General features: G+C 44.1%; 1 protein-coding gene and 1 pseudogene across 2 annotated transcripts; both read right to left on the bottom strand.

Moving 5' to 3' along the window:
• Nucleotides 1-40,080: 40,080 nt before the first annotated feature.
• On the bottom strand, nt 40,081-258,868 carry LOC139532933 (partitioning defective 3 homolog B-like; annotated as a pseudogene).
• Nucleotides 258,869-260,746: 1,878 nt separating this feature from the next.
• LOC139532108 (myb/SANT-like DNA-binding domain-containing protein 4) lies at nt 260,747-264,476 on the bottom strand. 2 transcript variants are annotated; one of them, XM_071329264.1, is made up of 12 exons: nt 264,094-264,476; nt 263,732-263,802; nt 263,468-263,644; nt 263,316-263,377; nt 263,147-263,233; nt 263,018-263,059; nt 262,776-262,949; nt 262,661-262,696; nt 262,007-262,562; nt 261,822-261,937; nt 261,614-261,725; nt 260,747-261,519 (listed from the first exon to the last, which is right to left on the bottom strand). In XM_071329264.1, exons 1-8 carry the CDS (start codon nt 264,249-264,251, stop codon nt 262,661-262,663), a joined length of 807 nt encoding a protein of 268 aa, XP_071185365.1. In that variant the 5' UTR covers nt 264,252-264,476; the 3' UTR covers nt 260,747-261,519; nt 261,614-261,725; nt 261,822-261,937; nt 262,007-262,562. The 2 variants fall into 2 exon arrangements, with proteins under 2 accessions (XP_071185365.1, XP_071185364.1); XM_071329263.1 differs by lacking the exon at nt 261,822-261,937.
• Between the last annotated feature and the right edge of the window lie 13,713 nt (nt 264,477-278,189).

Raw genomic sequence — 278,189 nt, 5'->3', positions numbered from 1 at the left:
GCGGCGGTCCAATCAAATCAAATCTAACGTTATTTGTCACATGCGCCGAATACAACACGTGTAGTAGACCTTACCGTGAAATGCTTACTTACCAGCCCTTAACCAACAGTGCAGTTCAAGAAGAGTTAATAAAATATTTACCAAATAAACCAAAGTAAAAAATAATAAAAAGTAACATAATAACATAACACCGAGGCTATATACAGGGGGTACCCGAGTCAGTGTGCGCGGTACAGGTTAGAGGTCATTTGTACATTTAGGTAGGGGGGGGAAGTGACTATGCATTGATAATAAACAGCAAGTAGCAGCAGTGTACAAAACAAATGCCAATGTAATAGTCCGGTGGCCATTTGATTCATTGTTCAGCAGTCTTATGGCTTGGGGCACTGCATCTCAGTGCAAGAGGCATCACTACAGTCCCTGGTTCGAATCCAGGCTGTATTACATCCGGCCGTGATTGGGAGTTCCATAGGGCGGCGCACAATTGGCCCAGCGCCATCCGGGTTTGGCCAGGGTAGGCCGTCGTTGTAAATAAGAATTTGTTAGGCACTTAATAAATAAATAAAAAGGCAGCAGCATATAGTCAACAATATATCATACAGTGGCATACAGTGTGTGCGTGTGTGTATGCGAATGAGTGTGAGTGAGTGTTTGTGTGCTTTACGCGCGTGTGTGTGTGCCCCTCTATACAGCGATTCTCTCACCTCATTACCACAGCACATATCAAACAGTGGTTCGAGGCTTAAAGCTGCATGGCAAATGTCACCCTATTCCCTATGTAATAGGTCTCTGGTCAAAAGTAGTGCACTACATTGGGAATATGGTGCCATTTGGGACACAATCAAAGTCGTATGTTCCTGCTGCCTCGTGGAGGGAACCCACCAAGACCGGCACAAAACAGCTCTACAATCAGCCTGCCTAAATACAGCCACGCTAGCTTTACATAATAACACACTGCCTGGCCCAAAATAATCTGCTGCCTGAGAAATGCCTCTATGGTCCAGCCCAGGCAGATTCCCACTGCTTACAGAACACAAGAGGGTATGTATGGTCCAGGCAAGGGATAGGAAGGCTTAACATTAGCAAGCTGCACTAACTCCATGAACCAGAGCTAATTGAAAAGGGATGTACATTAGCCTGGTCCCAGACCGGTCTGTGCTGTCTTGACCAACGACCAGATCTATTACCAGGCTAATATTAGCAATATTACATGAGAGAATACAGTTTATTGTCTTTGATGACGCTTTGATATTTCTTTAGAAGATGTTGGGGGAGGGAGTGCTAAACTGACATATGGAATTGTTTTAAGATGGTCATACTATGAATTATTTAGATATTTGATTTGAACTATATATATATATACTACATACTACTATATATATAAATAATATTTGTCACATACACATGGTTAGCAGATGTTAATGCGAGTGTAGCGAAATGCTTGTACTTCTAGTTCCGACAATGCAGTAATAACCAACGAGTAATCTAACCTAACAATTCCACAACTACTACCTTATACACACAAGTGTAAAGGGATAAAGAATATGTACATAAAGATATATGAATGAGTGATGGTACAGAATGGCATAGGCAAGATGCAGTAGATGGTATAGAGTACAGTATATACATATGAGATGAGTAATGTAGGATATGTAAACATAAAGTGGCATAGTTTAAAGTGGTTAGTGATACCTTTATTACATAAAGATGGCAAGATGCAGTAGATGATATAGAGTACAGTATATACATATACATATGAGATGAGTAATGTAGGGTATGTAAACATTATATTAAGTGGCATTGTTTAAAGTGGCTAGTGATACATTTTTACATAAATTTCCATCAATTCCCATTATTAAAGAGGCTGGAGTTGAGTCAGTATGTTGGCAGCAGCCACTACATGTTAGTGGTGGCTGTTTAACAGTCTGATGGCCTTGAGATAGAAGCTGTTTTTCAGTCTCTCCGTCCTTGCTTTGATGCACCTGTACTGACCTCGCCTTCTGCATGATAGTGGGGTGAACAGGCAGTGGCTCGTGTGGTTGTTGTCCTTGATGATCTTTATGGCCTTCCTGTGACATCGGGTGGTGTAGGTGTCCTGGAGGGCAGGTAGTCTGCCCCCGGTGATGCGTTGTGCAGACCTCACTATCCTCTGGAGAGCCTTACGGTTGTGGGCGGAGCAGTTGCCGTACCAGGCGGTGATACAGCCCGACAGGATGCTCTCGATTGTGCATCTGTAGAAGTTTGTGAGTGCTTTTGGTGACAAGCCGAATTTCTTCAGCCTCCTGAGGTTGAAGAGGCGCTGCTGCGCCTTCTTCACAACGCTGTCTGTGTGGGTGGACCAATTCAGTTTGTCCGCGATGTGTACGCCGAGGAACTTAAAACTTACTACCCTCTCCACTACTGTACCGTCGATGTGGATAGGGGGGTGCTCCCTCTGCTGTTTCCTGAAGTCCACAATCATCTCCTTTGTTTTGTTGACGTTGACTGTGAGGTTATTTTCCTGACACCACACTCCGAGGGCCCTCACCTCCTCCCTGTAGGCCGTCTCGTCGTTGTTGGTAATCAAGCCTACCACTGTAGTGTCGTCCGCAAACTTGATGATTGAGTTGGAGGCGTGCATGGCCACGCAGTCGTGGGTGAACAGGGAGTACAGGAGAGGGCTCAGAACGCACCCTTGTGGGGCCCCAGTGTTGAGGATCAGCGGGGTGGAGATGTTGTTACCTACCCTCACCACCTGGGGGCGGCCCGTCAGGAAGTCCAGTACCCAGTTGCACAGGGCGGGGTCGAGACCCAGGGTCTCGAGCTTGATGACGAGTTTGGAGGGTACTATGTTAAATGCTGAGCTGTAGTCGATGAACAGCATTCTCACATAGGTATTCCTCTTGTCCAGATGGGTTAGGGCAGTGTGCAGTGTGGTTGCGATTGCGTCGTCTGTGGACCTATTGGGTCGGTAAGCAAATTGGAGTGGGTCTACGGTGTCAGGTAGGGTGGAGGTGATATGGTCCTTGACTAGTCTCTCAAAGCACTTCATGATGACGGAAGTGAGTGCTACGGGGCGGTAGTCGTTTAGCTCAGTTACCTTAGCTTTCTTGGGAACAGGAACAATGGTGGCCCTCTTGAAGCATGTGGGAACAGCATACTGGGATAAGGATTGATTGAATATGTCCTTAAACACACCAGCCAGCTGGTCTGCGCATGCTCTGAGGACGCGACTGGGAATGCCGTCTGGGCCTGCAGCCTTGCGAGGGTTAACACGTTTAAATGTTTTACTCACCTCGGCTGCAGTGAAAGAGAGCCCGCAGGTTTTGGTAGCGGGCCGTGTCAGTGGCACTGTATTGTCCTCAAAGCGAGCAAAAAAGTTATTTAGTCTGTCTGGGAGCAGGACATCCTGGTCCTGGTCCGCGACGGGGCTGGTTTTCTTTTTGTAATCCGTGATTGACTGTAGACCCTACCACATACCTCTTGTGTCTGAGCTGTTGAATTGCGACTCTACTTTGTCTCTATACTGGCACTTAGCTTGTTTGATTGCCTTGCGGAGGGAATAGCTACACTGTTTGTATTCGGTCATGTTTCCGATCACCTTGCCCTGGTTAAAAGCAGTGGTTCACGCTTTCAGTTTCGCGCGAATGCTGCCATCAATCCACGGTTTCTGGTTTGGGAATGTTTTAATTGTTGCTGTGGGTATAACGTCGCTGATGCATTTTCTAATGAACTCGCTCACCGAATCAGCGTATTTGTCAATGTTGTTGTTGGACGCAATGCGGAACATATCCCAATCCACGTGATCGAAGCAGTCTTGAAGCGTGGAATCAGATTGGTCAGACCAGCGTTGAACAGACCTGAGCGCGGGAGCTTCTTGTTTTAGCTTCTGTTTGTAGACTGGAGCAACAAAATGGAGTCGTGGTCAGCTTTTTCGAAAGGAGGGCGGTGGAGGGCCTTATATGCGTTGCGGAAGTTAGAATAACAAAGATCCAGGGTTTTACCAGCCCTGGTAGCACAATCGATATGCTGATAGAATTTAGGGAGTTTTGTTTTCAGATTAGCCTTGTTAAAATCCCCAGCTACAATGAATGCAGCCTCAGGATGTGTGGTTTCCAGTTTACATAGAGTCAGATAAAGTTCGTTCAGGGCCATCGATGTGTCTGCTTGGGGGGGGGAATATATACGGCTGTGATTATAATCGAAGAGAATTCCCTTGGTAGATAATGCGGTCGACATTTGATTGTGAGGAATTCTAAGTCAGGTGAACAGAATGACTTGAGTTCCTATATGTTGTTATGATCACACCACGTCTCGTTAATCATAAGGCATACCCCCCCGCCCCTCTTCTTACCAGAAAGATGCTTGTTTCTGTCGGCACGATGCGTGAAGAAACCAACTGGCTGCACTGACTCGGTTAGCGTCTCACGAGTGAGCCATGTTTCCGTGAAGCAAAGAACGTTACAGTCTCTGATGTCTCTCTGGAATGCTACCCTTGCTCCGATTTCATCAACCTTGTTGTCAAGAGACTGGACATTGGCGAGTAGTATGCTAGGGAGTGGAGCGCGATGTGCCCGTCTCCGGAGCCTGACCAGAAGACCGCTTCGTTTGCCCCTTTTACGGCGTCGTTGTTTAGGGTCGCCGGCTGGGATCCGATCCATTGTACTGGGTGGAAGGCAAAACACAGGATCCGCTTCGGGAGAGTCATATTCCTGGTTGTAATGATGGTGAGTTGACGTTGCTCTTATATTCAGTAGTTCCTCCCGACTGTATGTAATGAAACCTAAGATTACTTGGGGTACCAATGTAAGAAATAACACGTAAAAAAAACAAAATACTGCATAGTTTCCTAGGAACGCGAAGCGAGGCGGACATCTCTGTCGGCGCCGGAAGTAGATTTTGGCCTTTACTCTGAAGCCAACAGAAATGTATTGAACAACACATTAATGAATGCAGAATAATCAGAAACAAGGTTTTGAAGTGTCTGTCCTAAATCTAGGAGATATAAAAAGACTCAGGAATTATAAATATATATACAGTTGAAATCGGAAGTTTACATAAACCTTAGCCAAATACACTTAAACTCAGTTTTTCACCATTCCTGACATGTAATCCTAGTAAAAATTCCCTGTCTTAGGTCAGTTCGGATCACCACTTTATTTTAAGAATGTGAAATGTCAGAATAATAGTAGAGTAAATTATTTATTTCAGTCATCACATTCCCAGTGGGTCAGAAGTTTACATACACTCAATTAGTATTTGGTAGCATTGCCATTAAATTGTTTAACTTGGGTCAAACGTTTTGGGTAGCCTTCCACAAGCTTCCCACAATAAGTTGGGTGAATATTAGCCCATTCCTCCTGACAGAGCTGGTGTAACTGAGTCAGGTTTGTAGGCCTCCTTGCTCGCACACGCTTTTTCAGTTATGCTATAGGATTGAGGTCAGGGCTTTGTGATGGCCACTTCAATACCTTGATGTTGTTGTCCTTAGGCCATTTTGCCACAACTTTGGAAGTATGCTTGGGGTCACTGTTCATTTGGAAGACCCATTTGAGACCAAGCTTTAACTTCCTGACGGATGTCTTGAGATGTTGCTTATGTCGATATAGGATTCATTTTAGTGTGGATATAGATATTTTTGTACCAGTTTCCTCCAGCATCTTCACAAGGTCCTTTGCTGTTGTTCTGGGATTGATTTGCACTTTTCGCACCAAAGTACGTTCATCTCTAGGAGACAGAACGCGTCTCCTTCCTGAGCTGTATGACGGCTGCATGGTCCCATGGTGTTTATACTTGCGTACTATTGTTTGTACAGATGAACGTGGTACCTTCAGGCATTTGGAAATTGCCTCCAAGGATGAACCAGACTTTTCTGAGGTCTTGGCTGATTTCTTTTAATTTTCCCATGATGTCAAGCAAAGAGGCACTGAGGCTTTGAAATACATCCACAGGTACACTTCCAATTGACTCAAATTATGTCAATTAGCCTATAAGAAGCTTATAAAGCCATGACATCATTTTCTGGAATTTTCCAAGCTGTTTACAGGCACAGTCAACTTAGTGTATGTTAACTTCTGACCCACTGGAATTTATGATATAGTGAATTATAAGTGAAATAATCTGTCTGTAAACAATTGTTGGAAAAATGACTTGTGTCATGCACAAAGTAGATGTCCTAACCAACTTGCCAAAACTATAGTTTGTTAACAAGAAATTTGTAGAGTGCTTGAATAACAAGTTTTAATGACTCCAACCTAAGTGTATGTAAACTTCCGACTTCAACTGTATACAGTACCTGTCCAAAGTTTGGACACACCTACTCATTAAATGAAATATATTTTGATGTTTAACACTTTTTTGGTTACGACATCCACATGTGTTATTTTATAGGTTTGATGTTTTCACTATTATTCTACAATGTAGAAAATATTAAAAATAAAGAAAAACCTTGGAATGAGTAGGTGTGTCCAAACTTTTGACTGGCACTCTATAGATACACAGTGCAGACCCCATGACTTTTTACACATCTTGTTACATTACAGCCTTATTCTAATATGTAAATGTCATATTTCTTGATTTTTATACATCGACGAGGGACGAGGGACATTTAAACATTTTTATTTATTTATATATACATTTTTATACACATATTTAACCCCTTTTTTTGGATAGGCGCAAAACTATCTTCATACTTCCATTTGATTTTTAAACCAGTACCAGTTACCTTCAGACAAGTCCCGCGACACCATCCTGTTTGTGAGAGTCAAACCATTCGGAAGCTACAGACGTTTTTTGTGAGAAGACCAATTTTCGGGATGTCTCATGGTCTGACAAACACTGCTCTAGCTCTGCTACCTTTCAACACAGATGCGGAAGTGTGACACTGGCGGATGAGGTGGATAGATTTCTTAAACTTACAGATTTTGATAGGTATTTTTTTGTTATGTACGCATCGGTGCATCAATCGACTCAAGGGGGTTAATCAGTTAGCGAGTTCATTAAGACTCAATGGGAGTGCAGTGTAGAAGTCATGTAGGACATTATTTAAACATTAGTTGAATGTTTGACCACAATGCCCTTGGTGCAGGTCATGTGACGTGTGTGTGTCATGGCATGTCTGTAGCCTCTGTCCGCTGTCAATCTAAGTTGGCCCTCAAGCACCCAGTCATTTCACAGATTTCTAACACCCTGTCAATCAATCGGGACTCTACCTATAGCCTCAGAGGTTCCTTGTCACTTGTGATTGGCTAATTTCAGATCTTGGACGTCGCCACACACAGGCTGCCAGCCCTTTTGGCCGATGTCGCAGAATCATGCAGTTATTTGTCAGTGTCTGTATGTTTTTTGGCCCCCTACGGATGATGCATTCTGTGTGTGTGTGAGCATGTTCGCATACATGTTTATACTGTATGTACCACATGTGGTTTTGAGTGTGTGTGTTAACAATTACTTACACCCTAAAAATATCTATATAAAAAAAATTAAAATACCTAGAGCGTATATGTACACTACAACTAGCGCATGTGCATTTGTGTTGTTTTTGTGTTCAGTTGTGTGTGTGTGTGTGTGTGTGTGTGTGTGTGTGTGTGTGTGTGTGTGTGTGTGTGTGTGTGTGTGTGTGTGTGTGTGTGTGTGTGTGTGTGTGCATATGTGTGTGTAGGCGCCCCATGTCTCTATGAAACAGAAAGCGTCTGTGCTGCCGAGGCATCAGGCCTTCCTCACTCAACAGCCCCCTGCCCTGAGAGAGAGAGAGAGAGAGGAAGAGAGGAAGCGAACAGTCCACCAGGACCCTCAGCCTAGGCGACGTCACTACCTGCGCCGCTCACAGCCTTGAGGTGTCACCTGACCTACGTGACGTCCTGACTGTCACCCCACCTCCACACCTCTCCACTCATTCACCCACTACTCCGTCCTCCACCACTCCTTCCCCCCAAAACAAGGGAAGCGCCTCTCTCTCTCATGTTAGGGACTCATCAGTCATCTTATCAAACACCCTTTGAAATAGTTTGGTCAATGGAGGTTGAGTGAGCATTGTTATCAGCTATCTCTCTCCTCTGAAAGAACAACAGATGCCTTTTAATCTTCCTCAGAGCAGAAGATAAGGCCGGGCTGGACTTAATTTGACCCAAAGTCCTGGGTTAGGCAAGGTTAGGCAGTGTGAGCAAAACAGAGGGAGGTTTTGTTATTCATTGTAAATCAATCACACCACATGCAATGGTTTACTATCTGAACCTGCTCTCCATACTCACAGACCACACATTCCATTGTATAGCCTCACCGGTGTAAAATACTCCTACTCCCTTTCTTCTTTATTTAGAATGTTTCTTTATTGAGTTATTTTTTTTACAAATCGTAACAGAAATATATCATTATATTTCTTAAAATATAGCAACATGTGGGAACACTATCTGCATCCGAAGGGAACGCCAATACCCTCTTTATTTGTCCACACAGCGCACTGCTTTTTTGACAAAGTCATTTCCAATCCAACACATGCTGATGTCTGATGCGCAAGTTCTTCCATTCTCTTCTCAAGGACCATGAGAATAGACCACGCCCTGGAGCACCCGCCTGTTTACTGTCCAAAATGGCTTCTCTTCACCACCGAATTCCAGCCTACCCACTGCATAGGCCTGCCCAACCCAGGGTAATAATTATACACATACACTATCCACTAATCTGCCTGGCGACTGTCTCTACTGTAAGATATGTGCACATCTGGACTGGAGTCTAAAAAAAAAAAAATGACCCTCCTCCCTGTGTTCTCTCCTCGGCATGGAAAATACCTCCTTCACTGAAGCTAGAAATCCAGTGTGACATCTATAGGTTAGACAGAAATGATTCAATACCTCGCAATCCTACCAAAGTCTTCGTGCTGAAATAGCAACCAGCCCCACAGTGGTTGACTTAGTTGTTTTGCAGATATCCATTGAACCAAAACATGATAAAAATATAACAAATTGTTACAGTTCATCCACTCACTTGGCTGTGACTATTTGTGGTGCAGTGCATGTTTGGGCCATATGGGGGCAGGCTACTTTTGGAGTGTTCCAAGAAACAGTTCATAGAAGCACCCAAACATGAACAAGTGAGATAAAAATCCTCTACACACCTCTAGACCATCTAAGAATTCAGGAGACCGTAAAGACTTCTCTCGGCATTCCTTGTCAGATTTCCACCGTTGCTGTTGTTATTATCCTATTTCCTTAATTACAAGATAGCCACCTCAAATACGTAGCTCCTTGGTCTTATTTACTGTAAATGAACGCTATATCCTGGCACGTCAAGAGCAGAGGAAGAGATGGGGCTTTATTTATGTTTAACAGGAGTCAATTTTCAGAAGCTCTAGTGAAGCTTCCCCTAGGTACAGATCTAGGATCAGTTTCCCCTTCCACAATCCTAACCTTAACCATTAGTGGAGGAAATACTAAACTGACCCAATATCAGCGTCTAGGGGCAACTTCACCCTTTCCTCTACAAATTTCCCCAATACAGAAAAAGGCTCTGTGGAATGTGCATGTATCTGACATGTTTTTATCGATCAATATTTGTTAAGTGATAATCCCCTCGAAGCTGGTGTTTGGAGGATATATTGGCACGGGTGTTGTTAGGCCGTGCAAACCGTGCCCATATATCCTCCAAACACCAGCTTCGAGGGGATTATAATTTTTATACAATGGGTTACCAACATATTCAAATACTGATTTACATATTTTCATTCTTTTTAGGAATTTATTCATACCATTTCATCCTTCCACAAGATATAGTCCCGACACAAATTTAGGGTTGCTACCAAGCTGGCTGGTCGTTCGTTCTGTCGTTTCGGTTGCCATATGGGACAGCAGGAGATCGAACTTGAATATTGAAACAATGTTGCAAATGTCGGAGAGACAGACAGCAAGGTTTATGTAAATCTCTGCTGTTGAAAACTAAATGTTAGTCTAAAAGAAATGTGAGATAATGTCTAGATGCTTTTTATAGTGGAGATCAAGTTTATAAAGTGCCTGGCTGTGCTGATGAGTCAGATGGATTGCGCAGTCAGATGGAACAGAGTAAATAGACATTTTAACATCATAGATTTAGCAGGTGGTAACTTGGGGACACCGACTGGAAGGAACTTTTAACCAATCAGCATTCAGGATTAGACCCACCCGTTGTATAATTTTCAACATTTAGAAGTTGATCATCAAATTTAGATGCCTTAATTAAATTGGCTATAGATAGCAAGACTGAGTGAAAGAGAGAGAAAAATAGGGAAGGAGAGACCATTTACTTTTTCAAGCTCTTTTTGTCTTATGCCTATGTGTGTTCATATGTTCGTTTGTGGGAGTTGTCATATGTTTTCTTGTGTGTTACATTGGTGTTATACCACCTTGCTCCGCAATCACCTTAGAGTGGAGATTACATTAGCTCTACATCTAGGAAGCCAGTCTGCAGCTTCCAGTTAGTCTCTCCAGACTCTCCCACACCTTGTTTGCTCTGTGGGGATTAGATCACGGGAGCAGCCCTCGACAAACTGGGAGAAGATAACAGTGGAGGCTACAAGTGGATGTTAATGATCCCCAGCCCATTCAAGTGGGTGAATCACCAAGTCCTATTGTTTCACTGTGAGGAGGCTGGAATTGCCCCACCACATCCTGTGTGTGTGTGTGTGTGTGTGTGTGTGTGTGTGTGTGTGTGTGTGTGTGTGTGTGTGTGTGTGTGTGTGTGTGTGTGTGTGTGTGTGTGTGTGTGTGTGTGTGTGTGTGTGTGTGTGTGTGTGTGTGTGTGTGTGTGTGTGTGTGTGTGTGTGTGTATGAAAGAGAGAAAGGATAGGGAGATCGTAAGGTCAAGGAAGACACGCACGCACACGCACACAGAGAGAGAAAGCGAGAGAGAGCGAGAAGTCAGTGAAGTGTTCTGTTTCGACAGGAAATGAGTAAAGGATCCTCCTTCTTGCTTCTTCCTCTGTAAAAGGTGATTTATTGTGAAATTCCACTGCGTTTACAGTTTAGTTTAATGGAGGCTATGGGAACGCCATAGTATTTATGAGTATGTTGTATGTCTGTGATAAACTCCTGTCAGGCGATCTCTACACTTGCCTCTCTCACCCACCTGCCATGTGAGACTGGGGGCTTTGACATATATTGTTCTGGCATTGTCAGTTGAGGATACTGTGGGCAGGGGTGTTCAACTATTACCCTACAGTCTGCTGCTTTTCTGTTCTACCTGATAATGAACTGCAACCACCTGGTGTCCCAATTCTAAACCAGTCCCTAATTAGAGGGGAATAATGGAGAAAAAATAGTGGAACTAGCTTCAAGGTACAGAGTTGAATTTAAGGGCTGTAGGGTAATACCAATACCTTTCTGTTTCTAACAGGACTGGCTTAACCAGTCTAGTCCATTAACATCCACATTATCATAGCAATCTCGTGAAAATGGAAATAATGTGTCTATGGTGCTACGAGGCCATGGTTTGTATGTGTGTGTGTGTTTATGTGAGAGTGTGTGTGTCGAGGCCGACAAGGAAACAGGAGATGGCTATGGGAAATGAAGAGAGGGCATTTCAGATTTGATTCAGTGTTAATGGCATGGTGTGGAGACGGCTATCTGCCCGTCCCCATGCAGACAAACCTAATCGACTTACAGCCTCTGTCTGAGCATCAAGGTAACGTGTGTCACACATGTACCCCCTTTCCAATCACACACACACACACACAGGTACAGACAGACGCACACACACACACACACAACGGGTGTAAAGTAGCGATCTATCTAAATCCAGCACTGTTAAACCACAGTATTGTTTGAGATTTCAATTGTTGTGCATTGTATGTGTCAAATAAATGAGTTCATAACACATACTGTACATCAATACATACAGACTGTCTGCTGGGAGGCAAATACTGGATCCCACTTCTGACAACCAATGTGGTGTCTCAATATCTGTCTGTCACCACCAGTCACATCACATCTACACCGAGAGCCAGAGAGAAAGAGGGAGAATGAGAGAGAGTGAGTGAGAGGGAGGGAAAGAGAGAAAGATAGAGATGGAGGGAGGGAGAGAGAGATAAATGCCTTATTTCAATGGAGACTTACCCCCACACCAGTGTATCGCCAGAGTTTTATGTTAATGTTGGCTCTAGTGTAATTGTATTTCCATTAGGAGTGTGGCACTAAGAACTTCGGGAGAACAGAATCAACAACCTCTGCGTCATCAAGACAGTTCCTTTGTGAGAAGATGCTTAAGTTCACAGTTGGAGATTGTTATGTAAATGCCAGCTGAAAAGTACCAGTGGCCTGGCTTTGGCCCCAAGTGATAGCAGGTCCACTGGAGCCATGGCCCAGTGAGACACAGTTTCCGGCCAGCGTAGATCAAAACAGAAAACCCACTGGGCACACACTGGTTGAATCAACGTCGTTTACACGTCATTTCAATGAAATTTAGTTGAACCAACGTGGAATAGATGCTGAATTGGGTCTGTGTCCAGTGGGAAGTCTAAGCGGTTTTGGTAAAACAATGGGGTAAATCATGTATGGAAATGTGCCGAGAGAGAGAGAGAGAGAGAGAGAGAGCGAGAGAGCGAGAGAGAGAGCGAAGGTTAAATTGACAAGGCAGGGATGAATCATTATTAGTTGAGGATATAGAATATCAACAATAGGATACAAGACTCCTATCATTATTCTATTACTAAGGGCGAGACGAGAGACGACAGAGATATGCTCCTATCAGACCACCACTCAATCTATCTGAGTGGTAATTCAATAAGACCTTCCTGGTTTTCCCTGTAGCCAATCAATTGCACTCGGTGCAAAAACAAATAAGCATTGCCACTCCAATAACCGTCAGTCATAAAAATATTTCAGCTCAACTGACAGTGTTATTCAAAGCTCAATGTCCATTTCACAAATGGCACCCTATTCCCCATTTACAGTAGTGCACTACTTTTGACCAGAGCTCAATGGGCCCTGGTCAAAAGTAGTGCACTACATGGGGAAAATTGCGCAATTTGAGACGATTCCTATGTCTCCAGTTTCAGGAAATGTGTAAATTGGAGAGAACGAGTTGACAGTGGTATGTGCCATCACTCCCTGAGGTGGCTAGTGACCAAGATTACACAGATAGTAAAGAGATAGCAGTTACCCCCTGCTACTTGTGAACCCGAGCTTGACCAAATAAAACAGATTGGGGGATTTACGTTGGCTTGTAAACAAAACAAACAAGTTCATTGAGGAACGAGTACCACAGCTTTCGTAGGCCTAACCCCCACATCACATAGACACACACACACACAGACCCACACACACTGACCCACACACACTGACACACACACACACACACACACACACACACACACACACACACACACACACACACACACACACACACACACACACACACACACACACACACACACACACACACACACACACACACACACACACACACACTGGAGGGAACAGAGGGAACGAGTTGACAGTGGTATGTGCCATCACCCCCTGAGGTGGTTAGTGACCAAGATAACAGAGATAGTAAAGAGATAGCAGTCACCCCCTGCTACTTGTGAACCCGGGTTCGACCAAGTAAAACAGATTGGGTGATTAAGTTGGTTTATGAACACACAGATACAGAAAGAGGGCTATACCATAAAAATAAAAAAAAGTTGGTCAATCACCTCACGAACACATTGATTACAGGAACGCCATAAAAGCAGTGTATACAGGCAAGCTGATCTCGTTTACTCTCCCTCTCTCTCTACTCACTCTCTCCGTCATTACGTTTGACATTTTTCTATTTTAAAATTGCTTTATTGGCATGACATAATGTGCATATTGCCAAAGCGTACATTGGAAATGGAATGATTGTCATGCACAATGTTAACATCATTGTCAACGCTAAAGGACAATTGGCAAAAACAATATTGGACAACATTCTCTCTTTCCCCCTCAGTCTCACACATACACCAACGTTAACTAGGTGAGAGCCCTTTGATGTTGGCTTGGGTGAGACTAAACCGCTTTGAATGGCCTTCTGAACAATTATTCAGATGAGTACACCAGCGAGGGGAGGGAGGGAGTGGGGGACTCAATGGAAGCTGTCATGGCACAGTGGTGATTGGGAAGGGGTGCTTCCCTGATTGGAGTTGCCATGGCGATGGCAATAAGCGTGTGTGTGTGGGGGGGGGGTGTTGTGTTTATGTTTTTTTATGAATCTTTCATATTTGGGTATTAGCAATGTTGTCAATAAAAACTGAGCAGGGGACAGTTTTAAAAAAATTTATGCACGCGAATGATGAAATGCTATGGGTGACAACAAAGAACTGGCGACGCCGCGGTGGTGTGACAACTGGAGGTGCTTGAAATAATATCTTAATCTCCGGACTGAACACAAGCCATCAAACCCACATTCAGTTCTATGCAAATGCAATCTTCTACCCATGAGCTGCCACCCACCCCACCAAAATGACACAAAAATGCGGCATGACGACTTTGTTGATCAAATACATGCCCAGACATGCACACTCGCTCACACACGTGAACAAGTGTTTCGTTGCTCATTATTTTCCAAAACACTGTTTTGGGGTCAGCCGGTTCATATGAAAGGTTATTTCTTAATGGCCGCTCTGAGGTCAGCTAGTCATTTGTTGCCAATGCTAAAAGGTTAAACCAACAGCACCATTATGCCATAGTCATTAATACCACTAGTCACAATAAATGATTGTAGGCTCCGTCCCATAGCAAGGTAGAGAAAGAAAAAAAAACATGTTGTCCTTACTACTTCAATCCTAGAAAAATTGCCCTTGCACAAACCTTTTTCCATATTTGTAGATGATAGGAGTTGACCCAACAAGATCTAAACCCCACCTCAAACATACTACATATGGGTGTGTTCATTATTGGACCACCATAGCAAACCGTAACGAAACATTTAGCAACGGAAACTGTTTTAGTTATGTTGTAAAATTCTTACTGTGAGTAAAGAGAGTCATCTGTTTACGTTGCAAAAATAGTTTGCTACGGTTTGAACGTGACCCTGATCTACCAGCACACCTCTGGATAAGGAACAGTTGGTATTACAGTGTCCATATTAGGATAGCCTCAGAGTCATAATTGTTAGCGCAGTGATGTTCTCCCACTTATTGGTTCACTGTTGTTATCTAATGACATTTGTTGCACGTAAACATTAACATTTGGAGGCAATTCAATATTTGTGTGCGGCGAGAGAGGCTGGACATCAATGAGCAATTAGGCTGACAATGAATTTAATGTGGTCGCGGACAGCTCATTTCATTATCAAACAAGCATGAGTTGTCTTCCATATTGATTCATCTGTTTTAGAAAAAGATATTTAGCACACACGCTCTAGCATGCAGCCCCCCCCCACACACATTTCAGATGCAGTAAATGGCTCTTAATTGATGCACGGCATCCATTCTTTCATTATTTAGGAGCCTAGCTCATTATCCTGCCATTCCCAGCTGTAACTAAGTACAGCGCTGTACAGCCTCCTTGGAATAAACAAATACAACGAGAAGCACCCAGAATAGCAAATGGAGCCACTTCATCATTCTGAGAGAGAGAGAGAGAGAGAGAGAGAGAGAGAGAGAGAGAGAGAGAGAGAGAGAGAGAGAGAGAGAGAGAGAGAGAGAAAGGAGAGAGAGAGAGAGAGAGAGAGAGAGAGAGAGAGAGAGAGAGAGAGAGAGAGAGAGAGAGAGAGAGAGAGAGAGTGTGTGATGTGTGGTGTGTGAGTGCGTGTGTGCGCGCATGCATGTTGCACACACTCCTACCCTCTGGAGATGAGGCACTCTGGTGGATTTCCCCAGTGCCCAGTGATGCTGTTTGGACACTAAGCCCAGGTTTAGAGTCCACGACGGCGTGACATTCTAACATGCTGCTCTCTAATTGATTCATTAGACTCTGTCAGTCAGGGGTGAGCTCACCTGTGCAGCTCACGTCCAGAACCAATGATTGACAAGCTGTAACCTAATGCCCTAGCTATTCATTTCTCATTGGCCTTGTCTCAGGGTAGTAAGTTGATGGTTTGAAGATATCCCTCTAGTGGTGTGGGGGCTGTGCTTTGGAAAAGTGGGTGGGGTTATATCCCACCTGGTTGGCCCTATCTGGGGGTATCGTTGGACGGGGCCATAGTGTCTCCTGACCCCTCCTGTCTCAGCCTCCAGTATTTATGCTGCAATAGTTTGTGTGTCGGGGGGCTAGGGTCCGTTTGTTATATCTGGAGTATTTCTCCTGTCTTATCCAGTGTCCTGTGTGAATTTAAGTATGCTCCCTCTAATTCTCTCTCTGTCTCTCTTCTCTCGGAGGACCTGAGCCCTAGGACCATGCCTCAGGACTACTGGCCTGATGAATCCTTGCTGTCCCTAGTCCACCTGGTCGTGCTGCTGCTCCAGTTTCAACTGTTCTGCCTGCGGCTATGGAACCCTGACCTGTTCACCGGACGTGCTACTTTGTCCCGGACCCGCTGTTTTCGACTCTCTCTCTACCGCACCTGCTGTCTCTAACTCTGACTGATTGACTATGAAAAGCCAACTGACATTTACTGCTGAGGTGCTGACCTGTTGCACCCTCTACAACCACTGTGTTTATTATTATTTGAGCTTGCTGGTTATATAGGAACGTTTGAACAGCTTGGCCATGTACTGTTGTAATCTCCACCCGGCCTAGCCAGAAGAGGACTGGCCACCCCTCAGAACCTGGTTCCTCTCTAGGTTTCTTCCTAGGTTCCGGCCTTTCTAGGGAGTTTTTCCGAGCCACAATGCTTTTATATCTGCATTGCTTGCTGTTTGGGGTTTTAGGCTGGATTTCCGTACAGAACTTTGTGACATCGGTTGATGTAAAAAGGGCTTTATAAATACATTTGATTGACCTAGTTCAATGACCTCTCTCTCTCTCTCTCTCTCTATCCCTCACTCTTTCTTTCCTTCTTACCCTCTATTTTCCTCCTATCTCACTCTGACTCTCTTTCCTTCTCTATTTACCTCGCTCTCGTGGAATGCAATGATGATATCAATGTAGACAAGTCTCTCTCCTCTCAATATCCTTTCTGCCCCCCCCCCACAGATCCCAGAATAAGACTGCTAGTTGTGTCAATCCTACACCACTCTGATGACCACTTGCAAGGTTCAGTTACCGTGCTCAAAGTTTCCATAGTCATCCAATAGGTATGATATTTTAAACTGTTGCAGTCTTTGGCTCTTGTCCAGCTGTCTAACTCCAGTAGGCGTTTCTCCATATGTTATCCCTTAGTGATTGAAGGGATTGGACTGTACCATAGGAGCATTATCTATTTAAGGGTGTCTTATTATCTAGATCAGATTGGGATCCTGCTTCTACACTCTCTCACTTGTGTACTGATGCTTATAATGTTATTTCACTCATGCATATACACAGGCGCACGCACGCACATGCACAGGCGCACGCAAATGCACAGGCGCACGCACGCACGCCTGCACACACACACACACACACACACAATCCGTGTTGGCCAGAGACTAAGGTCTTTGTAAACAACGGCACACAAACACATCATGGAAGTAATGATTTGACATGTGAACGGGCCAACCCCTCTGTTTCTCACAGCGTTAGATTGAAAATAAGATTCTGGGATCATACCTCAAAGAATGTTCAACTCTAACTCAACACAACAAAGGGAAGCAAATATGAAGCTCACTTTAAAGAGGCTATCTCGGATTAGTACATTGTTAGAGGAATTTTAATTCCTATGTATTCATTAATCAATTCAATTAAAACACTCAGTCTGCACCCAGAGTTTGTAAGGTTCTGGGGGAAGTGAAACAGACGGAGACCAGTCAAAAATAGTCAGTGACGTTTATTCTCGAGAGCTTTGCTCAAAATACCATGTACATTAGTTTATATATCACACACAGCGTCATAGCGTCCAATTTGTCCCTCCTCTCTGACAAGGACAAAGCTGCTGTTAAATTGCATTCCAACACATACATATTGATTATCTTATCCTATCACATGTCACACCATCTGCTGCAAGCCTAACGGTTTCTCCATGCCCTGGGTGGGGAGACTTACTTCCTGTTATTAGTTCCGCAGTGGTCACAAGTTGTTTGTCACAATTTGTCTGTTAACACTTCCTCTTTGCCTATGCAGAAACATTATTTATCAGACAGGGTAGAATCCTGTTAATTGTTACAATCCTGCATTAAATGTATACTTTATTTAGTCATTATTCATAGAAATCCTATAACATACATCCATTTGTGGACTTATATATACCCATTGATTCTTGAAGAATTCCATCACAATCCAAAATATATGCTTGTTTGTGTGTACGCTTGTTTTTCTCCATGTAAACTAGAAGTTTGGCAAAAAAAAGGTAGCATAATTAAGAACAGTATCTTGCAGGAGTCAAAAACCCTGCCCTCAAACATCATCCTTCATCAATTTTGTCTTATTTTAATTGCGTAAAAAAAAATGCCACTTTGGAGGTTTAAAATATCCCACTGGTGTCCAAGTTGACCTATTTTAAGAAATTCCATTAGTGGGTGGATATAAAGTCTAAAGATCTTTGATAGGCTGATGCAGCATTTGTTACAGGTCAGCATAGGGTGAAATGTGTCAGGTTATCTAAATGGGAACAGCTAAGATCTATATAATTTTATCACATGCAACTACATCAACTATTTTAATTGGCTGATGCACATTTTGAGACTGAGAAAAGGTTTAAACTGAAACTTTCTCTAATGCTCGCAAGTATGGACCCATCATTTTCATCTCATGGATGAATAGTCCTTGCATCCATAGCGCTGTCTATACAGTCGAGAGTGGTTATATTTCTCCAGCTCCATCTCTCAGCTGTTTACCAAAAACATGTCAGGGGCGAATACTTTCTTGTAGCTTGAATCCCAGATTCAAACTACAAGAAAGGTGCTGTGTGGTACCATGTCTCCTGTATTCTTGGAAAAGAGGAGCAGCGATCACTGCGTACAGTAACACAGTAGTATCAAATTGTCTTGCAATGACTCACTCATCCTCAATAGCCATGAGTGGAGCCTCACACCCTGCCTCCTGACTGGACATAGAGAGGGTTCGGAGAGAGGACAAGAGGAGATCCCTTAGCCCTCATGGACGCCCTCTGTGTGTGTGTGTGTGTGTGTGTGTGTGTATATATGTGTGTGTGTGTATGTGTGTGTGTGTGTATGTGTGTATGTCCAGAAGGAATCTTTCATGAGTCATTTATCAGGCCAGTGTCTCTGCCCCTGGCTTTCGTGTGGCTGGAGTCTCAGCGCAGGATGGGGCCTGAGTGGCTACACGCACTGGGGGGCTACAATGGCAACATTATTCTCTCACTGTCTGTCTCTCTCCAAGAGGCCTTATGTGTGCTGGGACTGGGCCTCAACCAAAGCAGAAGGGCAATCCCCTTCCCACGGGTGTGTGTGGGTGTGTGTGGTTGGAGATAAGGCTTGCTATAATGACTCACACTCACAGGGTGGTCAGAGGGGCCAGGTCAGTTATCCAAAGCGTTTATAGAATGTGTATATTGGAGGGTGCGAGTGGGTTTATTTTCTAAACTTCGGCTGGATAGTCATCTGGGCCCAGTTTCTCAAACCATTTCTATCAGATTTCAGAAATCGGATAAAATTGTGTATTTGAAAACTGAAAAATTTGTTTCTGATCCTCCGGATAGGGATTTGATAATCCAATTTTGACCTGTAATCAGGATTAAATGTTGATTTTGCGTTTTTCTAAACTTTATGGTAGTGATTAGGATAGAGCTGAAAATCTAGATAATCTTGAACCCACTGGAAAGGTCGATTCAGAAAGGTGAAAAACACGACAAGCAAGATATTTAAATGTAACTAAGGTGAGGAGGTTAAAAAAACAAAAACAAAGCTTCATTATGTTAAATTGACTGCTGTATAGGTGTGTGGTCAGTCGTTATATTGAGTGTCATATAAATGTATGTACTTACTTATAAGTGAAATGCAGTCGCTATTTCTTATTTATAGTTACCTTCATTCCTGTAGTTTACTCATCTCCGTTTCCCTATGACAGTGTAGAAGTAGTAACAAAACCTGTCCAGTAGATGGCAAGGTGTAGGCCTTATTCAATTCTGCAATCTTGATAATGAGGCATCTGGATCAGAATGATCCTATTCGATCCTTTCTGAAAAACTGGCTCAAAATCGGATCAGATTCATCTGATCCTGGATTGCAAAAAGGGGACTACGGGATCATTGTTATCCAGATTAAAAGTATAAAATAAAGAAAAAACTGGGCTCAGAGAGCAAGGATTGTTTGGTAGAAAATGTATAAATCTCTCAAAGCAAAAGTGTGAGTATCTTAATATGTTTATGTGTGTGTGTCTCAGAGAGCCAACACTAAGAACTGAATATTCTAGGTCACGATAGGTCATATGCCTCACTGTAACCAGAAGCACAACCACTGTTTGCCAAGTTTCCTTACTGCTTCCAGATAATGAGGCCTCTGACTCAACCAAACTCATTAGCACCAAACTAGGATGGACTCACCTCATCAAGCGCCTCCAACCGGTGAGAATGCACTGATGTGGGATAGAGGTCAAAGGGCACTCCCATGGCAGTGAACCACCACAGGTCAGACAATCAGAGGAGCAACACAAATAAATCACTGCTCTGGACTCCCGGCATCCAAACCACACAAAGAACAGGGTGTAATACACAGACAGGTGTGTGCACATGTGGGTGTGTGTGTTAAGTGTGAGGCGGTAAGTATACTTGTGTATGTGTGCCATCAATAATATTTGTAATAATAATTGTGTACGTGTGCTATCAACTGTCTGTGTATTCTCAGTTCATTGGTTCAAACCTTTGTGTATGTGTGTGCCATGTGTGAGGAGATTAGTATATGTGTGTGTGATATTAATGATGTTGTGTACATGTGCTATCAACTGTGTGTCAAACCAGTGAGTGAGTGTGAGGGAGAGTGTGTGCGTCTCTGCGGTGTGTGTGAGACGTGTGAAGGAGTAAGCCCTCTCTCTCCTCATTTTGTGCCCAACATTGGTGTACTGTATGTGTGCAATCAACTCCGTGTATGTGTGTGTGTGTGTTTGCAATCCTCTGTGTGCATGGCTAGCTCTGGGAATCTTGCTTGTTGTCTACGGCTGTAGGTAACTGGAGAAGGTAGTGAGGGAAGGAGGTGGAGGGGGATGGGAGATGGAGGTATGGAAACTTGTGTGGAGGAGATGAGTGAGAAGCAGCAGTTGGTTACGACAGGTTGCCGTAGTGAGATGTGAAGGGGGGTGTGTGTGTGTGCGCGCATTGATAGATGGGTCAGGGAAGTTAGTGGACTGTTATGTCTGGGAGATCTAGGGAATGTATAGAAGAATACAATGTAGACATAGGAACTTGACTAATGAGACACTCATATCTGTGTGTGTGTGTGTGTGTGTGTGTGTGTGTGTGTGTGTGTGTGTGTGTGTGTGTGTGTGTGTGTGTGTGTGTGTGTGTGTGTGTGTGTGTGTGTGTGTGTGTGTGTGTGTGTGTGTGTGTGTGTGTCTGTGTGTGTGTGTGTCTGTGTGTGTGTGTGTGTGTGTGTGTGTGTGTGTGTGTGAATGGATACTCTTAACTAAACACTTGTATGTTTACTCTACAAATTGCATAATTTCACCATCTAAAGAAATCTGATAGAGATCCGATATTTCAACACGTCTGCAAAGATACGTTTTCAGTTTCTTGTGTCTCAAAGGCTGCGTTGACACAGGCAGCCCATTTCTGATACATTTTTTACTGATTGGTCTTCTTCTGACTAATCAGATCTGAAAAAGATCTGATGTGAAAAGATCTGATGTGCTTTGTCAAAAGACAATTTACGATTAAAATATTAACATGTTTATGTGATGTATTTCCTATTCAACAAAACGCTATGAATAAGGATTTAAAGTCGTTTTTTTTTATAACTGTAAAATACATATCGGAGGATTCTATACATACTTTCTAAAGGTCTCTAATCCATGCTTTTGTCACTTCTAGATTAAACTACTGCAATGCTCTACTCTCCGGATACACGGATAAATCACTAAAACTTCAGTTAGTGCTAAATACAGCTGATAGAATCTTGACTAGAACAAAAACATTTGATCATATTACTCTAGTGCTAGCTTCCTGTTAAGGCTAGGCCTGATTTCAAGGTTTTACTGCTAACCTACAAAGCATTACATGGACTTGCTCCTACCGATCTCTCCGATTTGGTTCTGCCGTACATACCTACACGTTGGTTATGGTTACAAGACACAAGCCTCCTTATTGAACCTAGAATTTCTAAGCAAACAGCTAGAGGCTGGGCTTTCTCCTATAGAACTCCATTTTTATGGAATGGTTTGCCTATCCATGTGAGTGACGTTGACTCATTCTCAACCTTTAAGTGTTTGCTTCAGTAGGTCCTATGATTGAGTGTAGTCTGGCCCAGAGGTGGGAATGTGAATGGCAAGGCACTGGAGTGACGAACCGCCCTTGCTGTCTCTGTCTGGCCGGCTCCCCTCTCGCCACTGGGATCCTCTGCCTCTGACCCTATTAAGGGGGCGGAGTCACTGGCTTACTAGAGCTCTTCCATGCCGTCCCTAGAAGGGGTGTGTCACGTCGTGCAAGGCTTTTTTCAACTCGACTTGAGTTGGTTGAGTCACTGACGTGATCTTCCTGTCCGGTCTTGCGCCCCCTCGGGCTAGTGCGGTGGAGAAGATCTACGTGGGCTATACTCAGACTTCACTCAGGGTAGTAATGTGGTGGTCTGTTGATATCATTCTGATGGCGTCCTCTGTAGTGTTGCGTCCTCTGTAGTGATGTCTGTTGACATCACCATTGTCAAGTTCGCAGGTAGGCCTGATCAGTGACAATGACGAGTCAGTCTACAGGGAGGAGGTCAAGCACCTGGCTGCATGGGGCGCTGACAACAACCTGGCCCTCAATGCAAAGAAAACCAAGGAGCTCATTGTCGATTACAGGAAGTCTAAAAGCTGCAGCCACGCCCCAGTTCTCATTGATGACACTGAAGTGGAGCGTGTGCCCAGCTTCAAATTGTCTACATCTCCGATGACATCTCCTGGACCCTCAACATCTCAACCCTGGTGAAAAAGGCGCAGCAGCGCCTGTACTTTTTGAGGAGGTTGAAGAAGGCCCACCTCTCCCCCAGGATCCTGGTGAACTTTTACCGCTGCACGGTCGAGAGCATTCTGACCAACTGTGCTACAGTGTGGTTTGGCGGATGCTCCGTGGCCGACCGGAAGGCCCTGCAACGGGTGGTGAAAACCGCTCAGCACATCACTGGTGCCCAACTCCCTGCCATTGTAGACCTCCAGTCTGCGTAGGGCGCGCAGCATCATCATGGACCCTTCACATCCATGTCACAAACTGTTTACCCTCCTACCATCAGGTCTCTACGTTCCCGCACTAGCAGGCTCAAGAACAGTTTCTTTCCAGCTATTGTAACCCTGCGACTCGGCACTAGCCATATCCACCCGCCCACCACTGAGTACTGCCTCTCAGGGACCTTGTTGCATTACTCTCTTTGCACTCTTCACAATACTACTGGACTCTGATATTGCTTTGCAAAGTCTGATTAAGGACATTATTCAGTTGTACATGTCTACCTTGGTAACCTCTTTGCTGCTATCCCTGCAATTCAGTTGCATGCCTCCTTGCACTTTCAATTTGCCTTCATTGCACATTTAGACTTGCCATTTGCCTTCATTGCACATTTATACATCCCACTTAATAACATACATTGTACTTAATTGTTTTACTTGTACATTTTTTGCACTCTTATTTGCACTTCTGGTCAGATGCTAACTGCATTTCGTTGTACTGTACTTGTACAATGACAATAAAGTTGAATCTTCATTTTCTTAATGGGTGCATGCTTTATAGTAACTGGGATAAGCAATTTCATAAATGTGTCAAGTGCAACGTCTGTTTGCGCCTAATTACACACCACGGACCAACAAATATTCTTTACATCAACATAGGAATCAATACAAAACTTCTTACAGTAACAAAGCGATGGTATCCCCCCACACCCTAAGTCAATTGGAGGGGTGTTACATTTTTGGGGTTTTATTGACAGGAAGATTAAATTAAGGGGTGGAGACCGATAGAGGACATACTGTGTAGAAGTGCGGTGGGACCAGGATTCGATCCCAAGCAGGAAGAGGTCTACCTATCATAATAAATTGGTGGGTGCTTATATTTGTCCTGTTACACACTTGTACAAGTGTGTAAGGGAAATGTGTATCTTGCACATCCCAACTCCCCCTGAGACACCCACAGAGAGTGGGGTCACAACCAGGGTCACCATTTTCCAGCACCCTTGGAGGCTTAACTTCCTTGCTCAAGAGCACAGCGACATATTTTTTCACCATGTCAACTTCTGGATAGGAACCAGTAACCTTTCAGTTACTAGCCCAACACTCTAACCTCCAGGCCATCCTGCTGCCACATGTGCCAAGGGCAGCAGCCTTAACTGCTTGACCAACCTCAGGCACATCAATCTGAGTGTTAAGCTAACAGGAATACTTGACATACCATCACAGGGCAACATAGTACTTCTGACCCTGGCACCCCTGTGACTGCCAACAAAAACATCTGGCATTTCTCTGGAAAGGGAGCCAATTTCACACCTTGTGCCAAGCTGTCAGCGGAGTCTCGGTCACTCACATGGAACGCAGTGCAGTGTATGTGTGTAGGATATTTGTCAATGTGTGCGTGTGTGTATGTGTATATGCAGACTGAGTGTATGTGCATGCATGTGGGTGTGTGAATGCTAATGTATGAGATTGGGTCAGGCACTAATCAAGCATCTCCTTTATGCTTACATTCCTTCAGAGCAGGGGTCTGGCAGTTAAAGTTTAGTTTTGAAGTTTCCCCTAGACGTTGATCATGGGGCAGTTTAGCATTTCCCCCACTAATAGTTAATGTAAGGATTAAGGGAGGGGTAGCTGATCCTAGATCTGTACCTAAGGGAAACGTGTCACCTGGAGCCTGCCTGGTATTGAATGGCAGATGGATGGGCTCCCAAGCCATGGAATCCAGTTGTTGAGTTTCAACACACCATGGCCACATCACCATTGTTTCTGTGTTTGGGCCCAGGTCAAAATTAGTGCACTAAATAAGGAATAGGGTGCCATTTGGGACACAGCCCATGGTTTAGTTCCCATGTATTTAAATGGAGTATTTTCCCTCCAGATAACTCTGTTTCTTAACTCTGTTAAGAAGAAAGTCCTGAATGTGATGTAGTGAATCTGTCGTAACACTCGGTGTAAAATGTCCACAAACCAGACAGAAACTGCAAACGCTATTTGATTAGTTTGATGCAAAGTAAACAGCTGCCCGTTGCAGCATCATATCACTGAGTCACAGTGTAAACTTGTATAGGTTATGCTAGCCACATGCTAACACCTGAGCTCATAACTCTGCTCTGAGGTATTGAATGACAAACAGACTAGCATGTTCATTCTCTAAACGTGGCTTGTGGAACCCATCTCGGTGTTGCCACGGCAATGTCATTAGCCCCCTGCCCCCACAGTGAGGGGTGCTGTGCCAGGAGCCGTTGCGTTGCTATGATGACGGTCAGTTGAAAAAGATGGTGGTTGGTTTTCGTGCGTGACTGACTGAAAGTAGGGGAAGCATCCAGTGCTTTTAGGGTAAAATGTGGCACAAATTTACACCAGGTTACTATATAACAAGGAATAGTCACAGCACAGTATTGCACACGTATACCACGTACAAAGTCTGATTCAAGGGAGAAATCTCACAAATAAGTCAGCCGAATAAATAAATAAGTCTGAAGTTGGGTGAAGTTACCCTTAGACCAGGGCTGTTCAATGTCAGTCCTGGAGAGCCAAAACACTCCTTTCCATCCTCTCCTTCTGATCAAGGACCGATTCAGACCTGGGACACCAGGTGAGTGCAATTAACAACCAGTTAGAAACAGAAAACTGAATTTGAACCCTGCCCTAGACGCTGATCTTGGGTCAGTTTTGCTTTCCCCCACTAATGGTTAAAGAGAGACTGAACGCACCGATTTGCATGTGTTTTTCTATTGTTCATTAAAAAAACAAGGTTTCAGTTTTGGGGGTGTGGTTCGATGTGGCAGTTACTGATGTTTGTCCCCCATGAGACACCATAGGATCAAATCCAGTATCACTTCCTCAAAATAGAATGAATATAAGATAACACAAGATATCTCTAATAAATATACATTTTTGCAGAGATTTCAGTGGCGCAATTTTATATCTAGCTAAGGTGTTTGGTGCAGTATTTCTTAAGTAAAAAAATGCAAGTTCGATCTGCTGTGCAGGTCTGTCTCATTGTGTGTTCTGCCGTACGATTGGATAGACTGCAATCACCGCAGCTGTTTATCCCGTGGTAGTGGACATTGTTGAAATCAAAACCCAACCCTCAAGTAAGTAATGATGGACTCTTGTACACAAATCTCACAAAACTCAGGTTTGGACGATATTGACTTTACGACCAAAATTAACCTACTTGCACTTTGTCAATTTTGGCATTAATAAATGTTTCTGACTACTATCGATGTCACATATGCTGTTTTCAACGAGAGAAGTTGGTTCTTGAGTTACGTTCTGTTTTAAGGTTTAGATTAGGGGAGGGGAAGCTGATCCTAGATCTGTACCTAGTGAAAATTTCACCCTGGAGCCAGCTGAAAGCCACAGCGCTTTCTGCAGCTGGCTGTGTTAGTCCAATGGGTATGAGGATAGGTGAAGGTCCAGTCAATGACTAACTCATCAGCCCGTCATTCCCATCTCCATTGAAGCACCCACTTAAACATCGCCATTTTAACTCCACGTTACCCGCCCACGTTCCTATTCCCATGGCCCGTGTAACCCCAAGACCATTGTGCATCCCAAATGGCACCCTATTCCCTACATAGAGCACAACGTTTTTGCTCTGGTCAAAATTGGTGCACCATATAGGCAGAGGGTGACATTTGGGACCCAGCCCATGAGTCTCTGGCTTTATAATGGAGTATATAATGAAATTAGGAAATCCACTCAGGAGCTCATGATGTCATGATAAGGAGGGGTTGAAATGAATGCGGGACTGCGGTGATGGACGATGGAACAGGGCTTAATGCATCGGAATGTGGTTTTATAAAGAGGGTGAGGTCATGAAGAGATCGAGAACTCATCTGTGTCGCGGTTTCGGGCAATGCGAGGGCGTACGGGACTCCTACATGCTCCTGAACGCTCAGCTCTAGAATTTGTTTAGGAGCTGCATGGGAGTGATAACTGTTTCCCGCTTCACCCTCTTCAGAGTAGGGCTTTGATTGACACATGTGAACAAGCTAAGGTGTGCTAGGAGGCGCTGGTGGAATAGGGAAGCTCAAATCAAATTTTATTGGTCACATACACACGGTTAGCAGATGTTATTGCGAGTGTAGCGAAATGCTTACGCTTCTAGATCTGACAGCGCAGCAGTATCTAACAGGTACTATCTAACAATTCCACAACAAAACCTAATACACACAATCTAGTAAAGGAATGGGATGAGAATATATAAGTATAAAATATATGGATGAGCAGTGACAGAGCGGCTGAGATGCAATAGATAGTAAAGGATACAGTATATACATATGAGATGAGTAATGCAAGATATGTAAACATTGTTAAAGTGGCATTATTAAAGTGACTAGTGTTCCAAGTCTGTAGGTAGGCAGCCACCTCTCTGTGCTAGTGGTGGCTGTTTAATAACCTGATGGCCTTGAGATTGAAAAACAGCTTCTATCTCTCTGTCAGCTTTGATGCATCTGTACTGACCTCGCCTTCCGGATGGAAGTGGGGTGAACAGCTAGTGGCTCTGGTGGTTGTTGTCTTTGATGATCTTTTTTGACTTACTGTGACTTCAGGTGTTGTAGGTGTCCTGGAGGGCAGGTAGTTTACCCCCGGCGAGGCATTGTGCAGACCGCACCACCCTCTGGAGAGCCCTGCGATTGTGGGCGGTGCAGTTGCCGTACCAGGCGGGGGATACAGCCCGATGCTCTCAATTGTGCACCTGTAAAAGTTAGTGAGGGAATACCATGTATGCCTATTTTATACATTCGAGAAACGACTAGAGCACCCTGTTTTTGGGGGGATTCACAGAATGTTAAATTAGGTTTCAAATTAATTAACATCAACCCTTCGAGCTAGCCCCGAAAAAGAAAACAAGTAAAAAAATATATAAAAAGGTAATACATTTGTAGAATTGAGGAGAACAAAAAGAAAGACCAGACATTCAGAACTGACAAATAGAAAGACTTCCGGCGCCGACCGAGATGGCCGCCTCGCTTCGCGTTCCTTGGAAAATATGCAGTATTTTGTTTTTTTATGTGTTATTTCTTACATCGGTACCCCAGGTAATCTTAGGTTTCATTACATACAGTCGGGAGGAACTACTGAATATACGATTAACGTCAACTCACCATCGTTATAACCAGGAATATGACTTTCCCGAAACGGATCCAGTGTTTTGCCTTCCACCCAATACAATGGATCTGATCCCAGCCGGGGACCCTATGCGACGCCGTAAAAGGGGCAAACGTAGCGGTCTCTTGGTCAGGCTTCGGAGACGGGCACATCGCGCTCCACTCCCTAGCATACTACTCGCCAATGTCCAGTCTCTTGACAATAAGGTTGATGAAATCCGAGCACGGGTAACATTCCAGAGAGACATCAGGGATTGCAACGTGCTCTGCTTCACGGAAACATGGCTAACTCAAGAGACGCTAACGGAGTCGGTGCAGCCAGCTGGTTTCTTCACGCATCGCGCCGACAGAAACATACATCTTTCTGGTAAGAAGAGGGGCGGGGGGGTATGCCTTATGATTAACGAGACGTGGTGTGATCATCATAACAACACACAGGAACTCAAGTCATTCTGTTCACCTGATCTAGAACTCCTCACAATCAAATGTCGACCGCATTATCTACCAAGGGAATTCTCTTCGATCATAATCACAGCCGTATATATTCCCCCCCAAGCAGACACATCGATGGCCCTGAACGAACTTTATCTGACTCTTTGTAAACTGGAAACCACACACCCTGAGGCTGCATTCATCGTAGCTGGGGATTTTAACAAGGCTAATCTAAAAACAAAACTCCCTAAATTCTATCAGCATATCGATTGTGCTACCAGGGCTGGTAAAACCCTGGATCATTGTTATACTAACTTCCGCGACGCATATAAGGCCCTCCCCCGCCCTCCTTTCGGAAAAGCTGACCACGACTCCATTTTGTTGATTCCAGCCTACAAACAGAAACTAAAACAACAAGCTCCCGCGCTCAGGTCTGTTCAACGCTGGTCCGACCAATCTGATTCCACGCTTCAAGACTGCTTCGATCACGCGGATTGGAATATGTTCCGCATTGCGTCCAACAACAACATGGACGAATATGCTGATTCGGTGAGCGAGTTCATTAGGAAGTGCATTGACGATGTCGTACCCACAGCAACGATTAAAACATTCCCAAACCAGAAACCGTGGATTGACGGCAGCATTCGCGTGAAACTGAAAGCGCGAACCACTGCTTTTAACCAGGGCAAGGTGACCGGAAACATGACCGAATACAAACAGTGTAGCTATTCTCTCCGCAAGGCAATCAAACAGGCTAAGTCCCAGTACAGAGACAAAATAGAGTCGCAATTCAACAGCTCAGACACAAGAGGTATGTGGCAGGGTCTACAGTCTATCACGGATTACAAAAAGAAAACCAGCCCCGTCGCGGACCAGGATGTCTTGCTCCCAGACAGGCTAAATAACTTTTTTGCCCGCTTTGAGGACAATACAGTGCCACTGACACGGCCCGCTACCAAAACCTGCGGGCTCTCCTTCACTGCAGCCGAGGTGAGTAAAACATTTAAACGTGTTAACCCTCGCAAGGCTGCAGGCCCAGACGGCATTCCCAGCCGCGTCCTCAGAGCATGCGCAGACCAGCTGGCTGGTGTGTTTACGGACATATTCAATCAATCCTTATCCCAGTCTGCTGTTCCCACATGCTTCAAGAGGGCCACCATTGTTCCTGTTCCCAAGAAAGCTAAGGTAACTGAGCTAAACGACTACCGCCCCGTAGCACTCACTTCCGTCATCATGAAGTGCTTTGAGAGACTAGTCAAGGACCATATCACCTCCACCCTACCGGACACCCTAGACCCACTCCAATTTGCTTACCGACCCAATAGGTCCACAGACGACGCAATCGCAACCACACTGCACACTGCCCTAACCCATCTGGACAAGAGGAATACCTATGTGAGACTTGGCGCAGCAGCGCCTCTTCAACCTCAGGAGGCTGAAGAAATTCGGCTTGTCACCAAAAGCACTCACAAACTTCTACAGATGCACAATCGAGAGCATCCTGTCGGGCTGTATCACCGCCTGGTACGGCAACTGCTCCGCCCACAACCGTAAGGCTCTCCAGAGGGTAGTGAGGTCTGCAGAACGCATCACCGGGGGCAAACTACCTGCCCTCCAGGACACCTACACCACCCGATGTCACAGGAAGGCCATAAAGATCATCAAGGACAACAACCACCCAAGCCACTGCCTGTTCACCCCGCTATCATCCAGAAGGCGAGGTCAGTACAGGTGCATCAAAGCAGGGACCGAGAGACTGAAAAACAGCTTCTATCTCAAGGCCATCAGACTGTTAAACAGCCACCACTAACATTTAGCGGCCGCTGCCAACATACTGACTCAACTCCAGCCACTTTAAAAATGGGAATTGATGGAAATTATGTAAAAATGTACCACTAGCCACTTTAAACAATGCCACTTAATATAATGTTTACATACCCTACATTACCCATCTCATATGTATATACTGTACTCTATATCATCTACTGCATCTTGCCATCTTTATGTAATACATGTACCACTAGCCACTTTAAACTATGCCACTTTATGTTTACATACCCTACAGTACTCATCTCATATGTATATACTGTACTCTATACCATCTACTGCATCTTGCCTATGCCGTTCTGTACCATCACTCATTCATATATCTTTATGTACATATTCTTTATCCCTTTACACTTGTGTGTATAAGGTAGTAGTTGTGGAATTGTTAGGTTAGATTACTTGTTGTTATTACTGCATTGTCGGAACTAGAAGCACAAGCATTTCGCTACACTCGCATTAACATCTGCTAACCATGTGTATGTGACTAATAAAATTTGATTTGATTTGATTTGAAAGTAGAAGTGGGAAAAAAGGAAATAAATTAGCTGAATGTCTAGGATATCAAAAATACAAAGGCCATGTATTCAGAACTGACAGAGGAAGTAGAAAACGCAGTCGAAATGTGACTCAGCAGATACGGCTTCCTGTGATGGGCCTTTTATTCGAGTGAGACGACTTCTGTCTCAAAGTGGGGAAATGATAAGACCTTGACATGAAGATTACAAACAAACCCGACATAAAGCATGATAAGATGGCTGAGGCGCCAAATGAGGGACCGTGACCCTGTGAACATGGCCGACTCCATATAATGGGGTGTGACAGTGGATTTGTCATGCGGCGTGATAGAGGATTTCTTGTGTCCGTCCGTGACCGTGCCTGAGTGGGAGAGAGACAGACACACACTCTTACAGACAGTCAGAAAGACTGACAGACGATGCACTCGCACAGACTGACAGTCCTGGCTCTCAGAAGTAGAATGAGTACAATGGGACAGACTCTCAAATTTAAAGTATTGCATAGTGTGAGGCCTGGCAGCCATATTTAAGTTAATTTGGAGTTCCCCTTAAAATGATGCTTACCACAATATCTTTGAGGTTCTCTGTATCCTATATGGTATATCTTAAAGATTATAGACAAAGACATGCATAAATACCATGCATTACACAGCTATGTCACTTGTCTGGATAATCTATTTTTTTGTCAGAATTGTGTTCCTTAGGCAACAAATGCAGAAAAATGGCTGGAAACAGAAATGGACTAACTGGACTTGTCCAATAAGAAAAGCTGATTATCGTTTTCCTTTGCAGAACATTTTGAACACAACCCAGGTTAGGTAAAGGGGTAAGGGTGTTTCAACCCAGTCTGTGTTGTATTTATTAGGCATCAAACAGAAGAAATTAGATTGAAAACAGGAAGGGACTACCTGGACTAAATGCACATTTATTTTTCTGTTGCAAAACGTTTTGATACGGTGTGCACTAATGAACAAGGCCCAGGTGGCGTGAAGGGTGTCAAGGTGTTTCACCATAGTCTGGGTACAGGGTACTTCTGTGGAAGTTTAAGGATGCATCCCAAATGACACCCTATTCCCTATGCGCCCGATTCCGACTTAAGAAATGCATGGCTTTCCTACACACTTCTCAGTAGTTGGTATTTAGACTTACCTTATGCAGGTGCGTAACGGCCTTTGCAGGCGTGGTTCCCTTATTTATGCACATCTTAGGTTAGGTATGAATGAATCATAAGGTTTGGAGAGCCTTTACGCGCTAAATATATTGATGAATCAAAAATACAGTGGTTTGATTCATTCTGAAAGTTGTTATATTCAAGTTCAATCCATGAGTTATAGGAAGGTGGAAAAACAGTGTACAATAAGGGTTGAACAATAGTCCTATAAATCTACCCTAATCATGGAACTGTATGAACACGGTCCAGTGAACCGTGTGCCAGGCTCCAGGTTTAACCTGCTACGTGTGGTCTGAGTTCCATAATGATTCAAATAGGCTACATGTCCCAAATTATTGCACAACGTTAGCCTAATAGGACCGACTAATGATAGTGACCCTCAGGAACAACTACACAGACATGACAGAGGAAAGGTAAACAGAATGGAATGATGCAAAATGTAAGCTACACATTTTTTTAAAACGAACACTAAAGTAAGAGTTACACTGAACAAAAATAAAGATTTTACTGAGTTACAGTTCATATAAGGATTTTTTTTTTATACATTCAGTTGGCCCTAATGTATGGATTTCACATGACTGGGAATACAGATATGCATCTTTTGGTCACAGATACCTTAAAAAAAAGGTAGGGGCATGGATCAGAAAACCAGTCAGTATCTGGTGTGAACACCATTTGCCTCATGCAGCGTGACACATGGCCTTCGCATAGAGTTGATCAGGCTGTTGATTGTGGCCTACGGAATGTTGTTCCACTCCTCTTCAATGGCTGTGGTAAGTTGCTGGATATTAGTGGGAACTGGAACACACTGTCGTACACGTTGATGCACAGTATCCCAAACATGCTCAATGGGTAACATGTCTGGTGAGTATGCAGGCCATGGAAGAACTGGTACATTTTCAGCTTCCAGAAATTGTGTACAGATCCTTGCGACATGGGGCCGTGCACTATCATCACATGAGGTGATGGAAGCGGATAAATGGCATGACAATGGGCCTCAGGATCTCGTCACGGTATCTCTGTACATTCAAATTGCCATCAATAAAATGCAATTGTTTTCGCTGTCCGTAGCTTATGCCTGCCCATACCATAACTCCACCTCCACCATGGGGCACTCTGTTCACAACATTGACATCAGCAAACCACTTGCCCACACAACGCTATACATGTGTTCTGCAGTTGTGAGGCTGGTTGGAAGTACTTCCAAATTCTCTAAAATGACGTTGGATGCGGCTTATGGTAGAGAAATAAACATAAAATTATCTGGCAACAGCTCTGGTGGACATTCCTGCAGTCAGCATGCCAATTGCACGCCCTTTTGAAACATCTGTGGATTGTGTGATAAATCTGCACATTTTAGAATGGCCTTTTATTGTCCCCAACACAAGGTGCACATGTGTAATGATCATGTTGTTTAATCTGCTTCTTGATATGCCACCCCTGTCAAGTGGATGGGTTATCTTAGGCAAAGGACAATTGCTAACTAACAGGGCCGAAAAAAATGTGTGCACAAAATTTGAGCAAATTAAGCTTTTTGTGAGAATGGAATATTTCTGGGATCTTTTATTTCAGCTCATAAAACATTGGACCAACACTTTACATGTTGCGTTTATATTTTTATTCAGTGTATAAATGTCTGTGGGTATTACTGACGGCGGCTCCTGATAGTGGCTAATATTTAACATGATACAAATGGTAAAATAAAACGGTGAAAAGCTTATATAATTAAAACATTTTAAAGTGCATACATCATCTCGGCAGGTTCAGCCCTACATAAACCTATAGTTTGGTATTCCAAATTGCATACACGCAAATTATGAGGGCACACAATAACATTTTTGAATAACTGCATAGCTATTTATAGCCTACTTCACTGAGGAAAATGGGCCACAATACATATGTTATTCATGGTTTCCTCGTGCGTCAAGGTCAGAATACATCTGTAGACACACCTCAAACACACCTTTTTTTCTTAGATCTCCACCCAAAATGAACAGCGTGTGAACAGCATGCTATTCTCGTGCTTAAGTTCAAGGTCAGAATGTGCATAGAGAGTGCATTAAAGAGAATTACGTTCCATTTACGCACGCTTAACTCGGGTCAGAATCGGAACCAGTATGCCCTACTGGCCCTGGTCAAAAGCAATGCACTATGTAGGAAATAGGGTGCCATTTGGGATGAAACACAGTGACTGGCCTCTGCGGTAATTAAACACTAACTGATAAAATGAGCTCTCAACAGATTCTAATTATCCTAATTCCAACCTCTAATTCCAATCAGCCAGATCTTCCTTTTCCGTGGGAGCAAATTGGGAGGTAATCACTTCAGCACAGAGATCTCCTCAGTCTTAATTGTTGAGGGTGATTCAGTCTTTATCAGCAGTAAGACTGGGTCTACGTCCCAAATGGCACCCTATTCCCTAAATAGTGCAATACTTTTGACTAGAGCCCTATGAGCTGGTCCAATGGGCCCTGGTCAAAAGTATGGCACTATGTAGAGAATAGGGTGCCATTTGGAAAGCACCCTGGGCCTCTCTGTTATCATAGAGGGCAAATTTATCTCAAATGGGAAAGCTAAACTGGGTTGAAAATCTTAATGAATCATTTGGGCAAGATGAGTCATCATATTGGTGACTCAATCAGGACAATTTGCATAACTTTGCAATTCCATCATCCGGTAAAATGAGACAGCTAAATTGGTGAACAATAAATAAATTCATCTTGGCATACTGTATATGATCATTTACAATGTATATTTCATGCACAGCATAATATAAAAACGTGCATTTACAAACAAAGGTTAAAATGTATCGTCATTAACGTACAATATGACATGATATGGTCAGCGTTGTGATTCTTTACCATCACACAAGGGAAATGATATCAATGGCGAGAAAGGATAATAATCCCGGTGCATAGACAATCCAAGATGGCGTAGCAGTGTAGACGTGTTTCTTTAGTCCTCTCGTGTACGTTTGTATTTTTTCGTATTTCTTGTATATATTTTAACATTTTTTTTCTATCTCTTTTCGATTTTTAATTCGATTATACCTTCCGGTAACCTACCTCACCCAATGTGATACGGAATCGCTATTATTTTTTAACTTTGGAACACTTTCAAGAACCCCCAGTAGCTAACCAGCTAATCAGCTACAAGCTAATTTAGCCATTTTTTGCCGCTGCTAGCAGCTTTTACCTTCTGCACAGACACCAGCCCTGTTATTAGCCTGGATATTACTCACCAATTTACCAGCATCGGACTGTCTCTCGACAACAACGCCGGATTCCTGCCGTAATCCCTGAGCCACTACTTCTGATCCTCACAGCTAGCTTGCAGCTAGCGCCACTGCCACGAAGCTAGCACCAGTTAGCAAACACAATTCTACAATTCACAACCTCTCTTTCGCCATCGCCATCCGGCTTGGATTCTCTGTCGACACGACCACGTCTGGTCTGCAGACGAATACCCCATCCGCTGTGCCCTCAACCGGCCTCCGTCTGAGCAGACCCCCTCCGTCTGAGCAGACCACCCCCCGGGCTACTAACTTTAAACGCCGCGTGCTAGCTTAGTGGAGGCCTCCCTGCTCCATCTACGGCTGCCCCCTGGACACTATGATCACTTGGCTACATAGCTGATGCCTGCTTGACTGTCCATTAATTCACGGTACTCCATTCTGTTTATTTGTGTTTTATCTGTCGGCTCTGTGCTTTAACTCAGGATCTGTGTGTAGTTAATCCGACCCTCTCTGCCTAGTCGTCGCCATTTTTACCTGTTGTTGCTGTGTTAGTGGACTAGCTGCTGTTATCTTACCTGTTGTTTTAGCTAGCTCTCCCAATCAAGACCTGCAATCACTTTATGCCTTATTGTATGTCTCTCTCAAATATCAATATGCCTTGCATACTGTTGTTCAGGCTAGTTATCATTGTTTTGGTTTGCAATGGACCCCGTAGTTCCACTCTCCGTACCTCTGATACCTCCTTTGTCCCACCCCCCACACATGCGGTGACCTCACCCATTGAGACCAGCATGTCCAGAGATACAACCTCTCTTATCATCACCCAGTGCCTGGGCTTGCCTCCGCTGTACCCGTGCCCCACCATACCCCTGTCTGCACATTATGCCCAGAATCTATTCTACCACGCCCATAAATCTGCTCCTTTTATTCCTTGTCCCCAACGCTCTAGGCGACCAGTTTTGATAGCCTTTAGCCGCACCCTCATCCTACTACTCCTCTGTTCCTCGGGTGATGTGGAGGTAAACCCAGGCCCTGCATGTCCCCAGTCACCCTCATTTGTTGACTTCTGTGATCGAAAAAGCCTTGGCCTCATGCATGTCAACATCAGAAGCCTCCTCCCTAAGTTTGCCTTACTCACCGCTTTAGCACACTCTGCCAACCCTGATGTCCTTGCCGTGTCCGAATCCTGGCTTAAGAAGGCCACCAAAAATTCTGGGATTTCCATACCCAACTATAACACTTTCCGTCAAGATAGAACTGCCAAAGGGGGAGGAGTTGCAATCTACTGCAGAGATAGCCTGCAAAGTTCTGTCATACTTTCCAGGTCTATGCCCAAACAGTTCGAACTTCTAATTTTAAAAATTAATCTCTCCAGAAATAAGTCTCTCACTGTTGCCGCCTGCTACCGACCCCCCTCAGCTCCCAGCTGTGCCCTGGACACCATCTGTGAATTGATCGCTCCCCATCTAGCTTCAGAGTTTGTTCTGTTAGGTGACCTAAACTGGGATATGCTTAACACCCCGGCAGTCCTACAATCTAAGCTTGATGCCCTCAATCTCACACAAATCATCAAGGAACCCACCAGGTACAACCCTAAATCCGTAAACATGGGCACCCTAATAGACATTATCCTGACCAACCTGCCCTCCAAATACACCTCTGCTGTCTTCAATCAAGATCTCAGCGATCACTGCCTCATTGCCTGTATCCGCCACGGGTCCGCGGTCAAACGACCACCCCTCATCACTGTCAAACGCTCCCTAAAACACTTCTGCGAGCAGGCCTTTCTAATCGACCTGGCCCGGGTACCCTGGAAGGATATTGACCTCATCCCGTCAGTTGAGGATGCCTGGTCATTCTTTAAAAGTTACTTCCTCACCATATTAGACAAGCATGCTCCGTTCAAAAAATGCAGAACCAAGAACAGATATAGCCCTTGGTTCACTCCAGACCTGACTGCCCTCGACCAGCACAAAAACATCCTGTGGCGAACTGCAATAGCATCGAAGAGCCCCCGCGATATGCAACTGTTCAGGGAAGTCAGGAACCAATACACGCAGTCAGTCAGGAAAGCAAAGGCCAGCTTTTTCAAGCAGAAATTTGCATCCTGTAGCTCTAACTCCAAAAAGTTCTGGGATACTGTAAAGTCCATGGAAAACAAGAGCACCTCCTCCCAGCTGCCCACTGCACTGAGGCTAGGTAACACGGTCACCACTGATAAGTCCGTGATAATCGAAAACTTCAACAAACATTTCTCAATGGCTGGCCATGCCTTCCTCCTGGCGACTCCAACCTTGGCCAACAGCCCCGCCCCCCCCGCTGCTACTCGCCCAAGCCTCCCCAGCTTCTCCTTTACCCATATCCAGATAGCAGATGTTCTGAAAGAGCTGGAAAACCTGGACCCATACAAATCAGCTGGGCTTGACAATCTGGACCCCCTATTTCTGAAACTGTCCGCCGCCATTGTCGCACCCCCTATTACCAGCCTGTTCAACCTCTCCTTCGTATCATCTGAGATCCCCAAGGATTGGAAAGCTGCCGCGGTCATCCCCCTCTTCAAAGGGGGAGACACCCTGGACCCAAACTGTTACAGACCTATATCCATCCTGCCCTGCCTATCTAAGGTCTTCGAAAGCCAAGTCAACAAACAGATCACTGACCATCTCGAATCCCACCGTACCTTCTCCGCTGTGCAATCCGGTTTCCGAGCCGGTCACGGGTGCACCTCAGCCACGCTCAAGGTACTAAACGATATCATAACCGCCATCGATAAAAGACATTACTGTGCAGCCGTCTTCATCGACCTGGCCAAGGCTTTCGACTCTGTCAATCACCATATTCTTATCGGCAGACTCAGTAGCCTCGGTTTTTCTAATGACTGCCTTGCCTGGTTCACCAACTACTTTGCAGACAGAGTTCAGTGTGTCAAATCGGAGGGCATGTTGTCCGGTCCTCTGGCAGTCTCTATGGGGGTACCACAGGGTTCAATTCTCGGGCCGACTCTTTTCTCTGTATACATCAATGATGTTGCTCTTGCTGCGGGCGATTCCCTGATCCACCTCTACGCAGACGACACCATTCTGTATACTTCCGGCCCTTCCTTGGACACTGTGCTATCTAACCTCCAAACGAGCTTCAATGCCATACAACACTCCTTCCGTGGCCTCCAACTGCTCTTAAACGCTAGTAAAACCAAATGCATGCTTTTCAACCGTTCGCTGCCTGCACCCGCACGCCCGACTAGCATCACCACCCTGGACGGTTCCGACCTAGAATATGTGGACATCTATAAGTACCTAGGTGTCTGGCTAGACTGCAAACTCTCCTTCCAGACTCATATCAAACATCTCCAATCCAAAATCAAATCAAGAATCGGCTTTCTATTCCGCAACAAAGCCTCCTTCACTCACGCCGCCAAACTTACCCTAGTAAAACTGACTATCCTACCGATCCTCGACTTCGGCGATGTCATCTACAAAATAGCTTCCAATACTCTACTCAGCAAACTGGATGCAGTTTATCACAGTGCCATCCGTTTTGTTACTAAAGCACCTTATACGACCCACCACTGCGACCTGTATGCCCTAGTCGGCTGGCCCTCGCTACATGTTCGTCGTCAGACCCACTGGCTCCAGGTCATCTACAAGGCTATGCTAGGTAAAGTGCCGCCTTATCTCAGTTCACTGGTCACGATGGCTACACCCACCCGTAGCACGCGCTCCAGCAGGTGTATCTCACTGATCATCCCTAAAGCCAAAACCTCATTTGGACGCCTTTCCTTCCAGTTCTCTGCTGCCTGCGACTGGAACGAATTGCAAAAATCTCTGAAGTTGGAGACTTTTATCTCCCTCAACAACTTTAAAAATCTGCTATCCGAGCAGCTAACCGATCGCTGCAGCTGTACATAGTCCATCTGTAAACTACCCACCCAATTTACCTACCTCACCCCCCATACTGCTTTTATTTATTTACTTTTCTGCTCTTTTGCACACCAGTATCTCTTCTTGCACATGATCATCTGATGATTTATCACTCCAGTGTTAATCTGCTAAATTGTAATTATTCGATTTATTGCCTACCTCATGCCTTTTGCACACATTGTATATAGATTCTCTTTTTTTTCTACCATGTTATTGACTTGTTTATTGTTTACTCCATGTGTAACTCTGTGTTGTTGTCTGTTCACACTGCTATGCTTTATCTTGGCCAGGTCGCAGTTGCAAATGAGAACTTGTTCTCAACTAGCCTACCTGGTTAAATAAAGGTGAAATAAAAATAAAAAATAAATATGAGTAACATGTTTAAGTGTCTCTCTTAGGCTTTATCACTGGAGACTGTGGCTGTGCCCCAAATGGCACAGTATTCCCTATTCTGACCAGGGTTCAAAAGGCTATGGACACAGCCCATTAGGGTTCTGCTCAAAAGTGCAGTATATAGGGAATAGGGTGCCATTCGGGACACAGCCCATGTGATGAATAAATATAGCTAGTCAACACAGAGCATACATTTTAATTTGTTCAACAGTGTCTTTATGATAACATAACCTACATTTGACATAGCCGTTTTAAATCATAAACACCACACACATTATACTTTACTTAAAAAAGCACATTATGGGCAGCAGAAATTTGTCATAGGCAAAAAACTGTTAATGGAAGGTTTTTTAGCAAAGGCCACAACCAAAACAAAACACATTCAAAAAACACCCACATCTAAAAAGGCGGATGGAAGGGACACGGCAGGCGGGCAAAGATGCTTTGATGTGGACTTCATTTCCTGTTCTCTACTTCCTGTTCCTCTGACCTTGTTTCTTAGGATCAACTTCCTGTCCAGTTGTCTTTTTGTCTTCCGTTATCTCGGGAATAGGGTGCCTTTTGAGTCGAAACCCTAACTTCACCATCCCTTACTTCACCCTCCCTGGCCTCTCACTGTTGTTCCAGAAGGGGAGGGGCCTGTTTTTGAGCTTGTGCAAAAAGTTTGTGCAAGCCAGCAACCCTGCAAGAGTTTGGCTGGTATTCAATTAAAAGTCTCTTTCCAATCTGTACATGATGTCTACCTCCAGTCATTCTGGACCCCTGTGAATCAAAATACATTATTTACATCCCCACACATACATAAAGAAACACACATTTCTAAACATCTCTATACATACTGTACACATATAGACCTTTACTGCTTCTAAAACATGTCAGCAGCTGAGAGGAGTGTTCCGATGATGGCCTGGTCCATAAACCACCCCTTCCAAATGGCACCCTATTCCCTACATAGTGCACTACTTTTGACCGGGAATAAAGTGCCATTTGGGACGCAACCCTTCCCCTACTGCTTTGATGTTTGTAGATCTCAAAGACCTGGATAGGTGTAAGCAGTATGGCTCACGCCCATTGGACTAGTTGGAGCCGTATTACTTACACCAATCTGATTCCTTCAGATTTGCAGACACCAAACGAGGTAGGGGGTTGAGGATGTTTTCAGACAGGGGGCTGTAGAGAAGCAATGAGTGGGTCTGATTTAGGGTTGGAGTAATCAGTAATCTTTCCAAAATTCCAAGGTTTTCCAGAAATCCTCGTTGGAAGATCCCAGGAATCAAGAAGAAATAAGGCAGAAACCCGGGAATCTTCCAACTGGGACTTTCCCGGAAAATCTGGGGAATTTGGGGAAAGTTACCAGAATTCTGCAATCCCAGTCTGAGTCCATCCAGCTATCGCACCTACACCGCTCCGATCATGCTGTTCTTCTGGCGTGGGTCCAGCTGCCTGCTGTCCCTGTAGCCGCCGCCGTAGCGCTCAGGGCTGGCGAATCGGCCGGGGCTGGCGTCACGGTAACCGCCCCTGCCCACTGTCTCGTAGCGGGGGAGACGGGTGCCTGGTGTGGGGGGCACATGGTGCTGGTCAGCCCGGTGGGGCGAGGATGGGTAGTACCTGGGGTCCACCTGTGGTGGCCCAGGGGGCGAGGTGGCCCGGGGCAGGCTGGAGAAGCGGGGCTGGGCCTCTTTAGGGGGGGTAGTAGTTGTCTCGGCCAGGGTAACCAGGTGCTGTCCTAGACTGGGTGGGGTAGTCATTCGGATCCGCTCTCCTGCGACACACACACAGAGGACAGAAACATATTAAAAAAACTCTTTTTTTTCTCTCTTCTCTCCAGTCAACTTGTGTGTGTGCATAAGCTTGTGTGTAAATACACATATCTGATTGAGTGTGTGTGACCCAGGGGGGGGTGGCGCAGTAAGGAGGTTGCAGGCAGCTGGGTGTCTCTGATTCCCTCCCAGTGACTGTGGGGTGATTAGGGGGCTAAGCTCCTGGGGTAAGGAGACACGCAGGGCGACTCACAGAGGCAGGATGGATCACCTTTCACAGCCACATTCACATTTTTCTCTGCTCACGCTCTGCCCTGCCTGGGCTAAGTTACACACACAGCCAACAACCAGGACCAAAGCCAAAAACTAGGCCTTCTCCCAGGTCAGATAGAGGTGATAGAGGGGAAACTGCACTGGTAAATTCCCTGCCCATTTTCATACATGCGTTTGTGATACCAACATGCTTCACACACACACACACACACACACACACACACACACACACACACACACACACACACACACACACACACACACACACACACACACACACACACACACACACACACACACACACACACACACACACACACACACACACACACACACACACACACAAACATAAACCACATCCCACCCGCCAGCTCTACATCCTCTGAGGACAATAAATGTCGATCTATTCATCAACCCAGCCATCCCCATCTCTGGATGGAGAGACGGATAAAGGGATAGATTAATAGATGTGATGCTGTGAAAGGGTCATTTCGGGGGCAGATTTGGCCTGTGTAAGCTGGTGGAAAGATGTTTAGGCTAGTGGGAAGATGGAGAAGGATGTGGAGGTGAAAGCCTGTTTGGAGGCCTTGAGCTGGGGTGAAGGCTCAGGTGCTCTCCCCTCCCTTAAAACCCCAGCTGGCCGGCTGCTAATCACTAGTGATGAAACATCTGGCTTTCATTTCTCTCTCCACTTCTTTCTCACTCTCCATCTCTCGCTCTCTTTCTCTCCCTCCTTATCGCTTCTCTGGGCCCTTAGTGACATCATAGGGGCCCCGGTGTTGAATGATAAGGGACCACCTGTATGTCCGTGTTTGGGTGGTCAAGTCTACATAAACCACATGCTGTTGATGTCTGGCATGCCTAGCCCACTGTCCCACACACCACAGAGATCTCCCAAGGGAAGCACATACACAACATATTATGACGCACAGTCAACAGGTGCAGAGCTGTCACACTGAGCACGCCTGTGAGTGGACAGTGAGAGCTCTACTCTCACTAACTCTAGGAGAGCTAGAGAGAGAGGAGGGAGCAAAGAGGGCTTTCAAACTCCATGCATACATGTGAGTGTATAGGTGATTGTGGATGTACGGGTGTATCTAAATGCATGTCAGTATAATGGATGTGTGTGTATGTGGGTATGTATATGTATGTGTGTGTGTGCATGTTTGTGTCTGTGAGTGTATGCGAGTATGTGTAAGGGGTGTAATATACACTATATACACAAAGGTATGTGGACACCACTTCAAATTAGTGAATTTGGCTATTTCAGCAGACAGGTTTATAAAATTCAGCACACAGCCATGCAATCTCCATAGACAAACATTGGCAATAGAATGGCCTTACTGAAGAGCTCATGGTTTCCATGGCCGAGCAGCCACACACAAGCCTAAGATCACCATGCGCAACGCCAAACGCCGGCTGGACTGGTGTAAAGCTCGCTGCCATTTGACTCTGGAGCAGTAGAAACGCGTTCTCTGGAGAGATGAATCATGCTTCACCATCTGGCTGTCCGATGCCAGGAGAACACTACCTGCCTGAATGCAACTGTAAAGTTTGGTGGAGGAGGAATAATGGTCTGAGGCTGTTTTTCCATGGTTCGGGCTAGGCCTCTTAGTTCCAGTGAAGGGAGATCTTAACGCTACAGCACACAATGACATTCTAGACAATTCTGTGCTTTGTGGCAACAGTTTGGGGAAGGCCCTTTCCTGTTTCAGCATGACAATGCCCCCGTGCACAAAGCGAGGTCCATACAGAAATGGTTTGTCGAGATCAGTGTGGAAGAACTTGACTGGCCTGCACAGAGCACTGACCTCAACCCCATCAAACACCTTTGGGTTGAATTGGAACGCCGACTGGGAGCCAGGCCTAATCGCCCAACATCATGCTCTTGTGGCTGAATGGAAGCAGCCCAACTAATATGCTTGTGGCTGAATGGAAGCAGCAATGTTCCAATATCTAGTGGAAAGCCTTCCCAGAAGAGTGGAGGCTGTTATAGCAGCAAAGGGCGGACAAACTGATTTTGGAATGAGACGTTCGATGAGCAGGTGTCCACATACTTTTGGTCATGTAATACAACCTGACAGAGGGAGGTGTGATCCTATCCACATGGGCCAAGTGAACGCTACTAATAACATGTCATGTAATGAATCAGACTCACACCTCTCAACTGTCAACACACACTATGACTGCATCCCAAATAGCACCCTATTCGCTATATTGCGCACTACTTTTGACCAGGGACAATAAGGCTCTGGTCAAAAGTAGTGCACCATGTAGGGTATAGGGTGCTACTTACATTTTGGGACACACCGTACACCATGCAAACAGCCCTTGAGATGTTGCCTGAAAACGGGGAGATGGTGCATGTGGTGTGTGTTTATGTGGTCTGCGTGTCTCTATGTGGTGTGTTGTGTGTGTGTTATGTGTATGCTTCTATGCGCTGTGTGTTTGTGTGTGTGTGTGCGCAATGACATTTGGGCATAGTTTCCGCCTTACGACAAGGAGGAATTTGGCCCTGGTGAGTGAAGGGGACTATTTGCACCTGCCCAAGGAAACGGAAGGATAATTAGGCCCTGAGGTTCTTACCTGACCCTCAATAAACTCCATTGGTGTGAGGGAACACAGCTGGTAGCTAGCAGCCATGGAGGCCACCGAGGGGTTGCTTGGAGGGGATCTAACCCATTCTCTGGAGGGTCCATAGCACTTACTGACAATCTGCATACGTGTGTGTGTGTGTGTGTATACGTGCGAGTGTTTTAATTTGTGCTATGGACTTTCCAAAATAACAGACAGACGGAGGGATAGACATACACACACACACGGCAGGCTGAGTGCTAGAGACAGAGGCCAGACCAGGCTGGTTTCACATTAAAGGGATACTTTCAGGATTTTGGCAATGCAGTCTTTTATCTACTTCCCCAGAACTAGATACCCATAGATTTCCATTCATTGCGCTAGTCGCAAATCTACCTCTAACTTCATTCATACTGGGCACAGAGACATACAAATGGTATCCACGAGTTCATCTGACTCTGGAGAAGTAGATAACGGGCCTCATTGTCAAAATCCCAAAGTATCCCTTTAAAGGAAAACCATTAGGCTGCAATGGAGAGAGGTTATTTGTGTTAATCAAACCAACCTAGATAAACATTGGGGAGAGGGCTTTCACACAGACATGCATGCACACACCCACACACAAAATGTCTCTGTGTTTGCCATCACTCTGTCTACTCTATAGTGAGTACAGTATGAATTACACTTTGCAGCACTGTATCCCACTGAGACCTTTACACAGGAGTAACACGCACTAAAATGAGACTGAATAGCACCAACAATTCTATCAGATATCCTGGTGGCCAATTACTAATTCGCCATCTGTAAAGTAAAAATAAACATTCCAGATTTAACTACTGCTACTTCAACTGGTTCAGATCTAAAATACATTGTCAGCCTTGACTAGATCTTTCCGTCTGTTTTGTGACTTCACTGGTCAGCGGTCAAAGACCTTCTCACTCACTCACTCACTCACTCACTCACTCACTCACTCACTCACTCACTCACTCACTCACTCACTCACTCACTCACTCACTCACTCACTCACTCACTCACTCACTCACTCACTCACTCACTCACTCACTCACTCACTCACTCACTCACTCACTCACTCACTCACTCACTCACTCACTCACTCACTCACTCACTCACTCACAGTGTGTGTTTATCCTTTGTTTTATTTATAAATCCATGATTTCATTTTCCAAAAATGCTTGTGCCTGCCTCGGTGTCTGTCGTAGAGGGAGAGACCGAAAGAGCGTGACCTCTCCCGGCAGCCAGAGCCCACTGACGCGATGCCTTGATGAAAGCCTAACGGCTAAACCAGTTTAATTTACAAAATGTCATTACGGGCCCGTTTCATCGAAAACAGAGTTAGCGGGGGAAAGAGTGCCGCGTACTGCATTTACTCCGGACCGAAACGGCAACACACTGCCACAAAAAGGGAGCAATGAAGTGGCGACGCCAAACAAAAAAGTTCAAATCACTTCTTAACAGGTTCCGCAGAGATTTGAAGAACAAACCAGGACTCGTATTCAAAGTTTCCCACAGTAGGAGTGCTGATCTGGAATCAGTTCACCCGTCCATGTAATTGTTTCCATTGTGATCATAAGGCACTCCTACTCTGAGACGCTTGATACATACAGCAAGGAGCGTCGTGAAGGAGGAAGACGGTATGGAAAGTCTACGTTGGAGTCTGAGAAACCTAAAATGACTTAGCATACCAATAAAAAGGTCAATGAATTGAAATGATCTGAATTGAAACGAAAAGTAAGGGATGAGATTAGTGAGAGACCAATGCTCATGTGCGGATCAAACATTTACCCAGCATGCACCTGTTTAAGCGACATACAGTGCTGACGTGGCCATCTGTCGGAGAGCGAAGCCATGCTCACGAGGGAGAAAACGCACACCCACACACACACACACACACACACACACACACACACACACACACACACAGCTCCAATCACGGATCATTAGGAGGAGAGAAGAGACCACCGACCAGTGGGTCGGAGATAGGTGCCGTGGAACAAAACTACTGAGCTGAAACCAGGGAAGGTTAAAATCAGGGGCAGAGTGTATGTGTGGTCAGACTGGTCCTCATGTGTTCAGGAGTACACACAGACAACCCTTCTGGTTGCACTTTGTGAAGACATTTATATTACTACAGCAGCTCTAGAGTTAAATGTGCCATTCAGACCACCCAACACACACACACACACACACACACACACACACACACACACACACACACACACACACACACACACACACACACACACACACACACACACACACACACACACACACACACACACACACACACACACACACACACACACACACACACAAATTGATGAGGGTAATATCAGTCCTCCATCTGAAGCACTGGCCACCGGCTGCACATTAATCACACAATTATCAGCCCAGCGACCACTGTTCACGCACACAACCTCGGCTCAATGGCCTAATCCAATCACCTATGGGGTCATGGGCCGTTCAGACTGGATAACCTGGGGCTGAGCCGTGGAGCCCATCACCCAGTGCTTCAGAACAGTAATGGCCTTAATGTGCTCCATATGGGGTAGAATGAGTGTGTGTTTTACCCCTCCCTCCCTCTCCCCCCGAGCACCAATACCCCAGTCTAGGGAAAAGCTGATCCCCACTACAGGAGCCGGGGTTGAGATGGGGAGAATAGAGGGGTACCACCATTCCCCCCTAAGGCATTGGACTTTCCAGACGTGCAGCCCCAGCCGCATCCCCAGCAAGTGCCGGCTCCTTCCTCACAAAAGACAGGCCAAATGTATGCTAATGGAACACAGCCGCACAGCAGAGACACACTCATTTGAGAGGAAATGACTCTCAATGAGCTGGGCCCGGGGGGGGGATCTCGCGCAAAGTTCAGCTTGGTTTGAAAAACACATTTCACTTCCCTCTCTATTTCTTTCTGTATTATTTCCCCTCCAAAACTCAGAAATAAAGCCCCATCCCTCCCTCCCTCCCTCCCAATCTCTCGGTCTTTGTTTTGTCAAATTCCTAGAATAAATTTAGGTCCCCCGTCTTGGTATTGACGCTTCGGGGAGATGTCGTGTTTCTGGGGTACAGGGCTTGTTTCATCCTCGAGTGAACATATAAAACAAGAGAGCAAACATATAAGATTTGGAATGAATCATTCGGAGGCAGTGCGTTCGGCACTTTCTTCTCTCTTTGTTCTGGTGCTGAAGACCTGCTGCTCCCCACCAGCGGTTGAATGCTCCGTCACTCTGTGTACTGTAGTCTCACACAGAGACTTGAACAAAGGCTTGTGGGGTTGACACCTCTAACTAAAATCAGAAGGAGAGGGCTAAGCGACAGCTCGGACATTCCTCTCGACAGTTCATTTAACCGCCTGCGATTCGACGCCGGTCGAGTGTGAGTAACCATGAGTTACGTAGTCTGAGACATGTGTTAGCATAAGCTTAGCATTAGCTCGGGAAGGGCCTACATGCAGAAAGCCTTAGGCTTTAGCATCACAGGCCAGACTTAGTCAGTCACACTGCTCCTCTCAGTGGATGCTCTGTTTAGTTTTAGTGCATCTCAGTCAGCGTGGCTCCACTCCCTTCTCCCCGGTGCCCCTCATATCAGCCCGAGCAATAACCCGTGAAATGACTGCTTTCTCTGCACCACTCCACTGTGTGCTCTGGTTGTCTCCCAGGCCCACCACACTGCACCTATCGATGGGGTGTGTTCTCCTGGTTAGCGCTGGGGGACTTTAACACAGCAGAGTGTGTGTGTGTGTGGGGGGGGGGAGGATGAGGATGTTGAGTCAGACGGATAGAGAAACGTGGTAAGTATTATATAATCTAATGTATGTCATTTAGCAGACCCTTGATTCAAAGCGATTTACAGTAGAGCATGCATACATTTCCGTATGGGTGGTCCCAGCCGGAATCGAACCGGCGACTTTGGCATTGGGCCGTGCTCCGCTAACTGAGCTGCACAGAACCGCATCATGCTCATGCATAATCTAGGTGGACCTCTGTGGCGCAGAGAAAGGATCCATCCACCGTCTATTCTTCGTCTCCGAGGAGCTGATCAGGGCTACTCCCGGGATGAGGAGGCTTTCCCAAGGCAAACACTCCAGATTTAATTGTAAGCTCTAAAGAGGATTATTCTCTCTGATGCCGTGTGTGTGTGTGTGTGTGTGGGTGTGTGTGTGTGTGTATTGTATTGATGGTGGCCTAAAACAGATAAGAAGACAGACAGACACACATGCATGTACACACACGCCAAGGTTGGGCTCCATTCAAATTGAAGGCAGTCAATTCAGGAAGTGATTTGAAATAAAAATTCAGAAATGTAAAACACTTTTCAAATAAATAGCAATTTATTGAGAAGTCACTGAAAATAATAAATGCCTTCTTTTCGATTATTGAATTGTAATTAAAATGCACTTCCTGAAATGAATCTACAAACAATTCGAATTGAGCCCAAACCTAACGCGCACACACAGCCTACCTGGAGTGTGCTGCGTACTGTCACTCCCCGTCCTCATAGCAGGGTCCCGGGCGGGTATCAGGTCCTCTCACGGCCATCTGTGGAGGAGAGGGGCACATAATGGTTAATATTATTATTGCCTGCCTGCCTGCCTGCCTGCCTGCCTGCCTGTCTCTACCCCCCACCATCACTAGCTAAGCCGGCTTAGTGTTAAGGTTCATATTAGGGTTAGCGTTAGCTATATGGGTAAGGGTTAATATTGGTTAGACGTAGCTGTAGCCTACAGTCAAGTGAGAGAGGACAAATAATAAATATTTTGCTGTGCGACCAGGAATTTTTTGTTCGAAAATGTAAGGAGTCTAGCTTTACTACCTCAAATATTTTCCATTGTGCTCCTAGTTTTGTTTGTGTGCGACTACACTTTTCAACTTAGGTGCACACATGCTCCTTGTAAAAAAAGGTCAGCGTAGGGTTTGTAGTAATGGTTAGAGGAGGGCGGGGACAACGACAAACACAGGCAATCCCCTGAAAAGAGCTTTTTACTGCCACATGCCACAACACATTCACTGTGTATTTATTCCCGTGTCACTATAATTATTCATATATATATACATACATAAAAAATTATCTTTAACTCTGCATTGTTGAAAAAGAACCCGTAAGTAAGCATTTCACTGTTAGTTCACACCTGTTCTTTACGAAGCGTATGAGAAATACAATTTGATTTGATATACAGTACCAGTCAAAAGTTTGCACACACCTACTCAAGAGTGTGCAAAGCTGTCATCAAGGCAACGGGTGGCTACTTTGAAGAATCTCAAATATAAAATATACTTTGATTTGTTGAACACTTTTGGTTATTTCATCGTTTCGATGTCTTCACTATTATTCTGCAATGTAGAAAATAGTAAAAAATAAAGAAAAACCCTGGAATGAGTAGGTGTATCCAATCTTTTGACTGGTACTGTATATTTACAATGTCTCCACAGGGCTGTCCGCGCACACAGTTTTTGGACAATGGGTTGAACATTGCACTCCAAAACGCCTTGATAACTGGCTGATTTACTGATGTCTTGCACACGTTTAAGGCTTCCAGAACCAGAGACAACATTATTGAACCTCTGTTTGATTGTCGGGAGAGTGTTCTTTTCTTTGAATGCTTTTCTGGTTGTTGCTCTGGGGTGCCAATAATTGTTATTCTAATCGTAAACTAAAATGTAATTGGTTCTGCAATGTTGAAAATCCAATAAGGTGTGGAGACCAAACCTTTTTTCAACTTATTTTAGAAGAAATGGGGAATTACTTAACAAAAGTGCAAGGGTGCCAATATACTGTATTTGGCTGTATTTAGCTTGTTGTAACGAGGCTTTCCTAACCATACCAACTCTCCTCTGAAAAGTAGTGTAGAAAGGGAAAGGGGAATACCTAGTCAGTTGTACAACTGAATGCATTCAACTGAAATGTGCCTTCCACATTTAACCCAACCCCTCTGAATCAGAGAGGTGGCGGGAACAGAGGGTTAACGGCCTTGCTCAGGGGCAAAATGACAGATTTTTACCTTGTCAGCTCGGGGATTCGATCCAGCAACCTTCCGGTTACTGGCCCGACGCTCTAACCACTAGGCTACCTGTCGCCAACCCTCCATGTCTCGAGCTAGACATAAACCATGAGCATAAACCACATTATGCCGAGGGGTAGGCCATTTGGGTATTGAGTATTGAGCTGCTCAATCTTTGTGTGAAGGTTAAAGGCATTATGCAAAGAGGTGCGGGGTAATGGCTGTAGTCGCTGTGTGCCATTTGTCTCATGTTCCAAATGGCACCCTATTCCTTACATCGTGCACTACTTTTGAACAGTGCCCTATGAGCTGGTCCTATGGGCCCAGGTCAAAAGTAATGCACTATAGGGAATAAGGTGCTATTTGGGACGAAGACAGGGAGAGCGGGAAGCCGGGGGCCAGGGTTCAGGTTAGAGCCGCTCGGTTGCATGTTAAGTTTGGTCATATGTGTCTCTGGGGAAGAGGGAGAGATGGAGGAGAGAGGGAGAGAAATGATAAGAGGAAGAGAGAGGGGGGGGTAAGAGGTGAGAGAGAAGCAAAGAAAGAGATAAGAAGAGCAAAAGAGCAGGAGAGAAAGTGGGGGAGAGAAAGGGGAGGGAGAGGAAAGGGAGAGACAGGGAGACAAAGAGAGCGACAGACCGAGAGAAGGAAAGAGGGAGAGAAAGAAAGACAACGAGAGAAGACAGAGAGAATGTCAGCAAAGAGTGACGAATTTCACTCCGAACATTTTAGTAACATAGTTGGATGGGTGAATTTGATCATTGGCCAGTGGACTACTAGTGGACTATCAAACAAGAATATAAAATGATGTACTTTATCATTTTGCTCATGTTGTAGCTATCGAGCGGGTTACTGTCAGTCTCCATGAATAGTGAGCAGAAAAGTGTGTGTGCCGAAAGGCCTCGACTCCTCTAGGGTGGTGGTGGTTAACACTTCCTGGAGTCTGACCCCTCAACCTCCATCCCACCCATACACCCCAGGGAATAACTGCTCACCATGGCAACGGGGTAGAGTATAAATCTTTCGGACACAAAACAGAGAAGATCATATTAAATTCTGTTTCCTATTAAACTCACACACATTTTGGTTATGAGCCTGATGATGCCGTGTAAATGTGTGTGTGTGTGTGTTGCTGTGGATCGCAGAGGCAGTGTTAATGTGTTCTACAGGCAGGGTAGCTTACAGAGGACCAGACTTTCTCTGGACACACTAAGCAGCTGAGGCCAGGCCACATGCAGCCCATGGGGCATTGTGAGAGGCTGGGGTTTCCCTCCTGCACTGAGAAAGTTAAGAGTGCCATGTGGCATCCCACTCTTCCCACCATGGACGACCCTTTTGTCGTATGAAATTAGAACGTTTCGAATTTGACCGGACTACAGACTGCCGGACTACTTTCCCTCACAGTAAAAGACAAACGTCATAGCCAACGGAGAACCACACAGTAAGAACACAGGCTTTTGAGTAAAGGACGAGTTGATTTTCAAGCTCGAAAATCATCCTTTCTCGCTCGTTTCCCCCAGAAAACTAAGCGTCTGGAGTGCCACTAAGTGTGCCGCAAAAACACACCAATCAAGTAGTTAAAGCCAGCTGTCGCATTCATCAAAAATACTGTGCATATACAGGAAATGAATTTCCTGGAGCACTTCACTCCCCTCGCAATTTATAGTCACGTGCGTACAATAAGCCTCAAACAAGGGCCTGAATGTCTTGACATAAAATACGAGGAACGCTTTCATGGTAAAACGGAGGTACGAGAGGAAAAAAATTATATTCTGAGCCCCTCTCTTTTTGAACAGAGTAATTGCTTGTGTTCTCTCTGCCATCCATCCATCTCTGATGCTAATTAGCCGCATCTCTCAGTGAGGAATCGCAGCCTGGCACTCCCCGCCGCCAAACACCCCTCCCCCCCTGCTGGCAGCGGACGTGTCCGCCTGCAGTCGGCTGGCATGAAGCAGCGGCGGGCGAGATCCATCCAATATCTGCAATTCCTCATAATTTTCCGTAATGAGATTCCATTGATTTCCGCTCGGGAAACAAACTGGCACTGAGGGAACAGTTTTAGCCGTGGCAGGAGGGTGGGGGCTTTCAGGGGGACTGAAGTCTCAAACTGTGTTACTTTGTTCAAACTGTGTCTCACAAAACTCAAACTGTGTCTCGCTACTAAATCAAACTGTGCTCATGGTTCTCTTGGTGTTTCGTAAAACAAACAAACACTACTCAGTCAGTCTCTAAATCTCAAATCTCACTCTGCGTATCTCTCCCCTATGTCTGGCCATACATTACGGGTGGTATTGGTCTGTTTGACGCTTCACTGCTACAGTCATGCAGCCCTGTGCCCCCCAATGTCCCCTAAACACTCCCAGAGCTCGTTAGCAGCAGATGGTAAGACTGGCTCATTTGGGGCCTAGTCATGCCTCCCCTTACAGCCATGTAAGGTTACTTCCAAACAGAGTGGAATGGAGAGGTAGCTTGATCAGTGCAAGTACATGGTACAATCTGCCTGTAATTGTATTTTGGGGGAAATTGGGGTGGGATGGTGGGTAAAGGGGTAGGGTGAGGTTCAGTCATTTACATATAAACTTATTTGTAGCCCTTGGGGGGTGCGCTGTCCAATTGGCCTCTGATTGACTTGTAACTTTTCAACGACAGGGTTGGCCAAAGAAGCCCTCCCCCTGGAGAGCTATGTAGGTGCATTATTTTAGTTAAATCCTGTTGTAACACACTGGTTTGGATACCGGTCATCAAGGTCCCGGTGAGCAACTGATTAGTAGAATCAGGTGTGCTAGATTAGGGTTGGAGCAAAAGCCTGCAGGAGGTAGATCTCCAGGAGGAAGTATTGGCACAACTGTGGGTTTGAGTGGTGTTCTCCACATGTTCAGGGTTACAACTTTGAGTTGGTAGGGGTGTGAGGAAAATCCACAAAGGGTCTGACCAATGATTTTGGTGGAGGTGGTGAGGAATGGTGTATTTCCGCTTGCCTGGCTCCCGGTGAGCTGCAGTATCGGATCTCCTGTCTATTTACGGTGCGTTTGCTCACAGCGCGTGTGTTTGTGAAAGGAAAATGTCCCCCATAGTCTAGACACACAGAGTGCTTCCAGTACTATGAGCATTACAGTATTCTGTCAAGTCATGGCAGCATGCACACCCAGGGAGCCTGCCAACATCAAAGATGGGAAATTATTACCTCAACACACACACACACAAAAACTGAGGGAAAGGTGATGAGATGATGTGTCCCAACCCAAGGGAAGGCGAGAGTGCAGGGAATCGGGATTGTGTTCGATTGCAGTTTAAACTGCAAACAGATCACACACACTCCTGTTGGTCAAAGACAAGCTTTCGAGCCTCGGGGATAAAGAGGCCCATATCAGTCCCGGTAGCCTTCGTCGGAGAGATAACCTAGTCGGGACTGTGCTCACGGAATTCAGAATGAACCGACATAAAACAAAGAGAAGAAGTGAAGCGCTTTGTGTCTGGGGATGAGGAGGCTGCACGGGGGAACGAGGACGGAGAGGAGAGGGGGGTTCCGTGTTCGGAATGACTCATCGTGACTTTGAAAAGCGTGGAGGAAAACTCTGGAGAGAACTGATGCGACACATAAAAAATGTGTGTGCGTATTGCACAATACATGTAGGGTGTTTGCAAACACATTCATCAAAGAAACATCAGAGCGGACAGGAGAAAAAAGGCAATATCAAAAGCCATTCCAAAGACAACGGGAGGTAAGCTAGCTAAGCCACCAACGAAACTTAGAAACAAAACAGAATAAAGAAGCCACTGATGACAGATTGCGGGTTGAAGATGACATTGTCTCTAGACACTGATCTAAGGTCAATTATACCCTCTTACGGTTATTTTTATTTCACCTTTATTTAACCAGGTAGGCCAGTTGAGAACAAGTTCTCATTTGCAACTGCGACCTGGCCAAGATAATGCAAAACAGTGCGACAAAAACAACAGAGTTACACAAACAAACGTACAGTCAATAACACAATAGAAAAATCAATGTACAGTGTGTGCAAATGTAGAAGAGTAAGGAGGTAAGGCAATAAATAGGCCATAGAGGCAAAATAATTACAATTTATCATTAACACTGGAGTGATAGATGTGCAGATGACGATGTGCAAGCAGAGACACTGGGGTGCAAAAGAGCAAGAAGATAAATAACAATATGGGGATGAGGTAGTTGGGTGTGCTATTTACAGATTGGCTGTGTACAGGTACAGTGATCAGTAAGCTGCCCTGACAGCTGATGCTTAAAGTTAGAGAGGAAGACATAAGTCTACAGCTTCAGTGATTGGGTGTGGTGGGTAGTATATGGGGCTTTGGTGACAAAACGGATGGCACTGTGATAGACTAAATCCAGTTTGCTGAGTAGAGAGTTGGAGGCTATTTTGTAAATGACATCGCCGAAGTCAGTTCTACGAGGGTATGTTTGGCAGCATGAGTGGAGGAGGCTTTGTTGCAATATAAGAAGTCGATTCTAGATTTCATTTTGGATTGGAGATGATTAATGTAGTCTGGAAGGAGAGTTTACAGTCTAACCAGACACCTAGGTATTTGTAGTTGTCCACATATTCTAAGTCAGAACCTTCTAGAGTAGTGATGCTAGTCGGGCGGGCGGGTGCGGGCAGCAATCAGTTTAAGAGCATGCATTTAGTTTTACTAGCATTTAAAAGCAGTTGGAGGCCACGGAAGGAGTGTTGTATGGCATTGAAGCTTGTTTGGAGGTTTGTTAACACAGTGTCCAAAGAAGGGTCAGATGCATACAGAATGGTGTCGTCTGTGTAGAGGTGGATCAGAGAATCACCAGCAGCAAGAGCGACATCATTGATATATACAGAGAAAAGAGTCGTCCCGAGAATTGAACCCTGTGGCACCCCCATAGAGACTGCCAGAGGTCCGGACAAGAGGCCCTCCGTTTTGACACACTGAACTATCTGAGAAGTAGTTGGTGAACCAGGCAAGGCAGTCATTTGAGAAACCAAGGCTATTGAGTCTGCCGATAAGAAAGTGGTGATTGACAGAGTCGAAAGCCTTGGCAAGTGTTACGCACGCCTCTAAGAAGAGGGAACGCAACACCCTGCTACAACTAAACTCCCCGTGAAGTGAAAGAGGTATGGACTGTAAGTGTGAGAAAGGATGACAAAAAGGCAGAATTTACCGTTTACTAGGATTTTATTCCTTACACGGTAATATGGGGAAAAGGGGCTGGACGGAACCAAAGCAAAGAAAGTAAATGTCAAAGCTCCCCCTCTCCTATCTAACCTGCCTACCCACTACTTACCTAACTTAGCACCGCCTGGTGCGCTAACCAAAATACAGGGGGTGGTCCGCCCAGGTCTTACCTAGTGTGCCTAGACAGTGAATATACTATGGGTATATGTATGCCCGCGGGCCTCTTGCCTAAGCACTCCCTAGGTGCCTTCCCCTTCCCGCCTGGGAACAAATGAAACCGAATATTAAATAATCCACTTCACAACAAAACTGAGAAAAAACTCAGACCATTTAAAGAAGCTCTGACAAAGCAACAAACACAGAACATACCAAAGCTGCTACCAACAACAACTAATATAGTACATATTTACAATCAACATGCTATACCCCTCAGCCATCAACCTCCTCTCTCAGCAATGATCTATATAACATTCAATCTCTCTGCATTCCTTCTCCCCTATGATCTCTCTCTCGCTGAACAGAACACTGGCTTTTATAGCTTCAGGTGGCAATGGTAATTAGAGACAGCTGTATCTTGACGAGGGGGCGGGGTCAGCTCTCCGATCATCAATTGGGGCCGACCAATCAGCTGCTTGGGGAGAAATTCCAGGAAGCCATCTCCTGAAACACACACACTCAAATACAAACTACAACATAGAAACTGGGGAACGTAACAGCAAGGTCGATGAAGACGGCTGCACAGTACCGTCTTTTATTGATGGCAGTTATATTGTTTATGACCTTGAGCGTGTCTGATGTGCACCCATGACCAGCTCGGAAACCAGATTGCATAGCGGAGAAGGTACGGTGGGATTCAAAATGGTCGGTGATCTGTTTGTTAACTTGGCTATAGGTCTATAACAGTTTGGGTCTAGAGTGTCTCCCCCTTTGAAGAGGGGGATGACCGCAGCAGCTTTCCAATCTTTGGGGATCTCAGACGATACGAAAGAGAGGTTGAACAGGCTAGTAATAGAGGTTGCAACAATTTCGGCAGATCCTTTTAGAAAGAGAGGGTCCAGATTGTCTAGCCCCGCTGATTTGTAGGGATCCAGATTTTGCAGCTCTTTCAGAACATCAGCTGTCTGGATTTGAGAAGTGTGGGGGCTTGGGCAAGTTGCTGCAGGGGGTACAAAGCTGTTGGCAGGGGTAGGGGTATCCAGGTGGAAAGCATAGCCAGCTGTAGAAAAATGCTTATTGAAATGATCGATTATCGTAGATTTACCGGTGGTGATAGTGTTTCCTAGCCTCAATGCAGTGGGCAGCTGGGAGGAGGTGCTCTTAATCTCCATGGACTTTACAGTATCCCAAAACTTCTTGGAATTAGTGCTACAGGATGCACATTTCTGTTTGAAAAAGCTAGCCTTAGCTTTCCTAACTGACTGTGTATATTGGTTCCTGACTTCCCATAAAGGTTGCATATCACTGGGGCTATTCAATGCTAATGCAGAACACCACAGGATGTTTTTGTGCTGGTCAAGGACAGTCAAGTCTGGGGTGAACCAAGGGCTATATCTGTTCTTAGTTTTTTTTATTCAATGGGGCATGCTTATTTAAGATGGTGAGGAAAGCACTTCTAAAGAGCAACCAGGCAACCTCTACTGATGAGATGAGGTCAATACCCTTCCAGGATACACGGGCCAGGTCGATTAGAAAGGCCTGCTCGCTGAAGTGTTTTTGGGAGCGTTTGACAGTGATGAGGGGTGGTCATTTAACCGCTGACTCATTACGGACGCAGGCAATGAGGCAGTGATCGCTGAGATCCTGGTTGGAGACAACAGAGGTGTATTTAGAGGGCAAGTTGGTCAGGATGATATCTAAGAGGGTGCCCATGTTAACGGATTTAGGGTTGTACCTGGTAGGTTCCTTGATAATTTGTGTGAGATTGAGGGCCTCTAGCTTAGATTGTAGGATGGCCGGAGTGTTAAGCATATCCCAGTTTCGGTCACATAACAGTACGAACTCTGAAGATAGATGGGGGGCAATCAATTCACATATGGTGTCCAGGGCACAGCTAGGGGCTGAGGGGGGTCTATAACAAGAGACAACAGTGAGAGACTTGCTTCTGGAAAGGTGTTTTTTTTTTTAAAGTAGAAACTCAAATTGTTTGGGCACAGACCTGGATAGTATGACAGAATGCCAGCTATCTCTGCAGTAGATTGCAACTCCACCCCCTATGGCAGTTCTATTTTGTTCGGAAAATGTTGTAGTTTGGGATGGAAATTTCAAGATTTTTGGCCTTCCTAATTTCAAGATTTGTGGCCTTCCTAAGCCAGGATTCAGACATGGCTAGGACATCAGGGTTGGCGGAGTGTAATAAAACCAACTTAGGGAGGCGGCTTCTGATGTTAACATGCATGAAACCAAGGCTTTTACGGTTACAGAAGTCAACAAATGAGAGCGCCTGGGGAATGGGAGTAGTGCTGGGGGCTGCAGGGCCTGCGTAAACCTCTACATCACCAGAGGAACAGAGGAGGAGTAGGATAAGGGTATGGCTAAAGGCTATAAGAATTGGTTGTCTAGTGCGTTTGGAACAGAGAGTAAAAGGAGCAGATTTCTGGGCTTGGCAGAATACATTCAAGGCAAAATGTACAGACAAGGGTATGCTAGGATGTGAGTACAGTGGAGGTAAACCTAGGCATTGAGTGACGATGAGAGAGGTTTTGACTCTAGAGGCACCAGTTAAGCCAGATGAGGTCACTGCATGTGTGGGGGGTGTGACAAAATGGCTATCTAAGGCATATCTAAGGCACAAAAGGGCTATCTAAGGCATATCTAAGGCATAGCTAAGGCATATCTAAGGCTATCTACCTAAGGCAGGGCTGGGGGCTGTGAAATAAGTGAAATAAGACAATAATCACTAACCAAAACATCAATAGACATGTGTATCCGAGTGATCATAGGGTCAAATGAGCAGAAATAGGTGAGTCAGGAAGCCGATTCAGGAGTCACTACTATGCTAGGCGAGCTGGAGACACGGCGATTCAGACAGCTAGCGGGCCGGGGCAAGCAGAAAGGCCTTCGGCGATGTCGCAATGGAAGAGCCTGTTGAAACCCCCTTGGACGATTACGTCGGCAGACCAGTCGTGATGGATCGGCGGGGCTCCGTGTCGGCAGTAAAAGGTCCAGGCCAATTGGCAGAAGAGGTATTGTAGCCCAAGAATTAGCTGGTGGACCTCTTCGGCTGGCCGGGAAATGGGCCTAGCTCGAGGCTAGCTCAAGACTAACTGGTGCTTGCTTCGGGACAGAGACGTTAGCCAGGAGTAGCCACTCGGATTGCAGCTAGCTAGCTGCGATGATCCGGTGTAAAGGTTCAGAGCTTGCGGTAGGGATCCGGAGATGTGGTAGAGAAAAAGCAGTCCGATATGCTCTGGGTTGATATCGCGCTGTGTAGACTGGCAGGTATTGACCGAGCTGAGGCTGGCTGGTGTCCGAGTTAATGGTGAAGACCGTTAGCAGTGGCTAACTGACTACTAGCTTGTTAGCTGGCTAGCTTCTGATGGGGTGCCGGTTCTAAAGTATAAAAATAGCAGATGCGTACCGCATTGGGTGAGGCGAGTTGAAGGAGAGTATATTCAGTCTGTAGATGGAAAGTGAAATAAAAATATATACGAAATATATCCGGGAAAAAATGAGGAACACGATATTTACACGGGAAAGGACGGGACAAGACAAAACACATGTTCGACTGCTATGCCATCTTGGAAACAACTGGTTAGGGATGTGAGGGAAGAACGCTGTGCATAGGTCTAACTTCAATCTCTAATGCTGCTCATCCGGGGTGCAGGGTCCCAGTCTCTCTTTGGCCAAACCCATCGGTCTCCAGTTCAATTAACATACACTACATGACCAAAGTATGTGGACACCTGCTCGTCGAACATCTCATTCTAAAATCATGGGCATTAATATGGAGTTGGTCTCCTCTTTGCTGCTAAAACAACCTCTTCTGGGAAGGCTTTCCACTAGGTGTTGAAACATTGCTGTGGGGACTTGCTTCCATTCAGTCACAAGAGCATTAGTGAGGTCGGACACTGATGTCGGGCGATTAGGCCTGGCTCGCAGTCGGTGTTCCTATTCATCCCAAAAGTGTTTGATGGGGTTGCGGTCAGGGCTCTGCGCAGGCCAGCCAAGTTCTTCCACACCGATCTCGACAAACCATTTCTGGATGGACCTTGCTTTGTGCACGGGGCTAATGTCACGCTGAAACAGGAAAAGGCCTCCCCCAAACTATTGCCACAAAGTTGGAAACACAGAATCATCTAGAATGTCATTCTATGCTGTAGTGTTAAGATTTCCCTTCACTTGAACTAAGGGGCCTAGCCCGAACCATGAAAAATAACCCCGACCATTATTTCGCCTTCACTAAACTTCACAGTTGGCACTATGCCTTGGAGCAGGTAGTGTAATCCTGGCATCGGCCAAACCAAGATTAGTTCTTCGGACTGCCAGAAGGTGAAGCGTGATTCATCACGCCAGAGAACACGCTCCACTGCTCCAGAGTCCAATGGCAGCGAGCTTAACACTACTCCAGCCGACGCTTGGCATTGCGCATGGTGATCTTAGGCTTGTATGCGGCTGCTCGGCCATGGAAACCCATTTCATGAAGCTCCCGACAAACAGTTCTTGTGCCAGAGGCAGTTTGGATGGGCACTCGGTAGTGAGTGTTGCAACCGAGGACAGACGATTTTTACGTGCAAAGCACTTCAGCACTCTGTGGTTCTGTGAGCCTACCACTTTGCGGCTGAGCCGTTGTTGCTCCTAGCCATTTCACTTTACAATAACAGCACTTACATTTGACCGTGGCAGCTCTAGTAGCAGGGCAGAAATGTGACAAACTGACTTATTTGAAAGGTGGCATCTGATGACAGTGCCACATTGAAAGACAATGAGCTTTCAGTAAGGCCATTCTACTGCCAATGTTTGTCTATGCAGATTGCATGGCTGTGTGCTTAATGTTATACAGCTGTCACCAACGGGTGTGGCTGAAATAGCCGAATCCACTAATTTGAAGGGATGTCCACATTTTTTATATACAGTATATATAGTTTACCTCTGTCATTACGGAAAGCAAGCATCTCTTTCTCTCCTTCTCTCTCTCACCTCTCTAGCTCTCAGTCTCCTTCCTTTGTGTCGTTCTCATCCAGTCCAATCTCAGCTAAGCCTTAGATAAACACACGTGCACACACACACATGCATACGTACACACACAAACACTCACAAACATGCACTAGGATGACCTAGGTGTGTGTGTGGTGATACGTTTTTTCTTTTTAGAACCCAACCAGATACAAATTCACACACAGGCACACATCATCCAAGGGCACCAAACCTCAAATATGTGCAGACCAAAGGCAGTTACGAGTTCTGTGCTCTTCAGGGGGCCAAGCCAAAGCCTCCCGACCCACCCTGCCCCATAACAACTTACCCACAGTCCACGCACACACACCTTACAGGGCTGGAGCGAGGGCCACTGCCACGGCCGGCTGCACTTACAGCCTATAGCTACTGTGATTAAAGGCTAGTGTTAGTCCCCACTTTTGATTTGGGCTGGGCTGAATTTCTCAATTATACTGCAGCTTATGTAATTATATGGGTCTGTTAGAAGTTAGTCTTTGTTTCATACTCCAGGAATAACTGAGCGACTGGCATAGTTAGGAAAGGGAGGGAGACTATGATCAGTGAAACCTGAAAGGGGGTTACAATTGGGCAGCCAGTTATCCAAAGTGTCCAATAGACACGCTGACATGAGAAGAGCTTAGAAGGGAGAGAACGAGAGAAGGGAGAAAACGAGAGAAAGGAGAGAGCAGACCTGGGTTGAAATAATTGTAGCATTTGCCTTAGACTGCCTAGAGAGCCAGATGGGAAGAGTTTGCAGTTTTGCAACTAGGACGCCCACCAGCCTCAAAAGACTTGTATAAAAAGCCCGGTACCAGTTTAAAAAAAATGAATGGAAGTATTCACAGAGTTGACAAAACATTAAGACCATCTGCTCTTTCCATGACAGACTGACTAGGTGAATCCAGGTGAAAGCTATGATCCCTTATTGAGATGACTTGTTAAATCCACTTAAAATCAGTGTAGATGAAGGGGAGGAGACTGGTTAAAGAAGGATTTTTATGCCTCGAGACAGCTGAGACAAAAGATTGAAGTGCCTTTGAATGCGGCATGGTAGTAGGTGCCAGGCGCACCGGTTTGTGTGAAGAACTGCAACGCTGCTGGTTTTGTCACGCTCAACAGTTTCCCATGTGTATCAAGCTGTCCACCACCCAAAGGACATCCAGCCAACTTGACACAACTATGGGATGCATTGGAGTCAACATGGGCCAGCATCCGTGTGGAACGGTTGACACCTCGTGGAGTCCATGCCCCCACGAATTTAGGCTGTTCTGACAGCTTCCTGATCTTCTTATATATCTCTCAGACATAGGACAGACACGTCAAAACAAACATTCTTTAGATTTTCTTTTGACTATGTTTATCCATGTATGAATCTGTTATTCAATGCATTTCTATGGGCTAACAGCAGTAAGGCCAAAGGGGTGCTAAAATTCAAATATCAAAATGATCCTTGGTATGACCATCTTAAAACAATTCCATATGTTACCCCCACTATTTATTGTTTCTGCAGTGAGGATTAACCCTCTTTAGATAATTATCTTGTACATTATCTGCAGAAAAACATTGTTTTGCGCTCAAAAAGCAGTAGTAACAGTATGCAAATCAGGGAGCCAAATTAACGGCTCTTTCACCGATGCGATTCGGTTCATGAACGACCCATCACAAAGAACTAGGCTGTCGAAGTATGGTATTGTCCAAAAAAGTGTGTATATTGTCATAAATAATCACATTTTTATTATAAAATAATCACTTAGCCACTCAATCAATGTGATTTTGTTAGCTGAGTCGGTCTGTATATTTGGTTAATTGATCCATTGCCGCACAAGTGGAGGTGGTAGCTAATTTATTCGTTTGCTCATCTATCACTGATCAGAAACATTTAGCATGTAGCCTAAATCAAGTGTACTATTTTGCTTTTGACTCATGTTAGCCAAGGGTCTATATAAGCCTACTATTTTCCTATCCAGTCCCAATCCCGCTGAAACCCAAAATCCTTACTCGTGTCTCGCACGAAAAATTCCTATGCATGTCAAAATACCGCTATAACATTTCCCCCAGCTTCTCTGCGCTATCTCGTACTTGCTGCCCATATGAGAGCATCGGTAGAGAATGTGTGATCAACGGTAGGAGAGTAGATATGGATATTTTCTTAAACAGAGTTGGTCCCCGTTAATAGATCTTGATATTTAAAATATTTCCACTCTTCAACTCCCCATTATTCACGAGCTGATCTGCGATCTGTATAATCATCAACAAAATGTTGCCAAATATCTGAGATATTCTGCCATTCGTTGAATGAGTTTATCTAGCAATTTTAGCAACTATGGTCATTTGACTTTTGTTTGACTGACGTTTGTATGATTCGACAATTTGTGCGATTCGACAATGCTATAACCTACTCGGGGTGCGTCCTGTGCGTCATTCTTTTTTATGGGAGATCCCTTGCATAGTAGCCATATCTTGATTTTAAACACTTTATATCTGCACTTCCGAGTTTTGCAGTTTTCCAAGGAATCTCAAGATAAATATGAATTATTTCCGGTATTGAAATTTAGGATTCATATTTTCCAGAAAATCTACTAACTTCTACATTCTCCCTCTCTTGATAAACCTCCCTTTTCTCACTTCTGGGTCAATCAACCTGAAAAAGCAAAAGAGGATTTCGAAACCCATCATTTCAGATTGATCTGAAATTGTTTCTGTATTTAGTAACAGACACGATTAACATTCCTGAATGTTTGGTCCAAATCGGATGTTGGGTTTATTTATTGCATATTATCTGAATCCTATAATGGCCAATTTTAGTGCAATCAATAAGGTTAATTTCTCTGAGATCAAAAAAAATTGGTTTCAGGAATGCTAATTTCACCTGTGTCTAACTACAGAAATTATTATTTCATAACAATCTGAGATGGTGGGTGTCATGGCTTGCTGAAATGACATGGAATGACTCTTCTACCCTTTCTCTCACTGTTAATAAACCTCAATTTTCTCACCTCACTCTCTCTCTCTCTCTTAATGAACCTCCCCTCTCACGTCTACTCTCGGTTGATGAATCTCCCTTTTCTCACTTCTATTCTCTGGTGATAAACCTCCCTTTTCTCCCTCTCGCTACACCTTCCTGTTCTTTACCAGTCTCTCCACAAATCATTCTACCCCCCCTTGCCCCTCCCTCCCACTCTCCTCCCCTCTCTCTCCTCCACAACATAATTCTGCGGTAGGCTACCCACTGTGCTACAGTATGTAAGCAACCCCCCGCAGTAAGCACACACACATCAGGAGAAGCACACCAGCTCATCCATTACCCATTTGTGTTGGTGCTGCTGGGCTGTCAGGCCCAAACAAGACTGATCTCTGGTCAGTGGTAGATCAGTCACTGATCTAAACACAACACAGGTCACCTCTCTGTAGTTCAGCATTAGCTCCCTCCTATGAGGCTTTGATATACTAGATTAAGGAGTAGATAATAAATAATGGTCCGACTATTGCTAGCAGGGATAATCTAGACTCCAGTAGGGGATGGGCGGGTATCTCCGGTCCTGGAGTGCCGTAGAGTCTGCTTTTGTTCCAGCTCAGCTCTAATAACATTTCTATTCAAACTTATTGGGGTCTAAATTGAATGGGCACATGATCGAGTCCTTGTTTGAGTTGTTAGTGCTAGGCCTGAACAAAAGCCTGCGGTTACCGTGGCCCTGAGTTGCCCCGCCCACCCCTCATCTAAAGGGAACATCATGCTCAAAAGACTAGGCTCTACACACCCACCACACACAATTATGGTTATGCCTGGGCATCTGCGCGGCACTAGGGGTTCTCTTGCCCCCTGGGCGTCCCACACTCCCACAGCGCTCCTGGGGGAGAGTAGACCATCACCATCAGACGAGAGGCACGCTAGCCATCCATCACTGTGACAGCGGTGGTTTTTGTTTACTTAATGATGTGGAGGGTGTTTATGAAGCGACGCCCGACCCGCCACAGCTCGCATCATCTGCCCCCAGGAGCTGACATTAAAACATCATCAACGTGATCGATGTCCACCCGACAACAGAGGGAGGGGGGGACTGCTCCGTAGGAAACGGTCCTATCTTTTGTGGAGTGTGTGGGAGGGTGGAGTGTGGGTAGTATGTGTATTTGTGTGATAGAGTAGGTGTGTGTTTGATAGAGTGTGTGCGCGTGTGCTTGTCTGTGACTTGTGTTCGTTAAATGTGCCACTCACACTGCCCCTGTGTGTGTGTGATTCCCAGGGTAATGCGTTGGAGATAAGGTGTTGATTATACTCCTCCTGCGCTATCAGCCCCGCCAGCGCCCTCCCTGATATCCAAGTTACCGTCTCTTGTAGCCAGTTCACTTCCTCAAGCCTTCATTTTTCCTCCCTTCATGACTTCAATTATGGTTGTATCCCAAATGGCACCTTATTCCCTAAATGGTGCTCTGCTTTTGATCAAAGCCAATGTGTCTTCTATTCATCTTCCATGGTCAAGACCATTTTCCACTGTAAATCGCAATCTTCGGTACATGGACGTTTCAGAAAAGGACTTGTAAAACACTTAATTTTATTTCATTTAGTTGGGTGTTTTTCAGTCGGTTAGACATTCACTGAATACCAAAGATGTCTGGATTTGACCAAGTATGGCTGCCTCTGACAAAGCACCCTATTCCCCAAATAGTGCACTCCTTTTAACCAGGGCTCATTTTGGACACACACTTTCCTTGCCTAGGCCACATGCTTGTGGTAGAGTGGAACACCAAAATGGCTGCCAGATGCATGTGGCTTACTGCGTAGGGGACATCACTGCCAGCTACTGTGGCAGGCGAATGGACAGCCACATCTAAAAATACCAGAAACTGGCCAGTCTGTACATGGAGGCCCAAGAGGCGAAATGACATCATATACACTATCATTATCATGCCTCGAAAGGATAAAAAGCTCTAGAGCGTTGTCCCAAATGGCACAGTATTCCCTATATAATGCACTACCCTTGAGCAAGGCAGTTAACCCCTAAAAACAAGTGCTCCCCAGGCACTGATGGTGTGAACTTCGATTAAGGCAGTCCCCCGCACCTCTCTGATTCAGAAGGGTTGGGTTAAATGCATTTAGTTTTACAACTGACTAGGTATCCTCTTTCCCCATAGGGGCATGGTCAAAAGTAGTGAGCTATTTTGAGAATAGGGTGTTATTTGGGACGTAGCCCCTGTACTTGGACAGATGGTACAGCTGAAGTCGGAAGTTTACATACATTTAAACTAAATTTTTCACAATTCCTGACATCTGTACTGAGTGTACTGAGACTGACTGGTCAAGATAAAGGTAGAGAGAAAGGGGAACATGGGATGAAAAGGAGAGGGAACACAAGAGAGAGTATACAGGAGTCACAGACAAGAAAAGACGAGAAAAGGATCACACACACACACACACACACACACACACACACACACACACACACACACACACACACACATTTATGTGAATACACTTTTCTCCTCAAAGAGCTGTGCAATAGTTTGGAGATATTGGTTTGGAGATAAGTTGGAGATATTTTAGCCAGGGATGGGGGGGTACAATATCTTGTTGGTTAAATTCCCTTATTGTATTTTATGCCTCAAATATGTTTTATTGAGGAGTAAACGAAGCAGGATTGTGTACTCCCTTTTTACCATTAAAAGACAACAGTGAAAAACAATTAAACAGAAAGGACACAGAAAAACCTACCCTTATTGTATTTTATGTTTGCTGTTATTGTCCGTTTGTGAAAATGTCTAAATATATACATATATTTTTAAAGATGGAGAAATGCTACACGCTCCTCTATATTCTTTTCAATTAAACATTTTCCCCAGCGCGGTACGAGGCACAACAGAAGAATGGGCCTTGTGTGACCTGGTATGAGCAGCGCAATACTCAAGTGTCATTAAATCTTAAAACATTCAAGGCTACCAAACTAGGCCGCTGAAAAGAGCAAAGACAAACAGCTGAAAGGAGGGCACAATATGGGCTACGCAGGGAGACACGGGCGCAACAATTGCCAGAGTGAATGAAACGTTGAAACATTTTGATTTACTCTCTGTATATATTGTAACTATTGGTCTGCTTTCTCTTTCCATTTAACTTACAGCATTTACATTTTGTTCTCAAGGTTTACCTCATACATTCTACATAGGCTATACAGTAAATAGGTTTAACATGCTTCTATAAGGTCTCAATATGCTTTCTGTCTCTGCCTGGGATTTCATTGGAGTCCCTGTTTAAATGATAATGTTCCATAAGCAGCTGCCTCAGGGGAAGCACCTACAGCTGTGCTGTCGACGTGGTGTTTGTTTCCACAGCAACTAACAATGAGATGATGGCGAGTTGCCTCACACTCACTGCCTCCTAATTGCGTTTGAATAAGGGTATTCGAAAGGAACACACAACGACCGATTCCGAGAGGCATCGTTAGGCTGTTTCAGCGTGCGAATAATGTTCTTTGACGGATCAAACAGAACCGGGGATCATGAGGATGGTTTAATTGTCTCAGTGTTTGGATAACGTTATAAGACGGTTCCACACGCGCAACCAGAAGTGAGGGAGAGAGGAAAGTGAAAGAGAGCATGTTTGTTAAGGCTGAGCAGTAGCGCTAAAAAGATCATATGAAAATGTGACCACCTTAATGGTTATTTTCTTAAAGAGAGAGAAATAGAGAGAGAGAGAGAAAGAGGGTGCTGCCACTGTAGAACACTTAATCCTAACAAGAGAGAGCTACAAATAAAATAGCCAGGCAGGCTCTAAGAAAAAAAATTGATCGATGCACCCCCTTTTGCCCTCAGAACAGTCTCAATTCTTCAGGGCTTGGACCCTACAATGTGTTGAAATCGTTCCACAGGGATGCTGGTCCATGTTGACTCCAACACTTCCCACAGTTGTGTCAAGTTGGCTGGACGTCCCTAGGGTGGTGGACCATTTTTGATACACAGGAGAAACGGTTGAGCATGAAAAACCCAGCAGCATTGCAGTTCTTCACACCCTCAAACCGGTGCGCCTGGCACCTATTACCATACCTCGTTCAAAGGCACTTCAATATTTTGTCTTGCACATTCACCCTCTGAATGGCACACATACACAATCCATGTCTCAATTGTCTCAAGGCTAAAACCTGTCTTTAACACATACTAGCCACATCTACACTGATTGAAGTGGATTTAACAGTTGACATCAACAAGTGATCATAGCTTTCACCTGGATTCACCTGGTCAGTCGTTGTCATGGAAAGAGACATGTTTTGTACCCTCAGTATATAGCGTGCTTAGGATCTCCTTTCTCTCAGAGCCAGGGTGTGTTTGTCCCAAATGGCACCCTAGCTCGGGCTCTGGTCCAAAGAAGAGCACTTTCTAAGGAATAGAGTGCCATTTGGGTAGCGAGCAGATAAAGACACTTGATGTCTCTAGGCAGTGGGCAGGAACTCGAAGTATGGATTATCATGGAGTTAATCTCCATGTTCTGCTGAGATGATGCGTGTAAACCACTTGTGGTGGTTAATCTAGTCGCTGTGATCTGCGTAGGCACAGCGGGAGGCGAGCCAGAGGACTCCAAGTGAGGACACACACACACATTCATGTCCACACTCATACATTCAAGCACCCACACAGATGCATAATGTGCCCGAGCACACATGCGCGTGCACACGCACGCTCACTCGTGGTGGGTCGTAGTCGAGGGCTCTGCGGCGGATGACCTCTAGCTCTTCGTCTGCGGGCGCAGCACGGGCCTGCTGGAGCTCTCTCCTGAGCTTCTGGACACGCTCACTGAGAGCGAGAGAAATAAAGAGAGAGAGAAAGAGCTCCAATAAAATCACAGGAAGACATGAACCATACAACACAGGAACCATATATGTAAAATGCACTCTGTATTACACGGAAAGAGACGACAGACCAATGTAAGATGCGAGAGAAAGAGCAAGAGTTGACCAAGTTTGCTAACCCACACACACACACAAATATACGAATTTATGCATACACACCCACACACATACCCACAAACAAACTAGACTCCCAACCTCTCCCACTCATACTAATGATGTGACTCAAGGCAGGTATTGATTCTGGGGCAGGAGTGAGAGCTTCATTAGAGGGGAACCAGCACAGGCATAAATGCTAGAAGTTCCTTTAATGACCATGGCCTTAATTAGCAGGCCTGGCTGGTGCTCTGGTGGTGCGCTGACAAGAGGATGTGTATGCATTGCTCTAAATCGTCCTACCTCCTGTCAATGGGGACAGACTGAGGCAGACATCCATTGATATGCAGAGTCTTCTCTCTACCCAACCCAGCCGAATACACAGAGGAACAGACTGACAGACAGAGCTGCAGTCCCTCACCTGCCACACAATCAAACGGACACACACACACACACAAAACACAATACCCTGCAGCTACCACCACTCAGGGACTAATACCAACTTGAAATGTACGCGCATAACTCGAGTTCTCGCCTAATTCTTCCATTGATTTAAATGCGCAATTTACAATAGGTCCAAATTAGAACACGGCCCTAAAAGAATACGTGAAGACTAACCCTTGGTCTTCACGTAACATCGTTGATGTCGTTTGTTTTGAAATTGAGGGCTTCACTGTTTAAGGTGAGGATGTTTAAAATATGGACCAATCCTTTCATCCATCCATCACCCACTCAACTCGCCCTCCCCCCTCTCTCTCCCTCCCTCCCACTTCTACCCCAGTAGCTACAGCAGCTGAGCAGGGACATTCAGAGCAGAGAAAGAAGACATTTTTAAAAACCCATTCATGCGGTCTTCGGACCATCATTAGGGCTGCCATCTTGATTGAGCGTGCATGTCGTCTCTCGTAATGAAAAAACATTCTAATTATTCTAATTATTGCTCCAACCTAATCTCGCACACCTGATCCTATCAATTAACTGGTTGATAAGCTCATGTTAGTTGCAACTGGGGATAGAGCGAAAACCTACAGGAGGGTAGCTCTCCAGGAACAGGGTTGAGCAGCACTGCATTGTGAAGAGCACTTATTTTAGGGACTAGGGTGGTGCCATTTTAGACGCAGTCCATGTAAAGGTTCAGCACATACCTACTAAATGACTCCACATTCATTCTGTTAAGAACCCTATTTTGATGATTATTCCCTATAGGAATTTGGTCTCGAGGTACCGTCTCTAAGGTCAGAGGTTACTGTAAAGCAAGTCTTTGTAATTGGTATCTGGGCCCCTGAGCCATACAATCGGTAATGGGTGTCCTTAAGCGATTAAGACGGTTCAAATGTATAGTCTATTCAACCCCCAGGTCCCAGCCTTGATGTTATGTTTTGGAACTAGGCACGGAAGGATGAAACAACGAACAGATGAGGAAGAGTATTTAGGTTCGCCCTTCCCTCTTGAGCAGGGGTGTCAACCTCATTCCACGGAGGGCCGAGTGTCAGCGGGTTTTTGGTTTTTCCTTTCAATTAAGACCGAGACAACCAGTTGAGGGGAGTTCCTTACTAATTAGTGATCTTAATTTATCAATGAACTACAAGGGTGGAGTGACAACTTTTTAAAAATGTAACCTTTATTTAACTAGGCAAGTATTTACAATGACGGCCTACCCCGGGCCAAACCCGTGCGACGCTGGACCAATTGTGCGCCGCCCTATGGGACTCCCAATCACGTCTGGATGTGACACAGCCAGGATTCGAACCAGGGACTGTAGTGACGCCTCCTGCACTGAGATGCAGTGCCTTAGACAGCTGCCCCATTCGGGAGCTCCACCATCTAGAGGGTGACAGATTATTACAAATCTTGCAGAAGTGTAGTTTTGGTGTCCCTATTCAAAATTTGTTTAATAAAAACACTTAAATATATTGCTCTTGCATCCAGCATTTCTCCATACCTTAACCAGTTTTCAATTCCTAACAATTCAGTGCACCTATAGGAACTGCTACTGAAAGTACTTTGAAGTATCAAGGGGGAGAGAGAGAAGATAGTGGGCACTATGGTTGAATGGCGCAAACCCGGCCACCGAGATTAACTGGGATTTGCCACCCAAAACCACTCCCTTTTCACAGGATAAATAACTGCGAGGTACGGGTAAATTCTAATAAATTACTCATATGAACACATGGCGTGAAATGGAACTGTTTAAATTACACGCAATGTCTAAATCTGGCTTCTCTATGGCCTCTGCATGATGAATCATCAACGTTCAAGGTGGGGACAGACAACCCATCTCAGTATGGAGTGCAGTTCACAATGCATGTACAGTAGACCTATCATCTCATCATGGTAACTTACTTTTTTTGTGACAGTTGGCCTGCATTTTCTGCAGCATGGTCTATGCAGTAATATAAAGACGGAATGCGAGTCTGATTTACCCATCTCTATCTGACTTTCGGGGGTCACCTTATTTATTAATTGTAAAGATGATATACACACACAATTTTTTTTTTTATTGCAGCTTGAATATCAGTGCACGCGTGAGCACTCTCACAGTCTTTCTCTCTCCATCACTCCATCAACTCCATTCAAATTGCATCCACAATAGATAACCCTGTTCTAGATTGACACAATATATAGCTATATATATACAGTGGGGAGAACAAGTATTTGATACACTGCCGATTTTGCAGGTTTTCCTACTTACAAAGCATGTAGAGGTCTGTAATTTGTATCATAGGTACACTTCAACTGTGAGAGACGGAATCTAAAACAAAAATCCAGAAAATCACATTGTATGATTTTTAAGTAATTCATTTGCATTTTATTGCATGACATAAGTATTTGATACATCAGAGAAGCAGAACTTAATATTTGGTACAGAAACCTTTGTTTGCAATTACAGAGATCATACGTTTCCTGTAGTTCTTGACCAGGTTTGCACACACTGCAGCAGGGATTTTGGCCCACTCCTCCATACAGACCTTCTCCAGATCCTTCAGGTTTCGGGGCTGTCGCTGGGCAATACGGACTTTCAGCTCCCTCCAAAGATTTTCTATTGGGTTCAGGTCTGGAGACTGGCTAGGCCACTCCAGGACCTTGAGATGCTTCTTACGGAGCCACTCCTTAGTTGCCCTGGCTGTGTGTTTTGGGTTGTTGTCATGCTGGAAGACCCAGCCACGACCCATCTTCAATGCTCTTACTGAGGGAAGGAGGTTGTTGGCCAAGATCTCGCGATACATGGCCCCATCCATCCTCCCCTCAATACGGTGCAGTCGTCCTGTCCCCTTTGCAGAAAAGCATCCCCAAAGAATTATGTTTCCACCTCCATGCTTCACGGTTGGGATGGTGTTCTTGGGGTTGTACTCATCCTTCTTCTTCCTCCAAACACGGTGAGTGGAGTTTAGACCAAAAAGCTCAATTTTTGTCTCATCAGACCACATGACCTTCTCCCATTCCTCCTTTGGATCATCCAGATGGTCATTGGCAAACTTCAGACGGGCCTAGACATGCGCTGGCTTGAGCAGGGGGACCTTGCGTGCACTGCAGGATTTTAATCCATGACGGCGTAGTGTGTTACTAATGGTTTTCTTTGAGACTGTGGTCCCAGCTCTCTTCAGGTCATTGACCAGGTCCTGCCGTGTAGTTCTGGGCTGATCCCTCACCTTCCTCATGATCATTGATGCCCCACGAGGTGAGATCTTGCATGGAGCCCCAGACCGAGGGTGATTGACCGTCATCTTGAACTTCTTCCATTTTCTAATAATTGCGCCAACAGTTGTTGACTTCTCACCAAGCTGCTTGCCTATTGTCCTGTAGCCCATCCCAGCCTTGTGCAGGTCTACAATTTTATCCCTGATGTCCTTACACAGCTCTCTGGTCTTGGCCATTGCGGAGATGTTGGAGTCTGTTTGATTGAGTGTGTGGACAGGTGTCTTTTATACAGGTAACGAGTTCAAACAGGTGCAGTTAACACAGGTAATGAGTGGAGAACAGGAGGGCTTCTTAAAGAAAAACTAACAGGTCTGTGAGAGCCGGAATTCTTACTGGTTGGTAGGTGATCAAATACTTATGTCATGCAATAAAATGCAAATTAATTATTATAAAATCATACAATGTTATTTTCTGGATTTTTGTTTTAGATTCCGTCTCTCACAGTTGAAGTGTACCTATGATAAAAATGACAGACCTCTACATGCTTTGTAAGTAGGAAAACCTGCAAAATCGGCAGTGTATCAAATACTTGTTCTCCCCACTGTATATATATAGACTCCTGGACCTAATAAAAAAAATGTACCCAAGAGAACATATAGCTTGCTCCATCTATGGGCTTTTAGGTTTTCCTGTTGTGCGTAATGTGCAGTAGCCATATATCATATATGTATTGGATAATGGCACAATCATTTGGGCTTGGCCTCATTAGAGGCCTCATTAAATGTCTAATGTAGGGCTCATGAGGCTCAGGTAGCGTCAGGCTTGAATTTTCGATCAAAGCTCTAATCAAATCTGGACATAGGCCTATTCATATGCTTTATAACGCTTTTGAAGGACAATTACTGTTTTGGCGGGAAATACCAGGTTATCTGGGAGAAAAGTTATTTATTCTCGGGATGGAACATTTGTAAAATCCCGGGATAATATTTAACCCTAGTGGGAACTGGGCAGAGGGTTCTTTACTGAGCTCAACTGTTTAACAGAACATTTCAGAATAATGTGGGAGGTTATAACTCCTCCATAAGCACACACTTTAGGCAGAAAGCAGAAATACTAAGATTAGAGAATTGGTGATTCAGCTGGCCTTTGAGGTCAGGTACACCCAAATGCACCATGTCTATGCAGGCACGTTTGTGTGTCTGTGTGTGTGTGTGTGTGCGCGTGGGAGCATCGAACCAGGTTGTCATCAGAAGCTAATTTCCCCTCGTTTGCCACCCAGACACCAGGGAGCCCAGAGCACCAGTGGAAAGTTCAGTAAAGGGTAAAGATATTTATTTTTCCTCTTATCCAGTGGGAGGGATGTGGGAGCCAGAACTTTCAGAACCTTCCATTCCCTTTGGTCTCAGGGATGTTTGTCAAACCTGTGTGTGTATCTGTCCAACCTCAGGAGGACTAATTAGGGAGACTTGGCCATTGAACTAGGGCCACCAGGACTCGGAATGTCTCTGACTGGCCACATCAAAGAGAAGACAGGACAGGACAGGACGAAGGAAAGTTTAAGTAAACGGAAATGGTGCTGTATTGATCATCCGTTGAGGAACGTTGCAATTATGGTGGCTGAGAGGGCAATGGTGCAACGATTCGGTCAGCATAGTTCTGGAGAACTCCAACCACACCATCTCCCTGTCTTTCCTACTGACACCACTAGTGCATACTGTCCTAATAGGTTGCAGATGGACTAGTGTCTAGGATTAGGGCTATATACAGTTGAAGTCGGATGTTTAAATACACCTTAGCCAAATACATTTAAACTCAGTTTTTCACAATCCCTGACATTTAATCCTAGTAAAAATGTCCTGTCTTAGGTCAGTTAGGATCACCACTTTATTTTAAGAATGTGAAATGTCAGAATAATACTAGAGAATGATTTATTTCAGCTTTTATTTCTGTCATCACATTCCCAGTGTGTCAGAAGTTTACATGCACTCAATTAGCATTTGGTAGCATTCCCTTTAAATTGTTTAACTTGGGTCAAATGTTTCGGGTAGCCTTCCCACAATAAGTTGGGTGAATTTTGGCCCATTCCTCCTGACAGCGCTGGTGTAACTGAGTCAGGTTTGTAGGCCTCCTTGCTCGCACACGATTTTCAGTTCTGCCCACTAATTTTCTATGGGATTGAGGTCAGGGCTTTGTGATGGCCACTCCAATACCTTGACCTTGTTGTCCTTAAGCCATTTTTCCACATCTTTGGAAGTATGCTTGGGGTCATTGTCCATTTGGAAGACCCATTTGCGACCAAGCTTTAACTTCCTGACTGATGTCTTGAGATATTGCTTCAATAAATCCACATAATTTCCCTTCCTCATGATGCCATCTATTTTGTGAAGTGCACCAGTCCCTCCTGCAGCAAAGCACCCGCACAACATGATGCTGCCACCCCCGTGCTTCACTATTGGGATGGTGTACTTCGGCTTGCAAGCGTCCCCCTTTTTCCTCCAAACATAACGATGGTCATTATGACCAAACAGTTATATTTTTGTTTCATCAGACCAGAGGACATTTCTCCAAAAAGTACAATCTTTGTCCCCATGTGCAGTTGCAAATCATAGTCTGTCTTTTTTTATGGTGGTTTTGGAGCAGTGGCTTCTTCCTTGCAGAGCGGCCGCTCAGGTTATGTCGATATAGGACTTGTTTTACTCTGGATATAGATACTTTTGTACCTGTTTCCTCCAGCATCTTCACAAGGTCCTTTGCTGTTGTTCTGGGATTGATTTGCACTTTTCACACCAAAGTACGTTCATCTCTAGGAGACAGAACGCGTCTCCTTCCTGAGCGGTATGACGGCTGCATGGTCCCGTGGTGTTTATACATTTATACAGGTCTACAAGTGTTTTTCTGAGGTCTTGGCTGATTTCTTTTGATTTTCCCATATTGTCAAGCAAAGAGGCACTGAGTTTGAAGGTAGGCCTTGAAATACATCCACAGGTACACCTCCAATTGACTCAAATTATGTCAATTAGCTTATCAGAAGCTTCTAAAGCCATTACATAATTTTCTGGAATTTTCCAAGCTGTTTAAAGGCACAGTCAACTTAGTGTACGTCTTGACCCACTGGAATTGTGATAGTGAATTATAAGTGAAATAATCTGTCTGTAAACAATTGTTGGAAAAATTACTTGTGTCATGCACACAGTAGATGTCCTAACTGACTTGCCAAAACTATAGTTTGTTAACAAGAAATTTGTGGAGTGGTTGAAAAACTAGTTTTAATGACTCCAACCTAAGTGTATGTAAACTTCCGACTTCAACTGTACATTTTGTATTCTGATGTTCATATTTTTATTCAACTACATTGAAATACGATACGTGGCTTTATAAGAAACTCCTCAGGTGACTATTTTTTGTTCCCTCTTTCCTCCCTCTCCACCTTTTCTCTAATAATATTTGACAAGCGTTTTTCTCCACAGGTCCGCCCCTAGTGTCGCTGTAATCAAATGTGACACCCATCCATGGACGCACCTGCCATCGAAGTCCTAATAAAAACATTTCCGGGCGCTAAATTATGTAGACACTCCAGAGTCAACTTGCTCCTCTCTGACAGGTGAGGGGGGAGGAGGACGCATCACTACTGAGCATGTGCACATCAAACACACACACACGAGTACACACACAAGTACACACACACGAGTACACACACACACGAGTACACACACGAGTACACACACGCGTACACACACACGAGTACACACACACACACACACGTGTACACACACACACACACACACACACACACACACACACACACACACACACACACACACACACACACACACACACACACACACACACACACACACACACACACACACACGTACACACACACGTGTACACACACACGTGTACACACACACGTGTACACACACACACAATATAATATAATTCAGCAGCATTGAATTCTAGACTGGAGTGTTGCTAGGTTACAAAAAGGCTTCGCAGCAAAACCACTGAGCGGGTTTGAGTGTGTGTCGGCAAAGCTGTGTGTCCATATGCATGAATGAATCAATGAATGGGTGCGTTTCGCAAGCAGATGTGTGTTGTAAGTCTGTAAATGTGTGTGTGGTTGGAACACAGGACTATGTGGCGTAACGAAACTATCATACAGTCAATTCCAACCAGACTAAGTTGATCATGTTACGCTGTTGCTAGCTCGAATTAGTCTTCCATTACAAATGTCAGTAGAATATGAAGCGTTCAGATTATGCTGCTGTAGTCGAGCAGGGAGAGGAGAGGGAGAAAGAGAGAGGGAGAGAGGCAGAGACAAAGAGAGAAAGAAAAGGAGAAAAAGAAAAAAGGGAAAGCGAGAGGGACAAATAGAAAGAATGAGGGAAGAGGAAAGAAGAACAGAATGGTGGAGTAATTAAGTGGCCAGTTAGAGGAGAGGAGTCTAACTGATCTGTCAAGCTACTAGACTGTGGCTAATTATCCTCCCCTTTTTTCCCCTCTCTATGTCTGACTCATTCCCTTCATTGCAGTCAATCTATTATTTTCCCATCCCTTTTGCTCTGTCTCTCCTCTTTCCATCCCTCTATCACAATCTCCCTCTAACTTTCAAATAAAATAAAATTTTATTTGCCATGTGCTTCGCGAACAGGTGTAGACGAACAGTGAAATGCTTACTTACGGGTCCTTTTCTCACACATGCAGAGTTAAGATAAAGATTTAAAAAAGTAAATAGTGACATGAGGAAGAAATACACAGTGAATAATGAATAACAATAACGAGTAAAGATAGCATGGCTATATAAAGGGAGTACCAGTACCGAGTCGATGCGCAGGGATACGAGCTCATTGAAGGAGCTATGCACATATACAGTGGCAAGAAAAAGTCTGTGATCCCTTTGGATTTACCTGGATTTCTGCATAAAATGGTCATCACATTTGATCTGACCCAAGTCACAACAATAGACAAACACAGTGTGCTTAAACTACTCTCCCTAGGAGTGGCCGTCCTGCAAAGATGACTGCAAGAGCACAGCGCAGAATGCTCAATGAATGAGGTTAAGAAGAATCCTAGTGTCAACTAAAGACTTACAGAAATCTCTGGAATATGCTAACATCTCTGTTGACGAGTCTACGATACGTAAAACACTAAACAAGAACGGTGTTCATGGGAGGACACCACGGAAGAAGCCACTGCTTTCCAAAAAAAAAACATTGCTGCACATCTTTAGTTCATGAAAGAGTGCCTGGATGTTCCAAATTATTCTGTGGACAGATTAAACTAAAGTTGAGTTGTTTGGAAGGAACACACAACACTATGTTGGGAGAAAAAAGGCACAGCACACCAACATCAAAACCTCATCCTAGCTGTAAAGTATGGTGGAGGGAGCATCATGGTTTGGGACTGTTTTGCTGCCTCAGGGCCTGGACTGCTTGCTATCATTGACGGAAAAATGAATTCCAAAGTTTGTCAAGACGTTTTGCAGGAGAATGTAAGGCTATCTGTGGGCCAATTGAAGCTCAACAGAAGTTGAGTGATGAAATAGGACAACGATCTAAAGCACAGAAGTAAATCAACAACAGAACGGCTTCAACAGAAGAAAAGACGCCTTAAGGAGTGGCCCAGTCAGAGTCCTTTGACCTCAACCCGATTGAGATGCTGTGGCATGACTTCAAGAGAGTGGTTCACACCAGACATCCCAAGAATATTGCTGAACTGAAACAGTTTTGTAAAGAGGAATGGTCCAAAATTCCTCCTGACCGTTGTGCAGGTCTGATCTGCAACTATAGGAAACGTTTGGTCGAGGTTATTGCTGCCAAAGGAGGGTCAACCAGTTATTAAATCCAAGGGTTCACATACTTGTTCCACCCTGCATTGTGAATGTTTACACAGTGTGTTCAATAGAGACATGAACACATAATTGCTTGTGTGTTATTAGTTTGAGCAGACTGTTTGTCTATTGTGTTGACTTAGATGAAGATCAGATGACATTTCATGATCAATATATGCAGAAATCCAGGTAATTTCAAAGGGTTCCCATACTTTTTCTTGCCACTCTAGGTAGGGGTAACGTGACTAGGCAACATGGTAGATAATAGACAGTAGCAGCAGCATATGTGGTGAGTGTGAATGTGTGTGAGTGTGTATGTGTGGCGTCAGTATGCATGTCTGTGTGCGTTCTATGTGTAGGTGTATGTAGTGTGTGTTGGGGTTTCAGTGTAAGTATGTGTGAGTAGGGTCCAGTGTGTGTGCAGAGTCAGTACAAGAGAGTTAGTGCAAAAAAGGGTCAACGCAGGTAGTCTGAGTAGCCATTTGAATAGCTATGTAGCAGTCTTGTTTAGCAATTTTATGTCCTGGGGGTAGAAGCTGTTCAGGGTCCTGTTGGCTCCAGACTTGGTGCACTAGTACTGCTTGCCGTGCGGTAGCAAACAGGCGTTTGACAATTTAGAGGTTGTTTGTTACCTCTCTCTCTTTAAAATGACACCATCTCCTTAATGATTCTAAACAGCGTACATTAAATGTTTGCTTCGGGAAAAGCTTGAGGCTCTGCAGACCCTAAACCCCCATGCTGACAAATGCTACCGTACAGTATACTGATAAATTATGCATCCACGGCTGTGCGTTTGGTTGTTAGCTATACAGCACATTCGGAAAATATCCTTGAGTTTTTCCACATTTTGTCATGTTACAGCCTTATTCTAAAATGTATTAAATTGTTTTTTTTCTTCTCTCATCAATCTACACACAATACCCCATAATGGCAATGCAAAAACAGGTTTCGAAATTTTAGCAAATGCGATTTTTTTTTATAAAAAATGAAATCACACATTTAAGTATTCAGACCTTTTAATCAGTACTTTGTTGAAGAGCATTTGGCAGCAATTACAGCCTCGAGTCTTCTTGGTTATGACGCTACAAGCTTGGCACACCTGTATTTGGGAAGTTTCTCCCATTCTTCTCTGCAGATCCTCTCAAGCTCTGTGAGGTTGGATGGGGAGCGTCGCTGCACAGCTATTTTCAGGTCTCTCCAGAGATGTTCGATCGGGTTGAAGTCCGAGCTCTGGCTGGGCCACTCAAGGACATTCAGAGACTTGTCCCAAAGCCACTCCTGCATTGTGTTGGCTGTGTGCTTAGGGTCATTGTCCTGTTGGAAGGTGAACCTTTGCCCCAGTCTGAGGTTTTCATCAAGGATCTCTCTGTACTTTGCTTTGTTCATCTTTCCCTCAATCCTGACTAGTCTCCCAGTCCCTGCCGATCAAAAAAACAGGGATGATGCCAGGTTTCCTCCAGACGTGACACTTGGCAATCAGGCCAAAGAGTTCAATCTTGGTTTCATCAGACAAGATAATCTTGTTTCTCATGGACTGAGAGTCCTTTAGGTGCCTTTTGGCAAACTCCAAGTGCCCTTTACTGAGGAGTGGCTTCTGTCTGGCCACCCTACCATAAAGGCCTGATTGGTGGAGTGCTGCAGAGATGGTTGTCCTTCTGGAAGATTCTCCCATCTCCACAGAGGAACTCGGTCAGAGTGACTATCGGGTTCTTGGTCACCTCCATGACCAAGGCCTTTCTCCCCCAATTGCTCAGTTTGGCCAGGCAGCCAGCTCTAGAAAGAGTCTTGGTGGTTCCAAACTTCTTCCATCTTAAGAATGATGGAGGCCACTGTGTTCTTGGGGACCCTCAATGCTGCAGAATTGTTTTGGTACCCTTCCCCAGATCTGTTCCTCGACAAAATCCTGTCTCGGAGCTCTACGGACAATACCTTCTACCTCATGGCTTGGTTTGTGCGCGTGCGCTGACATGCACTGTCAACTGCGGGACCTCATATAGACAGGTGTGTGCCTTTCCACATCATGTCCAATCAATTGAATTTACAACAGGTGGACTCCAATCAAGTTGTCAATTGAGTCTCAAAGCAAAGGGTCTGAATACTTATGTAAATACATTGTTAAAAAACAATCTAAAAAACCTGTTTTCGCTTTGTCATTATGGGGTATTGTGTGTTGATGAGGACTTTTTAAAATCCATTTTAGAATAAGGTTGTAACGTAACAATGTGAAGAAAGGGAAGGGGTCTGAATACTTTCCGAAGGCACTATACATGTGTGCTTATCCTGGAAATATAGTCAAATAAGCGAAATAATTAAATAAAAACAATTTTAAAATTAAATCAGAAATATCCATGATAGATACTGTATTTAAGTGGATCTTTGAAGGCAACAAAGATAACAAAATATCCCCCCATGCTTGCCCAATCCCACTGACCCCATAGTGACAGTATGACCTACTATAGCAACTCAAGGCCATACATTGGAGTGCACTGTGAAGGAGTGATTTCCTGGTTTTTGGATCAACTCACCTGTAACTCAGAGGGGGCTGAAGCTGCGACGTGGAAGTCGAGGGCGGGGCTCTCTGCTTGTTTACCTTGGCATAGAGCCCCTCTAAGTCTTCTGCCGAGGGCTTGCGGCTGTGTGAGGGCCCCCTGAGGAGAAGGGGTGCGGCTGAGGTAGGAGGGTGAGGGGCCCTTGGGGGGCTCCCGAAAGGTGTTGATGCGAGCGTAGTTGGGGTCCTTGTCATCGTCTTCCAAGTCGGGTGGCAGGGGGTCGGGGGTCACGTGGCAGTCCCGCACCTCCATGTAACGGAGTTCGTGTCTGTCGGCCATATAAGAGGGGGCAGATACTGTCACTCACTGTCTAAATCAAACTCACATTAACTTGATGGGATTGGACAAAAAACTACATACATTTTATATATGTTATAGAGTGGTGTTTGAATGATTGGAGGGTGGAGCCCAAGTGTGACAGACCGAAAGACAAGAGGACAGAGACAGACACACGGACAGAACATTGATTGATGTACACACAGACAACAGGCCGAACAGTGTGCACTCACCTCCCTCCCTCCTCAATCTTGTCCAGCTCCTCCTCGCTCAGAGCCTCCAACTTCTGCTTGGCAGCCTTCACCTCCGCCTTGCTCTTCTCCTCCTTTTTCTTGCCAAACCTGGGGAGGGAGAGGGGGATTGAAAGAGAAAGAGAGAAAGAGGGAGAGACCAAGTGAAAAAAAATTGTTAAGATGTTTTTTCATTTGGGATTCAAAACATTGTGGCGGTTCGTAAAGCAAAAATAGACTCAGCAGATATTATGAAAGGAACTATTTCTAGTTGAGTAGGAGGCCACACAGTAGTGGAGAGACTATAAGAAGGGAGAGAAGGAGTAGACTCAGGGCTTCATGTCTGGAACCAAACAGCAGAGTCCAGTTCACACCGCAGCCAAACATGTGTTCACACTTCCACACAGCAGGACACTGTACAGCATCGACTACACACATAGACCCTCCACACACACATACGCACGCATCTCACACACACACATAAAGTACACCAGTCAAAAGTTTGGACACACCTACTCATTCAAGGGTTGTTCTTTATTTTTACTATTTTCTACTTTGTAGACTAATAGTAAAGACATCAGAACTATGAAATAACACATATGGAATCATGTAGTAACAAAAAAAAAGAGTTAAACAAATCAAAATATATTTTACATTTGAGATTCTTTAAAGTAAAGCTCCCGAGTGGCGCAGCGGTCTAAGGCACTGCATCTCAGTGCAAAAGGCGTCACTACAGTCCTGGTTCGAATCCAGGCTGTATGACAACCGGCTGTTATTGGGAGTCCCATAGGGCGGCGCACAATTGGCCCAGCGCCATCCGGGTTTCCCCAGGGTAGGTCGTCATTGTCAATAAGAATTTGGTCTGACTGGCCTAGTTAACTAAAGGTTAAACATATGTTTTTAATTTTTATTAATTTGCACACTCTTGACATTCCATTTACCAGCTTTACCTGGAATGCTTTTCCAACAGTCTTGAAGGTCGTCCCACATATGGGGAACAGTCTTCCAACATATGGTGAGCACTTGTTGGCTGCTTTTCCTTCACTCTGTGGTCCAACTCATCCCAAATCATCTCAATTGGATTGAGGTCAGGTGATTGTGAGGGCCAGGTCATCTGATGCAGCACTCCATCACTCTCCTTCTTGGTCAAATAGCCCTTACACAGCCTGGAGGTGTGTTGGGTCATTGTCCTGTTGAAAAACAAATGATAACAAACTCACTCCCAAACGCTAGGCGTAAACCAGATGGGATGGCGTATCCCTGCAGAATGCTGTGGTAGCCATGCTGGTTAAGTGTGCCTTGAATTCTAAATAAATCACTGACAGTGTCACCAGCAAAGCACCCCCACACCTCCTCCTCCATGCTTCACGATGGGAACCACACATGCAGAGACCATCTGTTCACCTACTCTGCGTCTCACAAAGACACGGCAGTTGGAACCAAAAATCTCAAATTTGGACTCATCGGACCAAAGGAACGATTTCCACCGGTCTTATGTCCATTACTCGTGTTTCTAGGCCCAAGCAAGTCTTCTTCTTATTGGTGTCCTTTAGTAGTGGTTTCTTTGCAGCAATTCGACCATGAAGGCCTGATTTCACGCAGTCTCCTCCGAACAGTTGATGTTGAAATGTGTGTTACTTGAACTCTGTGAAGCATTTACTTGGGCTGCAATTTGAGGTGCAGTTAACTGTAATGAACTTATCCTCTGCAGCAGAGGTAACTCTGGGTCTTCCTTTCCTGTGGCAGTCCTCATGAGAGCCAGTTTCATCATTATTGTGACTGCACTTGAAGAAACTTTCAAAGTAATTGACATTTACCGGATAGACTGACCTTCATGTTGTTTCTCTTTGCTTATTTGAGCTGTTCTTGCCATAATATGGACTTGGTCTTTTTCCAAATAGGGCTATCTTTTCTATACCACCCCTACCTTGTCACAACACAACTGATTGGCTCAAACGCATTAAGGAAAGAAATTCCACAAATTAACTTTTAAGAAGGCACACCTGTTAATTGAAATGCCTTCCAGGTGACTACCTCATGAAGCTGGTTGAGAAAATGGCAAGAGTTTGCAAAGCTGTCAAGGCAAAGGGTGGCTATTTGAAGAATCTCAAATATAAAATATATTTTAATTTGTTTAACACTCTTTGGTTACTACATGAGTCCATATGTGTTATTTCATAGTTTTGATATCTTCACTATTAGTCTACAATGTAGAAAATTGTAAAAATAAAAGAAAAACCCTGGAATGAGTAGGTGTGCCCAAACTTTTGACTGGTACTGTACGTATGTGCACACACAGATACCATGTCGACCACACACGTGTACTGGCGTACACACAAACACGTTAGCAGTTCACAGCTGAGAAACAGTACCCATCGCTCACACAAACACTATTACACCCACACACATATGAACCAAACTCACTCCCAAACGTTAGCGCCTTTTAGCGCCTTTTCCTCTGGTACCATGGTTAAAGGTTGGTGATAATGCAGTGTGATAATTTGCTAGAGAGGGTTAATGCAGTGGGTGTGTTAGTGAGATGGAAATGTGGTTGAGATGATGATTAACTGGTATTAATATACAGTATGTATTCTGAACTGATACAACATGCTTTCTGACAGACAGAGGTGAGAGTGTGTAGCTCCGGGGAGAAGTTGCCCCTAGGTACAGATCTAGGATCAGTTTCCCATCCCCCTACCCTAACCTTAACCATTAGTGGGGAAAATGCAAAACGGACCCAGGGTCAGCATCTACAGGAAACTTCACCTCAATCTGACCCCTAAAATATTTTACATTTATCTTCTCACATATACTGAACAAAAATATAAATGCAACATGCTAAATTCATTAAGCCCTAATCTATGGATTTCACATGACTGGGCAGGGCCGTAGCCATGGGTGGGTCTAGGCCCATCCACTTGGGAGCCAGGCCCAGCCAATCAGAAATAGTTTCCCCCAACAAAATAGCTGTATTACAGACACAAATACTCAACCCCCCCCATCCTCAGACATTCCCGCAGGTAAAGGAACAGGATATGGAGGTCCTGAGCTGGCGTGGTTACAGATGGGCTGCGGTTGTGCGGCCGGTTGGACATACTGACACATTTTCTAAAACAACATTGGAGGCGGTTTATGGTAGAGAGATTAACATTAAATTCTCTGGTAACAGCTCTGTTGGACATTCCTGCAGTCAGCATGCCAACTGCACTTTTCAGTGGCCATTTATTGTCCCCAGCACAAGGTGCACCTGTGTAACGATCATGCTGTTTAATCAGCTTCATGACATGCAACACCTGTCAGGTTTATGGATGGATTATATTGGTCAAGGAGAAATGCTCACTAACAGGGATGTAAACAAATTTGTGCACAACATTTGAGAGAAATAAGCTTTTTGTGTGTATGGAACATTTCTGATATCTTTTACTTCAGCTCATGACACATGGGACCAACATTTTACATGTTGCGTTTATATTTCTGTTCAGTATAGTTTATTGATTGATTCATGTCAGTAATTGGCCAAAGTCTATTTGCCTGGTATGCCAATCAGTCCCTGATTAGAAGTTAAGATCCAAAACCAGAGCCTGTATTCACAAATCATCAGTAGAAGTGCTGAGCTAGAAACAGATATCCCCTCAATCATTTGGATGCAAAAGGAAAAAAATGATCCTAGACAGCACACTTTATGAATATGGGCCCTAAAGTGTTTTTGCCCTCCAGGCATGGAGTTGAATCACATGTCGCTCTCAAGCTTCCAAAGGGACACTCTCAACCAAAACATGGTTCTCTGAGCTACTGATTATTCCCCCAATGGCCTTCACAGACAGAAAGACATACACATCCCTGGATTAATTCACATATCCATACTGAACGTGACCGTGGTGTTTGGTGTGTGCGTTTGCCTGTCAGCTCCCTGCTGAGTCCAATCTGATGTCTGTGTTTAGCTCATTAGGGACAGGGGCTTGTCTTAATTCTCGTCACTGGCTCTTCTCATTACAGCCCCGAGGGGGACATGGTGTGAATGGCAACCCTGATGGAAGACAGAGGACACACTCAAATCACCCGACGATCACTGCACTGCTGCTGGGTTGCCAGATTGGAGGGGAATTATCACAGAATATAATCGCATTTTAACCTTGTCACTTTGCAGCTGACGCAGGTGCATGGGTTAAGTCCTAGGCCATATTTTTCAAGCATCTCGGGGGTAGGATCACTTTTGCCTTCACATTATGGACAGGGAGGACCTGATCCTAGATCAGCAAACTACTCTGAGATGCTTGATAAATACGGGCTCTGGAAAGCAAGCTAATGCTAGTCAACTTTGCACCAGTGACACTTAATACCTTCGAATATGAGAGTGCAGCCTACATCAGATTACATCTCCAGACTATAAAAACAGCTCTAGGAATAAAAAAAGCTCACTTGGCATTCAAACATTTCTTTAAAGCCAACTAGCCTAGCATTGCTTCCCGTACAACCTGCAGACATTGAATCACTGTTAGAAGAATAGTAATATGAATGGGTGATATTATTGCCCATTCTTAGCATGGTGCTGGCAGTAGTATCTATTTCACAGACACGGGCAGTCTGGCCCTCCATGAGAGAAGTGAGCTGGGTGGCTCGTCCCGCTCTTTCACACAGTATTGTGTGTGTGATGGAGACCCACAGATGGCCTGATCATTATGTGTCCATAAATTAGACCACCTTTCTCTCTTCTTCTGTGAGACAGAGAGAGACAGAGACAGAGAGAGAGAGAGACAGAGAGAGAGAGAGAGACAGAGAGACAGAGACAGAGAGACAGAGACAGAGAGACAGAGACAGAGAGACAGAGACAGAGCCAGAGAGAGCCAGAGAGAGCCAGAGAGAGCCAGAGAGAGCCAGAGCCAGAGAGAGCCAGATAGAGCCAGAGCCAGAGAGACAGAGCCAGAGAGACAGAGCCAGAGAGACAGAGCCAGAGAGACAGAGCCAGAGAGACAGAGAGCCAGAGAGACAGAGAGACAGAGACAGAGAGACAGAGACAGAGAGACAGAGACAGAGAGACAGAGACAGAGAGACAGAGACAGAGAGACAGAGAGAGAGACAGAGAGAGCGAGAGCGAGAGACAGAGAGAGCGAGAGAGAGAGACAGAGACAGAGAGACAGAGAGAGAGACAGAGAGAGCGAGAGCGAGAGAGAGAGACAGAGAGAGCGAGAGAGAGAGAGAGACACAAATCGATATAAAACATTAGGAACACCTTTCTAATATTGAGACCCACTCCCTTTTTCCTTCAGAACAGCCTCAATTCGTCTGGGCATGAACTCTACAAGGTGTCGAAAGCATCCGAAAGGGATGCTTGACCATGTAGACTCCAATGCACCCCACAGTTGTGTTGAGTTGAGTTGGCTGGACGGCCTTTGGCTGGTGGACCATTCTTGATACACACGTGAAAAACCCAGCAGTAGCCTTGGGCGGTATGCAGATTTTCATATCATCATACAGTCCTCTAATTCTGGGTTTTACGGTATTACTGGCATAGCACACAATGGGGCACTAAAAACACAAGAAAAGCCCGTTGGGCTTCTATTACCAGAACGCGAACAAAATTTGAAAAAACGAATAGTCAAAATCACATAGACGCTGGTAGCTAAATGCTAATGAGAGAAAACGAACAAAGTAATTGCAAATCCAGATCATAAAGTTATACAAGCATAGCTAGTAGCTACTGAAAGTCATTTTCGGTGAGTGTAGACATTTACAAGTGAAAGTTAACAAGAAAAAATTGTGCAAATGACCAGCTGTGATGCATTATTTTCTGAAGGAAGAGCAGCATGGGTACATGGAGCAAATGGGAGAAGAACTGATGGCAGAAAGCCACAAGATATCTGATGGCAAACATTTAGTAGTGAATTGGATACAAACACATGACTGGCTCAACTGTTCTGGGGAACAACGGTACGCTTCATAATGTACACATATTTTAAAAGGTATTGAAAAATGAAAAACCATCCCGTGTCTTTTCCCAAATACCCCGGTATACAGTATACTGCCCAAGCCTACCTAGCAGCATTGAGGTTCTTGACACATTCGAACCGGTGTGCCTGGCACCTACTACCATACCCTGTTCAAAGACACTTAAATATTTTTGACTTGCCGATTCACCCTCTGAATGGCACACATACACAATCTATGTATCAAAGCTTAAAAATCATTCTTTCACCGGTCTCCTCCCCTTCATCTAGACTGATTGAAGTGGATTTTACAAGTGACATCAATAAGGGATCATAGCTTTCATGTTTTTTGACTTAAGTACTTTACACCACTGACACTCAGTATGTACCTGCCATGGGGAAGGTACAAACCCATTTCCCCTCCATCATCATTTTTCGCTCCTTCATTTCCATAATCTCTCCCTTTCCTCACCATTTCTTTTCCCAAGACAATCAGGTTGTGGAGATCTGAATTGGTGGTCAGATTTGAAGTCAGATTTGTTTTAAGACAACAACAAAAATGTATCGAGCGAGACTCTTCGGAGCTGGATTCTATCTAGCTGTGTAAATTAGTCCTTATATCAAATCATGTTTATTCAGAAATACAGATGTAATTTCTCATTGTCATTTCCTGTTCCCATTTGATGCTGAGATACCTGACAGTCCCACAAGCTAGAGAAACACAGGAAGATGGCCGCCACTCTGTGTGGGAAAGCTCATTGGGAGCCACCCACAGCCGCACAAAGAGTGGGAGATCTAATTTTAAACACACTACACCTACATCATAGCACTGGCTGCATTACTTTCACATAATGGTGTAAGATGGATGCTCCGGGTTACTGGGTCATTGGTGTCACGGTTTAATGTGGTCCTACTGTCACAAGGGGCCAAACGGAACCATTATTAGCATAGCACTGTCATCATTAGTCTGCCTTTGCCGGTGTGCCAGAGTCACCAGAATGTATCCTGGGTCTGCGACGGTGACACTCCTCCTGAGCGGAAATGAAAAAACTAGAACCAATATCCCCAAAATGTCCAAGTATGACAAGACAAAAGACTGTCCGGTTGAGTACAAGTGAAAATATGCTTTTTTTGAAAGGCGCCTTTACTCATCATCTTAATCACGTCTTCCAGAAGCTTCCCCGTGCTCATTACATGACATTCTGAGGAAGTGGGTGAGAGAAGGACGGGGGGAAGAGTAAAAGAAAAGGATTGTGTCTTCTTTCTAATGAGGTTCAAAACACAGTGAGATCACAGACAGCCCGGGTGATGTAACTGCCCTGCGACCTGTGGAATTGGCTCCCTAGGGAGGGAGGGAGGGCGGGAAGGAGGGTAAAAAGAGGGAGAAACAGAGACGGAGAGTGAGAGAGGGGGAGGGAAATAGAGAGAGTAAGAGAAGAAACATACTGTGGCCTATTAACCAGTATGTGTGCTAGCTACACTATATAACAGCTTTTACCTATGTGTGCTAGACTCATTTCCTCCATTATCATCTCCGTGGTTGGCAGCTCAGGAAATGAAGCTGCTTTTATTTTTTACAGTGTGACAACAAGCAGAGAGCAGGGAGTGGTGAATAAACAGGCTTCCTTCAGAGCTGGTGGACGGAGCCAGTGGGACGCTGGTTACTGGTGAGCACTATCGAGTAGCTAAACAGGCATTCAGTCCAAGCAGGCGTTCAGTCGGCAAGAGTGATGTGTCAGGAGACAGTTTACAGTCTGTCTGTCGGTCTGTCAGGGGAGTTCATTGATGGCGTCTGTCTTTTATGATGGAAATGAATGAGGCTAATAGCTGAGATGGTGCGTCTGGTGTTATACAGTGGGGCAAAAAAGTATTTAGTCAGCCACCAATTGTGCAAGTTCTCCCACTTAAAAATATGAGAGAGGCCTGTAATTTTCATCATAGGTACACTTCAACTATGACAGACAAAATTAGGAAAAAAAATCCAGAAAATCACATTGTAGGATTTTTAATGAATTTATTTGCAAATTATGGTGGAAAATAAGTATTTGGTCAATAACAAAAGTTTATCTCAATACTTTGTTATATACCCTTTGTTGGCAATGACAGAGGTCAAACGTTTTCTGTAAGTCTTCACAAGGTTTTCACACACTGTTGCTGGTATTTTGGCCCATTCCTCCATGCAGATCTCCTCTAGAGCAGTGATGTTTTGGGGCTGTTGCTGGGCAACACGGACTTTCAACTCCCTCCAAAGATTTTCTATGGGGTTAAGATCTGGAGACTGGCTAGGCCACTCCAGGACCTTGAAATGCTTCTTACGAAGCCACTCCTTCGTTGCCCGGGCGGTGTGTTTGGGATCATTGTCATGCTGAAAGACCCAGCCATGTTTCATCTTCAATGCCCTTGCTGATGGAAGGAGGTTTTCACTTAAAATCTCACGATACATGGCCCCATTCATTCTTTCCTTTACACGGATCAGTTGTCCTGGTCCCTTTGCAGAAAAACAGCCCCAAAGCATGATTTGTCCACCCCCATGCTTCACAGTAGGTATGGTGTTCTTTGGATGCCACTCAGCATTCTTTGTCCTCCAAACACGACGAGTTGAGTTTTTACCAAAAAGTTATATTTTGGTTTCATCTGACATTCTCCCAATCTTCTTCTGGATCATCCAAATGCTCTCTAGCAAACTTCAGATGGGCCTGGACATGTACTGGCTTAAGCAGGGGGACACGTCTGGCACTGCAGGATTTGAGTCCCTGGCGGCGTAGTGTGTTACTGATGGTAGGCTTTGTTACTTTGGTCCCAGCTCTCTGCAGGTCATTCACTAGGTCCCCCCGTGTGGTTCTGGAATTTTTGCTCACCGTTCTTGTGATCATTTTGACCCCACGGGGTGAGATCTTGCGTGGAGCCCCAGATCGAGGGAGATTATCAGTGGTCTTGTATGTCTTCCATTTCCTAATAATTGCTCCCAGAGTTGATTTCTTCAAACCAAGCTGCTTACCTATTGCAGATTCAGTCTTCCCAGCCTGGTGCAGGTCTACAATTTTGTTTCTGGTGTCCTTTGACAGCTCTTTGGTCTTGGCCATAGTGGAGTTTGGAGTGTGACTGTTTGAGGTTGTGGACAGGTGTCTTTTATACTGATAACAAGTTCAAACAGGTGCCATTAATACAGGTAACGAGTGGAGGACAGAGGAGCCTCTTAAAGAAGGGGTTACAGGTCTGTGAGAGCCAGAAATCTTGCTTGTTTGTTATTGACCAAATACTTATTTTCCACCATAATTTGCAAATAAATTCATAAAAAATCCTACAATGTGATTTTCTGGATTTTTTTTCTCTCATTTTGTCTGTCATAGTTGAAGTGTACCTATGATGAAAATTACAGGCCTCTCTCATCTTTTTAAGTGGGAGAACTTGCACGATTGGTGGCTGACTAAATACTTTTTTGCCCCACTGTATATGCAATACGCGCACACTTCCAGTTGCACGCGCACGCACACCAAACCTCTGACATTGTACACACACACACACACACACACACACACACACACACACACACACACACACACACACACACACACACACACAGACGATACACTCATTCCTACACATTCCACAGGACAAGGAGTTGATCGCCCATAATGCCAGCTAAATATGCATCTGCCTTTGAGTACCAAAATAACAAGCTGGGAGAGAAAGAGCGAGAACGACAATGAGAGAGAGAGAGAGTGAGAGAGCACATGGAGAATGAACGAGAGGATGAGAGAGAAAATGAGAATGAGAGAGGGAGGGAGGGAGGGATAAGCCAAAGCTCCCATGAAAGTATGGTACGGTTGGAGCTTAGAAATATATAGAGAGAACAGTGAGGCTTCCAGAGGCGGCGAGAGAGATAGAGAGAGAACACTTAATCTCACAGCCTATAAATGTTATCACGGTAATTAGATTGCTGTGTGTATTTTCTACCGGTACCTCGGTGGAGTTGGAAGTTTTGGAAGCCGGAGAGACAAGTAGGGATAAGTTCAATTAACAACTACAGTTGAAGTCGGAAGTTAACATACACCTTAGCCAAATACATTTAAACTCAGTTTTTCACAATTCCTGACATTTAATCCTAGAAAAATATTCCCTGATTTAGGTCAGTAAGGATCACCACTTTATTTCAAGAATGTGAAATGTCAGAATAATACTAGCGAGAATTCTTTATTTCAGCTTTTATTTCTTTCATCACATTCCCAGTGGGTCAGAAGTTTACATGCACTCAATTAGCATTTGGTAGCATTGCCTTTTAAATTGTTTAAATTGGGTCAAACGTTTTGGGAAGCCTTACACAAGTTTCCCACAATAAGTTGGGTGAATTTTGGCCCATTCCTCCTGACAGAGCTGGTGTAACTGAGTCAGGTTTGTAGGCCTCCTTGCTCGCACACGCTTTTCAGTTCTGCCCACTAATTTTCTATAGGATTGAGGTCAGGGCTTTGTGATGGCCACTCCAATACCTTGACCTTGTTGTCCTTAAGCCATTTTTCCACATCTTTGGAAGTATGCTTGGGGTCATTGTCCATTTGGAAGACCCATTTGAGACCAAGCTTTCATTTCCTGACTGATGTCTTGATGTTGCTTTAATATATCCACATAATTTTCCTCCTTCATGGTGCCATCTATTTTGTGAAGTGCACCAGTCCCTCCTGCAGCAAAGCATGATGCTGCCACCCCCGTGCTTCACGGTTGGGATGGTGTTCTTCGGCTTGCAAGCCTCCCCCTTTTTCCTCCAAACATAACGATGGTCATTATGGCCAAACAGTTCTATTTTTGTTTCATCAGACCAGAGGACATTTCTCCAAAAACTATATCGATAACCTTGCAGGTTATGTCGATATAAGACTCGTTTTACTGTGGATATAGATACTTTTGTACCTGTTCCCTCCAGCATCTTCACAAGGTCCTTTGCTGTTGTTTTGGGATTGATTTGCACTCTTTGCATTAAAGTACGTTCATCTCCAGGAGACAGAGCGCGTCTCCTTCCTGAGCGGTATGACGGCTGCGTGGTCCCATGGTGTTGTTTATACTTACGTACTATTGTCTGTACAGATGAACGTGGTACCTTCAGGCATTTGGAAATTGCTCCCAAGGATGAACCAGACTTGTGGAGGTCTACAAAAAAAACATCTGAGGTCTTGGCTGATTTCTTTTGATTTTCCCATGATGTCAAGCAAAGAGGCACTGTTTGAAGGTAGGCCTTGAAATACATCCACAGGTACACCTCCAATTGACTCAAATGATGTCTAAAGCCATGACATCATTTTCTGGAATTTTCCAAGCTGTTTGCAGGCACAGTCAACTTAGTGTATGTAAACTTCTGACGCACTGGAATTGTGATACAGTCAATTTTAAGTGAAATAATCTGTCTGTAAACAATTGTTGGAAAAATTACTTGTGTCATGCCCAAAGTAGATGTCCTAACCGACTTGCCCAAACTATAGTTTGTTAATAAGAAATTTGCGGAGTGGTTGAAAAACGAGTTTTAATGACTCCAACCTAAGTGTATGTAAACCTCCGACTTCAACTGTACATAAAGAGGTGTGATGTATTAGGGGCTCTTTGGTGTTTTCTGGTACAGAACACTGGAATACTGCAGTAGTGTACATCACGCAGAGGACAGTTAAGAAGCTAGAAGACACGCACACAGAACTCTGCCACCCTCCACACTCTTCCTCACTATATCCCTCTCTACCTTCCTCTTCCCTTGATTGACAGCATGATAAACTAATCCCAGTTCCTTCCTGGCAGCAGAAAGCTACGCCCCTCTTCAATAATTAAAACAGAGTCTCTCGTCTCTCGTTATTCCCACTAGGCATAATTAAATCTATTTATCTTATTTCCTCCATATGCATACTGCAGCAGGCGGCGGCAATTTGGGCTAAATCACCTCCCATTAACACTTCGTATTACGAGTTGTACGACCAAATAGATCAAAACCACCCTCCCAGATGAATCTATTGCCGTTAGAACCGCCACTGCCGTCGAGCCAATTCGGATCATCGCAATAAAGACGGCGTTGAAGCGAGCTTTGAGTGAAATACCGTTTAGTTCAGCTGTAGGCCCAAAATGTATGGTGGTGTTATTGATTTATCAGTTTCTCGTTGGATGCAATGCGCATGCAAGCACACACACTGCGTGCACCCGCACACGTCCAGTTGCATTGACGTCCCAGGTGCATGGAAATCCAGCAGCAAGCACAGACCAAATCAAGATATACAGGAACCTCCAACGCAAAGTCTACGAAATGAACACAACACAAAATATGATTACCAATATAGAGAGGCAGAATGGGGAATGGAAGAAGAACCGAGGAGAAAGTAGGGAGTAAGCAAAGAGTGAGTTGAGAGAGAGAGACCGAGAGAGTTAAAGTGGGTAAGCGACAAGACGGAGAGAAAAATATGTTTTCAGGGTGTGAGGTGGGACTGGTGTGATAGATATAATGTTCTCAGGAGCGTCTTCATTAACGAGGGAAGAGTGTGTATGTGTGAAGTGAAAGGTGTATGGTGTGTCTGTGTGAGAAAAGTGAAAGGTGCGTGTGAGTGTGCATCTTTAAACAGTGTCTGGCCAGTCCCGGGTGTAATGCTGCGTCAATCAGACTGCTTAGCCGAGAGAGGAATGAGAGGAGAGAGGGAGGGGGGCACTCCCTCTCTGACAGCCACAGAGTGAGAGACGCATCTGTCACCCAAGGGCGGCACGTGAAATATGGGCTTTATTTTAATTGTTTGCGTTTCTGACTTCTGGCATATTTTAACGATTCATGCACAAAGCGCTAGCTCCAGGCAATTTGTCTTGTCTCCATTTTCCCCCATTTCTGTCAAAAACAAATGAATATTTAACAAGTCAGTTACACGTCTTATTTTTCACACTCATTTGTGGAGGGAGAGAGTGATCTTTGGCGTGTGTGTGTGTGCGTGCAAGTGAGTGATTATTTGTGTTTGTTTGTGTGTGTGTATGCGTTTATGTGTGTGTATGTGCTCATCTGTGTGTGTGTGTGTTTCTCCAAGCACTGTTTGAGCCAGTCACTATTCCAGCCGCGAGTCCAGGACAGCACACAGAATCCGTGATGAAGAGATACCGTAGGGTGAGAGTGACGGATCAAAGGTCCCAGTAGAACTACTCCATCCAGACTACTAAAGGTGTTGAGGATTCAGACACACCAGAACAATGACAAAGACCCTAACAAGTAGTGAGCAGTTGTAATGAAAGACAGAGGGGGGAAAGAGAGAACGTACGTGACAGAGAAAAGGAAAAGAGAGAGAGAGAGGAAAAAGGCAGCCGCACCATTGGCCAGCCAATAATTGCACTGCACTTTGATTTCAAAACAGTCCAAGGAGGAAAACGAGAGAATAAGAAAGAAGTGTGACCCTCCATATCCCCAACTCCCCCCTACAGACAGCATTCCTACTCCATGAAAAGGGCAGGGTTAGAGGTTAACGTGCTGTGACCACTCCTGCCCTTCTCCTTAGACTTCGTAAGAGCCACTTAATCTTTTCCTGTGAGGGATGGTATGTCACACACACACACACACACAGACAGCCTAAGACGGACAGACGGCCGGCAGACACCTATCGATCACATTGAGCTTGACGACGGGACGGCGGCAATGGGAAGAGGTGTAATCGCTTCCCGGCGTATTTTGTTTCTGGATAAAGACAGAGTGAATGACCCAAAGCAATGAGATCAGATGACCAGTAGAAGGAGACAACTTCCTGATGGCTCAATGGGCTTTTTTCATTGGTCGATGAGCCTCCATGTTGCTGGATGAAGACAGAGTGAAGGACCTGAAGTGCTGTGGATCAGATGACCAGGAGACAACTTCCTGATAGCTCAATGGGCTTCTTACATTGGTTGAAGAGGTCTTAATGAGCTTCTTTCATTGGTGGATCAGCCTCCATGAAGACAGAGGCCATGATCACGAGTATCAAAACTGTGATGCATCATGGCTGAATTGTGACTGATCTACAAATAATTTTGAGTAGTTATTTATGATGCAAGGAGATTCGTAGATCAGTCAGTCTCGACTGCAACGTCGAACTCAGCCAGTTAAGTGAAGGACCTGAAGTGCTGGAGATCAGATGACCAGGAGACAACTCGCCGATGGCTCAATGAGCTGCTTTCATTGGTCGATGATGAGCATCCGTCGTCTGAGGTTGACTGGTGTTTTCGTCTAGCCATATACATATGTCTGGAATATCCAGACGTCCATATATACGTATCCTGAAGCAATTTACCTTAATAGAGGTTGTCTTGTTATCCATCATCGTACATGCCAATATATTGCACTGAATCCGGGATTAGCAATACAAGGACTTGAACCCACTGCCCTTTGTTTGTCAGGCCAAAGCCCAAGCCATTACACCAAGAGGTCCAAACCTCTTGATATAGATCAATGGTGTTGTACTAAGTAGAGGTCAACCGATTAATCGGAACGGCCGATTAATTAGGGCCGATTTCAAGTTTTCATAACAATTTTTTTTTTTTTTTTTTTTTACAACCTTTATTTAACTAGGCAAGTCAGTTAAGAACACATTCTTATTTTCAATGACGGCCTAGGAATGGTGGGTTAATTGCCTTGTTCAGGGGCAGAACGACAAATATTTACCTTGTCAGCTCGGGGATTCAATCTTGCAACCTTACGGTGAACTAGTCCAACGCTCTAACCACCTGCTTTACATTGCACTCCATGAGGAGCCTGCCTGTTACGCAAATGCAGTAAGAAGCCAAGGTAAGTTGCTAGCTAGCATTAAACTTATCTTATAAAAAACAATCAATCAATCAATCAATCATAATCACCAGTTAACTACACATGGTTGATGATATTACTAGTTTATCTAGCGTGTCCTGCGTTGCATATAATCGATGCGGTGCGCATTCGCGAAACAGGACTGTCGTTGCTCCAACGTGTACCTAACCATAAACATCAATGCCTTTCTTAAAATCAATACCCAAGTATATATTTTTAAACCTGCATATTTAGTTAATATTGCCTGCTAACATGAATTTCTTTTAACTAGGGAATTGTGTCACTTCTCTTGCAACAGAGTCAGGGTATATGCAGCAGTTTGGGCCGCCTGGCTCGTTGCGAACTAATTTGCCCGAATTTTACGTAATTATGACATAACATTAAAGGTTGTCCAATGTAACAGGAATATTTAGACTTATGGATGCCACCCGTTAGATAAAATACGGAACTATTCCGTATTTCACTGAAAGAATAAACGTTTTGTTTTCGAGATGATAGTTTCCGGATTCGACCATATTAATGACCTATGTTATAATTAAGTCTATGATTTGATAGAGCAGTCTGACTGAGCGATGGTAGGCAGCAGCAGGCTCGTAAGCATTCATTCAAACAGCACTTTCGTGCATTTTGCCAGCAGCTCTTTGCAATGCGTCAAGCATTGCGCTGTTTATGACTTCAAGCCTATCAACTCCCGAGATTAGGCTGGTGTAACCGATGTGAAATGGCTAGCTAGTTAGCGGGGTGTGCGCTAATAGCGTTTCAAACGTCACTCGCTCTGAGACTTGGAGTAGTTGTTCCCCTTGCTCTGCATGGGTAACGCTGCTTTGAGGGTGGCTGTTGTCGATGTGTTCCTGGTTCGAGCCCAGGTAGGAGCGGGGAGAGGGACGGAAGCTATACTGTTACACTGGCAATACTAAAGTGCCTATAAGAACATCCAATAGTCAAAGGTATATGAAATGCAAATCGTAGAGAGAGAAATAGTCCTATAATTCCTACAACCTAAAACTTCTTACCTGGGAATATTGAAGACTCATGTTAAAAGGAACCACCAGCTTTCATATGTTCTCATGTTCTGAGCAAGGAACTTAAACGTTAGCTTTCTTACATGGCACATATTGCACTTTTACTTTCTTCTCCAACACTTTGTTTTTGCATTATTTAAACCAAATTGAACATGTTTCATTATTTATTTGAGGCTAAATAGATTTTATTGATGTATTATATTAAGTTAAAATAAGTGTTCATTTAGTATTGTTGTAATTGTCGTTATTACAAATAAATGTATTTTTTTATTTTTTTTTAAATCGGCCGATTAATCGGTATCGGCTTTTTTTGATCCTCCAATAATCGGTATCGGCGTTGACAAATCATAATCGGTCAACCTCTAGTACTAAGGGAGCTATGCTATACAGGAAAGAAGACGCCTGCCTGCCATGTTGACGGTTTAGTAGCCGATATATATGCATGGGGATTTTCCCTTTCTTTGGCCGTTTTTTCTTCTTCCAAAATCCATCTAATGCTTGATTGACAGGTCACCACAGCAACAAGTAAATTACCAAATCATTTCAGGAAGCAGTCCAACATAGAGCAAAAAATATATATATAATTTGTTTTTCTCGGGCTGCGTACCTCGATAGCGTGACCCGCTGTTGACGTACATAGGAAAGACATCAATTAGAATTGCGCCATGCCAGAAATATAGGATATAGGATGCACCGTGCCTCAGAATGACAAACATTTTCAGGGAGGAGGCAATTTGGTGGTGGTTGCTGATGGACATTGGACAGGTTTTTAAATCAACATTCCAGAAAACGGAGAAAAAAAGAAAAAAAATGAAATGAAAACTACTGCCCTGACTACTCAAAGATTATAGTTTTAAGTAAGTAATTTACCCACAGCATGAGTGGTGAGACAAACTTGGGAGTGAACACAACCTGCAAACAGACACAAAAAACACACAAACAAACATTCTCCACATGTTTTCGAGGTGAAAACCTAAGGTCAACAAATCCCCTCCTGTGAGGACAAAAAGCCACCAGCCTTCAAAGCGTCAAAAAGGTAAACCATAACGTGACAAACCATGACAAACTTAGCTAACAACATTATGGTTAATAAAAACATCCCAGCTTCAGCTCGTCACAGCTTAATGTCACCGACACGTAAACACATCTAAACACGTCTTACAACTCCAGCATCACTCTAGTCCACTTACAAGAACTAAGCATAAGTCTCAATTCACCCAAAGTGTGCACTTGCACACTCCCCGTCATGGATTTGAAAGCATTGGATTGGTGTAAGCATTGGCTAAATCCATGATGGAAAAAGTGCAAGTGTACACTTCGGGAGAAGGGTGGCAAATCGGGATGCAGGCCATCTATGGGGGATTTACAGTAGGTCTGAGGAGGGTGTTGTCCGTCTATGGCGCCCATCCTTTAGGACAACATAACCACATACTGGGCTTTTTGATGGAAATGAGAGAATTTCGGTCCGGAACTGGCCCCGCTAATTGGCTTGGTTCCCTGTCGGATTTCATCCGTCCCCGGGAAGAGGGAGAGAAAGAGAGGGAAGAGGATCGAAGCAAGCGGAAGGGGATTTGTAAACAGCGGATCAGCATGCTGGCTTTCATGTCCCCAATTTGGCAGTAGTAGCGAGGACGGTCGTGTCCTGTCTGTCTGTCACACTGAGGGCCTTAGTGACAGCCATTCTGAGCCGGAGTGACGGGCAGAAGAGGTGGGGAGGGTGACGGAGCGAGAGGAAGCAGTATGGGATAGAAAGACCGGGCGCACAAATGTAAAAGGATACGCACACATACAGGTCACAGGAAAGTGCCTGTTATTGGAGCTGTGATCAGGCAGAAGAGTAAATACAACCTACAAACAAAAAATGATGCAGTAAGCAGCAAATAACATACTAGGCTCACCCATACTGAGAATGCATTCACTGATGCGCAATTGTGAGGTTGGCGCCATTCATTCCTTTTGGCACAATGACTCTCCTTATGGGCAATTCCTTGGTAACAGAATGATACCGAGAATCACATTTTTTACTTTAAAAGCCAAACTAAAACCGATGATTGCAAAGTTTAACCATACAACTCTATGCACGAGAACGACTTTTATAAATTCTCACTGAAAGTATTACAAAAACACATTTACTTGAAGAACAGTGCAAAGTTTGGTAACAGAATGACGGCACAAAAAGTTACCAAACTTTGCATCTGCACTGTTCTTCAGGAAATGTATATTTTATGGGGGGGGAAATTGTTCAAATTAGAGTTGTAAGGTTTGTTTAACTTTGCAATGATCGGTTTTTGTTTGACATACATTTTAAAGTGAAAAATCTTTGTTACTGTGGAATTGCCCTTATCTGATTATCAGCTCATTATCAGCTGCTGGCAAAACACAAGAGGAAATATCTTTCCTTAATAGCATGCAGCAAATTTGTACAAAATGAAAAGCTGAAATTAGTATGACATCTTGGCATTTAAAGCGCACAAAAATGTTCTAAATGTCACATACTATAAAACTATCTATTTTCGCATACCCAATCAGCCTACTATTAAGAATACAATTATGGGTTGGGTATTCGGGCCCGGTCAGTCGGCCACAGTCAGGAAGAGGACCTCAAAACAGGAAGGCTCGTGTTGACAGGACCATTGAGACAGCTCATCATACAGTAAATGCAGACATCTTCCACACATACCCATGAGGATATATAGTCGATTTTAGGCTTCGCCAGCACTTTGAAAAAGCTGCCACACCAGTCTCTGTACTGAACATACTGTACACATCTTTCATAAGAGCCTATGAGAGAGTGTACTGTATATGTATGCACACGGTGAGGAGTCTCACGTGGCTGACGTGTAACGTGGCTGATCATCAAAAGGCCTGTCAATGCCGAAACTCCCTCAGGCGGTTCGCTCAGCAAGGACACTTCAATCTCTACTGTTGTAGGTACTGAAGGGACAACCAGTCATCTCGCATCGAAGACTGTCTTTATGGTTGGGGGGATATGAATATGAAGTGTGTAGGAGTGTGTGGATGGCGAGGGGAGTGCAGTTGAGATAAAATCTAATTTTATTTGTCACATGCGCCGAATACAACAGGTGTAAACCTTACAGTGAAATGTTTACTTACAAGCCCTTAACCAACAATGCAGTTAAGAAAATCCCCCCCCCCCAAAAAAAAAAGTAGTAAGAGATAAGAACAACAAATAATTAAAGAGCAGAAGTAAATAACAATAGCGGGCCTATATACAGGGGGTACCGGTACAGAGTCAATGTGCGACTAACCGGGCACCGGTTAGTCGAGGTAATTGAGGTAATGTGTACATGTAGGTAGAGTTATTAAAGTGACTATGCATAGATAATAACAGAGAGTAGCAGCAGCTTAGAAGGGGGGGGGGGGGGGGCAATGCAAATAGTCCGGGTAGCCATTTGATTAGCTGTTCAGGAGTCTTATGGCTTGGGGGGTAGAAGCTGTTTGGAAGAAGAATCTGAGATGGAAGTATCCACTAGATTTTGAATGCAGAGAGACCATACTGTTGTCCTCTCAGAGTGGGAGAAAGAATTAAATAAAATAAAGGAAAAGGGAACAAAAAAAGAGGGAAAGAGAGAAATAAAGAAAAGAGACAAATAAAGAAACTAAGTACGGTAGAAAGAAAGAGCAAAAATAACGAGAAAAAGAGAGGGCAACAAAGACAATAATCCAGTTAATATTGGCACTGTCAGTGTTTTGATTTCAGAATAGCCTTGTTGAGCGGTGAGTCCAACTAACAAAACGGATTGTGGAAGTCCTGCCTACGCAAACAAAGGATCTGGCCGTCCCAAAATAATACGGTACATGCATAAAAACCCTAACGGCCACGAAAATAATTCCGCTTCTCAAAATACATTTGTCCCGCTACAGTGTTGCACACACTTTCGATCAGAGGGGAATTGGAATCATACGTTTTTAATTTTCCAGTTTGAAATACAGCCATCAGAGTAAAACAACATTTGTGATCTACAATTAGATTGGATATTTCCCAAATGGCACCCGGTTCCCTATATAGTGCACTCCTTTTGACGGGCCCTGGTCAAAAGTAGTGCCCTATATAGAGAATAGGGTGCCATTGGGGAAGCAGATGGAGCTTCGTCGTATTCCGGCTAATTAAGTCATAGTTCACATTCAATCATCAGGCCAGAGTGAACCAAGCATGTGTTTGGTGGAAAATCTGGGAGCGTTTAAGTGTCTTGCACTCCGCTTCTGCTCCAACTGCACTCCGCACTTAAGGCTACACTTGGCTGGATGTTGAATTCCGATGTAAATGTGTCTTGGAATTTTGATTCAGTCAAATGGTTCAAGAATGTCCTGGCTAAAGCCTTCAACCCAGTGAGTAGTCAGAGAGAGCACAAGGCTATGTCTCAAACCTTCTCCATTGAGGTTCCCCCTCACTGTATCAGAACAAGCTTGGGAGCGAGAGAGTATGTGATGGAGTGTGTGGTGAGTGTAAGTGAGAGTACGTGCGAGTGTGGTTAGTGTGTGAGCATGTGTGTGTGTGTACACTTGCAAGTCTGTGTGTGTGTAGGGCCTCCCGAGTGGCGCAGCGGACTAAAGCACCGTATCGCAGTGCTGAGGCGCCACTACAGACCGGGACGACGCACAATTGGCCCAGCGTCGTCCGGGTTAGTGGAGGGTTTGGCAGGGGGGGATTCCCTTGTCTCAGCGTGCTCTAACGACTCCTTATGGCGGGCCGTCGCCTGCAAGTTGACTTCGGTTTTCAGTTGGACGGTGTTTCTTCCGACACATTGGTGTGGCTGGCTTCCGGGTTAAGCGAGCAGTGTGTTAAGAAGCCGTTAAGATGCATGACTCTCGACCTTCGCCTCTCTCAAGTTCGTTGGGGAGTTCCAGCAATGAGACAAGATCGTAACTACCAATTTGATATCAACGGCCCTTTCCTGTAATTTGTTGTGTGTGCACTGTGAGCATCTGTGTGCATGCATATCTGTGTACGTGTGTGATAAGAGGTCCAATAACAACAGCCCTGTCCTGTGACCTCTCCATCTCCCGCCTGCAACCCTCCCAGAAACCAACTAAGTAAAAGGTTGTGTGTGTGTGTGTCCATCCTGGTACCAAGTCAGATGTTAACAGTGTACATCTCCCCACCATTACCACTGACATGCTGGACGATTGGATTCTCATCGGAGGGCCTAAAATCGATAGACATTGAGGCTCAATATAAGCCCTTCTATGATCGCAATCTAATCACAAATGTTTGAACTTCTATGGTGTAATAACAAGACCAGATTGATAACCATCTTTTTACTATACAGCATCACATTACCCAAAATCTCAGCAAGACAATTCTTAGCTTAGAACTAGTGCAGGGCTCTCCAACCCTATTCCTGGAGAGCTACCTTCCTGTAGATTCTCTCTCCAACCCTAATCTAGCACACCTGATTCTAATAATTAGCTAGTTGATAACCTGAACTAGGTTAGCTACAACTGAGTTTACAGTGAAAACCTACAGGAGGGTAGCTATTCAGGAACAAGGTTGGAATGCCCTGTACTAGTGAAAGAAATTGAGAGATGTGTTAGGTGCTTATTGGGATGGGGAAAACGTTGAGAAAACGTTGGGTGAGTGATACTGGAATAAGCAGTGGCTGAACGACCTGAACAGTTGGAAAAGGGGAGTGCTAAAAGAGGCAAGAATGGAACTAGAATTCAGAGATTCATATTTTGAAACGTAAAGAGGGGAAACATTGGTCCCGTGTGGCTTCGTTGGAAGATCATGGAGCTTGCAACGCTAAAGTTGTGGGTCTGATTCCCACAGGGGACCAGTACAAAAATGTAATGTATGCACTCACTACTGTAAGTTGCTCTGGATAAGAGCATCTGTTAAATTGTAAATGGTTCCCTACCTTAAGAGCCCGAATCCTTTCTTCTTGGCCTTCTCCTGGTCATCAGAATTCTCCGTCTTCTTCAATTTTTCTTCACTTTTCTTCTCTTTCTTCTTCTTCCCTTTGGTCTTTTTCTTCTTCTTCCCTGCCCCTGATTCGATCTGGTCCTGGCGGGATGAGCCACTGACGGGCGTGTCTCGGCTGGAGCTCTGCTCTGACAGGTCATCTGTGAGGGAGGTATCAAAGGTCAACATGTCAACTAGGGCTGAATCCATTTAGTGCACTGGATGATTGTTCGGTCAATAGGCTGATGGTCACCCGAGATTTCTTTAGTCGAGCAGTCACAATTTATTTATTTCTTTCTTTCATGGTGCACAAGACACCTGTCTGTTTCGCACCTGTCTCAGTGGACTAATCCACTGCGGAGGCCACGGGGATGGCACAGTCCATCACTCTAAGACATGTGATACTGAAATTGTATATGGTTATATTATGTCAAAATAATGGCGCAACACTAATATTATTTTAGAACAAATGCGTTTTCTCCTGCGTTGGATACGGTCACTGTCCGCGGTTCTGAAACATAATCTTCAGTGCGCCGCAGAATTGGCGCATTTCCCTATGTTGCTATGTGCATTATAGCAAAGATAACCAGCATGTTGGGATTTAGAACCATGCAGCGGAGGCAACAGCAGCAGAGGTGAGGAAACAGCCCTTGCCTTAGCCTAATTGTCTAAGAAAATGTAGGAGAGTGGAAAACCACACTTAATTAGGTCTATAATCAATAGTCTAACTTAGATGTGCCTGGCTTTATAAATCATCCCTATATATCTACAGCAGTAAGACAGATCTTGCTTTTGTTGCCTGTTTGTTTAATAGCCTACTGATTCCGTGAGCATCAAGCCTCATGCAACGGCAAAATGTTGGATAAAACAATTTCACAGATTCGGCTGTTTTTAATCTTTGCTATGCTTTAATAAATGCTTTACACTTTTCCCCCCGTTACAACAGACTGCTATTACTTATAATTTATTTAGTGTTGTTTACACTGTTCCAAACAGGCAGAAAAATTGTGTTTTAATCCAACAGCACCTGTTTGTCACACATAATATGCCAGCAGCTCTCGCTCCCACACCCTCCTTATTCTTGATCTCCTTCTTAATCATTACAATTATTATCATCATCATTATTATAATAATAAGCAATGTCGTTATCATTAGTAGGCTTTGTATAGTAACCACCATCGAGCTGTATGTAGGCTTAAGAGCACATCATGTTTCGTCTTAATACCATAACTTATTTAGGCCTATATTTCAATATATAGTATCTATCAATCAATCATTCATTCATTTGTTCATGCCATCACACAGCATACGAGGCGTTCATGCTTTGAAATGGAATCAAGAATTATCGTAAAAAATGTAATAAAGGGAGCTTTGAATAATTAGCCTAAACAATAAATAAAGCGCAATTCACGAACGCATGCAACTGTTTTTAGTTTGCTGTAATTAGAACAGACTCTCTGGTACGCTTACATATTTAGTGTTGTTTACACTGTTCTAAATGGTCAGAAAAAAATAGAATATTGTAATCTAACAGCAACCGTTTGGCACACATAATACTCGCACAACGCTTGCTCCTATACCCTCCTTTACCTTGATCACTCGTAGTTTCCACAACTAAGTCAAATGTCTTCCACAGATCTGACTTCCCCTCTACCTCCTGAGCAAACGTTCACCCGTTTCGAGTTTCTTTTTCACGTCCGCCACATCCATTTTGCTGTCACAGTGTTACTGTGTTCCGAGATTGTTCAAACCAATTTATTGATGTGATTATGAAAGGCTATAAGTCAGGCCCTATTGGCCACATACTGTACATGCGACACTTGCATGTTTCAAGTAAAGAGAGCAAGGGTTCAGGGAATAGGGAATGTTTTTCCTAAACGAATTAGGGATTTCCGTAAGAGAACTTTTCAGTCAGAAACAAGTAATAAACTAAATGGCTGAAATGACGTTGCAGCTAACACCGTGCGTTAAACACTTGCTGTGCGTTAAACACTTGCTGTGCGTTAAACACTTGCTACTGCAGCTGTGCCTTCACGCTGCAGTAGGGAGGAGAGCGAGACAACGTGCGCCAGTCACACAGGCACTCAATGTCCAATGTCATTTTTTTAACAGTGTGACCATCGAGCTCTTTCTTGAGTCATTTGTGTGTCTTAACTATTTAATCAAACCGTGTGCTTAAAGCATCAGACAAGCTCAGTGCACAGGTAGTTGATTTTATTCAAACACATTGGGTGTGTCTCTATGTGGAAAAATAAGTTTAAACAGAACAGGACTGTTTTTTTGCCAGGGACAGCCTTAAGGTCAACACAGATGCCATACACACAATAAAGTAGACAGGCGGACAAACACACACTCATATACCTCCCCCATCCCTCCTGCAGTGACTCAATACTTTGCAGCCGGGTTCACCGACATGTCTTTTTGGGAAAGTGGGAGAGGGGGGGGCTGACTCCAATCTTGTATTCAGAATCACTGGTTCCCCCCTCTAAGCCTGAGGCAACCACTCCCTGAGGCCAGAGGAAAAGTCAGAGGCAATTCTAGTGCTTTACGGTTCAGTTTGGATGCTCAGATGGTCACACACACACACACACACACACACACACACACACACACACACACACACACACACACACACACACACACACACACACACACACACACACACACACACACACACACACACACACACACAGACAGACAGATCTTTGGCTTCACATGAAAGATGTTACATCAAAAATGTGCAGCTGTGGGATTAAAAAAGTTCCCTGGCCAGAAACGCTGACTACATATTCATTGAGCCGCTAAACAGTGTGTCCTTTTGCGACCCCACGTTTGCTGAATGTCAGCGAGTTACGCAATGGCTAAATTACTCATTATTAATATCCGTGATAAATCAAAGTTTATACAGCTCATGTGTGGATATTTCTGAATAATGGGTCCAAAGGCAATCATACACGGAGTGTACAAAACATTAGGAACACCTTAATATTGAGATGCAAATCCTTCTTTCTTCAGAACAGTCTTAATTCGTCAGGGCATGGACTCTACAAGGTATCAGAAGCATTCCACAGGGATGCTGCCCCATGTTCACTCCAATGCTTCCCACCGTTGTATCAAGTTGGCTGGATGTCCTTTGGCTGGTGGACCATTCTTGATACACACCGTTCTTGACACACTCAAACCAGTGCGTCTCGACACCCAGTTCAAAGACACTTAAATCTTTTGTCTTGCCCATTCACCCTCTGAATGGCACACATACACAATCCATGTCTCAAAGGGTGTGTGTGTGGCAGGTAGCCTAGCGGTTAGAGCGTTGGACTAGTAACCGAAAGGTTGGAAGATCGAATCACCAAGCTGACAAGGTTAAAAAATCTGTCGTTCTGCCCCTGAACAAGGCAGTTAACCCACTGTTCCCTGGTAGGCCGTCATTGTAAATAAGAATTTGTTCTTAACTGACTTGCCTGGTTAAATAAAGGTAAAGTTAAAAAAAAAAATTTTTAAAGCTTCAAAGCTTAAAAGTCCTTCTCTAACCTGTCTCCTCTCCTTCACCTACACTGATTGAAGTGGATTTAACAAGTGACATCAGTAAGGGATTATAGCTTTTACCTGGATTCACTTGTTTTTTATATATTTAACTAGGCAAGTCGGTTAAGAAAGAAATTGTTATTGATACCGCATGGATGGTCTGTCTATGTCATGGAAAGAACAGATGTTCCTAATGTTTTGTACAGTCCGTGTACATTACGTTTGATCTCAAATGGCCTCAAACACCATGTCAGTCGAGAAAATATGAAATGACAAAAGACTAACTTTGTTGTAAAACTTAGAAATCACCCACAATCACCTACAGTACAGTGCAGCTTCTTACCCATTGATTTCAATACACAAAAAAAATTCTACCTACTGTAAGTGGAAGTTCGTATTCGCCCAAGTGACTTCAAATAAGTATTTGTGGACCATGAATAAAAATACAGTGGGATAACTAAGATCACTATGATGTCTCTATACCTCAACATTGGGGTCCACCCTACGTTCTCTCGTCCCCACGTTCGTCCCCTCGGCACCCACTGACCAATTTCAAATCAAAATTGGCACAAATGCTTATTTTCCAAATAATTTGTATTGTAATGAGATTTGGCCTTGTTTGGGGAAGAGGATAATTAGAATGATACCCAGTGTGCTTTGCAAGTGTCAATTTTGGACAAAGTGTCCATTTTCAACAAATTACAAAATACTCAAAATTAAAATACGTATTTGTTCTCCCTGCCCCTTAGACCCCTGGCTTAGAAGATAGGGCTGTGGGAACACTGGGCTGTGGGAACTGAGGGAACATAGGACCCAGGGTACATACGTCCAAGGGAACATAGTCATGCTCAGGGTTGCATTAACGTTTATGGTGATTTCCCCTACCGTCCTCCGGCTCCGAGGGCCCGTCGCAGGACTTGTCGATGGCAGCGCGGAAGCTCTGGTTGCAGCCCCTCCCCCGCACAATGTGAGGCCTGGGACGGTGGAAGGGCACCTGGCTCTGCTGGCTCAGCTGCCGGGCCTCCGACACGGCCGACTGGAGGCTTTCCAAGGAGCAGGACTTCCATAGGCCCAAGGTGGGACCCAGGTCACTCCCCCTGGATGAGGCCTCTGAGAAGGGGAGAGACAGGGAGGGAGGGGAAGGAGCCCCCGGTCAGCATGGATGGAGGAGGAGGACTGGAAGTGGAACGAGAGGAAGAGGAGTGGGAGAGACAGAGAGCGAGATGAGCGGTTGGGAAGAAATGGATGAACAATTTAAAATGGGGAGTTAGAGTAAAAAGGATGGATAGGGACAGGTGTAAGAGATGGGAGGCAAGAGAGAGGGAAAGGATGCATTCATGTAGAAGCAAAGGAAGAGGATGAAGGGGAGTGGAGGAGTGCCAAAGGACTGCCGTGAGTACACAGGCATGGGCCACGGTTAGGAGGAAGAGAGACAGAAAAAAAGAGGACACGAGAGGAGGACCACGAAGGCGATTTTACAGACGAAAAGTGGAAGATCGCAGTTAAATGAAGAGGAGGGAGAAAAAGAGAGAGAAGAGGTGGAGGTAATGGAGGAGGAGTGCGAGGAGGATAAGGAGAAGAAACAAAAGCGGGAGGACACCAGAGGAGAAGGGAGCGGACAAAGAAAGAAGAGAAAAATAAGAAAAGGGCCATGCGGGAAAAGGTCTACTGCACATGTCATGGCCAACCCTCTTCAAGGGGAGCTACTGGGTGTACAGGTGTTTTCTTCAACCCTGCTGTAACACACAACAAAGGTCCCGGTGAGCAGCTAGAGCAGTAGGTGTTCGAAATTAGGGTTGGAGCAAAAGCACGCAGGATGGTATAGCTCTCCAGGAGAAAGGTTGGTCCAATGGCTAGTGCTGTAGGTTAGTCACAGAGGACCATCGCCAGCCCAGGGCATGCATGAGTAGGCCGCAGAGACAGACAGGCAAAGGGGATGTGGCGAGAAACACAGCCAGTCCCAAATCGTTCCCTTATCCTTCATTTGGCCCTAACGCTATTTTGCTAAAAGGTATGGAAAATAGTTTAAAACCGACTGAAAAAGTGACTATTTCTAAGTGTCTGTTTCTAACTCCCAGCAGGGATTTGCCAGACTTTTATGCTTCAAAACGTTCTCGGAGATGGTAAATGCTCAAAATGTTCTCGTTTTAGACTCTCCTTTGTCGACTCAGTCTTCAAAGCATGAGAATATTCCTCATTGAAATTGATCTTTGGAGAGTGGGCGATAGAGTCAAGGGGAAAGGAGGGAAAGTGAGCCAGAGCTCCAGCGGCAGTGGCTTTTAAGTCCTAAATTGACTTTGAGGAAGAAGTTGGATTTGTGTGAAATAAGGGGTTATAAATAGAGAGCGGGTATGTTTAGGAATAAAACACTCAATTTGAGAAGCAGGATTTGTGTCACAAATGTAATTGTGGCTGTCCGGCTAGCAGCTTGATAGAATTAAGCTGCTTGCTGCTGGGTTCTACAGTGAACGCTGTGCTCAGAGTGTGTGTGTGTGTGTGTGTGCAGTACACGCTTGTGTGCATTTGCAAGCATAACACCACCTGTGTGTGTGTGTGTGTGTGTGTGTGTGTGTGTGTGTGTGTGTGTGTGTGCATTGCACACGCAAATGCACGCATACATGTTTGTGGGCACGTGTGTGCGTGTGTGTGTCTGCGTGTTTGAGAGTGTGTGTGTCTTCCCTTCGTCCATATCCAGTGTAGGTATGTCAAATGGGTGAAGGTAGATGTAAATGAATAATGAGCGCTACAGGAGGGCAATCATCCGCCTGCAGAATTTCAAGGGTGAAACCAGCATTTGACTCCTATCACTGCCTGCTGTGGACCAGATGCTCAATGTGGGTTCATTCACTCACTCCCTCATCATGTCAGGTCAACAAGCATTGGTGATAGGTGCAATCCTCTGACAGTGCAGCGCAAGACAGGAGTTCCGTAGGGGATTCACACAAACCAATACTGCCCATCTGAATTGAACTTTGAGCAATATTACGCAACTCCCTCCAGCAACACACACCTGCGCATAGGGCCGAGGGAACGTGCATAGGGCCGAGGGAACGCGCATAGGGCCGAGGGAACGCGCATAGGGCAACGCGCATAGGGCAACGCGCATAGGGCAACGCGCATAGGGTCGAGGGAACGCGCATAGGGCCGAGGGAACGCGCATAGGGCAACGCGCATAGGGTCGAGGGAACGTGCATAGGGCCGAGGGAACGCGCATAGGGCAACGCGCATAGGGTCGAGGGAACGCGCATAGGGCCGAGGGAACACGCATAGGGCAACGCGCATAGGGCCGAGGGAACGCGCATAGGGCCGAGGGAACGCGCATAGGGCAACGCGCATAGGGTCGAGGGAACGCGCATAGGGCCGGGGAACGCGCATAGGGCAACGCGCATAGGGCCGAGGGAACGCGCATAGGGTCGAGGGAACGCGCATAGGGCAACGCGCATAGGGTCGAGGGAACGCGCATAGGGCCGAGGGAACGCGCATAGGGCAACGCGCATAGGGCCGAGGGAACGCGCATAGGGCCGAGGGAACGCGCATAGGGCAACGCGCATAGGGTCGAGGGAACGCGCATAGGGCCGGGGAACGCGCATAGGGCAACGCGCATAGGGCCGAGGGAACGCGCATAGGGCGGACCCCAATGGTACGGTATGGTATAGAGAGAAGATAAGATATACTTTATTAGTCCACGCAAGATGAAAATTCTGCTTTTATTCAATCCCCGATATACTTATAGTACACAAACACACATTAGATTGGAGAGGCTGGAGCAGAGGGCAGCCACAGTGCATCGCCCAAAGAGCCATTTAGGGGGTTAAGTTACTTGCTCAAGGGAACATCGACAGTAGGTGGCACTTGAGATATTGATGCATTTGTAAGCATTTCACTCTTTGACTAGAGTGAGCATTTCTGCAGCTCAACTGAGCAAGGGCGCCACCGGTGACGGAAATGCCACTTTTTAAGCAGCCTCTCCCTGCAGTGGATGATTTAAAAAGGTCAGTTGTCATGGAGACACCTCTGTCCGTGTCGGTGTGTGTGTGTGTGTTTGAGCCTCCCTCTTCTTCTCATCATCACGGAGGATAAACCGATAATGTCTATCTTTCCAACTCGGAGAACCCTGGATTCAATCTCTCGGCTAGCCTATAAAAACCACGTTCACTGTGACGGGAACTAGTAAAACAACCTGCATTTTAACCCTTTCCAATAAATGGAAAAGGTATATAACGGTTTCAATGTGGGTGGGTGGAAACCTTCAAACCTATTTTAATACCACAACCTTTGGGTGTTGACTTTTGAGCTCTACCAGATGAAAACAGAATAATTTAGTGTTCATAGGGCAAGGTACAGTATAGGAGAGGCAGATACAACAAAACAAACAGGTTTTAGAGTGGTACAGTAAGCCATGCACATGAAAGTGGCCACTACCTTGTCTTGTGTGAAATAATTAACTTAACCCAAAAGTTTCAATCAAATTAACGTCCCGACCAATCACAGTTTAGTTCCAATTAACGTTGCAACCAATCATAATTCATCTACTCTCCCTGAGTGCACTCTGATAAATCACTAACATTGCGTCCCCAGACGGGACACAGATGCAGGCAGTAGGCAGTAATCGTGTTTAGATGTATAGATGGAGCCTATGGCTGCATATTTGCTCCGTTGGACGTATGGCTCTAATAATGGTCGGGGACTTAAAAGGCCATTTCATCATTACAGACTCACCTTTAGTGGATTAGTCGCGTGCAGGGATGGGGGGGGGGGGGGGGGGCATGGACTAGAGATGGGACATGTGCCACTTGTTAAAGCTAGGTTTAATGAAATGCACTACTATGCTGCGGTAGAACACAAAGCATGTAGTGTGGGCAGAGCACACACACACACGTGCGCACACACAGACAGATGGCCCTTCCTGCTACAGAGTGATCCATCAATTCAAATCAGCCCAACATGGTGACTTTCAACTTGAATCAACAACAGTGAGATGGGGGAGAAGGGGGCTGGGTGGAGAGAGAGAGCGATACGAACTACAACAAAGCAGGGTTCCATGTTGGCAGGGGAAAGGGACGGCTCCATGTTTTCAAAGTCTAATTGCAGAAGGGGACAAAACAGAATAATGGACACTGCCAGTTGCACAGCGGGCCAGAAGCTAGCCAGTGTTTGCCGCATCTAACAGGGCTTCAGCGTGGGTGGAGATCCCCCATCTCCAACAGGAACAAACACAGGCATCAGCGGAGCAAAACGTGCACACACACACCACAACACGCACGCACCAAACGCTTGAAACAGCTGAGACAAAATTTGTTAGAAGACCTGTGTGTGCGCAGGGCTTCTAAGTGGAGTGTGTGTGTGTGTGTGTGTGTGTGTGCGCGCGTTGGAAGCGTTCCCAGACCTGTGTGTGAGTAGAGCTGCCAGAGGGAGATGTTAAGAGCCGGTGGACAGACAAAGAGGAGGATGGAGAGATGGTGACAGAGACCACAGCGGAGAGATGGAGTGAGAGAGTCCCCCTCCAAACATCCATCTATCCCCCTCTCCTACACGAGCATGTTCTCCTCCGGCTCCTCCGGCTGTTGATACACACTCTAGAGAGAAAGAACCTAAATCAGGAGGCTTTAAAGACCGGGCTTATACAGGCTGTAGCTATGAGAAGGTAGAGAGCGAAGGAGATTTAGGGGCACTAGGAGAGAATGGAAAGGGAGGATTATTTGGAAGGGGAAGCTCAAAGGATGGAGCATGTTACCTATAATCACACAACACTAGGAAAGCACAGAGAAGCATGAGAGGGTGAGAACAGAGGAAGAGCGAGGAAGGATGATAATTGGGATATGGAGAATAAGAGAAGATGAAATGGGGATAGGAGGGGACAGACTAAGCGTGAGAGAGACAAGACAGACCGCTCCGGAGAGAGAGAGAGATACAACTAGTAGAGAAAGAAGACTAAGAAGAGTAACAAGAAAGAGGCGTAAAACAAACATAAAAGGGTGAGGAAGATAGAAAGAGAGTGAGAGCACGGAGAAAGTGAGGAATAGAGAAGGTATGGAGAGAGTGAGAGCAAGAGAGGAAGAAATCACAAAAGCAAATGAGAGAGCGATAGACAAAGCAAGACCCGAAATAGGAGAGAGAGAGAAAGAAATAGGAGCAAAAGAGAGAGAGCGAGTTGGGAGAGAGAGACAGGAAAATAGAAGGAGGCATCATACTACATCTCTTCTCCCCCCCCCCCAGCCTGAACAGAGGTTTTAGCCAGATTAAAGCCGGAGGCGGAGCCCCTCTTAAAGACCATCCTACTAATGAAATATGTCAAGGCCTATAAAGAAGCACGGGGCCATTTAAAGAATCATGCACGGGGCCAAGTCCAAAACAGCCCTGTCAGCAAACTGGCCTCAGTGCAGCCTGTCAATACACATTAGCTTCCACATCAGTTAGAGGCTGATGTAGAAAATGAATCTCTTTATCTATCATAGCCCATAAGGGTTATTATGACTACCGATCAAAAAATGGGCTTTGAGGGAAATCATATGGGTAAAAATAGGTTTGGGTTTATGGGGGGGGAAAAAGCTGAGCGTGGTACTTTACTGTGGGGGTGGTACTTGTAGAGTTGTTGTTATGCGGCAACAGGTTTATGCTGCGGTAGATTTAAGGTGTGTGTGTGTGGGTGGACGCGTGTCTGCAGGGGGCGTGCGTTCAAGCCTATCACTCAATCCCTGCACCCTCTTTCTCACTTAAGTGAAAGGCGACAAATTAAGAACATCCTGGTCTAATGCAATCTAGGGCTGTCAGAGCAAAGAGGTATCTTAACAAATCACTTCCTGCTGCTTCCAGCTGAGTAAGGAGAACACATAAAACAGGTGCAGTGACACAAAGCATCTCCCCGCTGAAGTGTTCGCTCCAGGGTGAAGTTTCCCCAAATGTACCCTCAATCCTTACATTAACCATTAGTGGGGAAATGCAAAACTGACCCATGACCAGTGTCTAGGGACAACTTCACCCTACTATGGAAGGAAGAGTCAGAGGAGGAGTCCTGAACAGGTCATAACTTGTTTTGCGGTCAGTATGACAGCACACTGAAAATTCTGATTATTTTTCATACCTTTTTTCAATGTTCAGTCCGCTTTCTTTGTTTGAGAAGGTGTGTGTTTGTGTGTCTGAAGAGTGTGCGTGTGGTTTGTGTGTGTGTGTGTTAGGGATATGGATAGGGGAAAGAGCGTGTTTCTTCACCTGGTCTCTGCTCTGCCAGGGATCTCATGTTGCTCTCATCAGCCACTGAAAACACAGAAAACACACACAGTGAATATTGGAACACCATAAGGGTTGCCTTTGTTTTCTCTGGGCAGAGATGGAGAAAAAGAGAGAGGGAGCAAGACACGGAGAGAAGAGCAAGAGGGAAAGAGAGATAGGGTGGGGAGGGCAAGAACTGGGTACTCTCTCCCTCATTCCCTCCCCATTTCCCCCACCTCCCCCCCTCTCTCATCACTCTTTCCCTCACCAACAGGATTGAGGAGGCAGGCAGGGAGCGGCATCAGCTGCCAGAGGGACACTGCACCATGGGACACAATAATAGGTTTTCATTACGTTGCAATTTCTCTGAAATAATCCCTTTTCATATTTTATGAGGTCAATTTTCTCCCGGCAGAGAAACGAGAGAGCGGAAGAAAAAAGAAAAAAAAATTGAGCGAGAGGGAGAGAAAATGCAGCTGCGACAGAGGGGACAATGGATTAGACTGGCTGTTATATTTGCTGGCTTCACGCGTTACGTTTTCCCTCAAATACAGTAGCCACAAAAAAGGTTGGTGGTGGGTGGGTGTGTGTGTGTTAGCCGTGTGGCTCGAAGCTAAAAAATAATGTGCATATGAATCTGCTTCTATTGTTACAGAGATCCCCCCTGTTCGGAGAGCAGCATCAACAATCTCTCACCCACCCACAGATAAATAAATGTTCTCCTGCTGGGATAGGAATTTGTCACTGGTGTTGGTGAGCTCACTACGGCTACTGCTCAGTGAATTGCACGGTTTCTTCTCCACGTGTGTGCCTTCATGTACATGACTCAACTAATGTCAGATCAGGTCATGTGGTCAGGGAAAAACTCCTGGGTCTGAATTCAAAACGTGTCTCAAGAGTAGAAGTGCCGATTTAGTTCCCACCTTATATTCCTTATGATTTCAAAAGCAAAACTGATCCTAGATCAGCACTACTACTCTGAAAGGCTTTATGAATACGGGCCCAGGTGCAACCATTAAGACAGACTTGAGAGCGAGTGTTTAGGATCACAGTCTTGACTAAGCCTATTTAACCAATGTCAGATAATGCTGAAGAAGCCATGTGTGCGTCCTAAATGGCACCCTCTTCCCTATATAGTAAGCCAAATAAATAGCCTTGTAGCATGAGGCAGCTTGATGTATAAGTACACACCCTGGCCAAAAGTTCCTGAATAGGGAATAGGGTGCCATTTGAGATGCAGGCCATGTTTTGCTTGTGCATAAGGAAACATATGCTAAGCACCAGAGCTTAGATTGCTTATTACTTTTTGCTAAATGCAAAAATAAACCCTCAGACTTGACTCCGGCTTAACCCCCGTTTGGAAATGGGAAACTACCCCCTATTAAAGGGGGTGATCTCTACAAATGTCACACACAGCACAGGGTCAGTGTCATACAGTCCTCATGCCTCTGGTAACACCGCCCCATCCTCAGATAACACCGCCCCATCCTCAGATAACACCGCCCCATCCTCAGATAACACCCCCCCCATCCTCAGAAAACACCCCCCCCATCCTCAGAAAACACCCCCCCCCATCCTCAGATAACAACCTCATCTCAGTCTGTCATTTTCATGAGGGAGGGAGAGGAAAGGGGGGGTAGAGAGTAGGAGAAAGGTGAAGTGAGAGAAATAGGTAGAGAGAGAAAAAGGTGGATGCATTGAGAGAGAGAGAGAGAGAGAGAGAGAGAGAGAGAGAGAGAGAGAGAGAGAGAGAGAGAGAGAGAGAGAGAGAGAGAGAGAGAGAGAGAGAGAGAGAGAGAGAGAGAGAGAGAGAGAGAGAGAGAGAGAGATCCACAGAGAGAGAGCGAAAAGAAGAAGAAAGACGGACGGAAAGGGAGTGAAAGAACAAGAAAGAAGGAGAGATTACGAAAAAAAGAGAAAGACAAGAGAAGCAGGGAGTAGGATGCGGGGGTCTCTTCCTAATAAAAGCCAATCAATGTGGAGTAGCGGCGTGCAACTAGTTTAGGAGGGGGAACCCAATCCACAACACTAATGAACTGGGATTGGAAACCAGCGACAGGCAAAAAAAACTTTACAGAATGAGATATACCTCACTCTGAAACAGAGAGAGAAAGGAAGGGGGACAGGTGGGGGATTGAGAAAAGAGAGAGATGGGGGAAGAATGAGGGAAGAGGGAGAGAAAAAGAAGAAAAGACAGAGAGGGTGGGAGTGAGAGAGCGAGTGTGAGAGCAAAATAAAAGAGAGGCTAACAAGGTCACCCAGGGGCTAATATGAGGAAATAAGCTGCTGTGCTCTCAGCTTTCAGGGAGAAAGTTGAGTATGACTGAAGAATTCATGCTTGGCACAGACTGAGCAGTGTCATGCGGAGACGTGCGCACACGCACGCACACAGAGCGGTGCTAGACTGACTAGACACAGTCTAGTTCAGGAACCGTTGTCTTGAAAAGGTCAGGCCTCCCACGTGGCCCACGGTCTAAGGAACTGCATCCCAGCGCTTGAGGGGTCACTACAGACCCGGGTTCGATCCCAGGCTGTGTCACAGAGTCCCATAGGGCGGCGCACAATTGGCCCAGCGTCATTCGGGTTAGGGGAGGGTTTGGACAGGGGGGGGCTTTACTTGGCTCATTGCTCTCTAGCGACTCCTTGTGGCGTGCCGGGCGCCTGCAGGCTGACCTCGGTGTGTTTACTCTGACACATAGGTGCAGCTGGCTTCCGGGTTAAGCGGGCGTTAACGAGCGCGGTTTGGCGGGTCACGTTTCGGGGAACGAATTACTCGACCTTCGCCTCTCCCGAGCCCGTTGGGGAGCGATGAGACAAGATCATAATTGAAATTGGGTGAAAAAGAGGGTAAAATACCCCCCAAAAAGATATATATAATGTAAAAAAATTGGCAAACCTTTCATGGTCATATGCGTGCGTTAACATAACATTAAAAGACCATTCCAATGGGCCCATGTGATAACAATGTTGAATCTGTGCTTGAAATTCAATACTTAACTAGGGACCTTACAGATGTTGCATGCATGGTGGACAGTGGAAGGGTCATGTCAACCTTTATTATTTCATACAAAGTGAGTCCATGAAACTTATGTGGTTTGTTAAGTTGAATATTTATACTTACTTGTCATGAATTTTTTATTTATAAAAAATATATATAAAATTGAGATGTTTGGGATGAGTTGTACTGCAGAGTGAAGGGAAAGCAGCCAACAAGTGCTCAGCATATGTGGGAACTCCTTCAAGGCTGTTGGAAAAGCGTTCCAGGTGTAGCTGGTTGAGAGAATGCCAAGACTGGGCAAAGCTGTCATCAAGGCAAAGGGTGGCTACTTTGAAGAATCTAAAATATACTTTGATTTGTTAAATTTTTTGGGGTTATAAATATATAGTATATATAGCACGTTTGCACACCTACTCATTTCAGGATTTTTCAAAATGTTTACTATTTTCTACATTTTTGTTCTATATATATATATATATATATATATACACTGCTCAAAAAAATAAAGGGAACACTTAAACAACACAATGTAACTCCAAGTCAATCACACTTCTGTGAAATCAAACTGTCCACTTAGGAAGCAACACTGATTGACAATAAATTTCACATGCTGTTGTGCAAATGGAATAGACAAAAGGTGGAAATTATAGGCAATTACCAAGACACCCCCAAAAAAGGAGTTATTCTGCAGGTGGTGACCACAGACCACTTCTCAGTTCCTATGCTTCCTGGATGATGTTTTGGTCACTTTTGAATGCTGGCGGTGCTCTCACTCTAGTGGTAGCATGAGACGGAGTCTACAACCCACACAAGTGGCTCAGGTAGTGCAGTTCATCCAGGATGGCACATCAATGCGAGCTGTGGCAAAAAGGTTTGCTGTGTCTGTCAGCGTAGTGTCCAGAGCATGGAGGCGCTACCAGGAGACAGGCCAGTACATCAGGAGACGTGGAGGAGGCCGTAGGAGGGACACAACCCAGCAGCAGGACCGCTACCTCCGCCTTTGTGCAAGGAGGAGCACTGCCAGCGCCCTGCAAAATGACCTCCAGCAGGCCACAAATGTGCATGTGTCTGCTCAAACGGTCATAAACAGACTCCATGAGGGTGGTATGAGGGCCCGACGTCCACAGGTGGGGGTTGTGCTTACAGCCCAACACCGTGCAGGACGTTTGGCATTTGCCAGAGAACACCAAGATTGGCAAATTCGCCACTGGCGCCCTGTGCTCTTCACAGATGAAAGCAGGTTCACACTGAGCACATGAGCACATGTGACAGACGTGACAGAGTCTGGAGACGCCGTGGAGAACGTTCTGCTGCCTGCAACATCCTCCAGCATGACCGGTTTGGTGATGGGTCAGTCATGGTGTGGGGTGTCATTTCTTTGTGGGGCCGCACAGCCCTCCATGTGCTCGCCAGAGGTAGCCTGACTGCCATTAGGTACCGAGATGAGATCCTCAGACCCCTTGTGAGACCATATGCTGACACATGCACATTTGTGGCCTGCTGGAGGTCATTTTGCAGGGCTCTGGCAGTGCACCTCCTTGCACAAAGGCGGAGGTAGCGGTCCTGCTGCTGGGTTGTGTCCCTCCTACGGCCTCCTCCACGTCTCCTGATGTACTGGCCTGTCTCCTGGTAGCGCCTCCATGCTCTGGACACTACGCTGACAGACACAGCAAACCTTTTTGCCACAGCTCGCATTGATGTGCCATCCTGGATGAACTGCACTACCTGAGCCACTTGTGTGGGTTGTAGACTCTGTCTCATGCTACCACTAGAGTGAGAGCACCGCCAGCATTCAAAAGTGACCAAAACATCATCCAGGAAGCATAGGAACTGAGAAGTGGTCTGTGGTCACCACCTGCAGAATCACTCCTTTTTTGGGGGTGTCTTGGTAATTGCCTATAATTTCCACCTTTTGTCTATTCCATTTGCACAACAGCATGTGAAATTTATTGTCAATCAGTGTTGCTTCCTAAGTGGACAGTTTGATTTCACAGAAGTGTGATTGACTTGGAGTTACATTGTGTTGTTTAAGTGTTCCCTTTATTTTTTTGAGCAGTGTATATTTATATTTATATATATATATATATATATATAGATAGATATAACACAAATATCTACACAACATGTATCAATTTCATTGATTTTACTGAGTGACAGACACTGATATGAGGAAATCAGTCAATTGAAATAAATTCAATAGGCCCTAATCTATGGATTTCACAACTGGGAATACAGATATGCATCTGTTGGTCATAGACACCTTAAAAAAGGGCATCACAATTGGCCTCAGGATTTCAGCACGGTATTTTTGTGTATTCAAATTGCCATCGATCAAATACAATTGCGCTCGTTGTCCGTAGCTTATGCTTGCCCATACCATAACCCCACCATAGGGCACTCCGTTCACAACATTGACATCAGCAAACCGCTCACCCACACACCATCCACATGGTCTGCGGTTGTGAGGCCGGTTGGTCGTACTGACAAATTCTCTAAAATGACATTGGAGGTGGCTTATGGTAGATAAATTAACATTACATTCTCTGGCAATAGCTCTGGTGGATATTGCAGTCAGCATGCCAACTGAACGCTCACTCAAAACTTGAGACATCTGTTGCATTGTGTTTTGTGACAAAACTGCACATTTTATAGTGGCCTCTTACTGTCCCCAGCACAAGGTGCAATGGTGTAATAATCAAGCTGTTTAATCAGATTGTTGATAAACCACACCTGTCAGGTAGAGGGATTATCTTGGCAAAAGAGAAATGCTCACTAACAGGGATGTAAACAAATTTGTGCACAAAATTTAAAAGTAAGCTTTTTGTTTTATTTCAGCTCATGAAACATGGGACCAACACTTTACATGTTGCGTTTATATTTTTGTTCAGTGTATATATTTATACAGTAAAATGTGTATCAAATGTGAAGAAATCTAAGGAGTGTGAATACTTTTGCAACACACTGTATGATACTTTGGTTAACTTGAAATTATAGTTTGTACACTTGAAACACATAATGAAAGCAATATCTAGCATACTGAAATTCAATATATAAATCTTTTTTTGAAAAGTGATTTTTAAACTGAATGCAATATTCATTCAAGTCAGTTTCAAATCATGAAATACAATATTGAATTTATGAATTAAATTATTTGTGCATTACCAATTAAAAAATAATACATTCAAATGCAATATCTTAATAAAAATGAAAAACGATGAAATTCAAATACAATTTCGGTTGGCACTGAAACCACTCCATATCGGAATGTGAGTGCATGCGTGCAACACTGTGTGCATGTGTGTGCTCACCCAGGTCCGTGCTCTTAGAGTTCCTTGTCTGAGGGTAGACCGTCTGCCTGGGTTGCTGTGCTCTCTGTGTGTCTGGGTGAAGGGGACCCTCAGGAGAATAGGGAGTCTTGTTCCACTCACTGAGAAAAAAACCCCACAGATTATAATCAACACTACTAACATTGTAGCCTGTACTTTTGTTATGTCCTATTTTAATGTTTAATCTCTCTTTCATAGTGTATTTTATGTAAATATACTTTCACATGCCGACCAGACCGGACACGTCGCGTGCGCGAGCGTCGCAAAATAAATGTAGAAATCCATGTTATTCAATTATTGCACCCACACTGCTTGCGCGCGCCAACGAGCGTCTGCGATACCAAGGGCTAAAATAGATGTCGTTCCTATTTCTGACGCAGATCGCGCTGCAAGTCCTGCATCTCCCATCTCCTCATTGGTTTATAGAAGCAGGTACCCACGTGCCATCTCCTCATTGGTTATACCCACGTGGGTGATAGAAAGACGAACTGTTTTGCCGGTAGTCGTGGTAATACAATGAAAGTTTAGATGCGATCACCATATAATTTAACCGATGAAAAAGCCTGGAAGGAGGAGAGATGACTAGAAACGATTCGGTTGGCTGTTTTATGTGTGGATTAATTGTCGGAGTAGAGATCCTTGTGCATTTCAGGTAAAATAACAACTCAATGTTTATATCCCAGGACAAATTAGCTAGCAACAGCAAGCTAGCTAACTAGGACAAATTAACGTTAGCTAGCAAGAGCAAGCTAACTAGCTAAATTACCATACATGTTTAATGCTTTTCGACCTGTCCCCAAATTAATGTCATTGGTGCAGAGTTTGTTTTGATATTTTAACCTGTGTGTCGTGATCGCGTTTGGTGTGGGGGGGCAAAATACATTTATGCACGATAGCGCACAATGGTTTGGGCAAGGTGTAAGTGTTACTTATTTCCCAGCAGTGGTGGCAAGGGTAGTGGGGGGCGGGGGGGGGGGGGGGGGGGTGCATTGCTACTAGCATTAGAGCAATAACAATGTAGCTGTTTCTATAGACTTCCAGTCATTGAGCCAATGACAGTCCATTTAAAAGAACGTCTTGGCAAAAATGATTATACAACAACATTTACAAAATATTTTTTTGTAGCGGTGGCAGTGGGCCACCTAAACACATTTCCAAGCATATATTCAAATCTTACACATGTATTAGCTAATTTTCCCCCAACATGGGACACCTAACTTCGGACACTCTCTAGCGGTTAGAGGATTAAATCACCCCGAGCTCAACATTTAAATGGACTGGAAAATTACAGTAAGTTTTGAAACTAAAGATTTTCATTGCAATTTGAGTTTGGTTGAGAGAGTTTTCATAAAAGTACTATATATATATATAGTATATATATTATTTTTTTGAGCAGTGTGTATACAGTGGGGAGAACAAGTATTTGATACACTGCCGATTTTGCAGGTTTTCCTACTTACAAAGCATGTAGAGGTCTGTAATTTTTATCATAGGTACACTTCAACTATGAGAGACGGAATCTAAAACAAAAATCCAGAAAATCACATTGTATGATTTTTAAGTAATTCATTTGCATTTTATTGCATGACATAAGTATTTGATACATCAGAAAAGCAGAACTTAATATTTGGTACAGAAACCTTTGTTTGCAATTACAGAGATCATACGTTTCCTGTAGTTCTTGACTAGGTTTGCACACACTGCAGCAGGGATTTTGGCCCACTCCTCCCTACAGATCTTCTCCAGATCCTTCAGGTTTCGGGGCTGTCGCTGGGCAATACGGACTTTCAGCTCCCTCCAAAGATTTTCTATTGGGTTCAGGTCTGGAGACTGGCTAGGCCACTCCAGGACCTTGAGATGCTTCTTACGGAGCCACTCCTTAGTTGCCATGGCTGTGTGCTTCGGGTCGTTGTCATGCTGGAAGACCCAGCCACGACCCATCTTCAATGCTCTTACTGAGGGAAGGAGGTTGTTGGCCAAGATCTCGCGATACATGGCCCCATCCATCCTCCCCTCAATACGGTGCAGTCGTCCTGTCCCCTTTGCAGAAAAGCATCCCCAAAGAATGATGTTTCCACCTCCATGCTTCACGGTTGGGATGGTGTTCTTGGGGTTGTACTCATACTTCTTCTTCCTCCAAACACGGCGAGTGGAGTTAGACCAAAAAGCTCTATTTTTGTCTCATCAGACCACATGACCTTCTCCCATTCCTCCTCTGGATCATCCAGATGGTCATTGGCAAACTTCAGACAGGCCTGGACATGCACTGGCTTAAGCAGGGGGACCTTGCGTGCGCTGCAGGATTTTAATCCATGACGGCGTAGTGTGTTACTAATGGTTTTCTTTGAGACTGTGGTCCCAGCTCTCTTCAGGTCATTGACCAGGTCCTGCCGTGTAGTTCTGGGCTGATCCCTCACCTTCCTCATGATCATTGATGCCCCACGAGGTGAAATCTTGCATGGAGCCCCAGACCGAGGGTGATTGACCGTCATCTTGAACTTCTTCCATTTTCTAATAATTGCGCCAACAGTTGTTTCCTTCTCACCAAGCTGCTTGCCTATTGTCCTGTAGCCCATCCCAGCCTTGTGCAGGTCTACAATTTTATCCCTGATGTCCTTACACAGCTCTCTGGTCTTGGCCATTGTGGAGAGGTTGGAATCTGTTTGATTGTGTGTGGACAGGTGTCTTTTATACAGGTAACGAGTTCAAACAGGTGCAGTTAATACAGGTAATGAGTGGAGAACAGGAGGGCTTCTTAAAGAAAAACTAACAGGTCTGTGAGAGCCGGAATTCTTACTGGTTGGTAGGTGATCAAATACTTATGTCATGCAATAAAATGCAAATTAATTATTTAAAAATCATACAATGTGATTTTCTGGATTTTTGTTTTAGATTCCGTCTCTCACAGTTGAAGTGTACCTATGATAAAAATTACAGACCTCTACATGCTTTGTAAGTAGGAAAACCAGCAAAATCGGCAGTGTATCAAATACTTGTTCTCCCCACTGTATATATATATATACACACTGCTCAAAAAAATAAAGGGAACACTTAAACAACACAATGTAACTCCAAGTCAATCACACTTCTGTGAAATCAAACTGTCCACTTAGGAAGCAACACTGATTGACAATAAATTTCACATGCTGTTGTGCAAATGGAATAGACAAAAGGTGGAAATTATAGGCAATTAGCAAGACACCCCCAATAAAGGAGTGGTTCTGCAGGTGGTGACCACAGACCACTTCTCAGTTCCTATGCTTCCTGGCTGATGTTTTGGTCACTTTTGAATGCTGGCGGTGCTTTCACTCTAGTGGTAGCATGAGACGGAGTCTACAACCCACACAAGTGGCTCAGGTAGTGCAGCTCATCCAGGATGGCACATCAATGCGAGCTGTGGCAAGAAGGTTTGCTGTGTCTGTCAGCGTAGTGTCCAGAGCATGGAGGCGCTACCAGGAGACAGGCCAGTACATCAGGAGACGTGGAGGAGGCCGTAGGAGGGCAACAACCCAGCAGCAGCACCGCTACCTCCGCCTTTGTGCAAGGAGGATTAGGAGGAGCACTGCCAGAGCCCTGCAAAATGACCTCCAGCAGGCCACAAATGTGCATGTGTCTGCTCAAACGGTCAGAAACAGACTCCATGAGGGTGGTATGAGGGCCCGACGTCCACAGGTGGGGGTTGTGCTTACAGCCCAACACCGTGCAGGACGTTTGGCATTTGCCAGAGAACACCAAGATTGGCAAATTCGCCACTGGCGCCCTGTGCTCTTCACAGATGAAAGCAGGTTCACACGCACATGTGACAGACGTGACAGATTCTGAAGACGCCGTGGAGAACGTTCTGCTGCCTGCAACATCCTCCAGCATGACCGGTTTGGCGGTGGGTCAGTCATGGTGTGGGGTGGCATTTCTTTGGGGGGCCGCACAGCCGTCCATGTGCTCGCCAGAGGTAGCCTGACTGCCAGTAGGTACCGAGATGAGATTCTCAGACCCCTTGTGAGACCATATGCTGGTGCGGTTCGCCCTGGGTTCTTTCTAATGCAAGACAATGCTAGACCTCATGTGGCTGGAGTGTGTCAGCAGTTCCTGCAAGAGGAAGGCATTGATGCTATGGACTGGCCCGCCCGTTCCCCAGACCTGAATCCAATTGAGCACATCTGGGACAACATGTCTCGCTCCATCCACCAACGCCACGTTGCACCACAGACTGTCCAGGAGTTGACGGATGCTTTAGTCCAGGTCTGGGAGGAGATCCCTCAGGAGACCATCCGCCACCTCATCAGGAGCATGCCCAGGCGTTGTAGGGAGGTCATACAGGCACGTGGAGGCCACACACACTACTGAGCCTCATTTTGACTTGTTTTAAGGACATTACATCAAAGTTGGATCAGGCTGTAGTGTGGTTTTCCACTTTAATTTTGAGTGTTACTCCAAATCCAGACCTCCATGGGTTGATAAATTTGATTTCCATTGATCATTATTGTGTGATTTTGTAGTCAGCACATTCAACTATGTAAAGAAAAAAATATTTAATAAGAATGTTTCATTCATTCAGATCTAGGATGTGTTATTTTAGTGTTCCCTTTATTTTTTTGAGCAGTGTATATATATATATATATACAGTGGGGAGAACAAGTATTTGATACACTGCCGATTTTGCAGGTTTTCCTACTTACAAAGCATGTAGAGGTCTGTCATTTTTATCATAGGTACACTTCAACTGTGAGAGACGGAATCTAAAACAAAAATCCAGAAAATCACATTGTATGATTTTTAAGTAATTAATTTGCATTTTATTGCATGACATAAGTATTTGATCACCTACCAACCAGTAAGAATTCCGGCTCTCACAGACCTGTTCGTTTTTCTTTAAGAAGCCCTCCTGTTCTCCACTCATTACCTGTATTAACTGCACCTGTTTGAACTCGTTACCTGTATAAAAGACACCTGTCCACACACTCAATCAAACAGACTCCAACCTCTCCACAATGGCCAAGACCAGAGAGCTGTGTAAGGACATCAGGGATAAATTGTAGACCTGTACAAGGCTGGGATGGGCTACAGGACAATAGCCAAGCAGCTTGGTGAGAAGGCAACAACTGTTGGCACAATTATTAGAAAATGGAAGAAGTTCAAGATGACGGTCAATCACCCTCGGTCTGGGGCTCCATGCAAGATCTCACCTCGTGGGGCATCAATGATCATGAGGAATGTGAGGGATCAGCCCAGAACTACACGGCAGGACCTGGTCAATGACCTGAAGAGAGCTGGGACCACAGTCTCAAAGAAAACCATTAGTAACACACTACGCCGTCATGGATTAAAATCCTGCAGCGCACGCAAGGTCCCCCTGCTCAAGCCAGCGCATGTCCAGGCCCGTCTGAAGTTTGCCAATGACCATCTGGATGATCCAGAGGAGGAATGGGAGAAGGTCATGTGGTCTGATGAGACAAAAATAGAGCTTTTTGCTCTAAACTCCACTCGCCGTGTTTGGAGGAATAGAAGGATGAGTACAACCCCAAGAACACCATCCCAACCGTGAAGCATGGAGGTGGAAACATCATTCTTTGGGGATGCTTTTCTGCAAAGGGGACAGGACGACTGCACCGTATTGAAGGGAGGATGGATGGGGCCATGTATCGCGAGATCTTGACCAACAACCTCCTTCCCTCAGTAAGAGCATTGAAGATGGGTCGTGGCTGGGTCTTCCAGCATGACAACGACCCGAAACACACAGCCAGGGCAACTAAGGAGTGGCTCCGTAAGAAGCATCTCAAGGTCCTGGAGTGGCCTAGCCAGTCTCCAGACCTGAACCCAATAGAAAATCTTTGGAGGGAGCCGAAAGTCCGTATTGCCCAGCGACAGCCCCGAAACCTGAAGGATCTGGAGAAGGTCTGTATGGAGGAGTGGGCCAAAATCCCTGCTGCAGTGTGTGCAAACCTGGTCAAGAACTACAGGAAACGTATGATCTCTGTAATTGCAAACTAAGGTTTCTGTACCAAATATTCAGTTCTGCTTTTCTGATGTATCAAATACTTATGTCATGCAATAAAATGCAAATTAATTAATTAAAAATCATACAATGTGATTTTCTGGATTTTTGTTTTAGATTCCTTCTCTCACAGTTGAAGTGTACCTATGATAAAAATTACAGACCTCTACATGCTTTGTAAGTAGGAAAACCTGCAAAATTGTCAGTGTATCAAATACTTGTTCTCCCCACTGTATATATACAGTGGGGAGAACAAGTATTTGATACACTGCCGATTTTGCAGGTTTTCCTACTTACAAAGCATGTAGAGGTCTGTCATTTTTATCATAGGTACACTTCAACTGTGAGAGACGGAATCTAAAACAAAAATCCAGAAAATCACATTGTATGATTTTTAAATAATTAATTTGCATTTTATTGCATGACATAAGTATTTGATCACCTACCAACCAGTAAGAATTCCGGCTCTCACAGACCTGTTAGTTTTTCTTTAAGAAGCCCTCCTGTTCTCCACTCATTACCTGTATTAACTGCACCTGTTTGAACTCGTTACCTGTATATAAGACACCTGTCCACACACTCAATCAAACAGACTCCAACCTCTCCACAATGGCCAAGACCAGAGAGCTGTGTAAGGACATCAGGGATAAAATTGTAGACCTGCACAAGGCTGGGATGGGCTACAGGACAATAGGCAAGCAGCTTGGTGAGAAGGAAACAACTGTTGGCGCAATTATTAGAAAATGGAAGAAGTTCAAGATGACGGTCAATCACCCTCGGTCTGGGGCTCCATGCAAGATTTCACCTCGTGGGGCATCAATGATCATGAGGAAGGTGAGGGATCAGCCCAGAACTACACGGCAGGACCTGGTCAATGACCTGAAGAGAGCTGGGACCACAGTCTCAAAGAAAACCATTAGTAACACACTACGCCGTCATGGATTAAAATCCTGCAGCGCACGCAAGGTCCCCCTGCTTAAGCCAGTGCATGTCCAGGCCCGTCTGAAGTTTGCCAATGACCATCTGGATGATCCAGAGGAGGAATGGGAGAAGGTCATGTGGTCTGATGAGACAAAAATAGAGCTTTTTGGTCTAACTCCACTCGCCGTGTTTGGAGGAAGAAGAAGTATGAGTACAACCCCAAGAACACCATCCCAACCGTGAAGCATGGAGGTGGAAACATCATTCTTTGGGGATGCTTTTCTGCAAAGGGGACAGGACGACTGCACCGTATTGAGGGGAGGATGGATGGGGCCATGTATCGCGAGATCTTGGCCAACAACCTCCTTCCCTCAGTAAGAGCATTGAAGATGGGTCGTGGCTGGGTCTTCCAGCATGACAACGACACGAAGCACACAGCCATGGCAACTAAGGAGTGGCTCCGTAAGAAGCATCTCACGGTCCTGGAGTGGCCTAGCCAGTCTCCAGACCTGAACCCAATAGAAAATCTTTGGAGGGAGCTGAAAGTCCGTATTGCCCAGCGACAGCCCCGAAACCTGAAGGATCTGGAGAAGATCTGTAGGGAGGAGTGGGCCAAAATCCCTGCTGCAGTGTGTGCAAACCTAGTCAAGAACTACAGGAAACGTATGATCTCTGTAATTGCAAACAAAGGTTTCTGTACCAAATATTAAGTTCTGCTTTTCTGATGTATCAAATACTTATGTCATGCAATAAAATGCAAATTAATTACTTAAAAATCATACAATGTGATTTTCTGGATTTTTGTTTTAGATTCCGTCTCTCATAGTTGAAGTGTACCTATGATAAAAATGACAGACCTCTACATGCTTTGTAAGTAGGAAAACCTGCAAAATCGGCAGTGTATCAAATACTTGTTCTCCCCACTGTATATATATATATATACACATTTTGTGGGACATGCTGTATATTGTAAAATTTGACTGCGCGACAGACCACACATAATTTAACATCCAACTTTTTACCTCTGAAATATAGCTAATGGACTTCAGGCAAGTCATTTTTTTTTTAAACCAGAAGGCTAGCCAACTATCTAGTAAACACTTCAGATATGAGGTTGTGTCTCTTTTTTTAACACATTTAAATGGATATATCTTGTAATTGAACAACATTTTAAGGTGGCCAATAACTGGAGACCGTATGCCGACATATTTTTTTTGTTAAACCTCTTATTAAAAAGCTGATAGTAGTAGTATTTCCACAGAAATGTCAAACATGCTAATTGCTAAGCCGTTAGCAAAACATTTTTACGACACCAATAATCACAAAACATTGATGGCTTGATCACAAGATAACACTGTTGAAGGTAATATATTTCTTAAACGCTGTTGAATACGTCGATAATACGGGTGCTAAGCTAGATAATATTTCACTTGAGGTCAAATGTTTTACATTATACGAGAAGAAAGTACATATCTGTTTTACCGTTTAGAAATGAATGCACTGAATGTATCTTGTCCCCCCCATTTGAAGGTGTCATAAGTATTTTGGACAAATTCACATCGTGTAATACATATATCATCGTTCAACAGCATACACTAAAGACACGGAATATTCCAAACATTAGGAACACCTTCCTAATATTGAGTTGCACCCCGCCTTCTGCACTCAGAACAGCCTCAATTCGTCCGGGAATGGATTCTTACAAGGTGTCAAAAGCGTTCCACAGGAATGCTGGCCCACGTTGACTCCAATGCTTCCCACAGTTGTGTCAAGTTGGCTGGATGCCCTTTGGGTGGTAGATCATTATTGATACACACGGGAAACTGTTGAGCATGAAAAAGCAGCCCAGCAGCGCTGCAGTTCTTGACACAACCGGTATGCCTGGCACCTACTACCATACCCCGTTCAAAGGCACTTAGATCTTTTGGTTTGCACATACACCCTCTGAATGGCACACACACACAATCCATGTCTCAAATTCTCTCAAGGCTTAAAAATCCTTCTTTAACTGGTGTCCTACCCTTCATCTACACTGAGCAAAGTGGATTTAACAAGTGCCATCAGTAAGGGATAATAGCTTTCACCTGGAATCACCTGGTCAGTCTGTCATGGAGAGCAGGTGTTTTTAATGTTTTGTATACTCAGTGTATAACATAGTTGTGTCATGATCTGAGCTGAATCATACATCACTTATTCGAAAGGACTGGACAGGTGAAAGCTACAGTACGTGGTGGAACCCTTGCGTTCACCTATCCAATCATGGTCGTATTCACTAGGAACCAAATGGAAGCATGTGGGCCGAAGCAGGGAGGGACATACCTTGGACCTATTTTTGTCCAGTAAAAAATGTTTGTTTTTGTGCAGACATTTTTGCTACAATGTACACTAATGAATATGACCAATGTCTAATTTTAAAGGAACTTCAAGGAATGTGTCCCAAATGGCAATCTATTCCCTATTTAGTGCACTACTTTTGACCTGGTGTGGAATTCAAACGGGGCCACAGTGTAATGACCTCCGGTGAGGTTGTGTTGTGCATTGGAGTTTAGCATTCATCTCCTCCACGGAACCAGGCGAAGGTGGCGAGGGGAAATCCTCCTCTATCGCCTCCTCTTCCTCGTGATGGGCGTGGCCACCGGTAGTGGGAGGAGCTGGACGGGGAGAGGATACGGACAAACAGCACAGACAGACACACATCAATCAGAAATTCCACCAGTGACCAGTGCCTTCAATAGAGTAGGATGGAGTGTTTCATCTAAGGCCAGTTTTGAGTCTATCGCCCTAAAGACTATGGTTAGGATTGAGGGTGGTTAAGCTGAACCTAGATCAGTGCTGACCGGCAACTTCTACTCTACTACTACTGTGTCAAGCACACATGAGATCTCAGACACATGAATGAGGTCTATGCCATGTAAATGCAGGATCACATTTGGAAAAAGTGATAGTCCTGTTATAAGAGGAGAAATATATCTTCCTCTGGCTGGAGCTAAAGCAGTCATCACTTTTCATGAAGGGCCACTGAGACAGGAGGCATTGGATATGTCCCAAATGGCACCCTATTTCCTATATAGTGCAATACTTCTGAGCCCGATGGGTGCCATTTGGTATACAGCCATTGCGTTGGAAGCTGTGTCAATGCTAGTAGTCTGTAAGACTGCCTGCCTAGGAGAGTAATGCAGTAGACCTACACACACTCAATCATCTGATGGAGCCAAACAGTATTGAGGGATAGATTTACAACTGTGTGCACGCAAGCACATACACAATGGAAATGAATGCAACTGATTCTCCTTGAATAATGGATCCATACTTCATTTAGCTTAGCACGGCCAACTCTGTACGTCTCATGAAACATGTACAGAACACACACACTTTCCGTATTGACTGACCTTCATGTCTTAAAGTAATGAACTGTTGTTTTTCTTTGCTTATTTGAGCTGTTCTTGCCATAATATGGACTTGGTCTTTCACCAAATAGGGATATCTTCTGTATACCACCCCTACCTTGTCACAACACAACTGATTGGCTCAAATGCATTAAGAAGGAAAGAAATTCCACAAATTAACTTTTAACAATTTACACCTGTTAATTGAAATGCATTCCAGGTGACTACCTCATGAAGCTGGTTGAGAGAATGCCAAGAGTGTGCAATGCTGTCATCAAGGCAAAGGGTGGCTACTTTGAAGAATCTCAAATTTAAAATATATTTTGATTTTTTTAACACTTTTTTGGTTACTACATGATTCTATATGTGTTATTTCATAGTTTTGATGTCTTCACTATTATTCTACAACGTAGAAAAGAGTAAAAATAAAGAAAAAATGAGTAGGTGTTCCAAACGTTTTACTGGTACTATATGTATGTATGTATGTATGTATGTATGTATGTATGTATGTATGTATGTATGTATGTACAGTGGGGAGAACAAGTATTTGATACACTGCCGATTTTGCAGATTTTCCTACTTACAAAGCATGTAGAGGTCTGTAATTTTTATCATAGGTACACTTCAACTGTGAGAGACGGAATCTAAAACAAAAATCCCGAAAATCACATTGTATGATTTTTAAGTAATTAATTAGCATTTTATTGCATGACATAAGTATTTGATACATCAGAAAAGCAGAACTTAATATTTGGTACAGAATCCTTTGTTTGCAATTACAGAGATCATACGTTTCCTGTAGTTCTTGACCAGGTTTGCACACACTGCAGCAGGGATTTTGGCCCACTCCTCCATACAGACCTTCTCCAGATCCTTCAGGTTTCGGGGCTGTCGCTGGGCAATACGGACTTTCAGCTCCCTCCAAAGATTTTCTATTGGGTTCAGGTCTGGATACTGGCTAGGCCACTCCAGGACCTTGAGATACTTCTTACGGAGCCACTCCTTAGTTGCCCTGGCTGTGTGTTTCGGGTCGTTGTCATGCTGGAAGACCCAGCCACGACCCATCATCAATGCTCTTACTGAGGGAAGGAGGTTGTTGGCTAAGATCTCGCAATACATGGCCCCATCCATCCTCCCCTCAATACGGTGCAGTCGTCCTGTCCCCTTTGCAGAAAAGCATCCCCAAAGAATGATGTTTCCACCTCCATGCTTCACGGTTGGGATGGTGTTCTTGGGGTTGTACTCATCCTTCTTCTTCCTCCAAACACGGCGAGTGGAGTTTAGACCAAAAAGCTCTATTTTTGAATCATCAGACCACATGACCTTCTCCCATTCCTCCTCTGGATCATCCAGATGGTCATTGGCAAACTTCAGACGGGCCTGGACATGCGCCTGCTTGAGCAGGGGGACCTTGTGTGCGCTGCAGGATTTTAATCCATGACGGCGTAGTGTGTTACTAATGGTTTTCTTTGAGACTGTGGTCCCAGCTCTCTTCAGGTCATTGACCAGGTCCTGCCGTGTAGTTCTGGGCTGATCCCTCACCTTCCTCATGATCATTGATGCCCCACGAGGTGAGATCTTGCATGGAGCCCCAGACCGAGGGAGATTGACCATCATCTTGAACTTCTTCTATTTTCTTCTATTTTCTAATAATTGCACCAACAGTTGTTGCCTTCTCACCAAGCTGCTTGCCTATTGTTCTGTAGCCCATCCCAGCCTTGTACAGGTCTACAATTTATCCCTGATGTCCTTACACAGCTCTCTGGTCTTGGCCATTGTGGAGAGGTTGGAGTCTGTTTGATTGAGTGTGTGGACAGGTGTCTTTTATACAGGTAACGAGTTCAAACAGGTGCAGTTAATACAGGTAATGAGTGGAGAACAGGAGGGCTTCTTAAAGAAAAACTAACAGGTCTGTGAGAGCCGGAATTCTTACTGGTTGGTAGGTGATCAAATACTTATGTCATGCAATAAAATGCAAATTAATTACTTAAAAATCATACAATGTGATTTTCTGGATTTCTTTTTAGATTCCGTCTCTCACAGTTGAAGTGTACCTATGATAAAAGGATAGGATAAAGTAATCCTTCTAACCTCCCCCCCTTAAAAGAGTTAGATGCACTATTGTAAAGTGGTTGTTCCACTGGATATCATAAGGTGAATGCACCAACTTGTAAGTCGCTCTGGATAAGAGCGTCTGCTAAATGACTTAAATGTAAAATGTAAATGTAATAAAAATTACAGACCTCTACATGCTTTGTAAGTAGGAAAACCTGCAAAATCGGCAGTGTATCAAATACTTGTTCTCCCCACTGTATGTATGTATGTATGTATGTATGTATGTATGTATGTATGTATGTATGTATGTATGTATGTATGTATGTATGTATGTATGTATGTATGTATGTATGTATGTATGTATGTATGTATGTCTACTACCGTTCAAAAGTTTGGGGTCATTTAGAAATGTCCTTGATTTTTAAGAAAGCAAATTTTTTGTCCATTAAAATAACATCAAATTGATTAGAAATACAGTGTAGACACTGTTAATGTTGTAAATGACTATTGTAGCTGGAAGCGGCTGATTTTTAATGGAATATCTACATAGGCGTACAGAGGCCCATTATCAGCAACCATCACTTCTGTGTTCCAATGGCACGTTGTGTTAGCTAATCTAAGTTTGTCATTTTAAAAGGCTAATTGATCATTAGAAAACCCTTTTGCAATTATTTTAGCACAGCTGAAAACTGCTGTTCTGATTAAAGAACCAATAAAACTGGCCTTCTTTAGACTAGTTGAGTATCTGGAGCATCAGCATTTGTGGGTTGGATTACAGGCTGAAAATGGCCAGAAACAAAGAACTTTCTTCTGAAACTATTCTATTCTATTCTTGTTCTGAGAAATGAAGGCTATTCCATGCAAGAAATTGCCAAGAAACTGAAGATCTCATACAACCCTGTTTACTACACTCTTCACAGAACAGCGCAAACTGGCTCTAACCAGAATATAAAGAGCAGTGGGAGGCCCCGGTGCACAACTGAGCAAGAGGACAAGTACATTAGAGTGTCTAGTTCGAGAAACAGACAACTCACAAGTCCTCAACTGGCAGCTTCATTAAATAGTACCTGCAAAACACCAGTCTCAACGTCAACAGTGAGGAGGCGACTCCGGGATGCTGGCCTTCAGCAAAAAATAAGTTTCTTTTTTGCTGAGTTTATATATTAACACACACTGTACAAAAATATAAACACAACATGTAACAATTTGAAAGATTTTACTGAGTTACAGTTTGTATAAGGAATTGTGTACAGATGCTTGTGACATGGGGCTGTGCATTATCATGCATGACAATGGCTCTCGTCATCTATGTGCATTCAAATTGCCATTGATACAATGCAATTGTGTTCGTTGTCCTTAGTTTATGCCTGCCCATACCATAACCCCACCGCCACCATGGGACACCTTGTTTACAACGTTTAAATCCGCAAACCAGTCACCCACATGACGCCATACACGTGGTCTGCAGTTGTGAGGCCAGTTGGACATACTGCCAAATTCTCTAAAACAATGGAGGCGGCTTAAGGTAGAGAAATGAACATTAAATTATCTGGCAATATCTCTAGTGGACATTCCTGCAGTCAGCATGCCAATTGCAATCGCCTTCTTGATCCATATGTAGCATTGTGACAAAACTGCACATTTTAGAGTGGCCTTTTATTGTCCCCAGCACAAGGTGCACCTGTGCAATGATCAAGCTGTTTAATCAGATTCTTGATATGCCACACCTGTCAGGTGGATGGATTATCTTGGCAAAGGAGAAATGCTCACTAATAGGGATATAAACAAATTTGTGCACAAAATATAAACGTCTTTTGTGGGTATGGAACATTTCAGCTCATGAAACATGGGACCAACACTTTACATGTTGCATTTATATTTTTGTTCAGGGTATATAACTGTTGTGATAAAGCCGCTGTACACTGTTGTTTTTAATGGCAAGTGTGAATGTTTGCGTGTGTGTGTGACTGTGTGTGTATACTATATTCATCTCTGTGTGTATAAGTCAAGCACCAGTATGAGTGTGTCCATCTCTTCTCTAGTTCAGGGCCTACTGTGTCCTCTCACCTCCAAAGCTGTAGTAGATGTTGTTAGGGACCATGGACAGCTGGGGGCTGGGACCGTTGCTGTGGTGCTGGGACTCCAGAGCTGCAGCTAGAGCCGGGGGCCGGGGGTCCGGAGGGGCCGTCTGGGACCTGGTGGCTAGCCGGCTCCTGGCTCTCCTGTCACAGCCAGGGGGAGAGGAGCAGAGGTCAGTACATTGCATTAGGGCCTATAGTTTTTCCTGATCACTTGATTTGGAGTGGCCCAGAGTTTTCCCCACATTGGATGCACATTGAATGTGTTTTTAGGTTTTCATGTGAGAGGTATGTAAAAGGTATGTATGTAAAATATGAGAAGGATGACATTGGACATTAAATCATTGAGTGAGAAAAAATATATATGTGCTTCTTAATTGAAAAGGTATGGGGACAATAAGTGCATAGTATAGATGCACATATGTCGTGTTGAAGTGTAGATCATAGAATATCTTTGAGTATCAGAGTACTATACCTATGACTACAGTTGGAGACACAGTAGCCGCTTACCCACTATCGTTCCATTTCCGTTCGAGCCATCGTGGGTTAGCGTCAGAGAAGCTTGAAAACCAAGAAACTCAACACGCCAGTAAATAAGAATGTGCCACTATTCCATTGACTTCAGTCTGAATCTTCCTCATGCTCATGAGAGACCACAGGAAGTAATCAAATCGCTTATTGAGTCTATCGATTTTCAAGCTTATCCGGCGGCAACATGCACTGGCTCGCATGGACGTAATATCAGTTTCTGAACGGCTATTGCACAGAATCAATGCACTATACACACACTCTACCTAATGCACTGTACAAGAACTCTACCTATTTCATATTGAAATCATAACAGACATCTTCCCATTGGCTTACATTGTGTTTCATCAGTGAGAGGACAATAGCGCCACTGAGACTCGCTGTTTGGTTGAGGGTTCGTAAATAGTGTAATTACATGAATCCCTCATGCTGATGACAGGCATGTTATCGGACAGTGTCCACCGCCACAGAGGAACAGGTGGAAAAGCACCCTCTGGGCCCCGGTCAAAAGTAGCGCGCTATGTAGGGAATAGGACGCCATTTGGGACGCACGCAGACAGATAGAGAGGGCTGGTGGCAGAGTGAGATGTACTGCAGACAAAAGATGACTCTCCTTTGAGAGCGATGTGTGGTGGGATCTACAGCTGTCACACACACAGGCGTACACACACACAAATAAATGGATAGACACACAATCACCCACACCGTCTCTCTCCAACTCTGTGGACGTGTGGCTATGGGCTTTGCATCATCGCCACATTATATGTAATGAGCAGTGGTGGCGTTACGCGCTCACCGTCTCTATGTGATAACTCTTTTCATTAGGCCATCATCCTCATATCAAAGGGGATTTTCATTGTGTGCGTTCGGTAGCACAGTGTGTGAGTTAGGCTTCGGGGGGTGTCCGTTGTGCTTTTGTTCCTGCGTGCAGTCACACACACGTTCCCAATGGTATCATTAGCCGGCAACCACAGCTCTTTACATGTATTACTGTCACACACACACACATCTTAGTCTGTCAGAACGGCTCACACACACGGTACCGCTCCATCCACCCATCTGTCTCATGGGGCTTTGACAGCCAGGCAGAGCCATCAAAGCAGCCAGAGAGGAGCTCACATCCTAATCCGCAGAACAATAAGAACCTGCTGGTCAACACAATGAGGCTATGGAGGAACACCCCACCATACACACACTGTGTCCCCCAACACCCGCTCCGCTGAGTTGGGTAGGGTGAGAGAGCGAGGAGAGGTGGGGGTCCTGGAGCTACCCTCAAGGCTTTGGTCTTTCATCTTGGGGTCTCGTGGTCTGATAAGATTAGACCTGGTGTGGGTGTGGATTGCTGAGTGAACATAGGCTGAGGCCTACCGAGATATGCAGTGAGAACTGCACTGGCAGTTATACAATTTTCCTACAGGCTCTGAGGGAGCACAAACACAATGTATTTTTCTGCCGATTTGGAAGGAGCACCACTTGGTGTGGCCAAGGAGAGACTGACAGGAGGACACAAAAGGGGAGGGTCATTGGTCACACCCATTTAATCCCATAACCCCCTGCTATCTCATCTCATTCTCCACCCTGCCCCTCCATTATACCCTACCATCAGACATTAACACCGTAATAGCTCATTTTTTTCTAGTCTTTCTTCTTCCACTAATAGCTACCCCGTCACGGTTCACAATGCTTCTGTATGGCTGTTGTGATTAACCAAGATGCAGCTGTTCACTAGGGCTGGGATTCACAAACTTTTTCACTCGGGGGGGCCCCCCTCCCAGCATTGGGGAACATTGCCACCCGTGCGCACGTGTCACGTCTATTTCTATAGGCACAAGCACTGTTAATGACACAAACTGTTCACACCCCTCTTGTCGGTGGAGAGAATTTGCAGGCTTAAAGCTTATTTCCTGAAATTCTACACATTTTGTCATGGGGTGCAAAGAAATTGTCTAATGTGTATTTGTGATATTTGAGTGTCAAAAAAATTACAATATCTATTGCCTAAAAAACAGAAAAACTTTTTTTTAATTGACATGATCTAGTTAATCTGGACATTTCTGATAAGTTATAAAATAGCTCTCCAAGGTATATAATGACTAACGTGACAAGAGGAAGTGATGATACACTACCCAATTTCCAAATTATACCTTGTGCATTCTACTATTACAACGTTCAAGAGTAAGTTTAAAGCCGGACTGAGTTCGCCCCCACGGTTTGGGAACCACTGCACGTGAGAACATCACAAACATTTGACGTCTTTATTAACTGAGAATGAGAACAAATCAGTAACAAAACCTTGTAAATAATTGGTAGTAGTGCAAAAAACAACTAAGTATGGTAGTCTGTCTGTATTATATTGTCATGAGTCCGCTTTTCTGTCATATTGCTATAGCCGTTTATATAATGCTTTTCCTTTTCTGACTGTGGAATTCTGAAGTGCATATACTTATAGAAAGAGGATAATGCAGTAAAATACACAGTAGTAGAAAACGTGATCATCCCTAAGGAGAAATTGGTTTTACAAATTTCTTTGGCCTCTTTAGATGAGACTCAGTGAGCCACTTGACTGTGTGTTAGGGGTCAGTATGGGGGATAGGGACGATACCCAGTGAAGAGAGAGAAAGAATAAGGCCCAAGAGAGAAAGAGACAAAAATAAAAACAAATCATTCCAAAGAGAGATGGAGAGGTATATAAACATCAGGAAAAGAGAGGACATGAGTACTAGCCAGTGGAAAGCAAGGAATCACCACACCACCACAGTGAAACAGACAGACAGCATGCAAGAGGAATACTTTTTATTGAACAAAGGACTATTGTGAGATTAAAACCATAACATTGAGTGACTAGTCTGGTGACAAATGAACAATACAAAAATAATGAAAATAAATAAGCATTTCAGATTAATGGCAATATTACCCGATTGTCAATAGCATTGTAGACAAAGATTTGAAGACAGTGAAACAACAGTGCCCATTTTTTGTGAGTTACAACTATTGCCTACAAAATTAGTGGTAACTTTTAAAATAATGATCATTAATATGCAATTCATTATTTATAAGTAGTGCACAGCCATTGTTTTTCTCCTGAGTTTTAGGGTTTTTGGTTAATAGTCAATGCCTGTATGAAGGTGGTCATTGTGGGAAGAGGGAACAGTTTGGGCAGGGGAAAGAGTTGATGCTGCACACACACACCTCACATAAATACACACTTATCAATAAATGCACACACACACACACACACACACACACACACACACACACACACACACACACACACACACACACACACACACACACACACACACACACACACACACACACACACACACACACACACACACACACACACACACACACAATGTAAATATCCGCACAAACATGTGTGTGTTCTCTCAAAGTCCTCCCGAGAGCCTGCGGTGGTGATGACGCATCAGGTCCTGGTTGTGTGTGTAGTTGGATCCGTGTGCGTTTCTGTTCATGTCTAAGTGGTTGTATGTTTTGTCGTGTCTGTGTAAGTCACCGTACATTGCCCCTGTCAGCGCCCTTATGCTTTCTGCATAGGCATGTGTGTTGCTGATGTGTATGTTGTCGGGTGAGTGGCTACGTGTGTGACTGTGTGTGTTGTCATGCGTTTGACTGTGTGTGTAACGGTTTGTGTGGCTGTGTGTATAATGGTGTATTTTGTCACTTGTTCGGCTGCGTGGGTTGTTGTGTGTGCGGCTGGGTATGTGGTTGGGTGTGTGCCGGCATGGGTGTCTGCATAGGTTGTCGGGAGTGTGACTGCGTAAGTTGTCAGGGGGGTGGCTGCGTGTGCGGCTGTGTATGTTGTCGTATGTTTGGCTTCTTCAGTGAATGCATAGGTTGTCGGGTGTGTGGCTACGTATAGGTCTGAGTAAATTGTCAGGTGTGTGACTGCGTGTGCATACCTGCGTGTATCTGTAGACATTGCCGTCTACGGACCTAGACCTGTGTGCATTGCCATTTACATCGCCTGTTGTGTGGCTGCGTGGCACATTGCTGAGTGTGTGTGTCTGCGTGTTGTCATCCGTGTAGCTGTGTGTGTTCTCCTGTGTGTATACCTGCGCCAGGCCTTCAGAGTATCTGTGTGTGTTGCTCTGTACCTTGCTGTGTCTTGCATGTGTTTGTGTATGTTACCGAGTGTTGGACTACGCAAGTTCCCTTGCGTTGTGTACCTGTGTGTATCACTAAGTGTTTAGCTTTGCGCTGACCCCTGCATATATCTGTGCCTGTATCGGAGACCCCTTGGGTCAGAGGCTCGCCGGCGAAGTAGTGAACCGTGGTGATCGTTGTCCCGTTCGTAGCGTACCTGTGCGTTGGCGCCTTGGGCAGAGCCAGATGAGGGGGCGGGTCGGAGGAGCACCAATTGGATGGTGCCGCGGGCATTGCCCTCCCAGGACATGGAGTGGCGTAGGGTCTCCATGGCGACGTGGTTGGAGAGGCCCAGCAGCTACTCGCCGTTCACCGCAATCAGCTGGTCGTTGACCCGCAGGCGGCCGTCCTGGAGAGGGAAGTCGGTGGGAAATAGTAGAGGTGGGGGAGAGCAGTGAGAGAGAAAGAGAGGGAAAGGAACAATGGTAGAGTGAGAGGGAGAGAGGCATGGAGAGATTAAGGAGAGAGAGACAAGGTGGAGAGAGAGGGAGATCATTTGTATGTAGTAGCTACTGTACTAGAGACCAATACACACCTGTAGATGAGAGAGAGAGAGACACAGAGAGCTGTGGGTTGGCAGCGCACTACATTGCTGCCTGCCATAAGTTGAGGGACAGTGTCTGACAAACCAATCAACCTGCACATGTACTCTACTGTATGCTTATTGTTATTGTTGAATGTATGGTTATTTTGACCCTTGGTTATTGTTGTTACTGTTGTCTCGCTGACAATTTTGATTCCCATTTTTATTTATTTTTATATTGTAAATATCCAAAACAGCTTTGGCAATATGTATATTGTTACGTCATGCCAATAAAGTGAATTGAATTGAAATTAATAGACAGAGAGAGAGACAGCGAGAGAGAGAGAGAGAGAGAGAGAGAGAGAAAGAGAGACAGAGAGAGAGAGAGAGAGAAAGAGAGACAGAGAGACAGAGAGAGAGAGAGAGAGAGAGAAAGGGAGAAAGAGAGACAGAGAGAGAGAGAGAGAGAGAGAGAAAGAGAGACAGAGAGAGAGAGAGAGAGAGAGAGAGAGAGAGAGAGAGAGAGAGAGAGAGAGAGAGAGAGAGAGAGAAAGAGAGACAGAGAGAGAGAGAGAAAGAGAGACAGAGAGAGAGAAAGAGAGAGAGAGAGAAAGAGAGAAAGAGAGAAAGAGAGACAGAGAGACAGAGAGAGAGAAAGGGAGAAAGAGAGACAGAGAGACAGAGAGAGAGAGAGAGAGAAAGAGAGACAGAGAGAGAGAAAGAGAGAGAGAGAAGAGAGAGAGAGAGAGAGAGAAAGAGAGACAGAGAGAGAGAAAGAGAGAGAGAGAGAGAGAAAGAGACACAGAGAGAGAGAAAGAGAGACAGAGAGAGAGAGAGAGAAAGAGACAGAGAGAGAGAGAGAGAAAGAGACAGAGAGAGAGAGAGAGAGAGAGAGAGAGAGAGAAACTGACATACAGAGACATGGCCAGAGGTACTAAAGACTCCCCAGTGCCACCAGCCCCATCAAGCCATTAGTCACCACTGACCTCTGACCTCAGTCATTAAGCAGCCCACGCTGGGCCCTGACCTCTCACACCACCAATAACCTTCTGATCCTATCAGATCACACACAATTTCGAAGACATGCAAGCACACACATACACACCAAGTAACACGTACAGGCAAGCAGAAGCCCACCCACCCACCCACACACACACACCTTTGTACACTCTTTGCACACTCAGGCAAGCGCTCACACCTTTAGACACGCACACACAGGAAGTCAGACACAAACACACACACGTTTGTTTCACTATCCCTGTGGGGACCAAACAATTGATTCCCATTTAAAATCCTATTTTTCCTAACCCCTAAACCTAACCATAAACCTAACCTTAACACCAAACCTAACCCCAATTCTAACCCTAAAGTTAAAAACTTTTTTTCTTTACCTAACCCTAAGCCTGTTTCCTTGTGGGGACCAGCAAAATGTCTCAACTTCTGGTCCCCACAAGGAAACTGACTTCCACATGACTTCTGGTCCCCACAAGGATAGTATAACCCTCCCCGACACACACAAACAAAAACACACAAACACTGTCAGAATTGGGTTAGGTCCCAGTTTCAGTGTGAGGCTGTGGCTTCTCCTCCCCTGGCTGCCTGTAGAGAGACTATGTGACAGCCAGAGAGAGAGACACTGGGGACAGACGGAGTGTCTCAGCCCTCCCTGCACACGCTCATTAGCTAGCCTCTTTAGAGTTTTCAATTAGCATTCACACACACACACACACACACACACACAGCGCAGGGAGGGAGCCTGCGACAACAGGCAACACGCACAGGCAACACACAAGAAGAGAGAGACACGCGCACATACACACCTCAGCCCTCCAAACATACGCACTTTCAATTTATGCTAAAATATCTCATCAACTTTCTCTCGCTCCAAGTTTGCCTTTTTTAATCTCGCTCAATCTCCTTTCTTCACTGTTTCTTGTTTTTGAAAAAACATTTTGAGAAGGCAACCAGAAGAGGAGATGGAATATCTCATTCCAGGGTTTTTCTTTATTTTTACTATTTTCTACATTGTAGAATAATAGTGAAGACATCAAAACTATGAATTAACACATATGGAATCATGTCGTAACCAAAAAAGTGTTAAACAAATCAAAATATATTTTATGTTTGATACTTTTCAAAGCAGCCACATTTTGCCTTGATGACAGCTTTGCACACTCTTGGAATTCTCTCAACCAGCTTCATGAGGTAGTCATCTGGAATGCATTTCAATTAGCAGGTGTGCCTTGTTAAAAGTTAATTTGTGGAAATTATTTCCTTCTTAATGCGTTTGAGACACTCAGTTGTTTTGTGACAAGGTAGGGGTGGTTTTCAGAAGATGGCCCTATTTGGTAAAATACCAAGTCCATATTACGGCAAGAACAGCTCAAATAAGCAAAGAGAAATGACAGTCCATCATTATTTTAAGACATGAAGGTCAGTCAATTTGGAAAATGTAAAAAAAGTAACGTTTTTTCAAGTGCAGTCGCATAAACCATCAAGCGCTATGATGAAACTGGCTCTCACGAGGACCGCCACAGGAAAGGAAGACCCAGAGTGATCAGCCCCCTCTTGTTCACCCATGACTGCGTGGCCAAGCATGCCTCCAACTCAATCATCAAGTTTGCAGACTACAGTGGTAGGCTTGATTACCAACAACGATGAGACAGCCTATAGGGAGGAGGGGAGGGCTCTGGGAGTGTGATGCCAGGAAAATAACCTCTCACTCAACGTCAACAAAATTAAGGAGATGATCGTGGACTTCAGGAAACAGCAGAGGGAGCACCCCCCTATCCACGTCGATGGGACCGCAATGGAGAAGGTGGAAAGTATCAGGTTCACAAACTTTTACAGATGCACAATTGAGAGCATCCTGTCGGGCTGTATCACCGCCTGGTACAGCAACTGCACCGCCCACTACCGCAAAGCTCTCCAGAGGGTGGTGTGGTTTCCCCAACGCATTACTGGGGGCAAACTTCCCGCCCTCCTGGATACCTACAGCACCCGATGCCATAGGAAGGTCAAAAAGACGTCAGCCACCCGAGCCACTGCCTGTTCAGCACCGCTATCATCCAGAAGGCGAGGTCAGTACAGGTGCATCAAAGCTGTGACCGAGAGACTGAAAAACAGCTTCTATCTCAAGGCCATCAGACTGCTAAACAGCCATCACTAGCACATCAGAGGCTGCTGCCTATAGACATAGATTAGGAATCACTGGCCACTTTAAGGAAATGAAAACACTAGCCACTTTAATAATGTCTCCGTAACTTGCATTAATCATCTCATATGTGTAAACTGTACTCTATACTATTCTACAGCATCTTAGTCACTTTAATTGTTTGTAAATATTGCATCACGCATCTCATATGTATATACGCGACTCTATACCATGCCACTACCTTAGTCCAACGCCGCTCTGACTTATGTATATATATTCTTAATCCATTCCTTACTTACATGTACGTGTATTTCAGGTATATGTTGTTTAACTGTTAGATATTACTGCACTGTCAGAGCTAGAAGCACAAGCATTTCGCTACACCCACAATAATATCTGCTAAACACGTGTATGTGACCAATAAAATTGTCTTTGATTTGCAGAGGATACGTTCATTAGAGTTAACTGCACCTCAGATTACAGCCAAAATAAATGCTTCACAGAATTCAAGTAACAGACACATCAACATCAACTGTTCAGAGGAGACTGCGTGAATCAGGCCTTCATGGTCAAATTACTGCAAAGAAACCACTACTAAAAATACGAATAAGAAGAAGAGACTTGCTTGGACCAAGAAACATGAGCAATGGACATTAGACCGGTGGAAATCTGTCCTTTGGTTTGATGAGTCCAAATGTTTGATTTATGGTTCCAACCGCCGTGTCTAAGACGCAGAGAAGGTAAACAGATGATCTCTGCATGTGCGGTTCCCACCGTGAAGCATGGAGGAAGTGGTGTGATGGAGTGGGGTGCTTTGCTGGTGACACTGTCAGTGATTTATTTAGAATTCAAGGCACACTTAACCAGCATGGCTACCACAGCATTCTGCAGGGATACGCCATCCCATCTGGTTTACGCCTAGAGGGACTATCATTTGTTTTTCAACAGGACAATGACCCAACACACCTCCAGGCAGTGTAAGGGCAATTTGACCAAGAAGGAGACTGATGGAGTGCTGCGTCAGATGACCTGGCCTCCACAAACACCCAAACTCAACCCAAATGAGATGGTTTTGGATGAGTTGGACCGCAGAGTGAAGGAAAAGCAGCCAACAAGTGCTGAGCATATGTGGGAACTCCTTCAAGACTGTTGGATAACCATTCCTCATGAAGCTGGTTGAGAGAATTCCAAGAGTGTGCAAAGCTGTCATCAAGGCGAAGGGTGGCTACTTTGAAGAATCTAAAATCTAAAATATATTTTGATTTGTTTAACACTTTTTTGGTTACTACATGATTCCATATGTGTTATTTCATAGTTTTGACGTCTTCACTACTATTATACAATGTAGAAAATAGTAAAAAATTATGAAAAACACCCGACTGAGTAGGTGTGTCCAAACTTTTGACTGGTAGTGTAGGTAAATTGCAGTTCAGACACTCATCGGTACAACACAAGACACGCAACCAGAGGTCTCTTCACAGTCCCCAGGTCCAGAACAGAGGCTCGGAAAAAACACAATATTAAATAGAGCCATGAAGATATGGAACTCTGCCACACCAGGTATCTCAAGCTAGCAATAAAACCAGGGTTTAAAAAACATCTAAAATAATACATTACTGCACAAAAGGGGACTGTGAAGAGACACATCCATTTGATATATCTTGTATTGTAATTTGCACTGTATTATGCATTAGACCTAAATATAGTATGTATGTACTGAGATGTAGGCTGTGTGAGACGTTTTAAATTGATGTAGTTCAGCCCTTGACTAACAATGTTCTGTACTATGTATTATGCCATGCTTCATGTGGGCAGAAAGAGTAGCTGCTGCATCTGCAGCAGATAATGGGGATCCTAATGATTACCAAATACCTCTGAGAGAAGAGTTTATAAGTCCAGTTTGAGTATCGCTCAAGTACCTCATCACCCTGTTCCCAGTCCAGGCCTTATCTACACAGGGACACAACACCTGCCCTACTGCTTTCATCTGATCTGTGGAAAGAGATGGGAACCAGGGGAGTTCAGAGAGTATCTATCAACTCCAAGTGTCACTACAGTGATGGAGTGTGGCCTTCAGTGGAAGATTCTAGAAAGGGCCCTCAATCCGATCCACCTGAAAAAAGAAAAGTCTAAGAAAAGTCTGAGCACACTGCCAGAGGGCCGAGGTCAATGGGGTCAAAGGTCAGGGGAACTGAAACAGATGTGGGCTTCAGACTGGGCAGGACTGCTGAGTATCGGGGCTTACAGAGTAAAGAGAAACAGATGGGACAGAGAGAGCCGGAAGAAAGAAGGAAAGAGAGACAGTAGAAAGGGAACCAAGGTGGAGATAGAGAGACAGAAAGAGAGCAGGCTAAGCAATAATTGGAAAGAGGAAAAGACAGACAGAGAAAGGAAACATTGAGATAGAAAAAAGACAGAAGCAAAACGGCACAGTTCATTCCTGCTTCTGTACCTTGTAGGCGGCCCCTCCGTGAATGATGGACTTGATGAAGATGCCCAGGTCCTCGCCCTTCTCCCGGGACTTGTTGCCCTTGAGGCTGATGCCCAGGCCGGCCGAGCCAGTGTCGTTCAAGAGCACCTCGAACATCAGCTGCTCCCGCCCATCCTCCAGCACCAGGGGGCTAGCCTCCTCCCTTTTCTGAAAGAGGGAAAGAGAAGGATGATGAGGAGGACAGAGAGAGAGAGAGAGATTGATTTGATATTGAAACAAGCATAGGGCAGTTAATGAACATTTTTACAAATACAACGCCGAGAGTGAAATAGACACACAGAAAATGAAACATCTCGTCAATATCGAATGAGGATGACGGGGAGAGAGAGCGGGAAAAGCGGACGAAAGAAAAAGGTGACAGAGAAGGTGAAAGAAAAAGGTGAAAAAGGTCAACAAATACAAACGAAGAGGGATATCTGCATTATGGATCCAAGGTGGTGGAAAACAGGTGAGGGGAGGAAGATTTTTTTTTAAAGAGGAAGAGGATGATGGGAAGCGAGAAGGAGCAGGTGGTGAGCAAGAGAGAACGAGGGAGGAGACGGCAGGCAGAGAGGTAATTCCATTTGAACATGAAAGGCACAGACAGAGAGCGTGCCATTTCAAAAGGAAGCATAATAACCTTTTTATACATCCTTCTAGAGAGCGATGGAGGGAGGGCGACAGGGGGATCATTTAAAAGTAATAACCCATCCCTGGAGATACCCACTCTCCCGTTCACTCTCTCTCCCCCTCTCAGTCGCTCTTCCACTCTTTTCTCTCTCCTCCTGCCTCCCACTCTTAACGTGAACAAAATGACCCGGTGGTTCGGGGAGCGAGAATTGGCTACCAAATGAAAGACAGAGAGAGAGCGAGAGAGAAGACAAAGAAATGGCAACAAAAGAAAAGAAAAATGTCTGTCATTATGACAGAGTGGTGAGAGAGAAAGTGGTGCTAGGGTTTTGTCACCAGGGAAACGGGCCTGTAAAGAGGTGCTTTGAGGCTCTTTCACATAGCTGGCCTATTTTCCTGTAAGGAGGAGAGCGAACGACGCAGGTGGGGGGAAATACTGTGTGTACTGTATATGTTTACATTTGTTAACAATAATTGTGTGTGTTACGCCACATTAGTCCAAACTAAGAGACACAGAGTGTGTATGTGAAGTGTCTGTGATTTTGTTTTTTCACAGCTGCCCAAGATAAAATCCAAAAGCTCATTGAGCTGCTTTCCTTCATACCTTACTTGCTATTGGAAGCAGATTTATTTCGAACCTCCCAGGTTGCCATATAATATGGCCAGCGGTCTAGCGACAGAGGCAGGAAAGAACGGCTCAGTGTAGCTTTACAGGTTTCTCACTATAATCCCACTGGTGTTGGGTGACATTCACCTGAGTCCTGAGGAGGCCCTTGTTTAGCCAACAGAACACCCCCACTGTTCTCCACCCCTTGATCCTCAGCAGGGGAAGACCTGACAGCCTCTTTTCCTGGGTAGAGCCCCTTAGGAAAATGGGCAGTCTAGTCTGGGGCCTCACGCTCATGGAGCTCCATCACCATCACCTCGAGCTATTGTGGAAACTCCGTTGTACACTGAGTAGTAAAGATGGGAAGCTTTCATTCTGAACGCGGTTACATTTACTCTTTATTCAATGGAGTCAGTGAGAAGACTGACGCAAGGATCCAGCAATCCAGCTCAGACTAGACACTTTGACAGCTGACGTGACAGACAGGTCTCGTTGGGCATCTCTATCCCTGACACACATCCATAAGGGAGAGGAGGAGAAGAGGAGAGGTGGAATCTAAAGAGACGTAACAGCTGCAGGATATTCCATTGTCAGTGTGAGGGGATAGATATTCCAGTAGCACTTTGTAACTAAAGAAGCATCAACTGTTTTTATGAATGTCTTTGGTTTGATTTGTTGATGCAAAGAGCTGTCTTTTTGGGTCACTGTGTGGCAGGCTAAGTTTAAAACACACACACAAACAAACGTCCACCGTTCTTAAGGGACTAAACCACATTTAAACAGCCAACTAAATCTCCCGGTGTGAGACACACACCCCTGGTGGTCCACACACACACACACACACATACGCACACAAATAATCCCCCCCGCCACACACACACAAATAATCCCCCCCCCCCCCCCCCACACACACACACAGAGAGCAAAACCCTTCCATTCCTGAGCCCTGTGGCTCCGCTGGCGCACAACACGCCTCATTGTCTCTCCTCAAGTGCTTGTTAACAGGCTTTAAGAGGAGGGGAGACCACCCTTGATCAGAGGAACGAGGAAGACAAAAGGAACCTTTCTACCCATGGGGAAGAAGAAGAGGTGGGGGTGTAAGGAGACCGATTAATACACACTCCTGTCAGCCGGGCTTCTGAATAGACGCTTTCAAAGTGGCAGATTAGCGACGAGAGCGACATTCAAATAAGATGAGATCTTTCTCGCCACTGCTCAATCGGAGAGAAATGAAGTCTGCCAATTATTGGAAGTAATGTTGAGTTCTTATGTTCTCTGTACCTGTGCCTCAGTAGGGGGAGGAGGGGAAGCCAAATTGCTGATGGTTGGGATCATTTGTGTGTGTGTGTGTGTGTGTGTGTTTGTGACCTTGCGTGGTTAGTTACCATGGTTCCAGGACACAACCATCCTGGTGCCAACCCAATAATGAGAAAAGAAGTGCAGAAGGGAGAGGAAGAGAAAGCAGCTCACGCTGAGCTTGTCGGAAGACGGACGGACGGATGGACAGAAAGACAAAAGGAGCTTTTGACCATCGCAGCTCACTTTTAAAGGCGTCGAGACTGATTGAGATCTACAAATCACCTTGCATCACAAATTCAATCCGAAGGACAAACTAAACACTGAGAATCAAGTCCAGATCAGGTTGTATCATCAAGTTATTCTTGAAAGGCGAGGATCACACCTCAATACAAACTACTAAGAACAGGCCCGGGACCCGGTCACCTATTCTTATTGTCTAAGTAACCGGAGTCCCGTTCTGCGCATGTGCAAATTGAACTTGAAGCTATCATTTCACTTCTAAACAAGGGTCTCAGCTCATCTGATGGACAGCACCGTTTGTGACTTGTATGAATATTTCCAAACAATATTAATAAGCAAGTGGCAGTAATTTAGATGGCAGTATACTCTGAGCGTATAAAACATTAAGAACCCCCCCCCCCCCCCCCCCCCCTTTTCCCTCAGAAGGGCCTCAATTTGTCAGGGAATGGACTCTTCAAGGTGTCGAAAGCATTCCACAGGGTCGCTTTCCTAACCACCATGCTTTGTTTTTCCTAGCCACCGGGGCTTCTACATCTGCATTGCTTGCTGTTTGGGGTTTTAGGCTGGGTTTCTGTACAGCACTTGGTGACATCGGCTGATTTAAAAGGGCTTTAACAATCAATTTGATTGATTGATTGACTCCAATGCTTCTCACAGTTGTGTCAAGTTGGCTGAATGTCCTTTGGGTGGTGGACCATTCTTGATACACACAGGAAACTGTGGAGCATGAAAAACTCACCAGCATTGCAGTTCTTGGCACACTCAAACCAGTGCGCCTGGCACCTACAACCATACCCCGTTCAAAGGCACTTACCCGTGGGGAAATTTCCCACGTCCCCATGAAGACAAAGACTATTTTTAGTTTAGGGGTTAGGTTTAGGATTACAATTAGGGTTAGAATAAGGGTTAGGGTAAGGGGTTAGGTTTAGGAGTTAGAATGAGGGAAAATAGGATTTTGAATGGAAATACATTTTAGGTCCCCATAAGGATAGAATAACAACATACGTGTTGCCGGCCAAATTGTCCGGGAGAAGAATAAAAAAAAAACATGCAAAATAATGCTTTTTATTCATTGATGGAAATACCAGTCAATGTGCTCCAACGTCAAAGGCAAAAAGACTATAGGCTAATAAATCCTCAAGCTGCTTATTATCAGATGTGTGTGTGTGTTTCTATTTCTACTCACAATACAAGATGTGAGGTCCTCATAAGGGACTTCAGCTAAGTGTACCCTGACTGGGCAAAATTAGCGAAGATTGTGTTGATTGTCCTTGTTTCCAGTGTGCCTGTCGAGGGGGGATTCTTTCTCCAAAACAGAGTAAATACGGCCTCAAGAATGCGCCTTCTTGAGGATAAAGCATTAAGGCTGATGGGCATTGCAAGCTGCTCCAAGGAGTTGGGCAGTTTTGACTTCCCAGCAGCAGCAGTTCTGTTGGGGGGGGGGGGGGCTAAATAGAGGCTAAATAGATAGGTCTTTGTGTTGGGGGCTTTGTGAGCGCAGCTGCAGTATCAGGGTTGTGACTGAGGCATAGTAAGGAGAGAAGACAAGTGTTATGTACGTTTGCATTTTACTGTACAACGGACCACAATTGCATCTAAATGTGGAAGTTTAAGGTATTGGAATGAGTTGTGGTTGATTGTGTGTGCGTGTGCCTGCCTGCATAAGTTCTGTCTGTGAGCATTGCTGAACTTGAGTGAGGGTGAACATGTACATGAGTTTGAGGGACATGAAACTATATTTGAGGAGGAGGCCTGCAGAGAAGATAAAGGGTTCATCTTTAAGGGCCTCTAACTTCAACAGCCCAGATAAAGACAGAGTTAAAAAGAACAAGATAAAAGAGGAAGTGAAAAAGCAGCACCTTAGTGTGGATGTTGTGGAAATGTTGGGTATTTTAATGAGGGCTAATGTGAGCACTGTGTATGTGTGTGTGTGCATGCGTGCGTATGCGTGTTTCCATGTGAATATGCATCGTTCACTACAAAGCGTCGGAGTTGTCCCTCCTGAATGCTTTGAAGTTGAGGAAATTGAATAATGTGAATAATCACAGGAGTAGTGAGTGGCACACAAGGACAGAGGCATGTTTTCTGAGAGGACCAACACACACACACACTGCTACACACAGGACACGCACACGCACACACACACACACACACACACACACACACACACACACACACACACACACACACACACACACACACACACACACACACACACACACACACACACACACACACGCTCCTATAGGGTACCACCGGGGCAGTTGACGGGCAGCTTATTTAGATAAAGGGGTAAAAACACGCCACTCAGCAAAGAGTCAGAAAGGTCTCTGGCCACAGCTAAACGGTCACTTAACACCCGTGTGTGTCGGCACGCACCACTTCCTGCGAGGCCGCAGGGACGTGTGTGTGACTTCCTGTCAGCCTCTGAGTCAACAAACGCAGATAAGGGCAGGAAGAGGAACGGGGCGCTGGGTACGTGTGCTGGGCCTGGGTGTGTGTGTGTCAGTGCTTGTTTGTAGGTGATGGCATGCGTGCAGGGGAGCAAAAGGGCAGTTGAAAGAGGTTGAACGCCTTTCAATAGTAATAGAAAGAGAAAGACGTTTCAAGGGGTAACAACATGTATAAGACAAGGAGGGGAAAGGTGGAAATTCCTGGTAACGTATCTGCATCAAAGATCATGCAGAGTCAAGAGCAATTGAAGGTGGCTAGAGAGAGATAGAGGTGTCTGTTCTCACGAGCTCTCTGGGTAGGAAGATCTCCTCTTGTCTGGCCACAACCACAGAGACACACTCCCCCTGCTTGGTGCAGCGCAGCATGGCCACCAGCTCCTCCTGAGTTCGATCCGTCAGGTCTACACCGTTCACCTACACGCATCACAGGAAAGGGTTAAAATATGTACAGTATATACACAATGTGCTTCACAGTGCATATACATACATAGAATAAATACCTACACCTAGATATTTAAAGGTTTAAAAATACAACTAGTTTATCAGCCACAGACGGCACGGTTTGAATACTTGAAAAAGTGCTTCCTTCCTTCATTCCATGTAGCAATCACTGATGATTAGAAATGAATGGACAGGTGAATGCCATGTGCTGGAACACTTGAGTTCACCTATCGAATCATGCATGCCGAATCAGTCATTACTTCAAGGATGGCAGGAAGGAAGGATGCACTTTTAAGGAATTCAAAGGTCAAATGACTGTTTCACCTCCAGGATGCGATCGCCAGGCTGCAGGCGGCCATCTTCGATGGCAGCGCCCCGGGCAAGGATGCTCTTGATCAGGATGGGCCCCGGGCCATGGACCGTCGAGTCCCGGGTCACCACGGTGAAACCCAGCCCCTCGGTACCTGGAGAGGAACGATAGAGGGACAGAGAGAGGGAGAGAAAGAGAATGAAGAAGAGATAGGAAAAGAGATGAAAAAACAAGAGAGATAGAGGGGAGTGGGGGACAGAGGGATATTATCAGTTATCCTGATAACAGTCTTAACTATACCATCTTTCTTTTCCTTGATTTGATTGATTAGGATCTCCATTAGCTGACGCCAATGGCGACAACTTGTCTTACTGGGTCCGACATAACGAAAAAGAGATTACACACAAAATACTTTACAATTTACAGACATTTAAAAACATTCACACGTAGTGTGTGTGTGCGCATCAATCAGTTACACATACATGTCAGTACATACACACAACAAGTAGATGACATGGGGAGGGGCGTCGTGTCGTGAGGTGTTGCTTTATTTGTTTTTTGAAACCAGGTTTGCTGTTCAGTTGTGCTATCTATATAAGATGTAAGGGAGTTCCATGCACTCATGGCTCTGTATAATACTTTATGTTTCCTTGAATTTGTTCTGGACCTGGGGACAGCGAAAAGACCCCTGGTGACATGTCTGGTGGGGTAAGTGTGTGTGTCAGTGCTGTGTGTAAGTTGACTACGGAAACTATTTAGAATTTCCAACACAATGTTTCCTATAAAAACAAGTGCTTTCCTCAACTCTTAGCCAAGAGAGACTGGAATGCTAGTATTAGTATTAATATACACTGCTCAAAAAAATAAAGGGAACACTAAAATAAAACATCCTAGATCTGAATGAATGAAATATTCTTATTAAATACTTTTTTCTTTACATAGTTGAATGTGCTGACAACAAAATCACACAAAAATGATCAATGGAAATCAAATTTATCAACCCATGGAGGTCTGGATTTGGAGTCACACTCAAAATTAAAGTGGAAAACCACACTACAGGCTGATCCAACTTTGATGTAATGTCCTTAAAACAAGTCAAAATGAGGCTCAGTAGTGTGTGTGGCCTCCACGTGCCTGTATGACCTCCCTACAACGCCTGGGCATGCTCCTGATGAGGTGGCGGATGGTCTCCTGAGGGACCTCCTCCCAGACCTGGACTAAAGCATCCGCCAACTCCTGGACAGTCTGTGGTGCAACATGGCGTTGGTGGATGGAGCGAGACATGATGTCCCAGATGTGCTCAATTGGATTCAGGTCTGGGGAACGGGCGGGCCAGTCCATAGCATCAATGCCTTCCTCTTGCAGGAACTGCTGACACACTCCAGCCACATGAGGTCTAGCATTGTCTTGCATTAGAAAGAACCCAGGGCCAACCGCACCAGCATATGGTCTCACAAGGGGTCTGAGGATCTCATCTCGGTACCTAATGGCAGTCAGACTACCTCTGGCGAGCACATGGAGGGCTGTGCGGCCCCCCAAAGAAATGCCACCCCACACCATGACTGACCCACCGCCAAACCGGTCATGCTGGAGGATGTTGCAGGCAGCAGAACGTTCTCCACGGCGTCTCCAGACTCTGTCACGTCTGTCACATGTGCTCAGTGTGAACCTGCTTTCATCTGTGAAGAGCACAGGGCGCCAGTGGCGAATTTGCCAATCTTGGTGTTCTCTGGCAAATGCCAAACGTCCTGCACGGTGTTGGGCTGTAAGCACAACCCCCACCTGTGGATGTCGGGCCCTCATACCACCCTCATGGAGTCTGTTTCTGACCGTTTGAGCAGACACATGCACATTTGTGGCCTGCTGGAGGTCATTTTGCAGGGCTCTGGCAGTGCTCCTCCTTCCACAAAGGCGGAGGTAGCGGTCCTGCTGCTGGGTTGTTGCCCTCCTATGGCCTCCTCCATGTCTCCTGATGTACTGGCCTGTCTCCTGGTAGCGCCTCCATGCTCTGGACACTATGCTGACAGACACAGCAAACCTTCTTGCCACAGCTCGCATTGATGTGCCATCCTGGATGAGCTGCACTACCTGAGCCACTTGTGTGGGTTGTAGACTCCGTCTCATGCTACCACTAGAGTGAAAGCACCGCCAGCATTCAAAAGTGACCAAAACATCAGCCAGGAAGCATAGGAACTGAGAAGTGGTCTGTGGTCACCACCTGCAGAACCACTCCTTTATTGGGGATGTCTTGCTAATTGCCTATAATTTCCACCTGTTGTCTATTCCATTTGCACAACAGCATGTGAAATTTATTGTCAATCAGTGTTGCTTCCTAAGTGGACAGTTTGATTTCACAGAAGTGTGATTGACTTGGAGTTACATTGTGTTGTTTAAGTGTTCCCTTTATTTTTTGGAGCAGTGTATAATATAATAGTATTAATATAATATTAGCCCTCTGATTATAATGAAGAGCAAGATGTGAGCAAGCTCTGTCCTGGGCCAATAATATATATTTTTCTTTAACCTTTATTTAACTAGGCAGTTAAGAACAAATTCTTATTTACAATGACGGCCTACCAGGGAACAGTGGGTTAACTGCTTTGTTCAGGGGCAGAATGACAGATTTTTACCTTGTCAGCTCGGGGATTCGATCCAGCATACGCTCTAACCACTAGGCTACCTGCCGCCCCAAAACTTAACTAGAGCTGTGTTCTCAATACTCATACTAACTGCACTAACCATACTATTTCTGACGTGAAGTGAGTATATAGTATGCTTAGTGGTCATAGTATGGATATAGTTAATATGCTAAAAGTTCCCAGATGTAGTACTGAATTTGCCAAAGTATGAAGTATACACGCAGAGGACACCATTACTGTATTTTAGGGCCCATAATGCAATTCTTCAGGAAATGGGCGTGTCTTCACATTGTTTTTAAGATTTAAGTAAATGGCAGAAAATATGCAGCCAAAGTACAACGAGAGCGGATACAAATTCATTGCTTTAACTAATTATGACAAATGTTTAAAAAGTGACCTTACATGTTATGTTGGCTGACAATTTGTTAGCTATGCTGTCTTTACGAACCACACACGGTAGCATTTCATTACAGCAGTATGTACCGGTATGTTAGCTAGTTACCTAACGTAAGTTGGCTAATTATACATCAAACTTGCCAATATATTAACTATGTGCTAACTACCCAATGTTTATTGACTTGATTATTCCCATCATTCTTAGCTTAGCTAAATGGTATTTGTGCGTTCTTTCGTGAATTCGCTCTGGCTATCTACTCCGATTTCATGTCTCTCGTCTGAGTGTACCAGGGCGTAGAATAATGAATTTAGAAGGGCTCCACACCTGTTGAATATGGCCGGTGTCAGTAAACGTCGGCAAAAAAAGCGTAATTAAATTGTTGCAGCAAAGTAACAGTCACCAACGCTCTGGATAACATGAAAACTGCCTAACCAGCTCTGCTAGGGCGAGTAAAATGGTCAGAGTGGTGTCATTTGTGTTTGGAAGTAGCTAGCAAGCTAGCCAACGTTAGCTTGGGTGCCGTTTTGAGGTCAGAACGCTCGAATCAACCCTACTCCTCGGCCCGAACGTCCAGTGTGCGCTCTGGCACTCCAGATTGAATTTAAGAACTCACACGAATTTGTAAAATGTCAAACTAGAGGGCCTCCCGAGTGGCGCAGTGGTCTAAGGCACTGCATCGCTGTGCCACGGGAGACCCATGGGGCAGCATCGTCCGGGTCAGGGGAGGGTTTGGCCGGCAGGGATGTCCTTGTCCCATCGCACACTATCGACTGAGCACAACAACACGGTCGCCAGGTCTACGGTGTTTCCTCCGTCACATTGGTGCGGCTGGCTTCCGGGTTAAGCGGGCATTGTGTCAAAAAGCAGTGCGGCTTATTTGGGTTGTGTTTCAGAGAATGCATGGCTCTCGACCTTCGCCTCTCCCGAGTCCGCACGGGAGTTGCAGCGATTATACAAAATTGGATACCACGAAATTGGGGCGAAAAAAGGGGCATTTAAAAAAAATTCAGTCTAACTAGTAATTTGTTATGCTAACTAGCTAGCAAGAGGTTGCATAGCAACAGCATCAACTTCCGGTAGACAGGCGAAGAGCTAGTACGCTCAACTGAACAGTATGCTAAAATTAACTAACAGTATATAGTATGTAGTATATACTCATTATGTATTATACAGTACATTAGTATGGGTATTCAAACACAGCTTAGGTCTTTCTTTGCAGCACTTGATCATATGACTGGACAATAATCAAGATAAGATAAAACTTGAGCCTGCAGGACTTGCTTTGTGGAGTGTGGTGTCAAAAAAGCAGAGCATTTCTTCATTACGGATAGACCTGTCCCCATCATCATGACCCCACATCATCCCATCACGTCGCAATAAGGTCACTTGGTGTGCTAATAAATGGAGGGTGACATCTCTCTACTTGCCCTGCATTCTGTGTGGGGCTTAGTGGGTTCCTCCTGAGTAAACTGGTGATCAACTTCCACTGGTCTGCTGTGGAGCCCTCTCTGCTAGCACCATATTCCATTTATAGTGCACACGGGCCCTGGTCAAAAGTAGTGTACTATAAATGGAATAGGGTGCTATTCGGGATGCAAGCCAGCGGGAAAACTGTTTTCTTATAGGGATTAAGAGGAGGACTGCCTTCAATTTCACGTGTGAGTAGGCCTCACACTGCCTGATGGAGGAAGGTGAAGGGAGAGAAAGAAGGCGAGGGGAGGGAGAGAGAGGTATCCGGAGATATCATTCCCTCGCATGGCTCCTCTCCCTGTGGACTCACAGTTTGATTTCAAGAGTGCTTGTGTGTGTGTGTGTGTGTGTGTGTGTGTGTGTGTGTGTGTGTGTGTGTGTGTGTGTGTGTGTGTGTGTGTGTGTGTGTGTGTGTGTGTGTGTGTGTGTGTGTGTGTGTAAAAGCTCACATGTGTATCTATTTGTGTGTTTGTGCATGCACGCCTATGTGTGTATTTGTGTGTGCGTGTGCATACCTGTGTGTGTACGTGCCTCCAAGCAATGAATGATAACTGCCACCATGGTGAGCAGTGGAGAAAAGCCAAAAGAGGCATACTAAAAGATAGTGAGTGATCAAATCTCATCTGGCAGCTAAGCTTCTGCCTACCTTCCATTAACGCTTCTAAACCTCCTAGCAGTCACTCACAGTGGGAGAGTAGTCTTTAAAGGGGCAATCATTAGTTGCTACATCCATTTTTTGACTTATAAATTACTGGTATGTACCCATTGATTCTTGAAGAATATAATTTATGAATGCCTCATGAGCTTAGTTCAACTGTCGTACCCCGTAACCATGGAAGAGCACAACCACAATCTAAGGCTAGGTTTACACAGGCAGCCCAATTCAGATCTTTTGGCAAAATATCTGATATGACAAAATAACAGAATTGAGCTGCCTGTGTAAACGCAGGCTAAGAACTCAGTTTCCAATTTGTCCGTTTTCTACGATGATTAATTTCACTGAATCGACTGGATTGAAAACTAAATTGGCCCCAACACGGCAACACCTTATACCTTTACAAAAGTACAAAAATCTGTTGTGGGGCTTAGTGGGTTCCTCCTGGTTGAATTCCTGCAAAGAAACCACTACCAAAGGACACCAGTAAGAAGAAGAGACTTGCTTGGACCAAGAAACACGAGCAATGGACATAAGACCGGTGGAAATTTGTCCTTTTTTGGTTCCAACTGCTGTGTCTTTATGAGACGCGGTGTGGGTAAACCGGTAGTGTACATTGATCTCCGCATGTGTATTTCCCACCGTAGTGGTGGTGTGATGGTGCTTTGCTGGTGACACTGTCTGTGATTTACTTAGAATTCAAGGCACACTTAACCAGCATGGCTACCACAGCATTCTGCAGCGATACGCCATCCCATCTGGTTTGGCCTTAGTGGGACTATAATTTGTTTATCAACAGGACAATGACCCAACACACCTCCAGGCTGTGTAAGGGCTATTTGACCAAGAAGGAGAGTGATGGAGTGCTGCATCAGATGACCTGGCCTCCACAATCCCCCGACCTCAACCCAATTGAGATGGAAAAGCAGCCAACAAGTGCTCAGCATATGTGGGAGCTCCTTCAAGACTGTTGGAAAAGCATTCTAGGTGAAGAGAATGCCAAGAGTTTGCAAAGCTGTCATCAAGGCAAAGGGTGGCAATTTGAAGAATCTCAAATATAAAATATATTTTGATTTGTTTAACACTTTTTTGGTTACTACGTTATTTCATGTGTTATTTCATAGTTTTGATGTCTTAAGTATTATTCTACAATATAGAAAATAGTAAAAATAAAGAAAAACCCTTGAATGAGTGCTGTAGGTGTTTTGACCGGTAGTGTACATCGAACTTGCCAGGCAGTATATTAACTATCTGCCCAACGTTTACTGACTTGATTATTTACATAATTCTTAGCTAAGTGGTATAGTTGTGCGATTCAATGGCTATCTACTCCGATTTCAGAGCACTCTCGTGCAGAATAACTGATGAATTTACGAACGATCTCGTATCGCTGCTTGTGGGCTAGCGGCAGGATCTCCAGGCGCACCAGAGGGGAACACATGGCCTGACGGAACACTTCCTGGGACCTGTGGGTGTGAGGAAGTGACATCATCAATGTCCTTCTGGAGGACATGACTGAAGGTTGAGAATACTGTTATATCAGACTTGATTGTACGGTTTTCCACTATGTATTTATGGAAATGTGTTGGAAGATCACACTCACTCTCGTAGTAGTTACTAGTACACCAAGCACAGAGATTCAATTGGTATCAACACAAGTACAAACTCAAGCTTACTAAGTTCTCATTCAACACCGGCATTGACTAGCGGTCACAGACTAGACCCTCAAGAGTCAATTCAATAGAGACAAGTAATCTATAGTAGTAGTCACTTGTAGCAACTGCTTATCCAGGACCAGGCTAGCAGTGTCAGACCTATTGTCAAGCCTCTTCTGGGCTATACTATCAGATCTAACAAGGTCCACCTCTTTTACTGGGCATTTCTTTCAGGTAGGGGATTAGACAATCCTCCTTCATGCCCACCAATTCTCTCTCTTTTTTACTGTTTGTCTCTCTCTTATCTTTCTCTCTCACTAGCCCTCACAGCTACTGTCCCACTCCTTTTGAAGTCTAACCAATGCTGTGATAGTCATAAATTAACCTATTCCCGACAACAGTGAAGCGAGAGAATGAGTGTTTCTCGCTTTCGTTTTCTCTCTCACACGCTTTTGTTGCTGTGGAGATGTGGTGTGAGATAAATCCAGGAATAGGGAGGATTTGTAAGAGCAGGGATTAAGAAGGGCTCCTAATAAAAGGGGAAATAAAAGGGAAACTGAGTGACAGACCGGCCTCATACTGGTAGATTTGTGATAGTGTAGGGCAGGCTTGCATCCAAAATGACACAGGATGCGTCTCAAATGGCAACCTATTCCCTACATCATGGGTGTCAAACTCTGGCCCGCGGGCCAAATTTGGCCCGCGGGGTAATTATATTTGGCCCGCGAGACAATACCAAATTACTACTAGAGCTGGCCCGCCGGTATTATACAGCGCATTCACCGCTAATACTACGAATCCCATAATGCTCTGCTGTTGTTTTCGCGCGCCAATCAGGACAGGACCCAGAAACGCCCTCTCCTCTGTGACAGTAGTCTAGCAACATAGACGCTACAACTGTCAGCGCGCTATCCCTTCCCAAAAATGGCGAAAAGAAAGGCAGAAAACAGGAGCTTTCTGGACAAGTGGGAGGCAGAATATCTGTTTACATATGTAAAAGACAAACCTGTTTGTCTTGTTTGTGGAGTCAACGTGGCTGTAAGTAAGGAGTACAACATTAGACGACACTATGAAACGAACTAGCATCCAAGAAGAGATGCCAGGTATCTGGCTTGGGCACATCAGATTAGATCAGTGTGCAATAATTAACGTTTTCTTTGTGCACTTTTTCTTGCTACAAGGCATGGGCTTGAATGGTTGATTGATTTATTATCATTTTATTTGTAAAATTATTAGCTAGTGGAAAAAGTTTATTTTGGTATTTAAATCAGAAGGCTACAAATAGAAAAGAGGCATACGATTTTTATTTAAATTTTATTTATTTAATAAATGAATGCCATTGATGTGTTTTTTCATTTGAAATTCGATTTTGCATGTCTCCACTATTAAATTATATATTGTATGGTAATAAGCGATGCTTGTTCCATATTCAATGTTAAAGCAAAACTTGTTTGGGTCCATATTAAAAGGTTCATTTGTTCAATGTTGGCCCGCGACTTTGTTCAGGTTTTACATTTTGGCCCACTGGGTATTTGAGTTTGACACCCCTGCCCTACATAGTGCACTACTTTTGACCAGGGACTTACAGGTCAAAAGGAGTGCACTATAAAGGGAATACGGAGACATTTGAGACTCACCCTGCGATAGCGTAGAGCCGAGGTACGTACTGGGCAAATGTCTTGTCCATTAGCTCGGTGCCGCTAATCTGAACGATGCACTCATCCTCCCGGAATATGCCCTCTCTCTTGGAGCGACTGTTCGCCTCGATACTTTTAATGTGCAGGCCCAGGGTCCTGAGAACGGATGATAAACACAGTCTGAGCACACACACAAACAGCCTTCAATGTATGGGTAGAGAATGTGTAAGAGAGTGCGTGAAAGTGAGCGAGTGAAAGTAAGTGTGTGTGCGTTCCTCACCGTCCACTCAGCGAGGAGCAGTAGGGGACGACGTGGATCCCCAGCGGTCCCTGTTCTCCAGAGAGTTCCACTGTCTCGGTCAGGGGGCTGCAGAGACAAAACACACAGTCAGAGATAGAGAGTTTGTGTTTGTCAATCTCACTCACACACAAAAATGGTAACAGGAACACAGATACCTACAAATAGGAACACACACAGTAATACATACACCCACATCACTTTTCTAGAGTACGCTCAGTCTTTACATTTACAAGCTTTTACTGGCACTTGTGAGACGAACACACACACACACGCGTTAAAGCAACAACAAATAAATCTATCTCTGGGTGCAAGTTAACCTCCCCTTTCATGTAAAAAAAGAAGTAATGACCATAGTGCTTCTAGGGAAAGAGGATTATTTTGTACATTTATTTAACTGCAAGTTTGACCAATTCCAATCCCCTTGCTTAAGGGGGTCCGGTGTCCTTCGAGATAATTTTTATGAAGGACTGAGAAGCTCAGTTCTGGTGACTTTTTAAAAAGGACATTCTACACCCAAATTAATAAAAATGTAATTATACTGACACCATCTAAAATATAATTTCCACCTCGAGAAATTAGCCCAATAACATATTGGTAAGAATTATGTAAAAATTTGTGCCATTAGCAGTTTTAGTTGAGCGCCGCGGTCGTGGTGAGCATTATAGACTTTTTAATTCCCTTCATCTGAACATCAGTGTCAGCAACAATCATGCATGTCAGTTCAGCACACAAAGCGTAACAGAGAAAATAAAATGTTTTTTATTTCGTAGAACAGACATGCTTCTGTATTAGTCTGGCATCTCCAAACCAGCCCACCACCGAACACCCCAGAGATTTCTATTGCGGATCTACACGGATCTCAAAAAACAACCTCTCCAGAATCCATATGATGGATATACGTCGCAGTGACTGAGAACTTTAACCCTTGGAAAACAGAGATAAAAACAGGGTCTCTCTCTCCCCCCTTCCCTCGCTCTCTTGAGACAGACAGTGGTTGAGTGAACAAGGTCAAGGTGAATTAACTGGCATTTACATGGTCCAGCTGCGCTTATGCAAGCGTGTGAAACCTGCCCTTTCAGGTTGTGTAAGTATGACGCTGGAGTGTGGTGGAGCGGAGAGGTGTGTGATGCTAGGTTTAGCTGCTTGCCTTTCGAACATGATTGGCTTCAGGCCACAAGGCATGCTGCCCTTCGACCTAGTGTGTGTCCCCCAAATGGCACCCTATTCTATATATATATACTGTTGACAAGAGCCCCATGACTTTGTTCAAAAGTGGTGTACTATAGAGGGAATATGGTATCATTTGGGATGCATTCCAAGACTGTATACACACACCCTCTACTGTAACAAATCTTTTTCGCGTACACACACGCCAGGCTGCCATTAGACCCTAGTAGACAGAGGGGAAGGATTCCAACAGAGAATGTGCATAGATTTACCAACACACCACTGAGCAGGGGAATGGAGCTAATGACTAGATCTGGCTGGCCACAAATTTACACACGTACACACTCAAATGTGCATCAAAAGACCCTGTATGCCCAGTTGAGAACCGGGATACTGCCTCTGGCAATTGAAGTATGTAGGTCCAATGCCATTGATGAAGAAAAGCGGCTATGTACAGTCTGCAATTTAGGGAAGAAGAATTAACGGGATGGAGAACGAATGGTACTTTTATTTTACTGTACTTAATATGATGATTTAAGAGTAACTATGATTAAATGCAATAACAGAAACCATAGCAATTCTGGATTAGTGATTAAGACAAACTTGAATGGCTATTTAGAAAAATAAGTGTTCCTGGGTGCAAATGTCATTTCCAAAGCTTAGAAGATAAGACAAGGGTTTTTATGTTTTAAGTTTAAATTATTTTCATTTCCATAGGAATGCTTTCTGAACACGTCTACATTAATGTGGATGCTACCATGATTACGGATAATCCTGAATGAATCCTGAATGATTATGTAATAGTTTGTTTAAAATAATCAAAATAAAGGTTCTACCACAGCGACCATGTTATTTTTGCGAAGCCTATTAGGAGTTTGGACATAAAGTTTGTATGTGAAAACTATAACGTTTTATACATTTTTTAAAAATGTGAACTCACTTCACTTGCGAATAAGAGGGAGGCTTGCGCTACCGGTGCTGACACATGACCAGATCAAATACACTGCTGGAACGCTGATTCAGCTGTTTACATGTCCTAATCATTCAATAGATTGCTCAGAAAACCAGGTGTTTTAATCGGTGTATGCTTATTTCGATATTGAACTTTCAAGATAAGCAGAGTGAAGTGTTTACATGACTATTGCCATACTCAGTTTAATATTGAATTATTAGTGTGCATGTAAACGTACTCATTGTCTTATTGGCCCATGTGGGCTGGGCATCCTGAAGATGGATGCCACTACAATAAAAATCAAATCAAATCAAATCATACGCAAACACAACTACTTTCCCTCTCTCTCGCACACACACTTACTTACGCACGCAGACACACCAGGGATGACCTGCTGGCTGGCTGCCTGTCCTGCTCATTAAGGTAGTGTAATTAGTTGTGGTTCTGGGGGTCTGCTACAAACACAGGTGAACTGACTGTCACTCATACACACAGACAGGAGAGAGGGAGGGAGGGGGAGGGAAGGAAGGTGGAGAAAGAGGGAGAGAGAGAGAAGGAGAACAGGAGCCTGATTAGAGTGGTTATGCATCAAAGAAAAAGGGAGAGAGGGGTAGAGCGAGTGAGAGGGAGCGAGAGAGAGAGGGAAAGAGGGGGGAGAGAGAGGAATGAGCATCAGTTAAGTCAGCAAAAGAGGAATAAAAGGATGAAAGGGAGGGCGAGAGAAAATGAGATGCAAGCAAATCAACCTGAATGAGCAAGGTAATCAACTGCCTATCACATAAGCCTTTATCAATAACATAGGACCATGTGTTAGTGGAGAGCAGAAAAGACATGGTAGACACACACACACATACACACACACATAGAGAAACACAGATGCACACACTCGCCCTCTCCCTCCCCTTAGCATCCACTTCAGATCCATTTGCTGTTTCCTGAGAGCTACACTAAGACAAACAAATGAGCTTAAAAGGTAGGTGTGCCAAGGTGGAACAATGGAGGAAAGAAGGGTGTGTGTGTTTGTGTGTGCACGTTAGTGACAGAGCGAAAAAGAGCGAGAGAGAGGAAGCATGTGTGTGTGTGTGTGCAAGTGATTTGTAAGGAATTGTGCATTATGACGACTGTAATTTTAATAAGGTAGGTAGGTGAATATTTATCATTTTAAAGGTACATGCACCACTAGTATGGATGCATGTTTGCATGCATTCAATTTAGGTAAGGCTGTGTGATTGTGTGTTCATAACTGGATACGTGAGTATGTGTGAATGTCATTTCATAGAGGTTGTGCACAGTACAATCCAGTACTGTATGTATGCAGTGTGTGTGTGTGTGTGTGTGTGTGTGTGTGTGTGTGTGTGTGTGTGTGTGTGTGTGTGTGTGTGTGTGTGTGTGTGTGTGTGAGAGAGAGAGAGGACTCCTCTGTCACACTATTCTTTTTAACCTTCTCTAGGGTCTCTCTCACACACACACACACACACACACACACACACACACACACACACACACACACACACACACACACACACACACACACACACACACACACACACACACACACACACACACACACACACACACACACACACACACACACACCAGAGGAGTCCTCTCTCTCTCAAATTATGCCAGTAGGTAATAAACCTGACCCATTCCACCCAGATACAACCAGTACTCAATTCTAACATATCCTGGACTTCCCACAGTGACAGTTTTCTCTTCTGTCCTTTCTCAAAACAACCCTTCCCTAGTCATTATACTGCACACACTAATGACTACCATAATGATCCTCATACATTAGTCATGTCCCTGAGCTCTACACACACACACGTGTGCAAACTCCCACACATGTGCAAATGCACACAGGCACGCGTGAATACGCACAAGCATACAAACTGCGGTACAAACTGCGGTTTCCTCTGATCTTATCTATGGGAACTCTATCACTATCAAAGGCCGTGCTCTCTCAGTATCGGGCTGTGATGTCCTTGTTAATCTCTGGTTGAAAGCCACAGCTCAGTGCTTTGGCGATAAACTGGTGAAAAAGAGACACAAACTCATCACTGTCATTTATTATATTTCTTTATTCCTCTGTTCTGTCCTTTTGTTTATGGGGAAGTGCATAGATAAAGAGTACGCCTGCATCCCTGGGTCACACACACACACACACACACACACACACACACACACACACACACCCCCTTTACCCTTCTCTGCAACAAATTTACATTCATAAAAACAAACGCTGGCACAAACAAGCTCATCAGAGGAAGCCAGAGCTTGTTAGCGCCAGGCTATAATACATGCATGCTACGCTCCTCTCCCTTTTTAGCATCCCATGCATACACAAACAAACACATCCATTCCTCTGAGGCGGTGGAGGGAGGGAAAGAGGGAGAGGAGAAAGAGATGGAACACCCACTCTTTTCTGACTAGTCGTAGATCAACTTTGGTCTGAAGAATCTCCTCACTAACAAACTTGCTTTCCTTCTTTTTTTTTTGCATATAAATGGCAAATTATTGGTGATGAACGAAGCCAATTGCTGGTGTTGAAAGTGTTTTCACTGCTAGTAAGATAGGTGAGTTCTCTCCATTTACAAAGTACAGTTCTTTAAACTCTATACGCATCGAATCCATTCTTAAATCGTAACGAAAATACTGGAGCACACTGTCAATATAATGGTCATGGTTTACTGTATATCAGGTTAGGTTGTGCATCCTGGCTCCTGGGACTGTGACAACTACAGGAAGTGGAGACACACACAGTCACATGACCACTGATAGACTGGGACATTATGGTCCCTTGGGGCACTAGCCATGGGCGGCACTAACAGACAGCAGCGGTTGCCATGGAGAGACACACACCCCCGCCTAGCCAGGTCTCTACAAATTCAGCTTGCAGAGTGAAGTCTCTGGGCGGCTACTGGGCAGGAGTCAAAGGTATGGTGGACAAAAAACTCTCTCGCAATGGAACTCTCTCTAGCACACACACACGGCTAAGGCAGTTTAATCTTCTCACAGCAGGAGAAGAACAAAGAACGGAGGCATTTGTAATCCCTCTCAATGTTGTCAGTCCAGCCCAGAAAGCGAGCGAGCAAGAGAGCGAGCGAGCAAGAGAGCGAGCGAGCAAGAGAGCGAGCGAGCAAGAGAGCGAGCGAGCAAGAGAGCGAGCGAGCAAGAGAGCGAGCGAGGAAGAGAGAGAGAGAGCGAGCGAGCGAGCGAGCGATGCACACACATAAGTGACAAGTAGTTACAGATATGCAAACACAAACATGCTTATGAAAAAAGAGAACAGCACACAAACAAACCTTGTAAACATATCAACCCATGCAAACATGTGAACATGTAGTTGTGTGTACACACACACACCCTACCTGAGTGTGACCCGGCTCATCTTGGCTGTAGTGGGGATGTCAAGCCTCACTCGGTCTTTGGGTTCTCCTCTGTGGGTCAGTGCATGGCTGTCATCCTATACACACACACACACACACACACACACACACACACACACACACACACACACACACACACACACACACACACACACACACACACACACACACACACACACACACACACACACACACACACACACACACACACGTGAGCGCACACACAAACAAACATACATACATACATAGTTAGCCAAGTCTACTGTTGGTATCTCAGTCCCTCGCTCTCCACTAGTCCACTAACAGGGACACCAACCAACCAAACAATATCTTCAGTTGATATCAATCACCGAATCAAAGACGTTTAGGCAAGACAACCCAGATGGGCCTGGGTTCCAACCTCATCCGTGAGTGTCCCTCTCTCCTCCGTCAACTCGATCTGTTCTTCTTTGTTTTGCTCTCCTTCCATATCGCTCAGGAGAGAGAGGCTCATTTTAAGTCATGCATGCTAGCACCACAACAGCAGGCCCGGGGTGAAATGTAAAGGAAAGAGGAAGAATCAAAAAATCAAAACGGCGCAATCAGTGTTGACGGACGAGGGGGAAAAAGAATGGGGGGAAAAAACGGCAATACAAAAGGAGGGTCCCAATTACGATCTTTTGCCTAGTCACTTTCATTGTTTCACCAACCTCCTCCATTGTCTCAACCCCCTTGTAATGACACATACAGGGGGGCCTCCCACTTACCCCTCCCCGATCCCTACGCCCTTGGCCAGCCAGGACCCTCGGTCCAACCCCTGCTTCTCCTCTCCTAAACACACATCTCCACACCACCACGACACACGATGCTCCGTGCACAGATAGACAAATAGTGGCCCAGTTATTAGGCCGCTAAGCTGTTATCCACAATGGGCCACATGTTACCATGTCTCCATTGTTATTGTGCAGCCTCTCCTCGATTCCTCCATCTCATCCATTAAGAGTTCTGCTATATTCACACGGCCCAGGGGAAAATAGACAGAGAAACAGAGAAAGAAGGGGAGTGAGAGAGGAGGGGGGAGAGGACAAAAGGCTAAAATGGGGTTTAACCCTATACACTCGTCTGAATTGGTCTATATGGATAGGGGTACATTTAAATGTTTCTTACAGAAGAAATATGCATAAGCATGGTAGCAATTGAAAGGGGATGTGTTGGAGATTATGGGAAAATTATTAGACCAAAGTTGAGGACAACAGTTCACCTGACAAGACTGAATCCAAACATTACACCGTTGATTTTATGTGCATTTTACATTCTGTACTTTTTGCCACATTTGTTGATAACTAAAAATACTCTGAATACATTCAGTAACATGATAAGAATATTCTTGTTAAATGTGGGGTAGGTGCAACATAAGACGAAACATTTTGAAGGGTTTGAGTGAGAAGACTAACTGGTGTCTCCAAGTGGCCACACACACACACCTCTCTAAAGTGTGCACAGTTCCTAAGTTATTTCCACACACTTTTATGACTCAAAAAACAGTCAACAATACGTATTATTATTTTTTTAAATGCTCTTCTAGCTGTGCCGTTGAGGAACTAGAGCAAGCACACTTGTAGTTGTTTTGTCTGGAACAGAAACCCACCATCCTCGCCATCACACAATTACTAGTGTTGTTTACACAATCCAAAAACCGCCCATTTTAAATAGCAATCTGGGTCAGGTGGGCATCATTTGAAAGCTGGTTCAATTGCCAACATGACTAGCTAAATTAGAAAATACTATCGTACAGGGTTAGGTTTTCACAAGGCAATTCAGAGAAACAGATCGTTATTTGAGTGCATTCAGGTTGAGTGTTCCACAGGTAATTTTCTTAACAATAGACTTAACATAGGCTCATTCTGTTCAGAACAACCCAGGGTATGACGGCATGTCATCTCGTAACTGTACATTACACATTGTGATCGTAAACGTTGACACATGAGTTTTATGATATGGAAATGTGAAGTGCACATTTGGACTCACGGGAGTTCTCTTCAATGACAGCACTACCCTCACTCAGACAACAAAAAAGTTGCAAAAGTGGCCCAATTACCAGGAGGGATGGGGGAAACTTCTTATTGTTGCGGTGCTCAAACTGCCTTATTAATTATCTCCCATGATTAGTATCCAATACATTCTAATAAAAACGCACTGACGCTTGGATTTAATAAAGTAAATAATATAATAGTATGCTGCTGTGTTTTTTCTTCCTGTGACAGTTTTTTCTCAGGAGAAATTAAGTATTCTGTGGCCAAATACATGCCGGGGCTAGCGAGAACGTACATGACAAATGAGGTGTGTGTGTGGTTGTTGTCATACGCATGAGAAATGAGGTGTGAGTGTGTTCTCTGGGAACGCTTCTGTGATCTGCTAAACGTCAGATGTGGTGAGAAATGGTGGGTGTGTCTGTGTCGGGGAGTACTTTCCTGTGACCCTTGACCCCTGTCATATCCATCACAGAATTGCCCCTTACTCACAGCTGAAGCATTACCCCTCTAGGGAAGGGGTCAGGACACACACACACACAACCGTACTACTGACGTGAGCTCCTCTGTACAGTTCTCACTCAACATTACAGGGTATGAGCAGTAAAACCACACCAAAACTGCTGCCCTTCGCTCCCCTTTTTTACATGCAGGGTGAAAAATGTTAGTTTCAGTGTTTGGAGGTGAAATATGGCCTACGTTCCAATACAAGGCCTATAGAAAGTCTACATCCCCTTGAACTTTTTTCACATGTTGCGGTCTTAAAATGTAATCCAAAAGGGGATACACAATTACATTATTTCCTCCTACAGATCTACACAACCTACTCCACATTTTCAAAGTGAAAGAAAGTTGTAGAAAATGTTCCAAATTAAGAGAAAATCTAAATACTGAAATATCAGAATTGGATAAGTCTGAGTTAATACTTGGTAGAAGCACCTTGGCAGCCATTACAGCTATGAATCTTTTGACATAACAACTCTTATGGCAGCATATATATATATATACAGTGGGGCAAAAAAGTATTTAGTCAGCCACCAATTGTGCAAGTTCTCCCACTTAAAAAGATGAGAAAGGCCTGTAATTTTCATCATAGGTACACTTCAACTATGACAAACAAAATTAGAAGAAAAAATCCAGACAATCACATTGTAGGATTTTTAATGAATTTATTTGCAAATTATGGTGGAAAATAAGTATTTGGTCAATAACAAAAGTTTATCTCAATAATTTGTTATATACCCTTTGTTGGCAATGACAGAGGTCAAATGTTTTCTGTAAGTCTTCACAAGGTTTTCACACACTGTTGCTGGTATTTTGGCCCATTCCTCCATGCAGATCTCCTCTAGAGCAGTGATGTTTTGGGGCTGTTGCTGGGCAACACGGACTTTCAACTCCCTTCAAAGATGTTCTATGGGGTTGAGATCTGGAGACTGGCTAGGCCACTCCAGGACCATGAAATGCTTCTTACGAAGCCACTCCTTCGTTGCCCGGGCGGTGTGTTTGGGATCATTGTCATGCTGAAAGACCCAGCCACGTTTCATCTTCAATGCCCTTGCTGATGGAAGGAGGTTTTCACTCAAAATCTCACGATACATGGCCCCATTCATTCTGTCCTTTACACGGATCAGTCGTCCTGGTCCCTTTGCAGAAAAACAGCCCCAAAGCATGATGTTTCCACCCCCATGCTTCACAGTAGGTATGGTGTTCTTTGGATGCAACTCAGCATTCTTTGTCCTCCAAACACAACGAGTTGAGTTTTTACCAAAAAGTTCTATTTTGGTTTCATCTGACCATATGACATTCTCCCAATCTTCTTCTGGATCATCCAAATGCTCTCTAGCAAACTTCAGACGGGCCTGGACATGTACTGGCTTAAGCAGGGGGACACGTCTGGCACTGCAGGATTTGAGTCCCTGGCGGCGTAGTGTGTTACTGATGGTAGACTTTGTTACTTTGGTCCCAGCTCTCTGCAGGTCATTCACTAGGTCCCCCCGTGTGGTTCTGGGATTTTTGCTCACCGTTCTTGTGATCATTTTGACCCCACGGGGTGAGATCTTGCGTGGAGCCCCAGATCGAGGGAGATTATCAGTGGTCTTGTACGTCTTCCATTTCCTAATAATTGCTCCCACAGTTGATTTCTTCAAACCAAGCTGCTTACCTATTGCAGATTCAGTCTTCCCAGCCTGGTGCAGGTCTACAATTTTGTTTCTGGTGTCCTTTGACAGCTCTTTGGTCTTGGCCATAGTGGAGTTTGGAGTGTGACTGTTTGAGGTTGTGGACAGGTGTCTTTTATACTGATAACAAGTTCAAACAGGTGCCATTAATACAGGTAACGAGTGGAGGACAGAGGAGCCTCTTAAAGAAGAAGTTACAGGTCTGTGAGAGCCAGAAATCTTGCTTGTTTGTAGGTGACCAAATACTTATTTTCCCCCATAATTTGCAAATAAATTCATAAAAAATCCTACAATGTGATTTTCTGGATTTTTTTTCTCATTTTGTCTGTCATAGTTGAAGTGTACCTATGATGAAAATGACAGGCCTCTCTCATCTTTTTAAGTGGGAGAACTTGCACAATTGGTGGCTGACTAAATACTTTTTTGCCCCACTGTATATATATATATATATATATATATATATATATATATATATACACACACTGAAATCAAAATATAAATGCAACAATGCAACAATTTCAAAGATTTCACTGAGTTACAGTTCATATGAGGAAATCAGTCAATTGGCAATTCATTAGGCACAAAACTATGGATTTCACACGATAGTCACAGATACCTTAAGAAAAATGGGCCTCACAAGAGCAACAGGATCTCATCACAGTATTTTTGTGCATTCAAATTGCCATTGATAAAAGGCAATTGTGTTCGTTGTCCGTATCTTATGCCTGCCCACACCATAACCCCACAGCCACCATGGGGCACTCTCAGCAAACCGCTCGCTCACACGATGCCATACATGGTCTGCGGTTGTGAGGCCAGTTGGACGTACTGCCAAATTATTTTTAACGACGTTGGAGGTGGCTTATGGTAGAGAAACAAACATTACATTCTCTGGCAATAGCTCTGGTGGACATTCCTGCAGTCAGCACGCCAATTGCACACTCCCTAAAAACTTGAAACATCTGTGGCATTGTAATGTGTGACAAAACTGCACTTTTTAGAGTGGCTGTTTATCGTGGCCAGCGCCGGTGTGATGTACATTTTGTTGGAAATCAGTGATGGATGGACTGCAATATTCAAACCTTGACTAGACCACTCAGGAACACTCACCACCTTTTGTAAAGGTCTGGTGTGTCTTTGGCATCTACATTTGTGTAATTGCCTCGCTGAAAAATTCAACTAACCCAGGGTTAGGTTTTCAGAAGACTGAGGCGGGTTTTCCTCAACCTTTTTATCTGGGCTTTGCTCCTTTTATATCTATTTTGATGCTGACAAACTCCCCAGTCCCTGTCGATGACAAGCATACTCATAACATGATGCTGCCACCACAATATTTGAAAATAGAGAGGGTTTCACTCTGTTGTGCTGTATTGGATGACCTAACCTTGCAGTATTTAAGTAAGGCCAAAAAGTTCATTTATTTGCCATGTCATGCAGATTTATCTCACAGCCTTGTTGCAAACAGAATGGATGATTTGGAGTGGATTTTCTTTTAACAAAGGATTCTTTCTTTTGACTTTGTCATACAGGCCAGTAAAATGGAATTAATGCAATGTTGCTGATCCCTTCGTGTTTTCAAGTATTGTGGCGGCAACATCATGTTATGTGTATGCTTGTCACCAGCAGGGACTGGGGAGTTTGTTAAGATCATCAGATTAAAAGTTATTTTTCTGCGGGACAATTTTACACATTTTTACATGCAAAAGACTTTCCAAGAGGTGCTGAGTGTTCCTCTAGTCTCAGTCCTGACTTAAATCTGCTTAAAAATCAGAGACAAGGTTTGAATATTGCTGTCCTTAATGATTCCCAACCGAATTGAATGAACCTGAGCAATTTCGACAAAAAAAATGGATATATGTTGTCCTAAGAGTAAAGTTGGTAGAATATTGTGGACATGTGGATAATCTTGTGACAAAGCTTAAATTGAAATTGGGTTTTTATTTTCATAATAAGGCTTGCTTCCCGCTTATGGCTAGAAATAAGTTTGTTCAGGCCACTTTTCTCTCTGTAATTGATTATGGTGACTTGTTGTATATGCATGCAACCTCCTCCGTCTTACAGACTGGACTGTTTATCATGCATCCTTGCGCTTTATTACAAATGCCAAGTCACTCACCCACCATTGCACATTGCACCAAATGGTAGGTTGGACCTCACTTTATATGGCAGAAATATACATTTGCATGTGTTCATCAACAAAGTCCTTTTGGGTAAACTCCCTCTTTACCTCTGTAGTCTGGTCTCCTTCACTACTAGCAGTTACCATACCCGGTCTGCTAGGTGGTTGCTACTTAAAGTCCCCAGGACATTCACAGTATTAGGCAAGACTGCCTTCTCTTCTTGTGCACCAGACTCATGGAATAGTCTACAATCCATGCTTCATCTAGATATGTTAGTGTCCCTGAATGAATTTAAAGTATTGATGGGAGACTCTGTTACAGAGGAGTGTAAATGCTTTTTTTAGGCTGGATGATGTTGTTGTATTGTATTGTTGTATGTTTTAATTATGCAATGTATTTACTGTTGCTGCCTTCTTGGCCAGGTCTCCCTTGAGAAAGAGACTCTGGGTCTCAATGGGCTTTTCCTGGTTAAATAAAGGTTAAAAAAAAAAAAAAAAATTTAAGTAAATGAAATGGCTGCCAAAAGGTGCTTCGACCAAGTATTAACTAAGGGGCGTGGAGACTTAAACTTAAATATCATAATTGGATATTTGCAAATGTTTATAATTTGTACATTTTTCTATAACCGACTTTGAAAATGTAGAGTAGGTCGATTTAAAAACTTTAAGGCAGCAAAATGTGAAAAAAGCTCAAGGGGGTGTAAGACTTTCTTTCTCACGGGCAGTGTTCACTTCCCTAAAGAAAGCCCACAGGAGTGTGTGTGCATATGTGTTTTTGCATGTGCACGTGTGTGTGCGCAAGTGTGTGTAGACAGCACCAGGGTGGCAAGGTTTCACCTGAGCCGCCTCCGCAGAGAGAGGGAGCAGGTCCTGCTGCGTTTTGATACCTCACTCTGTGCGTCATCCGAGATCACCGTAGCAGAAACATCTATTTGGGGACGAACTGGGATGTTTATTGCTGCACTGACCTTAATTACACAATCTTACTTTCGCCATCCCCTTTTCAGAAAGAGAGGGAGAGAGGGAGGGGAAGAGAAGGGGAGAAACTTAATTGCATACTCCTCGCGTCCTCGCCTCCTTCTCAAAGCCCATTGGAGGAGAAGGTCAGATGGGAGGGACCTCTGGCTTTTGCATCCGATGAGTTTTGAGAAGGAGATGAGAGATGACCCGAGGAGTATGCAATTGAGATCTTCCCAAGGAAAGAGAATGAAGGAGAAGACGGGTGGGAGGGAATGAGAGGGAGAGAGCGAGAGAGAGCTGGATCAAAAGGAGGGAAGTGAAGGATGCAGTAGAGGAGTATGGATGAGACGGCAGTGCATCGATCCTTGGAAAAAGAGTACGTCCCAAGTGACACCCTATTCCCTACATTGCGCACTACTTTTGACAAGGTCCCCCATAGGAACCTGGTCAAAAGTAGTGCACCATAGGAAATACAGTGCCATATGGACTGCAGCCTCAATCTGGTTTAAGGGCGTGACAGTAAGGCAGCTAGGGTTGCCTCCACATACAAGCTATTCCAACTGGTAAGGCCAACAGCCATGGTGTAGCAAATGGGCGATACGGATATCACTTTCATTGATATCTACATACTGTACCACATTGATGTGAATCACACTGCTGCCCTCTATTAGCTATTTGCGCTTTAAGGATTGTGGTTGTTGTGGATGGCTGTTCACAAATGTGTTTGCGTATTTTAACCCAATAATGGTTGAATTTAAAAGTTTAAGCTGCCAATCAATCATTGTTTTTGCGACCAGGGGACAGTCAGTGAAAAAAAACGCGCTTTCGCAACAGCTGCATAGTGCGGATCCCAGCTGATGGAATAAATGTTTCCTCCCTTCTAAACTCCTCCGTGGTATTGTGCTCCATACTGTCAAAAACAAGTTCATTTAAGAAGACCATCTGTGGGGATTTTATTGCTCAATCTAATAAGTGCTGATAAAAAAAAATGTCTAAAGGCCTAACGGACACATAGTCAAACATGCACACTTTTAAAAGACTTAGATAGCTGCAAATGATCACGATTGTAAAGTGTCACCAACAAAAACAGAAATAACAGGCCTATAGCAAATGCAGCATATAGCATTCATTATTCACATGCAAATAGCATTTTTCAGTAGTGCTCAAACCATCCCATTCAATGAGAGAAGCACTTATTTTTCAACTTGAAGCAATGAGCCCAATCAGTCCTCCATGTAAACAAAATCATAAACAATAGACTGGGCTAATACAGCGCTGTGTTACAGCCCGAATTCAAAACTGATTAAATATTTTTCTCTCACCCATCTACACACAATACCCCATAATGACAAAGTGAAAACGGGTTTTTAGAAATATTAGCAATCTACTGAAAATGAAATACAGAAATGGAATTTACATAAGTATTCACACCCCTGAGCCAATACATGTCAGATTCACCTTTGTGTCTTTCTGGGTAAGTGCTTTGCACACCTGGATTGTACAATATTAGGACATTCTTTTTTTAAATTCTTCTAGCTCTGGCAAGTTGGTTGTTGATCATCGCTAGACAACCATTTAAGCCTTGCCATAGATTTTCAAGCCAATTTAAATCAAAACTGTAACTAGGCCACTTAGGAACATTTAATGTATTCTTGGTAAGCAACTTAAGTGTATATTTGACCATTTGTTTTAGGTTGTCCTGCTGAAAGGTGATTTTGTCTCCCAGTGTCTGTTGGAGAGCAGACAACCAGTTTTTCCTCGAGAATTGTGCCTGTGCTTAGCTCTATTCCCTAGATTTTTATCCCCCAAAAAACTCCCTAGTCTTTGCTGACAACAAGCATACCCATAGCATGATGCAGCCATTCATTTATTTGCCACATTTTACTTTAGTGCCTTATTGCAAACAGGATGCATATTTTGGAATATGTGTATTTTGTACAGGCTTCCATCTTTTCACTCTGTCATTTAGGTTAATATTGTGGAGTAACTCCTATCACGGCCATTAAACTCGGTTTTAAGTTGTTTTAAGTTTAAGGTGTGCGTAATGGTGAAATCCCTCAGTGGTTTCCTTCCTCTCCGTCAACTGAGTTAGGAAGGTCGCCTGTATCTTCGGGTGTATTGATACACCATCCAAAGTGAAATGAATTACTTCACCATGCTCAAAGGGATATTGAATGTCTACTTTTTATTTATTTATACCCATCTACCAATAGGTGCCCTTCTTTGTGAGGCATTGGAAAACCTCCCTGGTCTTTGTGGTTGAATCTGTGCTTGAAATTGACTGCTCGACTGAGGAACCTTACAGATAATTGTATAAGGTAGTCATTCAAAAATCATGTTAAACACTATTATTGCACACAGTGAGTTCATGCAACTCACTGTGACTTGTTAAGTAAATCTTTACTCCTGAATATATTTAGGCTTGCCATAACAAAGGGGTTGAATACTTATTTTTATTTATTAGTAAACATTTGTAAAACATAATACCACGTTTACATTATGGGATACTGTGTGTAGACCAGTGACTCAAAATCTAAATTTAATCCATTTTAAATTCAGGCTGTAACAACATGTAGAAAAAGTAAAGGGGTGTGAACACTTTCTCATGGCACTGTAAGTCCTTTGTTTTGGGGTTTTGGGTGAAACAATGGCTAAATGTATATTTCCAAGTCCTATATATCCTAAGATCAAGGGGTTTAAAAATTCACTATAATGACTGGAAATCTGACAGACTTGGTTTTTAATGTAAAGATATAGCCTAATCATAGTATCTGTAGTAGAAAGCAATGGGTTAGAAGAAGCCTACATATCCAACCCATAAACTAAAATGCAACATCAGTTTATGGCCAGCTACGTGAACTCATTGATTTATCTTGCAATAGATGTTGTTCAATTGGTAATATTCATTTTTGTCTTATTCTAATGCCTCTTAAGGGGAAAGTAATCTACAAGTAACTAAAAATAGTCAGATCCCGTTACCAATATTGGATAATCCAAAAGTTACAGTACTGATTACAATTTTGGATGGGCAACTAGTAACTGTAACTGATTACATTTAGAAAGTAACCTACCCAACCCTGCACACACTAGCCAAAACACTCTGACCTCACTCAACCTGCCTCTCCAACCCCCCCCCCCCCCCCCCAGAAAAGAAATGGTTCCCTATTTTCAAAAGGAGAGTTCTTGAAACGCTGAACCCTTTCAAACTCCTGCCTCTGGGTCTGTATTCAAGGGGGGGGGGGGGGGGGGGGAGTAGCTCTCTCCCATCCGTCAGAAAGAGAGAGTGACTCAGATTACGCAACAGTCCATCCCATCGTGCGGGAGCCAGCAGAAGGACAGACAAATAAAATGTGATTTGATTTTGAGAGGATTTTTTCTCTCTCAATCCATGATTGTTTCCCAATTATCTCTTTTTCATCCCAAAGTGTTATCTTGTTCACATTCCTTCAATGATTTTAAAGGAAATTACTGGTATAAGAAAGCCACCAGTCCAATGCTTTTATAATTATTGGTACGCAACGTATAACTTTATAGGATAGGGGCCAGTTACACACATACCTTAATATACACCAATGTAAAATGTGAAAACAAAAATATTGGGAAGCACTGTCTCAGAGGAAAAAGGGCATAAATAAATAAAATCACACAAGCCACGCTCCATGATCAGACAGAGACATATTCAGGGATGCAAACTGGTGAGGGCCTTACACTGAAACATGCAAAAAATCCCTGCTAGGGGGAAATGCAGGTTTTGACTAACTAATTAAAGAACAATTAAAATGATCTACATGATCAGTCTCTCTGTGTAAAATAAAAAGTGGTTAATGTGAACGCAACACAGCTAAAAACTAAGGAAAGCAATCCAATGTTATTTGTTGCCTAGACACTCAAGTCTTGAAAAAAAACAATACACTAATATTGCAGTTAGCCATGACAGCCTTTATAATAGAATGCTTGTGACCACACATACACACATCTAAATATTGCACTTGGGAAAAAACATCTTAACCCTCTACTTTTACTGTTCTAACATCCTAGTTGTGTTTTTTTTATTTCTTATTTTTTTAAGTAAAAGTAGTTTTTGCATCACTACCCCAAGTTTTCATTTGTTGGTCAAATATGACCAGTATGTATTTCCTATGGAATAAAATCTAAGTAATTAATAAAATATATTGTTTTTAAATGTTCTTTACTCACCATTTTCATTTGTCCTTTTCAACTCATTGAGTAAAAGGAGTTTCATAAGAATGTTGCCAGATATACAACCAAAATGGTTTTACAGATGCTGGATGAGGATGCCATTGGTGCCTCTGACTCAGAATCTGAGGTATCCAATTCAGAGGACACAGACTATGTGCCTGTGGCTCAAGTTGGAGTTGTGGATGCAACTGGTAGTCCAGCTGTCCTAGATGATTCTACAGATGGGGAGGATTCCTCCTCTGAAGAGAGTGAAAACCAGTCAAACACACTGAGTAAAAAGGGGTCTTACTGGAGTGAACACCCCCCAGCCACTAAAGGCTGGACCAGAAGCCATAACATTCTAAGGAGCTGCCCAAGGCCTGTGCTGGGGTCAACCGATGTGTCACCAAAAGTTGCCTGGGAGCGGTTCATTAGTGACAACATCATTGAGGAGGTCCTAAAGTGTACAAATTTAGAAGGATGGAGAATAGCAACAGCAAAGGGGACAGAGTATAGAGAGGTCAACAAAGAGGAACTTAAGGCCTTTATCGGCATGGAGAAAAGGTGGGATGTCTCCAAACGGGAGCTATTTTTGGATCCACTGCAGAATCCAATGTACAAGGCCACCATGTCGGTCGGAAGATATGAGGATATCCGTCGCTACCTGAGGCTTGATGACAAGAGGACCAGAGTGTTCAGAGGGGCAACGGACCACCTGTCAGCATTCCGGTATGTGTGGGACCTTTTCCTAGCAAACTGTAAATATTCATCTCCAGCGACTGCGTCACAGTGGATAAGAAACTTTCCTCCAGACATGACGCTTGGCATTCCATCCCAAAGAGTTCAATCTTTGTTTCATCAGACCAGAGAATCTTGCTTCTCATGGTCAGAATCTTTTAGGTGCCTTTTGGCAAACTCCAAGCGGGCTGTCATGTGCCTTTTACTGAGAACTGGCTTCCATCTGGCCACTCTACCATAAAGGCCTGATTGTTGGAATGCTGCAGAGATGGTTGTCCTTCTGGAAGGTTCTCCCATCTCCACAGAAGAACTGAGGCAATGGAAAGATGTGGTGTGATGAAAGAGCCATGCCACCACCACTCAGATCAGCCAGGGCCAGAAGAGGAAGAGGTGCCAGCTCTGCCCAAGCACAAAGGAAAGAAAAGTCAGTTGCTAGTGTTCTCAGTGCAACACACCCGTCTGCAAAGAGCATAGTCACATGCTTTGATTTGTAACAAATGCACAGACTAAGACAGCATAAGTAAGCATCACAAACACGCACACTTTTCTGAATTCACAATTGTTAGTGTTGTCGTTTATATTGATGAACTTTGTATTTTCAAATAAATGTTTTTGAAATATTATAAAACATGCTTAAGGTGGTTTTATTTTTGTTTTCACACTAAAAGGTTGAATGTGAAACTTGGATTGTAATATTGATTGTAAGAAATAATAATTTTCTTAATATGTTATCATTGAAATGTGTATCAAATTGTTGAAGAGCGACTAAAAACATTTCAAACAATACAATAATTATTGAAAGGTCCAAATCATCACTCAAAATAATTATGTTCAACAAAAAGGATAATATTTTAGACCCATATGAATAAAACACAGATATTACATTATCGGGTCATTTTGACCCAGCATATGCATTCTTGGTGTGCCATGTTTACTATGCATCCTAGGGTTAAAGTAGAAATAGAATGGAACAGGCGTTCTATGTTTGCTCTATTATAGTGGCCACTATAGTGGACATCGATCATGTGGCACAAGGCTACATGTGTGCAAAAATACCCCCCCTCACTCACACAAGTGTTACTGTCAAGTTCAACACAACAAAAGCAATATCTTTGGGCTACACTGCACATTATTACACTGTACACTTTCTGCCTGCAGACATCTGTTCTACAATGTGCCAGCAGAGCATGATACCCTGTTGGCATAATCTCTTTCAGGCTGAGAGTACACAAGTGGCATACCCCTTTTTATCCACTGTATTGAAAGAGGGAAAGTGTGTGGCGTTTCTTTCACCTCTATTGGCATCCAGCTTAATGAGCAAGGCCCAGCTCCAGCTACACTTGATCCCCGAATCCACTTGTTTAACAAGCAAGTTAACACCTCATTTTCATCTAATTCTCTCATTCTGAAAATTATCCACATACTGTAGAGGGAAAACATTAGTTCAAAGATAGCAGTTGGTTCGTTAGCTAGATAACTAGTTAACATTTCACACAGATTGCCAAGGTCCAGTAACAGGCTGACTACACCGCTCGCGACACGTGCGAGCATTGCAAAATACATTTAGAAATCTATATTATTCAATTATTGCGCGCGCCAATGAGCGTCTGCGTTGCCAAGGGATAAAATAGAAGTCAGTTCTATTTCTGACGCAGATCGTGCTGCAAGTCCTGCCTCTCCCATCTCCTCATTGGTTTATAGAAGCAGGTACCCACGTGCTATCTCCTCATTGGTTATACCCACGTGGGTGACTGAAGACGAACAAGGTCAGTGGCGGTAATGCACCTAATTTATGAAAGTTGCCAATCACAATATAAAGTCAAGAGAAGAAAAAGCCTGGAAGGATGAAAGATGACTAGAAACGATTCGGTTGACCGTTTTATGTGTGGATTAATTGGTGGAGTAGAGAACCTTCTGCATTTCAGTTAAAATAACAACTCAATGTTAATATCCCAGGACAAATTAGCTAGCAACAGCAAGCTAGCTAAATAGGACAAATTAGCTAGCAAGTGCAAGCTAGCTAGCTAAATTGCCATAAATGTTTAATGCTTTTCGACCTGTCCCCAAATTAATATAATTGGTTCAGAGATAGTTTTGATATTTTAACCTACGTGTCGTGATCGCGTTTGGCCAGTTATACCAGTTAATAGTATAGCGAATTGGTTAGGTTACTAATGTTAGCTCATCTGATGTTGTAACGTTAGCTAGCTAATGTTAGCTGTCTGACTATTAGTCAGCTAATTTTCACACAAACTCAATTATTTGATCAGCTAAGTAGGCTAATGTTGCTCAACATTTCTCTGGCTAGCTAACACGGAACCCAAACCGGCAGCACACGTGCGCCATCATGCATAAATGTATTTTGTCCTATTTAGCTAGCAACAGCAAGCTAGCTAAATAGGACAAATTAGTAGGAAGTGCATGCTAGCTAGCTAAATTGCCATAAATGTTTAATGCTTTTTGAACTGTCCCCAAATTAATAGAATTGGTTCAGAGCTTGTTTTGATATTCTAACCTGCGTGTCGTGATCGCTTTTGGTGTGGGGGGCCAAAATACATTTATGCACGATGGCGCACGCACGCAGCCGGTTTAGGTTCCGTGTTAGCCCTTGGCAACGCAGATGCTCGTTGGCTCGCGCGAGCAGTGTGGGTGCAATAATTGAATAATATAGATTTCTAAATTAATTTTTGCAATGCTCGCATCACATGCAGTCAACCTGTAATGCTTCTCACCTACCCCTTCGTTATCGTTCAGGGGACGCGCTGCTGTAACTGCCAAACTGTATTGCACTATCTGCTGTCTTGCCAGAGTGCGCACTGATTCTGTAACCAGCAAATTGGTTGTCTCTTCTCTCTACAGTCGCGTGCGTCATTCTGTTGTTATGTAACCGATTGGCTGAGCCTTGGATACAGCCAGTATTGCTCCAAACGTGCATCACTTGTTCGCTTACAGCCAGTAATGATCCAAAGCACCCCCCCCATCCTCCCACCCCCACACAAACTTTTTCTCATCGGATCTACACCATTCACGTACGTCACCTATTTTGGATTCAAAACGGCGAATTTTGCCGAAAGGTGACTAGTTTGCATCCCTGCATATTTTATGTGCTGTGAGACCCTGGACAAAAATAACTCTGTGGTTGGGAGGGAGGGGGGGGCGTTGTCTCACAGAGGGCCGCAGGTGCTGCTAGCACTGAGGATAAAAACAACCTCAGAGAGAGGAAATTACTGAGACCACAGGGCTGCTTGGAAGAAAGGAGGTTGGGGGGGGGGGGGCAGAATGAGCTAGAGGGCGCAAGGAGGAGGGAGAAAGGGGGTGCTAGAGAAGGAGAGACAAAAAGAAGGGGGGAGACATGGAGGAGTTACAGGTGGCAATAGCCTGCAGACTAGGAGGAGAGGATCGGAATACAATAGGTGATACAGGGAGCGTTCCCAAACGGGAAGAGAGGGAGACAGGGGTAAAGACAATGGAGAGACATAAAGCGTGTCAAGCGAGACAGATCATACTTCCATGACCCGGTCACGGACTGTTTGGGAGGTTGAGGGAACATTGTGTGTGTGTATACGCGCTCAGCTCTGTGTGGAGCCTCTTACAAGGAGTGACTGTAGGAGTCTGCTTTCTGAAGAGTGTACAGGTGTGAGGCAAGGATGGAGGTATAGGGGTATAAGAGTATAGGGGTATAGGAGTACAACTGCATTTCCTCCAACGCAGGGACAGGGCAACAGTGACAGAAACATAGTCAAGTCTCAAAAAGAGAGAAGAAATAAACGAACCTCTAGACCAGGGGTATTCAAATCCTACCCTGGAGGTCAGGGCCTATGACTTAACTTTTCTGTATACCAGCCACTGTGGCAGGTAAATAAAAAATCTACCAGCCACTCAGATTTTTTTACCAGACAAAATATTTTTCCAGTATAATTGATCCAAAAAAACACATGAGCATGCTTAGTAACGTTTTAAAACAAGAAATGTATTACTAGTAACAATGTGGTATATTGCTCAATTTAATGTAATATTCTGTAACCGGAGTCATTTTACCAAAATATCACAGAGGCAAAAATATTCAGCTGCCGCTTTAAGGTTCCTTTGGTAAGAGGGCCACTCAAGTCATCACTTGTTCCTGTGAGAATCTCACTAGTAGAGGCTGACAATGTCTCTTTTTGATAGCAGTGGAAGGAAAATCGAACATTGAAAAGCAACCTTTTGAGCAAAACAATGTAAATTGAAAAGAAACGTGAGGACAATGTCTCACTTTAGTAGACTTGAGTAAATTAGACCGACTTTTATGCCTGTGCGCATTGCTTCTAAAAACTACTTTTTCAGTACTTCACTGTCTGTGCTCACAGAGCCCACACAGATAGTATTGCTGCATGAGGTGGGATAGCTGTAACGGTAGGAGTCCGATTTCTTTGTGCATTACTAGATATTAAACAAAACGGCAGAAATGAATTTGTAAATGTAATTTTAGGCCCTGCTGGAGGTCCAAAGTACTGCTGGTTTCTATTGTTCTTGATAATTAAATTGCACCCACCTGGTCTCCCAGGTCTAAATCAGTCCCTGATTAGCGTGGAAGAATACATTTAAAAAAACAGTGGAACTGTCTTTGAGGTACAGACTTGTATTTGAGGACTCTAGACTCCAACCACATCTCTGGACACAAACAGACTCATGGACTTTTTTTTGTTCTCGTCTTTGTATTACATTTTCTAGGCTCACTGTATTTTACTCAGCTGAGCACAGTTTGTACTTTAAGACGAAGTCTTTCTCACCATTTCAGCTGGTCTGGCATGGAGGTCATCAGGGGGAGGTGTCACAATTTCCAGTGGTGGGGCCAGGGCAGAGTCACTGCTGCTCCTCACCAGTAGAGGGATGTCTGGGAAATACCAACACACACAGAAAGAGAAAGAGAAAGAGAAAGAGAGAGAGAGGAGGTCAATGTTGTCCATCAATGCAAATGTGAGCCTCATACAGTAGTACACTGATTGTGTTTGTGTATACTTATCTACGCTTGGTATTAAGTTAAGCACTGTTTTCCAACAACACAAATCCACTGTAAATCTGCCCAAGATTTTGAATCGTCAAGATATGATTTCAGGGCCTTTTTGACGAGAGGATGAAATAAGCATCGGAGGGACAGAGGGAGGGAGAGAAAGAGCGAATGAGCCGGGACCAACACACATACTTTGCGCCCCCCACCCCTCCCTAAATGGAAAGTCAATCTGATCAGCAGCTGCTGCTGCCCGCCCCCCCAACCCACCCGTGCCTTGCAACCTAACCCACTCCCCCAATCAAGCCAATTACACCACATGAAACGACTTCGGGTACCAGAGAGGTACACCGAACTACAGGGGAGGAAAATATTTTTACTCTGCTTTTAAAAGCGGCATCAGGGCCAGACCTCAAATAGGCCCGGGCTAACTCCCAAATGGCACTCTATTCCCTATATAGTACACTACTATATAGAGAATCGGGTGGGCCCTGGTCATAAGTAGTGCCCTACATAGGAAATAGGGTGCAATTTGGGACACATACAGTGGGGAGAACAAGTATTTGATACACTGCCGATTTTGCAGGTTTTCCTACTTACAAAGCATGTAGAGGTCTGTAATTTTTATCATAGGTACACTTCAACTGTGAGAGACGGAATCTAAAACAAAAATCCAGAAAATCACATTGTATGATTTTTAAATAATTAATTTGCATTTTATTGCATGACATAAGTATTTGATCACCTACCAACCAGTAAGAATTCCGGCTCTCACAGACCTGTTAGTTTTTCTTTAAGAAGCCCTCCTGTTCTCCACTCATTACCTGTATTAACTGCACCTGTTTGAACTCGTTACCTGTATAAAAGACACCTGTCCACACACAATCAAACAGATTCCAACCTCTCCACAATGGCCAAGACCAGAGAGCTGTGTAAGGACATCAGGGATAAAATTGTAGACCTGCACAAGGCTGGGATGGGCTACAGGACAATAGGCAAGCAGCTTGGTGAGAAGGAAACAACTGTTGGCGCAATTATTAGAAAATGGAAGAAGTTCAAGATGACGGTCAATCACCCTCAGTCTGGGGCTCCATGCAAGATTTCACCTCGTGGGGCATCAATGATCATGAGGAAGGTGAGGGATCAGCCCAGAACTACACGGCAGGACCTGGTCAATGACCTGAAGAGAGCTGGGACCACAGTCTCAAAGAAAACCATTAGTAACACACTACGCCGTCATGGATTAAAATCCTGCAGCGCACGCAAGGCCCCCCTGCTTAAGCCAGTGCATGTCCAGGCCTGTCTGAAGTTTGCCAATGACCATCTGGATGATCCAGAGGAGGAATGGGAGAAGGTCATGTGGTCTGATGAGACAAAAATAGAGCTTTTTGGTCTAACTCCACTCGCCGTGTTTGGAGGAAGAAGAAGTATGAGTACAACCCCAAGAACACCATCCCAACCGTGAAGCATGGAGGTGGAAACATCATTCTTTGGGGATGCTTTTCTGCAAAGGGGACAGGACGACTGCACCGTATTGAGGGGAGGATGGATGGGGCCATGTATCGCGAGATCTTGGCCAACAACCTCCTTCCCTCAGTAAGAGCATTGAAGATGGGTCGTGGCTGGGTCTTCCAGCATGACAACGACACGAAGCACACAGCCATGGCAACTAAGGAGTGGCTCCGTAAGAAGCATCTCAAGGTCCTGGAGTGGCCTAGCCAGTCTCCAGACCTGAACCCAATAGAAAATCTTTGGAGGGAGCTGAAAGTCCGTATTGCCCAGCGACAGCCCCGAAACCTGAAGGATCTGGAGAAGATCTGTAGGGAGGAGTGGGCCAAAATCCCTGCTGCAGTGTGTGCAAACCTAGTCAAGAACTACAGGAAACGTATGATCTCTGTAATTGCAAACAAAGGTTTCTGTACCAAATATTAAGTTCTGCTTTTCTGATGTATCAAATACTTATGTCATGCAATAAAATGCTAATTAATTACTTAAAAATCATACAATGTGATTTTCTGGATTTTCGTTTTAGATTCCGTCTCTCATAGTTGAAGTGTACCTATGATAAAAATTACAGACCTCTACATGCTTTGTAAGTAGGAAAACCTGCAAAATCGGCAGTGTATCAAATACTTGTTCTCCCCACTGTATGAAACCACATCTAAAGAGCTGTAGGGGCAACTGAGCTTTTTATACGACTGTAACCTAAAGAGAGTTGGTTAGACCTGGACGCCACAGAGGAGCGAGATAGAAAAAGGCGAAGGAGAGGGAGGAGTAAGGGAGAGAAGTCAAATCTATCCCTCTGATCTTTATCATCCCGTCATCAATCTCACTTTAAAGGGGAAGAGGCCAGGTCTTTCTGGTCCAATTGGGCCAAAATAAAAGACGGATGAGTATCAAGTATATGAAAAAGTTCAAAGGAGAAGTGTTATTGCACTGTATCAGCCAGTCCCACTTTGCTCCTTTGACCTTGCTTTGATGTTAGGACTATGGTGGAAGCTCCGTCCCTATGGTAGCGGCTGTATGAAAGGCCTAAAGGATAGATCCTCTGCAGTGACAGGAGTAGGGGCCAATCATTTTTATTGACCGCATGACCTGACCAGGACAACCGCTCCTTGCTCTAGTGTTGACCCACCCAGGCTGCTAACCACATCAACCAAGCAAGTCACCCTACACCACAAACTCAGACCAGACCTACCAGGAGGTGTTCTCTACTAGAGTAAATACACACACACTTTCATAGGCAGGCACACACACACATCTTAAGGAATCCAGAAATGCATCCACCTTAACAACCAATTTCAAAACCACTACAGTGCTATGCTCCTATAAAACGCCTACCATCTGGAAGCCCATTTTTCCAACGATTTACAAAGAAACAGACACCTTAGAATAGTGTCCCCAATGTTTAACCGAACACTGCTTCTGTTAGCCGATGATGTATTGTCTGTCTGGAAGGTAAAGCTCTGTGTTTAATCCTCTCTGTCACTTGGATCTGTGTCCTATCTGTCTATCACAGCCTTTGTCTGTTACTCTGTGTGTGTGTGTGTGTGTGTGTGTGTGTGTGTGTGTGTGTGTGTGTGTGTGTGTGTGTGTGTGTGTGTGTGTGTGTGTGTGTGTCTTTCTCTCTCTCAATTACTCTAGGTTCCCTGACTTATATTAACTAAACTGTTCTTTAAAAAAAATACTTCAGAATATTTAAAATGTTGCTCATGACATCTAGAGGCAGAGACCAGGCAATAACTCTACGTACACCCCAAACCCATATTTTTTCCCACTGACATTTCCATTTGTACACATAGGGTAGAGATTTAAAAAGGGGTTCTGTATATAGAAGCAGTATCCTAGTAAAACCTTAATGGACAGCTTTACAACCAATATTGTCCCAGTCTCTCTTACTAGTGGCCCTACCTGCATGACATCTCAATATAAGTTAAACACAAATTAAAAACACATATGCATTAACACTTTACGTTCACACACAGCGAGATATACAGTGGGGCAAAAAAGTATTTAGTCAGCCACCAATTGTGCAAGTTCTCCCACTTAAAAAGATGAGAGAGGCCTGTAATTTTCATCATAGGTACACTTCAACTATGACAGACAAAATGAGAAAAAAAAATCCAGAAAATCACATTGTAGGATTTTTAATGAATTTATTTGCAAATTATGGTGGAAAATAAGTATTTGGTCAATAACAAAAGTTTATCTCAATACTTTGTTATATACCCTTTGTTGGCAATGACAGAGGTCAAACGTTTTTTGTAAGTCTTCACAAGGTTTTCACACACTGTTGCTGGTATTTTGGCCCATTCCTCCATGCAGATCTCCTCTAGAGCAGTGATGTTTTGGAGCTGTTGCTGGGCAACACGGACTTTCAACTCCCTCCAAAGATTTTCTATGGGGTTGAGATCTGGAGACTGGCTAGGCCACTCCAGGACCTTGAAATGCTTCTTACGAAGCCACTCCTTCGTTGCCCGGGCGGTGTGTTTGGAATCATTGTCATGCTGAAAGACCCTGCCACGTTTCATCTTCAATGCCCTTGCTGATGGAAGGAGGTTTTCACTCAAAATCTCACGATACATGGCCCCATTCATTCTTTCCTTTACACGGATCAGTCGTCCTCGTCCCTTTGCAGAAAAACAGCCCCAAAGCATGATGTTTCCACCCCCATGCTTCACAGTATGTATGGTGTTCTTTGGATGCAACTCAGCATTCTTTGTCCTCCAAACACGACGAGTTGAGTTTTTACCAAAAAGTTATATTTTGGTTTCATCTGACCATATGACATTCTCCCAATCTTCTTCTGGATCATCCAAATGCTCTCTAGCAAACTTCAGACGTGCCTGGACATGTACTAGCTTAAGCAGGGGGACACGTCTGGCACTGCAGGATTTAAGTCCCTGGCGGCGTAGTGTGTTACTGATGGTAGGCTTTGTTACTTTGGTCCCAGCTCTCTGCAGGTCATTCACTAGGTCCCCCCGTGTGGTTCTGGGATTTTTGCTCACCGTTCTTGTGATCATTTTGACCCCACGGGGTGAGATCTTGCGTGGAGCCCCAGATCGAGGGAGATTATCAGTGGTCTTGTATGTCTTCCATTTCCTAATAATTGCTCCCACAGTTGATTTCTTCAAACCAAGCTGCTTACCTATTGCAGATTTAGTCTTCCCAGCCTGGTGCAGGTCTACAATTTTGTTTCTGGTGTCCTTTGACAGCTCTTTGGTCTTGGCCATAGTGGAGTTTGGAGTGTGACTGTTTGAGGTTGTGGACAGGTGTCTTTTATACTGATAACAAGTTCAAACAGGTGCCATTAATACAGGTAACGAGTGGAGGACAGAGGAGCCTCTTAAAGAAGAAGTTACAGGTCTGTGAGAGCAAGAAATCTTGCTTGTTTGTAGGTGACCAAATACTTATTTTCCACCATAATTTGCAAATAAATTCATAAAAAATCCTACAATGTGATTTTCAGTTTTTTTCTTCTCATTTTGTCTGTCATAGTTGAAGTGTACCTATGATGAAAAGTACAGGCCTCTCTCATCTTTTTAAGTGGGAGAAATTGCACAACTGGTGGCTGACTACATACTTTTTGCCCCACTGTATATATTTTATTATTTTACCTTTATTTAATTAGGCAAGTCAGTTACGAACAAATTCTTATTTACAATGGCGGCCTACCGGGCCAAACCCTAACGAAGCTGGGCCACTTGTGTGCCGCCTTATGGGACTCCCAATCACGGCCGGTTGGAATTGAACCAGGGGCTGTAGTGACGCCTCTAGCACTGAGATGTAGTGCCTTAGACCGCTGCGCCACTCGAGCTCCTAATAAATACATGTAGGGTGTGACCAAATACTGTGGGGGGGGGGGGGGGGGAATTGATACAGTTACATATTACAATATTATTTATTGACTACATTATAATTGATATTTGACTACGAGTATCGATGTCAATTTTATTTCCATTCGTGATCAAAACAAATTGTCTCATGCAGTCTCTGCAGCAGGCATATAGCGAGCTAGATGTTTGGAACATCAAATTGCAATATTGAATTGCAATACATACAGTGCCTTCAGAAAGTATACACAAGCCTTATCCTTTCTCACATTTTGTTGTGTTACAGCTTGCATTTAAAATGGTTTACATTTAGATTTGTGTCACTGATCTACACACAATACCCCATAATGTCAAAGTGGAATTTAGTTTGTAGTACATTTTAGAAATTAATAAAAAAATGTTACGCTGAAATGTCAATAGGTATTCAACCCCTCTGTTATTTAGGCAAGCCTAAATAAGTTCAGGAGTAAACATGTGCTAAACAAATTGCATAATACGTTGCATGACCTCATTACGTGTTCAATAATAGTGGTTAAAAGTGGATTCCACCATAGTATAGGAGAGTTAAAATGGTTATTCCATCAAACTTCAAATTATTAGAATAGTTCACAAAACAGAACATCCAGGTTAAGGTTCAGAGGCGAATGCTCGCGAACAGGAATGTTCCAAGTTCAGACAGAAGGGGGAATCAGATCGCTATGATCGCCAGGAACCTTACTTTTGATTTATACTTTCATTTGTTGCGCTACTAGTACTGCCTGTTGACGTTAAAGAGGTAGCTACAGTAGCTGGATGATATTAACATCTTCGGTTTTTATTTGATTAAATCTACTTTATTTCATCGAGGTGCTTACTACTAACACCCTGGTACGACCCGTAGCTCCCGTTCTCCTCAGTCCGTGAAAACACAGAGAGAAATGGGTGTCGCTGATTACTCCTGTGTAGAAGTCCATAATGTGAAATAAAGCACACAATGAATAAATGGAGATGTGAGACAGAATGTGTTTTACTTTTCTCCATGCTCCTCTATAGAACAACTTGACAGATGGTGCATTGAAGAATGACATATTCAAGTCCTGACATTTTCATAATACCATTGCAGGTATGGTTATATTGTCTATTAATTACTATTATACAGTCTTTGTATTGAAGTTCGTTTATTACTGTAGTCTATACATTATTGCTTTGTCTATAAATGTGATTGTGTGGGTCCGTGAAAACAGAGAGAGAGAACAAGTTGTCAGACGGTGCGTTGAAGACTGATCATTCCTAACCTGACTTTTCATAATACCATTGCAGATCTACATAAAAGCCCAAAAAGACAGCCATGGTGTGGCTCTTCATTTCTTGGTTATTTTGTGGTACTTATAAAGACCGCTACAATGAGGCCAATGGTGATTTTAATGGTTGTGAAATGAGAAAACGGAGGATGGCTCAACAACATTGAAGTTACTCCATTATATTAACCTAAATGACAGAGTGAAAAGAATACATGCACAGAATTAAAATATTCCAAACCATGTATCCTGTTTGCAACAAGGCACTTAAGTAATACTGCAAAAAAGAGTTATGTTTGTGGCAAATCCAACAACACATTACTGAGTACCACTCTTCATATTTTAAGCATGTGGTGGCTGAATCATGTTATGGGTATGTTGTCATCGGTAAGAACTAGGGATTTTTTGGGGGGGATAAAAAGAAACGGAATCTATAAGCACAGGCGAAAACCTGGTTCAGTCTGCTTTCCAACAGACACTGCGAGATGAATTCACATTTCAGCAGGACATTAACCTAAAACACAAGGTCAAAACTGGAGTTTCTTACCAAGACAAGATTGAATGTTCCTGAGTGGCCTAGTTACAATTTTGACTAAAATCTACTTGAAAATCTATGGCACAATTTGAAAATGGCTGTCTAGCAATGATCAACAATCAACTTGACAGAGTTTGATGAATTTTGAAAAGAATAATGGGTAAATAGTGTACAATCCAGGTGTGCAAAGAGACTTATCCAAAAAGACTTACAGCTGTAATCACCGCCAAAGGTGATTCTACAAAGTATTGACTCAGGGGTGTGAATACTTGTGTAACAGTTTTTTCTGTACTTCATTTTCAATAAATTGGCAAAAAACACGTTTTCACTTTGTCATTATGGGGTATAATGTGTAGATGGGTGAGTAAAAAAAGAAACAGTTTAATCAATTTTGAATTCAGGCAGTAACATAACAAAATGTGAAATAAGTCAAGGAGTATGAATACTTTCTGAAGGCACAGTTTCGTATCGGCACCTAAGTATCATGATCATATCGTATCGAGAGGTCCCTGGCAATTCCCAGTCCTACCAAATACCAGCTCAGACTACTCAGTCATGGACAAAAAGCACTTCAGAGTCCTCCCAGGGTAAGGTACCTATGATTTTGTTATATGAAGAGGCTGAGTACACATAATTAGGGCCCAGAGTATATCCTCACCTGACTTGACCAGGAAAACTGATGACCAAGGTACAGATCAGTAAAATGTCTCCCTCTTCAGTGCTCCCACTTTAAGGGGCAAATCCTAACTCCAACTTTTAAGTAGAATTTTCAATGGGAGATTAAGTTTTTTGCTTAAGTGGGATTGAACATTTGCTTCCTAAACCTGAGGCATTTAGGGAGAGCTAGGGAGAATCTCAATAGCATATTCTTCACGTCCTCTCGCCGCCTCCTCAAAACCCATTGGATGAGAAAGCCAGAGGCGTCTCTGACCTCTGACCCTAGAGCATAGGTTCATGGAAGATCAGAAGGCCCAGAAGAGAACGGCAGTAGATTGTTTAGTCTTCTCTGTCTTTGTCTCAATTGTTGAGTTTAATGATAATCCATTGAGGAGCATGTATCCTAATGGACTGCTAATTCAGTTTGTAATATGTAATGGAATTCTGAATATTTGAAAAAAAACTCGCTCTTCAAAACGGTTATTGATCTCATCTAAACTAAGGCAAAGCCACAGATGAAATAACCATTCCCATTTGGCTGCATGCAGTCCTGTGTGTGTGTGCGCGTCTGTGTGGGAGCGTGTCTGTGTGAGCCCAGAGTGATCTTGTCTCGTCAGATCAATAGAACCCTCCTGCCCAGGGTGCTCGTGGGACGCAGTGATAAGGACTGTCATCCCCTCTCGCCAACAGGAGTGTGTGTGTGTGCGCTCAGTGCAGTACAGTGATCGATGCAGGTCTAATCATCCGACTGGGACTCTGGTGGGGCTCAATCACAATGTTAAAACAACCAAGTTCCAATCCTGTCCTCTACACTGTTATAGCACATCCACACACATCTGTCAAATTGTACCACTAAACAACACCCAGTGTTATGACTGGGGCCAGAAGTATTTCCTCACCACAGAGCCTAGCGAAGGAACTACTGCAGTCTGCCGTTATCTCGCTTTCCAATCAAGGTGCATGAATTGAGGAGAAAACTGAAGTGAAAATGCACTCACCACAGGAAAAAACTATGAACAGAAAAAATAAAACTTTAGTTACGGCACATAAGTAGGACATCATGACCGATCATAAAACAAGACCATGTACGCTGAACAAAACATAAACGCAACATGTAAAGTGTTGATTCCATGTTTCATGAGCTGAAATAAAATATCTCAGAAATGTCTCCTAAGCACAAAAAGCTTATTTCTCTCAAATGTTGGGCACAAATTTGTTTACATCCCTGCTAGTGAGCATTTATCCATTGCCAAGATAATCCATTCACCTGACAGGTGTGGCATATCAAGAAGCTGAATAAACAGCATAATCATTACACAGGGCCACCTTATGCTGGGGACAATAAAAGTCCACTCTAAAATGATTTTTTTTTCTCACACTGTCACGCCCTGGCCTTAGTATTCTTTGTGTAATGACATGGGTATTTATGTGGGTTTTGTAGTGTCCAGGGTGATTGTAAGGTTTAGGGGGTTTATTTAGAGTAGTTGGCTTTATGTTTAGTATAGTTGTCTAGCTGTGTCTATGTTGTGTGTAGTTGTCTAGGAAAGTCTATGGTTGCCTGAATGGGTTCCCAATTAGAGACAGCTGGTTTCTGTTGTCTCTGATTGGGAGCCATATTTAAGGTAGCCATAGGCTTTAGTTTGTTGTGGGGAATTGTCTATGTAGAACGTTTGTAGCCTGTATGTATGTGCACAACGTTTGTAGCTTCACGGTCGTTTTGTTGTTTTGTTAGTTTGTATAGTGTTTTGTGTCGTGTTCATCTTCGTGGTGTTATTAAAAGAAGATGGCTTATTTTCCAAATGCTGCGTTTTGGTCCGTCTCTCAACCACACGATCGTGACACACACAAAACAATGATGTCTCAAGTTTTGAGGGAGAGTGACGTCGGAGGGGAAGGCTGTCGTTTTACGGGCTCCAAACCAACTGTGCTAATTTATTCTTCATTTCGCATTGTTTGTAACTCATTTTGTACATAATGCTGCTGCTACCGTCTCTTATGTCCCGAAAAAAAAAGTTTATTAGAACAGCGATTACTCACCTCGAACTGGGCTAAGATTTTTTTCTTTAATGAGTTCGATGCGAAGGACATACTGCTTTGTCAAGACAAGGCCCAAATCTGTCATAAGCGTGAAGAAAAGATGGGGAAAGAGGGCAGGGTAACTTGTAAGAATTCGCAGATGAGTAGGTAAACCCCCAAAACACTCAGTATTATTGGCCAACGTGCAATCATTGGAAAACAAACCGGACGATCAAGACTATTCTACCAACGGGACATTAAAAACTAACATTTTATGTTTCACCAAGATTTGGCTGAACAACGATACGGATAATTAGGGCTGGCCGTCTTCTCCATGTATCGGCAGGACAGAGCAGCTACATCTGGTAAGACGAGGGGCGGAGGTGTGTGTCTATTTATCAATAACTGCTGCTGCGCAAAGTCTGATATTAAAGAAGTCTCGAGGTATTGCTCGCCTGAGGAAGAATACCTCATGATAAGCTGTAGACCACACTATCTACCAAGAGAGTTCTCATCTATATTATTCGTAGACGTCTATCTCCCACTACAAACCGATGCTGGCACTAAGACCGCACTCAACGAGCTGTATAAGGCCATGAGCAAACAAGAAAATGCTCACCCAGAAGCAGCCGGGGACTTTAATGCAGGCAAACATAAATCGGTTTTACCTAATTTATACCAGCATGTGCAACCACCGATGGGAAAAAACTCAAGACCACCTTTACTCCACACACAGAGACGCATACAGAAACTCCATTTGGCAAATCGGACCATAATTCTATCCTCCTGATTCCTGCTTACAAGCAAAATTTAAAAGCAGTAAGTACCAGTGACTCACTCAATACGTAAGTGGTCAGATGACACGGATGCTATGCTACAGGTCTGTTTTGCTAGCACAGCCTGGAATATGTTCTGGGATTCATCCAATGACATTGAGGAGTATACCACTTCAGTCGCCGGCTTCATCCATAAGTGCATCGACGACGTCGTCCTCACAGTGACAGTACGTACATTTCCCAACCAGAAGCCATGGACTACCGGCAACAACCACACCAAGCTAAAGGGAAGAGCTGCAGCTTTCAAGGACCGAGACACGAATCCAGATGCTTATAAAGAAATCCAGCTATGCCCTCAGACGAACCATCAAACAGGCAAAGCATCAATACAGGACTAAGATTAAATCCTACTACACCAGCTCTGACACTCGTCGGATGTGGCAGGGCTTGAAAACTATTACGGACTACAAAGGGAATCCCAGCCGCGAGCTGCCCAGTTACGCAAGCCTACCAGATGAGCTAAATGCCTTTAATGCTCACTTGAGGCAAGCATCACTGAAGCATGCTTGAGAGCACCAGCTGTTCCAGACATCAACACCATCATGCCAGAAACCCTAGGCCCACTCCAATTCGCATACCGCACCAACAGGTCCACAGATGACGCAATCTCAATCGAAATCAACAATGCCCTTTCCCACCTGGACAAAATAACCACCTATGTGAGAATGCTGTTCATTGACTACAGCTCAGCATTCAACACCAGAGTGCCCATAAAGTGTATCACTAAGCTAAGGACCCTGGGCCTAACACCTCCCTCTGCAACTGGATCCTTGACTTCCTGACAGGCCGCTCCCAGGTGGTAAGGGTAGGCAACAACACATCTGCCACGCTGATTCTCAACACTGGGGTCCCTCAGGAGTGCGTGCTTAGTTCCCTCCTGTACTCCCTGTTCACCCATGACTACATGGCCAAGCACGACTCTAAAACCATCATTAAGTTTGCTGACGACAACGATGAGAGTTTGATCACCGACAACAATGAGACAGCCTATGGGGAAGTGGTCAGAGACTCCGCAGTGTGATGCCAGGACAACAACCTCTATCTCAAAATGAGCAAGACAAAGGATCTGATTGTAGACTATAGGACAAGGAGGACCGAACAGGCCAGCATAAACATCGACGGAACTGAAGTTGAGCAGGTTGAGAGTTTCAGGTTCCTTGGTGTCCACATCACCAACCAACTATCATGGTTCAAACTAGGGTTGCACATTTTGGGGAATATTCAGAGGTGGAAACTTTCCGTGGGAATTAACGGGAATATATGGGAATTAACGGAAATATATGCAAATTAATATTAATACCATTTAAAATGTAGATGTTTTTTGCATTGGATATACTTACTATCTCATATGGAAACAGAAATATAAACCTTTTACTTTATCATAAGTAGACATAATTATAAATGATTAAATCCTTCCAATAGTAAAATCCAAACTTGTTATGAATTGAAATTTAATTAAATGAGTTGACTCTTCACACGGGATGATGTCACTGAACATCAAAAGGGAATATTGAACGATCCACAATGATCCATTGCATCTCCCAAAGACGTTTTCAACATACATCTGTAAAGTGATAGTCTAGAAACTAAAGCTTTGGTTGTCTTCCTCTCAGGCTTCCATGTCTTCTCCCTGGACCTCCTCTATGTCCACCTCTTGAATATCAGACTCTGAGGCCTCATCTTTACTGTCACTTTCCAACCTTGTTGAGGATGGCTCATTGTCAGGCTCAAAAAGCCTAAAATTGCCAGGATGGACACCAATTTTTCAACCCTTGTATTGGTCTGCCTGTTGTTTGCTTTGGTGTGTGCGTTTCCAAACAAGGACCAGTTGTGCTCTGAGGTGGATGATGTTGGTGGGATTTCGAGGATGATGGAGGCAACAGGAGAAAGAGCCTCAGATCCACAAAGGCACTTCCACCAGGTGTGTGATGAGATATGTTGGCACAACTGCCATATTGCATCTCCATCCTAAAGCCCTTACTTGGAAGTGTACTTCGCCAGACTGCCAAGAACCTTGCCCTCATCCAGGCCAAGGTGGCGAGACATGGAAGTGATGACACCATAGGCCTTGTTGATCTCTGCACCAGACAGATGCTCTTGCCAGCATACATGGGGTCCAACATGTACGCTGCGGTGTGTATGGGCTTCAGGCAGAAGTCTTCACGCTTTTTGATGTATTTCAAAACTGCAGTTTCCTCTGCTTGGCGCAACAGTGAAGTGGTCAGAACAGTACGGATTTCTTCTCTTACATCTGCAAGCAGAGTCTGAACATCAGACAGGATAGCATTGCCTCCCTCAATCCGTGCAATGGCTACCACTATAGGTTTCAGGCTGCTTACCACTCTCTCCCAAAATACATCATCCAGGAGGATCCTCTTGATTGTGCTGTCCATATCGGCAGACTGTGATATGGCCATTTCTTGGAGAGACTCCTTCCCCTCCAGGAGACTGTCAAACATGATGACAAAACCACCCAACGGGTGTTGCTGGGCAGCTTCAATGTGGTGCTCTTATTCTTCTCACTTTGCTTGGTGAGGTAGATTGCTGCTATAACTTGATGACCCTTCACATACCAAACCATTTCCTTGGCTCTCTTGTAGAGTGTATCCTTTGTTTTCAGTGCCATGATGTACTTGAGGAGCAGATTCAATGCATGAGCAGCACAGCCAATGGGTGTGATTTGAGGGTAAGACTCCTCCACTTTAGACCAAGCAGCCTTCATGTTCGCAGCATTGTCGGTCACCAGTACAAATACCTTCTGTGGTCCAAGGTCATAGATGACTGCCTTCAGCTCATCTGCAATGTAGAGACCGGTGTGTCTGTTGTCCCTTGTGTCTGTGCTCTTGTAGAATACTGGTTGAGGGGTGGAGATGATGTAGGTCATTATTCCTTTCCCACGAACATTCGACCACCCATCAGAGATGACTGCAATACAGTCTGCTTTCTCTATGATTTGCTTGACCTTCACTTGAATTCTGTTGAACTCTGCATCCAGTGAATGAGTAGATAAAGCATGTCTGGTTGGAGGTGTATGCTAGGTGATAAACATTCAGAAATCTCTTCCAATACACATTGCCTGTGAGCATCAGAGGTGAACCAGTTGCATACACAACTTGAGCAAGACATTCATCAGCATTTATCTGACTACGTTCCCCCATTGAGTCAAAAAAACATCTGATTCCAGGAGGACCATGAGCTGTTGCTATCGATAAGGTGTCTGATTCATCATTTTCACCTCAAATAGAAGTAGAGGGACTTTTGTCAGAGGTTGCTTGTTGTGAGCGCTGAGGGAACTTTATGATTCGGCATCTTTGTTGCATTCTTCACATATGAATTGGCACAGTATGTACACAGCTTTTCCTTCTACATTTGCTGCAGTGAAATGTCTCCACACATCAGATAGTGCCCGTGGCATTTTCATGTAAAGATTAGAAGAAAAAAAAGAAGAAAAAATTCTATGTACAGATAAATAGTTAAGCAGTTAGATTAAACAACTCCTTTGTAAGATACATGTTTTGAAATGAAAATGTAAGGAAACAGGTGAATTAACACTCAGTTAGCAGGCTCAAGCGAGCTAAAACCCACATGGTAGCAAAAACTAACAGAAATTGATAAGTTAGAAATGATTTAAACACACTTTTCTGTTGGCTACTATTTTCTAGTTAACAAAAAAATAATGTACGTCCTATAAAATATATTCATCCCAGCCAGTATTGTCATCAAAACTTACCAGAAAGCATGTTGTCCTTGGTTCAGACAGTGTAGTAGTGTGGGCTCAATAGCATCTCATTAGCGTGCAAGATCTTGAGAATCAGCTGTACATTTGATGGAAGAGTGCACTGCACATGTGATGGAAGAATACACCGTGCATGCAGAGGGTTGCAACTCCATTGAATTGGGGATAGCTTAACCAAAATATGCCACAAGACCTAGAATTCCCTTGTGCATCCCACAAAAAAAGGTTCACTGTTATAAGCTACATTTTTTATGAGTTTAAGCAAAATTCCCAAAATTCCAGGGATTAACTTCTGATGGAAAAATTAAGGAAATTTACCGGAAAGTTTCCCACCCTTTGCAACCCTAGTCCAAGACAGTTGTGAAGAGGCAAGACAGTCGTGAAGAGGGCACGACAACATATTCCCCCCTCACGACACTGAAAAGATTTGGTATGGGTCCACAGATCCTCAAAAAGTTCTACAGCTGCACCATCGAGAGCATCCTGACCAGTTGCATCACCGCCTGGTATGGCAACTGCTCGGCATCTGACCATAAGGCGCTACAGAGGGTTGTGCGTACGGCCCAGTACATCACTGGGGCCAAGCTTCCTGACATCCAGGACCGATGTACTAGGCGTGTCAGAGAAAGGTCCCAAAAATGTTCCAAGACTCCAGTCACCCAAGTCAGACTTCTGCTACTCCACGGCAAGCGATACCAGAGTGCCAAGTCTAGGACCAAAAAGCTCCTAACAGCTTCTACCCCCAAGACATAAGACTGCTGAACAACTAATCAAATGACCACCTGGACTATTTACATTGACCCAGCCTTTGTTTTTCCACTGCTGCTACTCTCTGTTTATTATCTATGCATAGTCACTTTACAAATTACCTCGACTAACCTGTACCCCCGCACATTGACTTGGTATGGTACCCCCTATATAACCACGTTATTGTTATGAAAATGTATTGTGTTACCTTTTGATTGATAATTATTTTTTTTTTAATTACTTTTGTTTATTTAGTAAATATTTTAACTATATTTCTTTAACTGCATTGTTGGTTAAGGGCTTGTAAGTAAGCATTTTACGTTAATTCGTTATTCGGCGCATGTGACAAATACAATTTTTTTTAAATTTTAATTGGCATGCTGACTGCAGGAATGTCCACCAGAGCGGTTGCCAGAGAAGTGAATATTAATTTCTCCATCATAAGCCTCACAAGTCCTCAACTGGCTGGCAGCTTCATTAATTAGTACCCACAAAACACAAGTCTCAATATCAACAGTGAAGAGGCGACTCCGGGATGCTGGCCTTCTAGGCAGAGCTGCAAAGAAAAAGCCATATCGCAGACTGACCAATAAAAAGAAAAGATTAAGATGGGCAAAAGAACACAGACACTTCACTGTTGACGTTGAGACTGGTGTTTTGTGGGTACTATTTAATGAAGCTGCCAGTTAAGGAATAGTGAGGCATCTGTTTCTCAAACTAGACACTCTAATGTACTTGTCCTTTTGCTCAGTTGTGCACCGGTGCCTCCCACTCTTTCTATTCTGGTTAGAGACAGTTTGCGCTGTTCTGTGAAGGGAGTAGCTCACAGCGTTGCACGAGCTCTTCAGTTTCTTGGCATGGAATAGCCTTCATTTCTCAGAACAAGAATAGACTGACGAGTTTCAGAAGAAAGAACTTTGATTCTGGCCATTTTGAGCCTGTAAACGAACCCACAAATGCTGATGCTCCAGATACTCAGCTAGTCTAAAGAAGGCCAGTTTTATTGCTTCTTTAAATCAGCACAAAAGTTTTCAGCTGTGCTGACAAAATTGCAAAAGGGTTTTCTAATGATGATAATGCCTTTTAAAATGGTTAAAAAATTGAATTTTTATTCAAAAAGCAGTTTCCTGCTACAACAATCATTTACAACATTAACAATGTGTACACTGTATTTCTGATAAATTTGATGTTATTTTAAATGAACAAAAAATTGGCTTTTCTTTGACCCCAAACGTTTGAACTGTAGTGTATATATTTATATAGTTTTAAAATGTTGTGATTATTTATTTGTGTGGTTCCAAATGTCAGAAAAAAATTACAGTTAGTGCAGAATGGTGCTTTTCTTTTGGCGCCACTGAGCCTAACACATTAATATATAACGAGTGGGACATACTTATAATGCACATAGCTAGTAGAATGGCTACGGGTACTGAATTTAGTCCAGATTTCTGTGTGTGTTCTGCCCCTCTCGCTCACTCCCCGTATCACGCTCTCCCCACGCCGGCCACCAGCGGCATGTGATACGATATGCAGCAAACAGTCAATCTGCTTAATTTAAGTGATAAAGAAAACAAAAAAGGCCCCTGTGCACACATACAGAGTGGTCCCTGTCAGACAGTCATAGCAGTGGCTGGATGATCGGGTTTAGGCTGAGAATGTTTAAGTGAGTTCTCCACCCATGCTTTTGTTAGTAGACTGAGACGAATTAAATAAGCTGCTGTTGTCATCTCAACCTATGTGGGGGAGCTCCACAGGGCCATGTCCTAACTATGTAAGGGGTTGAGGGGTGGCAGGAAGGGGTCCTAAAAGGTTTTTTAAAAAGGGTTCAAATGAGAGGCATTGAAAAAAAGTCTTCATGCTCGGCTGGACCCTGGGCACGCTAACAGGCTACAGTGTTAATCCAGTTAGTTGCTGAGTCCCATCCCAGAGCACTGCGGTTGGTTAGCGAGGAGCTGTGATCCAGAACGCCAAGGGTTAGGGAGGATGCGGTGAGAGAGTTGGGGGGCAGCTGGGTGGTTGGGTGAGTGACTGGCAGGTGGTGAATGGTGTGGTAGGGGGTGGCAGAAAGAGGATGGGGGGGTCAGAGGGGTTGGCACTCTGCTCTGGGTCATGGAACATCTGATGGATGGTGGGAGAGGAGGATTGACTGAAAGAAAGGGGGAGAAGGATGAGAGAAAAGGAGGACAGTAGTAGGAGAGAGAAAGGGGTGTGAGGAAAGAATAAACAATATAACGATATCTAAACGATATAACCGCCATCGATAAAAGACAGTACTGTGCAGCCGTCTTCATCGACCTGAACAAAGGCTTTCGACTCTCAATCACCGCATTCTTATCAGCAGACTCAATAGCCTTGGCTTCTGAAATGACTGCCTCGCCTGGTTCACCAACTACTTCTCAGATAGAGTTCAGATCAAATCGGAGGGCCTGTTGTCCGGACCTCTTGTAGTCTCTATGGGGGTGCCACAGGGTTCAATTCTCTGGCCGACTCTTTTCTCTGTATACATCAATGATGTCGCTCTTGCTGCTGGTGATTCTCTGATTCACCTCTACGCAGACAACACCATTCTGTATAGATCTGTCCCTTCTTTGGACACTGTGCAAACAAACCTCCAAACGAGCTTCAATGCCATACAACACTCCTTCCGTAGCCTCCAACTGCTCTTAAATGCTAGTAAAACTAAGTGCATGCTCTTCAACCGATTGCTGCCCGCACCCTCCCGCCTGACTAGCATCACTACTCTGGACGGTTCTGACTTAGAATATGTGGACAACTACAAATACCTAGGTGTCTGGTTAGACTGTAAACTCTCCTTCCAGACTCACATTACGCATCTCCAATCCAAAATTAAATCTAGAATCGGCTTCCTATTTCGCAACAAAGCCTCCTTTACTCATGCTGCCAAACATACCCTCGTAAAACTGACTATCCTACCGATCCTTTTCCGTGGCGGCGATGTAATTTACAAAATAGCCTCCAACACTCTACTCAGCAAATTGGATGCAGTCTATCACAGTGCCATCCGTTTTGTTACTAAAGCCCCATATACTACCCACCACTGCGACCTGTATGCTCTCGTTGGCTGGCCCTCACTACATATTCGCCGCCAAACCCACTGGCTCCAGGTCATCTATAAGTCTATACTAGGTAAAGCCCTGCCTTATCTCAGCTCACTGGTCACCATAGCAACACCCACCTGTAGCAAGCGCTCCAGCAGGTATATTTCACTGGTCATCCTCAAAGCCAACACTTCCTTTGGCCGCCTTTCCTTCCAGTTCTCTGCTGCAAATGACTGGAACGAAGTGCAAAAATCACTGAAGCTGGAGTCTTATATCTCCCTCTAACTTTAAGCATCAGCTGTCAGTGCAGCTTACCGATCACTGTACATAGCCAATATGTAAATAGCACACCCAACTACCTCACCCCTATATTATTACTGACCCTCTTGCTCTTTTGCACCCCAGTATCTCTACTTGCACATCATCATCTGCACATCTATCACTCCGGTGTTTAGGCTAAATTGTAATTATTTCCCCTCTATGGCCTATGTATTGCCTACCTCCCTACATTTGCACACACTGTACATAGATTTTTTTCTATTGTGTTATTGACTGTACGTTTGTTTATGTGAAACTCTGTGCTGTTTGATTTTGTCGCACTGCTTTGCTTTATCTTGGCCAGGTCGCAGTGTAAATGAGAACTTGTTCTCAACTGGCCTACCTAGTTAAATAAAGGTGGGGAAAAAAATAGAATATGAGGAGAAGGGTAAGAGAGAAATAAAGGGGGAGTGAGGAAAGAAGAAAATGAGGCGAGAAATGGAAGAGAAAGAAAGGGGAAGTAGGGAAGAAGAAAATTAGGAGGAAGAAGGGGATTTGGGAAAAGTGTGAGAGCCGGAGGTTAAGTTTTCTGTAACGGTACACCTTGGCCTAGATGTTTACATTAAAAGGACATGACTTATCCCAAAGAATGCCAGAGCCGCACTTAAATCCTCTTTCACAGGCAGTGAATTAAAAGCTGAGCTTCTCTTTACATAGCAGTTCTAAATTCTGTGAGGTTGTTAAATGAACATGCACGCAAGTATGCATAGTCATGCAACCACTCACCTAAAACTGCACACGTATACTAACAAACTACCGTGACCACACACGTACATTGTTGCGCCATCTCGCACGCACGCCACACACAAAGCCCCAATGTTTTTCCCCATCTAGTGAGTGTGTGTGAGTGTAACTGCCTGCCTGTGTGTGTGTGTGTGTGTGTGTGTGTGTGTGTGTGTGTGTGTGTGTGTGTGTGTGTGTGTGTGTGTGTGTGTGTGTGTGTGTGTGTGTGTGTGTGTGTGTGTGTGTGTGTGTGTGTGTGCCTGCGTTCAGCCTGGCCTTGGCAGGCAGCTAAAGTGAATCCCACCTAGGGAGCACTACCGAGGGGAGACCTGGGAAACGTAGTGTTTGTTTAACCCTGGCGAGCCTCCTAAAAAGGGCTCAGCTGTCTATGAGGGCCCCAAGCTGGGATATACAGGGAGAGCTTCTGGCTCAACAGCCATACTTTGCTGTCGGATACTCATATTTCTCACACAGCCAGTGAACCACCATTTGACAAACCATGAGATGTGGGCAGTGTCCGGATACCCGTAACTGCATCCTAAATAGTAGGCCGCTGGGGTATTCGAAATGTATAATATGTGAAATTTAGTATGCTATAAATGCCAGAATGTTACACTCATTTAGTCTTTTCATTTAGTACGAATTCGTTGCATGCTATGGAGGAAGAGAATCGACAAAACAATTTTGCAAAAGATGACATTCTCAGTGTGTGTGAGCCTACAATGTTGATATTTGTTGCTTACTGCATACATTTTCACCAAACAATAGTATGTAGTTTGATTAGTTTGATTATGTAGTTTTAGTAAGTAAAAGTGAGACAAATTTCGGACACGGCCGTGGTGTTTCCTCGACCAATAGGCTAGGGCCGGGCAAAACTACTAACTAATACAAGGAACACGTAAAACCAGGGGACCAACTTTGGTTTTAGAGGTGGGGGGGACATTATATATATATATGTGTGTGAGTGTAACTGCCTGCCTGTGTGTGTGTGTGTGTGTGTGTGTGTGTGTGTGTGTGTGTGTGTGTGTGTGTGTGTGTGTGTGTGTGTGTGTGTGTGTGTGTGTGTGTGTGTGTGCCTGCGTTCAGCCTGGCCTTGGCAGGCAGCTAAAGTGAATCCCACCTAGGGATATATATACAGTGGGGAGAACAAGTATTTGATACACTGCCGATTTTGCAGGTTTTCCTACTTACAAAGCATGTAGAGGTCTGTAATTTTTATCATAGGTACACTTCAACTATGAGAGACGGAATCTAAAACAAAAATCCAGAAAATCACATTGTATGATTTTTAAGTAATTAATTTGCATTTTATTGCATGACATAAGTATTTGATACATCAGAAAAGCAGAACTTAATATTTGGTACAGAAACCTTTGTTTGCAATTACAGAGATCATACGTTTCCTGTAGTTCTTGACTAGGTTTGCACACACTGCAGCAGGGATTTTGGCCCACTCCTCCCTACAGATCTTCTCCAGATCCTTCAGGTTTTGGGGCTGTCGCTGGGCAATACGGACTTTCAGCTCCCTCCAAAGATTTTCTATTGGGTTCAGGTCTGGAGACTGGCTAGGCCACTCCAGGACCTTGAGATGCTTCTTACGGAGCCACTCCTTAGTTGCCATGGCTGTGTGCTTCGTGTCGTTGTCATGCTGGAAGACCCAGCCACGACCCATCTTCAATGCTCTTACTGAGGGAAGGAGGTTGTTGGCCAAGATCTTGCGATACATGGCCCCATCCATCCTCCCCTCAATACGGTGCAGTCGTCCTGTCCCCTTTGCAGAAAAGCAGTCCCAAAGAATGATGTTTCCACCTCCATGCTTCACGGTTGGGATGGTGTTCTTGGGGTTGTACTCATACTTCTTCTTCCTCCAAACACGGCGAGTGGAGTTAGACCAAAAAGCTCTATTTTTGTCTCATCAGACCACATGACCTTCTCCCATTCCTCCTCTGGATCATCCAGATGGTCATTGGCAAACTTCAGACAGGCCTGGACATGCACTGGCTTAAGCAGGGGGACCTTGCGTCCGCTGCAGGATTTTAATCCATGACGGCGTAGTGTGTTACTAATGGTTTTCTTTGAGACTGTGGTCCCAGCTCTCTTCAGGTCATTGACCAGGTCCTGCCGTGTAGTTCTGGGCTGATCCCTCACCTTCCTCATGATCATTGATGCCCCACGAGGTGAAATCTTGCATGGAGCCCCAGACCGAGGGTGATTGACCGTCATCTTGAACTTCTTCCATTTTCTAATAATTGCGCCAACAGTTGTTTCCTTCTCACCAAGCTGCTTGCCTATTGTCCTGTAGCCCATCCCAGCCTTGTGCAGGTCTACAATTTTATCCCTGATGTCCTTACACAGCTCTCTGGTCTTGGCCATTGTGGAGAGGTTGGAATCTGTTTGATTGTGTGTGGACAGGTGTCTTTTATACAGGTAACGAGTTCAAACAGGTGCAGTTAATACAGGTAATGAGTGGAGAACAGGAGGGCTTCTTAAAGAAAAACTAACAGGTCTGTGAGAGCCGGAATTCTTACTGGTTGGTAGGTGATCAAATACTTATGTCATGCAATAAAATGCAAATTAATTATTTAAAAATCATACAATGTGATTTTCTGGATTTTTGTTTTAGATTCCGTCTCTCACAGTTGAAGTGTACCTATGATAAAAATTACAGACCTCTACATGCTTTGTAAGTAGGAAAACCTGCAAAATCGGCAGTGTATCAAATACTTGTTCTCCCCACTGTATATAAGAATTAACATTGTTATCCAGTCGGATAAACAAACCAAACAGCCTACCCGACCGCTCGGAGGCATCCGCATGGTCCTAAAGCACACTGTTGCCTCGTTTTGTATCACATTCCAATGATAAAACTGGGAGGGGACACAAATGCAATTTCAGAATGTGGGGGGACGTCCCCCCCATCCCCAGTGAAAGTTGTGTAAAACTATATAAATATTTTTTTAAATGTCATTACTATGTTACCACCCAACGGTGTTCCCATCCTATACCAATAGTTGAAGTGGACTGAAATACTCTATGTGCCAGTACACAATTTGACTGCAGTTAGTCTTTATATTTAGGTGCCGGTAGTCAACATATTTTTTAAGTGAATATTCCATAAGAGGTGCCGGTACTCAAGCAGTCATTCAAGCATTGTCCCACACCAACATGTACCACCAAATCATGGGTGTTACTTTACTGTTCATGCCATAGCCCTGAACAACAAAATCAGTTAGTGGCGCTCTACTGTGGTACGTACTGGCTTTGAGGGTAGAGGCATTAACCTCTATCTCTCCTCCTCTGGTTGGCTGAAAGTAGGAGAACTGGCATTCGTAGGGGTCAGGATCGGGGTAAGTGCTGGGGCTAGAGTGGCCCGTGGAGCCCCCGCCGCTGCCCGCTGGGCTCGCTGTCGCCCTCCTCTGGAACTCCTGTGCTTCGAACACTGCCACCAGCTGAAATACAAGCACAGACGCACAACAGGACTGGAATCATACAGGATTATAAACAATAGGGCGGTAAGGTAGCTTAGCGGTTTGAGCGCTGGGCCAGTAACTGAACGGTCGCTGGTTCGAATACCTTTGTATTTTTATTTCACCTTTATTTAACCAGGTAGGTGATAAGGGAATTTATATGTTTAAAGTAATAATAAGAGAATCTGAATGACATTAAGAGTAATGACTAAAGTATTTCACCCTAATAGTTACAGAAGCTTAGACAATGTGTTTAGTCATAATACTAGAATATTGTGAGACAGTGGGAACATTGTGTTTGTATGTGATAAAGAGGAACTGACAACAGACATGTTTTGGTACTGTGAGACCAAGGACAGGAGATAAAGTTCCTCCACCCAGTGCGCTTGTAGACTTGTAGGCGCTTGTAGGAGTTATATAAAAGGCTATGCGATTTATATGATTTGTAGAGCTCTCATGAATAAACTACAACGAACCTTTTGCAGAATCTGAGTCTTTGCCTAATTCTTATTAACCCTAGCTTTACAACCTAGGTGGAATTGGTCAAAGCTATAGTGATTGTTTGGGATTGAAAAGTTCTCGTGACAGTAACGTAAACTCACCCCATTCCGTACAAATGTGCGTAACCGCGTAACCGCGACATTCAAACGAGGCTACAAAGAAAACTAATGGGACTGTAGCGACTGTGTTGACTTCAAAATCGGGGGTGTGAACTAGGTTTCTATTCAAGCGTTGATCGACATGGTAATGGCTCTATAGTATTGGAGAAAAGTTGAAAAAAACTGACCCTCCGTTACATCTTGACGTGTCATGTCGTAACGTACAGCACGCATAAAGCAACTATTTCTGTCTTACAATCTCTCCACCAGGTGTAGCACTTCTCTGATCGTTTAAAAACAAGAAATGGACAGTGACGGGGGTAAGGGGGGGATACCTAGTCATTTTTTTCGTCATCATTGCATGCGATCATCATTCTCAAAGCCGCTGTTTACTTCTAAGATCACTTTAGCACCGCCCTAAAAACCCGATTCAAATTCGACACAAACCTTCAAATAGGTATGTAATGACACATTATATAAACTCTTTATAGTGTTTTATTTACATTTTAGAGGCGATAAGGTGATAAGTTGGACAGATCGAGTGAAAAAAGCTATTTTCCCACACGACATCTGTCCTTCTCACTATAATGTATTAGTTTTGCTTACCCACCCGCCATTTTTAAAAAGACCCGAAGGAGCTCATTGCCTTCTTGAATTATGCAGAAACGGGCAGCGTGAAGGCCTCGGCATGAATTCTGTTGGAAAGGGGAGAAATTGTGCTTTACAATGGTATTGCAATTACAGTTGATCTGGAAGTATTACGTTTTTGGGGCGCTAAAATAAGGTAAATTGTACAGACCAAGGTGATGTACGAGTTTACGTGAGTTTACGTTAGGCTAGTTGAGAACAAGTTCTCATTTGCAACTGGGACCTGGCCAAGATAAAGCATAGCAATTTGACACATAAAACAACACAGAGTTACACATGGAATAAACAAAACATACAGTAGAAAAAAGAAAACAAAAAGTCTATATACAGTGAGTGTAAATGAGGTAAGATAAGGGAGTTAAGGCAATAAATAGGCCATGGTGGCGAAGTAATTACAATATAGCAATTAAACACTGGAATGGTAGCTGTGCAGAAGATGAATGCGCAAGTAGAGATACTGGGGTACAAAGGAGCAAGATAAATAAATAAATACAGTATGGGGATGAGGTAGATAGACGGGCTGTTTACAGATGGGCTATGTACAGGTGCAGTGATCTGTGATCTGATACCTAAGCCAACAAGGTAAAAACAAATCTGTTGATGTTCCCTTGAGCAAGGCACTTCATCTTAATTTCCTCCAGGGGTGCCATACTACTATGGCTGACCCTGTAAAACAACATTTCACTGCACCTATCCGTTGTATGTAACAATAAAACATGCATTTTCTTTATTTAAATACAACGTAATTATCAATAGAAGCATTCTGTAATAGAGTCATACTGTACACCAACCAGACACACAGTCAAATGGCCTATTTCCAAATGGGTGGCAAGTCAAACCTGAGTGGGTGAAAGTGTTCAGACCGTCAACAGAGAAAGAGTGGTTATCAACAGACAGAGGGACAATCTAGCCTCGTTAGACCCTTTTATGGATGTAATGGTGTGACAATAGTAAATGCTCATGTTCATGCTTTTTGCACGTACAACTGCAATTCATCCCTGTGGGAAGCGAACTGGTGGGAAATGCACTTAACATTAGCATAAGCCTGACAGACACACACCGCCTCCCGCATCCTCACACACGTACGCATCTGCAAACGCACAAAACAAACTTATCTACCAAACAGTAGGGAGAGGGCTGTGCATTCTCTAGGCCAGGAGGAGTGCGTGGTGCTCCACAAATACCATCAATCAACAGCGATGGCGAGAGAGAGCGAGAGATATTGAGAAAGAGAAGGTGTGTGTGTGTGTGTGTGTGTGTGTGTGTGTGTGTGTGTGTGTGTGTGTGTGTGTGTGTGTGTGTGTGTGTGTGTGTGTGTGTGTGTGTGTGTGTGTGTGTGTGTGTGTGTGAATGCCAGCCAAACCCAACATGATTTATAGGGATCAAAACAGCTCTATCGCTTTCTGTCAACCCAAGACAGTGTATGAGGGCATACCAACAAGAGCAGCATGCGAATGTGATCTGTGCATTCCAGATGATAATAATAATACATAGAAGTTAGGACTAATTTGTCTTATCGTGGTAGTAAAACACATGCCATGAGGCCAGTTCAGTAAACCCAGTTAGCCATACGAATCAGAAACATACATATGCACAGTGTGTGTCTGTGTGCTCCCATGTGTTAATCGCTATTGGTTAACTGTGTTTACTAAAAACACACACAAACACACACACACACGCACGCACCCACCCAGTCCAACAGTGGTAGGATTCGAGGTGTGTACACATCGGAATAAATAGTCAAATTAAATCTGACAGGAGAATCAGAACCTGTCAAACCCAATGACACAGTTGCCTCCACGAGCTGGACGGAGACAGGGATGGAGGCGCGAGAGAGCGAGCGAGAGAGAGACAGGGATGGAGAACAGAGAGAGAGAGATAGAGAGAGAGAGACAGAGAGAGAGAATAGAGGGTAATGGTCCTCCGACACGCTGCCGTGAATTTGACGTTTGACAAATTAGCACTTTGTTGGCGTGACGCTCTCATTAAACAGTGCTAGCACAGGAAATGACCACTTAATGAAAGAGAGAATGATAATCAGAACAGGGGGAAGAAGAAAACAAAGAGAGGAAGAATAGTGAGACACAAATGCAAGAAAGAGACAGCCATAGATTCATAGGAGGGAGGTGTGAGGGAGAGAAGAGAGCAAGAGGGAGTGAGTGAGAGAAAATCAGTGAGAAAGAGGAAGAGAAACACAGAGAAAGAGAGAGAGTTTTTCTGAATCATCTTCACCCATAACTGGGGGGTGGTGGGGGGGGGGAAACAATAAGCAATAACACGGTGGGTAGAAATAAATCATAAATCATGGCGTGAATGTCACACTTCTCACTCTCCCTTTCTACCATGATTCAATATCCTGACACCTCCACGCCCCAAACCAGAGGAAATTGGCCACACCAGAGCATCATGGGAGGGAGGGTGGGGCCAGAAAAAAGCATATCCACTATGTGATTGATTGATGCCTCTTCATCTTTTCCTCTCTTCCCTGGTCTTTTCCTATTCTCTACCTCTTTCTAAATCAGATGACTGTCCCTCACAGAGGATGAGAGAGTTGACTAATGTGGATGTGATGAGGAGAGAGTTATAGAAACCTCAGTGTCACAAACAGCTCAAAAAGAAGCACCTGTAGAGAGCAAGAGCCATCTCTACTCCTTGATACACACATCCTCAGTGTCCCCATAGTCACGGTGACACACACACAGCTCTCCTCAATTAGTCTAACCTCTGGGCACAAGTACCAAGGAAAGTCTAGAGTAGCATGTAAATTGGTAGTAGAGGGTTATACAGGTTGCCAAGCCAATAACCATAGGAACAGTAGGTAGTGGTCTTCAACATAGTCCCAACCTCTTTATACTCCGTCAGGAAAACTCTGGAGCATTCCTGTGTGTGTGTGTGTGTGTGTGTGTGTGTGTGTGTGTGTGTGTGTGTGTGTGTGTGTGTGTGTGTGTGTGTGTGTGTGTGTGTGTGTGTGTGTGTGTGTGTGCGTGTGCATGCAAGCTTACTGTTTATCTAACCCTAATCTCAGCTGATGAGTCAAACGTGCAGGCAGTCAGCACTAAAGGGGGCTGAAGTGGGATAAAGAGGGCCAAAGGGTGCTAACAAATCCAGAAGGCTGCTAAGGGCTGATAACACGCATGCTGAAGAGCACTGTCAGGTAGGCTTGGGCGGTATCCAGATTTTCATACCGTTCTTCTGCCATCCCGGGATTTATGGTATTACCAGCATAGCACACAAGGGGGTGCTAAAAATGCAAAAAAGCCCACTGGGCATCTATTACCAGAATGCTAACAAAATAAGTAATAGCGAATTTTCATGGACGCTTTTAACTAAATGCTAACGAGCGCACTAATTGCAAATACAGCTCATAAAGTTAAACAAGTACAGTTGAAGTCGGAAATTTACATAGACCTTAGCCAAATACATTTAAACTCAGTTTTTCACAATTCCTGACATTTACTCCTAGTAAAGATTCCATGTCTTAGGTCAGTTAAGATCACCACTTTATTTTAAGAATGTGAAATGTCAGAATAATACTAGAGAGAATGATTTATTTCAGCTTTTATTTATGTCATCACATTCCCAGTGAGTCAGAAGTTTACATATACTCAATTAGTATTTGGTAGAGTTGCCTTTAAATTGTTTAACTTGGGTCAAACTTTTCGGGTAGCTTTCCACAAGCTTCCCACAATAAGTTGGGTGAATTATGGCCCATTCCTCCTGACAGCGCTGGTGTAACTGAGTCAGGTTTGTAGGCCTCCTTGCTCGCACACGCGTTTCAGTTCTGCCCACTAATTTTCTATAGGATTGAGGTCAGGGCTTTGTGATGGCCACTCCAATACCTTGACCTTGTTGTCCTTAAGTCATTTTGTCACAACTTTGTAAGTATGCTTGGGGTCATTGTCCATTTGGAAGACCCATTTGAGACCAAGCTTTAACTTCCTGACTGATGTGTTGAGATGTTGCTTCAATATATCCACATACTTTTCCCTTCCTCATGATGCCATCTATTTTGTGAAGTACACTAGCCCCTCCTGCAGCAAAGCACCCCCACAACATAATGCTGCCACCCCCGTGCTTCACGGTTGGGATGGTGTTCTTCGGCTTGCAAGTCTCCCCTTTTTCCTCCAAACATAACGATGGTCATTATGGCCAAACAGTTCTATTTTTGTTTCATCAGACAAGCGGACATTTCTCCAAAAAGTACGATCTTTGTCCCCATGTGCAGTTGCAAACCGTAGTCTGGCTTTTTTATGGCGGTTTTGGAGCAGTGGCTTCTTCCTTGCTGAGCGGCCTTTTAGTTTATGTCAATATAGGACTTGTTTTACTGTGGATATAGTTATTTTTGTACCTGTTTCGTCCAGCATCTTCACAAGGTCCTTTGCTGGTGTTCTGGGATTGATTTGCACTTTTCGCACCAAAGTACATTCATCTCTAGGAGACAGAACGCGTCTCCTTCCTGAGCTGTATGACGGCTGCGTGGACCCATGGTGTTTATACTTGCATACTATTGTTTGTACAGATGAACCTGGTACCTTCAGGCATTTGGAAATTGCTCCCAAGAATGAACCAGACTTGTGGAGGTCTACATTTTTTTTCTGAGGTCTTGGCTGATTTCTTTTGATTTTCCCATGATGTCAAGCAAAGAGGCACTGAGTTTGAATGTAGGCCTTTAAATACATCACAGGTACACCTCCAATTGACTCAAATTATGTCAATTAGCTTATCAGAAGCTTATAAAGCCATGACATCATTTTCAGGAATTTTCCAAGCCGTTTAAAAAGGCACAGTCACCTTAGTGTATGTAAACTTCTGACCCACTGGAATTGATACAGTGAATTATAAGTGAAATAATCTGTCTGTAAACAATTGTTGGAAAAATTACTTGTGTCATGCACAAAGTAGATGTCCTAACCAACTTGCCAAAACTATAGTTTGTTAACAAGAAATTTGTGGAGTGGTTGAGTTTTAATGACTCCAACCTAAGTGTATGTAAACTTCCGACTTCAACTGTAGCTCTTCCAGAACTCTTTGACTTCTCAAACACAGCAGAAAGCTAACACTCCATCTCCTTATTAATTCAGCCACTTACTTAGCTAACTAACAAAAACACAGTTGTAGTTAGTGTAGAGTGTAGCACAGCTTAGACAGTTATAAGATATCTGATGGCAAACATTTAGTAGTGAATTGCATACACGGGTAACTTCATCACCTCATGTGCAGCTATTTTCGTCCTTCTAACGTAGTCAACACTGCTAGCTAGCCAGCTAGCCAACTCCTACCGAATAGCAGCACTGTAGAAATTATTACATTACAACGGAACGACTTGATTAGTGTAGTGTTAGCTAGCTACATAGTTGTCTTTGCTGTCTTTGTATCTAAGATAATTGTGTAGTTTAGAGTAATTATCGAGGTTAGCTAGCCAGCTATTTTCGTCCGCCGCGAGAGTACTTCCGGGTTGGAGCGAGTAGTCGCATTTCGCTTCACTCCACAGGTAGTATTACATTTCATTTCATTTCATTACAGTACAACGGTTTGATTTGTTTGATCTTAGCAATTTTTTTCTTAGCTAGCTACATAGCCGTCTTTGTATCAAAGATAATTGTGTAGTTTAGAGTAATTATCGAGGTTAGCTAGCCAGCTATTTTCGTCCTTCTAACGTAGTCAACACTGCTAGCTAGCCTACTTCACCAGCCAGCAGTACTGTATCATTTTAGTCAATAAGATTTTTTGCAACGTAAGCTTAACTTGCTGAACATTCGAGACGTGTAGTCCACTTGTCATTCCAATCTCCTTTGCATTAGCGTAGCCTCTTCTGTAGCCTGTCAACTATGTGTCTGTCTATCCCTCTTCTCTCCTCTCTCCACAGACCATACAAACGCTTCACACCGCGTGGCCGCTACCACTCTAACCTGGTGGTCCCAGTGCGCACGACCCACGTGGAGTTCCAGGTCTCCGGCAGCCTCTGGAACTGCCGATCTGCGGCCAACAAGGCAGAGTTCATCTCAGCCAATGCTTCCCTCCAGTCCCTCGACTTCTTGGCACTGACGGAAACATGGATTACCACAGATAACACTGCTACTCCTACTGCTCTCTCCTCGTCTGCCCACGTGTTATCGCACACCCCGAGAGCTTCTGGTCAGCGGGGTGGTGGCACTGGGATCCTCATCTCTCCCAAGTGGACATTCTCTCTTTCTCCCCTGACCCATCTGTCTATCGCCTCCTTTGAATTCCATGCTGTCACAGTTACCAGCCCTTTCAAGCTTAACATCCTTATCATTTATCGCCCTCCAGGTTCCCTTGGAGAGTTCATCAATGAGCTTGACGCCTTGATAAGTTCCTTTCCTGAGGATGGCTCACCTCTCACAGTTCTGGGTGACTTTTAACCTCCCCACGTCTACCTTTGACTCATTCCTCTCTGCCTCCTTCTTTCCACTCCTCTCCTCTTTTGACCTCACCCTCTCACCTTCCCCCCCTACTCACAAGGCAGGCAATACGCTTGACCTCATCTTTACTAGATGCTGTTCTTCCACTAATCTCATTGCAACTCCCCTCCAAGTCTCCGACCACTACCTTGTATCCTTTTCCCTCTCGCTCTCATCCAACACTTCCCACACTGCCCCTACTCGGATGGTATCGCGCCGTCCCAACCTTCGCTCTCTCTCCCCCGCTACTCTCTCCTCTTCCATCCTATCATCTCTTCCCTCTGCTCAAACCTTCTCCAACCTATCTCCTGATTCTGCCTCCTCAACCCTCCTCTCCTCCCTTTCTGCATCCTTTGACTCTCTATGTCCCCTATCCTCCAGGCCGGCTCGGTCCTCCCCTCCTGCTCCGTGGCTCGACGACTCATTGCGAGCTCACAGAAAAGGGCTCCGGGCAGCCGAGCGGAAATGGAGGAAAACTCGCCTCCCTGCGGACCTGGCATCCTTTCACTCCCTCCTCTCTACATTCTCCTCTTCTGTCTCTGCTGCTAAAGCCACTTTCTACCACTCTAAATTCCAAGCATCTGCCTCTAACCCTAGGAAGCTCTTTGCCACCTTCTCCTCCCTCCTGAATCCCCCCCCCCCCCCTCCTCCCTCTCTGCGGATGACTTCGTCAACCATTTTGGAAAGAAGGTCGACGACATCCGATCCTCGTTTGCTAAGTCAAACGACACCGCTGGTTCTGCTCACACTGCCCTACCCTGTGCTTTGACCTCTTTCTCCCCTCTCTCTCCAGATGAAATCTCGCGTCTTGTGACGGCCGGCCGCCCAACAACCTGCCCGCTTGACCCTATCCCCTCCTCTCTTCTCCAGACCATTTCCGGAGACCTTCTCCCTTACCTCACCCATCAACTCATCATTGACCGCTGGCTACGTCCCTTCCGTCTTCAAGAGAGCGAGAGTTGCACCCCTTCTGAAAAAACCTACACTCGATCCCTCCGATGTCAACAACTACAGACCAGTATCCCTTCTTTCTTTTCTCTCCAAAACTCTTGAACGTGCCGTCCTTGGCCAGCTCTCCTGCTATCTCTCTCAGAATGACCTTCTTGATCCAAATCAGTCAGGTTTCAAGACTAGTCATTCAACTGAGACTGCTCTTCTCTGTGTCACGGAGGCGCTCCGCACTGCTAAAGCTAACTCTCTCTCCTCTGCTCTCATCCTTCTAGACCTATCGGCTGCCTTTGATACTGTGAACCATCAGATCCTCCTCTCCACCCTCTCCGAGTTGGGCATCTCCGGCGCGGCCAACGCTTGGATTGCGTCCTACCTGACAGGTCGCTCCTACCAGGTGGCGTGGCGAGAATCTGTCTCCGCACCACGTGCTCTCACCACTGGTGTCCCCCAGGGCTCTGTTCTAGGCCCTCTCCTATTCTCGCTATACACCAAGTCACTTGGCTCTGTCATATCCTCACATGGTCTCTCCTATCATTGCTATGCAGACGACACACAATTAATCTTCTCCTTTCCCCCTTCTGATAACCAGGTGGCGAATCGCATCTCTGCATGTCTGGCAGACATATCAGTGTGGATGACGGATCACCACCTCAAGCTGAACCTCGGCAAGACGGAGCTGCTCTTCCTCCCGGGGAAGGACTGCCCGTTCCATGATCTCGCCATCACGGTTGACAACTCCATTGTGTCCTCCTCCCAGAGTGCTAAGAACCTTGGCGTGATCCTGGACAACACCCTGTCGTTCTCAACTAACATCAAGGCGGTGACCCGTTCCTGTAGGTTCATGCTCTACAACATTCGCAGAGTACGACCCTGCCTCACACAGGAAGCGGCGCAGGTCCTAATCCAGGCACTTGTCATCTCCCGTCTGGATTACTGCAACTCGCTGTTGGCTGGGCTCCCTGCCTATGCCATTAAACCCCTACAACTCATCCAGAACGCCGCAGCTCGTCTGGTGTTCAACCTTCCCAAGTTCTCTCACGTCACCCCGCTCCTCCGCTCTCTCCACTGGCTTCCAGTTGAAGCTCGCATCCGCTACAAGACAATGGTGCTTGCCTACGGAGCTGTGAGGGGAATGGCACCTCCGTACCTTCAGGCTCTGATCAGGCCCTACACCCAAACAAGGGCACTGCGTTCATCCACCTCTGGCCTGCTCACCTCCCTACCTCTGAGGAAGTACAGTTCCCGCTCAGCCCAGTCAAAACTGTTCGCTGCTCTGGCACCCCAATGGTGGAACAAACTCCCTCACGACGCCAGGTCAGCGGAGTCAATCACCACCTTCCGGAGACACCTGAAACCCCACCTCTTTAAGGAATAAAGTATTCCTTCTAACCCCCCCCCCCCCCTTAAAAGGGTTAGATGCACTATTGTAAAGTGGTTGTTCCACTGGATATCATAAGGTGAATGCACCAATTTGTAAGTCGCTCTGGATAAGAGCGTCTGCTAAATGACTTAAATGTAAATGTAATGTGCGACGCACAACAGAGAGAGACTCGGCGATAGCTACAGAACGCTGTGGACTCACCCGCTCCCGCGTTCTCCCATTGTGCTCTTTTACAACCAACACTTGACTGGCTGCTGTTCTGGGGAACTAAGCTTCATAATGAAAAATAATGTGATAAGCAAAATGAACAACACAGTCTGCTTTATCTCCTAACGTATTGGACAAGTTGACTGCAGGTATTTACTTAAAAAGTTGCTACAAATGTTCAAAAGTATTCAAAATAGTTTCAACGGTATAGGTAAACACCATTCCGTGTGCATTTCCAAATACCCCTGTATACGGTATGCCGCCCAACCCTACTGACAGGTGATACGCAGTGCCAACGCATACCATGCCATCTCAACCTAACTTGATGATATAATTACCTGAATCAGTGGGGTCCTAATTGGCCTGATGGGTGGATGGGGACACTGTCTCACTATCCCGATTCTCCACCCTTCACCTAAAGTGTGTACAGGCACACCTCCCATCATGTATTTAAAACCATTGGATTGGTGTTTCATTAGCTGGATTGAGTTTCCACCATTGTTAAATTCATGACGGGAAGTGTGGAAGTGCATACTTTAGGACAGGGATCATCAACTAGATTCAGCTGCGGGACGATTTCTTCTTAATTACAAATCATTTGTCGACTGCAAATTGATCACAAGAAGCTCAAACAGATATTTGACTAAAACACAACAATTTCCAACCTTGCTTACATTTGTATACGATCACATACAGCAAGTGTAAAAAATATTAGGAACAACTGCTCTTTCCATGAAATAGACTGACAAGTTGAATCCAGGTAAAAGCTATGATCCCTTATTGATGTCACCTGTAGATGAAGGGGAGGAGACAGATTAAAGGATTTCTAAACCTTGAGAAAATTGAGACCCCGATTGTGGCTGAATCGAGGCTGTTCCGAGGAAAAAAGGGGGTGCAACTCAATATTAGGAAGGTGTTCCGAATGTTTTGTAAACTCAGTATTAGTATTTATTAAAAATGCCCATTAGCCAAGGAAGCAGCTACCCTTCCAAGGGTCCAGCAACATAAGACAGTTAGATACAGTTAAAAATACCACATGACATTACATTTCATAACACCTTACCAAACACATTCAGTGTTGCCACATGCCACCACATATTTACAATACACCATCCACGTGCACGTGTGTGTAGACTGCATTTCTCACCACGTGTGTCTGTGCCTGTTTCTCTCTTCACAGTCCCCGCTGTATTTATCCGTTTCTTTCCTATCCAATTCTACTGCTTGCATCAGTTACCTGATGTGGAATAGCCATGAGAGATTTACATGCATATTATTCATGTTAGCTCTCTGTGTACATTTAAGGGCCAGCCGTAATGCCCTGTTCTGAGCTAATTGTAATTTTCCGAGGTCCCTCTTCGTGGCACCTGACCACACGACTGAACAGTAGTCCAGGTGCGACAAAACTAGAGCCTGTAGGACTTGCCTTGTTGTTAGTGTTTTTGAAAAGGCAGAGCAGTGCTTTATTATAGACAGACTTCTCCCCATCTTCGCTACTGTTGTATCAACATGTTTTGAACATGACAGTTTACGATTCAGGGTTACTCCAAGCAGTTTAGTCACCTCAATCTGGTCAATAATGGTTTAGTGAATGATTTTTCCCTAATATAATGCTTTTAGCTTTTGAAATATTTAGGACCAACGTATTCCTTGCCAGCCATTCTGAAACTAACTGCAGCTCTTTGTTAAGTGTTGCAAGGATTTCCCTTGCTGTAGTAGCTGACGCATATAGTGTTGAGTCATCCGCATACATAGACACACTGGCTTTATTTATAGTCATATAAAGACCGTCAATGAATCACCACACTAGGTGTGGAAACGGAAGGCTCTCTCTCTCTCTCTACAATACGTGACTAGACTGAGGGTGTAAGCGCACACAAAGATGTTTGCACACAACAGCTACTACCATCATCATTATGCTTTAAACCAACAAGTTCGCACAGTTTGACTTCAGTATTCAACGTTTGTGGAATACTGAAGTGGGGGGATAATAAAAAAAAAAACATTTCTACGTTTAAGTTTAGGAATTAAGTTAGGCAGATTTTGCTATACATGACGTTAGAGCTCAGGGTCTCCGCTTCACAGCTCTTTATGGGTTATGACTGACAGTCGTTATAAACTTGAGCACCGCAAGTTGCCTCCGTCCCTCCTGCTAATTGGGCAACTTTTGAAAAAAAAAATTCTGAGTGAGGGAAATGCTGTAAATTAATAGAACTCGAAAGATGAGACGTTGAGGATTATAATAAATATCACGTTGATGTCATACAAGCAAGCCAGACACCCGAGTCCAAATATACAGTGCCGATGTTTATGATCACTATATTTGATTTAGTTACAAGACGACATGGCGTCGTACCCTGGGTTGTCCTGAACAGAATGAGCATAAGACAATTTGTCACGGACCACGCATCTGAATGCTCTTCATGACACCAAAATTACGATCTTCTCTGAATTGCCTTGAGAAAGCCTAACACTTTTTTTTAGGGGGTAGATCAGCTTTAATAGTGCAGATAGATTGGAGCTTCCATCAATGTAATTGTCTGTATCATTGCCAATCCCCCATATATATTTTTTTGTAAATATATTTTGATTTATTAGCTAGTCATGTTTGCAATAGAACAAGCTTTCCCAATGATGCCCACCTGACCCAGATAAGCGATTTATAATGGACCGTCTTAGTATTGCGTGAAAAGTAATTGTGTGATGGCGGGGATGCAGGGCTGTGTTCCAAACAAAACTGCAAGTGTGCTTGCTCTAGTTCCTCAACAACACAGCTAGGAGAGCTAAAAAAACTAAAAAACATTTTAGTTGGACTCTTCTTCGAGTCATAAAAGTGCATTGAAATTACTTAGGAACTGTGCACACTGTGGGGCCACTTGGGACACCAGTTTGACCTCTAACTCAAACCCATGTCATTTTTTTTGTCTTATGTTGCACCTATCCCACATTTTCAAAGAATATTCTTATGTTACTGAACGTATCCATAGTATTTTCAGATTTTGTTAACAAATGCGCCGAAAATCACAGTTAATGTACAATGCACATGAAATCAACAGTGTAGTCTAATAATTTTCCGATAATCTCCAAATTGTTCTCTTTTGATTACTTCTATGGTTATGCATATACTTTCCATATTTCTTCTTTAAGAAACATTTAGCCCTAGCCCTATATAGGACCATTCCCATGAGTGTAAATGGTTAAGGTAAGGGTTAAGGTTTGGGATAGGGTTAAAACCCAAAAAAATCGAACGAGTGCCTAGCGCTGGGATTGAACGAGCAACCCTACATATGCATTGCTTGATGTTTGGGGTTTTAAGCTGGGTTTCTGTACAGCACTTTGTGACATAGGCTGATGTAAAAGGAGCTTTATAAATACATTTGATTGATTGATTGAAGCCAGCTCTAGTGGCTTAAACCCATCCTCCACCCACAACACCCTAGCAAGCCTACTTGGTAACAGCGCTCACCTTTGCCACTAGTGGCCGGTTTTGAATTAAATCTCCTGACGTCCTGGGGACTTGGACAAACGTTGAATAATCCCCTTGGATCTCGAGTGACCTGGCTGCTCCAAACAGCCAGGGGCCATAGCTAAAAGTTTACATCTGAATCAAACAACTCAGAGAGAATAATAAACAGTGTGTTGTAGACTGGTGTGTGTGTGTTCCTGAGGGACTTTTCCCATATTGTACCTCTCAAAAGCCAAGCTGAACACCTAAACACGATGTTTACGCTCTCTGGACTTATACACAATGCTGGGATGACTGGGTCATATTCATTACACTGTAGCAAAATGTTTTGCAATGGAAAATGAAAACAAGCGTTTCTTATTGGACAACAAAGATCAGGTAGTCCTTCCCCATTTGCTTACATTGGACAAATGAATATGACCCTGTTGTCAAAGGGGATACAGTCCAGGTAGATTTAGTGCAGATGTCTGTGGCTTGTAACAAGCTCCCTTTCCGCCATGTCCAAAACAAAGTAATCAGTCACTCAGTCTACAGAGGTTCACATATAGGAGCTGCTGGAAAACATCCTTGCACACACACACCCTACATGGGAACAGATGAACAGTGCCACCTAGCTTGAAGCAACAGCAACTACAGCCCATTGTCTTTCAACCATATGACACACACACACACACACACACACACACACACAGTAACAACCACTGCACCACAATACACTACACCACAATACACTACACCTGCCCCTCCCCCCATATACCTACTTCATCTCTCTCCAACCATTCCTTCTGTTCCCTCTCTCCGCTCTCCATCGCCTCTGTTGGTGTGTGGCACATCTCTATTGAGCTGCTGTGCTTTTGTCTGCCTGTCATGCATCTTAAGAGTCCCCCACTCTCTTCCTATTCCCCCCCCCCTCCCTCTCTCCTTTGAAACTCCTGGAATGCATAATGCGAGGCGCGGGCTGCATCGTGATGGTAATACAGTTATCCAATCATCTCTGTCTCCCTACACCCCTCCACGCACAAACAGTCAAGGAACTGTTCAGCTTAAAGCGTGGGGGGCCTTCTCTGAAATATAGGGTCTACTCTAAACCTCTGAAAGAATTAGAATACCTTACACCTCTGTCAGCACACAGTTAGTCTGCTTCCCAAATGGTACCATATTTCCTAGGTGGTACAGTACTTTTGACCAGGACCCAAATGGAATAGGGTGCTATTTGGTACACAGCCTTAGTCACAGGGTGAATCAAATCTCAAACCCAAACCTGATGGAAGACGCTTTTCAGATACTGAAATTACTGCGGAATCATGTGTCAAAACAGTGAAAAGTAGAACGATGGGAAAAGTGCTGGGCCCTTAAAATGCATCCTTCCTTCCTCCTTTACTTGAAGCAATCACTGATCTGACATTGCTGGATTGGTGAAAGGCTACTTACTGTACATGATAGAAGTGCTCCTAACCGTACACTAATCAAGTCATCAAGGAAAGGAGGAAGAAAGAAGGCATTTGAGCTTTGCCTGATTGGCATTTGTAGAGTCCAGTGTCAGGTGACTCTGGTGCTGAGGGTGTGACGAATGGAAGAAAACCTGCCTACTGATGTCATGAGTCATCATTTCTTGCGGTGCCATGTTAAAAGTACATGCATACCCAAATGTACTCCAATGATGCAACCCTTTACGTATCTGTGCACACACACGGTCAGTCTAACACACACACACACACACAATGCTGTTAAAAACAAGTAGGAAATTGGACCGATTACCATCTTGACTCCCCTAATCCTACGTCTACTTCCCTGTGTATCTGTAACATACATCCAGATGGTTGATTTTATTTATTTAAACTTTAACTAGGAAGGTCAGTTAAGAACAACGTCTTATTTACAATGATGGCCTACTTGTAAAGCTCCCCCGGCCAAAGCCTGCCCTAAACCGGACGACGCTGGGCCAATTGTGCGCCGCCCTATGGGACTCCCGATCACGGTCGGTTGTGATACAGCCCGGGATCGAACCCGGGTCTGTTGTGACGCCTACTAGCACTGCGATGCAGTGCCATATACCGCTGTGCTACTCGGGAGCCCTCCTTGAAACACACACCTGGGTTTCAGCACACCCCAATCTCGCTCAAATGCATTCATACATAGTACAAAACGCTACGCGCGCACATACTCTCCTAACACACAACATGGCTGTGAGCATCAGCCAACCCAACTCACTCTCCACGCATAACCACACACACAGGCCTACTATAATGGGCCTTGTGGAGGCCTGATTACCAACAGCGACAAGACAGCCTATAGGGAGGAGGTGAGAGTCTGGTGGAGTGGTTTACAGGCAAATAACCTCCCTCCATACTGACACCATGGTGGGAGGCTGAAGAAATTTGGCATGGCCCCCAAGACCCTCACAGACTTCTGCAGATGCACCAGAGAGCATTCTGTTGGGCTGTATCACCGCCTTGTACAGCAATTGCACCAGCCGCAACTGCAGGGCTCTCCAAAGGGTGGTGCGGTCAGCCCAACACATCACTGGAGGCACACTGCCTGCCCTCCAGGACATCTACAGCACCCGGTGTCACAGGACGGCCAAGAAGATCATGAACGACCTGTCACCCGAGCCACGTCCAGTTCCAGGGCCTAAAATGAACACCCGCCAGACACTTGTAGATATTGGCATTGGCGGGTAAGATGTCTATTGACCACCCACGTTAGCGGGTCAGGCCTCCACAGAATGAGCGTTTCACTCGCATTTGTGAATACAAAGTGTCAAATATGATCACATTTATAGTCAAATAAATGCTGCAGTAGCTGTTTTCAAAGAATTTCTGCCTTTTCATTTCATAGCTGGTAAATTAAAATGGCACAAAGTCAAAGAACTAACAATCATATATAGGCTATTTCACCTCGTGCAGCAACACTGCATGAAGAGCTAAGTGAAAGATTAATTTTTAGAAGCGGAGTGCACATGCATAAAAGTCTGTCTAATTTACTTGAAACAAAAGTCTATTGAAGTGAGACCTTGTCCTTGTGTTTCTTGGCTATTTATATTGTTTTGTTCACAAGCTAGGTTGTTGTTCTATGTTGGAGTTTCAACTGCTAGGGAGGAGAAGACAATGCTTCCACTATTCATACTCAATCTCAGACACAAACCTGACTTGAATCCCACTACCACGGTAACCTCCTGCCTTAAAGGGGCAGGTGAAAATATTTGTCTCATCTGTGATATTTTGATTAAAAGACAATATATCATATTACTTCTTACTAGTAATACATTTGTTTTAGAAACATTACAAAGCAGGTTCATCTGTTGTTGTTTTTTTTTGGTTGGTGTAATTATAGTGGGAAAAAATACAAAATCTGAGTGGCTGGTGGACCACTGTGGCTGGTGGACCACTGTGGCTGGTGGATCAAAAAGAAAAATGTTATGCCCTGGCCTGTTCACTCTGCTACCATCTAGAAGGTAGATGTGCATCAAAGCTGGGACCGAGATACTGAAAAACAGCTATGATCCCTTATTGATGTCACTAGTTAAATCCACTTCAAATCAGTGTAGATGAAGAGGACAAGTTAAAGGATTTTTAAGCCTTGAGACACACAAAAAAGGTATGTGCCTTTGAACGGTGTATGGTAGTAGGTGCCAGGCGCACCGGTTTGTGTCAAGAAATGCAATGCTCAACAGTTTCCCGTGTGTATCAAGAATGGTCCACCACCCAAAAGACACCCAGCCAACATGACAACTGTGGGAAGAATTAGAATCAACATGGGCCAGCATCCCTGTGGAACGCTTTCGACACTTTGTAGAGTCCATGCCCCCAATGAATTGAGGCTGTTCTGAGAACAAAAAACAAATATTAGGAAGGTGTCCTTAAATGTTTTGTACACCCAGTGTACATACTGTATTCTCGACATACAGTAGCTCATCTTAATCAACTACTGCTGTACATAGCTTTTCCCTACTTACAGTATATATTGTCCATACTGTCTACATTTACATTTTACATTTAAGTCATTTAGCAGACGCTCTTATCCAGAGCGACTTACAAATTGGTGCATTCACCTTATGATATCCAGTGGAACAACCACTTTACAATAGTGCATCTAACTCTTTTAAGGGGGGGGGGGGTTAGAAGGATTACTTTATCCTATCCTAGGTATTCCTTAAAGAGGTGGGGTTTCAGGTGTCTCCGGAAGGTGGTGATTGACTCCGCTGACCTGGCGTCGTGAGGGAGTTTGTTCCACCATTGGGGTGCCAGAGCAGCGAACAGTTTTGACTGGGCTGAGCGGGAACTGTACTTCCTCAGAGGTAGGGAGGCGAGCAGGCCAGAGGTGGATGAACGCAGTGCCCTTGTTTGGGTGTAGGGCCTGATCAGAGCCTGAAGGTACGGAGGTGCCGTTCCCCTCACAGCTCCGTAGGCAAGCACCATGGTCTTGTAGCGGATGCGAGCTTCAACTGGAAGCCAGTGGAGAGAGCGGAGGAGCGGGGTGACGTGAGAGAACTTGGGAAAGTTGAACACCAGACGGGCTGCGGCGTTCTGGATGAGTTGTAGGGGTTTAATGGCACAGGCAGGGAGCCCAGCCAACAGCGAGTTGCAGTAATCCAGACGGGAGATGACAAGTGCCTGGATTAGGACCTGCGCCGCTTCCTGCGTGAGGCAGGGTCGTACTCTGCGAATGTTGTAGAGCATGAACCTACAGGAACGGGTCACCGCCTTGATGTTAGTTGAGAACGACAGGGTGTTGTCCAGGATCACGCCAAGGTTCTTAGCACTCTGGGAGGAGGACACAATGGAGTTGTCAACCGTGATGGCGAGATCATGGAACGGGCAGTCCTTCCCCGGGAGGAAGAGCAGCTCCGTCTTGCCGAGGTTCAGCTTGAGGTGGTGATCCGTCATCCACACTGATATGTCTGCCAGACATGCAGAGATGCGATTCACCACCTGGTTATCAGAGGGGGGAAAGGAGAAGATTAATTGTGTGTCGTCTGCATAGCAATGATAGGAGAGACCATGTGAGGATATGACAGAGCCAAGTGACTTGGTGTATAGCGAGAATAGGAGAGGGCCTAGAACAGAGCCCTGGGGGACACCAGTGGTGAGAGCACGTGGTGCGGAGACAGATTCTCGCCACGCCACCTGGTAGGAGCGACCTGTCAGGTAGGACGCAATCCAAGCGTGGGCCGCGCCGGAGATGCCCAGCTCGGAGAGGGTGGAGAGGAGGATCTGATGGTTCACAGTATACACGTATATTCCGGACTGACATTGCACGCTGATATTTCTTAATGTCGTTTCTTTTTTGGGGGAATTATTTGTTTATTAGTATTGTACTGTTAGACATTTTACTGCATTGCTGGAGCTAGCCACACAAGCATTTTACTGCACCTGCTTTAACACCTGCTAATCTCTGTACGCGACATATAAACGTTGATTTGATGGGTTACTCTGCCCAGGATGTCGCTCTCACTCCGTCTTGCTCTTTCCATCTCTCCGGGTGTAAAAGCAGTCTCCCTCTCCCATGCCTGATCTCTTCTATCAACCACCGTGATGACGGAGTGCTCTCTCTGGTGTGTGCCCGCTACACCCACACACATTCCATTTCTGACTGATGATTCTAATTCACAAAACACGCCCACATGCAAACAGGCACTGTTTGCTAGCTGTGCGTTGTGACAGGCCTTATTTGTATTTATGAGCACTCAGGGTAAACTCTTCACAAATCACGTGGTGCCCAGGAGAACGGGAGGGACGTGTGTGCATGCGTCTGTGTCTTTGTCAATTTATGATGGGAGGGAGGAAAGAGGAGGGGAGGGGGAAGATGGGGAGGGGGGAGAGAAAGATGGGGAGGGGGCCCTGAGGCTTCATATATTTCTCAGACGTGACACAACACAGTCACAGACAAAATTTAAAAAATATATGAATTTATCACCCCAACAGTGCAAACACATCACTAATGGTCACACTGTTTTCTCCACTACCCTTTTCCACCATCCACCTCCTCCCAAAAGTCCTTGTGAGAAGCTAATAAATCGGGTTCTTTTTACCCTGTGGCGAACATAAGGCCAGCTGCTCCCCGCAATCACCCCTATCCCTCATCCTTCCTTTTCCACGTTCACCCCCCGAGGGTCAGGGAGAGAAATGGAAGGGGTGATTAACCTGGAAACTGGCATGCTGGAGCAACCATGCACCTGTGGAGATCTTGTTGCTCTCTCTTCCATTCACACACTCACTTGTCCTCTTCAAAACACCATCTGTTTTTATATTTCACTTCATTGTTTGCTGTCAATCAAGTCCACTTTTGTTAATCTCTCCTAATTTTTCTTTAATTAAGGAAGATTCCTTTCCTTAATTAATGAATGAATTACCACCGGCACACGCTTAGTGTTTTAATAGACACTAAACCATCTCTTAATAGGCACACCTCCTCCTATACTCATTTAACAAAGCCTTGGACTAGCCAACTACGCTACTGATGTGTGCCGACTGGATGAGAGGGACAGAGGGAAAGAGAAGGAGGGAGGAAAGGGGGAGGAGGAGAGGATGAGAGAGACAGAATATTAAAGAGAAGGCGAAGAGGGAAAGAGGAGGAGAGGGAAAGATAGAATTAGAAAAAGATGGCGATAGGAAGAGAGAGAAATAGGAGGGTAGGAGAGAGAGCAGAAAAGGGAAAGCTGGGGAGAAAGGAAGAGGGAAAATAAAAGAGGGAATTAGGCTCAGCTTCATATAATGTTTGTTCCAACTTCACCTTGCAAGTAAGCCATATGAGAACAATTAAACAGTGTCTTGGTGATATCAACCTCTGCAGTAGCGAGTGGGTGTCTGCTCTGTCAAGCTCACAGCAGTATAATACTAGTGAGTGTTTGGGACCCAAATATAGCGTAGTAAAAAAAAAATCTGACTGATTCTCCACAGAATATTGCTAATTACTAACAGTAACAGCACAGAACAAGTCAGCTGTTCCGGCAATTATGTTTTCAACAGGTCTTCTTTCATGCCACAACTCAAGGACGGAAAGGGACTAGAAATCGGCCCGGGCATTTCTAACATGCATTCCCCATACCAGTCCATTATTTTCCTCAAGACCACATTTTTAGCCCGGCCCACTGGGCTAAAGATGGACCAGCCCATCTGGCATTTGCCTGAACTGCCCTTTGGCCAGTCTGTTTCTGCCACCACTCATAAGTGTCACAAATAGCAGATGTAATAAAGGCGTATAGTTGAGCCACTAGATTCCCTGTAGCCTCTGGTCGTCAACCCTGCTAATATCATCATTCCTTACAGTGTTGACCCAAGGCTCAATAAGCGCTCTGTCCATTCATATCATAATACAGTCATGTGCAGTACATTTAGCCTACTGGCTTCACCATACTTACTGTTGCCCCTCCCAGCTATGGCTAGGAATTTCAAATCTTAGAGCATTCTAGAATCTCCAAGACAGAATTCTGAATTCTGATGGCTAAGAATGTGGTTAAATCTGAAATGGCACCCTATTTGTCCAAAGGAAATACACTATATGGAATAGAGTGCCGTTTTGTACCCTGGATGGTGGTTGGTATTGTTTAGACTTCAAACATGAAAATACAACATACATTTTTTTTTGAACGTATGACTGAAGAGCATATAGAAAAAGCACTGTTAGAAATGTTGAGATCTGGTTATTTTTCAGCTGTTGAAGAGTATTGGCAAGCCTTTCATGTAAATCCATGATTTTCCTACATTTTGTGAAGTGTATGGTATTACCTGTCACATGTCAGGCTTATGGAAAGTCACAATAACAACTCAAGTGGGCTATTCAGATGCATTACCGTCTAATCAAGAGAAATCCATTTATTAAGACAATCAATTAATTCGTACAGGCGGGTGGGCGCCTGGTGTAAATTGATAGCGACGGATGATACAAATAAATGATGACGGTGTCAATGACCCATCAGAGAGGACGCAGGTGCAGTTTCAGACGTTTAATTGCGGCGGGAACACGGTAAAGGATTTCACCCCGTGCCTTTTGCTCCCTCCTCCAGTTAACCCCACAACCCCTGGCTCGGGTCCACGTGCTGCACAGAGCACGCACACACCTTTACACTCACCAGTCTCACATAGAGATGTTTGATTTAAAAGATAATTTGAGTGATTAGCGGGGCGGCTGGATGGGGCGGGAACACGCAGCAGGGTACATTACAGTGCATTTGGAAAGTATTCAAACCCCTTGACTTTTTCCAAATGTTCTTACGTTACAGCCTTATTCTAAAATGGATTAAATAAATGTTTATTCTCAATCTATACACAATAACGCATAATGACGAAGCAAAAACAAATGTGCAAATGTATTAAAAAAACTATTTAAAAAAAATACCTTATTTACATAAGTATTCAGACCCTTTGCTATGTGACTCGAAATTGAGCTCAGGTGCATTAATCATCCCTGAGAAGTTTCTACAACTGGATTGGAGTCCAACTGGGGTAAATTCAATTGATTGGACACGGTGGGTTGTTAGAGGGGGACAGGGATAAAAGCCTGCACATGCATTAGCTCTCCTGGGAGGATGGGGCACCACCCTTGATGTAAAACCCTGTAACATTCCAACTAAATACGTTTAATGCCTTTTGAAATAATTCACTCATTCAATATATTAAATGGCTATGGCAGGCTACAAATCTTTTTATTCAGCTGAAGCAAGACCACACTTTTTTTTTATCATGAAATGTACATTTTCTAGTTCAGTCAAATGTATCTAAGCTATCTTAAGTGTTTACTTTGTAACTCAATAGATGCTAGTCAGCCTGCAATGTCCCATACGTTGGATGTCCTAATCAATCTACAACATTTTTGAAGCCACATAATCAAAAAGAAAGGCAACATCTAATATTTTTTCCTAAATGAAATGTTCACAATTCACTAATTATTCTTTTGATTCGCGTGTTTCAATGCGATTGAACCGAATACCAACTAAGTGAATAGTTGCTAAGTGAATAGTGAGTGAATCATATAAATCGATCAAAATAGTAAATCGACTTTGTATGGCCTTATTCGCAAGTGTCGGCGATACGGTTTTTGGGACATGACATGAAGACAACATTAATAACCTACATGTTTATAATAGCTAAATAGTTAACTACAGGGTACCTAGTAAGTCTGTACTCTATCAATGTTTATAGGCTATGCCTACCTGCTGCTGCAATGTCCAACTGTCTCTCTCTCCTTGAGCAGCAGCCCACACATTTCGCACATATGCAGGTCATTCGAGCAAACATGCAGACACGCTAAAGTTGAATTCCGATCCTGGCTGATATGTGGATTTTTATTTGAATAAAAAAAATAAAAAAATAAAACTGTGCCTAAATAAATTACATTAACAGAAATTATGAAATTAATTTCCATTACTTTTACAAAACAGTTAAGATTTGATCCTTTTCAAGAACACAATTTAAAAAAATTCTTGACTTTTCCAGGATTTTCATGACCGTATGAACCCTGATAAAAAAACACTTAAAAAAAAAAAACATGGTGTTAGTCACTTCACAATACAAATGTTCTTACATTTTTTCCCCCACTGCCATCGAAGGTTTCCACAGTAGGGGCAGAACCAGACAGTAGGCTAAATTAATACTTTTGTTATCTTTGATAGGAAAGACTTTAGGCGGTGGGCTCTGACAATATGAAACAAATCATTTTTTTTTTAAAGAGCTAGACTTCTCAAAAGCCTGAAATTTCTGATAAATACTAATAAATCACAATCCCTTTTTATAAAATGGCAATTGAATTACAATAAATGGTTACAGACATGTCTGGATTGTGATACTGGTTTAATTTGAGCTCATATTCATCACTACTTATTTTTACATGTGTAGAAGAATATTACTCATCAGATGCCAGTCAAATACTGCCATCTGTGCAAACTGAATGGATTGAACAACTCTCACAAAGCCCAATGTAGCCAACGTCACTGGCTAATCAACAAGTCTTGCATGGTGCCTATTTCCTGAAATCAGTCTTCATTCAATGAACTTTTTCTGTGACTCACAGATCTATACTTTTCATGGAATCTGAGAAGCTTTAGCTTTCATTGAAATGGGTTTGTCAATGAGCTTTTTATAGGGCTGAGAGCGATGCATCCGAATGATTATCCTTGGAATAATACATAGGCTATATCCTTCTCCATTTCCTGAGTGTTTACCGCAATTCCAAATGAGATCCATTCAACCTCCCCATTCCCTTCATCAGATCCATTCCAAACCTAAACCAACATTCACATCTACTCATAGACTGCATCCCAAATTGCTCCCCATTCCCTAAATAGCGCACTACAAATGACCAGAGGCCTATAGGCCATGGTCACAATGCGTGCACTAAATAATGAATATGGTGCCATTTGGGACGCAGCCATGGATGAGCCCATACATATGATCACATGTGAACAACACCAATGCTTTACCATTGATATATGCAAGAATGACATCGGTCCAGACATCCACACCACCATTTACAAAGCCCACATCCCAAATGGCACCCTATTCCCTATAAAGTGCACTACTAACGACCAAAGCCTTATGGTATGGGCCCTGGTCAAAAGTAGCGCACTAAATAGGAAATAGGGTACCACAGTGTAAACGGAGCTGGGGCCCTTGATAACTTGTACACTCAGCAATTAAAAAGGCAAATTAGTCAAGATGGATTGATTCATTAGTTGTTTTTTTATCTAAAATTTCCCATTAAATTAGATGTCTCATTTGGCCGCGTTTGGTGGTGTGGGTGTGTTACCTTTTTGAAGAGTGGATGTCAGTATGGGTTAGGGGTTGTGCGTGCGTGTGTATGTGTAATAAGGAGTGACGGTCCGTTCATGAGGACGGCTATGCTCCCTGGGTTTAATTACAATGGTTGACAAAACCATCACACGAGAAGGGAAAGACAGTAAGTGTACACACACACACGTAAACGCATGCATACACAGCGAGTACACCACATGTATGCATGAATGCACAAAGAACTTCAAGCCATTTCTGTTAGGTCCATCTATACAAATTGCTAATATAGTACAGCAACTTAAAGCATAGTGCACTTACTAAATCCTACGTATTACCAGCAAAATGATAGACTTCCTAAGTGCCTATAGACTTATGGCCTACAGAAAACATATGCTACCACCTATTTCGATTTGAATGATGCACTATCCCAATCCTCAATGGATATGACAGGACTTCAATATGGAGAGCCGGAGACTTAAAGTAGGCTAATTGCTGTGATAATGTAGCCTTTCTGGTGGTTGAATGCAGTGAATGACAGGTCTACCTGGGTAAATGACTGTCTGGGAGAGGTAAAGTGCTGCCACCAGTTATTACGAGGAGTAGAGAGGCTTTCTGGTTGTGTTCTGCTAACGCGGTGCATATCCCCTTACATTGAGAGACTGACTATTTTCACATCATCATGGGCACTCATCAGGAACGGAGGGCTGATTATGGGGATTAGTCACACAGAGAGAGTAGAGAGCTGGAGCTCTGATTAGCACAAAAAGGTTCTGTCAAGAGAGGGTGTGGGTGTGTGTGGGGGGAGGGGGTGCGTGCCTATATGGGTGCTTCAAAAAAAGTGAGACCTGTAAGTAGGGCAGGGCGATTTATTTGAATTGATGTTTTTGCACGATATTCCAAATGCCTTGTCCGCTTGTTCCCGTGTTGTATTTTTGGTCTCAACTCCTTCGCTCCTGTGCACCTTCCCATTTACACCAGAGATGTGTACATAATGACGAGATGTGTACATAATGACGAGATGTACATCGCAGAAAGGCAGGCGACAAGGTTAGGTCCAAAATAAGGCCAAAGAAGCGCATTTGCCTTATTTTGGACCAATTTTAGCAAGAGGCTTGCTTCGAGTCTTCCTCTATGGTTTGCACACACACCAAGCCCCTCCCCCACCCCCAAGAAAGTTGAGAGATCACATCTTCCACTCTGACAAGTGGTTTCAACTTGCTACGGATGTGTTCATAACAATTCAACCTTGTTAGCGAGCAAATACACTACATGGTCAAAAGTATGTGGACACCTGCTCTTCGAACATCTCATTCCAAAATCATGGGCACTAATATAGAGTTGGTCCCCAATTTGCTGCTATAACAGGCTCCACTCTTCTGGGAAGGCTTTCCATTAGATGTTGGAACATTGCTGCAGGGATTTGCTTCAATTCAGCCACATGAGCATTGTCATTCTAAAACAGGAAAGGGCCTTCTCCAAACTGTTGCCACAAATTTGAAAACACAGAACCATCTAGAATGTCACTGTATGCCCTAGTATTAAGACTTCCCTTCACTGGAATAAAGGAGCCTGAACCATGAAAAACAGCCCCAGACCATTATTCCTCCTCAACCAAACTTTACAGTTGGCACTATGCATTCGGGGAGATATAATTCTCCTGGCATCCGCCAAACCCAGATTCGTCCGTCTGGCTGCCAGATGGTGAAGCGTGATTTATCACTACAGAAAACGAGTTTCCACTGCTCCAGAGTCCAATGGCGGCGAGTTTTACACCACTACAGCCGAGACTTGTGTGTGGCTGCTTGGTCATGGAAACCCATTTCATGAAGCTCCTGACGAACAGTTCTTGTGCTGACGTTGCTTCCAGAGGCAGTTTGGAACTCGGTAGTGAATGTTGCAACCGAGGACAGACAATTTTTTTATGAGCTGTGGTTCAGCACTCGGCGGTCCCATTCTGTGAGCTTGTGTGGCCTACCACTTCGTGGCTGAGCTATTGTTGCTCCAACACGTTTCCAATTAATAACAGCACTTACAGTTGAGCGGGGCAGCTCTAGCAGGGCAGAAATCTGACAAACTAACTTGTTGGAAAGGTGACATTCTATGACAGTGCCACGTTGAAAGTCACTGAGCTCTTCAGTACGAGCCATTCTACTGCCAATGTTTGTCTATGGAGATTGGATGGCTGTGTGCTTGATTTTATATACCTGTCAGCAACGGATGTGGCTAAAATAGCCGAATCCACTAATTTGAAGGGGTGTCCACATACTTTTAGTTTAGATCCAAGTTAGCTAAACTTGAAATATAAAGATTAGCTGGCTAATCACTAGCAAGTGGGCTTGAGAGATTGTTGATGAGACCTGTGTTAATTATGTAAGACTAATGCCTGCTACAAGAAGTCAGTCATCAGTGAATTTACATTATGCATGGTTCTTGTTACATTTGTAACAAAAAAAGGGCATTTTCATAGACTTGAAAGCCAGATCAGTAATTATTGCCCCAAATTATTGCTATTTTCATAAAATGTAAATTAAATTCAAGTCCTGAATTCATTCGATTATTGCTGACGGTTAGAAATGCAGTATGTGACCTTAAAAATTGTACAACAACGCCTAATAAATTTCGAATCGTACAACACCGTCTCTGACGCTCGTCGGATGTTACAGACTACAAAAAGGTAAGCACAGCCACGAGCTGTCCAGTGACACGAGCCTACCAGATGAGCTAAATTACTTCTATCCTCGCTTCGAGGCAAGTTACACTGAAACATGCATGAGAGCATCAGCTGTTCTGGACGACTATGTGATCACGCTCTTTAAACAGGTCAATATTCACAAGGCCGCAGTACCAGACGGATTACCATGACGTGTACTCCAAGCTAGCGCTGACCAACTAGCAAGTGTCTTCACTGACATTTTCAAACTCTCCCTGTCCGAGTCTGTAATACCAACATGTTTCAAGCAGACCACCATAGTCCCTGTGCCCAAGAACATTAAAGTAACCTGCCTAAATGACTACTGTTCTTGTCTGTAGCCATAAAGTGCTTTGAAAAGGCTGGTCATGCCCCACATCAACATCATTATCCCAGAAACCCTAGACCCACTCCAATTTGCTACTGCCCCAACAGATCCACAGATGTTGAATAGAGATTGCATCTCAACACTGCCCTTTCCCACCTGGACAAAAGGGACACATGTGAGAATGCTATTCATTGACTACAGCTCAGCGTTCAACACCATAGTGCCCTCAAAGCTCATCAATAAGCTAAGGACCCTCGGGACTAAACACCTCGCTCTGCAACTGGATCCTGGACTTTCTGACTGGCCGCCCCCAGGTGGTAAGGGTAGGTAACAACACATTCGCCATGCTGATCCTCAACACAGGGGCCCCTAAGGGGTGCGTGCTCAGTCCCCTCCTGTAATCCCTATTCACTCATGACTGCATGGCCAGGCACGACTCCAACACCATCATTAAGTTTGTCGATGACACAACAGTGGTAGGCTTGATCACCAACAATGATGAGACAGGCTATAGAGAGGAGGTCAGAGACCTGGCCGTGTGGTGCCTGGACAACAACCTCTCCCTCAACGTGATCAAAACAAAAGGAAATTATTGTGGACTACAGGAAAAGGAGGACCGAGCACGCCCCCATTCTCATCAACAGGGCTGTAGTGGAGCAGGTTGAGAGCTTCAAGTTCCTTAGTGTCCACATCACCAACAAACTATCATGGTCCAAGCACACACAGACAGTAGTGGAGAGCGCAAGACAAAACCTATTCCTCCTCAGGAGACTGAAAAGATTTGGCATGGGTCCTCAGATCCTCAAAAAGTTCAACAACTGCACCATCGAGAGCCTCCTGACTCGTTGCATCACTGCCTGGTATGGCAACTGCTCGGCCTCCGACTGCAAGGGTAGTGCGTACGGCCCAGTACATCACCGGGGCTAAGCTTCCTGCCATCCAGGACCTCTATATCAGGCGGTGTCAGAGGAAGGCCCTAATTGTCAAAGACTCCAGCCACCCTAGTCATAGACTGTTCTCTCTGCTACCGCACGGCAATCGGTACCAGAGCGCCAAGTCTAGGTTCAAAAGGCTTCTCAACAGCTTCTACCCCCAAGCCATAAGATTCCTGAACAGCTAATCAAATGGCTACGCAGACTATTTGCATTGCCCCCCCCCCCCCCCCCCCACCTCCACACTGCTGCTCTTCTCTGTTTATTATCTATGCATAGTCACCAACTCAACATACATATTACCTCAATTACCTTGACTAACTGGTGCCCCCGCACATTGACTCCGTACCGGTACCCCCCCCGTAGCCTTGCTATTTTTATTTTACTGCTGCTCTTTATTTATTTGTTACTTTCATTTCTTACTTTTTACTTAACACGTATTTTTCTTAAAACGGCATTGTTGGATAAGGGCTTGTAAGTAAGCATTTCACTGTTGTATGCGGTACATGTGACAAATAACATTTGATGATTTAATAGAATGAATACCACCAAAGCCTATACCACCATCTGCCTCCTGGGCCCTGCTTCTGTTACTATAGTCACTGTTAGATATACTGCTGTGGGACATTGTTGGATGGGTGGTAAAGCTGTAAGTATTTAAATGACTGAGCAGGTAGCTCCCTCTTCTCCTCTGTGGTGTGGCCCAAGCCCCTTGGTGCTTCGGGGGGCCACATATACAGACACAGCCACCCTCTTCCCTCCCATCTTTCTGCATTCCCCTCATCATTCATCAGGCAGGCCTGAATATTCATGAGGAGACTTGTGGCCGGTGCTCCTGACTTGGGGGTTAATGGAACCCCTAGCATGTGTGTGTACTGTAATCAAATCACTCCTGCCCCTCATCTCCCCCTCATCAACCACCAATGGAGCGGGAGCTACGTTACACACATACAGCACTATGCTAACCTGCTAGCCCACGGATCCACAGGTAGGAGAGCCTCGGATGTAAAGGGCTCGCTAGTCTCTACGCTAGCAGACTAATAGACGACGATTATCTACCATTAACATCCGTGGCTAATGCGGCACACATACTGTGCGGTGGACGATCTCACAATGGGCGCCTCATAGATCATTGATGGAGAGGGGAGTGCCGCTGGGAATGAGAGGACAAAAGCGAAGATAAAGATAACTTTTTTCATCACAGAGAGGAGTAATAATAAACCATTGACATGGGCCGCGTTCCAAATGGCACTCTATTCCTTTACAGAGCATTACTTTTGACCAGGGCCCATAGGGTTTTTGTCAAACGTACTTTCAAGTTTTATTAGTCATATGTACAGGATATGCATGATATACATCGTCCAACGAAATGCTTACTTGCAGGTTCCTCTCGACAATGTAAAACCAATAATAATAAAATGTAAGAATACGAATATAAAGTAAATGGCAGTAAATTTATAGTCCAATATTTACAAGTGTATTGGGTAGGGCAGGGGATGGTGGCAAGTTTATAAATTGAACCGTATAACAGGAGTGTGGTAGCAGCAGTTGTGATGTGTGTGTAGCATGAACGTACTGCTACTGAGTGTACAAAACACAAGGAACACCTGCAATTTCCATGACCTAGATTGCCCCAGGTGAAAGCTATGATCCCTTATTGATGACACTTGTTAAATCCACTTCAAATCAGTGTATATGAAGGGGAAGAGACAGGTTAAAAAAGGATTGTTAAGCATTGAGACAATTGAGACATGAATTGCGTATGTGTGCCATTCAGAGCGTGAATGTGCAAGACAAAAGATTTAAGTGCCTTTGAACGCAGCATGGTAGTAGGTGCCAGGCGCACCAGTTTGAGTGTCAAGAACTGCAACGCTGCTGGGTTTTTCATGCTCAACATTTTCCCATGTGTATCAAGAATGGTCCACCACCCAAAGGACATCTAGCCAACTTGACACAACTGTGGGAAGTATTGGAGTCATGGTGGGCCATCATCCCTGTGGAACGTGTTTGACACCATGTAGAGGATATCATAAGGTGAATGCACCAATTTGTAAGTCGCTCTGGATAAGAGCGTCTGCTAAATGACTTAAATGTAAATGTAAATGTAGAGTCCATGCCCTGACGAATTTAGGCTGTTCTGATGGCAAAAGGGGTTGCAACTCAATATTAGAAAGATGTTCATAATATGTTGTACACTCAGTGTACATGTGTGCGTATGTCTGTGCGCTTTTTGGCATGAGTGAGTGAACGTGTGCTAAGATGCAGAGAAACAGACAGGTGGTCAGTTCAGGTGTTCAGCAGTCTGATGGCTTGTAAATAGTAGTGCACTATAGGAAATAGGGTGCAATTTGGGACAAATCCAGTCACAGAAAGACATAATATGTAATCAAGCTTAATTACATAAGGTGTCTCAGAGTAGGATTGCTGATCTAGGATCAGTTTTGTATTTTAGATCATAACGAATAAGATTGCATGGACATGAGGAACCTGATCCTAGATCAGCACTCAAACTTTGAGATGCCTTTCTGTAAGGGACAACACGATTGGCAGAATGACTAGGAGGCTTGGAGTGTTTTTAACAGTAAAGAAAGTGCATGCTTGCTATGCTATCCCGCTCATAATGGGCTAAACAATAGAACACAAACAACCCTCAATGAACAACGTGATGAGGAGTCAATAGGTTACAGCACAGAAAGCTTTCAAGTCATCACCTAGGCGCTTACCATGGCTTACACATGGATATCCTCTAGCACTAATAGTAAAAGCATATATAACACCAACAGTAACAGCATGTTTAGAGTTTTACATTTGGCCTACTATAACGTGAATGTTATAGTAGGCCATCCAAGCTTTCACCAACATTCGGCTATGTCGTAATATCGCTCAACCCTCCTCTCACTCATAAACAAGGCTTTGTAAAACAATGATTCACAATTCCTCTACCTAACACAATTCCCCTACCTTTTACATTTACTTTATGTCAGTATTCTTATATTTTATTATTGTTGTTGCATTGTCGAGAAGGAACCTGCAAGTAAGCATTTCATTGGACGGTGTATACCATGTGCATCCCCTACATACAACTAATAAAACGTGAAACTAATATCTCGATAAAAATGACTACAGAGCATATCACAAAAGAAAGAGAAGTAGTTTTTTTTTAAGTTAGCGACCGAGTTCAAGCATCTATTATTTACCCCCTTGTCCCTTCAATATTCAGAACTAACTATACTTTCATATTCCTTCCTGGAGGCACAGGACAAGTACAGTGCATTACACTCGCCCAGTAAGTTTTAAACATAAATTGTTATTGCAGAACACAGCACCGCCACCGAATTAACATGAATATTCCATTTGGTATTCTGTTCTTGCTGAGTAAGTGTTGGTAATTTATCATTCTATTCTGCTTCCCGCTTCATGAAAATGGATTACAAGCAGTTATTAGCACATCTTAGTAATGCATAATGCCAAATTAGGAGGACATGTAAAACCATATCTGTTTTCTTTCTTCCTAGAAAGTGGAGCAGTTTGTGTGGGTGTGTAGGTTTGTGCGTACACAGCAGGTGAAGGAGACCACACAGGAAAGGCATGATACATTAACAATGGTTGCCCATCCTCTGACTCTCACACCGAACCATTGAGCCCTATCTGAGGAACGTCCCTTTCCTCACGGTTCAGTTGTTTCAGAGTGAAAAAGAAAAAGCATGAACAAGATTAACTGCAAAACACTAAGTGATAATAACTAAACCCTGCCTCTCAGAGATGTATGATGCAATCCATCATGAACCAGCCAACCACTATCAGACAGACCAGATAAGCAAGTCCACAGAGTAGTCAGCACACACTACAGTCATAGTTCACAAATTACTGTACGTACGTACGTACGTACGTACGTACGTACATGGTATGGTTTGTTTGCCTCTGTTTGAAAGCCAGTAATTAATTTCTGCGTCTCGCTGTCATCCCTTTATGACACTTACACTGAAAGAGGGGGAGGTAATCGTGATAAAGGTGTTTAGGCAATGAGAAATATGACCACTTTCTCCAACCCAGTCTGTGAGAGGTTACATGTGTGTTGTGTTAATACCAGGCGCGGAGTTGTACTACTCTGCTCACCTGCTCCGGGGTGAAGTGTACCCTAGGTACAGATCTAGGATCAACCTCCCCTTCCGCACTCATAACCTTAACCATTAGTGGGGAAAACACATAACTGACCAAAGATCAGAGTCTAGGTCGAGGGGCGTAGACCAGACGTAGATATTTTCATGGTGTATATTAATGTTGACATCATTGGCCCTTACCTTGTCTCGGTCCTCCACCAGGTCAGTAAGCAGGTCATCCAGGTCCAAGATGCCACCGTCACAGTACTCCATGTGGTGGGTCCTAACCAGGAAGTCCTCCCCATTCTGGTAGGTACACAGAAAACATGGACACATTAGTATGATAAGAACCTGATTGGGTGGTTAATGGGTAAAAACACACTTTATGGTCCTGTATGGCTCAGTTGGTAGATCATGGCGCTTGTAACGACAGGTTTCTGGGTTTGATTCCCGGGACCACCCATGCGTAAAAATGTATGCACGCATGACTGAGTCACTTTGGATAAAAGCATCCGCTAATTGGTATACAATTACACTTCTGAAAAGCAGTTAGCTGAAATGGTACCATTTGCAACCTGCTAATATGAATACAGTAAACTGCAGTAAAAGTGTAATTTCAACAAACCTTCATAAGACAAAACTGGGTTATGAAGCACAAAATGGCTGCACACTGTTTCATATTTACAAATTCAGAAATATGGTTGGGAAGAGGATTAGACATTGTGTAGGTCTTGCTTTTGTTTACTTGCCTCATTATTATTTCACAACAGTATGACAATAGCCAATTACAGTAGTTGTATACGTGGTGTGTGTGTGTGTGTGTGTGTGTGGGGGGGGGTTAGAAAGGTGTGTTGGGGGGGGTAGAAAGGAACGCATTTCTAGTTCTCCCCACTTCATGAGTGTGGTGGGCACATTCCTGAAATGTCACTATGGCAACACAGGTCTGAGAACGCATAGGAACCATATTCCTGGTATTGTCACAGAGAACAAGGCCTTTGGTTTAGGATACAATCTGAAATCTGTGACATTTTACTAAACAGTGGTGCTGAGCGATTAGTGCTTTTTTAAGGTTCGGTTTCAGTTCGATTACGTTTTTGATAATATTTTTCAACATTAAATGCACTATGAATTTTGTGGTTTGAATGCTGTAACACAGAATAAAACAATTAATACAAGTCCCATGATGGTAGTGACTATCCATTACGGCTTAATCATTATTTATTCATATTACTTTACTAAAATATTTCAGTTGTTGTCTATATTATAGTGATGCACCGATATTAAACTTTTGGCCGATACCGATATCAGATATTTTCCTTGCCATAAAAAAACGATACCAATATAAAAAATGTTTGCGGCCTTTTAAGCATTCTAGTACACTTAAATAGTTAACACACACACACACACCCACACACACAACCACATCCGGCCGTGATTGGGAGTCCCACAGGGTGGCGCACAATTGGCCCAGCGTCATCCGGGTTTGGCCGGGGTAGGCCATCATTGTAATTAAGAATTTTTTCTTAACTGACTTGCCTAGTTAAATAAAGGTTACAATTTCAATTGGATGAACAACAAGTGGCAACCTAGCTAATACTTCCTCACAAGGATTCCTAAATCATTGCTATGAATAATGAAAATGACTGCAGTTTCTACTGGTCATTGTTTTCAGGATCGTTGTATTGGTGCTAGCTAGGTACCAAGCTAAAGCTAGCTACCCCAGAAGTTGCGGTCGAACAAATTATGCTTTATTACCAACGTGGTATTGTAAACACATCGTTCGTGGCCGGTGTTTGCTTGTTTCCATACTTTTTTTATACAGCTTTGACAGTGCTACTGACATGCAAAGACCCAAACAGCATTCCATAGTATGCATTTCGTGAAGCTAATAGCAGTGACGCTATTACTGGGTAACTCCGGTAGGGCAACATCGGAAAAATAGAGCTCTTGGTAGTGTTAACTGGTGCTCGACCAGTTGGCGAAAGCCAACGTCACCCACGACAGAGAACGAATGATTGTCAAGGGCAATGAATTCCATTATCTTGGCTTTAATGGATTTCACCTTTGAGTTGTCTCGCTGAAATGTTCTTACTCTTTCAAATGACTGCTCGATCCACACAGTAGACATTGTGGGCTAGGTTAGGAATGCTGTGTTGCACGTACAGCGCAAAATTTCAAGTGGGGTTATTACGTCATGTACCTTCGTTATATAGGTGTGCACGTCAGCTTTGACATCGGCGTAAAACTAGACAAACCGATTCCGATATGTTCACCGATATATCGTGCATCCCTAGTATATTACATTTGTTTTATTTAATGATTTTATTATTATTTAATTCCAAGTCATCTCATCTCTATAGAGCTGCTGCCTATGCTATCTGACATAATCACTATCGAGGTAGTTCTTCAAAGTAAATAAGGCATTCTTGTTGAATACCAACTATCAATCCCTTAGAATTTAAAATACATCATCTATCCCCCTTGATCGCACATTCTTCTGTTTCTTTTACATATCAGTAGCAGGTGTAAAAGAAACAGACCGAACAAGTAGGTGCGCAATGCATTATGGTCATTGTATTTAATTACCACATTTTCTGAGCTAAACTATGTAGAATATTGTCCTGTTGGAAACTCCCTACTACGTCGCACAGTTCGGGCTTGATCCGATTTATCTCTAGAAAAACTCAGCAATGTGTGCATCTAGCTCACAGAAAATCATGAACGAAATGGAATTCAAATAATTGAACAGACATTGGTCAATTAATTGTTTTTAAAAAACAAAGAATAACACTACTAAACAGTATTGTCTGAGAGGTGGCCACACAATACTAGCTTCCCCTTTTTGTGGCCAACAGGTCACATGCACAAAAAGCAAGAATTGGAGAAGTTTGTTGAAGATGTAGGGATCTATTTTCAGCTGGCGTTAAGGTGGCACTAGTGTCAAACACACGTTAGTTTGCAATTTCGTCATGTAAAACCTGGTGCATTGGCATTTTCCAGCCATAACGCCAGGTTTGGCAATTTACCTGTTTTATATCAGCTCGCTTGCACTCAGATGGGCAGGGTGGAAATATTTGAGGTGTGTCCTGCTAATTTCAGGCAGTGCTGATTGGGATATTTAAGAACAACCAAAAGCTGTTTTTAGCGGTAACGAAGTTGGTTATGGCATGAATTTTGACAGCGGAAATGCAGCCTATCCACACTGTCCATATACACATGGAACAAGAGTAGCCTAATGTGCTTTTGGTGCCTGTATTCTTTATATTTAGAAACATAAACTTATGTTTTTTCCCAAGGATAGGCTCCCCTCCTCTCATTGAAGGCTTTTTTGTGTCTGCCCAAAGCAATCTCGAAGTAGTCAAGACTGTCAATAAAGGGTTTGGCTCCTGAGACTGCTTGGAAATAAATCTTAAATCACCAGTGAGCTGACATTCCCTTTTAATCGATCCATTCTAGGCAGGGGCACTTTATTTTAGCCATGCAGGTCCCATTTTGGATGTGCGTAAAACCCTCCATAGTTTGCATTGTATTAATTTTATATGCCCATGGGGGGAAATGATGGTGCCTGTAAGTGTGACATAGCCCATTTAAAACAAGTGGTTTCGTTTTGTTTAGAATGTTCTCTTTTTTTGCCTTATCAAAAACGAATTTAATCTTGCTTATTGACAAGGTTTGGCATGTCCATGCTCAGCCATAATGCAATTTACAGTGAGCCTAGCCCCTATATGATTGTGAAGGCTATTGAAGCTATGCAATTACTTAATGTGGACTGCAAATGGGTTCAAGTTAGGTCTACATTTTGTTATTTAGTTTCTGTAAGCCATTTAACAAACTATAAACGGACTAACATTGGAATTAGAGTTGATTCCAAGGCAATACATAAAAGACCGTAAATACACAACATGACGCAACCACATATTTAGCCATGGATCACGTTCTGATTGCCCCGTGAGGGACACACCCACAACGTGTTATTTATAAAAACCCAACCCTTTCGCGCCAACGTCAGCAAGTGCGCCGATAATTGTGATAGTGAAAATAGTAAAATATTTGACACACCCCTGGACCTATAGTGCTACCGCCTGCGCTTAGATTTACCATTGCGTTTATTTTTAACAAACCTGAGTCCCTAATATTACGCAGAGAATAAGTGTAAAGCTTTATACAACACAAATCAAATAAGAGTTGAGAAAAGCGTTACGAACAACAACAACACACACACACACACACACACACACACACACACACACACACACACACACACACACACACACACACACACACACACACACACACACACACACACACACACACACACACACACACACACACACACACCTGTAGTCGAGGGTAGTCAGTGTTACCTAGTGGGAGCAGAGAAACAGATTTAGTCTTACACAGATCCTCTCGCACATCAAAAAACAAGAACCCAGCTGTAGGCCATCTACTCTCCAGGCATAGCACGAATACCTCCCTTGAAAAACAGGTTTCACCTGGGGGAAGACACGCACATTTTTCTCCCTGAGCAGGTTCATGGCACGGTTGTAGGAGGGTGATGTTTCCCTTAGGTACAGATATAGGATCACCTTCCCCAAGTCCTAACCTTAACCATTAGTGGGTAAAATGGTAAAGTGACCAAGGATCAGCGTATCGGGGTAACTAAACCTGGCAACCTTCAGGAATGGAGACTTAAAGGAAACACCCATAACACTAGAGAGACACTGCACCTGACTGCTCATTCAAATCACTCTGTGCATATTACTACGCATTAGGCATTAGGCTAATTGGCAGTATTTCAGCTAGCTCTCTTGATATATGCATACTCCCATCTGGTTAGGATGTAGATTCTATTGCCAAACATCTCAAGGCTCTTAAATTTAATTACTCTCCTGCCTAGTTTCTACCACTCTTCCTTAATCCTGTCTCACTCATGACACTTCAAGGAGTACACTGAAAAACAAAGCAGGACAGACAAATCTGTCAGAAGTTCTTGTTGTCAAACTCCATAATTCCCATATATATCATGGACATTCACATTTCCTGGGTCCCCTTCAAAGCAAAAGGGAAATGTGGCGATGGTGGATCAGTCAGCACAAGAAGAAAATAATTAGGCCTAGCAGTGACAGTTAGAGGGTACGTTTCGTCAAATTACACCGCTAAGTCGCCTATTTGAAGCAATATCTCGAGAGCGGTGAAGCGCGTCACGATTAGTGAAGCGCTTCGACACTAAATTTGGGCCGCTGGTTTTCCACACTTTAATCCTCCCAAACACAATTACACAGCTGAAGGGAAATGTGTGGGATTAGCGTGAGAGAAGAAAACATATTAATGAACAAGCCAATAGAAAGCTATGGAGTACCTCATAGAAAGTACGAGAGAAAGGGATCTGTAATGAATATAGCACTTTAAATGTATTATTAGAAGGGAGATGAACAACCGCATAGGAAGTTGTGCTTTGCTCTAGCTACAGTACAGACAGTGAGACTGGTTATAGAAGTGTTGGCACGATAGTGTAAAAAGGGTACTGGAAAAAGTGTGAGTTTGTGAGAACTCAATTTGCATTCTATCCTTGCTGGTTTTTGCGGGCGACCTGACACATGAAACATAGGTGGGAGGGCATACAAGCTTTTGCCAATTTAATAATGCGCAATTTGCCAAACTGGGTCATGGAAACACTTCAACCACCTTTTCCCCCGACGCTGTCGTTTTTTTTTTTAGGTGTAACGTCATTACTCCCAGCTGTTTTTATAGACACAAGATTGTTAAATGGAAATGCACGGTAGCAGGCAATTGTCAAATCTATTTTCTATTCAAACTTTATAAATGTCGACAACAGTGGCGGCCGGTGCCGTTTAAGATGAGGGAGGACAATTTGTTTTTTATGAACATGGCCTTTTCTGTTATGGCCTATTGGATGACTGTTATTCATATCCCATTCACACAGCTCAATGTAACATAGGTAGGTAGGTTTAGGCCACTACATGACTCAAATTTTCCCTCTACAACCTAGCCAATGAATGAACGTTTACAATGTAGGTGAACAGGTCGAGAGAATTTTCAGTAATCACGGTGACAAACCATGACACATCACTTCCTGTCGTCGCTTCCTGTTGAACACGGAACGAGGGATAGCTCAGTTTGTTGTTTTGGACAGTTTGTGGTTGTGGAAAGTTTTGAAATTCTGTTAAAAAAAGTCTGTTTCTTGCTAGCTACCTTATGAGTTTGGATCCCGCAACGCGGTTTGCATCAGTTGCTGGGACCGCTACTATCTGTCCAGTGATCCTGCTAACCAAGGCAGGGTCTGAGGAAGTGTTAGGCGTAGCAGCTAGCCTAGCTGCTCGCTAGCTACCCATCAAGCTAGCATAGATTTGTTGAGGGCTTTAAACGCAACCCACGAAGTGGTTAGCAATTGTGCATGGAACTTCGTATTGTCCCAGGCTTGTGGTTGTCTAGACCCCTGCTGTTTGTTGTTGTTGTTTTCAATCTTCCCTGCAACCTGCCCTGTCTGGAACTGCGAGGAGTAACAGCGTAACCTACCTTGTTACCATGACAAAGACCATGGCTTCTTTCTTTCTTTCTTCTTTTTATCACCTTGACTTCTTTCTTATGTCATTCTCTCTGGCACAAAAACTTTTTTTAAAGTGTCGATTGGGGACAGAATGCGGTCGGACCATCAAATAACTGGCATAGAAGCCATGGATTATCGGCAACATCCACACCGAGCTAAAGGCTAGAGCTGCCACTTTCAAGGAGCGGGAGACTAATCCGGACGCTTATAAGAAATCCCGCTGTGCCCTTAGACAAACCATCAAACAGGCAAAGCGTCAAAACAGGACTAAGATTGAATCCTACTACGCCGGCTCTGACGCTCGTCAGATGTGGCAGGGCTTGAAAACTATGACGGATTACAACAGGAAACCCAGCCTCGAGCTGCCCAGTGACGCGAGCCTACCAGATGAGCGAAATGCCTTTTATGCTCGCTTCGAGGCAAGTAACACTGAAGCATGCATGAGGGCACCAGCTGTTACGCAACGACTGTGTGATCACGCTCTCCATAGCCGGTGAGCAAGACCTTTAAACGGGTCAAGATTCACAAAGCCGCGGGCCAGACGGATTGACCGTATGTGTGCTCAAAGCATCCGCGGGCCAACTGGTAAATGTCTTCACTGACATTTAATTTTACATTTTTTTATAATATGTTTATTATTTTCCAATCATTTTTTTTTTTAAAGACAGCGATACAAACATTGACACTCATTGTACTATTGAATGGGATGGCCAATTTAGAGGACAAAACTCACACATACACAAAATAAAACTAAATCCTATTAGGTGGTACATGTATAAGAAGACAGCATATAGTCATTACAAGCAGTGTAGTTAAGCCAAAAATAAATATTAAGTGGAGTACAGCACAGAGTAGCAGCAGATCATCAACCCAGTTATGAAGCGGGACTAGACCATGTATCCAGTATCGGCTGCCATATTTTGCAAAACATTGGACTTCTATTGGAGGTATTGTATCGAATCTTTTCCATATGTATTACATTCCCTAAATCCCGTAACACCATTTCAAAGGTAGGTACAGTCTCCAATTTCCAAATTTGCAATATGAGCCTTATTGTCACGGCTTTCTAATTCCTCCTCCTCGGACGAGGAGAGGCGAGAAGGATCGGACCAATACGCGGAGTGGTTAGTGTCCATAATTTATTAGCATCGAACTGAACACTATAATGAAACAAAATAACAAATAGAAAACCGACAAACAGTCCCGTGTGGCACAACGACTACACGGAAGACAAACACCCACAAAACACAAGTGAAACCCAGGCTGCCTAAGTATGATTCTCAATCAGGGACAACGATTGACAGCTGTCTCTGATTGAGAATCATACCCGGCCAGACACAAACATCCCAACATAGAAAATACCACATAGACAAACCCTCCCAACTCACGCCCTGACCAACTAAATAAATACAAGAAAAAGGAAAACAGGTCAGGAACGTGACACTTATGGCTAATAGAGTACAAAGAGAGACTTTAACCCTTCCTGGCTATTCCCATCAACTGTAACCAAACAGCGCGATCAATGGGTCTGGGGCTATAACTCTATCGAAGGCTTTAGATAAGTCATCAAAAAAGAGAACCCAGTAAGCATGTAACTTAGGACATGTCCAAAATAAGTGGGTCAACGTCCCCTCATCCTGCTTGCAACTCTCACACAGTGGTGAGGTGTCTGGGAATATTGTATGCAGTTTCACTTTTGAGTAATGTAACCTTAAACTGTACAAGGTTGTATCTGGCATTCACTGAACTGTGGTTTATATTCCTGAGAGCTTCGACCCAGTCCTCATCTGAGATTTCTGAACCAAGTTCTTGTTCCCAAGCCCTTTTAATAGTGTCTACCTCTATGTGGACCTGTAGCATATCATACAGTCTAGAGACCGACCCCAAGGATCAAGCTATCGAATGTAGGATTATTTTGCTTAATGCCACACTGTGGGATATGTGTCCTTAAGAAATTCCTGATTTGGAGGCATCTGAAAAAATGTGTTGTTGGCATGTTAAACTTAGCTTCATTTCAACAATTACAGGGTAACTGATCATCAATGTATAAGTTACCAATTCTTGTGAGCCCCTTCTCCCTCCACTGTGAAAACACCATATCATCCAATGCAGGGTGGAAAGCATGATTCAGGCAAATCGGGCTGTCAATGTATACAGTGGGTATGTTAAGAAAATACCTCATCTGTTTCCAGATCCTAAGAGTATGACAAATGACTGGATTAGTCATAAGTGACTTTTTTCACATATGCTGGACTATTAACAAGTGCAGGGAGTGAGGAATGTTGGCAGGAGGCCTGCTCAATCAAAAGCCATGAAGGCATATCATTCTGTCGCATCCCAGCTAAACCTTCCCTCCAGAAAGACAATGTTCAGATTAGCAGCCCAATAATACAGTTTAAAGTGAGGAAGGCCAAAGCCCCCCTCTATCTTGTACTTGCATAAATGCTTCTTTGAAATTCTGACTGCATTGTTATCCCATAAAAATGGAATTACTATTGAATCCAGTTTCTTAAAATAGCTTTGTGGTATGAAATTGGGTAGACATTGGAAGAGGTAAAGAAACCTGGGTAGGACAACCATTTTAATAGCGATTATACGACCAACCAAGAAGATAGGCAGAGTTTTCCAAAAATCAATATTTTGTTTAAGCTGATAATTGTTCATGTCCCAATTCGCCTTCAATAGCTGATCAAGTTGTCACTACAATGCCAAGGCTTGTGAACTTGTCCATCACTGTTCTAAATGGGGTAGATTGCAGAAATTGCATATCCACAGGCCGTGATAACGGCATCAATTCGCTTTTTGCCAGTTTATCTTGTAGCCAGCGAAGGAGCCGAATGTATTTATCAAGTTAAGTAAGGGGGGAATAGAAGTTTTAGGCTTGGATAAAAGCAAAAGAACATCATCTGCAAATAGGGAAACTTTGTGCTGCGTCTTATATTTTAACCGGAGCTATATCGGTACATGCACGAGTGAGAGTAGCAAGGGGTTCCATGGCTATAGCGAATAGAGCAGGCGAGATAGGGGACCCCTGTCGGCAGCCCTTGAACAGGCGGAATGACTGCGACATTTCCTGATTGGTTACCACGGATGCCATTGGATTTGCATAAATAATTATTATCCAATTAATAAATTCCTTTCCAAACCCGAAATGCTCCAGAACCGACATCATATACTTCCACTCAATCTGATCAAACGCCTTCTCTGCGTCAAGAGCAATTACCACTGCCTCAACTTTATGATCATGATACATTACGTTGAAAAGGCGTCTCAAATTTTTGTATATATGTCGCCCCGGGATAAAACCTGTCTGGTCAGGGTTTATGATGTCAGAAATATATTTTTTCAATCGGTTTGCCAATATCTTTGTCAACACCTTATTTTCTATGGGGAGTAACGACAGGGGCGATAAGACGACATCTCAATGGAATCTCTATCTTTTTTCATGATCAGTGCTATTGTAGCCTCATACAGTGTTTGCGGGAGTTTGGCATTTTCTTTGGAATGTTTAAACATTCGCAAACATAAGTGGAGCTAGACTGGCGCAGTACTTCTTATAGAATTCTATTACATATCCATCGGGCCCAGGGGCCTTGCTGTTTGGAAATTGTGCTATCGCTGTGTTAATTTCTTCTAAATGTAACAGTATAACTTTAGTACGTCCCCTCGCCCCTACACGGGCGCGAACCAGGGACCCTCTGCACACATCAACAACTGACACCCACGAAGCATCGTTACCCATCGCTCCACAAAAGCCGCGGCCCTTGCAGAGCAAGGGGCAACACTACATATTGGTTTCAGAGCAAGTGACGTAACTGATTGAAATGCTACTAGCGCGTACCCGCTAACTAGCTAGCCATTTCACATCCGTTACACTCACCCCCCTTTCAACCTCCTCCTTTTCCGCAGCAACCAGTGATCCGGGTCAACAGCATCAATGTAACAGTATAACTTTATGGCGTCCCCTCGCCCCGACCCGGGCGCGAACCAGGGACCCTCTGCACACATCAACAACTGACACCCACGAAGCATCGTTACCCATCGCTCCACAAAAGCCGCGGCCCTTGCAGAGCAAGGGGCAACACTACATATTGGTTTCAGAGCAAGTGACGTAACTGATTGAAATGCTACTAGCGCGTACCCGCTAACTAGCTAGCCATTTCACATCCGTTACATAAAGTTATCCCAGGATGGAGTGCAGAAGCTGCCCCCCTGTCTAGTTTAGTAAGTTCACATTCAGTGAGAAAGCATTCCATAGTTTGTGGATCAGTAGCATCACATTTTGATTGATATAGCTCTGAGTAAAACTGTGCAAAGCATTTATTAATATCCTGCGGATCTGTTACTATTTTACCCTTCTTGTCTATTATTTTGTGAATAGCTCTAGATGCCTGTACATGCCTTAGCTGTCTTGCTAATAATGTGTGGTTTGTCACCCAGTTCAAAATAACTTTGTTGCGTTCTAGCAAGTAAAGAGCCCAGGTATTTTGAAAGGATGGTATTGTATTCATATTTCAACTTTGTGATCTTCTCAAGGACTGCATTTGAGGAATTCATCCTAAAAACATTATCCTGTTCCCCTAACTCTCAATTTCTCTCAGCCTAGTATTGGCGCGTTTCTTCCTCCCTGATGTATAAGAAATAATGTAACCTCTAATCACAGCCTTTAAAGATTCCCAAGGGGTGGAGTCGTTAACATCCCCCATGTCGTTAGCTCCGAGGAAAAAGGCAATATGCTCCTTCAAATACTGACAAAAAGTCTCATCTTTCAACAAGTATGCGTCTAAGCGCCACGGTCGCCGACCTGTAGACATATTGTTGAGGATTTAGCACCATGGACAGAGGAGAGTGGTCCGTAACTAGAATAGGGTGATAGGTAACCGACGCAGCTGCTGAAATTAGTTTGGAGTCCAACAAAAAAAAAATGTAAATTCTGGAATATGATTTATGAACTGACAAAAATAAAGAATTATCCCTAATCTGTTGGGTGCGTCAGTCTCCAAATATCGACAATGTTAAGGTTTGTCATCAATGTATTTAGACAGACACTGGCATTTGAATGTTGAAGTGACCTTGATAGCTGTTTATCTAAAAGAGGATCTAACGTACAGATAAAGTCGCCTCCAACAATAACACTTGTATCCGAGATATTTGGTATGGCCTTAAATACCCTTTGAAAAAATGATGGATCATCGAAGTCGGGTCCATATAAATTGACCAAGGTTATTGGTTTCGAATTCAGTGTACCAGCCACAATAATATACCGACCATTAGGATCTGAAATCGAGGATGAGTAAACAAAAGGAATGTTTTTCCTTATCAGGATTGCTACCCCTCTCGCATCAAAATTAGACTGGTGTAGCTGACCGATCCAGCCGACTCATAGCTTGGCCTGAGCCGAGCATTTAATATGAGTTTCTTGAAGAAGCATTATGTCAGTGCCCAGTGATTTAAGATGAGAAAAAAACCTTAGCTCTTTTCATGACATGCCCTAAGCCATTACAGTTCCAGCTGACTATCTTTATTCCACCTGGTCTACTCTGTGCACGGTCACTATGTGGCATTTCTTATTTTAGAGCAAATTGTTGCCGTCATACAAAACCCAAAAGAAAAACGACCCGCAGTGCGGGATCTTGTCATGCAACCTGTATTAAATGTGAACATAAAACACAGAGCCCCTCCCCCCTTCCGTCTCATTACTGAGTTACTTCCCCAAACGAAGCACTCCTTGACTAACACACAAACCTTAGGGGGTCTAGACATACAGCTTGAACTAACTCGTCATCTATAGATGCTACGCTTATAAACTAATATTAAATAACACTTCACTCTCACGTTAGGGGCTGAGTGGCGCTAAAAGATGATATGGCTTATATAGCATTGTTTAGCCTAACATCTCACCCATCATATAAGTCCCAATTTCTGATCTTCTGATCGAAAAGACATAGGCAGGAAATTCAAACCCATTCCTGGCCTCTATTTGGCCATTTAGCCAGTTGAAACAGTTGGCTTCTTTTGGGTTGTCTAACATACGTGTTGATCCCTCGACTGTCACCTTAAACCGGGCTGGGAAGAGGAATCCATATCGGATGTTGGCTGCCCTGCATTTCTTGCGTAACTCATCATACTCTTTCCGTTGGTTCCTCACCTCAGAAGTAATATCTGGGAAGAAAGACACCCTGGCTTCGTTGTAGTTAAGGGGGAACTTTTGACTAGCCAGCTTGAGGATGAGATCTCTGGTCTGGGGATAGTGCAGCCGTGTGATGAAGGGCCTTGGTGGCGCGCCCTTGGCCGGCTTCGTTGCCTGTGATCTGTGCGCGCGGTCGATCAGGATGTCCGTTTTGAATGCCGGTATCAGCTCCAAGACAAATTCAGTGGGTTTCCCTTTCTCAGTGTCTTCCTGGATCACAAATATTCAGATGTTCTGGAGTCTTGAATGCGACTCGAGCATTTCCAATCGGGCTTTCAGGGTTCTGGTGTCATTTTTGAACGATGTGCACTGTTTCTCTATGGCCTGTAGCCTGGCCTCGTGATTGACTGTCGTCCGCTCAACCTCATGCATCCTGCCCTTAGTTGCCTTCACAGTTTCAGTCAAAGTCCAAATACTCTTTGAGATATCAGCCAACCTTGTGTCCACCTTCTTGCTTAGTGAGTTTATAGCAGCCAGTAGGTCTCTGAGTTGGTTCTGTGGGGAACTCTTGGGAGCTAGCATCTTCAGCTAACTCCTCGTGGGTCGGCGATGTTGAAATTGGTTTGTTGTCTCTTTCATTCAAATTATCTTGTTTAGTGCCCCCTTTTTATGGGCCTTTTCCCTTTGTCATATTGCCAGACTATGTTTCAAGTTACAGGTTTTTAGAGGTTAAGATAAATATTAATTTGTTTCAAAATTGAGCGGAGCTCTAGCAAAGCACGTCTACTCCATAGCACGCTCACTAGCGCCCCCCTTAACTGACATTTCAACTGCTCCCTGGCCAACTCCGTAATACCTACATGTATCAAACAGACCACCATAGTCCCTGTGCCCAAGAAAGTGAAGGTAACCTGTCTAAATGATTACCGCCCCGTAGCACTCACGTCGGTAGCCATGAAGTGCTTTGAAAGGCTGGTCATGGCTCACATCAATACCGTCATGCCAGAAACCCTAAACCCACTCCAATTCACATACCGCCCCAACAGATGACGCAATCTCAATTGCCCTTTCCCACCTGGACAAAAGCAACACCTATGTGAGAATGCTGTTCATAGACTACAGTTCAGTGTTCAACACCATATTGCCCATAAAGGACCCTGGGACTAAACACCTCCCTCTGAACTGGATCCTGGACATTGACAGGTCGCACCCAGGTGGTAAGGGTAGGCAACACCACATCTGCCACGCTTATCCTCAACACTGGGGCCCCTAAGGGGTGCGTGCTTAGTACCCTCCTGTACTCTCTGTTCACCCACGACTGCATGGCCAAGCACGACTCCAACACCATCATTCAGTTTGCCGATGACACAACAGTGGTAGGACTGAACACCGACTTCAATGATACAGCCTATAGGGAGGAGGTCAGAGATCTAGCAGTGTGGTTCCAGGACAACAACCTATCTATCAAAGTGAGCAAGACAAAGAAGCTGATCATGGACTAAAAGGAGAACAGGCCACCATTAACATCAACGGGACTGAAGTGGATCGGGTCGAGAGGTTCAAGTGGTTTCCTTGGTGTACACATCACTAACGATCTATCACAGTCCAAACACACAAAGTCGGTTGTGAAGAAGGCACGACAACACCTTTTCCCCTTCAGGAGACAGAAAAGATTTGTCTTGGGTCCCAGATCCTCAAAAAGTTTGATAGCTGCACCATCGAGAGCATCCTGACCGGTTGCATCCCCGCCTGGTATGGCAACTGCTCGGCATTTGACCGTAAGGCGCTACAGAGGGTAGTGCGTACAGCCTAGTACTTCACTGGGGCCAAGCTTCCTGACATCCAGGACCTACAGTGGGGCAAAAAAGTATTTAGTCAGCCACCAATTGTGCAAGTTCTCCCAATTAAAAAGATGAGAGGCCTGTAATTTTCATCATAGGTACACTTCAACTATGACAGACAAAAATGAGAGAGAAAAAATCCAGAAAATCACATTGTAGGATTTTTAATGAATTTATTTGCAAATTATGGTGGAAAATAAGTATTTGGTCACCTACAAACAAGCAAGATTTCTGAATAAAGGCCAAAACATTTATTTCTGTTTTTAGAGTGTCATGATGTGGCCCTTTCTGGGTATAGATTGTGGCCTCACTCACTCACACCTAGGTTCTGTTATCTCAGGTCGTAAATTCCTGGCGGAGACTCTCTCCCCCGGCCATGCAGAAAGAGACACAGAGAGAACAAAGGATTTCAAATGGGCATTTGATACAAAATGTCCACTTGTGAGAAGGTGGGAATTGTCCATGGACATTTAAGGGACGGGTATAACGAGTGTGTTTCATTTGGTGACCTCAGAGAGGACAGGAAACACACATAACTATATCTCTGAATGTGTACATTTCTCAATTATGGGGTTTGCATCTAATTCTTGTATAAAATGAATGAGTAAAGATGAAACTATTTGTGGAATTATGTAAGGTGATGTTAAACCTTTAATTAAAATTAAACTTTAAAGGGAATACAATTGGCCCGCCATGAGCACAGACATGATCTGGCGTCATAGACCCGCCTTTTCTATTGTTACGAATAAAAACCCCTCCTGAGGAAATCCTCTTCAGAACACACATACCTCGATGGACCACAAAACCCTCAGTATAAGCTAAGGTTGAAATGGTTGTTGAATTCCTAACCATACCACGTGGAGCATTGGCTTCACGGCGGAAATGGTTAGACTCTGAGACCAGACTATCGATCCCTACAGAATAAGAGCAAATCTTAGATTCTAATTACTAGTCTGCAGCTAGAAATTATGTCAACCTGGGATGCAAAGACCAACAACCGCCAAAACATCTATTCTATGAGAACATTTCTGAATGATAACACGAAAGACTGATCTTCAGGGAAGCAGAGAGAGAGAGAGACTCGGATGAACTCTCCAACAGCAGGACTGATGATTCCAACAGAGATCCCGACAACACACTGGGCGTAAAAACTTTGTAATCTGAAGATTTTCCTTGGTGCCCTGATTTCCTAGTTAGGAGGCCCCATCCACAAAGTATCAAAATACAGAGAGGTGTTGGTAAAGGTATATTGTCCTGCTAATAGCCCATAATGGGCAATTATAATACTATACATGGTGTCCAGGTCAGGATAACCAAAACATGTATTTATTAAAGACTATCAGAAAGAATGTTCGTACTTACTTTGATCCAAAGCCATGAACGAGTGAGTCACTCAGCTTTATGTAAGTGCCGCTATAACTTGATAATATATAACGATATTTTGGAGGTTATTTCGTTTAAAAAATAAATAAATTCAAGTGATCATTTGTAATCTGAATAAAGGCCAAAATAATATTTGTAAAGGCCAAAACATTTATTTCTGTTTTTAGAGGGAGAGAAACGCTGGGCCAATTGTGCGCCGCCCTATGGGACTGCCAATCACGGTCGGATGTGATACATAATAAATAATAATACTTAACTTAGAACCTAACTTAGAAATACATTTGGCGATAGAGTTCTCCCCCTACCCTCCATCTAGGCAAGTCTATTGTCCAGCTACCCAGTGTGGCGGGGTGGGGTGGGGGTCCACCCCCCCTCCCCCATTGGCTAGGTCTGTCTTCTGTGCGCGGCTCTGCATCCCATCCCGTGCCCCCTGCCCTCGTGCCTTGAACCTTGCGCACTTTCAGTGGATACAGCTGGAGAACTGCAAGGCAATTCCATTGTGCACCACTCGGGAGCCATGACCAATATGACCAATATATATTGTCCTGCTAATAACAGGGTTAATAATATATCAGTGAGAATAGCCAAGGGACTTTTATATAATTCTAAATTATTAATAAATCGCTTTGTTTTAAAAAAAATAACACTTTTGGAGATTATTTTGTTTTCAAATAACGTAAATGAGTGAGAAAAAGGCCCTTCTTGAACATGGGGTGAGACATTGTTACTAATTTGTAAATAAAGCCAGTTTGTTATTTAGAATTATTGATTTCTGTTTATAGAGGGAGAAAAACAAAGAATCTACAGTCATCTCATGGGTCTCCCAGTCGAAGCCGGCATGGGTATTGATCCAGCATCTGTAGCAACTCCGATTGCACTGCTATGCAGTATCTTAAACCGTTGCACCACTCAGGTGCTGCACAACGTGACCGGTCAGGAGTGGGCTACAGTACTACAGTAAGAGCAAAATAATCTTAAAATAAAATCCTTAGTGTAACAACAGTTTTAGTAAGTAATACTGAAGTCATGTACAATTATCATGTCACGCCCTGACCATAGAGAGCCTTCGGGATTCTCTATGGTGTTTTAGGTCAGGGTGTGACTAGGGGGATTTCTAGTGAGTTTATTTCTATGTTAGTGTATTAGTCTAATTGGGGATCATACTTAGTGTTTCCCTTTTCCCACCTGCGTTGTGGGATATTGTTTGTATGAGTGCCTATGTGCGCTACGTATTGCACGTTCGTTAATTCTTTGTTGTTTTGAAGTTTCACTGTAATAAATATGTGGAACTCTACTCACGTCTTGGTCCGATGCGCCTTGGTCCGATTATTTATATAACGACCGTGACATATCAGTTTCTATGTAGGTTAATGTCGCCCATTCATTGTCAGTTAGAGACACAGTAGGACCCAAAAGCATAATCAGTGCTCCAACTCCCCCTTGCGCTGGTATGGAGCAATGAAGTGGTGACGCACTAAACCACAAATTACTTCTAAGTCCCGCAGCATAATCAAAAACCTTTTAGTGGAGCAACCACTGTAGGTTTTGTATTGAAGTCAACGTACTCAGTGGAGGACAGAAGCTAGCTGTGTGTGCTGCTGAAGGTACTATTGACCTTCATTGCAGAACTGTGTGTTTTAATCAATTATTTTGGTGAATATAAGTCAATATATTTAGCATAGTTATCTAAAAAAGGATAACTTTTTTTATGTTTCACTATTTATATTTTCTAGAAATTCACTGAGGAAGATGGTCCACCCCTTCCTCCTATGAGGAGCCTCCACTGGTCAATTTTTAAAAATATAATTGATGGAAACGTAGCTACTAGGGTTTAAAAGGGTCAGACTTTCCGGTAAATTTCCTGAATTTTTCCGGACATTTTCCATGGGAAGATATATCTGGGAATTTTCGGAATTTAGCTTAAAATGATAAAATAGTTACCTTATAACAGTGAACCTTTTTTGTGGGATAAACATAAGGCAATTCTAGGTCTTGTGGCATATTTTGGTTAAACTATATATTTTGGTTAAACTATCCCCAATTCAATGGATTTTCAACCCTCTGCATGCACAGTGCACTCTTCCATCACATGTACAGCTGAATCTCAAGATATTGCACACAAATGAAATGCTATTGAGCCAACACTACTAAACTGTCTGAGCTAAGAACTACATGCAATCTGGTAAGTTTTGATTACAATACTGGGTGGGGTGTATATTTAATATATTTTATATGACAAACATTTTTGTTAACTAGTAAATAGTAGCCAACAGCAAAGTGTGTTTAAATCATTTATAACTTGATAACAATTTCTGCTAGTTAGTTTTTGCTACCATGTGGGTTTTACCTTGCTTGAGCCTGCTAACTGAGGAGTGTTAATTCATCTGTATCCATACATGTTTCATTTTAAAACATGTATCTTACAAAGGAGTTGTTTAATCTAACTGCTTATCTGTACATGGAATTGTCTCCTTCCTCAGCGCTATGACGGCTGCGTGGTCCCATGGTGTTTATACTTGCGTACTATTATTTGTACAGATGAACGTGGTACCTTCAGGCGTTTGGAAATTGCTCCCAAGGATGAACCAGACTTGTGGAGGTCTACACATTTTTTTTCTGAGGTCTTGGCTGATTTATTTTGATTTTCCCATGATGTCAAGCAAAGGGGCACTGAGTTTTAAGGTAGGCCTTGAAATATATCCACTAGTACACCTCCAATTGACTCAAATTATGTCAATTAGCCTATCAGAAGATTCTAAAGCCATGACATAATTTTCTGGAATTTTCCAAGCTGTTTAAAGTTACAGTCAACTTAGTGTATGTAAACTTCTGACTCACTGGAATTGTGATACAGTGAATTATATGTGAAATAATCTGTCTGTAAACAAATGTTGGAAAAATGACTTGTCATGCATAAATTAGATGTCCTAACCGACTTGCCAAAACTATAGTTTGTTAACAAGAAATTGGTGGAGCGGTTGAAAAATGAGTTTTAATGACTCCAACCTAAGTGTATGTAAACTTCCGACTTCAACTGTATGTTGAAAACGTTTTTGGGAGATGCGATGGATCATTGGGGATCATTCAATATTCCCTGTCTTTTGTTGTTCAGTGAAATCATCCCATGTGAAGAGTCAACTCATTTAATTAAAGTTCAATTCGTAACTAAATCGTTTTTAAAATTTCTATTGGAAGGATTTAATCATTTGCAATTATGTCTACTTATGATAAGGTAAAAGCTTTACGTTTCTGTCTACATATATGGTAAATATATCCAATGCAAAAAAACTTTACATTTACACGGTATTAATATTAATTCCCAAATATTCCTGCAGAAAGTTTCCACCTCTGAATATTCCCCAAAATGTGCAACCCTAATAGCTACAGAGAACTCATTGCTCTCTATGGCTGTAACCTGAGTGGCAGGGACAAACCATGCAGGTACACTACCTTCCCTTTTCCACTGAGAGAGCGTGACTGACATTCCTCTGTGTGCCTCTTCCCACAGACCCAGGATATCTCTATTTAAGCCAAGGACACCTGACACGGTCTATGAACGCTGTCACACTAGTGGCAGGCAATTAGAGAGCTGTAAAGTTCATGGTTGACGATAGAGTGGAACTTCGCCAGCCAAACTCTTGATTGTTCCTAGGATGAATCTCACTAGACGCATTAACGGGGTATTTCACCCTGTGGGACCCTGGGTTTGTTTTGATCATGTCCGAGGGATTTCTAGGTGAGTGAGATGTGTCTCACACATAATTGGCCACGAAGAGGCTTCTGCTAATTCTACCAATTGAAGCCAAACATAATTTAGACAAGGGTAGCTAGGCAGCCACATATAGTAAGTCCCTGAGCTTTTTTCCATGTGACCTGATCAGGACAAACTCAGGGTCCTATAACCAATGGCAGGGGGAAAATTCACCTGGATGTGGGGCTGCAAATGAAATTCAGTGTCGTCCCAAATGGCACCCCATTTCCTATATAGTTCACTACTTTTTCACTTAGGCCCTTGTCAAAAATAGAGCACTTTATAGGGAATAGGATGCAATTTGGGAAGCAGACCCAGTCAGCCAAGGGCCTGGGGAGACCTGGCAGATGAGAGCCCACCAACGTAGGTGGGTGCCTGGGTGGAAGCTCTAATGGGAAGCCATCCATCCCCACTGCCTGCCTGGCATAACCCTGTCCATCACCGGGCTCCCGCCACCGTGCCAGGGAAAACCAGCTGATAACACTGAGCTGTCAGCCACCCTAATCCCCCATCAGTCAGAGGACAAAGGCTGTTGTCCGCCACACAGGCTAGGCGAAACGATGCAGAGCACATCAAACACAGAGTCCCACCTGCACAGGGAGATACTGACCGTTTTAAAAGAGCCTCATAGTACATCTCTAGACAGCTTGCTAGCTGGGGCACATGATACTCATATAGACCACTAACACCTGGCTTTCTGGTGCTTTCAAAGAAAGTGATTAAAGGTTATTTACAAAGTGTCCCGTTGATTTGTAGCCTGGTATATACACTCTGTCCAGATAATAAAATGGGGGTTGCAAGCATATGTATCTATGGCTTGGAAATTATTTTGCAAAGAAAACGAGTTTCTATTGGACAAACGCAGGTAAGTCACTCCCCGTTTCGTACCGTTATGTTAAAAGGGTAAACGGCTTCCGTTTCCAGAGGTAACGTTAATGAATATAGCCTAATGTAGGAAAATATGTCGTTATCTATCGTTTAAAAATTGTATCAATAATACATTTTAATGGAAAACTAACCTGATTAAAAGGAAGGATGTAAAAACAAAAATGTCAGCCAACGTAAAATGCGTTAATATATTCAGAGAGTCCATTTTGCTTACCTGTTCCAGAATCTTTCGATATCTCTGGTTGGCTTGGTCTATCAACTCCCGAACTGTCCATTCTCCTTTACACGGAACGACCACTGCAGTTGCTCCAAAAGTTAGTGACTTTCATGTTGTCCTTGTCATCCGAAAAAAAGTTTTTGAAGAACAGCCTCCTTTGATCATCTGTATATTCCTCTGTGATTCATTCACATGTGCGATGCTGCGAAGCGCTTGATACCGCACAAGGCTCAACCGAAACTGGAGCATATGTGTCACTGGACGAATTTACACTGACAAAATGACTACTACTCAAAACTACAATTTACGATAAAAAAAAACATTAGCTTTTCTCAATTATCGGTCAAATTAATAAACGGAGTAGCTTTCATTATTTTGTGTGCTGAAATATACCTGTTGATCATTGCACTGACACCCGGAATTTGATCAACATAAATCACGTCAATGATAGGTTTCCACTAGTTACTACAGCCACGAAGTCAACATTGGCTATAGCCCTATCGTAAAAATGTATGAAAACAAAAATGAATTTAAGGTCAGCAGAGTGGTTAGGTTTAAAATCGGATTTTAATAAGATACAGTTTTTAAATGAGCATGGTTTATGACTGACTGTGGTAACTAGTGACGACCCAATGTTAGGCTGTTGATAAACGTATCAACGATTGCTTCGAATATTTATCTTCTCAAAGGTTCAACTTCCTCGTCTTACCTACTTTAAGCCATTTTCTTTTCAACATGACAATGATTGTAAACGACGTAGAGCCTGTTTACCATAAACCCTGCTTTGATTTTATACCCTACGTTTTAAAAGGTTACAAGTTCAAAGCAGAAACATGCCTACCAAACAACCACGAGCAAATCACTGTCTACACTTTGTCAAAGGGTCAATTATGGCAAGTGATTGAGGGCTTAATATGCTGATCGCATGCGTGAGCGAGCATTGCAAAATAAATGTATCTTTCAATAATTTCACCCACACTGCTTGTGAGTCTGCGTAGCCAGCAGCTAAAATATAACCTGCAAGTCTCTCCCATCTCATTGTTTTTTAGGAGCATATACCCATGTGGGTGATTGAAAGATGAAATTAGGTCCACACTCAGTACAGTTGGTGGTGGTAATGCACCTTAAAGTTGGATGTGAACCGCAATATAAAGTCCAAAGAAAAAATACAAAGCCTGAAGGAGGAGAGATTACTAGAAACGTACTCGGTTTACCCTTTTATCTGTGGATTAATTGTCTGTGTGCATTTCAGGTTAAATAACAACCCAATGTTTATACCCCAGGACAAATTAGCTAGCATCAGCAAGCTAGCTAGCTAAAAATGTTTAATGCTTTTCGACCTGTTCCCAAATAATATAGTTGTTTCAGCGTTTGTTTTGATATTTCAACCTGCATGTCCTGGGGCCTGTTGCACAAAACTAGGATAAGGGATTAAGCCAGGATATCTTGGTGATCCTGGCTCAATTGATCCGTAATCCGGTTGCACTAAAGATGGATAGGGGGCAGGAGGATATGTTATGGTATAAATTACCATGGAGATTTATTCTGTGGAGCTAGCCTGCTCCAGACCAGGCTAAATTCCAGGATCTATTTAATCTCATCCCTAATGTCAGTCAGCAGTCACCACAAATGGAAACCAATAGTTATTTCACTGCTCACTATACATTGTTATCACATATAACTAGACCCACTGTTATTATTTAAACGTTTGTGATCATTAATTTCAATGATTTTGGATAAAAAATGATTTTTAGATGATGTTGCTATCATTAGATAATTTACAGTTTCCCATAGACTATAAGGCTATATATAAAATGATAGAATATTAGGGCCACAGAGGGGAAAAAAACACAAGTCATAATATTGTAACCAGTTGTTTTAAAGGAGGACAGTTGTTAAAATGACAGATGTGGGGCATTTCGTGAAATTGTACTTCAGTATGGTTTCATAAACAAAGACATGCTGATGTGCCAGAATATTAAGTATCACATTGTCATAAGTATCAAAACTGTAAAAACAATATGTAGCTTTTCTGCAGAAAGAACCAGCCTCATAAATTTATGACTTTATCCTTTTTCTTCAGTGTGGCCCTAGTACTCTGTCATATAAACAAATACACATTCCATATGAATATAAAAACACAATGTGTAACATTATGTTCCTTTATTGAATAAGGACAAAACAAAGCAGGTAAACCATCAGCTCCTTTCGAAACTGAAGTCACAGTGACTCTACAAGATGGAAAGCACAGAATCCAAGCATATTATACAAAATGATACATACACATTCAAAGGTCTGTATATAACACACCCTGCATGTCTGCACACTAAAATAAATGCAGGACAAATCCATACACATCAACTGAACAGACAAATGAATGGATGCAGTAGCCTCCCTGCAGCCTTGTATTACACACAGTATACCGCACAAACATCATAAGAGGCCAAATTCGTCAAAAAACGAACCCAAAAAAAACCAATTTCCTCTGCCACCGCAGGACATATTTAACCAAAATTGAAAGCACACATACTAACTAAAATAATTCAACACATATTGGTCCCTCAGCAGCCGACCACTGTCGTCATCAGGGAAGATTGCCGGATTGTCCCAGTCCATGGCTGGTGGCACTCTGGGGGCCCTCTCCTTCCTCAGGCAGGCCACATTGTGGAGGACAGCACAAGCCACAGTAATATCACATGCCCTAACAGGGCTGACCCTTAATTTGTGAAGGCAGTGAAAGCGTGCCTTCAGGAGGCCAAAGGTCATTTCAACTCTGGCCCTGGTCCTGGCATGGGCATGGTTGTAGGCCTGCTGTGCTTCCTGGGGGTCTGTGAAAGGTGTCAGGAGAAAAGGCTGGCAGCCATACCCCCTGTCTCCCAGCAACACACCAGAGAATTCACCTGTCAACACAAAATCTCATCATTACTACCTCATAAACACAGTGATATTCTTGACACAGCCATGATGGTTATAAATAGGGGTTGTGTGGCTTACCTTGTGATAGGCACTGATAGATTTCAGAGGCCCGAAAGATTCTGGAGTCATGGACTGAGCCAGGCCATTTTGCCACAACATTGCTGATCACACAGTCAGCATTGCAGACCATCTGAAATCATAAGATGAGGAATATTACACCAATCAATGCACATCACTGGCAATGCAGAGTGTTCGTCAATGGACAATATCAAAAAGTTATGTTCACCTGAACATTAATGCTGTGAAAGGATTTCCTATTCACAAAATCGGCCTCATGGGCACCTGAGGGGGCTTTTATCCTTATGTGTGTGCAGTCCACTGCACCAATGACATTGGGGAAACCTGTCACACAAAGTAATGAGTATCCTACTATGTGTTAACAGTTGTCCTGTAATTTGTAGATCCTCTTACCTGCAATCCTATAGAACTCCTCTTTGATGTCACAGAGTCTTCTGTGGCCAGGGAAGGAGATGAAGACATCTGCTAATGCTTTGATAGCCAGACACACACTCCTTATTGTGCGGCAAATTGTGGCCTTGTTCAGCTGTTCTGCATCCCCCACTGAGTACAGGAAGGCTCCACTAGCAAAAAAAGCGCAAGGCCACACAAACCATTTGCTCCACACTCAGTGCATGGCTCCGTGCAGTGCGGTGCTTAATCCTGGGACCCAGTAGTCTGCATAGATACCTGATGCCATCTGCAGAAAACCTGTATCTTTCATATAGATGGTCATCAGGGAAGGCCAGTGGGTCCAACCGGTCCCTGAAGACCCTTTCTCGCCTGAAGGCTCTCCTCAGCACAAGTGCTTCTTCATCCACCACATCTCGCACGAATGGGCATGCCATTGTCAGAGCAGAAAGGAACACACAATTTTGGGCCTTCATATAGGCTAGTGGCCACACCTGGTGCTGGGGGGGTGGGCAAAAGAGGGCGATGCCTTATAACGATGACTTGGTTGTACTGATTGCTGGGAAAATAAAAAAAACCTTAGAAAGATGCCACCGTCCTGTGTGCTCACAATAAGAGCTCATATGTCATGGCTCACTTGACTTTACGAGAATATACCTAATTTTTATTTTGAGCTGTGTCATCTTCTTGGAGCTGGGGGAGGAAAGAAAAATAATGATTAATACATTTGTGTTACAGTTAGCATACAGTGTACATTGAAGGCATATCTCACCTCCCTCTCAAGTTTTTTTATTTCAAGGTCCAGTTTCCTAATTGTCCTCTTTTTTATTTCGGACTCCAGTGCAAGATTTTCCATCTTTTTCTTCTTGTACTGAATGTCTATGTCTGCCAGTTCTATTTGGCGCCGGAGGTGGTTGCCATACAACTTTCTGATAGCTTGTGAGCTCTGTGAACACAATACAATTAGCGCAGCTGGAATTTGGCAGGATGTGGTGTCCTTTTATTAATACGCACTATGTTGCCAGGCTGGTTTTCCCACTGTATAGCATCTGGGTCCTGTAAAAGAAATTAGATTTTTTGATTTTGATGAGGACTCCTCACCATTGTAGAGTAAATAGTACTTTCACAGTCTTAACATGATACCTCATGCCTTCTGGAATCCAGAGAGATGGTCTCCTCCTCATCATCGTCTCCATCATGTGCTGTTGCTGCTGCACTGGGGCCTTCACCCTATCACATTTAATCGGATTCATATTGAAGCTAGTAGACAAGACATGCCAGGCCTACAGTATGCCTTTGATGGAGTACTCACTGGATCAGCATCGTCTGGTGCTTGTGCTGGTGGCTCTAACAGGAACACAGTGCTGCCAGACACTGCAAGGCAATAGGTAAACCAAAGTCAGACAGTCCAAATTGATTCAATATGAATGTGGTTGTATCCCATGTAGAGATGGAAGGACATACCTTGAATGAAGCGGGTGGCATCTTGGGAGGAACCTATGCTCGTCTCTTTCCCCCCAGGGATCCCCTCTAAGACGGGCCTGCCTTTATTTAGCTCCAAGGCCATGTCCTCTGCTGGGGTAAGGTCAGCCTTTGGTGACCCACCACCCGTGCCTTGTCTGTGGGTATTCTTTTTCACTGCTAAAACAGTACAGACAATGTGTGAGCAGGCACCTTCTGGGTACAATATATGCTTGTGCTTTGTTAAATATTAGTCAGGGACCATACCATTCTGCAGAATGTTCTTGTATTTGATTTTGACCTGCTGCCATGTCCGTTTTGGCCCGTTCATGTTTAATCTACACACACACACACACACACACACACATTTAATGGAGTCACACTGCAAAAAATTACTTGGTATTTTTGTCTTGTTTTCAGTAAAAATATCAAAAAATGTATCATAGCTTTATACAGTGTGATGGAGTTACTTTACACAATTTCACTCATATCTGCAGTGCATTTCAATAAAAAATTTAACCGTTTCATAATTACAGTACAACTGCATTTTTGGAGATGTGAATTAAATATTTGAATTGTAATTGTGATGTTTCAGCGGAGCGGTGAGTGTGTAATTGTGCACTACTTACGCATTCAGGCGGTCTGCAATACTTTGCCACGCTTTTTCTCTTTGCTTTATCACTGTGGCGGTGTTGCCTTTCTTCTTAATTATATCTTTTACCTCCTCGTATGCCTCCATGAGGATTTGTGCTTCCGACGGGGAAAAGTACGCGGCTCTAGTTGCCATGGTAAATCAGTTAATCTGTGATCTGTGGCGGGGTCTATTTGAGTGAGCCGTGAGCGCGCACCTATCCAGGATTGGTTTCACCTGGCTTAATGAATCCGTGTCTGCTCATCCTGGCTTGGTCTTTGTGCAACCAATTAAGCCTGGACGCACATGTTTTGGCTTCATTGAGCTCAGCTGAGTCATTTATCCCGGATGTCTTAATTCTACTTTTGTGCAACAGGCCCCTGATCGCATCTGGTGGGGTGATAAAATCAACATGTGTGCGATGGCACACGCGGACGAGCGATGTGGTCAGCATATAATTCCAACACACAGCCATGGCCTTAAAAAAAATGTATTCAAGCCTCAGCTTTAGTCGAAGAGACTTGTTGATAAGATGATAAGAAATATATTTTAGTTTAGGTTATTAAATTAATTTCTCAAGCCGGCCAACCATGCTAATATGAAATCCCTGAAAATGTCTGTTTAATTTGGTGAGGTAGAACATTATTATTTAAAATCTTAAATTCAGTTTTTCTTCAACTTCTAACTGCTAAGTAGGAAATGTTGCCATATGGCTTCCACCTATCCAATCCCCTGGTTTGCAGTCGTTTTGGATCTCAGAAATAGTCCACTCCCTCACCCCATTTACAGTGCAACCACAACTCACTACCCTCATCTCTCCTATCACATCCACTCAACTCATCCCCTCCTCCCATTCCTGACAAGATCCCATAATATCCCACCTGTCTCTCTTCTCAAAATAATCGTAGAATGATTCTGCCATCTCATTACTACTGTAAACATCTGGTAAATTGCTTTTACATTTTAAATGGCACATTAATGCACATAGACAGACTCCACCTCCTCTTATCCTGGCTGTTTCCTTTTTTCTAAAGTTATTTTCTTTGGCCACATCTACCCCAAAAGCACAAACTGATGGATTCATATAGAATGCGTCCCAAATGGCACCCTATTCAGGGAATAGGATGCCATTTGGGACGCAGCCATAATCACAACAATCAATTACAATTTCTGACATTGTAATCCCCCTCTAGATATCCCTACTGTGAACTGAACAATGCCTCCTTCCCTCTGCTCATCTCATCAGTGCAGCAATCAACAAGGTATGAAAGGGACAGAGAGAAAGAGAGAGAGAGAGAGAGAGAGAGAGAGAGAGGGAGAGGACCAAGCCATCTCTGTAGGTAGCCCAGGCCAAGCTAGCCAATCCTGCATTCTGTCCTGTCCTGTCCTCCTCCTCTCTGGTGGACTGTTTATCCCACACACACTCAGAATAAAAAAAATTGTTGGATTACACAGTGTTACACCTAGCGTTTGCATCGCCATTGATTCAATTGATGTTTTCCCCCACAATGTGATTGTAGTAGGAGGCGGACTAACTGTATAGTACTGTGGGACTTTGGTTTTTGTGCACAGACTTGGCAGTGGTCAAACCCATTCAACTTGCATGAAATGAGTGTCATTGTAGTGGCATTATTGTGCTGTGGTATTGTCAATGTCCACACTGGAGCAGTGGCAGGTGAAGGATGAAAGCCATTACACTGACGTGTGTGCTTCATTGTGGTCATGAATTAAGACTCAACACAAAAGAAAGAACTACATTATTGTCTCGGTGAGAGCGGTTCAGTCGAAACTATGGCCCACACACTAATCTTGCTGTTCTTTCCTGTATCTATATCATCAATCAATCAAATGTATTTTACATCAGCAGTTGTCACAAAATGCTTATACAGACACCAAGCCTAAAACCCCAAAGCAATACAGATGTAGAAGCACAGTGGCTAGGAAAAATCTACTAGAAAGGCAGGAACCTAGGAAGAAACATAGAGAGGAACCAGGAACGAAGTATCCCTCAATTATGTGTGCTACTTACTATAGTATTTTGTAGTATAGTATATAATACTATGCAGTACAGGGATGGGCAACTGGCGGCCCGTGGCCCCCTTTTTTAGGCACATGGATACATTTTTGGAACTCAGTCAGGGACTCAACTTACTGTTGAGAGTTAGAATAGTAGAATACACAAGGTGCAATTTCGAAATTTGGTTGTGCATCATCAGTTTTTCTCTTGTTATGTCAGTCACTGACAGTCACTCAATTAGTCAGCTAACATTTTGTAGATTGGTAAATTCATCTAGCCAGCTATCTAAACTTGTAGTAATCATGGTCGAGTTACCGACCGGGGGCCCCAATTGATTTTGTTAGTCACTCTCACTGCAAACATTTCTCTCCACCCTGTTGCAAAATGTATAGAATTCCAGGAAATGAACTCTAAATTCTAATATTTTTCTCTCCACTATCAGGAGGGAGGCTCTTTGACTGGATGCGGGAACGCAGATCCATGAGCCACTGCGGCCCCTCATGATGAGTTCAGATTTTCTGTGATCCCCACCCCAATCAAAGTTGCCCATATCTGCTTCAGTAAATATTACAGAATTATCCAGAAGAAGAAAAAACCACTGTATTAAATATTACAGTAATGTCCACAAAAACACCATAGTCCGCAGAAACACTACAGTTTTTTAATTATAGTAAATACTACAGTATTTAATTTGCAGATACCCTGCTCATGTCCCTCCCCCATATTCCAATTTGTGTCACACATAAGTGAGAAACCTACATACCAAGTATATACCATATATTGTGTTCCCTACAAGTTATAGAAAAGAGCAGAAGCCCGGAACTACCTGTTCAGACCCCAGTCCTACCTATAGGTTCTGGAAAATGTACTATTTCTGTATTTATTAAGTAGGATCTCTCAAGGAGAAAGCCTCCACTTTTATGTCAAAGATAATAAAGCAAAAGCAATATATTAAATAATACAATAATGTCTGCAAAAATAACACAGTAAATGCTATAGTATACTACAGTCCGCAAAAACACTACAGTATATACTACATTATACTACAATTTGCAAAAAACACAACATTTATTACTACAGTATATACCACAGTTTCCTTTTATTACAGTGTTTTTAAGGGAAAGGAAATGGAAAGGGGGATACTTAGTCAGTTATACAACTGAATGCCTTCAACTAAAATGTGTCTTCCACATTTAACCCAACCCATCTGAATCAGAGAGGTGCGTACTATAGTGAACTGTAAATACTACACTATACTCCAGTAAATACTGAACTGCACTGTTGGTTAAGGGCTTGTAAGTAAGTATTTCACGGTAAAGTCTACACTTGTTGTATTCGGCGCATGTGACAAATAAAGTTTGATTTGATACTACAGTATTCACTGTGGTGTTTTTGCAGACTTTCATGATTACTACAGTAAAGTCTGCAAAAACACTACAGTGAATACTATAGTATTTATGCCATACTGTAAATGGTATTTTTTCATGTGGGGATGCTCGAAACAGCATGTCCTGGACAAGGTAGCAGATCCGATGAACAGGTCAGGGTTCCATGGCCGGCAGAACAGCAGAAACTGGATCAGCAGCACAACCAGGTGGACTGGGGACGTGGACAGCCAAGAGTCGTCAAGCCAGGTAGTCCTGAGTCATGGTCCTATGGCTCAGGTCCTCTGGGAGGGGAGACAGAGAGAGAGATTTCACTTTTGTTTATTATTTATTTCACTTGCTTTGGCAATGTAAACATATGTTTCCCATGCCAATAAAACCCATTGAATTTAATTGAGAATGTGAGAGAGAGTAGAATTAGAGGGAGCATACTTAAGATCACACAGAACACCAGATAAGACAGGAGAATTACACCAGATAGGACAGACTGGCCCTAACTCCCCGGCACATAGACTATTGCAGCATAGATTCTGGGGACTGAAACAGAGGGGGTCGGTGGACACTCCTCCAAAGTTACACATGGACAGGGACAACTAGGTAGGATATAATCCCACCCACTTTGCCAAAGCACAGCCCCAAAACCACCAAAGGGATATCAACAGTCCACTAACTTACTACCCTGAGACAAGGTTGAGTATAGCCCACGAAGATCTCCCCACCGCACAAGCCTGAGGGGGTGCAAAACCAGACAGGAAGATCACATCAGTTACTCAAGCCATTCAATTTGAGCATAGCTGGCATGACATGATGCACCCTGACCCTCCTAGGGACTGCATGGGTAAGTGCAAGCAAGCCAGTCACTCAGCCCCCGTAATAGGGTCAGAGGCAGAGAATACCAGTGGAGAGAGGGGAGGCGGCCAGGCAGAGACACCAAAGGTGGTTCGTCACTCCAGTGCCTTGCCATTCACCTTCGCACCTCTAGGCTAGACCACTCAATCATAGGACCTACTAAAGAGATGAGTCTTCAGTAAAGACTTAAAGGTTGAGATTCAGATTCAGAAAACTTTAATGTCCTCAGAGAGGCAATTCATCTTGCAGCAGTCAATAAACATATCACATATAAAAATAAATAGCTAAGGATATTTGCAAGCAAATAGGCAGGGTAAGTGCAGTTTTATAGTGCAAGTGCTAAGAATTGAATTGCATTCGGAATAAAAGAGTACTTGGCCCTATTTTTTTTAACCTTAGGTAGTCTGTACCTGCGGTCAGAGGGAAGGAGCTGAAGTTCAGGGTGGTGTGGATGGGTAGAGTCAACCACTGTTTTATTCACCTTATGGAGGGCTCTGCCCAGATAGAGGGATGACAGTTCTTGCTGTTGCTGCCCCATGATTTTTCCGCAAGTTCGGACTGTCTTGCCCAACATATTTTTCTGTGCAACCTTGATATTCCCAAACAAGCAGGTCAAGCAGTAGGACAGAATGCTCTCAATTAATGATTTATAAAAGAGAACCATGATGGTTAGATCAACATTAAAAAAGTGCAGTTTCCGTAGGAAATACAGTCTCTGTTGGCTTTTCTTAAATAGTGTCAGTCTACTGATCCCAGGACAGCTTGAGGTCAATGACTAGCCAAGTTATTTGTACTCCACTATTTCAATGAGGTCACCTTTTATCAGTGGTGGTGTGTGCATGGTAGTGTTCCTTCGAAAGTCAATCACCATGTCTTTTGTTTTTGATGTATTTAATTTTAGATGGGATGACACACCATCATGTCTGAGTCTCTCACATGGATCGGCAGACCATGACATAAAGATTGAGCTCTATGGGAGAAAGCCCTGCCTCCAGCTGTTTGCTTAGGTCCAATAAGGAGGCCTGTGTCTTGTGACCGTAGAGTAGGTCTGTACGGCAGTACCAAATCAAAAGATAAGTAGGAGCATGTCGACGTCATAGATGCTACTAGAGGTAAGTGGGAGTCTATACATCCTGATTGAAACGCTAAACAAAGTATAACATATCTGCAATGTAGAACAGTTAGTCCTCTTTTTACTGTTCCTTTTGCACCTGAAAAGTGTAACGTTCTCCACCCACAGTTCCTTTTTTTTCAATATGGATCCTTTTTGCACACAATATCTACCTTTAGAAGGGGAAGAACAATAGAAAGCACATTCATAAGGTCCTTCTTCCTGTTGACTCTTTGTTCTCTGATGTCACTTCCCTTTTGATCAGCCAGTGTAGCTATTTGCTGATCCACCTGTCCCCCTGGTCTGGTAGGTAGAGGTAAAACAATATCGTATGTGTTGGGCAATATGCTCAGCACAAAATAGTTCCCACTGTCATCCATCCCTACAGCGAATGCGAAAGAGGGTTTGGGGGTTGTGTGTGTGTGTGTGTGCATTTGGGATTTTATTAACTTCTGCTATACTACACAGTAAAAATCGCAGGATGTTTTTGTGTCTAACTTTCTTGGAGTGCAATTCTGAGGGTAGTTGTCGCGGTCAATAATGTCGTTGATTTGCTTTCAGATTTTGATTAGTGGCAGGTTTTTAAAGAGCAGAATCGACAGCAGTCGTGCCACCACCTCCGTGTTTTAGCTCAGTGTGGGATCAGGTTTTATCCATAGCCGTCCTCCTGCTTACAATAACAGGCTAAAACAGTAACATGGATTACTCACAGAGCCCCACAGAGGGACCGTTATGTGTGTGTGTGTGTGTGTGTGTGTGTGTGTGTGTGTGTGTGTGTGTGTGTGTGTGTGTGTGTGTGTGTGTGTGTGTGTGTGTGTGTGTGTGTGTGTGTGTGTGTGTGTGTGTGTGTGTGTGTGTGAGAAACATATCCACATCTTTTTATCTCAAGGGTTTCGTCATCCTCCTTTTAACAACTGGAAGATTTAGATCCAATCCATTTGATCTGTCGTCACTGTTACTAGAGGTTAAGCATACAGTATGTGTGCCGATAAATCAAAGGATGCCTTTGCCTTGGATGTATTGTTTTTCCAGGGATATTCTCACTCCATAAATGTTATGGGAGACAAGGCCGCGGGAATCAGGATGTAACACACACACACACACACACACACACACTCACAGTGAGAGAGCTGCACACACACACACACACACACACAAACACACGGAGAGCTGTGCAAATAGAGGGAGCGCCAGGTCTTCTGTTTTCATTTTCAGCTGAGGATTCGGCGGGCAACTAGCAATGTTTTAACAACCCCGATTCAATTTCACCTCGTAACCAAACAACGGCGGGGTTATGTGTCAGAACCGCCTCGGGCCATCTCTTGAACTCCCAATGTTGTGGTAGATAGAAACAGGGCAACGTAACTGCACATTTCATGTGCTTATGTCATTGATAATTCAGTAATGTGTTAATGTAAGTTTTAAGTATAGTCCATAATGGCCCAAAGTTGCCCCTAAATGCAAATGCAGGACCTTTAGCTTATATATTAACCAGTCCCCAATCTTGACCTTAACCAATAGAGGGGTAGGAGAATATGTCAAACCAGACCAATGGTTACGTTCTACCTACCCTAAATGTCAGCCGCTTTACACTGTTTGTGATCTAAATAGTGTGTGTATAGGTGCTTGCGTGTGTGTGTGTGTGTGTGTGTGTGTGTGTGTGTGTGTGTGTGTGTGTGTGTGTGTGTGTGTGTGTGTGTGTGTGTGTGTGTGTGTGTGTGTGTGTGTGTGTGTGTGTGTGTGTGTGTGTGTGTGTGTGTGTGTGTGTGTGTGTGTGTGTGTGTGTGTGTTTTTTGTCAGGGCACCAGGGTGATCATGTATCAAGAGGCGGGTTCGTGGGTAGATGGCTGAACTAAAGTTGACATGAATGGAGTACAGTATTCTCTCTCTCTCTCTCCACTCATAACTATTCTCTCCAGGCCCAAAACCCCCGTGTTGAAAAAACAGATGTAACCATTCTCATCCTCCATATCCTGAAGGAAGGCTGTTGTGTGGGTTACCATAATTAGAGACTATTTTCAGTATGTTTATGGACTAGGGTTTGAGTTGAGGACAATGTGAAACAGAGCCAAAAACACAACCTTTGAGTACAAGGCCTGTTGCATATCAGAACCAGTCAATATATGGGTTGTGTCCCAAATGCATCCTATTCCCTATTCCTACTCCCTTTCCCTATGGAACCTGGTCAAGTAGTGCAGTGTAGATGTATGATCTTAGTTTAACCAGTACTGTTGCAGCAAAAAAATCCTGCAGCAACAGGATTTGAACGTTTAGTCCATTCACACTTTTCCACCGATGTAATGTAATGTTCCGCCAATGTAATCTGTGGTTTGGCTATTAGCTAGCCAAAATTAGGGTATATTAGTGCAATACTGTTAATATAACTGTGTGTCAGTACAGGTTTTCAGTGAATTTATGTAAATCATGCGGCGCAGGAGAATTCTCGGCAAAAACAAAGAAAACAGAGTGTCAAATTAAGATCCTACAACTGTATGTAGGGAATGGGGTGTCTGTCACGTCCTGACCTTAGTTCCTTTTTTATGTCTCTATTTTGGTTTGGTCAGGGCGTGAGTGGTGGTGTTTGCATTCTATGTTTTGTTCTATGTTTTGTATTTCTGTGTTTGGCCTGGTATGGTTCCCAATCAGAGGCAGCTGTCTATCGTTGTCTCTGATTGAGAACCATACTTAGGTAGCCTGTTCCCACCTGTGTTTGTGGGTAGTTGTTTCCTGTTTTGTGTTCCTGATAGGACTGTTTAGATTTTCGTTGTTTCACTTTTATTATTTTGTATTTCAGTGTTCAGTTGTAATAAATTTAACATGGACACGTACCACGCTGCAGTTTGGTCCGATCTTTCATACTCCTCGTCCGAAGAAGACGACGATCGTTACAGTGTCATTTGAGATGCAGTCACGGCTAAATCACCTGTGAGAAGGCCAAATGAGTTGGCTCTTACTCTTACTGCAACTCTAAATCTTGATATTTTTAGACAGAAGAAAAGTCAGCTGAACTTAATGACAAATATTTGTCTTGGTCATTTTGTGCAGCTATACAGAGAGGATTACAATTGTTGGAAGGCTCCATAACAAGCTTTGACAGAACACTCAACGTCAGCTTTTCGTAACAAGTAGCCAATGTGATGTTGGAATGTGTCTGTTACACAAGCAGATGAGTAATGTTTCCAGAAAATGGTTTTGTGGTGGGATCACTGCAAGCGAGGTTCTACGAAGAAACCAAACCATTGTGTTATATCACCAGGAAAAGGGGAAAAAATGGAACATGTAGATGTAAGATATATGTAAATACTATTACATGTAAAACCTCAGAGTTTAACAAACTTTCCTGTCTATTCCCTATTTCTATTTGTATTTATTATGGTTTCAAGGCAGTAGCTAATCATCCTGGGGTCCAGCAAAAATGAAGGCAGTTATATACAATTAAAAACATTTCGTTACATTTCACAACAGATTTCACAACACATTAAGTGTGTGCCCTCAGGCCACTACTCTACTACCACATATCTACAACACAAAATCCATGTGTACGTGCGTGTAGAGTGCATGTGTTATCATGTGTGTGTGTCTCTTAATTACAAGGATGTAATTAAGTTTCCTCATTGTTTCCTATGAGGAAACTATAAAATAAAGTAGGTGTATGTGTGATTATATGGCCAGGAGCTTTTCTTTACCATGTGACCTGACCAGGTTTTCATGAGGCTATAGGGCCCGGATATTTTCCTTGTCAGTGTCACGTTCCTGACCTGTTTTCTGTTTAGTTTTGTGTGTTAGTTGGTCAGGACGTGAGTTTGGGTGGGCATTCTATGTTATCTGTTTCTATGTTGGTTTAGGGTTGCCTGGTATGGCTCTCAATTGGAGGCAGGTGTTTGGCGTTCCTCTAATTGAGAGTCATATTTAGGTAGGCTGTTCACAGTGTTTGTTTGTGGGTGGTTGTCTTCCGTGTCTGTGTAATTGTTTGCACCATACTGGACTGTGTACGGTTTGTTCGGTTTGTGTAGTCTTATGTCCTATTCGTGCGTTCTTCTTGTTTTATGTAAGTTCGTCGTATAGGTCTGTCTACACCGTTTGTTGTTTTGTTAGTTTAGTTAAGTTCGTGTTTTCGTTTATTAAATATGTGTTCAAACTCCACTGCGCCTTGGTTCGATCAATACTCCACCTCTTCTTATGAAGAGAGAGAGGACAGCCGTTACAGAACCACCCACCAATCCAGAGCCAAGCAGCGGTGTAAACGGAGTAAGGGACAGCGCAAGAAGGAGGAATGGACTTGGGACGATGTATTGGACGGTAAAGGTTGCTACACATGGGAGGAGATCCTGGCTGGAAGGGATCGCCTCCCATGGGAACAGGTGGAGGCACTGAGGAGAACAGAGGCAACCGGAGAAGGGAACCGGCGTTATGAGGGGACGCGTCTTGCACGGAAGCCCGAAAAGCCCGTGAGTAACTCCCAAAAATTTCTTGGGGGGGGGGCTAAGGGGTTGTGGGCCAAGGGCAGGTAGGAGACCTGCGCCCACTTCCCAGGCTAACCGTGGAGAGCGGGAGTACGGGCAGACACCGTGTTACGCAGTAGAGCGCACGGTGTCTCCTGTACGTGTGCATAGCCCGGTGCGGGTTATTCCACCTCCCCGCACTGGTAGGGCTAGATTGGGCATTGAGCCAGGTGTCATGAGGCCGGCTCAACGCGTCTGGTCTCCAGTGCGTCTCCTCGGGCCGGCATACATGGCACCTGCCTTACGCATGGTTTCCCCGGTTCGCCTACATAGCCCGGTGCGGGTTATTCCACCTCCCCGCACTGGTCGGGCGACCGGGAGTATTCAACAAGGTAAGGTTGGGCAGGCTCAATGCTCAAGAGAGCCAGTACGCCTGCACGGTCCGGTATTTCCGGCGCCACCTCCCCGCCCCAGCCTAGTACCTACAGTGCCTACACTACGCACTAGGCTACCAGTGCATTTCCAGAGCCCTGTTCCTCCTCCACGCACTCTCCCTATAGTGCGTGTATCCAGTTCGGTGCCTCCAGTTCCGGCCCCACGCACTAAGCCACCTGTGCGTCTCCTAAGTCCTGTACACACTGTCACTTCTCCCCGTACTAGTCCTGAGGTGCGTGCCCTCAGCCCGGTGCCACCAGTGCCGGTACCACGCACCAGGTATAGAGTACGCTTTGAGAGTTCAGTGTGCCCTGTCCCTGCTCCCCGCACTAGTATGAAGGTGCGTGTCCTTAGCCCCGTGCCTCCAGTTCCGGCACCACGCACCAGGTCTACAGTGCGCCTTATCCGGCCAGCGCCATCCGTCTCCCCAGCGCCATCTGAGCCATCCGTCTCCCCAGCGCCATCTGAGCCATCCGTCTCCCCAGCGCCATCTGAGCCATCCGTCTCCCCAGCGCCATCTGAGCCATCCGTCTCCCCAGCGCCGTCTGAGCCGCCCGTCTGCAATGAGCCTGCAAAGCCGCCCGTCTGCCATGAGCCTGCAAAGCCGCCCGTCTGCCATGAGCCTACAGAGCCGTCCGCCAGACAGGAGCCGCTAGAGCCGCCCGCCAGACAGGAGCCGCTAGAGCCGCCCGTCAGACAGGATCTGCCAGAGCCGCCAACCAGACAGGATCTGCCAGAGCCGCCAACCAGACAGGATCTGCCAGAGCCGCCAGCCAGACAGGATCTGCCAGAGCCGCCAGCCAGACAGGATCTGCCAGAGCCGCCAGTCAGACAGGATCTGCCAGAGCCGTCAGCGAGCCATGAGCAGCCAGAGCCGTCAGCGAGCCATGAGCAGCCAGAGCCGTCAGAGAGCCATGAGCAGCCAGAGCCGTCAGAGAGCCATGAGCAGCCAGAGCCGTCAGAGAGCCATGAGCAGCCAGAGCCGTCAGAGAGCCATGAGCAGCCAGAGCCGTCAGAGAGCCATGAGCAGCCAGAGCCGTCAGAGAGCCATGAGCAGCCAGAGCCGTCAGAGAGCCATGAGCGTCCAGAGCCGTCAGCCAGCCATGAGCGTCCAGAGCCGTCAGCCAGCCATGAGCGTCCAGAGCCGTCAGCCTGCCATGAGCGTCCAGAGCCGTCAAGCTGCCATGAGCGTCCAGAGCCGTCAGCCTGCCATGAGCGTCCAGAGCCGTCAGCCTGCCATGAGCGTCCAGAGCCGTCAGCCTGCCATGAGCGTCCAGAGCCGTCAGCCTGCCATGAGCGTCCAGAGCCGTCAGCCTGCCATGAGCGTCCAGAGCCGTCAGCCTGCCATGAGCGTCCAGAGCCGTCAGCCTGCCATGAGCGTCCAGAGCCGTCAGTCAGCCATGAGCTGTCCCTCAGCCAGAAGCGGCTAGTAATTCAGAACTGCCCCTCAGTCCAGAGCTGTCTCTCTGTCCGGAGCTGCCCTTCAGTCCGGAGTTGCCCCTCTATCCTGAGCTACCTCTTTATCCTGAGCTACCTCTCTCTCCTAAGCTATCCCTCTGTCCTGAGCTATCCCTATGTCCTGAGCTACCTTGTCCCAGAGCTGTCCTTGATTCTGGTGTTGCCCCTAAATTTAGGTGGGGTTATTTGGAGGGTGGTCATTGTGGGGAGGATAGGGAAGCGGGGATTGATTATGGTGGGGTGGGAACCACGCCCGGAGCCTAAGCCACCACCGTGGTCAGATGCCCACCCAGACCCTCCCCTGGACTTTTTGGTGATGCGTTCGGAGTACGCATCTTGAGGGGGGGGTTATGTCACGTTCCTGACCTGTTTTCTGTTTAGTTTTGTGTGTTAGTTGGTCAGGACGTGAGTTTGGGTGGGCATTCTATGTTATCTGTTTCTATGTTGGTTTAGGGTTGCCTGGTATGGCTCTCAATTGGAGGCAGGTGTTTGGCGTTCCTCTAATTGAGAGTCATATTTAGGTAGGCTGTTCACAGTGTTTGTTTGTGGGTGGTTGTCTTCCGTGTCTGTGTAATTGTTTGCACCATACGGGACTGTGTACGGTTTGTTCGGTTTGTGTAGTCTTATGTCCTATTCGTGCGTTCTTCTTGTTTTATGTAAGTTCGTCGTATAGGTCTGTCTACACCGTTTGTTGTTTTGTTAGTTTAGTTAAGTTCGTGTTTTCGTTTATTAAATATGTGTTCAAACTCCACTGCGCCTTGGTTCGATCAATACTCCACCTCTTCTTATGAAGAGAGAGAGGACAGCCGTTACAGTCAGTAACATGGTCAGGAAACACACAAAACATGTCTACCACAATAAGACTCATATCTCCATGCAACGGTGGTGAATAGAAAAGTTTAACAAGTGAAGTCTGAGTTTCTCACCCTGATTTTCTATTCACCTCAATGGGTAAATGAGAAGCTGTAAAAAGCAGCTAGGTACCAGACGCGCACACACCCACACACACATGTACACATTCTCTAATGGATCAAATTAGTTCTCTGTCACATAAACCTGTTTCTTACTCCTCTCATCCTGTCATTTTTTTCTCCTTTCTTTCTTTTCCTCTTTTTTTTGTATTTTACACCTCGTCCTAGCTGCCGCCGGAAAGAGTAAGTGGGTAATTAGTAAAACTACATTCAGATGAGAGTTGCTTTAATTTAAGTTATTTATACCATGCAATCTCTTTGCGGGAGATCTTTCAAAAAAATATAATTGTGCTTGGAAACCATGGCGACTGCAGCGTAACCACATTTTCTGCCTAATCATGCCGAGAGCGACATCAAACATTGATTTGGGCAATTATGTGCTATGTTTACAACAAAAGCAAACAAGGTGGAAATGAAAGAGCGAGAGAACAGAGGGAACTCGCTTGCCGCTGCCAAGTATCTCACTCTTTAATGAGTCTAAATGGCACCTTTTTCCTCGTCATTCGAAATATCCTGCTTGTCTGCAGAGTCGAGATAAACCTCTATACCTTGAGAGTCATACTATACGTTCACATATTCAAGTGGTTTCTCTATTTCATCTTGATATGCGCCCGGTTTGTGAAGGGGCGGAGGGATACGTTTGGTGATATCATTCAGTCTTGAGCTGTTCTGTTACAGTAGCTACATAGATTTGCTTAGATATAGTTTCCTCTGGTGAAGAGGTTGATGCCATACAGTGGCTCTATCAGTATTTCAACTTATTTACTTGCCACCTTCTCAAACCCATTGGAGAAGAAGGCCAGAAGGGAGGGACCTTGGACCTTTTACTCCAATACGGTTGGGAAGAAGGCGAGAAATAGGATGCAAGGAATCACAGAAAATTAATTTAGATAGTAGTCACACGTCAGTGTGACAGGCTCTATGTATGTTTTAAGCCTTCCGCTTTGAGCTGGATATGTCAATGTACAATCTTTGAGCAGAATTACTGTCTTACCTCAATTATCCACGAAATCCCTAGTTTTAAAACAGTGGAGGCTGCTGAGGGGAGGACAGCTCATAATAATGGCTGGAACGGAGGAGAAGGGAATGGCATCAAACCATGTGTTTGATGTCTTTGATACCATTCCACTGATTCCACTCCAGCCATTACCACGAGCCCGTCCTCCACAATTAAGGTGCCACCAACCTCCTGTGTTTGAAAGCGTTTGTTTTTCTGGAAGCTGTTCTACGCCATTTTCCCTACATTTCCCCCCATGTGGGCCAGCCCCCTAGCAATTTGAGTTCAACCAATGAGCTTTATCCCCTCGCCATTTGAGTGACAGCTAGTGAGAGGCACATCACGCAAACACAGCAGAGAGAGAGAGAGCAATGACGTGGTGCACATACATTGAGTGTACAAAACCTTAAAACTAATATTGAGTTGTAA

This window comes from Salvelinus alpinus, chromosome 10, assembly GCF_045679555.1.
Source record: "Salvelinus alpinus chromosome 10, SLU_Salpinus.1, whole genome shotgun sequence".
NCBI lineage: Eukaryota > Metazoa > Chordata > Actinopteri > Salmoniformes > Salmonidae > Salvelinus > Salvelinus alpinus.
The sequence above is the reverse complement of the archived record's forward strand: the minus strand, read 5'-3'. Positions and strand labels throughout refer to the sequence as shown.

What these genes read in the sequence shown, in the direction of transcription:
- LOC139532108 (XM_071329264.1), bottom strand. Translation starts at nt 264,251, where the DNA reads ATGGCAACTAGAGCCGCGTACTTTTCCCCGTCGGAAGCACAAATCCTC. An exon ending in TGCCACCCGCTTCATTCAAG is followed by an intron (nt 263,378 to 263,467) that starts GTATGTCCTTCC and finishes ATTGCCTTGCAG; the next exon opens with TGTCTGGCAGCACTGTGTTC. An exon ending in CACCAGACGATGCTGATCCA is followed by an intron (nt 263,234 to 263,315) that starts GTGAGTACTCCA and finishes TAAATGTGATAG; the next exon opens with GGTGAAGGCCCCAGTGCAGC.